At 52.6% G+C, this 279,133-nt stretch overlaps 10 protein-coding genes and 4 long non-coding RNA genes across 20 annotated transcripts in view; 7 read left to right on the forward strand and 7 right to left on the reverse strand.

Moving 5' to 3' along the window:
• Positions 1–14,209: 14,209 nt before the first annotated feature.
• Positions 14,210–19,032, reverse strand: LOC310832969. Its single transcript, XR_014558490.1, has 2 exons — positions 18,263–19,032; positions 14,210–14,516 (listed from the first exon to the last, which is right to left on the reverse strand). It is a non-coding gene; the product is annotated as an uncharacterized lncRNA (long non-coding RNA).
• Positions 14,514–21,080, forward strand: LOC310832966. The gene is made up of 2 exons (XR_014558487.1): positions 14,514–17,537; positions 19,691–21,080. It is a non-coding gene; the product is annotated as an uncharacterized lncRNA (long non-coding RNA).
• Positions 20,153–51,857, reverse strand: LOC310832972. The gene is made up of 3 exons (XR_014558493.1): positions 51,597–51,857; positions 41,228–41,347; positions 20,153–20,263 (listed from the first exon to the last, which is right to left on the reverse strand). It is a non-coding gene; the product is annotated as an uncharacterized lncRNA (long non-coding RNA).
• A 111-nt stretch (positions 51,858–51,968) lies between these two features.
• On the forward strand, positions 51,969–59,179 carry HIC1 (HIC ZBTB transcriptional repressor 1). Its single transcript, XM_083714920.1, has 2 exons — positions 51,969–52,251; positions 54,104–59,179. Exons 1-2 carry the CDS (start codon positions 52,200–52,202, stop codon positions 56,227–56,229), a joined length of 2,178 nt encoding a protein of 725 aa, XP_083571046.1. The 5' UTR covers positions 51,969–52,199; the 3' UTR covers positions 56,230–59,179.
• A 1,391-nt stretch (positions 59,180–60,570) lies between these two features.
• SMG6 (SMG6 nonsense mediated mRNA decay factor) lies at positions 60,571–148,684 on the reverse strand. 4 transcript variants are annotated; one of them, XM_083715006.1, is made up of 19 exons: positions 148,537–148,684; positions 143,529–145,239; positions 142,040–142,232; positions 140,617–140,727; positions 139,997–140,103; positions 139,199–139,277; positions 136,576–136,686; positions 136,277–136,462; positions 127,923–127,984; positions 125,217–125,362; positions 103,258–103,374; positions 101,149–101,314; positions 92,091–92,292; positions 74,924–75,100; positions 72,715–72,861; positions 67,176–67,329; positions 63,703–63,914; positions 62,687–62,768; positions 60,571–61,952 (listed from the first exon to the last, which is right to left on the reverse strand). In XM_083715006.1, the coding sequence occupies exons 1-19, from the start codon at positions 148,652–148,654 to the stop codon at positions 61,822–61,824; spliced, it is 4,212 nt and encodes a 1,403-aa protein (XP_083571132.1). In that variant the 5' UTR covers positions 148,655–148,684; the 3' UTR covers positions 60,571–61,821. The 4 variants fall into 4 exon arrangements, with proteins under 4 accessions (XP_083571132.1, XP_083571131.1, XP_083571130.1 ...); XM_083715005.1 differs by having other exon boundaries at positions 101,149–101,311; positions 136,277–136,471; XM_083715004.1 differs by having other exon boundaries at positions 136,277–136,471.
• Positions 146,396–148,126, forward strand: LOC310832967. The gene is made up of 2 exons (XR_014558488.1): positions 146,396–146,519; positions 147,018–148,126. It is a non-coding gene; the product is annotated as an uncharacterized lncRNA (long non-coding RNA).
• A 1,440-nt stretch (positions 148,685–150,124) lies between the features above and the next one.
• On the reverse strand, positions 150,125–164,269 carry POLDIP2 (DNA polymerase delta interacting protein 2). Its single transcript, XM_083715245.1, has 11 exons — positions 163,935–164,269; positions 161,828–161,909; positions 161,110–161,207; positions 159,781–159,877; positions 158,631–158,706; positions 157,197–157,304; positions 155,842–155,978; positions 155,100–155,126; positions 154,800–154,925; positions 153,824–153,903; positions 150,125–152,647 (listed from the first exon to the last, which is right to left on the reverse strand). Exons 1-11 carry the CDS (start codon positions 164,132–164,134, stop codon positions 152,533–152,535), a joined length of 1,146 nt encoding a protein of 381 aa, XP_083571371.1. The 5' UTR covers positions 164,135–164,269; the 3' UTR covers positions 150,125–152,532.
• An 81-nt stretch (positions 164,270–164,350) lies between these two features.
• Positions 164,351–171,373, forward strand: VMA12 (vacuolar ATPase assembly factor VMA12). Of its 2 annotated transcripts, none has more exons than XM_083715311.1 (6): positions 164,351–164,846; positions 166,064–166,137; positions 166,367–166,456; positions 167,136–167,178; positions 167,703–167,860; positions 169,674–169,782. In XM_083715311.1, the coding sequence occupies exons 1-5, from the start codon at positions 164,654–164,656 to the stop codon at positions 167,810–167,812; spliced, it is 510 nt and encodes a 169-aa protein (XP_083571437.1). In that variant the 5' UTR covers positions 164,351–164,653; the 3' UTR covers positions 167,813–167,860; positions 169,674–169,782. The 2 variants fall into 2 exon arrangements, with proteins under 2 accessions (XP_083571437.1, XP_083571436.1); XM_083715310.1 differs by lacking the exon at positions 167,703–167,860 and adding an exon at positions 170,601–171,373 and having other exon boundaries at positions 164,402–164,846; positions 169,670–169,782.
• Positions 171,374–172,099: 726 nt separating this feature from the next.
• SEBOX (SEBOX homeobox) lies at positions 172,100–175,485 on the reverse strand. The gene is made up of 3 exons (XM_083715335.1): positions 175,356–175,485; positions 173,689–175,230; positions 172,100–172,166 (listed from the first exon to the last, which is right to left on the reverse strand). The coding sequence occupies exons 1-2, from the start codon at positions 175,453–175,455 to the stop codon at positions 174,659–174,661; spliced, it is 672 nt and encodes a 223-aa protein (XP_083571461.1). The 5' UTR covers positions 175,456–175,485; the 3' UTR covers positions 172,100–172,166; positions 173,689–174,658.
• A 3,806-nt stretch (positions 175,486–179,291) lies between these two features.
• VTN (vitronectin) lies at positions 179,292–197,885 on the reverse strand. Of its 2 annotated transcripts, none has more exons than XM_083715170.1 (10): positions 197,725–197,885; positions 195,000–195,099; positions 190,819–190,969; positions 187,727–187,846; positions 186,431–186,733; positions 185,598–185,737; positions 184,381–184,537; positions 182,579–182,731; positions 181,467–181,757; positions 179,292–179,470 (listed from the first exon to the last, which is right to left on the reverse strand). In XM_083715170.1, exons 1-10 carry the CDS (start codon positions 197,868–197,870, stop codon positions 179,355–179,357), a joined length of 1,677 nt encoding a protein of 558 aa, XP_083571296.1. In that variant the 5' UTR covers positions 197,871–197,885; the 3' UTR covers positions 179,292–179,354. The 2 variants fall into 2 exon arrangements, with proteins under 2 accessions (XP_083571296.1, XP_083571295.1); XM_083715169.1 differs by having other exon boundaries at positions 190,819–190,972.
• SARM1 (sterile alpha and TIR motif containing 1) lies at positions 197,885–211,348 on the forward strand. The gene is made up of 9 exons (XM_083715127.1): positions 197,885–198,644; positions 204,808–205,426; positions 205,714–205,926; positions 206,235–206,326; positions 206,657–206,892; positions 207,203–207,305; positions 208,547–208,736; positions 209,485–209,606; positions 210,774–211,348. The coding sequence occupies exons 1-9, from the start codon at positions 198,220–198,222 to the stop codon at positions 210,895–210,897; spliced, it is 2,124 nt and encodes a 707-aa protein (XP_083571253.1). The 5' UTR covers positions 197,885–198,219; the 3' UTR covers positions 210,898–211,348.
• A 2,542-nt stretch (positions 211,349–213,890) lies between these two features.
• On the reverse strand, positions 213,891–220,342 carry SLC46A1 (solute carrier family 46 member 1; the record flags this gene model as incomplete). The annotated part of the gene is made up of 5 exons (XM_083715191.1): positions 213,891–214,728; positions 215,585–215,741; positions 216,708–216,791; positions 217,809–218,661; positions 220,007–220,342. The coding sequence occupies 5 exons, from the start codon at positions 220,340–220,342 to the stop codon at positions 214,647–214,649; spliced, it is 1,512 nt and encodes a 503-aa protein (XP_083571317.1). The 3' UTR covers positions 213,891–214,646.
• Positions 220,343–231,098: 10,756 nt separating this feature from the next.
• On the forward strand, positions 231,099–260,044 carry SLC13A2 (solute carrier family 13 member 2). Its single transcript, XM_083715159.1, has 12 exons — positions 231,099–231,420; positions 244,468–244,596; positions 246,131–246,267; positions 248,735–248,943; positions 250,027–250,210; positions 251,457–251,579; positions 254,330–254,551; positions 254,873–254,976; positions 255,106–255,218; positions 257,264–257,425; positions 257,843–257,980; positions 259,116–260,044. The coding sequence occupies exons 1-12, from the start codon at positions 231,328–231,330 to the stop codon at positions 259,245–259,247; spliced, it is 1,746 nt and encodes a 581-aa protein (XP_083571285.1). The 5' UTR covers positions 231,099–231,327; the 3' UTR covers positions 259,248–260,044.
• An 18,649-nt stretch (positions 260,045–278,693) lies between these two features.
• Positions 278,694–279,133, forward strand: part of FOXN1 (forkhead box N1) — a 48,071-nt gene continuing 47,631 nt past the window's right edge. Inside the window, exon 1 of one of the 2 annotated variants that reach the window (XM_083715123.1) lies at positions 278,694–279,130. The gene's annotated coding sequence lies outside the window, so the exon portion shown is untranslated. The remainder of the gene's footprint in view (positions 279,131–279,133) is intronic. The other variant, XM_083715122.1, reaches the window with a different exon arrangement.

Below are 279,133 nucleotides of genomic sequence, written 5' to 3' on the forward strand. Positions count from 1 at the left end.
ATTCAAGGTGTTACTTACCATCTGTATATAAAGCCCTTAACACCTTGGGACCAGTTTGCCTGCAAGAAGATCACCTTATCCCCCCACCCCACCCGCACCCTTCCAACCGCTTTGGCAGAACTGGCCTTGCTCCAAGCACAATTTAATACTTGTTTGTAAGAACTCCATATTTTTGCAGCACTTACACTTTGGAACTCCCTGCCTTTGGCATTGGGCAGGTGCCTTCACTGGAGTCTTTTCTGCACCAGCTAAAAAAACTGTCTTTTTTCGACAAGCCCATCCAGATGTTTAGAAAGTTGATGGGTGTTCCAGTTTGTTTTTAGCCTACTATTTTAACTTTTTGAAAGCCATAAATTATATTGTTAGCTTTTCTTACTGATAATTTTATTGTTTTATCTTTTTTTCCAAACTGCTGTGAATGTTCCCGTCCCCCATCAAGCAGTGTATGAATTTCATGAAATAAATGAATATGTGAATCTGCTCTCGGTATAGAATGTGAAAATGTTGTACATGCCTCCTTGGCACTATAATCCTCAAACTGGGCTTCAGGTCTCAGGAAGAAAACATGAGCCACGAGCTGAGCAGGCCTTTCTTCTGTAACCTCACTGCCATCCCCCAATCTTAAATGTAACCATTTCAGGCACATTCATTTTCTCCTTAATTTTGCATCCCTTCGTTTAATAGCTGCTGCTTCTTAGTTGCAGAGGAGAAGAGTACATTTCCCAAAATGCTGCTCTGATGGTGCCTGGAGATCCGGCAGGTCCCAGGGCATGTGGGCAGGATCTGGTACCTTGAGGATTGCCTCTTGGGGCCTGGCCAGAATCTTGTGGGAAACCCAGAAAGTCCTGAGCAGCCCCCCCAATAGAAAATTGTGTCCATTTTCTCCCTGCCCTGCCCTGCAACACACAGACACACACACACACACACACACACACCCCTGCAGGAATGAATTGTGTAAAAATAATAGACCTATGCACAGTAGAGGGTGCAATTGTGTACAATTTATGCAGGCCACAGATTTTAAATTTATATGAGATGAAAGAAAAGGGGGAGGGAGCATTATAACCCCAAAGGTTTCCAGATTCCCCATAAGTTCCTTCTTGTTGGTTCCACACGAGGAGCTGGCTACCCACAGAGAAAGGTTCACAAAGGGAAAGCAAGAAGCAGCTCCATCTTCCTCATCACCTGCTGCCTGATCCCCCTTTACCTGAAGGTGCTTCCAGGGATTGAACCCAGAACCTTCTGCATGCAAAGCATCTGCTCGTCTGAGCTGCAGCCTCCCCACATTTGCCACTGAACATGGGAATGCAAGCAGTAGCATGTCCCTGTTGCTTTGAGTCCCCACTCCTTTGGGTGAGCATGTGCTTCCACACTGGACTAGTCCTCAGTGAGTACAGATCTGCGAACCTGCACTCACCAACTTTCTCAGGGCCACTTGCTGGGAAAATGGACATGCAAACTTTGTAACCCCTAAAGAGGATAGGAGGACATGGTCTGGACAAAAAGAGCCCCCTTTCACTGGAAAGAGGGGCTGCCACCCATGTCAGAGTTCTGCACTAAGGCCTGGGAAACCCAGGATCAGATCCTGACCCAGCCACAAAGCTCAGGCCTTGGGGCCAATCTCCACCTCTCAGAGCAATCACCTAACTCACAGTGTTGTCATGAGGATTAAGGACACCACCTTGAACTTCCTGGAGGAAAGGAAGGAAGGAAGGAAGGAAGGAAGGAAGGAAGGAAGGAAGGAAAAAGGAACGAAGGAAAATGGAAGGAAGGAAGGAAGGAAGGAAGGAAAAAGGAAGGAAGGAAGGAAAAAGGAAGGAAGGAAGGAAGGAAGGAAGGAAGGAAGGAAGGAAGGAAGGAAAAAGGAACGAAGGAAAGAAGGAAAATGAAAGGAAGGAAAGAAGGAAAATGGAAGGAAGGAAGGAAGGAAGGAAGGAAGGAAGGAAGGAAGGAAGGAAGGAAGGAAGGAAGGAAGGAAGGAAGGAAGGAAGGGCCAGCCAACCCTTGTTTGTTTCTCCCCCACCCCAGCACATTCCAGCAGCCCAGAGGCCACTTGGCAGGGCCCAGCGCCCAGGGAGGGGTGTGTTTGTGCATCAGCCCAGCCTCTCTCCCAGGCTGGTCTCTGCCGCGAGGGCCCAGAACCAGGAGCTTTGGAGAGAAAGCAGCCCCAGGATGCCCACGAAGAATTCCTCCCCCTCCATCATCAAGGCTGCTGCTGCTGCTGCTGCTGGGGCGTCCACTCCAGGCAACCATGGCTGTAGACTGTTACCAGCCCACATCCACACAGTAACAATCTAAAGCCACGGTTGCCCTGGAGACGCAGGATGAGCTGGCACCGTGGCAAATGGCATCCTGAAGGCTCCATCTCTCTCTCTCTGATTGCTGCGAAGAGGGAGAAGCAGAAAACCCACCAGCACCCCCGTTCCAATCTCCCACTCGCCATTCCCCCAAATCAGCAGCAATGCACACTTGGACCCCCTTGGAGTCCAGGCCAGGGTCTGCCCAAATTCAGCTGCACGTCTGGTTGTGAGATCCGCAGAGGCTGCTGTTGAGGAGCTGGCAGCCATGAATGTGTTCTCTGTTGGGGAGAACTGGGGGGTCTGCATGATGGGGGAAAAGTCAATAGAGAGAAGACCCTCCCTGACTGCCCTTTAACCTGTGCTGATGTTCCCTCCAGTGTTAGATGGAGACTAATTCTTGAATTCTTTGGTCATCCAGTGACCAGTAGCTGAATAACCCTTTTTACTGAAGTGCGGAATTTCCATCCACTGTGGACCAGAGTAAGTTCATGGAATCATAGAGTTGGAAAGGACCCCCAAGGGCCATCTAGTCCAACCCCCTGCAATGCAGGAATCTCCGCTAAAGCATCTCTGACAGATGGCCATCCAACCTCTGCTTTAAAATCCCCAAGTAAGGAGAGTCTGAGGCCTCCCGAGGGAGACTGTTCCCCTGGTGCCTGTGCCACATTTCACGGACCCAGACAGACCACTGGCTCCATCCAGCTCTGCATTATCTACACCGGGGATGAGTGGCCCCTGTGGCTCTCCTGATGTTGCTAGACTCCAAATCCCAGCACCCACTCCTTCCCCCAGAGAGGACCTATGAAGAGCCAGACTGCTCTCTGGCTGTCAACCACCTGGTTCCTTCTGCTCCTCTTCCATTGCTGAGGACTTTTGGGATACAACTCACTTTGCACTGATGTGTCTGCATGGGAAGGAAGAGTCAGTGAGAGAAACCACCCAGCTTCCTAAGCTGCCCTTTAACCTGCTCCAACCATCCCTCTGGTGCTAGACTGATATTCTGAGGGCTGCTGGCCTCATCTCCTCCTCCTCCCATACATTGGGGAGGCAAATCTTTGTGACTCCTGCTGAGAGCAGGGCAGAACGAGGATCTCTCCCGTCCAGCGTGCATTTCCTTCAGGAAACTTGGCTTCAAAACTCGGAGTCTCAGTGTGATTGTGTCCAAGGGGCCAGCAGTGCCCAATTCAAATTTCTGCTGATGCACTCAAAATTCAAGTGCCAACCTTTTGATGGGGGCACTTTTTTGAGGGGGTCCCACGTACCCCCAAGTTTCAGCTTGTTCCTATCAGGAGCTGAGGCTTCAGTGTAGCGATCCCTGCCCTGTGAAACTCCTTGCCACTGCTTGATTTTAGATGCCTTCTGAAAACAGTATTATTCAGAAAGTCCTCCTAATCTTGTTTCTTTGTCCATACAACTTACCTTCCCCAACACACTGTTTGCTTTTTCTTTCCTTTTTTTAACCATCTAGCCTTATGGAAGAGTTCTGAGGAACTCAAAAGTGTCCACATTATTTTGGGTTGGTCTAATTAAAAAAAATCACCATATTAAGGAGTGCAATTCTTGCTCTTGATCCAAGGTGGGCACTTCAACCTCAGAAAGTGCAATTGCTTCCCCCAGTTAAGAGCAAGACAAATCTCCTTTTTTGTCATCTGAATCCATTGGTTTAGGTTCTTCTCCCCTCCAGAGCAGCAGAAAAACAACTTGCTTCACATGCCATGTGTTAGTCCTCCAGGTGTCTGAAGACAGCAGTCGTATCGCCTCTCAGTCTTCTCTTCTCCAGGCTAAACACACCCAACTCCCTCAACCATTCCTCATAAGGCTGCTTCATCATCCTGGTTGCCCTCCTCTGCACAGCTTCTAGCTTGTCAATACCCTTCTTAAACTGGGGTGCTTAGAACTGGACACAGGACTGACTTTTACTCTTGGGGCGGTGGAGATGGAGGATGGGGAAGAATGTATTTTGCTCTTACCCTGGCTTAGGAGCATGTCTTAACTGCCACACTGAGCTTCCTCCTCATTGGCCAGACTGTACTGGGAACACTCACTGCTGTGCAGGTCTGTCCTTCATCACTATTGTCTGGCAAAGGCTAGAAAATGTGCCAATGGGGGGACAGCCTGTACCCCCCACCCCCCACCTTGGGCTCCCTCTGGAGGTGGGCATCTCTCTTCATTGATTCTCAATAAGCCAACATCCCAGAAGCACCCACCACCCCCAAGTGACGTCCACAGAGCATCAAGGATTAAAGGCGAAACCTACCTGGACCTTTCCAGTCTGGGAGGCACCAGACTCCCCATCGCTTGGCGGCAGAGCCCCTGCTTTGAATGCAGAAGGCCCCAGTCCCTTCTGAAACTCTGTACAGCTGTTGCCAGTCAGTGTTGGCAATACTGGGCTAGGTATAGCAATGGCCTGACTGGGTTAGAAGCAGGTCCTGTAGAGGGAACGTGGTCAAACACAGCCTTAAGGACTCACAGATTTATTGCAGCATGGGCAAAACCTGGAGACGGCAGCACTTAATCTGATCAGGCCATTGGTCCATCTAGTTCAGTATTGCCTTCTCTGGCTGGCAGTGGCTTTCTGGGGCCTTCAGCAAAGAACCCTCACCTGCTGCTGGAGTCCTTGGATGTGCAAAAGAATGGGCTGTCCTCTACTGAACTATGGATGGCACCCATGAATTGTTCTCCTGTAATAAATCTATTCGTTTCTATGGTGCTGCAGGATTCTTCATTCATTCATAAACATTGCTGGACTACGACTCCCACCCACCCCCATCACTGCTCATGCTCTCTGGGGCTGATGGGAGTTGGAGTCCAGCAACGTCTGGGTCCCTGGTACAGACAAAACAGAGCACGGTCAACCAATGGTCTGACTCAGTGCCTTTGGTTGTTTTGGCCAAAACAAACACAGCTACCCTTTGGGAAAAGATCAAAGCCAGCCATTCCTCTCACTGTTTCAAGGAGGAATGGGACCCAATGCTGATATGGAAAAGGTATTTCCCACCCTAGTACAAAACGCGAGGGGACCAGCCCTAAACTGTTTGGCAGTGGGCAGTTTTCCAGGGGAGACTGGAGATCAGCACCATGGACAGCAACTCGCAGCAAGGATCCCTTTTGGTGCCAGGAGGGAGGCGACGTTTGGGCCTCAAGGAGAGGAGATGGTTGAGATTCCCTACCCCACATTCTCTCCCCAACTGGGTCCCGGAACCACAAGAAACTGGAGTCCAGTTTGAAGAACCAACTCTGCCAATTCTGCCTAAGATCTGCAATATTGGAGTGGCACCAGCCTCCCTCTCTGCACTTCCCAACACCTTCTCAAGGCCCACATCTTATGAAGAGCCTGTCCGATCGGGCCAATGGCCCCTCTAGTCCAGTGGCCAAATACCCCAAAGAACCTAGGAATTGAGATAGACTGCCTCTGGACCTGGAGGTTCAATCAAAGCATCAGAAGAGCCTGTCTGCTAGATCAGGCCAATGGCCCATCTCGTCCAGCACCCTGTTCTCACACTGGCCAGCCAGATGACTCTTTTGGGAAGCCCAGTTTAAGAGCCCTCTTCACTCCTGATTTGCAACTGGTATTCAGAAACATAATTGCCTCCAGCTGGGGTGGCAGAGCACAGCCACCATGGCTAGTAGCCATCAATAGCCCTCTCCTCCTCCAGGAATTTGTCCAATCCTCTTTTAAAGCCATCTTGGTTGGTGGCCCTCCTCCTGTGGCAGGGAGTTCCATAGTTTAACAAAGTGCTGCCCTTGTTAGACCCACCGACCTTCATCTCCAACCATTATGACATTTTAAATACCTGTTAGCTGCACTGGCTGGCATCCACCCACCTGTTCAATCTCTGGACCACCCCACTTCCCTGTTGAATTGGTCCAAGGGCCAGCAGTAGGGAGTCCCCATTTGATTGACAGACAAATGATGAGACATATGTTTAAGTACATGGAGGGGCTCAAGGTCACAGATTGTCCACCCATAATCTAGTTTTACAGGTGAGAAGCACAGAGGCTAAAGAGGTAAGCAATTATACCACAAGGCCCAGCATGTCAGGTTTTATGGTTGTTTTTTTAAAGGAGCAGCATTTAAAACCACCAGGGTCCCATTTTACAGCCAGGGCAAACTGAGGCCCAGATATAGCTATAGATCTACTGTCTATACCTTCTTCGCTAAGCTTTCTTCGTTTCAGAAGCCTGGTTTACTAGGGGAGGGAGATCTGTTTCTGCTGCTGTTAAAGAACCGTGAGCCAGAAACCCTTTTGCAGGATCTGCTGCAGAGACCTACCACGAGTGGATCCTGACATGTCTTTGCCCTTGCACAGCTGAAAGGAGACAGGCGCCCCACACAAAAGCCCGCCCCCCCTCGGGTGGAGAGGCACTGTAGTTGCTGTCAGACTTCAGTAGCCATGACTGTAGACTGTTACTGTTCCTGTCGTAGCACTTAGCAGTAAGCAGTCTAGAGCCAAGGTGCCGACGCACTGACCTGGCAGGGAGGGTGTGGGGGGCAGGAGGTTGAATCTTCTCACCGGGGTCTCTTCCGCATGCGGTTCCCCCTGCTTTAACCCAGAGGGGGGAAGGCCACTGCAAAGGAAAGTGCAAAAAGCCTCCTGCCTGCAGGTGTGGCTGCCTCTGTGCTTCCTTGAGAGGCCATTAAGAAAAAGAGAGAGAAATCAAGATTCTAGATCTCATGATCACAGCGGAAAAGGGACGGTGCCTGCTTGTTGCGCTCAATTTCAGAGTCGGGGGAAGGAAGTTCCTGGATTTCAGGGTTCACCAGCGAGTTACAGGGCAGATAATGTTTTGATAGAAATGGTCTGGGGAAACTCCAGGCCGTCCTGGAAGAGGCTGGGGTTAGGAGGGGGGTGATATAGACTTGCCTTCTGCTGAAGAACTAACAAGCAGACCCTCCCCAAATAGCCCATAGAATAGTAGAGTTGGAAGAGACCCTGAGGATATCTAGGGATATGCAGTTGCAGGCAAGGGGTCTGGGGTCCGGATCAATGCCCTTGACTCCTCGGTAGACTGCCTCTAAGGAGAGAGGCTCAACGGAGCGAACATGGCTAAAATTTTCTCCATAAGTTTTCCCCAACTGCTCCCCTCCTTACTTTCACCCTCCATGGCAGGCTGAGAGGGTGGGGTGAACTACAACTCCCATCAACCTTGGCCTCTGGCCATGATTGCTGCTGATGGGAACTGTAGTTTCAGCGGCACCTGAAGAGATGAAGGTCCCCCATATCTGCTTCAGGTCCTAAGACGAGCCTGGCTGCTGGATCAGGCCAAAGCAGGACTCATTCAGTCCAGCATCCTTTGTCTCAGCTGCCCCCCGGGAAGCCTGCAAGCAGGGTCTCAGTACATGGGCAGTGTGGCTTAGTGGTTAGCCGGGGAGAAATTAGGGCTTGAATCCCCACTTGGCCCTGAAGCTGACTGAGTGACTTTGGGCCAGTCACTGCTTCTCAGCCTAGCCTACCTCACAGGGCTGTTGTGGGGATTAAACAAGGGTGGGGAGAACCAAATACGCCATGCAGAAAAAGATGGACATAAATTCCTGCATTCCAGTGGGTTGGACTAGATGACCCCTGGGGTCCATTTCCAGCTCTAGAATTCTGTGAAATGCAATCAGTAAATAAAAACAACACACACACACACACACACACACACACACACACACCCTCATTCCTTCCCTCTCTCATTCCTATGGATCTAGGATGCCCTTTCAACCACAGCCTGGATGGCCATGATTCTGTTGAGGGTGAGAGCTGTCCATCCAAGAGGGCACCAGGTTGGGAAAGGCTGAACCAGGGAAACAGGGGTGTGTGTTCAAGGGACGGTGGAAATAAATAGAACAGAAGAGCCTGCTGGATCAGGCCCACGGCCCACCTAGTCCAGCACCCTGTTCCCACAGCGGCGGACAAGATGCCCATTATGGGAAACAGACCCCCAGCTGTTGTTCCCCATCCTCTGGTATTCAGAGATAGACTGTCCCAGGGCATGGAGGTTCTGCTATCACGATAGACCTTTGTAAGAAGAGCCCTGCTGGATCAGGTCAAAGGGGGCCCATCTAGTCCAGCATCCAGTGGCTGAACAGATGCCCATTATGGGATGCTCGCAAGCAGGATTCAAGCACAAGAGCTCGAACTCTCCCCTCCTGCGATTTCCAGCAACTGGGATTCAGAAGCATCGCTGCCTCCGACTGCGGGGGCAGAGCCGAGCCATGAATGAATCTGTTGCTCATTCTTAAAAATGAATAGCTAAACCGCACAAAAGCGCAGGGCGTTAGAGAAGGCAGGTGTCTCGAACTCTTCGCTTCCGGGTGTGTGTGTTGGGGGGGGGGGGAATCAAAGGAAGGGAGAGGTCCCTCTTCTTCTTCCATCCCCAGATCTTCCTCTTATATTCAACACCCACCCCATCAACAGCCCCCCGTTCAGGAGATTCTCGCTTCCTGCATTCTCGCTGGGCATCTCGGAGTGGAAAGCGAGGGAGGGCGAAGAAAGAGATTTTTGGGGAGGTGGGGGTCTGGTCTGACGGATGCTTATGCCTAGGGAGTTGGGGGGGGGGGAGAAAGGCAGGTCGCTGCCGCCCTGCGCCAAGCCAGCCCTCCCCCTTCAGCCAAGCGGACACGGGGGGGGGGGGGGGGAGGTAGAGAAGCGGCTGGCTGGCTGGCGCTCCCCTCCGCCCATCGCTTCCGGCGGCGCAGCAGCCCCTTCCAGCCAGTTCTTGTTCCGGCTCAAGGTGAATGGAGCGGCAGGTAGGCTGGTGGGGGCGGGAAAGAGAGGCAGGGAGGGAGAGAGAGAGAGAGCTGCAGCAACATCTCCCCCGCCCCCCGCAGGAAAAAGAGACGAGCGAGCGCCAAGCAGACGCAATGCAACAGGTGGCGGATCCGCAGGAGGAAGAAATTGGGGGGGGGGGGGAGTCAGAGGAATCATCTAACCAGCTCCAAGCTCAATTGCGTGGAGGGGGGCGCTAGGGATGAGCCAGCCTCCTCTGCACGCCCTGCATCCAGGCGCTCCTCATCCGCGCCCCCCCCCAATGCCAGCAGCTTCCCCTTAGGTGGGCTTTTTGCGTCAGAGGGGAAGTTGGCAAGGCATAAGGTGGGGGGGGCAACGCCCGAAACTCTGCCGTGCCCCCCCCCGTCCGCTTATTATAATGGCCAATGCCTCTCTGGTCCCAAACACGTAGGGTAGGGTCTCTGTTCCCTCTGTGCCCCCCCCCCACTGAAAAGGGATGCCCCCGCGACATCCCTCGTGGGGAAAGTCGGTCCCGATTCAAGACCTACTTCCTCTCCTTTGATGGGGGGGGGGGGAGGTAGGCAGTCGCTGCCCGGACAAGCGCCACGTGTTTGGCACGGGAACCAATCGACTCCGGGCGAGTCACGGTGTGGGACCCCCGCGCACCTCTCCCCACAAACCGCCTGGGACGGGACTCTGTTGGAGGCGATTCTACGTCTCGGAGCAGAGAGAGAATAAGTGGGGACCCCCTGACACACGCACCCCACTCTTGAAAGCGGCGATGAGCCAGTCTTGCAATGGGGAGAGAGGGTCAGAGCTGGATTGGTAGGGGGCAGCCCATTCTCCGCTTACCTGTGCCTCGACGGCGTCCTTCCCGTCCATCCGCCCGCCGGCCCTTCTCCCCTCCATCCCTCCGCGCCGGAGCCCCCTTTTTCCTCTCCCGGCTTTGGAGGGAGAAGCGCCGGACTCCGTCGGCGGTGCAGGCTCCGGAGCGGTGGCTGCAGCCGTCGGGCTTTTTATAGAGTCCGGCTCGTAGTAACGGGGACCTCGCGGCTCATTCATAGAAAAGAGTCAACCTACACAATGACGTGAGCACGACGTCAGCGGGAAATTTAGGGAACGGGCAGAGGCAGCTATTTATATCACGGGGAGGGGGAGAGAGAGAGAGAAAGAGAGAGAGAGGGGGGCGGGGGAGAGAAACTAGCCAGCCAGAGAGGGGGGATTTATGGGGGGGACGACTCTTAGTTGGGTCTTCTTAGCATCAGTTTGCTCCATGACACTCCTGATGCCCATCAAAACGACGGGGGGGGGGGGAGAGAGAGAGAGAAAGCGAGAGCTTTATAGACCTCTGAAACTGCCAGATTCCCCGGTCTTGGCACACACACCCTCCAGGGGGGCACCCCCCCCGGCATGTGCCAAGATGCACCCGAGAGGCAAAAAACTCACGAAGTCTTAACTCAGATCTAGGAACACAGGAAGCTGGCTGAGGCTGAGTCACCAACTGGTCTATTTAACTCCATATCGTCAACACGGACTGGCGGTGTCTCCCTGGGGGTCTCCAGGAAGCGGAGGTCTTCCCGCCAGCTCAGCAGAGATTGGATCTGAGAAAGGAGGTGCCGGGACAATGAGCTGCAGCCCATCCCCTAAAAATAAGGTAAGTTTTTGATCTTCATGACTCTAAATAAAGGGCTGGTTTATTGCAAACCGCCTCATATACTGAGTCCAATCAGTCGGCTCAGTATTGCCAACACAGACTAGCAGCAATCAGTCAATCGATCGTTTTATTTTTAGGCCGCCTTTCCAGAGTTAAAGCTATGCTCAAGGTGGTCGACAACATATAAAAATCACATAATTACGAACATAAAAAAGTAGTCTGTGAACAATGAATAAATCATCAGAAAGCACGTAGCCAAATTGAACAACTTCCACATAAATCACAAGAAGATGGAAAATAAAGATACAAAAAGTATCAGTAACAGCAACACCCCCCAAAACCCCCTAAACATCCCCCCCCCAGCCCAAGAGTCTCTTCAGCTTTCTCAGCTTTTGCAGCTGGAGTCAGTCGAGGGCTGCCCTCCCAGGCCTGGTAGGAAAAGGCCTGCAAGGCAGAGAGCAGGTCTCCCAGGACTTGCAGCCAAGAGCAGCAGCTCTTCAGGGTTCCAGGCAGGGGGTCTTTCCCCTGACCCTGCCTGGAGATGCCACTGGGAGCTGAATGTGGACCCTTATGCATGCAAAGCAGGTGTTCTGCACCCCTGAACTACAGCCCCTCCATACGCCAACACAGGAAGTTGTGTTGTGCTCAGTCTGACTACTGGTCCATCTAGCTCAGCACTGCCAGCACTAATCGGCAGCAGCTCTCCAGCGTTTCAGACTGAAGTATTTCTGCAGACCTATCGGGGGATATTGGGGTTTGCAGTGCATGGTTAAGCTGTGGAACTCCCTCCCACAGGATGTGGAGGAGATGGCTTTAATACAAATTCATGGGGGAAGTGAAGGCTGTGGAGGGCTCCTCCTAGCCAGACTGGCTCTGCTCCTCCATGATCTAAGGCAGGCACCCCCAACCTGCGGCCCTCCAGATGTTTCAGCCTACAACTCCCATGATCCCTAGCTAACAGGACCAATGGTCAGAGGTGATGGGAATTGCAGTCCAAAACATCTGGAGGGCTGAAGGTTGGGGATGCCTGGTCTGAGGCAGCAGCGCTTCTGAATCCCAGTGGCTGAAACCCACAGGAGGGGAGGGGGCTCTTGGATTGGGGTTTCCCTTGGTGGCATCTGGCTGGCCCTTGAGCCGTGGAAAGGGGCATGGGGACACTGGTGGGGCAGGAGAAGAAATGCCCTGCCACACGAAGGGCACAGACATTTCGGGCAAAAGATTCCTGAGCTGCAGGATGTTAGACTAGATGGCTCTTGTGGGCCCTTCCAACTCTACCAATCTATGATTCCAGCCTCCCCCAATTTCCTCCACTCAGGATCACACAGCTAAACAGCACTGGGGGCATGGAGACTCCAGGGAGCCGGCTGCAGCAACCCAACCAGATGGGCATGGTATAACTAATAAAATTATTATTATTATAAGCAGCCCTATACCAAGTCAGCCCATTGGTCCTTCTCACTCACTGCCTGCACGGACTGGCAGCAACTCTCCAGGGTTCTAACCCTACCTGCAGATGCCATTGGGGATTGAACCAGGACCTTCTGCATGCAATGCAACTGCCCTTCCACTGAGATACAGTCCATGGATGTGATGCAATGGATTATCTAGGTAAGCTTTCTCTATATGATGTCTGGGGCTCATGGGAGTTGTGGTTCAAAACCTCTGGAAGCCAGTCCGCTGGCCAAGGCGGATTTTAGTCCACCTCAGTCTCTTTCCAGGCCCAGAAACTGCCTGAGTCATCCGGGTGGGTGATCAAGACTCCCATGATCCCACCTCTCTTCCATATGAAATGACCTGGACCATGAGATCATCTTTGGAGGCCCTTCTCCGTGTGCCTCTGCCACAAGAGGTCCAGAGGGTGGCCACACAAGAACGGGGCCTTTTCTCTGGTGGCTCCCCCTTTGTGGAATGCTGACCCCCCCTTTGGCTGATTAAACTGTCTATGAACTTTTAAACGGGTGGGTATTGTTTCTGTTTGTATGTATTTTTGTGTTTTTATATTGTAAGCCACCTCAGATGAAGAGCGGTAGAGAAATTTAATAAAACAAAAATAAAAATCTGGCCTCCAGATGTTGCGGGAGTTCGAGAGAATCTGGAGGCAGCCACAGGTCCTGCGACCCCCGTCCTTCATCACTGGAGACAAGAGCAGCCTCTGTGGCATCCAGGAGCATTCATTAGATAGGACAGCGTGGTGTAGTGGTTAGAATGTCAGAATAGTACCTGGGAGAGACCAGAGTTCAAATCCCCTGGGTGTGGCCTTGGGGAAACAGGGACTGCTTCTCAGCCAAACCAACCTTGCAGGGTTGCTGTGGGATTAAATGAGGAGAACCATGTACACCATTTTGAGCTCCCGTCAGGGGTGGAAATGTGGGATATAAATGCAATCAATCAATCAATCAATCAAGAAAGATGTGGCCAGTACAGCTGTTGCAGCCCTTTTGGGACAGCGATAGCCTGACCACAGTCATCCAGGCTACTGCAATGCATGTCATGTGGGGCTGCCCTTGAAGACTGCCTGGAAACTGTCACGAGTTCAAAATACAGCTGCTGGACTTCCAGCTGGGAATGGACTGAGTGGGAAGGTGGGAGGCTGTGCTCAAAAAACTGCACTGGGTTCTTGCCTGTGGCAATAATAATAATAATAATAATAATAATAATAATAATAATAATTTTATTTATACCCTGCCCTCCCCAGCCAAGACCAGGCTCAGGGTGGCTAACACCAGGTATAAAAACAATTGATTAAAATACAACTTAAAAACAAGGTTAAAATACAACATTAAAATGCAGCCTCATTTCAGTAGAAACTCAAATCAAAAACTTTTGGGGGATGAAAACGTCAAATCTTCACCAAGGCCAACTATCCAGACTGGTCCTACGTGGGCCAGAAAAAAGCCAGGGAAGTCCCTAAATAGGAGTTCCATCACAGAAGGAGAAAGGAAAAATGAAAGAGGGGGAGGGAATCAAATTGACTCCAAGCCAAAGGCCAGGCGGAACAACTCTGTCTTACAGGCCCTGCAGAAAGAAGTCAGATTCCGCAGGGCCCTGGTCTCGTGAGACAGAGCAACCCACCAGGCCGGAGCCAGTGTTGAAAAGGCCCTGGCTCTGGTTGAGGCTAATCTGACTTCCTTAGGGCCCGGGACCTCTAGGGTGTTGCTAGTTATGGCCCTTAAGGTTCTCTGTGGGGCAGACTGGGAGAGGCAGTCCCGTAGGTACGAGGGTTCTAGGCTGTTAAGGGCTAGAGGTTGGTGCTTTTAAGCCCCCCCACAGCTTGGGGTCAGTGTACCAGAATGGAGATCTGCCGCTCCCAGCTCAACCCAGGTCTTGTGGAAGTGCTGTGCTGCTGCCCCAGTTGCCATGGGTGTGTGAGAGGCAGAGCAAGGGGTACCTGGAGAGAAGGTGTTTTGGGTGACGATGCTACCTGGTTTATGGGTTCTCAGCCTGGGTGCCTGCAATGTCACTATCCGGCCACCAGGCAATGAGTTCAGAAACTCCTTGAGAACAATGCATTTACACTGCTGAGTAGTAATCCTTGTACAGCGTTCATTCACTTACGTATTTATTTAAAACACAGCATGCTGGAAGGTTCCGGAAGCACTTTTTTTTTTACGCAGAGCAGAGTTAAACTCTGGAACTCCCTCCCTCAGGAGGCAGTGATGGTCAGAAGCAGAAATGCTTCTGAAGGCCCATTTCTGGAAGCCACAGGTGGAGAGAAAGTTGGTGGGCTTGGTTTCCTACTTGCAAGTTTCCCATTAAAGGCCACTGCGAGAACAGGATGGTGGACAAACAGGGCTCTTCTGAAGTCCCTCTGCCCATCTTTCCTTCAAAGGCCTGGAGGGGTAACGGAGCCTGAAAGCAACAACAAAACATGGTAAGGGTTTACATTTTATTATAGACACTGTCCACCCATCCTGCCACTGCTAGACACCCTCCCTGAGTGAGACTCAGTTTTACTATGCTGAGAAAGGGACTTAAACGTCCCTATCCTCACACAGTCCAAGGCCCTACCCCTGTCTCTCCCAGCAACCCAGTTCATCTCCTCCAGAAGTGGAAGGTTCCCAGAGAGACAGGCCTTTAATCTGACCCAGAAAGCCTGGGTCCTTCTCCTGCCCATCATAAATTCATAGGATTGCAGAGTGGGACAATCTAGTCCAGCCCCCTGAAACGCAGGAATCTTTTCCCCAACGTGGGGCTCCAACCCACAGTCCTGAGATTAAGAGTCTCATGCTCTACCATGTACCTCTGCATGGCAAGCATGCCTCTGAGAATGTATCGAGGGCAGATTCTGCGCCAGGAGGAAAACATGACTAGCTCTCACTTCAGAAGCGGGGTGTTTGGGGGCAGGAAACATGGCTCGTAAGGTGCTTTAACCCCCAAACCTCTTCTCCTCCCATTCAGCCCTGACGGAGCCTCTGAAGAATTGCCAGCTGCAAGGCATTTGCAAACATGGAAGCCGCTTGGTATAAACCAAACAGAGGGCCAATCTCAGGGCCGGGGAACACCTGCTCCCCTAGATGTTGCTGGATGAGGACATGGATGGGGAGCATCTCTGGCTTGCCAGATGTTTCTGGAGCCCCATCATCCCCTGGCCAGCTGTTGGGAGTTGGAGTCCAACGAGATCTGGAGCCCCCACAGATGTTCCCCATCCTAAGACTACAACGCCCATCATGGCCCATTGGCCATGCCGGCTGGCACTGACTGATGGGAGTCGGAGTCCAACAACAGCATCTGGAGGGGGGAGGCATGAACTCACCACCCCCTGTTATATATGGACCTTCTCTCCTCTTGTCTACCCCCGCCTCCCCTTCTCCTCTCCTCAGCTCTTCCTTTCCTGTCGGCCTCTGAAGTGGTTCTGTAAGACGCATTATGTGGGAGGCAGAGCCCATTATCTCTCAGATAAATGCAAGGCTCAGAGGCGGGAGAAGACAGTGATAGGCAGCAGGGAGGTGCCCCCCCAGCCGCCTATTGAGAGAGGCAGAGAGGAACACTGGAATCTGCACCCAGGCATGTCTCACGCTTTCGGCTTGGCAATATCTGAGCCTGCCTCTTCACAAAGAGTTCTTTTGCAGGAGGAAATGCTTCCCATTTTAAAGATGGGGAAGTGGAGGCCGAGGCCGAGCGACAGACCCAAGGCCACAAAACGAGGCCGTGTCCATGGTGGGGGGCATAGCTGAGTGGTAGAGCACCTGCCCACATGCAGAAGGTACCAGGTTCAACCCCTGCCAGCATCTTCAGGTGAGACTACGAAAGTCTAAAATCCGGAGGGGCTGCTGCCAGTCAGTGCAACCAATATTGAACCAGATGGGCCTTGCATAGGGCAGCTCCCCAAACTAGATTTGTGCCCAGGAGTTTCTGACCTCCCACAAAAGCAAGCTCATAAAGTAGAACCGTCATATAGACTTTTCAACGAAGAGCTAGAAATCCATAGAATCACAGAATTTTATTGTTGGAAGGGACCCAGAAGGGTTATCTAGTCCGACTCCCTGAAAAGCAGGAATTGTCAGACAGCAAGTTCAGGCCTACCCGGAAGCTGTGTGTAATTTATTTCATTCCCGCAAGATTCTGAAAGAGCCCACGTGGAAATAAAATGTAAGAACATGAGGATTTCTGGGTGGTCTCTCCCCACACCCTGTGAGATGTTTGCCCTCTCCAGAAGTAGTCTATCTAAATTCCTGGGTTACATGCAGTATTTGGCCACTGTGAGGAGACTGGACTAGGTGGGCCCCCTGTGGCCTAATCCAGCAGGCTCTTCTGACATTCCTATGGAACCTCCAGTTCCAGAGGCAGTCTATCAAGATTCCTAGTTTCTTAGGGGCAGCTGGCCACTGTGAGAAGAGGGTGCCAGGCTAGAGGCTCTCCCCCCAGGGTCCTGATCCAGGTGCTGCAAGGCTCTGCTCTGAGGTTCCCACTATTACTTCTCAGTGAGCCTAAGGAGGGGAAACCTGTCTTGGGGCTTCTGGAATGGAAGGAGTCTGTGGGACATGCATTGTGTGATGGGAGGCTAAGGTGCGGGACTGGGACCCGGGAGAGCCAGGCTCAGGTCCCCACTAGGTGGCCTTGGACATTCCTAGTCCTGCTTAGAGATGCTGTCAGGGGGTGAACCTGGAACCTTCTGTGTGCAAAGCAGGTGCCTGAATTCCAGTCCTCATGGCTTTGAATAAGGGGGTTATTTAAACAGGAACTTAGAAAGTTACATTTAGCTCAGTTCTGCACACACTGACTGGCAGAGGCCCTCCTGGCATCTTCTACGCTCAGGTCCTGCTTGCGGGTTTCCTACAGGACGTTGGACTTCCTCAGAAGGTGGCAGACTCCACTGCTTCACTGGAGCAGAGATTGGATGGCCATCCCTCAGGGATGCTTTTACTGTGATTCCTGCATTGCAGGGGGTTGGACTAGATGACCTTTGGGGGACCTCCTTCCAACTCTGCAGTTCTAGGATTCTGCGATTCTACCAGCTGCTGCAAACTGCAGGAGGAGCGAGGGCTCCCATGCTCAAATCCTGCCACAGGCAACTGTTTAGCCCCTGAGAGATGGGGATGCTGGACTAGATGGGCCCCTTTGTCCTGACCCAGCAGCCAGGCTCTTGTTCTCACGTGTGTGTGTTTGTGTAGTGGGAGTTCTCTTAATAAAATCGAACAGACCTCCCCTCATCACCTACTTCCAGCCACAGCGTGACCCTTGGGTAAATACAGTTGCTAACAGGCGCCCAGCAAAACAGAGACTCGGGCTTTAATCTGGGATTAATCTATTCTCTTTTCTCCAAGTTACACGTGCCAACTCAACAAGGTGAGCGCTTCCTGCCTCTGGCAAAAGCTGCATCAACCCACCCACTGAAACCCCCCCGCCAGAAGATACCGGTTCAGCGGAATGGTTTGTATGGCACTGTTACCGGATTGGCTCCAAATGCAGCCAGGCGGCTGCTTTTCTCAATCAGGATCGAAGCCAGTTTGCATGCAGGGTGCGGGGGAAGGCATCGAAATGCAACGTTTCGGAAGACCCGGCAGGGGAGGTACGGGATAGATGCGAGTCGTGCTTAAAGCCGTGTGCCCAAACCAGCGGCGGATGCGGAATAAACCCGAGTGTGCGCGTGTGTCTACACGGTCGAAGAGGACTCTCTCCTTTTGGGGTTTGACTTCGCTTAGCCAATGACAGGCTGGGACAGGATTCTGAGGACAGAGTAAAAGGGGTTACTGATATCTAGATGACACCCCCCCACACACACACACACCCAGCCTGATCCTAAGGAAGAGGCTCTTTTGAGGAAGGGGGGCGCCAGAGTACTTAGAAGTAGATTACGATGCCGTGGGGGGGTGCGTTACGTTGCTAGCCTCAAATTATGCCTCATTCTCTCCCCCCCCCCCTTTCTACTCTGCATGAAACACGCACAGCGGTTCTGAAAAGGGACTTTGGGGGGTGGCGGCAGATATTCCAGGAATCTTTTCTCTCTCCAGACACAACATCCTCTCCTTCCCCTCCCAGGGTGGGGCGCCCACCCACAGCCCTGGGCAAAGCGGCAGCAGGAAGAAAGGGGCCGAGGTGGAGCACCCGCGTCCCCCCCCCCACCCCCCATAATCCTTAAATCGGAGAGCACACACCGTGGGGATAAGTCAGCGTGGGAGAAGGTGCATGGGCAGCAGGACCAGGAACTGTCAGCGCCACCCGAGGGTCATCGCCGGCTGGCTGACTGTGGGAGGGGTCATCACAAGCCAGCCCCCTCCTGAGAAAAACTGGCGCTTTCTTCTCCCCACACCCAGCTCCAAGGGAAGCGTTAAAAATGCGCCCTGGGCTCTAAAGTCGTGCCAAGGTGCTAGTCCGTAGGGGGGCTAAAAGTGCTATTTTACTCCAGCTCTGTTAACCCAGAGCGTGGGGTGAGGCGGCGGCGGCGGCGGGTGGGGGCTTTGTCAGCGGGCTGTGACCTCCGCTCCCCACAGATAACACCGAAAAGGACAAATCACAGATTCCGGTCCTCGTCCCCCAGCGCCACAAGGGTTCACCTTCCCAATTCCAGCTTCATTCCTATACTGCAATCCGCAAAAAGAAGCACCCCACCCCCCATTCCCGGCGTATTTACTGCCTGGAAACCATATCCGAGCGCCCCCCCCCCCCGCAATTGCCTTCTCCCCCTCCCGATCTTGTTTGTGTTGGAAGCTGCTCGTCCTCCTCCCTCCCCTGACCTCACATTCTGCCCTGGAAAAGCATCATTGTGGTCTCCATGGCAACCAGGGATGAAGGCTGCTGCTGATGCAGGGAAGATGCCTGGGTCCCTGCCTCGAGCCAAGGTGGGGAGGGCCCCCCGCTGAGCTGGTCCACCCCTCCTTGTCGGAGTTTGCGCTCCGAGTCCAAACCCGCTCCCAGGTGAAGGATCCAGCTCACCCCTCTCTCTCTGCCCATGCCCCGGAACTGCTGCAGCTCTAGGAAGAGAATAGTCTGGAAGAAACGGGTGGATGGAGAGAGAAATGGAGAGTGGGATGCACGAGGCGTGGGGAGCGGGGAAAGGAAGCGTGGGGTGGGTGGGTGGGCGCAGAGATCAGGTTAGTCACCTCTTCCTCCCCCGCAGCAGCCCACACACCCAACACTCTGCGCCAGGTTTGCAGGCGCTTCAACCCCTTACAGGTACCGTATTCCCATCCGCCTTCAAGCTCTCCACCACCTCTGAACCCCACTCCCCCCCACCTCAGAGGCTCATCTCTCTCTCTCCCGGGACTGAAACAGTCGTTTTGCCACCGCAACTGTTGCCAGAGCTGAGCGTTGGGAGGTGTCCTCTGAGCATGTGCAAAGCGCATTTTCCTTCCTCTACTCGTGAGGGACGTAGGAGTAGCCGGACTCCTCGCTTTCTCTCGGGGTGCGGTGGGTGTAAAGAAAGAGTAAGTGTGTGTGTGTGTGTGAGAGAGAGAGAGAGAGAGAGAGAGAGATATCATGGAAAGCAAAGCCAGATGTTGCTGGACCGCATCTTCGTATTATTATATCTTATTATTAACCAAATCTCTCTCTCTCTTCTTTTTTTACTGCTGGGGCTGATGAAGGGGTCCAATGACATCCAGAGAGCCATATCCCTATTTTCATAGCTGCCTGACAGGCAGAAACTCAGCCGCGCCATCAACCTCTAAAGGGAAATGCAGAATCTTCACCTTGATAATATCACAGGAACCAAACAATTTTGCGGATCACAGAGAAACCTCAGCATCCCTCGCGCCCAGGACTACCCCCTCCCCCCACCCCGTGCCAGACAGTGGGGAACCCCCTCTCATTTCCGCTCTAAAGGAATCCCCAAGGTTCTAGTCCTCATGGCTTTCAGAGGAGCATTTGAGGGTCGGTGAGGATTGGCTAAACCAAACAGCTGCTCGTCGCAGGAGAAGCAGCTTCTCTCAGGCCCTTCCCACTCCCCTTTGAGGAGGCTCAGGCCACCACCCCATTTTCTCGCTCTTTATGGTGGTCCTCGCCACCAGCTCTGCGAGGTCAATTTTACTTCCGATGAAGCAGATTGAAGCTCCTGAAGGTCTCGCGTCTGGAAATTCGGGGGGGGGGGGGCCTGATCCTGAGCGCAGTCCCTGCAGAGTTAGCACCCTTTTGCTCAGCTGGGCTTCCTTCTGGGTAAACTGTTCTTGGAAGAAGAAAGTTAAATTTATTATAGGAAATGCGTATTTGGATAGGAAAATAGTTCCTCGTTCTGAGTGATTTGGCAATACAAGGAAGCCACGTTTGCCACCTTTGTTCTTCCCGCAGGGATAGAGCCAAAAAGGCAAGAACTCCCCCCAAGAGAAAGGAGGGGGAGGCAGGAAGTGAGAGCTGCAAGCCGAGAGTATCAGCCTAGCGTTAAAGGAGAGGTCAGCACGGAGATCAAAGGACAAGGAGACAGTTTAGGAATTTGGGAGTTCCCTTCTCTGTCTGCTTTAACCCTTTGCAAACCGCTGTACGACAACACATGCACGGCAAAGATTCCTAGGTTTGGACTGCACATCATACAGGGCCCAGCAGGGGGTCATTAACAGGGGAGGGGGGCATCGGTTGCCATTCACGAGATGTTGTTGGTCCCCAACTCCCAGCAGCCAGAGAGGATGATGGGAGTTGCAGTCCAGCAGCGTCTAGAGAAGACATGCGGGGGAATGTTTGGTCCAGCCAGTCGAAAACTCCCTGTTTCCTCCTGGCTGGAGCATCCTTCCTTTGCATGTCGCTAGAGGTGGGCGTGACCTTACCTGTCCAGGTAACAGAAGGACAAGGCATGCTGCCACTCTCTCTCTTTTTCACTTCCTCTGTCGCTGGACCAGCTTCTTAGCTAGAAATGCTCTGCTAGCTTCTCAGCTAGCAGAAGCAGTGGGATCAAATATTGGGTAGATGCACATGTATATATTTGTAACTAAATCTGCCATCAGGGATCCAATTGTGAACTGATGTGAATAAACAACTTTTATTGACTTTAAGATTGTCATGTCTTTATTCTTTTAAGAGGGATAAAAGGGAACTTACCAGGAATATACAATTCAATATTGAATTGTATAAAACAGTGAGAGGCTTACACAAGCCTGCAACCAGCTATCTGCTGTGCATGCAAAAGGGGAATGTAAACTCTGCTAAGTAAAGGAACTTGCTAACGCACGTTAGGAAGGATATTAATAAACAATATATCCTCTCCTGCCTCCCTGAACATTCCATATATATATATAATAGCTCACCATCTTACTTTAAAAAGTGTGAGATGGGAAGTGCAATGGGCAATGTCATGGAAAGGGAGACAGCATGGTGCAGTGGTTAGGGTGTCGGACCAAGGTTCAAATCCCCACTCAGACATGACACTCTCGCTGGGTGACCTTGGACCAGTCACAGTCTCTAAGCTTAACCTACCTTGCAGGGTTGTTGTGAGGAAAAAATGGCCCACTGAAGATTTGGTCGCTTCAAGCAAAGTTATGCGCTGCTGGGATCTGAAAGCCCAGACTGGATTTTTAAATTTTCTGGTGCATTTTATTTATTGCTTGCCATGTTTTGTTATGTTGAGTTTAGCACTTACATTTTTGGAAAGAGGGGTTATAGATCTGATTTGTTTCATAAAATGTATTATATGCCGCTTGACTGTAAAAACAACCTTCAAAGCACTTTACAAAAGCTATCAGTTAAAAAGCATTTAAGAACAACTATTTGAAACCTTCAAGAAACAGTTAAAATAATGACTAGGTAAAAACCAGATTAACAGAATCACGGAACTGTAGAGTTGGAAGGGATCCTGAGAGTCATCTAGACCAACCCCCTGCGATACAGAAGTCTCAACTAAAACATCCATGCCTAAAACACCTCTCAGCAGTTCATGTCTGGAGAAGCTCTGCCTAAACAGAATTGCTTTGAGCAGGTCCTGAGCTGTTAAGGGCTTGACTGAATGATCGGTTGGTTGCATTTATATTCCCCCTATCCCTCAAGGACTTGGGGCGGAGGACAGTTCAAGAAGGACACTGACAAACTGGAACGTGTCCAGAGGAGGGCAACCAAAATGGTCAAAGGCCTGGAAACGATGCCTTATGAGGAACGGCTAAGGGAGCTGGGCATGTTTAGCCTGGAGAAGAGGAGGTTAAGGGGTGATATGATAGCCATGTTCAAATATATAAAAGGATGTCACATAGTGGAGGGAGAAAGGTTGTTCTCTGCTGCTCCAGAGAAGCGGACACGGAGCAATGGATCCAAACTACAAGAAAGAAGTTTCCACCTAAACATTAGGAAGAACTTCCTGACAGTAAGAGCTGTTCGACAGTGGAATTTGCTGCCAAGGAGTGTGGTGGAGTCTCCTTCTTTGGAGGTCTTTAAGCAGAGGCTTGACAACCATATGTCAGGAGTGCTCTGATGGTGTTTCCTGCTTGGCAGGGGGTTGGACTCGATGGCCCTTGTGGTCTTTTCCAACTCTATGATTCTATGATTCTATGACACAGTTATCCTCGCAACAACCCTGTGCGGTAGGTTCTGGTCCTAGCAGTCCATACCGGCTGCTTATAATTAAACACACATTGGTGATGCAAGATTAGGAGGTCAGGAACAGGAAGCCGCCCATGTGTCCTAGCCAAGGTTTTGGGTACACAGTAGGCGGGAAATCAACAGGTGTAGCTTGCTGCGATCAGCACAGCGTCCCCTGTTGGATATCTGCCTGTCATGCAGCTGGCAAAGGCAGAAGAGAGCCTGCTTCTGTCTTTGCAACGAGGCTGGGAGCTGCCAGCTGCCTGCCCCCGAGGTGAAGGAGGCCAGTTTTTGTGGGGCTCCGTGGCATTCGGGGCACGTCCTTCCCGACCCAGCGGGCAAGGCAAAGCCAAGCCAAGCCAAGCCATGCCAACCCCCCAGATCCTGAACACCCCCCACCTCGCCCCGGCTGCTACCTTCGTCACTCGCTGAGCAGCGTCAGCAAGCGTCGCTGCTGCTCCGGCAACGGGCGCGCTAGCAGGGGCAGGTGCTGCCACCCGGTGGCCACAGGAAGGTACTGCAGGGCCAGCGCGGGCGTGACGCAAACACGCGGCAATTATCACGCCAGCAGCACCAAGGCTGGCCGGGCACACTCAGCCCTCCAGAGGGTTGGCAAAGAGGCCTTTTCCTTATCGGGGGCGCCAGCAGGATCTCTGCTGCACCCACAGAGGATGGCCCTTTGGGAATGGGTAGGATGGTTTTATTACGGAGGGGGGGGAATTGGGGGGGGGGGGTTATCCAGCCAACACATCAGAAGCGTTGGCCTCCTGAGCTCGTGTGAATTTGACAACATCCATTTCCAGAGCAGAGGCGCTCGTTCCGCCGCACGGCGTCACATGCAAACACCACCACTGATTTCAATACATTCCCCTCCATTGGACAACCTGCCCTGGGCAAGGAGACCCCGTCCCCAAACAGAGAAATTCACCAAAGAAATAGCCCAATAGTTGGTTTCATTTAGTTCCAAAGGGTAATAAAAATTGTGGTCCAAGAATGGAGGGGAGGGGACCTGACTCATGGAAGGAATGGAACTGGGACGCCCACGCACACCTTGGATATGTAGATATTTTCATTAACTCGCGTGAAGTGTGGACTTGAACCACGCATGATGGACAGGGGCATGTCTGGATCTCAAGGCTTCTGCCTGGCGCCACAGCTTTTCCCGTGACATACCGGTGATATTTTGATGCTGCTGTGTTAAATGTATCATGGGGAAATGTGGGAACTCTTGCGGGAATTTTTCGAGGATAGTAAGGGAGGATATATTGATTAAATATTATCCTTCCTCACTCACGCTAGTGAGCTAGTAGCAGAGCACATTCCCTTGCACATTACAGGAAGCGAGTGGATGGATTCATGAGAATCGTTTGCTTTAAGCAATCCAGTCTGGCTTGTCCAGATTGGATTGTTCCTGGTAAATCCCCTTTAGTTCCCTCTTAAAAACAATAATGATACAATAGTCTTCTTTTAAAAGTAATGGTAAGGTTTACTCGCATTCAGTTCACAGTATGAAGGCAGGCTTTAGCTCTGGGGTCAGCAACCTTTTTCAGCCGTGGGCTGGTCCACCGTCCCTCAGACCATGTGGGGGGCTGGACTATATTTGGAGGGGGGAATGAACGAATTCCTGTGCCCCACATATAACCCAGAGATGCATTTTAAATAAAAGGACACTTTCTACTCATGTAAAAACATGCTGATTCCCAGACCATCCAGGGGCTGGATTTAGAAGGCGATTGGGCCAGATCTGCCCCCCGGGCCTTAGGTTGCCTACCCCTGCTTTAGCTTGTAGTTACAGTTACAGAGAAAACTGTGGGTTCATCCTCTGTGAGGGATGAGCGCATGTGCTGCTGGCTGAGAGCCAGCAGACAGCAAAAGGCAAAATGGAGAGAAGGGATCAAGAGAGAGAGAGACTGGCCCCTTTGTAGGGTCTGCCAACGTCACGCCCATCTACCTGGTCACACGCAGGGGGAGGCTCCTCCAGGTGTGACAGGAAGTCCTCCTGGCTGGAGCAACATTCCCCTGTGTGTACACTCTGGGCAAAAAGGAAATGTTGTATTTGACTGTTTCCGTGATATTAAATCCCACAACTCTTAACAGCCCATATGCCCTTTGTTCTGGGCTTTTTCTTCCCTGTTTTTGCTTGGGAGTTGGGAACCTTATTGCAACAATAAAATGATCAAGGCTTCCTAGCTGCTGTTTTGCTTTGATTTGCCTGGCTGAGGTCTCTTGCTTGAACCTGATCAATTCTGAACCCGCAGGTCTCTAGACCCTGGCGAAGTTGGGAAACGGTTTAAGTACCGTACCCCAATATTTTGTCCTTATCAACCTTTCTGGGATCCTTTCCAACCTCACAATTCTAGGATTCTTTGCTTCATTGGAGGTTTTTAAACAGAAGTTGGGTGGCCACCTGTCAGGGATCCATTAGCTGCATTTCCTGTATTGCAGGGGTTGAGCTAGACGACCATTGGGGGACCCTTCAAGCTCTACAGTTCTATGATTTTGTGTGCACACAAGGGGACACCCCTTCTCTCCACCACCCGCTTCCTCGCAGCCCTTGTCCCTCCTGGCTGTTTCCCACCCATCATAAGCCGCCCATCAGCCATACCTTGGCCAGAGCCTCCCTCTCCTGCTCCAGTTCTCCTTTGCCCAGTGAGATGGGCCTCTCTCTCCCTGGAGAAACTGGAGGGGTCTGGCATTACGGCAGGGAACGTCCCGTCCCCCCTTCCTTCCTCCCTCCCAGACCCAAAGGAGACTTTCTTTACGGTTCCCCCACTTTCCTCAAATCCAGAGCCAGTTGCAAAAGGATTAAGTCACAATTATGGGGAGGGAGGAGAGCAGGATGAGGCCTGAAGGTGCGAATGGGCTGAGAGGAGGGACCCCTCAGATGAAGAGGCTGGGAGTGGGGGCGAGGGCTCTCTGGATTCTCGAGCAGGGGGGATAGGAAGGCTTCTTACCACACCACACCCTCCGAAGCCCGTGTGGGGATGTTGCCAGGGAGCTTGGCCAACGGGCCCGAGAGAAAGAGAGAGAGAAACCAGGGCAGGGGAGCTGGGCCTTGGCCCCCATCTCCCCAGGAAGGGCTTCCTTCGGCCCGGGTCCTCTGGCCTGGCACGGGGGAGCCAGGAGGAGGATTAACAGTTCCCTGCGCCTCCAGCGTGGCGTCGCGCTGAGAGTGGTTTGGAGCGGGCAGCCAAGGCGCTGCTTAATCGAAGCCAGGTGTGGGGGGCTTTTTTGAGGGGGGGAGGCTCGGAAATGGGGGCTTGTATCCTGTCCAAGTCAGGCCGGTCCTGGGCCCACCGCTGAGCATGCGCCAAAGCCGCAGCTGCTGCTGCTGGAGGAGGAAGGAGAGAGGCGCTGGCTCCCCGCATCTGGCCTGCCTGCGTCGCCTCCTCGCGCGGTGATTAATGGCGGGGAAGGGAGGGGGCACCCAGACCCCCCCCCCCGCCGCGCCAATGAGTTCACCAGAGCCTCGCTTCAATGTGCGGAACTCGTTGAGGGGAAAGGCGCCCTCTCCGCGCGCGCGCCACCCCGAAATGCGCCTCGCGTTGCCCGCGCGCAGCCAGCAAGGGGCCACGAAGCCAGTTTCTCGCCCTTCCTCCCCGGTTCCCGCTTGGGCACGGCGTGGAGAGCCACCCGGAGAGCCCTGTAGAAGCAGGATCAGGCCAGAGGGGCCCGTCTAGTCCAGCCTCCTGTCCTTGCCAAGTGCCCCCGAGATAAAGTGCCTTTGGAGGTTCCATAAGAACATAAGCAGAGCCTGGGGGTGTGTGTGCTGGAATCGGGCAAAAAGTGGCCCCTCTAGTCTTGTATCCTGCATCCAACCAGATGCCCCAAACGGGAAACCCACAAGCCAGACATGGAGGCAACAGCGCTCTCCCAGCTTGCAGTTTGGAGGTAGGCTGCCCCTGTGCCTGGAGGTTCTGTTGTGTTACAGGAAAGTCCGAGGGCTCTCTCTTGGACAAATGAAGACACCGACCAGAGCAATTCAGAGCAAAACAGCAGCCAGTAGGCTCGGTCTTTATTTAAGAAAAGACTGTCGCGACAGGACTCCCACCGCCCACGAAGTGAAGCAAGATGGAAGCCCCGAACAAAGGAAGACCCTAACTTTTATTAGTTGCTAATCCCCAAAGCTACACCCCCCAGAATTACATCATATTTACATCATGATTACATTAAAGTTAGGAGGAGTCGAGGAGGGGCTTCACAGGTAATCTGAGTGCCCTGACACCTGGCCGGGGTCTCCTCTCCCCTCCCCACATGAGTCATTTTAAAGACAAAAGAGAAGGGCGAAGTTTCCTGCCCCCTGAGGGGAATCCGGTCAGAGTCCTTTGTGAAAGTCCGTGCGGAATACACTAAAAGATGCAAGTTATTGTGTCACAGATAGCCTTCTGTCTGAGCCCATCACGATGGTAATCAAGGTTATCACGTCCGCCGCAGAGTACGTGACCGCTCGGTCGAAGGATTATGGTTGCCATGTGTCAGGTTACCCCCCTTTGATAGTCCTTGTAATATGTAGTCAAATAAAAGTGGTCCGATGAAAATCAGATGTACGGCTGATTTTTGGTGAATTTATAAAGAGTATGGTCCTTGAAGTTCAAAGTACTTTCACTTTTCGGAAGCAACTTGCTACATTTTGATTAGATCAGTCACGGTCAATTGAACTCGGAAACATTGTATTGAGAGCTGTCAAAAGGGGAGGGAACAGACGCTTGCGGCTTGCAGTACCAGCGTGGTCGCCGCAAGGGGCGCTGTTTGATAATGGTGATTGGCTGAGGCTGCCGCTGTTTGACCTAAAGTTCAGGCGCCCGGTCTACTCACAGTAAAAATAGAGCGAAGCGGAGCGCTATGGCGAAAGACTGTCGGTCGAGCGCTTCCTTATCTACGGAAGGCTTTTAAGAGATGACCCTCTAAAAGGGCATCTCTAGGGTCAGGGAGGGGGATGCGTGTATGTGTGTGGTGCTTGTGCAGTACACGTGTAAATGAGGGGGGGGGTGTGATTTCCGGCGACAGTTCCCCCCTTCGGAGATAAGATTGCGAAGGTAGGAAAACCGCGCAATCCTTCTCTCCGTATAATCAATAAAAGTCTGACATGTCATACCTAGAATCCAGATTTTGGAAGTTCTTCAGGGGTCCCATTTCGATGGGAGTCGCCTGGGTTCCTGGTACTGGCAGTCTGTGGGCAGTAGCTGATAGTGGGCGAAGAGTCGGAAGGCAAGAGCCGCAGGTCTGACAGCACATCGGGAAGCAGTGGATTGCGCAGCAGAAGACAGCAATGCAGATGGTCACAGTGATGAGGATCAGGAGTCCGTTCCCTAGGAGTTGTTTTATCCAACCTGACCCAGGCAGCCAGCTCCACAGCTGAGTATCCGACAGTCCTTCATGTTGGATGTCTTTAAGCTCATCCGTTAGTTTATGGATGTTGTTAAGGTGTCCAGTGATATTAAGGGTTTGATCGGACACGTGTGTGCAGCACTCGGTTCCGACGAGGGCACAAACGCCTCCGGTCGAGGCAAGAACGTAGTCCAAAGCAAGGCGGTTCTGTATCGCGGTCTGCCTGACTTCCGTCAATTCTGTCAGGATAGATTGAGTAGCCGCATTGGACTCTTCCATGAAAGTTAGTAGGATGTCCGTTAATTTAAGGATATCGACGTGATTGGAGCCGGCTCCATACGCAGGAAAGAGAGCCCGGCCATAAGTTTCACTATTGGCTGCTACGTCGGAGAGTTGCGATAAGTCCTTTGCCCTCTTATTGCGTTTTCTCCCGGGGGGTAGGTTTTGTGTGACCCGGACCCCAGGTAGGATGAGGCCAAGGTAACAAGTGCCGCGGGAGTGGGGACTGGCCCATACATAGCCGCGGTGGCCACAAACCCAGAACAGCCCTTGTAAACACGAGTCTATGCGGCCAGTGAGGAAAGCACGGAAGAAACATTGGGAGACCGGGGAAGGGCTCCAGGGGTCAGGTAAGTTCATTACGCGTTTCCATGCAGACGTTAAACTGGGGTGGATAGAGGGGTTGTTCTGGTGCCATAGGGTAATCCTTCCGTTTAAAGTAATGTCAATGGTGTACTTACAAGTACTATCACCGATAACTTTGTCATTCCCGCTGAACTTCCGGCAAAGGTCACCTGTTGTGGGCCCAGTTAGATAGATGTATTGGTAAGTCAAGTTCACGGCAGTCAGGTTCCAGGATTGTACGTCAGCGGAGAGATGTTGTTGCAGGGTGAGGGGTACTCCAAGAAATGGTATGCCACTGTGGAGGTGTGCAGGAGCATTGGCACAAATCCAACACTCATTGGTTGTCGTCTGTTTAGCTATTTGAGAGATCAGTTTCACATAGGTGTTGGAATGCCAAGTGGACAAAAAGTCATTATTGTTGGGGTTTTCAGATATTGACAGTTCCCCCCTTTGTCGAGGTGCGGTACCGGCGGGGTGGAGGGGGTCTTGGCGGAGTAGGTATGTGAGGTTTGTGGTGAGACCCCCACATCTTTGGGGTCCAGTAGTGTCCCATTCTGCTGGAGGTGTAACGGAGTGATGCCAGCCTTCAAGGTACGCTTTCCCGTCCCAACCGGAAGCGAATCCGATGTCCCAGACGCAGCAGTACCTTCGGAGGCAAACTCCTTGGAGGATGGTTTGGCGTGGGGTGGTATCCACTCTTTGACAGTAAAACCCATGAATTAGGCGGTCTGTGGGGTGATTCCGGTCAGTATAAACTGATTCAGTACCCCCGTTGTCTAGAAGTGTCCAGTTCAGAGTTTGTTTGGGTGTACCATCAGAAAAGAGTACGTAAGAACCATTGAGGCAGCGGGCTCGGTTCCAAGGGCCATCTCTGGTGAGGATGAGTTTGCCCAGTGGCATGTAAGAGGGGGAGCGAATAAAAAGTTCCCAAGTTTGGTGAGCAGCGAGGGTCGGTAATATGGCATGTCGAAGGAGAACGCGGGTTTCGGGTAGGCAGAACTCAAAATCCCCCAGGCGGTCCGGTGTCCCTCTTTTCACCATGTCAACAATTCCGAAGTCCAGATATTTGTATTCCATTTGTAATCCTGGGCAGGAGCCGTGTGTGGTTATGGGGTGTTGGGAGAGAGTAGAAGTAAGAGAAAGGACGAGCAGAGTGGGTATGGTATTTGCCATTGCGAATAGAGGGTGTCGTTAGGCTGTGGAGCTGTCAAACGGAGCTGTCAGACTGTAGAGCTGTCAAATGCGGAGCTGTCAAACGGAGCTGTCAAACTGCAGAGCTGTCAAATGCGGAGCTGTCAAATCGAGCTGTCAAACTGTAGAGCTGTCAAATGCGGAGCTGTAAAACGGAGCTGTCAAACTGCAGAGCTGTCAAATGCGGAGCTGTCAAATCGAGCTGTCAAACTGTAGAGCTGTCAAACGCGGACGTCTGTTCTACGGAGTTTGAGTCGAATAGGGGGTCGGTTGTTCTGGTCGGCTGATGTGATTAGTTCGGAGGTCCAATGGGCTGATGTGTCAGGTCCGGTCTGTTGGGCCCGGTTCGTACCCCGATCTGGTCCGGTCTGTTGGGCTCGATTCGTGTCCCGATCTGGTCCGGTCTGTTGGGCTCGATTCGTGCCCCGATCTGGTCCGGTCTGTTGGGCTCGATTCGTGCCCCGATCTGGTCCGGTCTGTTGGTCCTCCTCGGTGCCGGTGTCGTCGTCTGTTGGGCGCGCTGGTGTGTCGTAGGGCGAGTCGTCTGCTGTGGGTTCGGGTGGTGATGCGGGTTTGCAGCGGGTGTGGTGCAACCAGGCTGTTTTTTCTGCTACCTTAACAGAAGTTGGAGTGGTTAAAAGTACCTGGTAGGGGCCCTCCCAATTGGGCTGCAAGGGTACCTTATGGTAAGTCTTCACTAGTATCCAATCCCCTGGTTGATACGAGTGAATGTTTTCATCAAGGGGAATATTTTGGCTGGAGGCAGCGTATCGGTGTAAAAGAGTGAGTTGTTTCTGGAGTTGTATTACATAGCTAGTTAACTCTGTCTCTCCAACCTCTAGTTCTGATGTTGGAAATTGGGTATTATATACTGGGGATGGTCTTCCGAATAGTAATTCATAGGGAGATAATTTGAGGTTTCCACGAGGGCATGCTCTTAAATTGTGGAGTACTAGTGGAATGGCATTAACCCATTTGATACCAGAGTCCTTACAAAGTTTTCCTAGCTGAGATTTAAGCTGTTGGTTCATTCTTTCTACTTGCCCGGAGGAGGGCGGATGGTATGGAGTATGTAGCTTCCATTTAATTCCGAGGGCGTTTGCAACCTGTTGGATTATTTCTGATGTGAAGTGGGAACCCCTGTCGCTGTCTATGTGTCGGGGAACTCCGAAGCGGGGTATGATTTCTTGTAATAGGATCTTTGCAACAATGTGGGCAGTAGCTCTACGAGTAGGGAAGCACTCTACCCACCCAGTCAACTGGTCGATAATTACGAGAGCATGTTTGTTGCCGAGACAAGGGGGTAAGTCTATGAAATCTACTTGAAGACTTTCAAATGGGACAAAAGCCCATGGTCTTGCCCCTGGTGGGCATCTGGCAGTATGTTTCGGATTAAAGCTCTGGCAAGTATGGCAATTCTTTACGGCAGTTTTAGCGGCTAGAGCAAGCCCTGGGGCGTACCAACAGCGTTGTATGGTGTCTATAAGTTTGTCTCTGCCCCAGTGGGTACGTTGGTGCAGGATTCTCAAGTGTTTGGGTACCCATAGTCTGGGCATTATGAGTCTTTTATCCGGGAAATACCAAACGTCATTTTCCAAGTGGGCTCCTTGTTCTATCCATCCTTTAATCTCCTCTGGGGTCGCAGTTTTGTACATTTCTGTGAAATCCACGTCTGATAAGACTTGTGGTCCTTGGAACTCATTATCTGTCGGGGGGGGCTGGAGGGCTGCCTCCTGGGCTGCGCTGTCAGCCCGTTGGTTCCCTCTAGAGACTGGGTCCCTGCCTTTCGTATGTGCTTTGCAATGTACCACTGCAATAGCTGCCGGAAGGTGTATTGAGTTCATGAGGCGCTGTACTAGGGAGGCGTGTGCAATTTGCGTTCCTGCTGTAGTTAAAAAACCTCTCTGTAACCAGATTTGCCCGGTAGCATGCACCAACCCGAAACAATATTTCGAATCGGTGTAGATAGTGATCCTTCGTCCTGCTCCTAATTCACAAGCTCTGATCAGGGCGATAAGTTCTGCCGCTTGTGCACTATATTTTGCATTGATCGGTCGAGCCTCCAGGGTCTCACTATCGGTGACTATGGCATATCCACTTTTCCGTACCCCTCCTATAACCTTGGAGCTCCCGTCAGTATACATGATGAGATCTGGTTCAGGTAAAGGGAGGTAATCAAGATCCTCTCGTGGTTTCTCTACATGGCGGACTATTTGAGAGCAGTCGTGATGTGGGGTGCCATCGTCAGGGAGGGGCAGAAGGGTTGCGGGGTTGAGCGAATTTACTCTTTTTATGGTGACGTTTGAAGGACTGAGAAGGATGGCCTCGTATCTGTTTAATCGTTGTATCGTAAAACGTTGGCATCCTTGTAGGCTAAGGAGAGTAGCAACAGCATGGGGGACGTTGACAGTTAGGTCGTGTCCCAGGACAGTTTCTTGTGCCTTCTCTAGGAGCAGGGCTGCGGCTGCCACGGCTCTAAGGCATCCTACATTTCCTAGTACAGTGGTGTCTAGTTGAAGGCTGTAATAAGCGACAGGCCTATTCTTCCCTTGGAAGGGTTGTGTTAGGACGCCTGAAGCTACTCCCTTATTCTCATGCACAAATAGAGAAAAAGGTAGTCTATAATCTGGGAGTCCGAGTGCAGGGGAGGACCGCAGTTCTTTCTTAATAGATTCGAAGGCTTCAAGTGCCTCTGCTGACCACTGCAGCTGGTCTGGGGCATTGTCGTGTGTCATTGCTGTAAGGGGGCGGGTGAATTCCCCGTAGCGCGGAATCCATGCTCGGCAGAATCCACTCATTCCGATGAAACCCCGGAGTTGCCTTTTAGTTTTTGGTAGGGGTAATTTGGTTATTGCCTCAATTCTGTCTGTGGTCAGCGCACGGGTGCCCTCTCCTAGCATGTGGCCAAGATATTTCACCTCTTTCTTACAATATTGTATCTTTTTCGGGGATACCTTGTGTCCCTTCTGTGCTAGTAAGTTTAGGAGAGTTATAGTGTCCTTTTTGCAGGATTCTAGATCCTTACCACAGAGTAAAATGTCATCAACATAGAGTCTCAGGGCTGAGCCTCCTGGCAGAGTCACGTCTGATAGATCTTGGTGTAATATAGATGAGAAGATTGCTGGAGACTCTACATATCCTTGGGGCAGTCGAGTCCAGGTTAACTGCCCTGTTTGCCAGGTGAAAGCAAAGAGGAATTGGCTTTCTGGGTCTACGGGGATGCTGAAGAAGGCAGAACATAGATCTATGACAGAGTAGACCACAGTTCCTTCTGGGATGGTGCTTAGGAGGTGGTGTGGGTTGGCGACTACTGCGTGTCGGGGTATAACAAAAGAATTGACGAGCCTGAGATCCTGGACGAGGCGCCATTTGACAGGATTTGTATTGGGCTTTTTGACGGGAAGTAGAGGGGTGTTGCAGGGAGAGGCGCATGGGACTAAAACTCCCATCCTCAGGAATTCATCGATCATCGGGGCCAATCCGTCTATTGCGTCTGGAGGAAGGGGGTATTGCTTAGTACATGGGAAGGGTAGATCCTTTCTGTAGTTAATCTTGACTGGCACCGCGGACTTTAAGAGTCCAACAGAGGTTGATTCGGTTCCCCATAGGGAGGGGGAGACACCTTCTAACAATTCGGGCGGAAGATCAATTGTGGTGGTATGGGCTTCCTGTAGGACTCCTTGGAAATTGAAGATGGATTCATTTGGCATATGTAAGAAAATGCCTTCTTGGCCACATTGTATGGTGGCGTTTAATTTACAGAGCAGATCCCTCCCCAAGAGATTGACGGGGCTAGATGTCAATAAGAAGGTATGTTTAACAGATAGCGGTCCGACAGAAACTTTTGCAGGTCTGGAGAGAGGGCAGTTCCGAGGGATTCCATCCAGTCCCATTACGGTTCTGGTTTCTTCCCCGGGGGTTAAATGGCTATTGGTGAGGGTGGAGTAGGTGGCACCCGTGTCCAAAAGGCAATCGTAGGACTGTCCGTCGATTTGCATTGTGCAGATTGGGTCGGAAGAGGATAGTTGTAGAACGGGACAAAGAAAAGAGAAAGAGGCGGGATCTGCATCTAATTGTCAATGTTCTTGGTATTCCTCCATCACCATTTCATGAGTTGGGTTCGTGGGACGGTTACCGTGTTTGAAGGGATTTGTGACGTCGTGAGGTGGGTTCCGAGGCCGTGGCTGTGAGGGTGCTGAGTAGGGTTGTGTTTGCGCTTGGGGTCGGTTTGGTTCGTGTGGAGAGGAAGGTTCCCTAGGTCTGGGATAGGTGGTTTCCCTGTACTCTGACCTGTATGGCTTCGGATTTCTAAACTCTGCCCTCCTGGCTCCTATCAGAAGAGGACAGTATCTTTTTATGTGCCCTACTTCATCACAGTGGAAGCAGACACGGTCGTCAGGTAAATCTGATTTTCCTAGCTTAAATTTCTCTTTGGGTGTAGGGATCCCGGCTGCATAGGCTAACACCCGGGGAGAGTCGGATTTTAGATCCTTCTTCTTCCGTTCATCTCTTGAGTTGAATACAGACTTCGCGATGGAAAGGATTTCGTTTATAGTTTTTCCATCATACCCAAGATGAGAGTTTAATGCCTTTCGGATGTCGGCATTGGCCTGATCCTTGAAGAATCCTTTGACTATTACCTCATGCTGTGGGCTTTCTGGGTCTATTCCACCCCAGGTCTTAATAGCAGAAACTAGTCTTGAGTAATAGTCGGAAGGATGTTCATCAGGTCCTTGAAGGACGGCTTGGACTTTGGTCCAATTTACGGTTCGCTGTCCCGCAGCTTTAATACCATCTAGGATGGCCTTCTTAAAAATTTTTAGACCCCATATGCCGTTGTCTGTGTTATAGTCCCAGTCAGGATCATTGATTAACGTCTGAGCGGTCAGTGGGGACATCGAGGCGGGACGATTTGGTTGGTAATCTTCTCGGGTTAAAGCTTCCCCCGCCTTTGCTAGTATTTCTCTCTTTTCTGCCTCATTGAATAGGGCCCCAAGCAACATATGCACATCTGCCCAGGTGGGGTTGTGAGTGGAGAAAATGGTGGCCACCTGGCGGTGGCATTTGTCAGGGTCGTCACGTAGGGAGGGCATCTTGTCGGACCAATTCATTAAGTCCGAAGTAAGGAAGGGTTGATGAGTAAATACCATGCGGGGTGGGTCTCCTACTCTGGCCGGGGGTATAGGTAATGCTCGCAGAGGGAAGGCACCTTCTATTTCTCCGTTTTGCAAATTATCCCTGTTTCTAGTTCTACTGGAGACGGGTCCCTCTCTTCCTTCGTTTAGAAATTGCCCATTGAGTAAGGGTCCAAGATCCAAGCTTACTTGGTCTCCTTCTAGGTTTGATGTGCTTGAAGAAGGGTGGGGCGGCGATGTATTGGATGTACTTTGGGAAAGGGCAGCAGCGGTGGCGGGCTGGTTTGCTACACCTTCTCTCAGTCCTGCGCCTCCCCCGCTAGTTCCTGTTCTGTCCCCTGCCCCGGGTCCTGGCGGTCGGGGGGCTCGTGGTTCCGGGTAGTAGAAAGGAACAAGGGTCCTATCCAACTGCTCCTCCTGGGCTCTAATCTCATCATATGGGGGAGGTCCGGTTGGTTTTAGAACAGGCATTTGATGGGCAACTTGAGCTTGCAGCCGTTGAAACACTACACGGGCTTCTATGAAAATGTTTAAATAGTATAGTTGTTGGGGCCTCTCGTCAGCTAGATAGGATTTAAGAGCTTGTATCTTTACGAGATTAAAAGAGCCGTGGGGTGGCCACCTGGAGGTTGGTTCTAGGTGGTGGGTAAAAGCGACCCAGAAGATGTTGCAAAGGTCCTTTAGCTTGGACTTTGAGAGTCCCTTCCTTCCCCTCAATCCTTTCCAGTTTTGGAGGACGAATTGAAGAGGGGTATCAGAGTCCTCCCTGGAGTGGAAAGGCTCCACGGAAGCCTTGTCACTGGGAGGAGTCAGGTCTGAATGCTTGGTAGCCTGAGCTCCCATCTCTCCTTCTTATTTATCTATTTCTGTTAACAGAGTTCGTTAAAGACAGTGGGGTTGAACACACACACACACAAGGAGGACGGACAATGGGGGAAAAGAAAGAGAAAACGGAAGAGAAGATTCCTTCAGTAACCAAAGTATCCTGAACCAACACAAATTTCTCTCATTCATAAATCACGAACTAATCCCTGAAGATCTCAAACTTGAACGGAAAACCTAAACCACGGGTCTCTCTGCCCGGAAAACCTAAACCACGGGTCTCTCTGCCCGGAAAACCTAAACCACGGGTCTCTCTGCCCGGAAAACCTAAACCACGGGTCTCTCTGCCCGGAAAACCTAAACCACGGGTCTCTCTGCCCGGAAAACCTAAACCACGGGTCTCTCTGCCCGGAAAACCTAAACCACGGGTCTCTCTGCCCGGAAACCTGAACCACAGTACTGTTTACAAGACTAATCCTAGTGTGGGGCCCCAATTGTGAACCTCCCCTCTACCCTCCACAACAGCCTCCTGCCTAGCCTTTGGATTAAGTTCGGATTCCTTACTGAACGCCTGCGCAGTGCAGTGCCAGATCAGGACCCGAGAAAACAAAGTTTTGAAAGGAAGCAAATGACCTTGCGTTCTCACGTACACGGGTCATCCCTAACAAAGGTCGCCGTGCAGGAGGGGCGGCTTCATTTGCATAAATAGGGACAGTAAGAAAGGGTTTGTACGGACGCCTCTAGACGACTCCGAGAGAGGACGTCAGGGAAACAATAAGTACCACGTTTTTTCCCGGCCACGCTCCGAGGGGAAAAACGGGGGAGAAAAGGATAGAGAGATTCGTAGGGGACGCCTCTGGCCGACTCCGAAAGAGGGCATCAGAAAACAATAAGCACCACGTTTTCCCTGGCCACACTCCGAAAGGGAAAACGGAGAGAGAAAGAGAAAGAGAGATTCAAGATTTAGGTGTGATGTTGGAAATAAAGAGAAAGATTTGGCTGTTGTGGAGATGTTACCTTCCACCCTCCTCCCAATGTATCTTATTCAGAACCATACTCACGTCCGTTGATGTCCCTCGTAGATCCCGGGATCCTTTTCCTTGGCCGGCTTTACCTCGCCTTTGCTCTCTCTGGTTGGGCTTCTGGTGACGGTTGATTACCGCCCACAAAGAGGATGCAGGGAGAGGAAAAAGGATCCCCGGGCAAATGTTGCCCAGTGGCGCCCGATCCCCTCTATCTCCCCTCTCACCTTTGCAGGAGAACCAAGTGTCCCTGAGCACGGTCGCCAAAACTGTTACAGGAAAGTCCGAGGGCTCTCTCTTGGACAAATGAAGACACCGACCAGAGCAATTCAGAGCAAAACAGCAGCCAGTAGGCTCGGTCTTTATTTAAGAAAAGACTGTCGCGACAGGACTCCCACCGCCCACGAAGTGAAGCAAGATGGAAGCCCCGAACAAAGGAAGACCCTAACTTTTATTAGTTGCTAATCCCCAAAGCTACACCCCCCAGAATTACATCATATTTACATCATGATTACATTAAAGTTAGGAGGAGTCGAGGAGGGGCTTCACAGGTAATCTGAGTGCCCTGACACCTGGCCGGGGTCTCCTCTCCCCTCCCCACATGAGTCATTTTAAAGACAAAAGAGAAGGGCGAAGTTTCCTGCCCCCTGAGGGGAATCCGGTCAGAGTCCTTTGTGAAAGTCCGTGCGGAATACACTAAAAGATGCAAGTTATTGTGTCACAGATAGCCTTCTGTCTGAGCCCATCACGATGGTAATCAAGGTTATCACGTCCGCCGCAGAGTACGTGACCGCTCGGTCGAAGGATTATGGTTGCCATGTGTCAGGTTACCCCCCTTTGATAGTCCTTGTAATATGTAGTCAAATAAAAGTGGTCCGATGAAAATCAGATGTACGGCTGATTTTTGGTGAATTTATAAAGAGTATGGTCCTTGAAGTTCAAAGTACTTTCACTTTTCGGAAGCAACTTGCTACATTTTGATTAGATCAGTCACGGTCAATTGAACTCGGAAACATTGTATTGAGAGCTGTCAAAAGGGGAGGGAACAGACGCTTGCGGCTTGCAGTACCAGCGTGGTCGCCGCAAGGGGCGCTGTTTGATAATGGTGATTGGCTGAGGCTGCCGCTGTTTGACCTAAAGTTCAGGCGCCCGGTCTACTCACAGTAAAAATAGAGCGAAGCGGAGCGCTATGGCGAAAGACTGTCGGTCGAGCGCTTCCTTATCTACGGAAGGCTTTTAAGAGATGACCCTCTAAAAGGGCATCTCTAGGGTCAGGGAGGGGGATGCGTGTATGTGTGTGGTGCTTGTGCAGTACACGTGTAAATGAGGGGGGGGGTGTGATTTCCGGCGACAGTTGGTTAATGGCCTTCGCAAAGGGGGCCCATCGTGGCCAGCCAGACGCCCCAAAGGGACCTGAGCAACTCTCAATTGTTTGTTCCCCGTTGCCTGGTATACAGAGGTAGACTGCCTTTGGGCGTGGAGGTTCTGCTATCACAGCAGGCCTCCGATTGGAGGTTCTCTTTTACAATCCTGAAGGCCCCCTGAGTCCAAATTCCTGTTCTCTCAGTGGCCCCATTGGGGCAAGAAAGGAGGCCTGCAAGCAGGACCTGAGTGTGCCAGCTCTCCCCGGCCCAGTTGGACTGGCATGCAGATACATTCACTGCCTCCGCCAGGGCAGGGAGAACAGAGCCATAGCAGTTACAAGCCACTGACAGCCTTACCTTCCAGTGTGAATTTTCATAATTCTTTATAAGAGCATTGGAAGAGCCTGGCTGCAGCTGGATCAGGCCAGTGGGGGCCCATTCAACCCACCTGAGGGATGTGGCCCTCCAGACCTCCCTTATCTGGCCCTTGGGAATCTCCCCAGGGTGGCGAGAGGGGTGTGTATGTGTAGAAAGCAACCTATCCTGGGAAGGCAAAATTTGCATGTGTTGCCCCACCCACTTTTGCTTCTGGCCCCACCCACCACTGGCATGCGGCCCCCAGCTGCTGCCACAGAGGAGAATGTGGCCCTCAGCTGGAAAAGGTTAAAGCAGCACACCTTGACCTCAGATCTCAGAAAGGTTTCCCAACTGAGAACAGGATGTTGGCCTAGAGGGGCCATTGGCTTGATCCAGCAGGGCTATCCATATGGATGTCTACTGTGATAGCAGAACCTCCATGGCCAGGAGCAGTCTACCTCTGTATACCTGATGATGGGGAACAACAATTAGATGGGTGGTGTTGTGCTCAGGGGCTGCTTGGGGGGCTTCCCAGTGGGGCATCAGGTTGGCTCCTGTGAGAACAGGATGCTGGACTAGTTGGGGCCCCCGCCCAGGCCTGATCCTGCAGGCTTTTCCTGCAAAACACCACCTGTTGATTATTGCCAATCAGGCTGCCGATGAAATCAGACTTGATGTTTTCCTGCCTAGCTGATTTCACAAACCTTACTTTGTGCTTGTTAGGAGTGGGGTGTGTGTGTGTGTGTGCGTGTGTGTGTGAGAGAGAGAGAGAGAGAGAGAGAGAGAGAGAGAGAGAGAGAGAGTGGGGGTCTTTGCCCCACACCTTGTGGCAATGTTCTCTCCCCCCTCCCCCTGTCCCTTTCCTCTCCAGGAGGGGGCAACCTCAGATGTCAGTCAACGCAAGGCCTCAGGGACTCAGCGGCTTGTCTTCAGGTTGCCTGGAGGTGGGGAGGGGGCTGCCTGTGTGATTTATACATAACAGACCAATAAATTACCTGGATGAGGCCTGGGGGACCCATTCCTCACACCAGCCGTGCAGAGTCTGATGCCAGAACCTCTCCAAAAAAAGAAAGAGAGAAAAGGAATTGTTTCCAACAATTAGCTGAAGATGAGGCAAAGACGAGAGAAGAGAGTTAATTCTGGGGGGGGGGGTGGTAGGGGGGTCTCAGTACCCCCCACCCAACCCCACACTCCTTCTTACTTAGGTTTGTGCCTTTGGGGGTCTCTGATGGTGCCCCTTTTGTAAGTTTGGTCAGGAAGGAAATGCAGTACGAGGGGAGCCTTTCTTGGCAATGCACGGTATTTATTCATTTTGTTCTGAAATTCATTTATTTATAAGTTCAATGGGACACAGATACTTCTTTGTCTCACCATTTGCTCCTCAGAACAATCCTACAAAGTAGGTTAGAAGAGTAAGAATTGTTGGAAGGGGGTCCTCCAGGGGCCATCTAGTCTGACCCCCTGCGTTGCAAGAATCACAGCCAAAGGATCCCTGGCAGGTGGCCACCCAGCCTCTGTTTAGAGACCTCCAGGAAGCAGAGCCCACCCACTTCCAAGCGAGTTTGTCCCACTGACTGTCAGAATGTTCTTCCCGATGTTGAGTTGGGCCAGGATGAGAGATGGCAACTGGCCCAAGGTCACCCCAGCGAGCCTCTTGGCTGAACAGGGACTTGAACCCAGGGCCTCCCAGGTTCTAGGCTGGCACTCTGACTGCTACACTGCCACTGCCTCTTTGCCTGGCATCTTGACTCAGAAGTATGAGTCAAGTTTTGTGTCTGTGATGCTGCCTCGCCAAGTCCTGGGCCGTTTTGTCCTGCTGGCTCAAGCAGCTGCTTCTTTGTTTTTGAAAATGTGGGAATGGAACCAGGGAACTTCTGGATGCAGGACCAGACTCCTTGCTTAACCAACCCAGTACTGTCGGCTCTGACCGGCAGCGGCTCTCCAAGCTCTCAGGGCAGAGATGTCTGCCTTTTGCAGCACCTGTTGCTCCTTGAGCCTTTATAACTGGAGACACCACTGGGGATTGGACCCAGGATCTTTTGTCTGCAAAGAGGGTCCATGCAATGCAATGCAGGAACAGGGCCTTGTGTGTGGTGGCACCTCCTCCTTGCAATATTAGACATCTCTGTTGCCATTTTGCTGCCTCCTGAAGGTCTCCATCTGCACTGGAACAAATTTCAGACTGTTTTCATACGTGATATTTTTTGGTAAAATGGTTTGTATCATTTTCTATATATGGAATCATTACGGAAGTGGTTTTAATTGGATCTAAACACTTGTTTTACATTTGTGCCTTTTTTCTGTTTTACAGTTGCATGCTTTATTGTTGTCGCCCATCCCTGGGACCTTGGGGGTAAAGGCGAGAAATCTAATAAAAGTAAATTAAGAGCAGCTGCTCCACTGCTGAGATATGGCTCAGACCCCAACAGCATCTTCAGGTAGGGCTGCGAACATCCCCTGCCTTAAATCCTGGAGAGCCATTGCTGCCGATCACTGTAGGCAATACTGAATTAGGTGGACCAGTGGTCTGAGTCAGTATAAGGCAGCTTCCTCATAGAATCAAAGGAATGCAGAGTTGGAAGGGATACCCAAAGGTCATCCAGCCCAACCCGCCGCAATTGCAGGAATCACAGCTAAAGCATCCAAGACTCTGCTTAAAAACCTCCAAGGAAGGACTTGGGAGGGAGTCCGTTCCACTGTCAAACAGCTCTTACTGCCAGAAAGTTTTTCCTATGTTTCTATTGAACTCAGCCCTTCATTAGGAACCATAAAGAGTGGAAGCCTACCTTATTCTGAAGGAAAGGAGTGTTGCCTAGTGGTAGGAGGTCTCAAGTTCAGTTCCTGGCAGCATCCCCAAGTGGTGTGGGATGTAACATAAGCCGTCAAGTACAACACTTCCTGTTTGCCTAGAGTGGACACAGAGAGGGGGATATTGATCCAGCCAGTTGAACCTCCTGTTCCACCTGGTCTGGAGCATCCTCTCCCTTCATGTGACCAGGTAGGTGGGCGTGACTTCTTATTACTTTTAAAAGAAGCTTGTTTTGTCTTTATTCTTTTTAGGAGGAACATGTATATTGGGGAATGCACTCTGCCGTTGACTCACAAGTGTGAGTTAGGAAGGATACTATTGAATCAATATATCCTCTTCTAGTATCTACAACATTCCCACAGGCAGGACTGGGAATGTTCCCTTCCTGAATTTCTAGAGAGCCACTCAGGGGCAGTACTGAGTTACAGGGACACAAGGACCTGATTCGTATAGACCAGCTATTCTGATTTAAACCCCTCCTTTATTTGGAATTGCGACTCGCTTCCTATGCTCCAGACGAAACCAGCCCTTCATTAAGAACCAGGAGGACTGGAATCTAACTACGGAAAGGGACGTTGCTCAGAGGCCTCAGTCTCAACCCCTGGACTCTCCCGAGTGCAGCTTTTCTGAAACTCTGGAGACTTGAACTCTGGATAGCGCAGCTTCCTCTGATCAGCCGCCCTGGTTCCCAGCCATGCATACAGAACCAACAGTGAGATCATCGGATGCCTTCAAAGCTGGGCTCTGCCTCCTGCCAAATAATGTTCCTCCTCTCTGCATATTTGGCAAACTCCTCGCTTTGCACCCATTGCTGAGCATGGGGGGGGGAGTGGGGGGAGCATCCCATAATCTCTGGTTCGGAAAAGGACTTTGCCTGCAATCTGTCCTCTCCAGGTGGCCCAAAGGAAATGGAGCATCATTTGGAAAAACCTCTTCCTCCATCTCCTTCGATCATCCCAGAGAGATTATCACAAAAGGCAGTCGTAGCCAGAGAGGAAGAGGGCCAGGTCCACGATTCAGTCTCTGGCAGGTAAGGTTGGTCCATTCAGTCCAGCATCCTATTCTCACAGCTGCCAACCAGGTGCCCACATGGGAAACCCCACCTGCAAGCAGGATTTGAGCGCAAGAACAGCACTCTCCCCTCCTGTGGTTCCCATAACTAGTACTCAGAAGCGTGGCTGCCTCTATCCAGATCAGTGGCCATCACTGCTTCCTGTGGCAGGGAGTTCCACAGTTTAACTCTAAAACTGCCCTGAATCTTCCAACATCCCATTTCATTGGATGACCCTGCTGAGTTTTAGTATTACATTGAGAAGTCTATGCACTTTCTCTACGCTCTGCAAAGTTTTATATTTCAACTAAACATCCGGAAGAACTTTCTACCAGTAAGAGCTGTTTGACAGTGGAACAGGCTCTCACAAGAGATGGTGAACTCTCCTTCCTTGTGGGTTTTTAAGCAGAGGTTGGACGGCCATCTTTCCTGAATGCTTTATCTGAGATTCCTGCATTTCAGAGGGTCAGACTAGATGAGCCTTGGGTCCCTTCCAGTTCTACAGTTCTCGGATTCTAGGATTCAACAGGTACAAATATTATCACATTTATTATTATTAACATAAAATTAAGACCACACATTCATTTCATACCCTGTGTAAAGGTTTTCAGCCAGTTTGCCCCTTGCTGGGGGGCCCAGAAAAAAAATTCACTGGGACTCAAGTCCACCCTTGTTGGCCTGGGAGGGCCTTCCTTTTAATGAAGGGGGCATTGGGTCAGAACAAAAAGTTGTTGAAGATCTCTCCATTGCAACAAGATGAAGAGGAGGAGGGTGGCGGTCCTCCTTGCGGAAGGCTCAGTGAGAAAGGGAAATGCAAGAATCTGAGATCTGTCCTGGAAACTTCACCGGCATCAGAGCCCTGCTGGGTCAGGCCAAAAGGCCCCTGAGGCAAACTTCCTGTTTCTCACCAGACGCCACAACAGGAAGTCCAGCAAGCAGGACAGGCAAGGCCTCCTCACGTCACCCGTCCCTAGAAAGTGCAAAGCCCGCTTTCAAAGCCATCATGTGGCAGTGAATTCCATAAGTTGGCTATGCAATGGGGAAAGGAAGACAAGAAAAAAAAAACCCTACCATTGTTTCACAACAACATTATAGCACTGGCTGACTGTCAGGCAAATAAATTCGGCCACCATCTGTTGGGCAGTCTGCTGAAGATGCAGTCTCTCTAATGGGGTCTCTTTAACAGAGGCCAGATTTGCCCCAAATTGAGGAGGAGGGCTATTAGTCCAGAAGTGGGGGGGGCTGCCTTCCCTTCTAGGTCCCCTCCCAGGGGCCCATATGTCAGTGGTGGGCGGGATGACAAAGGCACATTTCACTCTTTAAAAAATGCATTTTCATGTTTTACTTTAAATAATCTCGACAACGCATCAACAATTAACATAATACACAAATAAGGGGTGTCACAACTGGAACATAAGTACATAAACAGGTTTGAGGTTGTCTGTTGGTTTTTTGCAATCAGAAGGTGCCAGTGTCTTGCTCTGCTTCCCTTTGGACCATATTAGAGAGGGGGGCAGCCCAGGACCTCCAGACACACTGGCCAGGCTTGTGCCTTGAGGAGGTCACTGCGCTGCTGCTAATCCAGCAGTTTGACACTCCGTTGTCTCTTGAGACAGATGGATGTCATCAAGGTGCATAAATGTTATAGAATGATAATTAAAAATCAAATAAGTGTCCCAGAGCAAATTTTACCTCTGTGCAGCAGGCAGGTTTCTACCCACGCTCACCCACCCACCTGTTTCTCTCCATCCTCCTTCCAGAGAAGAAAAGGGTCAGAGTCCAAGGAGGGGAGTGGCCTGGGGAGGGTTCCGAGGGCCGGAGAGAGAGGCCTCTGGAGGGCCGCATTTGGGCTCTGCCCTGGAGGCTCCCTGGCTCAGTGGGTGGGCGCCAAGCACGGGCATAGGCAGGGGGCGGGTCGCCCCGGGTGCCATCATGGAGGGGGGGTGACAAATTATCAAGGAACAATTACTGCCCTACTAGGGCAGTTCATAAAAACTTTTTTAAAAAAGCCTGCTCCAAAGGTCTTCTCTTACTACACTAGGGATTACATAGCTATATATGAAATTTCATGCATATCAGTTAATATCTTGACCCTCCTCCACAAAAATAGCTGCTTACTTGGCCGTTTTCCTATATCGTGAAGGCTGAAATTTCAATTCAGTGGAGCACTTACTGTTCCCATCCCTAACCCTGCAGAAAGCCATCTAATTAGACTTTAATTTGATTTTGACATGTTTTTAGGATTAATTTAATTATTGTTTGATTTTATACCAATGTTATGTATCTGATGTTAGCCGCCCTGAGCCCGACTTCGGCCGGGGAGGGCAGGCAGGATATAAATAAAAGTTGTTTATTATTATTATTCCTTTGTAAGAAAATATGACATAACATAAAACCATTTTTGCAGGCAACAAAATAAATAAATCAATGTGGGGGGTGCCAAGAAATTTTCTGCACTGGGCACCACCTGACCTTCCTACGCCTCTGGCACCGAAAAGTGCAGGTCTGGGTCTTCTATATACCAGTTTGCATGCAAATGGGTGGTAGAGCCCTCTAGAAGCAGGGTTTGCAGTTAGCAGAGCACTAGGCACATTTTGCACCTAAAGATTCTCCATTTGTGAGCACCTCAAAGAGTCTGGGTGCCATTTTTTTATTTTTTTATTTTGGACCTGGCTGACACTCAAGGCTTCCTGAAATGTATGTGCTTTGAAGCCTCAAAGTATATGCTAAAGATAGACAATATATTAAGAAATGTAACAATAAAGAGTAGTGTTTTGAAAACTGAAGTATGGTACCAATATTTTTATTGTCAACACCAAATTAAACATGTATTAACAATTTCTGCTAAAATGTGATATTAACAATGTGTTACTTATGTGAATTGCATATTACGGTAATTCATGCTTATCAAAAGTAATAAATAAGAAGTGGCAACTAGACATTCTCTTTTGGCATCCACAACCAGCACCCAGGAGCCATTCGGCTCCTAGTTTTTCTATCCCAGTTCCTAACGCTGCCTGGAGAGGGTTACCTGGGGGGCTGCTAAGAGGCAGGGGGGCTGGAGGTGTTAGTGACTATCAGACTTTGAAAAGTTGGACCGATTTCACCTGCTGTGTTGAATTAATCAAATTAAATAGTTCTCATTGGCTTTTGAATAAACGTTCAATTAATTGTTACTGTTCTGATTTTTACAGCATTCTGGTCTTTCCTCAGTGGGTCTTGCAAACCACTATTCTGAATAATTCTTTTAAGAATGCTGGGGACGAAGAACTTAGGCAACCAAGTGGGTGGGTGGGGAGTGTGGCCCATCACAAAATTTGGGAACCACTGATTCTCAAAGGACATGCAGGCTGCAGTCTCCGAACCAGAGAAGCAGACGTTCTTCTGCTCGAATGCTGCTTGTGGGTTTCATAAAGAGGCACCTAGGTGGCTACTGTGAGGGCAGGATCCTGGACTAGATGGGCCCCCTCTGGCCTGATCCAGCAGCCATGATCTTCTGAGGTTCTTAACTTCTTAAGCAGGGTGCAAACCATGGTGTCAGCCTCACAGCCTTACAGGGACTTCAGGGTCCTTGTGGGCTTGGAGACCTGTTTTTTGTTCTTTGTTTCCCCTTAAGAAGCAGCCCTGCAGGGGTGCGACTCTGCACAGAGGCAGGGGGAGCTTGGACAAGGCTGCGGTCGTGTGTGGCGCAGTGGGAAAGGGGAAACGAAAGCTGTCAGCCTCCACACATTCTTTCTCCCTCGGTCCAGACCCCACTCCGTTTCCACAACAGGAGAAAAAGCCAGCCTGACCTTACCTTGGGCCAAAGCCACCCCCAGCCTCATTTGTGGCCCTTCTGGGCAGGCAACCAACAAGGGCTCATCCAGCCTCGTTCCCGACCAGGAAACTACGAAGGAAGCGTGGGGAGGTTTAGGATGGATGTGTGTCAGGAAGGATTCAGCAGGACAAGGGTCATGGGCTGGGGGTTTTTCAGACTGAGGGCCACACTGCCTCGCTGGCAGCAGTGGGTGGGGCCAGAGGGAAAAGAGGGCGGAGCCACAGGTGTGATTTGTAGTTTTGTATACAAAAACAGAGGTCCTGCACGTAAAACTCTCCATCTTCAATTCAGGCAAGTGAGCAAGAAGCAGAATCAGAACTGTAGACTTGGGAGGGACCCCCAAAGGCCATCCAAACCCTGCAAGGCAGGGCCAATCAGAGGCTAGGGAAAGAGGGTGTGGCCTGGGGCAAGTCCCAAGGGCTTGATGGGAAGCCCTTGGGGGCCGAATTTCTCCTCTGGGTCTGAGGTTTGCTCTCCCTCCTAGATAAAAGTTTTATAAACATATGTATATTTTCTCTCCTTATATTTGAACTTTGGGATTGTGTGGCTGACAGGGGATTTTAAATGGATCTGAGGAACTCCCTGCTTATACAGTGCAGAATAACACAACCATGTGATGGTCTTAGGTGCCTCTGAAAGGGGGATTAGGCACATTTGTGGTGGAGAGTTCTGTCAAGGACTATTAGACGGCACGGCTAAATCTGGCTGATGAGAGTTGCAGTCCCAGAGGGCAGCAGCTTGAAGAAAGCTCCCATATAGGAAGATAGGAGGGTCAACGTTTCCCTCATACCTTGGCATTTTAAGGTGCAAGCTTCTGAGTCACACAGGACCCTATTTCTCTCTTTTGAGGACTCATCCTGAAGCAAGAGTCCTGTGTGACTCCAAAGCTTGCATCTGGCAATTTTATGTCTTTATTCCTTTATATACAGCTTGGTTGTCAACAACCTCGAAGTGGTTTACGTTTAGGTATTCTGGGGACATTTCCGCCTGCCAAGATGAAGCCAAGTGACCTGAGCTATTATGGGTTGCAGGGAGCCCATTTTGAAACGGGTAGAGCCTCTTCCTTAAACTGAGGCAGCAGTCAACAATGGGCATTTGAAAAGACAGCAAAATGAGAGTAGGGAAGGCAAGCTACGGTTCATAAAGAACCATCTGTATTTTTGCTTGTCTGCAGAAGTCGGCAAGCCGGAGCCACCACTGGGGAGGCCACGCTCCTTTTCTGGGGTCATGGGATGGGATGAAGATGTTGGGACTTTCCCTTCTGTCCCCAAGAGACAGGCAGGTGCCCAGACCTAAGTCTCCAAGTTCCTCTTGGCCTCTCCTGCTATTGTAGACCTGCCCCTGTCTGCCTGATGGTGGCTTAGACCAGCAGCATTTCTCAGAAAGGACAGTAGCACCTTGGGGGGTGGGGGGCAGTGAGATTGTGTGTGTGTGTGTGTGTGTGTGTGTGTGCGCGCGCGCGCGCTAAGAGGCAAGGGGGGCACCGGAGATGACAATCAGACTTTGAAATGCTGCTGTCACTGTATCAGGCTCATCCATTTTGTAGCATTGATTAAACAAAATTTAATTGGATTTTGACTAAACGTGCAATTGATTGTTACTGTTTTGCATTTCATTATGTCAGTCTGGACACACCGTTTCTCCGGACGCACCTCTGAAAGCCTACCGAAGGCATCAGAGATCCCCGAATTAAAATAAGCCGGACCCCCACTAAAAGTGGGTGGGGGCGCCCAGGAGGATAGTGAATCGGGTTTAGCAGTTTTTAATAACAGAAGCAGGGCCACGAGGAGTGATCCCCAACTCAGCTCTAGCCACTGCAATCATTAGACCTAAGTTATGCGTGCCAGGTAATACGTCTACTCTGAGTAGGACTAGCCCCGCCTGCAGACTCCGTTTCTGTTCCTTCCTGCCTCCTTTCGTTGTGGGTACGTGACTGCTGCTTTTGCTTTCGAGCAGCTGTCACACACCTCAGACTTTCATATTTGCTAAGCTTCTTATTTGCGAATCTTCCGGGCGGGGGACAGGCGGGGGAAGGGGAGCGGAGCCCTTTCAAAGCGGGATAAAAGCGAACTTCGTCTCCCCTCGTGCCGGGGCGGGGCGCGGCAGCTCCCCTAGGGCAGACAAGTTACCTCGCTTTCCGGGTTTTTTCTCATTTCTCTCCCCCCCCCCCACCGCGAGATGGGAAGGGGTCCGTGGGCCGGGTGGTGTGGCCCCTGGGCGCCTTTCGGCAAAGGGAGCGGGCGCCAGAGCAAGGGGTTCGATCCCACGGAAATAATCAATTAATATTATTCATTGGAAACATTCTGAAGTCGCGAAGAGGTAGCATAAAAATAAATAAATAAAACAAATACGACCTAGATTCCTGTTGGTGTTATTAATAGCAACAGCAACGGTTATTACAATAACTAAATTAAATTCGCATTTAATAAAATAGTAATAATAGCAATAATAATTATAAACTGGAGTGTGGGGATTTTCACATGCTATTCCTGAAATGCAATTGTTATTCTCGCTCAAAAACCGGGAGAAATCCACGGTAATGACCTCGAAATTCGCCTCGCAAAGCGGCAAGCACGCCAGACTTTTAAAGCCCCGGAGGAGATGAAGGCTGGGCGTGCGCCCTTGGGGGGGGAGGGGAGAGGAATATTTTCAAAAGTTGAGTGGGGGGAATCTCCTAAACAGCGATGGAAAGGAGAGCCGTCCGCCTGGGCTTGCGACGCAAGAGAGGCGAAAATGAAACCAGCCTCCGGCGCGCATCCCCGGGGCGGCGGGCCTGCGATCTCCAAACGCCTAAAAAAGGGCCTCTTCTCCCTCTCCAAAGTTGGGCGCGCCTGGGTGGCTTCCAGCAGAATCCATCGATCCTTCCCCAAAATCCCCTTTCGGGCGTTTTTGTTGCGGTTGTAAATTCAGTTGCGTTGTGTTGTTTTAAGTTGAGAAGTTTTTGTTATTAATTCGTTAACGCGTTTCTTGTCGTTTTCAAGCCTTTGAAAAGGCGGAGAAAAACCGTCTCGCTCCTCCAGCCAAGGAAGCAAAGGATCCCATTCGGTTTAAATCCTTTTTTGGAAGAAGAGGCGCAATAAAAAAATATATTGCCTTATATTCCTCGGGTCCATTTTTGCTCCTTAATAGAAATCGCTGGCGGCTAAGCTTAACCCTCGATTTAACCCGGGGGAAGCAGAGCCGGAGAATCTCTTTCGATCCAGCGTTTTATAAATCTTTGAAATAAATGAAAGAAGCAAGTAGTTTCACCCGTCCAACCGTCGACGAGGGGGGGGGGTTTCGCCTGCAGGGAATATTAGTAGAGCTCCCCTCTCCCAAAAAAATCCCAGTCTCCAAGTCCTAACCCGTGTTCAGAGAGTGGAGGGATGTGGTATTTAGAGCGCTGCTCATGCGGGTTTTTATGCCGTGGTCGTCTGAACACGGACTCCTGTATAATATGTTTATTCCTCGCCGGCCTAGAGAAATGCACTGAGGTTTCGAAGGCGCGGGGAATAAAACACGGATCTTACCATCTCTCTCTCTCTTACATGCACGCTTCTGGGTCTCGTGTGGACGATGCCTCCCCCTGTTCTCCCGGTTCAAAATCATATCGCGCCTGAACTCCGTTGTTAAACCGCTTTGGGATGTGACCCCTCTCTACTCGAAAAGCGGTCTAAATCCCACTCCCCCGCCCCCCAAATAATGAAGAAATGGGAGAAATGCCCTTCAAGGCCCAGAAATGGATTTCACATAATTTGTGAAGTGGGTCTGATGGCCTTGAGAGGGTCAGAAGGGACTAAAATGGAAGACATAGAGGAGCGGGAAGCAGGGAGAGGGAAGGAGGACCCCGTCGATAAGATTCTGAATTACTTTATTGTAACTTGTCCAAGAGAATTCATTTTGTTTATTTACTTATTGCATTTCAATCCCACCTTTTTTCTCCAAGGAGCTCTACGTGGTTCTCTCCCCCCCCCCATTTAATCCACCCAACAACCCTGCCAGGTAGGCGAGGCGGAGAGTGACTGACGGGCCCCGGGTCACCTGGTGAGCTTCCTGGCCGAGTGAGGGAATGGAACCCTGGTCTCTCCCAGGTCCTAGTCCGACACTCTAACCACTAGGCAACACTGGGTCGCTGGAAATGGAGGGGGCGGGAAAGGAGCGGGGTGGTTAGCGCTGGAAGCAACTAAGGAGAAAACAGGACTCTGGTCCCAGTCTCCTTTCGAAATCTCATCGTGCAAAAACAAGGTGCTCTCTCACACACACACACACGCGCGCGCGCACACAGACACACGCACGCACGCACACACACATGGATAAACATCACTTTCTCTTTCACACACTTTCCCTGGCCGGTTCCTGCCCCCGGCTGAGGACCACAGCCGTCGCTTTGATGGCAACGGGGGTCCGAGTTGGTTTTGGCTGCAGGAGAAGACCCGACGCGGCGGAGGCTCTTTCCCAAATTTGAGAGAGGCTGCAGAGAAAGAACCCGAGGAAGCAGGAAGGGAGGCCCACTGTCCGTACAAAACTCCCGGTTTCTTTGACTTCCCAAGTCCTCACACACCCCAAGCCACTGAAAACATGCGAAGAGAAGATCACCCGAAGGGCCCTGCAGTGCAGGACTGGGCCGAAGGTCTTCGCAGCGCCCACCTAGATGCCCCAAATGGGAAGTCCCCGAGCAGGACCCGGGCGACTGACTGTGTGACTTCTGAGTGAGGAACTGGGTAGAATCCTGCTTGCGTGCTCAGTTCAGAGCGACTGGGGATTTGGGTGTTGTGTTTTAAAAGAGTGAAAACTGGACATTGGTGGAGGGGGGGGGTCCACCATAAGGATCAGGCCGGGCGGGGCATCGAGCCCAGTACCCAGTTCTCACAGTGGCCAACCAGACACCCACAAAGCGAAGCCCCCAAGCAGTACCTGAGCGCGCAACAGCAACGCTTTCTGGTATAAAAACATATATCTCTGTAACGAAAGAGACGCTATTTATTCAGATAGGGAGTGCTACTGGAAGAGATCAGGATCCCAACTCCTCCGCTGAGAACTTCCCGTTTGGACCCCTCTCCCCCGGCCCTTCAAAGCGGTCCCAGGCCTCCAAAAAAGCGCCCAACGGGACCCCCGCAGCCGCGCGCCTGAATGAAGCGGAGCGCCGCTTTGTCGTTCCCGCGGCAACCGCCAGGTGTCGCCAGCCCAGCAGGCTCCTTCAGCACCCGCGGAGAGGAATTGGGTCCGTGTGTGCGCGGGCGCGCGCGCGTGTTGGGGGGCAGCGCGGGATTCCTGGAGGAGGAGAGTAGAGGGGGCTGTGGCCAGGGGGCAGGAGAGCGGCTGGGGAGCGAAGTGCGAGGAAGGGCTATTTAACCCTAGGATCCCCCCCCCCAATCACCATATCCCGTGGAGACATGGGGGCGGTGTGGGTGGGGGGCAGAGGAGAAGCAGAAGTGGGGCAGGGGAGGCGGAAGGAGGGGCGGGCGCTGGCCGCCTGGCCGCCAAACCCGTAGCACCCACCTCTTGGACGAGAAGCGCTCCCGGGGCCGGACGGGGAAGGGGGTGCTCGCCAAGGGCCAAAGACGGAGCTCCCTCGACGGCGGCGGCGGCGCTCCCTCTTCTCCTTCCCCTCGGGGTAGCCGGAGCCGAGGAGATCCCCGGCAGCGCGCATCGGCGAGGGACCCGCCCCGGCCTGAAGGTCCTCCCTCCCACCCCATCCCACGGCGGGTGTGGGGGGGGGGCGCGGCCGCTGCTTCTCCTCCTACCTGGGGCGATTCCTGCGGGAGCCCCGTCGGCGCGGCGGCTCCTCCTCCTCCTCTTTCTCTGCCCCATCCGTCCCGCCCGCCCCGTCCTGCTCTGCTTGCTTCTCTCTGGCCCAGAGGAGGAGGAGGAGGAGGAAGCCGCGGCGGCTCCTTGAACACGCCCGAGTTCAGCTCGGGGTCAGGCGGAGTTCGCGGCCCGGCCTTTACCTTTTCCGCCGCCGCCGCTGCGCTCCCGGCACATGGGGCTCAAGCGCAGCAGCAGCAGCAGCAGCAAGAGCGAGCAGCGGCGGCCAAGAGGTCTGAGGCGCCGGTGAGGGGCGGGCGCCGCCGCCGCCACGGCAGTAGCGCAGCCCGCTAAGCCATGCGCGTCCACACGGACCTCGCCTGCCTGGCTGACTCGACGGGGCTCCCGGGTAAGACGGCGCGGTGGGCTAGTGGGAGGCACTTCAGATTGCGCGCCCTTTCCGAAGAGACCCAGCGAAAATACTTTACTGTCCTGTCCCCGCCAGGAAAAGAAAAGTCGTTTCTTTCCGCCCCCTTCCCCAGTCCCAGGCGCGGCGCTTTTTCGCGCGCCCGATCCTCAGCTTGAGCTGCGCTGCGGATCTCCCTGTTCGCCCCGCCAAGCTAGCCTGCCCTGCCCGACATGTCACCCCGGAGCGAGAGGCACAACCGAAGGCGACTTTCCTTCGGAAGAACTTGGAAAGCAGAGGGTGGTTTTTGCCCCGCGACCCGGGACGCCTTGGAAGTTGTTTCGGGGGGCTCTTACGTCCTTCCTCCGTCCTCTACTGAACCCCAATTCCTCTCCCGAGCTCGCTCTTCGCTCCGCAGTCGGTCCTGGGGCGGAAGATCCCCCTTCGGCCGGCCGAGCGGCCTTCCCTCCTGTCTCCTCCCAGGCCAGCGGCTTTGGAAGCGCTTTTCCCGGCCGCGGAACGGGCTCCGTCGGGCTGTCAACTCTGCAGCCCAGAGAGCAGGGCGGGCGGCTCCTTCTTCTCTCCCCGTCAAATCTCTCAGCTTTCTCTTTCTCCTCCCGCCACTCTCCTTCACATTTTGGAATTTGTTTTTGTTTTTAAACTTTCCCGAAATGCATTTTTGACATTTCCGTGGCCTTCACCAGATCGCACATAATGTCCCCCCCCCCTTTTTTTGGCAGGGACCTATGACTAACAAACACCACAACTTAGGCATGGTTCACCCTGCCCTCAGCTCCGCTTATGCACCCCGCACCTCACCCCGGGGACGGAGCTGACCCTCCTAACTGGGAGGGCTGGTGAGGAGTTGGGAGAGGCAGACCAGGCCTCGCCCTGTTCGCGGCTGGAAGGGAGCGCAGGGCCGCTTTCGCTTCGGCCTGGGCGCTCCCTGCAGAGGGTGCTTCGGATCCCAGCTCCAAAGTGGAGCAAGGGGAACAGTTTCCTGGGCCCAGAAGCCTCCCCCAAGGCTCTCAGTTTTGTTTTGCCGGACCGCTAGCTGGGTGCAAGCGGTGCCTTCTGCTCCCGGGGCCCGGACGGATCCCCCGCGAGGCGCGCTTGGAGAGACGGTTGGAAGAAGGGCAGGGACGGTGCAGGGCTTACTCGGAAGCCAGTCCCGCTGCATGAAATGGGGCTGACTCTCTAGTAACGACGCTCGCTTTAAGGCTCAGGGCTAGAAAGCGCGCAGAGAAAAGGAAGGGGTGGGGGCTGCGTTTTGACGCTTGGGGCAGCCGCCTCTTGGGGACCTCCGGAGGGCAGAAGACCGGGGCTCGCTGTGCTCTCTGGGGTTTCCGAGGTGGCATCCAGAAAGCGAGCCTTCTGAAAGCCGGATCGTGGCCAGAGGGAGACGAATGGAAACGGAGAGGCCGGCGGCTGCATCAGTGCTTTTGGCCGGTTGGCTCCGCAGGGTGGTTGCGCTGGGCGAGGGGAGAGACGTGGATGAGCTCTGCAGGCACTGCCCCCTCCAGGTGTGAACGCTTAGCCCTGCCCCCCTCCCCACCCGGAGGGGGGCGTGGGATGCGATCGGCAACGGCGGAGATACCGGGGGGCTGAACATCCCCCCTTTCCTCCGCCGCCTCCTCCTTCCTTGAGAGGGAAACCCCTCTATAAGGGCAGAGTGGCGGGGAAGGAGTCCAGAGTGCCCTGCGAGGAGCCCGGGGCCGAGGCAGAGTCACACACGTTCCGAGGGGGCGTCCGCGCCGTCGTGGGACAGGAGAGGGCAGCGGTGCGGGCAGGCTGGGCCCCCCGCGCTGACGCTGCCCGCCGGGCTCTCTCTCTTTCCGTGCGTCTCTTTCTGCAGGAGAGCGCGGCGCAGCGATGCTGGACGCCTCGTCGGAGTCGGCGGGCCACTCTCGGCAGCTGCTGCTGCAGCTCAACGCTCAGCGCACCAAGGGCTTCCTGTGCGACGTGATCCTGGTGGTGCAGAACGCGCTCTTCCGCGCGCACAAGAACGTGCTGGCGGCCAGCAGCGCCTACCTCAAGGCCCTGGTGGTCCACGACAACCTCATCAACCTGGACCAGGAGATGGTCAGCCCGGGCGTCTTCCGCGCCGTCCTCGACTTCATCTACACAGGCCGCCTAGGCGACTCTGACGGCGGCGGCGGAGAGGGAGAGCCCAGCCTGGGCGCCGTGCTGGCCGCCGCCAGCTACCTGCAGATCCCAGACTTGGTGGCCTTGTGCAAGAAGAAGCTCAAGCGCTCGGGCAAGTACTGCCAGCTCCGCGGCGGCTACTCGCCCTTCGGCAAGCTGGCGCGCGGCTTGCGCGCAGCCACGCCCGTCATCCAGAGCTGCTACGCGCCCCCGGGGCTGCCGCCGCGCCCCTCCGAGCCGCTCAGCACCCACTGCGGGGAGCTGTACGCCGCAGCCTCCGCGCACCCTCATGGGGCCGGTCTGTGCCCCCCGGAGCGCCTCTGCTCTCCACTCTGCGGCCTCGACCTCTCCAAAAAGAGCCCCAACGGGCCCTCGCCGCAGCTGCCCGCCCCGCCGCCGCCGGCGGACAGCCGCCTGCGCGCCACCATGGAGGGTCGCGAGAACGCCAGGCCCGAGAGCCCCGCCTTGCTGCCCAACCACTCGGCCTTCGGGGAGGCGGCCCCTTCGCAGCTGCAGGCGCCCTTCCACCACCTCCTGCACCACCACCGCGGAGGCAGCCCCGGGTCGGAGCCGTCGGGGCGCGCCGGCGAGGTGGCGCCTCCGGAGTTCTTCTACCGCTGGATGAAGCACGAGCCGCTGGTGGGCGGCTACGTGGAGGACGACGAGGACGACGAGGACGAGGGCGGGGGCGATTGCCGGGGAGGGCGGCGGGACAAAGAGGGCGAGCTGGACCACAAGCCCGAGTCGCCCTCCTCGCAGGAGCAGCCGCCGCGGCGCTACCCGAGCTTGGAGAGCGGCGGTGCAGGCGAGCCCGACGGAGAGGACCTGGAGAACGACAAGAGCACTAGCGAGGAGACGGGCTGCAGCAGCGGAGGGCCTTCCCCGGCCGGCGGCAGCCTGGAGCGCTACCTGGGCTACGAGCCGGAGAGCTTCGGCGGCGACAACCTGTATGTGTGCATCCCCTGCGGGAAGGGCTTCCCGTCGTCGGAGCAGCTGAACGCGCACGTCGAGGCGCACAACGAGGAAGAGGAGCTGTACCGCAAGGAGGCCGCCGAGGCGGCTGCCGCCGCCGGGCAAGGCTCTCCTTTTCTGGACAAACCTCTTCCGCCGTCGTCGCTGCCGCAGCAGCAGGGGCCTCCCCCACCGCCGGTGCCGTCGGGGGCGTGCGACTTGCTGCGCCCTTACCGCTGCTCGTCGTGCGACAAGGCCTACAAGGACCCGGCCACGCTGCGGCAGCACGAGAAGACGCACTGGCTGACGCGGCCCTACCCCTGCTCCATCTGCGGCAAGAAGTTCACGCAGCGCGGCACCATGACCCGCCACATGCGGAGCCACCTGGGCCTCAAGCCCTTCGCGTGCGAGGCGTGCGGGATGCGCTTCACGCGCCAGTACCGCCTGACGGAGCACATGCGCATCCACTCCGGAGAGAAGCCCTACGAGTGCCAGGTGTGCGGGGGCAAGTTCGCCCAGCAGAGGAACCTGCTCAGCCACATGAAGATGCACGCGGCGGCGGCGGCGGCGGCTGCAGCGGCGGCAGCGGCGGGCCCCGACGGCAAGCTCAAGCTGGACTTCCCCGAGGGCGTGCTGGCCATGGCGCGCCTGGCGCAGCAGCAGCAGCACGACAAGGAGCTGCTCAGCCACACCTCGCACTTCCTGGCCGCCGCCGCCGACCCCAAGGCCGCCATGGAGGGCCTCTACCTCGGGCTCAGCCCCGACAAGGCGGCCGAGGTGCTCGCCCAGGGAGCCGCGGCCGCTGCAGCTGCCGCCGCCGCCGCCGCCGCCCACCTGCACAATGACCACCACGCCCGGACCATAGAGCGCTTCTCACCCCCCTGACGACCCCCGCATCACCCCCCTCACGCTCTCCCGCTCTCCCTCCACGGACCGGGGCTTGTGGGGGAGGGAAGGGGGTTCCCCCAAGTTGTTTGGGGTGTGAGAGTGCCTTTGTGTTCTGCCCAGGAGAGGGGGTGACTATTGCCCCCACTGCGGGGGAAAGGACAGCTTCCTCCCCAAAAGTGACCAGCGCAGCCCCCCCAAGGGAACAGTTCAGCCCCCTCTTATTTGTGACGAGGGAGGGGACGTCATGGAGTCGTCGTCCTCTCCCCCCAACCTCTCGTGAAGCCAGAGCTCACCCCTCTCTCTGTTCTCTATTTCTGTTCTCTGCCAAGCTGTGGAGCTGCCCCCAAAGTGGAATTGTGAATTTGTCCCTACCTCAGATACACCCCCCCACCCGTAGAGTTGGAAGGACCCAAAGATTCATCGAGTGCAGCCTCATTGCTAGTTTTTTCTTTTTGTGGGGAGGGTGAGAATAGTCTCCCCCTCCCAATGGCCTCTGTCACCTGTCAGCTGATCTCGCCATTGGGCAAAAGGAACAGGCGTCCTGCTGGGGCCTGACAGCCTCTGCAAGGCTCAGTGCTCTAGAAAGGAGCCTGGCAGGGGCGGAAAACTAGCGCAGCAGGGAAAAGAGCTCCTGATAAACTTTCTCCTAGTTTTCTATGTGCAGGGAGATTATAATTTGACACGCTTGTGTTTTTTTGGGGTGGCCTAGAAATGTCCCCCCCACCCTTAAATTTGAAGTGGTGCAATTCAGAATGATATCCCAGCTTTTTTTTTTTTTTTTAATATGGAAGAGCTCTCTCCTCAAGGAGAGAAGGGAATCTTGCCTGCCCAAACTGCAAAAGAGCTCCAGTTGTCTGACCTGTAGGGATCTGCTCAGGAAAGCGGCCTTGGTGCAATTCTCAGGAATTGGGACATGTGGGTTGTTGTTTTTTTGCAAACCCGAACTCCAGCTCTTAAAAGCTTTAACAACAAAGCAACAATCAGTGATGCTTCCCCCCCCCACCCTTGAGTGCCCAGGGTTTTGAGTTGGAAGGAAAAGAAGCAGGCTAATAAAGTATATTCAGAGAGCACCTTGAGGACTGTCCCCCCTTGCTTGGGAGGTGAGGCCTGTGCGTCATGGGCCTGATCCCACCAACTCCATTCCTCCTTCCCTTTCAGGAGTCAAACCTCGAGGCTGCCCTCTGGCCCTGCCAGAAATGGCCAGGAGGTTGTGCTCCTGACTGCCTCTCCCTCCGCCCCCAAGCTTTTCCTGTGGGGCAGACCCACGTTTCTACCTGCCTCAATTGGGGGGGAAGCCCCAGAGACGTGTCCTCTGCGCAGGTCTGAGCTTTAGCAAAGAGGCAGCAGCTCTGTTGGGTCTACAGGGACAGCTGAAGAGTCTTGTGGCCCCCAGAAACCTTTGTGGACTCTGGTTCCCAGTGCTCAGTGGGGTATCAGTGGCCAGAGAAAGGAGGGTGAGAGGGACTGCCCACAGAATGCACAGAGAACCATGTCGGTGGTCTCTGCTTATGCTGCGTACATTTCAGCCGCCCACAGACAGACCTTTTTGCATCTTATAGACATCTGTCCCGCTATACCCAGATATCTTGATGCACTGAATTGCCATCCTATGCCTTCAAACTGCCACACCTGTTGATTTTCTGCCTGTCACAATGGGTGACAGGCAGGACAACAGGCGTGGAAGCCTTAAATCTTGGAAGTGTGAGAATCCCTCTTGGCATGGGACCCAACCCCTTCGGGTTCAAGGTTTACACAGAGCTCCACAATGTGCCTTCCTGCAGAACGAGGGAGTGAGAAACTCCTGGCTCTGCAGATGTCGCTGGACACCCAACCCCCCTCATCCCTTTCCAGGCTGGCTGCTGTGCAGTGACTTTGGGAAGGTGGTGAAGCTCCCGGTGCAGCCTGGCTCACTGGCACGAGCTGAGCACGAGTCCAAGTGTCTGGAAGTTTTTTTTACGAATCCTGTGTGGTGACTGTGGGGGGCAGAGAAAGGGGCACAATGTTCTTAAGTTTCCTGCATCCCTTTTGCCACAGAGGCAACAGGTGAGTGGATGCCCTGGGACTCACCTGAGCAAGCACTTAACTCTCCCCTCAACCTCTTTTGCAATGTGAATAGGAGAGGGGGCCCTCACTTCCCCTCCTCCCCTACTAAAGACTCCACACGGCTGTGACCAAGGGGCGGCGATGGGGTGTGTGTGTTCCTTCTTACCACAACGGGGTCCCTCTCCCTTTGAATCAGCTCCATCCCAGTCTTCCAACCCCAAGTCCCGTCTTCCACTGCCTCACTTTGAGCCAAAGATTATTCTGGGGTATTTGTGTGTAGTTTGGGGGGTGCCCTCCTTCCCTCTGCTTGTCCCTCCTCCCCAAGGACTGTTTGACAAAGACAAAACACTCCCCAGATTGTCAGCTCTGTTGGAGGTGGAATGGGGAACCCAACGGCAGCCTCTTCCATCTTTGGGGTGAAAGAGGGCAACCCAAGCTTTGACCAGTGCACGTATTGCCAGACTCTCTTTGCACTTATGGGGAGAAGGTGGGGTTGGGGTTGCGGGACAAGATGTGCCCTTTGCCTTCAGGCCCTGCCAGCGCAGCTGCCCCCCCTTTCCCTCCAACTCTTTTTTAACCAAAGGTCAGGTTAAGATGTGAATCTTCCTTTTACCTCTATTTGCACACACAATCTCCCACCTGCCGCCCCCCAAGCGTGGGGCTGGGCCTTCTTCGTCTGAGCCAGCTGCCCCCCCAACCCACCCACCCTGCCAAGCCTTGGGAGGACACAGCAAGACACCCCCCAACACAAAGTATTCAAAAGGGGGGCAGCCTGCTGTGCCCACCGTAGCATTTTGTACATGGGATGTGCCTTTCCCCTTTCGTTTTATACCGGAAATAAAAAAATAAATAAACATGGGGAAAAAACCATCAACAGCAATAAAGTTTTCTTTTGACACCACAAGGCTGCTTCTGCTTCCTCAGGGAGGGGGGAGACTGAAGTGTATGCTTGATTGTGGTGTTGCAGACTGGACTTTTGGGAGACTCAAATCTGCCCCCCCCAAGAGCTCTAGGTAGCCCTTGACAAGCCGGTCATGGTCCGCCATACCACTTGGGGAGGGGTAAAAGCAGCAATAGTGACAACTTGGGGGTGGTAGTGGAGACAGCAACTTGTGGGTGACTTGCGGCCAAGATTTAGTGTCTGTGCTGAGGAGAACCAGTTTAAAACAGGCCTTACTGGGTGCCTGACCCATCCAACATCATGAACATGGAACCATCAAGCCAAGTTACAGGGAACCAGGCAGAGGGCCTTCTCGGTAGGGGCACCCGCCCTGTGGAATGCCCTCCCATCAGATGTCAAAGAGAACAACAACTACCAAACTTTTAGAAGACATCTGAAGGCAGCCCTCTTTAGGGAAGCTTTTAATGTTTAATAGGTTATTGTATTTTAGTGTTATGTTGGAAGCTGCCCAGAGTGGCTGGGGAAACCCAGCCAGATGGGTGGGGTATAAATTAATTATTATTATTATTATTATTATGGCCTGCTGGATCAGGCCAAAGGGGCCCCACCTTGGGGCCCACCAGGTGCCCACGATGGGAAACCTGCAAGCAGGACTCAGACACAAGAGCCCTCCCCTCCATGAATTTCTCTCATTTTCTTTGGAGCTGTTATCACACCATTTATTGGCCTCCTGTATTTTTGTTTATTTTTAAAAACGTGAAATGACTGTGGAAAACTAGTGTTAAACTGGTTCAGTGAAATCTTGCCCCACACAAATATGATCTATGGCTGGGCCAGGATGAGGCCAACTGAGCTGTGGGTGCCCCCCCCCCAATGTCCTGAGCCCTGGTGGTTGGCGGTCTGGGACATGGGAGCTGGAAGGCCAGCAACCTTGGGAGGGCACCACGTTGGAGACTCTGGCCATACACCTCCGCTCCCTGCCCCCCCCCCCGATTCCTCAAAACCTGACCCACTTCTCCAGCCATGGTCCTGGCCAAATTCTAACCCCACTGAATTCTGATGGTGTTTCCTGCTTGGCAGGGGGTTGGACTTGATGGCCCTCGTGGTCTCTTCCAACTCTATGATTCTATGAATTCAAGGGCACTTACTTCTGGGTGGCGAGATTCCTGCCTTGCAGGGGCTTCTTCTAGATGGGTCCCTTCCAACTCCACAATTCTATGACACAAACCATTACGGGCATAATGGGTGTCCTGGAAAGAGATGGGTCGTTTAGCTACCACTCTGCCCAAATCAGTATCATTTATATTCCTCCTCAGAAACCCCATTCCAGGCTGATGGTTCCCCAGACCGCCTTCTCCCCCCGACCCCACAAAACGAGGCAGCACAGAACAGCGTTTCCCTACTAAAATTTTTATTAAGAAAACAAAGGAACATTTTTTTTTTTTTTACTTTGTCTGTCACAAGCCCCCCATCAAACCCAGGCAGGCCAAAAAGCAGAACAAAAGGGGTGGGGGAAGAGACACACCTGCCTGTAGGAGGGCCGCCCCTCCCCATATCCATGGGGCTGGGTCCACGCCTGTTTGGCGAGCAGGTGGGGTTGAAGATCTTGAGTGCAGAAGACCCCAAAGGTGGAGGCGGGAGAGGTGATTCCCCCTCTCCAGACCAAGAAAGGCAGAATTGTGCCCCCAAACCATCTGGTGTGACCCCCTCCAGAAGCAAAGGGTTTTATCAAAAAAGCATCCTTTGAATGCAGAACAAGTCCATTTCCATGGCTGGCTCTTTTGGTTTTCTGTTTTTCTTCCCAATCCTGCCCCCCCCCCCGCCTGCCACTGACCCAAAGGGCCTGGGGATGGCCAACGATGCAACTGACCGGGGCCAGTTAAGGCTCCCCCCCCCCATTTAAATACAAGCTCCCAATGGGACAATTCTTCTTTTTCACGCAGCCGTTCTCTGTGTGAGCTCCAACTGCCCTCAGAGCTCCTTCACGGGGGAACCTGCTTGCCTGTTCTCTCCACCCCCCAGCCCTGACACCCCACTCCCCAAACCCTGCAGCTTAAAGGTCTGATCCCAATGCCCAGGCCTCCCTCTGCAACCCACACCACTGGACCAGGGGTGTGTGTGCGTCTGGGGATGATGAAAATGGAGGGGTGCAAGCTCAAGAAATCTGTGACGCAGGTGTCAGGGTGGCAAAAGGGAAGGACGAGGGTCCAGGAGGGGGCTGGAAGAGAGAGGATGTAAATGGGGGGGGGGGCAGCAGGGTGTGGATCGGGGCTCACACACTTCCACACAAAGGATCCCCCCCTCGCCCTGCCTGGCCAAGTAAAAGTAATATGGGGGTGCCTGCTTGAGACCTCTCTGGCTGTCCTATCCTCCCCCCTCGGCGGGGGAACACGACACGCACCTATTCCGCCCCCCCGGTGGCCTGTGCGGACGCAACACTTCCCTCTCTCTCACACCCACAGCACGGCCATTCCGGGCGGGTTGGAGACACGTTTATTGTTCATTGGTGGGTGTCAGCCGGGAACGGTGGTGGGGGCAGCAGTGGCTTGGTGCAAGGGCCCCCCTCCGCCTCAAGGCTGCCCCCTGCTGGTGGCACAGAGCGGCACAGCTTCCTGGGGACGGCGCCCCCCTGCAGGCTGCCTGGCTCAGCCCTCCTGCGCCCATCGCAGGAAGGTGGGGATGTCCCGGACAGGGACGTTGCGGGTCAGCGCCTTCACCCGCAGGTTGCGGTCGTCCGTCAGCAGCACCACCTCGCGCAGCAGCCGGATCGGGTCATCTGCAGGGGGGCGAGAGGAGGCGGGAGTCAAGAGCGGCTCAGAAGAGGGCGGGTGCCTGCGTCCGTAACAATAACCATCCCCTTGCTGCGCTCAGGGCCAGGCGACTGTTAGAAACCAGAGGCTGTCACGTTTGTCAGGCCTCATCCGCCATAATCCCCTGATCGCCTGGACTGCACCCCAGGCGAGGCATAAACACTCCGGGAACGCCTCCCTCCGTCAAGATGACAAGTTAAGCTGAGGAGGATTTGGCCCAAGGAAGATGGAAACCGGGGCCTTGGTGGTGGGTGGGGTGGGGGAGATGGCCTGTGCGCCTCCCTGCCAGGAGAGCTGGTTGGGGGGGTGGAGGAGGAGGAGAGGCCCCCAGGCGATGCAGGAGGGCAGGGCAGGAGGCGGCCCAGCACTTTCCGGAGGGCCGGAGGAAGGGGTGTGCCCGCGTGTTCCCTGCCGTGACTTTCATACTCTGAAAGGTACTCCAGGTGAGATGGCCATTTTTTGCTTTCTTTGCGTCGGGCGACGGAGTGAATATTTGCCCGTTCTTGCTTGGGAATGCAACGGTCCTACAATCCTAAGGATGTTTACTAGGGAGTAAGCCCCACCCCTGATAATACAGGAGGCCTTACTGCAGAGTAAACATGGTGAGTGTTGGGGACGACTGCAAGGAGGGTCTCCTCCCTGGCACGGCAGACCCCCCCGCCCGCCCAGGAGGGGCATCTTAGTGCCCCCCCAAACATACCTTTGTTGGCCGGCATGAAGTCCTTGGCCTTGTCGTTGCAGTAGTGGAGGCAGCAGGAGAGGATCAGGTCGTCGTTGTTTCCCTGAGGAGGAAGGAGCAGCAGCAGGAGAGGAGTGAGTCCGGGGAAAAGGAATAGCTCAGCTTGCCCTCTCTCGGCCCCAGGGGGTGTTTTGAAAATAGAGACTGCCTATTTGCATCCTCTTGCTGTTATGGGTGCAGGTGGGTGTTTTTTGTGTGTGTGTGTCTATATTCCTGCACTGCAGGGGTTTGGACTAGATGACCTGTGGGGGTTCCTTGCAACTCTACAATTCTATGGGATGAATCTGATGGATGGCGTTATGTATTCACGTTCATGTTTCTATCTGTGTTCTAAGAAGTTGCTTGGAGATCTTTGGCTAATGAGCCAAATATGAGCCCGACAAGTCTAAATATTGGGAATTAAGAAAATAATAATAATAATAATAATAATAATAATAATAATAATAATAATAATAATAATAAAAATAAAAATGTTGCATCCAATTAGGTTCTACTCAGTGCACAGCCATTGAAATTAGTGCATCCAAGTTAGGTATGTTCTTTCATTTCAGTGGGTCTACAGTGAGCAGGCCAAATGTTGGATACGCTAAAGAGCTCTCTGTCAGAGGAAATGTAGAGGTCACAGAAGCCACTGTCACCAGGCAGAGACTCCTCGGGGAAACCCCAAGCCAGGAATATGAAGGTGATGCCCACCCCTGGCATGTAGGCATGCCGCAGGTAGACTGCCCTTCGAAGTGGAGGATCCCATCGAGCCATTGCGGCTCAAGGCAGATGATAAGGACCCCCAAACCCTTTGGAAAAGCGAAGGATGCTCAGCGCCTTTCCAGGCAGAGATGGGGCTGATGTCCTCTGGGGTCTCAACCCAGAACCTTCTGCACACCAAGCAGCAGTCCTGCTAAGCCCCTCAAAGGCTGTAAAGCTTGAACCCAGGACCTCCCTGTCGCCCCACTGGAAAGTGGGAGCCCCCTCCCTGGCACCTGTTGCCTGGAGATGTCCTCGCTGCGGAAGGAGATGGACTCCAGCTCGTTGCCGCGGCTGGTGAGGGCTCGCATGTAGCTGTCCCGCTTCTCAAAGCGCGCCTCCAGGAACTCCACCGCCTTGCGGGCCCGCTCCTGCAGCAGCCGCGCGTAGCCGCCCCCGCGGTGCTCTGACTCGGGGCCCTTGGCCAGCCCGTCCAGCTCGTTGATGACTGGCAGGGAGGAAGGAGAGAGAAGAATGTGAGAGGAGCCTGGGGGATTGTGCCAATGGCGCTTTGAGTCCAGGAATCAGGATAGACTGCCTCTGGGCCTGGGGGCTCCATAAGAAGCAGAGTCTCCTTGGCCAACCAAGTCCAGCCTCCTGATCTCACAGGGGGCGAGCAGGTGCCCATTATGGGAAACCTTCAAGCAGGACACAAACGCAACAGCGCCACCCTCCCCTCCTGCCCTTCCCAGCATCCGCCACTGCTGCCTGACTGTGGGGGCAGAGTACGGCCACCCTGGCTAGTAGCCATTGGCTGCCTGCTCCTGCTCCATGTATATGACCCACCCTCTGTTAAAGCCTTCCAAGCTGGCATTGGCGGTATGATTCCTGGGTGGGACGTTTCTGCCCCCACCCCAGGCCTTGGGAGACCCCTGCGCCTGAGGCTGGCCATTACCTCTGGGCTTGGGGGCAGCAGGTTCTGACTCTGGCTATGAGCGGAGAGAGAGAGGAACCAGAGGAGGGAGGGGCAGCGCTGGTCTGTCTTGCCTGGCTAGAAGCAGCCAACACAGCTCCTCTCCCTGCCTCAGAGGGAGCCAGGCAGAAGCTGCCAGAGCTCCCTGGGAACGGCTTTTTCTTTCTTTGCAGCGGGCTGGGTGACAAATATGTCTGGGAGCCCCAGGAGAGCCCGAGGGGGCCTGATGGCACCCCCAGCAGACATATGCGAGGCCACGAGCACCAGGGAAGTCCCGGAGCCAATGTGGAACCTAGGAACCTAGAGTAAAGTAGCTTCATGCTGTCTGCACTGACTGGCAGCAGCGTTCTAGCATTTCTAGCAGTCTCTCTACCCACCCTACCTGCAGATGCCACTGGGACCTTCTGTATGAACCCCCTTCCGCTAAAATCGAAGCAAGAGTCCAGCTCTTACGGTTCTGAATAAAGGGGCTGATTTTAAACAGGAGCATAGGAGCCAGACTTTGGGCCCACCTGGCTTTGTGCTGCCTGCACTGGCTGGCAGCAGCTCTCCGGGGTTTTGAAAGAGGGGCTTTTCCCAGCTCCCTTGGCAGATGGATGGCACTGGGGGACTGAGCCTAAGGCCTTCTGCGGTGTCGTAATCTACTGCAATTCCTGCCCTGGAGGGGGGCCAGGCTAGATGAGCCTTGAGGGTCCCTTCCGCTCTCCAGTTCTAGGATTCTACGGGGCTACGGCCCTTCCTGTGTTGGCGGGCACCTCTTCCCAGGCACCCAGCCCCACCGGCTCCCTGAGACGGTTAATCTGGCTGCTCTTTTTGGCTTTCCTCGCCAAGAGCTGAGATCAAGTGGGAAGTATGCATTCCTTAGAGAGGCTGGGGGGTTGGATGTGCAGAGGGAGAGACAGAGGGGGAATGTGGGGTGAGGCCTCTCCCTGTCGCTATGAGCCCCCCTGGCTTTTCCAGCGCTGGTGGCACTTCTGGCCCTTCCTGGGACATCCGGCCTGGTCCAGTCCCCATCTGGGCCAAGGCCTGCTCTCCCGCCTCCCCCCACCGCCGCTGCTTTGCTCTGGGGAAGATGGCCTGGGAGGGGGAGAGAAGAGCCAGCGCAGGGAACATCAAACAGGAGGAGAGCGGCTGGTACTCCGGGCCGAAATCCGCCGCTCGCAGCCGCTTCCAAGCAAAACAGCCTTCAAAGAGGAAGCTTGTTTGCACTCCTGCCCAAGCTGCCTGGCTGCTTCTCCCCACACGGGTCGGGTTCAAGGAGCCGGGCGCAAGAGGGGGAGCTTTAACCCCTTCCCTGCTCCAGAAGAAGTGCCTTCTGGTTATTGCAGGGAGTAACTCAGGAGGAGCCGTGAGGGCAAGTCTGGGGCTTCAGCCTGGGACTTGGTTAGAGCGTCAGGCCAGGGCCTGGGTTCAAATCCCCCACTCGGCCACCAAACTCTCTTCTCTCAGCCTAACCTACCTCGCAGGGTTGTGGTGGGGATTTACAGGAGGAGGAGAACCGTTCACACACCACAGTGAGCTCCTTGGAGGAAAAGGTGGGATATAAATGCAGGAAGTAAATGTTCTTCTTCTCCTCCCAGGTCTCTGGCTGATTGTGCAGCCTATATGGCCTTTAAAACTGTGCGTTTGGGTGGTGTTATTGCTTGTTGTTATGTCATGTATTTTTGTGTTTTTACACCGTAAACTGCCCTGCGATCCTCAGTGAGGAAGACCCTCAGTGGAGGAAGCTCAGGCGGTGTTCCCAGGGGAGCTGGGCTGCCGTCTGAGCTGGGGAAGCACATCTCGCTTTACCTCCAGGAGCACAAGGTGTTGAGAGAGGGGGGAGGGTGATGCTACACTGACTGGCAGCAGTGGCATTTTGGGGTTTCAGTCTCTCCCCGCCGCCCCTGCAGACACCACAGGGGATGGGACCCGGGACCTTCTGCCTGAAAGCAGGATGCCCTCCCCCGCAAGCTGCTTTGGTCCTTCCGTGAGGGAGGGGGACGTGAGTGCCCAGCGCCTCCACCCTCCTGCTGGCCCGGCCAGACCACCCAGCAGCAGCAGCCGCCGCCTGTTATCTGCCAGGGCCGAGTGTTTACCAATAACAGGAACCAGCTTTGCTGAGTCGCCGGACTGCAGCTTTATAAGGAGAAAAGGGAGATCCAGGGCCCGGCGGCTGGGACAAGCGCCCTGGCTCAAGACCTCCCCCCCCCCCCAGTACAGAAGTGCTGGCTGCCCTCACGGGTCAGACCCCCACCTCCCTCACCCCAGAGGGCCTCTGTGAAGGCCATATGCAGGACGCCAGTGCCATGGGACCTCATCTCCCTGCCTGCTTCTGTCTCCCTGTGCCTCGGAGGTAGAGTGCCCCTGAGTGTGGAGGCTCCACTGATGCCTGCTGCTTTGCCTGGAGCCCTGGGAGGTGGCAGCTCAAAACAGGGCAGTCCATTGGGAGGAGAGGAGAGGAGAGAGCCTCTCCTGGAATGGATGGGCCTCTGGCAAGGAGTTCCAGCGGTCAATGACGCACTGCCTGAAGAAGAGGCTGTATGCCTCTGAGGGAACATGCACAGGAGGTCCCCAAACCCACTGCCTTAGTTGGACGGAGGGAATATAAATCAAATCAATATACCCAAGCGTTTCCTTTGGGTCCCAAAGGATGCAGAGAACAGGTGGGGCTAAGCAAGCCCTTTTTGTAGGCCAGGGGATGTTTGCAGCCTTTAATTGTAAGTTGGGGGAGGGACGTGGCTGCTCTCCGCTTGGAGACAGCGCACCGGGTCCATCTCTGCGTCCGAAAGCACACAAATGCAAGCACGCACTCACCAATCAGGGGCACCACAAGGATGAACTGCCGGCAGTCCAGGAGCTTGACCAGGCTGCCCAGATGGTCAATGAAGCCGTTGGTGTCCGGCACCAGGAAGACGGGGCGGATCTCCAGCTCCATCTGCCGCACTTGGGCCTGGTCCTTCAGCACCGCCTAGCACAAAAAGATCCCCGCCTTTGAGCCGAGGGGGATTCTCCCAGCATGCACCAGGGGTCCCCCCTCCCCAAATTCTGCACAGCCTGAAGTGTGATGGAAACCAAGCAGCTTGGTGCTGAACCCTTTCCCTCCCATCCAGACCTGCCTGGGCCCTTCAGATCAGCCTCAGAGATGTCAAAGTAGAATTGGAAGGGACCCCAGGGGTCATCTAGTCCACCCCCCTGCAGGAATCACAACTAAGCTCGCCCCAGGGCCATCGCCTCAAGCTCTCAGGTGAGCGAGGGGCCTTTTCAGTGGAGCCCCCTCCCAGAAGAGACATTTGTATGTGCGTGTGGGTTGTCATTTATGTTTTTCATACTGGCTTCTCAGCTTGAGGGGGCTCTTTTCAGTTTTGTTGATTATTATGGTTTATTCCGTGTATTAGTCATTAGTCTCCACCTCCATCGTTCTGCCCGGACACTGAGGTCCAGCTCCGAGGGCCTTCTGTCGGTTCCCTCCCTGCGAGAAGTGAGGTTACAGGGAACTAGGCAAAGGGCCTTCTCGGTGGTGGTGCCTGCACTGTGAAACACCCTCCCACCAGATGTCAAGGAAATAAAGAACTATCTGACTTTTAGAAGGCATCTGAAGGCAGCCCTGTTTAGGGAAGTTTTTAATGCCTGATGTTTTATTGTATTTTTAATATTTTGTTGGAAGCTGCGCAGAGAGGCTGGGGAAACCCAGCCAGATGGGTGAGGTATAAATAAATAAAATAATATAAAAGAGTCTCAAGCTTCTGTGATACACTTCTAAGAGGTGACCTGACTGAAGTTTATGAAATGATGCCTGGCCTGGAGAAAGCGGATAAAGGAAAGTTTCCCTCCCTCTCTCCTACACTAGAACTGCTGGACGTGTGGAGTGTTGAGAGATTCAGGGCAGATACAAGAGAGTCCTTTTCATGCAGGAGAGTGCGATGGCCGCCAACTGGGATGGCTTTAGAAGAGCATTGGACAAATTAACAGAGGAGGAGGAGGAGGAGGAGGAGGAGGAGGGGGCTACGGAGGGTGGCTAGCCACAAGAACTGTGCTCTCTCACCACAGTCGGAGCCTGAATCCCAGCTGCTGGAAATCGCAGGAGGGGAAAGTTGCGCTCAGGCCTTGCTTGCTGGGGCATCTGACTGGCCACTGTGAGACCAGGAGGCTAGACTAGATGGGCGGCTGGCCTGATGCAGCAGGCACTGCGCAGGTTCTTCTGCTTTTTATTTTTATGTTCCGGGAGCTGAGGAGGCGGCACTTGCGAACCCACCCACCCTGAACTGCTCCTCCAGCCCTGTCCGCATTTAGCTTTGCAGGAACGGCACAGCGAGGAATATAAAAATACTGCCACGACGTCACGCATGTTCCCGGTGGGAGGAGCTGCTCCTGCCGTGCCCCTGACATGCGCATCCGGTGCCCAGGAGGTGCCGCCCTCCCTCCCCAGGCTCCTTGGCCCAGACTCCCGGGCTCCTGGCAAGGCTGAGCGAGGCCTGTGCCGGCCGTCACGTCCCATCCTGCCCCCCTGGGCTGGCCAGGGAGAGGACGACAGGATGCGCATGGTGGTGGTGCTGGGGAGGGTGCCAAGTCCCCCCTCCCCTGCGTTCAAGGAGCCGGAGGGGAACTCGCCTCAGCAGGGTTCAGAGGCCAGGAGGAGGTTTGTTTGTGTTTGACAGGGGCTGGCTGAGGGGGTATTGGGGGGGGGGGAGCGGCGACATCCGGCTGGGCCAGAGAGAGGGGCGTCTGCAACAGGGGTGGAAAAGGCTGTGGAACAGCGGACAGGTGGCTGCAGGGGCACCCAGAGGCAGCCAGGTGCCCCCTCCGCTAGAACCCGTCCCCAAAAAGCTTCCTTGAGAAGAATGGCAACTGAGGGCGTGCTAAGCTGCTTTGCCCTTCCTGCTGCAGGTTGGGGAAGAGGGAAAACAGTTTCCTGGGGAAGACTGTCCCTGAGCGCGTGCAAAGTTGCAGGCGTCGCTGGGGAAGAGAGGGAAGGGGCGCAGAGGAGGCCCAAACTTCCATGCCACGGGAGAGGCTTGGCAACTGGCGAGCGGCAGGTTCCGCCGCCCTGCCGGACGCCCCGTGGCGCTTGTTTGCCGTCACTGCGCCCACCCTGGAGCCGCCTGGGTGGGGGTTGCCCTTCCGCAGCTGGCAGGTGCCTGGCTGTCCGTCCGCGTGCGCACGTGCTGGACGACTCGGAGGAGGGCTAAATATAGGCAGAGCGTCTCCCCGCAGCCCACCCACCCCGCCCGCCCGCAGCTGGACCTGGCGAGGGGGGCGGGAGCGCGGCTATTCCGGCAGCCCCCCTGGGGAGAGCTGCTGCCCTGCTCTGCAGTGCCCAGAGGAAGAGCTTGTTATGGTTCAGGTGGGAATGTTTCAGCTGGGCAGGAAATGCCTCCACTCCAGGCAGACAAAGGACTGGGCAGAGGGGTGGGGGGGGGGGCAGAAAGAGTGCAAAGCGCTCCTTCTGTTGGCTAAATGACACCCCCCCCCCCCGCCCAGCCTGAGACAGGTTTGGATGGCCAAGATTCTGCCTCACATGGTACCTCTGAGCTTATGGGGAGTTGAGTGTCCTCCCATGGCACAAGAATATCAAAACAGCCTGCATTAGAGCGGGGGGGGGGGGGCATACTAGTCCAAAATCCTGTTCTCAGAGTAGCCAAGCAGATGCCCCAATGCGAAACCCATAAGCAAGCAGGACCTGAGTGCAAGATCAGCTGCTCTCCCCATTTAAAGGTAAAGGTTAAAGGGACCCCTGACCATTAGGTTCAGTCGTGACCGACTCTGGGGTTGCGCCGCTCATCTTGCTTTACTGGCCGAGGGAGCCAGCATACAGCTTCCAGGTCATGTGGCCAGCATGACTAAGCTGCTTCTGGCAAACCAGAGCAGTGCATGGAAACACCGTTTACCTTCCTGTCGGAGTGGTACCTATTTGTCTACTTGCACTTTGATGTGCTTTCGAACTGCTAGGTGGGCAGGAGCAGGGACCGAGTGACGGGAGCTTGCCCCGTCGCAGGGATTCGAAACCGCCGACCTTCTGATCGGCAAGCCCTAGGCTCTGTGGTTTAACCCACAGTGCCACCCACGTCCCAAATGCTCTCCCCATTTACGAATCCCAAAAACTATTATCCGAAAGCATTTACTGCCTCCGACAGTTGCTTGGATTTGGGGCCAAACTCTGGCCCTTTTGGCCTGGCTACCAGCCCTGCTGCTGCTGCTGCTGCCTCTCCTTCCGTGGCCTTCGCTGACCTGGCAGTGGTCTTTACGTAGAGAATGCTCTCTCTCTCTCCCCCCCCCCCCGCCCCGCTTGCTGTGCCGCTCTCATTTGGGTATTGAGGAGAAACCTCCGTGGCATTTCTGCTTCCTCCTGTGGAGACGAAGCGGAGCCACTGCAGTCAGGAGCCATCGGCAGCCCTCTCCTCCGGCACGAATCTCTCCAGCCCTCTTTTAAAGCCATCCAGGTTGGGGGCCATCCTGCAGCAAGGAGTTCCACAATTTTAACTAGGCACTGCGTGGCTTGCCACCTCGGGTGCCCTCCTTGGCTTGCCTGTGCCAGGTCCTGCTGCCCTCCCCATCTCTTGCTGCTTTTGGAGTGGCCCAGGATGGCAGAGCCACCCACCCAGAGGACGCACGGTTCCCTGCCGGCTCTCCTTGCAGCCTTGGCTCCAGCCAAGCGAGCTTCACGCTCTCTCTCCCCTGTGCCTCATGTGCTGGGTCGCTCTGGCTTGCCAGAACGCAGGGCCCTTTCTTCCTCTCCTCTCCTCCTGGCAGGCAGGCAGGCAGGCAGGCAGGCAGAGCGGCTGGCTGGCTGCAGCCTCAGCCATTGGGCCACGGTGGGCCTGGAGAGCAGAGAAAGAGAGAGCACAAGAGAGAGCGCTGGTGGTTCTGGGCCCGCAGCCAACAGCCGGCGGGTACACATGTGCGCTGCTCTCCCAGTAGGGCCTTCAGCGGCCCTGTTTTACAACCACCTCGGCACAGACTCCAGAGTTCACGCATATGGCTAGACAGATGTGTTTGGCTGGCGTTCAAGGCTGGGAAATGAAGAGTTATGGAAGTGAAGAGGGCCCTGGGCACTGCAAGGAGAGAGAATTTGGGGGGGGGGGGGAGAGAGGAGAGAGAGAAAGAGAAGGGAGGAGGAATTTCCCTTGGCTGTAGGGAGCCAGTCAGCCAGCCAGCCTGCAGGCTCCAGAGGCAAGCCAGCCAACGCCCTAGGGCACACTCTCTCTCTCTCCCCTGCAGTTGGCACAGTGGTGCTTCGAACTGCCATTTATTTCATTCTATTAATCAATGAATGAATTAAATTTGCCCACCACCCTTCATCTGTAGAGGTCGGTTTACAGCAGAATCAACAGGACTACGAATGGGGGGGATGTCGTGGTGAGCTCTGCTGCGGTTTGGGGGATGTGGGACTCAGGCACAGCAAAGCCTTCCAGTTCAGCTCCTGTCCCATGTGAGATTTACGATGCAGAGGCGGTTAGGGACTTTAGGATTGCCACCTTGGTCCTGGAGGCTGCTGCCCCCGACTCGCCCAACGATCCGCCTGGCCCAGCAAGGGGGGAGGGTGTGCCGCCCTGATGGTTCTTGGGATTGCGCTCCGAAAAGCTTCCCGGAGATATGCGGTTGGCATCACCACTGAGGCTAATCTACCCATTTGTCTAGTTCTCTTTTAAAGCCATCCAGGTTGGTGGCCATCGCTGTCTCCTGCAGGAGTCAGTTCCACAATTTTACTTCGCATTGTGTGAAGGAGGAGTTTCCCCCCGTGTCCTGAATCTCCCAACATTCAGCTTCTCTGGATGCTCACGAGATGTAGTGTTAGGAGAAAGGAAGGAAAGCTTATTTCTAGCCGCACCTCGCGTATTTTATGTTTTTTGTTCACAGCTTATTTTTGCTGTACGTTTGTTAAACTCATCTGTTGGGTTTTTTTAAAAAAAGAATTCCACTTATATGTTGCATGAAATGTGTGATATGCCGCCTTGGAACATTTTCAATGAAAGGCTGTTAGGAAATATTTAAAGCCAGGGGCAGGGAACCTTTTGTTCAGGCCTTAGGGCCACATTCCCTTCCAGGGGCCCCATGTGCAGGGCCAGAGGCAAGGGCAAATTATGCACATTTAATTTAGGCTGGCTTCTGCAGACACTCAGACACCTCCCAAAACCACGTGAAGTATTAAGCAGAGCTAGAAAGCGGCTTGGGAGATTTCCAAGGGCCGGGCGCTGAGGCTTGGAGGGCCGTATTTGGGGCTTGAAGCTTCCTACCTCTGCTATAAGTAAATGGATACATGCATGCAAGCTGAGATTCCTGTGCTGCAGGGGTTGGACTAGATGCCTCTGGGGACCCCTTCCAGCTTTACAATTCGACCACGCGCCCCAATGCAAACCTGGATCTTGTCTTGCCGGCGCTGCTGTTCGGCCACCTTCCTGGTCAGCGCTTGCTTCTTTGCCCGCAGCTCCCTGATGTCCAGCTCTCCGCCGCTGCCGTCGGCCTCCGAGTCGTCCTCAAAAGCCTCGATCCGGACATCGTCCTCCTTGTCACCAGCCAGGAGGAGGGGAGGAAGAAGAAAAGAAAGGGCGGTTGGGAAGGACAATTGCAACAAAGGAAAGCTAGCAAGCTATATGCAGCGCTTTTGGTCCCCCCTCCCTGTTCCGTCTTCCCACCATGAACACTGGGAATTGCACGGTTGATCTCGCTGCAGGAGGATGGGAGCCCCTTTAGGGAACTACAATTCCCAGGGATCCTTGGGAGCAGACGCTGCACCGTGGCTCACCCCTTCGCCTCCTCACTGCAAGAAACTCCTCCTGCTGCTACTGCTGGGAAAGGGGTGGAGAGGACGTTCCCCATCACAGAACTGCAGAGTTGGAAGGGACCCTGAGGGTCATCTAGCAATCGCAGCTGAAGGATTCCTGACAGACTTCACCACCTCCCAGCCCCTGGGCTCCTGCACAGGCACCACAAGATATTCTGCTCCAAACCCCTTTTGAAAAAGGGGAAAGGAAGCAGCAGCAGCCGCCCATTGGAGGTCCTTGTCTCCTCGGCCCAAGGCTGGGCCAAAGCCTCAGACTCCAAAGTCTCTCCTCCTCTATCCTGCACAAGAACCTCAGAAGAGCCAGATGGATCAGGCCAGTGGCCCCTCCAGTCCAGCCTGCTGTCCCCACAGGGGCCAACCAGATGCCCATTACGGGAAACCCACAAGCAGGATCTGAGCACAAGAGCCTTCTCCCCTCCTGCAGTTCCCAGCAACTGGGATTCAGAAGTACTGCTGCCTCTGACCGCGGAGGCAGAGCCAAGCCCCTGGGCTAGTAGCCACTGACAGCCCTCTCCTCCTCTGTGAATCTGTCTGATCCTCTTTTTAAACCTATCCATGTTGGTGGCCATCCCTGCCTCCAGTGGGAGGGAGTTCCATAGTTCAACTCAGCACTGCGTGAAGGACTCTCTTTTATCCATCCTCAATTTCCCAACGTTCAGCTTCAACACATATCCTTGAGTTCTCACATTATGAGTGACTTTTCTTTATCTGCTTTCTCTATGCCATGCATGACTTTTATAAACTTCTATTGTGTTGCCTCTCACTCTCCTTTCCTCAAAGCTGCAACCTTCCTTCACGGGGGAGTCTCTCAATTCCCTCAATTATTTGGCCTGCCCTTTTCTGATCTTTCTCCCTGCTCTAAAATATCCTCTTTCAGGTGAGGCGACCAGAACGGTCCTCCTCTGCGGATTTTATCTGTAAGCCGCCTTGCGTCCCGGTCAGGGAAAAAGGAGGGGTGTAAATAAACAAATCTGTCCCATCCTCTTTTAAAGCCATCTAGGCTGGTGGCTGCTTCCTGTGGGAGCGAGTTCCGCAGTTTAACTCTGTGGAGAACGAAGGAGGACTTTCTTCTGCCTCCCACCCGCTTCCCGTTCTCAAGGCAAGCGCAGCCTTGCAGAGCAGCTGGCAGGGATGCTGAATGAACACCAAGCGCTCACACACTCTCACACACGGACGGCCTGCAGAGAACCCCGGGCTACAGGAACAAGCCGGGGCAGAAAAACAAGAGAAGAAATTCCTTAATCACATCAGGATGTGTGTGTGTGAAAGAGAGAGCGCGAGAGGCAAAGGGAGGGCAGGGAAGAGGAGGCGGGGGGGGGGGAGAGAAGAGCCAGCACCAAGCCCCTCTCTTCCTGTACGTGGGCTGCTGTTCGGCGCTGCTTCTCACCCCCCCTCCACCGTCCCAATAAACTCGATCCTGAGCCTGAACCCTCACCCTGCTCTGCCTCCCACCTCCCAACCCTTTCCTGCTGGGCCTGAGCTGCACGTTATTAAAGCTGTGCCCCCCACCCTGAAAGGAATCGTTATTTGGAAAGCGCATCTGGAACTCATCGCTGTTGCCAGAGAGAGAGACAGAGAAATAAAGGCTGCTGGCAGGAAGGGGCACATATGAGTGCAGCGGCGGCAGCAGCAGGACCCCCCCCCCCAAAAGGCTGGTCTTCCTCCCCTCCTCCTGGCCAGCTATAAATAGCGGGGAGCGCGGCCAGCCCAGGCCCCGCTGGGGCAATTGCTCCTGCTGCTGCCTGCGCTGATCTCTCTCTCCCCCCCCCCCGCCCTCCGGTACCTGATCTTCCAGTTGTTTTCCCTCTTGGCTGGCTGCTTCCTTTCCCATGGCGTCTGGGACGGGGGCCACTGACACATACTTTCCACCCTTGAATGCCAGCAATGGCTCTTCTTGGCCACAGAGGGCTTCCAGGAAATACTTCAGCACAGTGACCCGCTTGCAGTCCGCCGCAATGACCTATGGAGGAGCCAGGATGAGAGAGATGGAGGGGGTGGGGACACACAACAAGATACAGAGGTCAGAGGGCATTGTCTGGGCAGGGGGGACGGGACAGGGCGCAGGCACGTAGCAGAGCCAGAGGGAGACCCGGGTTTGAGTCCTGCTGGCAATACGGCAGCAACCAACCTCTCCGACACTAAACAGGCTGCTGGGCCGTTGGCCAGGAGAGGAGAGGGCATCTGTGGCTAAGGAGAGAAGCAGTGGGGCATAGTGGTTAGTGTGCTGAGCGAAGGCCTGGGATCAATTCCTGCTCAGCCAGGAAGCTCACCAGCCGACTTCGCCCTGGTCACTTGTCTCTCAGGCTCACACTCTACAGGGTTGTTGTGGAGAGAGGGAGAAGGTGCACACCACTGTGGGCTCCTTGGAGGAACAGCGGGATATCCTGTTCTCCAGATCCTCGGAGCTTCAAGTTGGAGATGCCAAACCTCCGATGGAGGGGGCGGCTCTTGTGGCATTATGCCCGCTGCGACTACTCATGACAGCAAACATGCTTCCGAGCTGGACTCAGCTCTGGGACCTTCCCTTTTATGCATCTATATTTAAATCATCGTATCTCTCTTTATCAATTTCTATATCAATCTCTAAACCTGGCAAACCTTTGAAGCAGTTGAAACAATAAAAGAGTTCAATACAACAACAGGTGGGAATGTAGATACAGAAAAGGGGGGCGTTTTAGGGTGCTCCAGCATGAGGGCCTGTTCCAGCCACATGCTGGATCCGCCCAGGGAAGAGGCTTTCCAGGTTTGGCAGGGCAAGCTGCCAAGGTGCCCCACTCCTGCAACCTGTAGGAGAGCCTCTGATGGGCACCAGGTTGGCCAAGGCTGGCCAAAACTGTGCCACCCTGTTCCTCCTTGCGGGTTTCCCTTTGGGCATCTGGGTGGCCACTGTGAGGAAAGGATGAGGGGCCAGATGGGCCACTGGCCTGATCCAGGAGGCTCTTGGACCAGACCAGCACCCTGCTTTCCACAGTGGCCAAGGAGACACCCAAAGCAGGGTTCGAAAGGGAAGCCCCTTTCCTGCTGCAGCTGCCCAGTGAATGGTGCTCAAGAGGGTAGACCGGGTGCCAGCAACCTTTTTCAGCCCTGGGCCGGTCCACCGTCCCTCAGACCATGTGGGGGGCCGGACTATATTTTTTTGGGGGGGGGAATGAACGACTTCCTGTGCCCCACATATAACCCAGAGATGCATTTTAAATAAAAGGACACATTCTACTCATGTAAAAACACGCTGATTCCAGGACTGTCCACGGGCCGGATTGAGAAGGCGATTGGGCCACATCCGGCCCACGGGCCTTAGGTTGCCTAACCCTGGGTTAGACTATGCCTGGATGTGGAAGCTCCATGTGCCCATCAAGATCAGCAGCCCCTGCCAGCCCTCTCCTCCTCCTTGGATATGTCCAATCCTCCCAAAGCCTCTTACGCCAGCAGCCATCACTGCCCCATGTTCCAAGCCAGGGACGCACCCGGGTGAAGAAATCCTTCTCTCGCCAGCCTGGGAGGGCTGCGATCCTTGACAGGCTCGGCTCTGATGGACAGGGCTTCCGAGAGAGAACCTGTAGGGCAGTCGAGCCAACATCCCTCATTGCTGAGGGAAGTGAGAGGAGGGAACCTGGGCTGGGGAGGGAGAGAAGGGAGGGCAGGCATCCCAGCATTGCTGGTGCAGACTCCTGCTCCTCCATGCCCATTTCAAAGGCACAAAAAAGCAGGGTGGTGCTTTTCTTTTTATTTTTGGGGGGTGCCCTACTTCCTGCTGCCCTCCTTCACTTCAGGGAATAATAATAATAAATAATAAATTTTATTTATATCCCGCCGTCCCCAGCCGAAGCCGGGCTCAGGGCGGCTAACAACAATAAAAAAAAAAAATGGTGCTTCTGCTGTGGCCAGGTCCCCCCAGAAGGGATTTCAAGGTGAAAATGTAGACCCACCCACCCCACATGGCAAGTGCCCATGCTGGCTGACTGCAATGCCTGCCAGACAAAGGAGTCACAGAACTGTAAAACTGGAAAGTACCCCCAAAGGTCATCCAGTCCAACCCCCTGCCATGTAGGAGTCACAGGAGCCCCAAGAGTCTGAGAAAAAAATGAGATGGGAAGCCGCAGGATGGAAGACGGCTGCCGGACAGCTGTTCCCCCTGTGTCCTCAGCTCCTCCCATCTTGTCCCATTCTGCGCTGCATCCTTCACTGAGCTACAGACCTTTCCGTGAAAGTAAAGGAAGATTCTAGTCCTCATGGTTCTCAATAAAAGGCTGAAACAGGAACCTAGGAAGTGGCCTTATACCCAGTCAAACCAATGGTTCATTTAACACAATAGTGTCTACACTGACTGGCAGCAGCTCTCCAGGGTTTCAGGCAGGAGTCTCTCCCAGTCTAGGAAATAAAACAACTATTTGACTTTTAGAAGACGTGTGAAGGCAGTCCTGTACAGGGAGGTTTTAAATGTTTGATGTTTTATTGTGTTTTTAATATTTTGTTGGGAGCTGCCCAGAGTGGCTGGGACAACCAGTAGGAGAACACTTCAATCTCCCAGGACATTCTATACAAGATCTCAAAGTAGCTGTTTTACTACAAAGGAATTTCAGAAATAGACTGGAAAGAGAAGCTGCTGAATTGCAACTTATCACCAAACTTAAAACCATGGAGAGACCTGGTCTGAACAAAGACATTGGATTCTTATCTCATGACAAAGCCATTTTTCACCTTCTCACCCCTTGCTTTTTCCTGTAAGACCTATTGCAGTCGTTAAGAGTCGTCAACAGGCTCATCACAGCTATCTGCCAATCACCCATTCCCACCACCCTTCTGAGTAATACCCCTCCCCACCTTCTCACTATATAGAAGGGTCTGGAAACTTCTGTTTCAGTGTATCTGAAGAAGTGTGCATGCACACGAAAGCTCATACCAAGAACTAACTTAGTTGGTCTTTAAGGTGCTACTGGAAGGAATTTTTTTTGTTGGGACAACCTAGTCAGATGGGTGGCATATGAACAATAAAGTTATTATTATTATGACCTGGAGATGCCTTTGGGGGTTGAACCTGGAACCTGCTGCCTGCAAGACAGACGCTGTACGGCCCTCCCCTGCCTGCAGAGAAGACGGTGAGCCCTTTGGGCACAGATGTCCTTGACCGTGAGCACCGGAGGCCTGGCCTGCGAGAGGGGATGCCTGCTGGCCAGGAGAAGGATCAAGGGGGAAGAAGCGTGCCCCACAAGCAGCACCAGCAGAGAGGCCCCCAGCACTCTCTGGGCCAAGGGGGAGGGGTGAGGGGCACTGGCCTAGCCCAGGTGGCTCCCTGTGGAGGCTGACTCAGAGCTGCCTGGGCTGGTGGGGAAAGGCAGCTCTGCTCTGCCCGGGAGAGAGGAAGTGCTTGCACTTCCCCTGCCCCCTCGAGCTGCCAGCTTCCTCTCTGCCGCAGGGTAATCGGAGTCCCCTGGCGCATGGGCCATCAGCTGCCTCACCCCGCTGTGACCTCCCTGGCCTGACATTGCCCCCCACCCGGCAGGAAGCAGGGAACAGGCTGCAATGGGGAGGGGGGAGGAGCTGCTCCCCCTCCCCAACAAGCGTGGGTCTACCGGTGGGGGCAGAGAGCGAGCAAGAGGGGGTGTCTGTGGGACGCAGCTGAGGTGGGGAGGCCTCGGATGATGTGCCACAACTGGCCCACAACCCACCTGGCCCGCCTTAAAGGGTTGGGGTATGGGAGCACCCTCTGAGCATCCTGAAGGAGATGCCAGCGTCAATCCCCAACGGCATCTGTCAGCAGGGAAAAAACCCCACTCCAGTCTGAAAAGGGAGCCTAGAAACAGAGCTCAGAGGGAACTGTGTGGGGTGCTCAGGATGGAACTGGTGCTGCCAAGGTCCTCTGAGAGTCCACTCCCCTTCTGGATCACTCTGGGTTTGGGGCAGGGACTGCGGCCCACCAATTCTGGCGCTGGCCCTTTGTGGCTCCTGGCTTCTCCCCCTCCGTCCTTGCGAGCTGAAGCCCAGCTCCTAAAGTTTCGATCCTGCGACTGGAAATGTTTCCCCTGCCCCACCCAGCGGACCTGACAGGAGACGGGTCTGGATAGGGGACAGAGGGCGGAGTGCTGACTGGAGATGCTGGCAGGCCTGAGCCCCTGGCTCGCCCTGGCCTACCTTGTGGTGCGGCTGTGAGGGTGCGAAGGACGATAATGCACTCTTTGGCACCAGGTGCGTCATAAATCCCGCGACCGGGTTTGTGGGACGAACATGAGAAGAGGCTGCTGGATCAGGCCAGTGGGGGCCCCTCTAGTGCAGCCCAGGTGCCTCTTGTGGGAATAACCTCCGTTCAAGGGGTTTCTCTGGGTCCAGGGAAGCGTTGGGGTGTTGCTGCAGAGAGAAGGCGGTGCTGGGAGAATCTGTGCATGGGGGGAAAGAGGTGGCAGGATCCGGCCAAGACTTGGGGCTTTGTGCCACACACCCCAGAGGCACAAACTTCCCCTGCAGCTCACGTTCCCTGGACCACCTCGAAAGGAGGCTTGATTTACTGATCGCCTCCCCTCTGTTAATTCCTGACGCCTTTTGGCTGGCTTTCACAGTTTGTCTGAAGCGCTTGGGAGTGAGAGAGCCAGCACAGGGTTGACACCAGCCTTGACTGGGAAAGGTCAACCTTGCCAGCCCCTTGGCAGCAAAGCTCGGCAGCTGCAGCACAGGACCCGGTGGGGGCAGGAGATGAGGTGGGGCCCTTCAGGAGAAGGCCCAAAAGCTCTCCTGGCAAGGAGCTGGTGAAAGTGGCTGCCAGAGCCTCCCTTCTTCCTTTGCTGGCAGAGCCTCCTCGGAGCACTTAACAGGTGATTAAAACATCAGGACAGGAGAGACCCTGAGCCAAGCGCTCCACTTGGCCACATTTGCACACCAGGGGAAACTGGAGGCAGCCCCATCTCTCTGCTCCCCTGACCCTGCAGCTGCCCCTGTGGTTTCCAAAGTGGGTGGTGTCACCCCTTGGGGGCAGTGCAGTTTCCTGGCAAGGGGGCAGCAGAGGGGCACTGGAGGTGCAAAGGACTGTCGGACTGGGAAAGCTGGTTTCACTGCATCAATTTCACCCGTTTTGTTGAATTAAGTTAAATAGTTCCAAGCGGATTTTGAATAAATGTGCAACCAATTGTTCCTGTTATGAATTTCATTGTGTTCGGGAAGACCACTATGCTGAATAATGCTTTTTATAGGGTAGGGGGCTCTGGGGAGGAGTTTGTGGAAACAAGGGGGTGGGGGCCTGAAAAGGTTTGGGAACCACTGAGCAACGGGCCTATTTGCCGCCCACTCCTGGCTGGAGGTCTGGCCCCTGAGGTCATGGCAGGCATCGGGGCTCTGCGGCAGGAGTGGCGCAGGGGCTGGCAACCTGGCCACCCTGAGCTGCAGGGCTGGGCTGAATCCCACCTGCAGGAGGAGCACCAGGCAGCTGCTCTGTCCCTGGGGGAGGAGGACGTGGGTGCAAGCCTGGCAAAAGAGGTGGGCAGGATGTTCTGGGAAGCAGGAGAGCGGCCTCATCCCCACTGGCGCTCTGGCTCGCCCACTTCCAGGGCAAGTCCCTGCCAGAGAGGGCACCAGAAGGTGCAGGCTCAGCAGAAGGGGTGGAGGCGTGGCATTTGGGGGCAGCGTTCCGCTGAGCTACCAACAAGTCATCAAAATGCTGCTCTGCAAAAAAAGGCTGAATCCTCTGCAACCGTTTTCGAGTCACGCAAACAAAGCAGCGCTTGCACAATATGCAATGGTGGGGGAAGGCCAAAGAGCCACTGCAGGCAAGCACAGGCTCCCCAGCCCAGCCACAAAAGCCTCGCTGTTTTCCACGACTGTGGTGGCTGCTGCCCACATGCTGTCAAACCTCCTTGGCAGACTCAAACAAACCCAAGCTTCTAATTCTGTTGCTGCCAAAACCTGAAACAGATGCAGAATCCTGCAGTGGCAGGAAGTGCTTGCGGCAGCCATGGAGCAGCACCCACCTAAGAAGAAAGAGCCTGCTGGATCAGGCCAGTGGCCCATCTAGTCCAGCATCCTGTTCTCGCAGGGGCCGACCACATGCCTGGGAGAAACCTGCAAGCAGGATTCAAACACAGGAGCCTTCTCACCTCCTGCCTGCTGTTTTCAGCAACTGGCATTCAGAAGCATCGCTGCCTCTGGCTGTGCAGAGCTGAGCCCTGGGGGCTACTAGCCTCCTCCAGGAATGTGTCTACTCCTCTCTGAAAGCCATTCAAGTTGGTGGCCATCTTTGCCTCTTGAGGGAGCGAGTTCCGCAGTTTAACTGTGTGCTGCGTGAAGAAGGACTTTCTTCTATCTGTCCCAAATCTTGCAACTATGGACAACCTCGGCAGAACAGGAGGAGTCAAGGGTGACCTGGGGAGGCTTTACAAGGGCAGAGAGAGAGAGAGAGAGACTGAGGGAGCTTTCACTTCCTGTCCGGATACCACAAAAGCGCCTCCCTGCTGCTTCAGCCTTGGGCGAGCGGCAGGTCTTAATCTGGGCACTCGCTCTGCCTCCCTCCTATTCACAGGCGCTGGGACGTGTCTTTTTCAAGGGCTGAACGCCTTTGGAAGGTGGCCGGGGCCTGTCCAGGGCCCTAGATCCATCCTTTCCGTGCCTGTTCTTCCTCCTCCCTGGTTCGTCCGGTCGGAGGGGAGGAAGCCCCCATCCTTCCCCTCCCTCCCCTCCACGCCCTCAACATGATCTAGCTCTTGGCGGAACCGCTGGCCAGACATTACCAGTGCTGGTGGAGCAGGAGCGTTCCAAGGAGTTGCTGCAGGGACCCAGAGAGGAGGAGGCGGGGGCACCAGGAGGGTGGGGGGAGCAGGCCAGAGAAACGGGGAGAGGCTCAGCTCTGGGAGTTCAAGGCAGGGTTGATGGGCTCTCTCGCTGGCTCTCTGGCTCGAGAGGGACATCCCACATTTCAGGGAGCTGCGACTCCGCAATCCATCTCAAATCTGCAGAGAGCCCAGCTGGGCAGGCACCTCTCCACGTCCTCTTCCCCCCGCCCTGCACCTTCAACAACAAATCTCAAGCCTTGATCGGAGTTAGCTCAGCATTTCCGAGCCTCTGACAGGAGATGGGAGGTGGGGATGGGCCACAGCTGGCCAGCTGCAAACCTGGGCGTAGTTTGTTCCGCTGCCCGTGGGCCAGGCAAGACCTCTCTCTTTCTCTCTCTCTCCAGATGAGGCTTCTCCTACCGGCTGCCTCCCCAGGCAGGTCCTCCTGCCAGCAAAGAGCAGGAAAGATTTTCCAGCCCATTGTCTTATCCGCCCCAAGATGCACATTTCTCCCCACTCACTGCTGCCAGCTGCGTCTCTTCCCCAGGCACGGGGCGTCCTGGAAAGAGAGATACTTGCCATGAAGGAGGACCAGGGGGGGGGGGAATGTTCTGCAACCCTGCTTCTTCTCCATGTCACCCCACAACAGGGCACCCCAGATGAAGGGGTGGGGAGGCAGCAATGCTACCAAATGCCAACTGCTGGAAACTACAGGAGCGGAAAGGGCTCTGCCTGTGGGTTTTCCATTCAGGCATCTGGTTGGCCATTGTGAGAGCAGGATGTTGGACTAGGTAGGCCACTGGCAAGGTCCAGAGAGCGACCAGCGAACCAGGCTCAAGCCCCATCTTGGAGGGTCTATTGTGGGGCAGATCTGTGGAGCCAGAAGGAGCCAAGCGTGCCACCCTGGCCCTGAGAGAAAGGCGCCCCCAAGCATCCCCGGCAGACGTCCTTTGAGGAGGGAACTGTGGCTCAGGGGTAAGGCACCCTCCTCTCCTCCCACCCCAACGGAGAGGGACTCTACCTCCATGTAGAAGGGTGTGAAAAAGGGAGCCTTTGCCAGGAGGAAGAAGAGGCGCTCACTCCTGGCTTGACAGCTCATTCATTACACCAGGGAGAACCACCACCACCACCACCAGCAGCAGCAGTGCCATAGAGCAAGTCCCTGCACAAAGCCCAGGGAAGAAAGTGGGGTGGGGGGCTGTAAGGGTGCTGAAAATAAATAACAGAACCATAGAGTTGGAAGGGATCCCCAAGGGCCATCTAGTCCAGCCCCCTGCCATCACAGCTAAAGATTCACAGAATTGGAAGGGGGTTCCTGCAGGGGTTGGGGCTGCTCTGGGTTGCTTCTGCCCCCGGGAGAGAGAGACAGTTCCCCTGGATGTAGGAGGGAGCCTCCATCCCTCCCCAGGCCCAACCTGCAGATGCCACTGGAGGACTGAGCCTGGGATCTCCTTCTGTATGCCAAGCAGGAGTACTCTGCGGCACTTTCCTGCACCCCAATTCACCTTGAATCTTGGGGGAGAGGCGTTACCAGAAACCATTTCCTTTTCCAGAAGCCACCCATGGGAAGGGAGGAATTTGGAGGACAAACCGGGTCACAGTCCTGGGTGCTCTGGGTGGGCTCACGAGCGTTGCCACAAATGGCGTTGGGACTTCCCACTTTCTACACCTCATGTTCATAATATTCTGGAGAGGGAGGGAGGTCAGTTGTTGGTGCAGAGCCTGCGGGGTCAGGTCAATGGCCCACCTGGTCCAGCATCCTTTTCTCATGGATGGCAGCCAACCAGATGCCCCAAAGGGAAACTCACAAGCAGGATCTGAGCCCAAGAGGCGCACTCTCTCCTCCTGAGGTTTCCAGCCACTGGCACTCAGAAGCATTGCTGCCTCTGACTGGGCAGTCAGAGCAGAGCCGCCACAGCGAGTGAATATGACTGTTTCTTGTGGGAGGGAGTTCCACAGTTTGTCTGTGCCGCGCGAAGCAGTCCTTTATCTGACCGGAATTTGCTCAGAAGAAAGCTGAGGAGGTTTGGGCCCAGGGCCTGCAGTAAGCCCTGTCCTCCTCCTCCTCCATGCTGACAGGGTTGTTCCCCCTAGCAAGAGGCCAGCCCTCATGGAGGTGCAGGCTTCTCCCTCTCTGCAGAGGGAAGCTCACACCTTCTGCCTGGAGGGCTGCCTCTCTCCCCCCAGTTGCCTCCTGGTGACCCTGCTCTTGACACCCCGGCAACCAGGTGCAAATATTTCCCCACCAAGCCAGAGGCCCTGCTTTTCTCCCCTCAGGAGGCTCCTTGATGTAGATCCAAGGGAGGTGAGGACATCAAAGGGACTGTGCAGGTTCCCTCAAGAGAATCAGAGGGGGACTCACGCCAGCTTTCAAATGCAAATTTGCTCCAATTTCAGTACTTTTTAAAAAAAGCAAACCCCAAACCAGCACCACCACCAGCTTATAGATGCTGCTGGAGTCTAAAGGAAGTCAAGCTTGCCTGGAGGCACCTCTTTTGAGACAAAGCTGTGCAAACTCTCAGGAGGGGTCATCCGAATGGCGGGTGTTGGGCACCTTCGCCCACCCTATACAGACCTCGTCCAACTTGCCCATTGCACAACAGAGCTTGCTGCCCCTGGATATATTGTCAATGCTGTAAGGGGGCGTATTATAAACGAATGGTAACATTTCATGTCCCCAGCCCAAGAGTATTCTCCCCTTCTGTGGCTTCCGTAAGAAGAGCTTGCTGGTTCAGGCCCATTGAGTCTGGCATCCTGTTCTCAGAGGATTATGAGGACTAGGAACTTGCCTCTTAAAAACAGCCCAAGAGGAGCCTGCTGGGTCAAGCCAATGGCCCATCTTGTCCAGCATCCTGTTTTCACTGTGGACAACCAGATGCTCGTTATGGGAAACCTGCAAGCAGGATTGGAGCACAAGAGCAACTCTCTGCTCCTGTGGTTTCCAGCAACTGGTATTCAGAATGGTTCTGCCACCCTCAGAGATGTGGGGAACGCCAGCCTAGAAGAGGGGCTTTCTCTGCAGGACCGCCTAAATTCTGGAAGTCCCTCTCTGCAGAAATCTACCTAACCATTGGTGGTTGGACCTTCTGAGGGACGCAACTCTATGGGTGCAATTTAGATGCTGCTCTAATCTATTTCGCTTGTTCTTTAATTGTAACGGCTTCATAAACCTTTTGGTAATTGCATAATTATAGGGTTGAAACCTGCCCCGGGACCTTACGGTAAGAAATCCTATTAGCAAACAAATATATTTGGATGGAGGTTAAGTGCTGCTGTTGAAAAGCCACCTCAGGTGACTCTGCAACCTGGCGGCTGCAGGCAGGGACTCTGCAGCAGGGGCAGCCAATGGGACACCCTCCGGGACTACAACTCCCAACTCCATCCATGCCCACTGGCCGTGCTGCCTGCCAGGGCTGGCTGGCCACTCTGGAGGCTGACAGTACAGTCATGCAGTGCACACCCCACCCCAAGGCACCTCCAGAGGTCTTCTGTCCAGCAGTGCCAGCACAAAGGGAGGCTCCTTCCTGGTCCTGAGCAAGGACTGAGAGAGGATGCAGAGGCCGGTGGTCGGGATGGGCAGAAGAGGGGAAGCTGAGACGTCCCAGCCACTGTCTGAAGTTGCCCAGGCCATTCTCTTTCTGGGCAGGAAGTTCACCCTGCCTTGAGCCTCCAAAGAGGCCTGGCTTGCAAGCCCAAAAACCACCTGCTTCCTGCTGGAAGGACCAGGGAGGGGGTGGTCCTGATCCTTGTGCCCCCCTCCAAAAGCATAGGTCGGGTGCTCCATCCCTTCCGGGGAGAAGCTGCATCCCCAAAATTGAGCACATGCCCCCCCACAATTGTGGCCACTCCATCAGCTCTCCTGGAGGTGGGGGCACCTCTGGCTGTGCCTTCCCAGCTCGGCCCTCGGATCCTTGCCACGGAGCCACATATTTGTTTAATTTGATGTTAATTATCTCCTCGGAATTACCGTACGCAGCCTCTCTCTGGGGATCCGAGGCAATTAAGGGGAGATAAATTTCGTTCCGCGGAGCGAGCTGTCAAGCGGATGAAGCAATTCCATTCCCCCATTTGAAGTGGGAGCTCTGGGTCATGCCTGGTTTATTTGAAACGGTGCCATCACCTCAAGCGGCTGATCTTATCTCGCGCCTCCCCCCCCACGGCAGGGGCACTGCCGCAAGTGATGACACCTGGCCGCCCGCCAGCTCCTCTCAAGATGCAGCTGACACAAGAGAGGGGCCGCTGGGTGCTCCGATCCAAAGCAGCGCTGGGAAGGCTCAGGGCCTGAGTAAGAAAGAGTCTTCTGGATCAGGGCAGTGGCCCACTGAGCCCAGCCTCCTGTCCTCACAGGGGCCAGCCAGATATATGCCTGGGAATCTGTGAGCAGGACCAGAGCCCCAGAGCCCTCTTCCCTCCTGGGGTTTCCAGTGACTGGTTTTCTGAAGCATGGCTGCCTCCAACCGTGGTGGCAAAGCCTAGGCACAATGGCCAGTAGCCATCAATAGCCCTCTTGTCCTCCATGAATTTGTCGAATGCCATCCCAGTTGGTGGCCATCCCTGCCTCCTGTGGCAGGGAGTTCCACAGATTAACCATGCCCTGCTGCATGAGGAATCTCTTCCTTCTATCTGTCCTGAATGTTCCAACTTTCCGCTTCTTGGATTTTCGCAAGTTATGAGAAGAGTAAAACTTTCCCCTGCCACTTTCCTCATGCCGGGCATAATTCAATGCACTTCTGTCATGTCAGCTCTTGCCTTTTCTCTAAATTAAAAAGTTGATCTTTCCTCCCAGGGGAACCGCTACATCCCCTTGATAGTTTCAGTTGCTTTTTTCCTGAACCGTCTCCTTGGAGGTTTTTAAGCAGCGGGTGGATGGCCCTCTGTTTTGGATGCTTCAGCTGAGATTCCCTTCCAACTCTATGATTCTTTGGTTCTGTGAGTGGCCAAGCAGATGACCCAACAGGAAGCCCGAGGGCCATCAGGACCAGAGCTCAAGAGAAGGGCTCTCCTGCTAGGGATTCCCCAGGAACAAGGATTCAGAGGAATGAGGCCTCTGGTGCTGGAGACAGTATGCAGACGGCACAAGAGCCTGGCTGCTGGATCAGGCCAAAGAGGGCCCCCTCTAATCCACCATCGCCATGGCCAACGAGATTCCCCCATGGGAAGCGCGCAAGCAAGCAGTCCCCACTTGGGTGTCCCAGAGGCATTACATCATCTGGTGCTGGAGGGAGAAGAGAGCCCTTGGGGCTTGGGGCCACTGAGAGCCTTCCTCACCTCCATGAGTTTGCCTGGGGATCAGCCCTCTGTGAGGGATGCCTAAAGGCCTTTGGAAGGGAAGTCGATTCCTTGGCTCCTTTGCTCCCAGTCATAGGGAGGCCTACAAGGAGGGTGAGTGTCTGAGCAGCGCCTAATCCTCCTCCTCTCCACCTGCCCCTCACTGGTGCTCACTGCCCCTCCCCTTTCACCACTTCATTAAGCACTCTGCGATCCCCTAATGATCTTTCCAGAGGACCAACAGCCCCTGGAAGGGAGAGGGCAGAAAAGCTGCTGAGTCCAGCATCATTCTTGGCCAAGAGGCTTGCTGGGATCCAAGCTGGCAAGGTGAGTGAGCTTTCATGGGGTGGGATGCCACACTTTGCTAGTCCTCAATGACACACCCTCCTGCCAGATTAATGCCAGCTTGGGCACCCATATGTCCCCAGTTGCTTCTATTTAGACACCTGAGTTTGAAGTTTCAATCTGTATATACCTGCAGAGCCTCTCCACCTGCCTTGTGGAAAGCAGGACCAGAGCACCAGAGCCCTCTTCCCTTGGCTGCCTCTTTTTCTTGAAATCTTTCCATTCCAGCTGGCCATGACATAAATTCTGTAACTTTAAGGCACAGTGCCTGGTGCCTGCTTTTTCCCTCCTCCCTTCCGACAGCTTTTCCTTTCATGCTGTGACTTTTTAGATTGTAAGCCCGAGCGGAGGGACCATCTTACCACTGACATCTGCAAGGTTGCTCTGGTGGTTTCTATGAAGTAATGTGCATTTGTTGCCTGATTAACCAGGGGTGCCTTTTTAAAAGCGTATTATGGGGCTTTTGTTTTAGATTAAGCAACTGAACATCCCAGCCCTACAGTGTTCCCTCTGTATGCTACTATGCTAATAGCAAACTGCCCTTACGTGGCCAAGACAGGACCAGCCAAAGTGAAGAGGGAGGAGGGATGTCAGCAGGCTCAGACAGACCAAGGCTTGCAGAGGTACCAAAGCCAACAGAATTTCCCATAAGAGGCATCTGGTTGGCCACTGTGAGGACAGAATGCTGGCCTGGATGGGCTCCCTTTGGTTGATCCAGAAGCTAGACTCTTCTTTGCTTCTTAAGAAGTCAGCAGGTGAGGCTCTGGAGAGCCACCGCAAGGCTGGGATAGAAAGAAGAGCCCACAGCCTGCAAGGTGGGCAAACTGGAGGGGGATTCAGCCCCTCCTCTCCACCCCCCAATTCCTCACAGGGCAAGGGGGCTCTTCCTCGTGGGCGCATGCCTGGCTGGGTGCCCCCTGGCAGGCACCCAGCCTTGTGTCATCGCACCTGGGTGCAAGAAGCACTCCGTTGCCGCTGGGCCGTTTCCTCACCCCCTCCCCGTCGTCTTCCCGTCTTTCTACCTGCACAGCTGTTTCCTTCCTGGAGGCTGGAGCAGACCCCCCCCCCCGCCTCAGTGGGACGCGAGAGGCTTCTGTAGGTGCTTGGGAACAAGACGGAACAGAAATCGCTTCACACCTGGCTCCGAAATTACAGAACGCTGGCGCCCGGCCAACGCAAGCCTGGCAGAGCCCCAGCTCCAGCGGACATCAATTACGAGGGGCCGACAGAGCCTCTGCTTCCCGCAAATCTGGGGCGCCCCAGAAAGGGAACCTTCGGCAGCCGCCCGAGACTTCCAGGTGGGAGCCTTTTCCCTCGGATTCCGCACCCGAGATTTATGGCTCAGTTCAGTCTGCCCCCCCCCCCCAATCCTAGCTCCTCTTTCCCCTCCAAGTCAGAGACGCTCCTGCGGGTTTTCTCCAGGGCTCGCCTCTCCTTTGTTTCAATGCAAGGCTGGCCTCAGATTTTAAAAATTTAATTTTCATAGAATCACAGAATTGTCGAGTTGGAAAGTATTTCAAGGGATATCCAGGACCACCGCCTGCAATGCAGGAATCTCAGCTAAAACATCCATGATTTTGATGGAAATGATAAATATTATAAAACAAACGATTGTTTGTCATCCAGAATTAATATTGCTGAACACTGTCAAAAGAATTGACCTCGGCAGCTGAAACAGTCATTGCAACTCAACAGAAAACAGCCCAAAATCTTATATTTGGTACCCTCTGGAACAAAGCTGGAATGGAGAAAATTAGGCACACTTTGAGTTTTTGAGAAAGGCTAGAACCTCTAGATGCTTTGAATATGGTTTGAAATTCCATTGTTACATATACAAAGGAAGTATCACTTTCAAGACAACTCTTGGCCCAAGCCTGGCAAATCTAGAAGATCAGACAAGACTGATATTCTTTACTTGGGACTGTGCAACTTTCACCCCTGTGCAACTGTACTCATTCAAAGTGCCTGTTTCATAGTTTTGTTTTTCATTTTTTCATCTTTACCCGTTGTTGTAACTGTTCTCTGTCTTGTATACATTATATAAATAAATTAAAGCTTTACAAAAAAAATAAGGTTCCACTTGCCACAAGTCGCCCCTTGCTGAGTGCACAAGAAGTATTTGTCATCCTGCCTCCCCCCAAGCCCAAAGCAGAGGCAGCGCACTCAGAGGCTGCAGCATTCCCTGTAAGGGACACCTGCATCACAGAGGCAGAAAGGGCACCCCAGAGTTCATTTAGTCCAACCCGCTGCTGGAGAGAGGGACCATATGCAAGGCGCTTTACAAGCCGCAGAAACAACAAAATACATAACACAGGCTGTGTACCAGTCTGATCCAACTAAGACATAATTTAAAAAATGTAACATTAAAATAAACAACTTCATATCAAATAAATGTAATATTTCATAATCCATTCAGGATATAATATTGCACAGGCCCAAAAATAAAAGCAGAGAGAGAGGAACTCTTGCTTCCACCCTGGATCTGAAGGAGGCCACCCCATCCCTGGGCGCATTGCTTGCAACTGCACAACGAAAGGGGCCTGGTGCATGAAAAGGAGACCCCCCCCCCCCTCGTTGCCCACCGTAGCAGATACAGCAGGAGAAACAGGCTGCTGCAAGGATACAGGGAGGGGGAGGAGGGGGGAACTCTCCTCTCTGGCTGGTCCTGCAAATGAGAAAAACACAGCCTGGTTTCTGCTGGGGGCCTTTGCTGGGACCTCGGGGTGGAGGGGAGGGGCTCCTGGCCTTTTTTATTATGGGTATTTAAAAACCTCTCTTTCCTTTCTTCTTCCTTTTTTTTTTTTGCTATTAACATGTGACATGCTTAGGGGACGGTTCGGGTTTCAAGACCCCCTGTGCTCCAGTGTGCAAAAGGCATTAGCCCTTCCCGTTCCCCCGCACCTTGCCAGCTGGACTCTTGGTAGCCAAAGCCAGGGGTCTGCAGCCCAGAACGGGGCAGCCGCCACTGGCTTAGCCTCCTGCCCAAAGACTAGGATTCGAGGGGTAAAGCTCTTGGGGGCAGCATATTTTTTTTACGTACAGAAGGCAGGGACATGTGATGAAGTTGAGAGCTGGAAGATTCAGGGCAGATGAAAGCAAGTCCTTCTTCATGAGCTATGGACCTCTCTTCCACAGGAGGCAGAGATGGCCACCTGCTTGGATGGCATTATAAGAGGATTGGACAAATCCATGGAGGAGGATAAAACTACTGATGGTTATTCACCCTAATGGCTCTGATCTGATTCCACGGTCACAGGCGGTGATGCTTCTCAGTCCCAGGGATTGCCTTTAGGGCATCTTATGAGTGAGAAGAGGCTGCTGGGCCAGATGGGCAATGGGCTTGATCCAGAAGGCTCTCCTTTTGTTCCTACCCAAGGTCCAAAGAGGAGAGCTCCCAATCCTAACTCAGGAGGTGTCATCTTCATAGGACATGGGTGCTAAGAGAGGCCTTGATTTGGGGCCAAGGGAGGCCATCGTTGGTGGGCTGTGCAGGGTCCAGAATTGCACCAAACCAATGCAGAAATACCACAAGAGGGGAAGAGGGACTGCTCTTGCGCTCAAGCCCTGCTTGAGGGTTTCCTATTGGGGAATCTGGTTTGCCGATATGAGAACAATATGCTGGACGAGATCAGGCCCGTTTTATGTTCTACAAAAGAGGAAAGGGAGAAAAACACGAGAGCCAGCTTCAAATAAGGAAGGGCTGTCACATGGAAGATGGAGCAAGCTTGTATTCTGCTGCTCCAGAGGCGAGGACGAGTGACAAGGAAGGAGATTCTGACCAAACATCAGGAATAACTTTATGAAGTTAAGAGCCATTCAGCAGTGGCTGAAGGTCATGGGCTCTCCTTCCCCGGAGGCCTTTAAATGGAGGTTGGGTGGCCACCTGCCAGTGATTCTTCAGCTGTGGTTCCTGCTTTGCAGGGGGGTGGGCTAGAGGACCTTTGGGGATCCCTTTCAACTCTACAATTCTATGAACCCCAGAGAGCTGCTGCTGGTGGGGCACGGGTAGCTGCAGGAGGTCTGGCAGGCCCCCCCATCGCCCCCACTGGGTGCTTCTTTTCACTTCCCCGCCAACCTTCTTTATCGCCCGGTCTTTAGAGGAAGAGAGATAGATCTGGCCGGCTTCCTCCTCACGCAGGGCTCTGCAGTCGGGGCGGGGAGGGGGGAGAGGAGGAGGCTGCTCGGAGGAGCGTGATGCAAGCCATTTGGAGGAGCTGCAGAGAGCTGCCAACGCAAGCTGCGCTCTTTAAACAAGGGAGGAAATGACCGTATCTACGGCATGCCAGCGAGCGCACTCACAAACACACTCTCTCTCACACATTCTCTCTCTCTCTTACACACACACACACACACACACACACACACACACACACAGAGCAAAAGGAAGTCAAGAGGGTTTTTCATGACACAGAGCGGGATGTCAGCGGCTAAAAGGTCGATATTTTCCCTTAACACCCTTTTCTCAATGACTTAATCGTGTTCCGTTTGCACAAAAATGCTTCCCAAGAAGAAACGGCCTGGAGGGTTGCGGAGGGGGGAAGACAGAGAGGAGGAGGAGGAGGAGGGGCGCCGTGCCCCGGCCCTGACCTTGTCCGAGGATTTCTCCACGTAGCAGGGCTCCTGGGGGGCGACCAGCAGCGGGACGAAACCCGAGAGCAGGCGGTCCTCCTCCAGGCTGAGCAGGGCCAGGTCCTCGTCCGGGTCCTTGTAGAGCGGCACCTCCGACTGGTTCACGGCCGTCAGGATGTTGCAGAAGTCGGCCAGGGTGGCCCACACGTCCACTGAGACCCTGCAGGGGGGGGAGAAGGGGGGGGGAGCTGAGCAAGGCAGGAGAGACCCCCATCCCCAGGACACCGCAGACACTCTTGCTCAGGAGATGCAACTTCCCTGCAGGGCTGGGCACTCTGTGGCAGGCAAGGCGTGGGTACCCCTTCCCCTTCCCCTAAAAGATGCCATTCTCCTCTGTCCCAGCAAGGTGGCTCAGGCTGAGAGGCAAGAGTGGCTGACCTCCAAGGTCACCCTGTGTGCTCCATGGCCGAGCGGAGATTTGAACCCTGGTCTCTCCCAGGCCCCAGTGCTGGACTCTAACCACTACACCGCCACTGTCTCTCAACTACTGAGCTCAACATGGACTCTACAGAAGACAGCAGAGAGGAAAGGGGGAGGCCCAGGGACACAAGGGGCACACACACCTTTAAGGCTAAAGGGGCCAAAACTAACAGGCTTTGTCCGGTTGGGGAAGGATCTCGCAGAGAGAGCAAAGGGAAAGCACAGCGAAATGAAGGATAAGTTGCTCCGAGTCTGGTGGAGAGTGCCAGGCTCTTGAGCACCCACTGAGTGCCCACTCTCCTCACTTGCTATTGGAGCCACACTGGCTCCTGGGGGAAGCATGACAACAGTGGTGGGGCAGTTGAGGGCCAAACTGGGCTGGCCGTGGCCCCTGAGTACCTGCTCTGCATGTAGAAGGCTCCAGCTTCAAACCCCAACTGCATCATCCCTGGGGAGGGCAGGGAAAGACACCTCCAGGGGATGCTGCCAGCCCGTGTAGGCAAAACTGACCTGGATGGTAGCTTCCTATATCCAGCTTCAACTCCTGGAAGCATCCCCATTAAACTGTGGGTAGCAGCTGCCAGCAAGCAGCATTCGGAAGCACCAGTTTCTGACCGTGGAGGCAGAGCACAGCCACCTTGGCGAGGAGCCCTCCAAAGCCTCCTCCTCTTCGTCCATGTGTTTGTGCAATGCTCTTTTAAGACCATCCAGGTTGGTGGCCATCACTGCCTCCTGTGGCAGGGAGTTCCACAGTTCAACTCTGAAGAAGGGCTTTCTTTCGTCTGCCCTGACTCTCCCGACATTCAGCTTCAGGTATGTCGTGAGAGAGAGACACGAAAGGCGGGGTGGGGGTGTTTGCTGGCATCCTGACACCAGTTTCGCTTCTGGCCACAGCTTCACCCTCAAAGGCACCCTGGGGAGGAGGGTGAGGGGTGTGTGCAGCACGTGGGTGGCTCTCACACCCCGCAGAGCCGAGGGTGAGAACAGAGAGTGCCATTTGGGAGCTCTTTCAAGTGGTGCAAAGAGGTGCCTGGAAGAGCATGTCACCACGGCTGGGGAAACCTCAGAAGCCAGGCTGGGCAGGGGAAGAGGAAGCAGAAAAAATGATGCAAAGCAATCAAAAAGGGTGGAAATGGGCCAAGCAAGTTGTGCTCCCTTTGCAGCACTTTTCACAGAATTGTGGTGTTGGAAGGGACCTCCGAGGATCATCCAGCACAACCCGCTGCAACACAGGAATCACCGCTGATGCAAGCTCTGTTTAAAAGCCCCTAGGGAATCATAGGGTCGTGAAGGACCCCAAGGCTCCTCTAGTCCAGCCCCCTGCAATGCAGGAATTGCAGCTAAAGAAACCCAGACGACAGGCAGCCATTTTTTATTCCAATTCTCAAAGCAATCTCGCCCGGTTGCACAAGGCTGCCATCTTGGGCTCCAGAGGGACCTGGCACAGGAGCTCACTTTGAGGGCTTGCTCCCCAGCGAGCATGCATTCAGGATTGCAGCCCCAAGAGGGAGTTGTGGACGATATTGACCCCCTGCCCAATGACAAAACGTTAACTGGGTGCCTTGCAAAGAACTGTATTCTTGAAGTGATGAAAAACAGGAGGAGTCCCAGTGGTGCAGGACGCGGCAGTCCTTCCTAAGGTGTAGCTGTGGTTGGGGGTGGGTGAGCAGGGAGAGGAAAGGGGCACAGCTGGGCATGACCTTGGGGTCACTGCCTCTCTCAGCTCAACCCACCTTGCAGGGTTGTTGCCAGGATTAAAATGAGGAGGGGGAGAACCAGGGACGCTCCTCGGAGAAAAAGGTGGACCAGAAATGCCAAAAACGAATGAGTAAATAAATATTGTTGGAAGCAGCCGGCCAAGGACAATGAGGGTCAGTTTGCAGAAGCAGGGGGTCATGTTCTCATGCTCACTCCTCAAACCTCTTTTCAAAAAGTGTTCGCTTTCAAGAGGGACGTTTTTCGCCGTGGGACCAGAGAAAAGGGTCACTTCAGTGGTGGCAGGGAAAGGGAACCCCCTCCTTGCCCTCTCTCTCTGTGCCCGCTCACCCTGGGACCAGGGAAGGTCTTCCATCCTCGGGGCCTACGACAAGCCCCCCACCCCAACACCTCTCCCCCCCCCCCAGCAAGTGGCTCCAGGTGGACAATCTGCACTCATTTATTTGCTGGAATCAACATGCAGGGAGGGGGGAGGAGAGAGAAAAGCCTTGCATTGAAACGAAACATCTTGTTTTCAAGAGTGTCCTGGGAGCTGGGCGGAATGAGCTGCCATTAATCAAAGCCCAGCACACCATCAGCGCCTGCCTGCGCCCCCAGAGCCTTGGTCGGAGGGAGGGAGGCAGGGAGGAGGGGGCCCCCAGATCGTGGCTCCCCCTCCCCACTTTGCCCCGGCCAGGTCTGGCTGTCAGAAACATTTAAAAGGTGGAAAACGCACACAGAGAGAAACAGGAGTAAATATGTGGGGCTTTTGGGGGGGGTGCGCGCGGGCGGACGATGTCCAAGGGTCCCCCATGATGTAATGGGAAAAGGCTTGGCTTGCGCTACCAGCTTGAAAATAAACAGAGCCTGGAGGGTTAAAAGGAACTGAACTTTCCACGAACTGCCCCCCCTCCAGATCCGCACCAGAGGAAACGTATATGAGCAATGGTGCTGCCCCCCCGCCCTGCGCTGCCCCACGGCCCTGAGCTTATCCTCGGGGCCTTGGCTGCAGAGACAAGGGCCGGATGCAAGAGGACAGCTCTGGGCCACCTCCGACGTGCGATGCTGCTGCCCATGGGGCATGGGGAGGAAGGATTTGGCCAGGCTTTAGGTGGCCTGATGCTCCCACCCCCGCTGGCAGCCCCCACCAGCAGTGTGAGTCCCCCACCATCACCCGCCTGGGGCAGGAGGCTGGGAGGCGGCAGCAGAGGGAGGCAGAGACCCCAGGCTACTAGCCACAACGGCTCTGCTTCAGAGGCTCTTGGGCTCAGATCCTGCTTTCAGATTCCCCCCTGAGACGTCTGGTTGGCCACTGGGAGGACAGGAGGCTGGGCCAGGTGAGCCACTGGCCTGATACGGCAGGGTTCCTCCTATGCTGTCATTGCCTATATGGACTGGCAGAAGTGGCTTTCCAGGGTCTCTGGCAGGGGCACCCTCAGCCCTTCCCGAAGCAGACTCCTTCTCTGTGCAATTCAGGCACTTCGTTCCTGAGCTGCACCTCCTTCCCTCAAATGCAAGGTCCCAGGCCTGACGGTCCTGAAATCAGGGTGGATTTAACAAGAACAGCTGCTTGAGCCCCGGCTGGACTGGACTGCCCCACCGAGTGCAGTACTTGGCTGGCAGCAATGGCTCTCCAGGGGTTCAGAGAGGGGGGGGCTACTCCACTAGCCCTTCCCGGAGCTGCCCCAGGGGCTGAGCCTTGGGCCTTCTGCACACAAAGCGGGAGCTCTGTCCCCTGGGCACCTGCTCACTACGTGAGAGAGCAAGGAAGGGCCCCCAAGAGCAATGCTCTAGGCCACAGGGCAGTTCTCCTTGGGGGAGGATGGGTGCACTGCCTTGGTGCTGGGCAACCCCGAACCAGGCAGGGAGAATAGCCGCCTTCTCCCCAAAGCCCGCCCTCCTGGACAGAGCAGCAAAGACCCCGTTTGCTGGGATTGCCAGGCTGCAGGAGGAAGGGCCTGGGTGGGGCAAGGACTGCCCACCTTTCTCTGCCGCCCTTCTCCCAGCAAAGCCAAGCAATGTCTTTTCCTTCCTTCGTCTTGCATTCCTGGGCTCCAAGGGCAGGGAGACTGCCCAGCCAGAGCAGGTCAGGGTGACCAGGAGGATGAAACAGGGGCACAGCCTGGAGACGAAGGAAGTGGGGCATGGATGGTCGGGGCGGGGGTAGGGGGAAGGACTCTCTTCCGAAACTAACCTGGGTTGGGGGTGAGGCCTGGGCTCCAGAGGCTTGCAGGAAGGGATCCCCGAGTGCCGTGGGGCTGCCTGGGGCCTCCTCGCACGCACCCCCCTTCCCACGCGCTGAACGCCAAACACAATGACCCCATGTTCCAGGCCTGCGGGGGCCCCATGGAGGTGGCCGTTTCCTGTGTAATACCAGCCTGTTTAAACACTCGCACTCACCAGCCCCACAGCTGCAGCTCAAACCCGGAAGGAGTGCGGTGGAAGGAGCCCAGCGCTGCGCTCCAGATGGCAAACCACTCGGGCCTTTTGCTCTTGCTGGGGGGGGGGGGGGGGAAGCTCAGCCCAGCCGCCTCTCCCAGCAACTTCTTGCCAAGCCCCCATCCTGCTAAAAGCAGCCCCTACAGACAGGTTTCCCCTTCCCAAAAGATGGCAAAGGTCAAAGAGCAGGAGGTGGCAACTGGGGGTCCTCCCTCCCCACAGCTCTCCTTGGGCCACAGGCAAGTCCAAGGCGGAAGGGAGAGAGAGCTCCATGTCACTGGGAAAAAGACTTCTGAGTGGGGCAGGGCTGTATGTGGGGTGTGTGTTTTCCTTATCCTTTCTTATCTCTTCCACCTCTATATCTCCCTGGCACATCTCCTCCTCTAATTACGTCCAAATAGTACCTGCATTGTTCTAACCTTTGATAATAAACAAAAATATCAACAAATACTACGGACCGGCGGCAAAAGATCCATTTTAGCAAGCAGTCTTTTTCAAGCAGCTGTTTCATCGGACGGCTCACTCCCAAAGTAAGACATCGCTTGATGCCAGTCATCACTTGATGCATTCCAGCACTGAGGTGCGCTGGACTAGATGAGCCTGGGGGTCTCTTCCAACCCTACAATTCTCTGGTAAGAATGCAAGAGGGGTCTGCTGGATCTGGCCAAAGGGGTCCTTCGAGTCCCACCTGCTCTCACAGTGGCCAAGCAAATGCCCCAACGCTCAAGCAGCAGTCGAATGCAGGAGCTCCCCCCCCCCCCCCGAGGGCCACTCTCCCTCTTCCCCCAAGGAGCTTTGGCCAGGGCAGGAGGCGTCCCTGAACGCTGACCATCCCTCTGGGTTACCTGGTTGAGGAGGGTGCAGCCCTGTCAAGTACCCTTTCGCTGTGATTCCTGCACTGCAGGGGGTTGGACTGGATGACCCTCGGGTGCCCCTTCCGACTCTACCATTCTATGTGCATCTGAACAACCCCCTGGCTGAAATGTCACTGTACAAAAAAGCCACATCCATTGCTCTGGCCAGGCCTGCCACGAAACCCCACCGCATGGGGACCGTATGTGGGATGTGACATGACCCTCCGGTCTTCCCTCTACCCCCCACCCCAAGAAAAAGCCACTGCCGCCCTTGGGCACAAAGGAGGCGTCCTTTCCTCTTTTTTCCTAAAGGGGTAAAAACAGTTCCCGGCTCTGGGCTAAGCGAAACACTGGCTGCCGGACACCGGCTTCCTTCCTAGGCCCTAGGAAATGCCTGCTTCCCCCCAGCGCGTTCTCCCCCCACCTGGCCCGAGCACCAATGCCACATTCTCCGTCCCTGCTCCCCCCTCCCTGCAAGAGGGGAAGAGGAGAACGCCGTCCCGGTTTCCACTCGGAGGACTCTGGCGTAAAAACTCCAAGCGGGTGATAAATGCATCCGAGGGCCAATTAGGAAGATATATGGCGGCAGAGGCAGCGGCAGGAGCGCAGGGGAATGGGCCTGGGCAGCCTGGCGAGGAAGAGGAGGGGGCAGGCGGAGGGGGGGGGAGGCGCGGAGGGCTCTCCAGAGTCCCAGCTATGTTTCCCATTATGTAACCCTGGTCATGGGCAGGCCGCCAGGCGCTCCAAATGAAAAAGAGACTCTGGCTTGGCACCCGTTCTATTTTCCTATCCTCATTCAGGGTCAGCGGAGTGTCATACAGCTGCGGAGAAAGCTCCGGGGATTAAGCCTGGGAAGGGCTCCAAAGCCCGGGACCCGGGTTCAAGTACCAGCTGAAAGCAATAAACCAACTGCCGCAGCTGGGCTGAGTTTAGCCGGCCTCGAGCCTGCGCTGGCTCCCTGGGAAACAGGCCGCCTGCCTGCCGGGGGGCAAAAAAGAGGGGTACTGGGGTGGAAATGACAGAGGTTGCCACGGCTTGGGCCTGGGGGGCAGCGGGGCCCTGATCCTCCTTTAGGGCCCTGTTCCTGCGCATCAGGAAAGGGGTGTGTATGTTCAGACTCCCCCCTGGCCAGCAAAGACAAGTTGTTTGCATTCAAATTGTTTGGGAGCCTGGATGTTTCGGGGTATGTGTGTGTGTACGCGCACATGCGTAAGGAGTCATAAGTCACGCCCTGGCAGATTTTGGCAGGGGCAGCGCCAATCCTGTGCTCAACTGGAGCTTCCTTTACCAGAAAAGCCCCGCAAACGAGTCCTGGGACATGAAGCCCAGCCCTGTCCATCCCCATGAGGCTGATGGTTGGTGGTCCTGCCACTTGCCTAAGTCCATTAGCTTCACCACCTGGATGGGGCTCCTCCCACCTGCGCTCCTGAGCAAAGTGAGGAGGACAGCCTGTTAGTGTCCTGGGGGGGCCTCCCTGGGAGGAGACGGGACGAGGGGCCCTCCACCACCCATTGGCCATGTGTGGAGAAGCGGGGGCCAGAAGGGAGGTGGTGGCCTCAAGCAGCAGCCCTGGGGCAAACCTGCCTCTGGGATCTGCCCCTGCCGCAGAGTTACGGGGAGGCAAGCCTCAAGTTTTACGTTTGCAAAAAATTGGGATTCCCTTGTGGGGCTGGTGCCCCCCTTGCCCCAAAGAGGTCAGGCACAGGTTATTGTACTTTAGTGTTTTGTTGGAAGCCGCCCAGAGTGGCTGGGGAAACCCAGCCAGATGGGCGGGGTATAAATAATAAATTATTATTATTATAATAACATACTGCCCCAACCAATGCTGTTTCCTGCATTGCAGAGCATTGGGCTAGATGACCATTGGAATCCCTTTCGACTATACAATTATATGAATAGGAACAAAGGGAGCTGCCTTATATGGAGCCGCACCATTGGTCTACTCAGTACTGTCTATACTGGCAGCAGCTCTGTAGGGCGTCAAGCAAAGAGGCAGAGGGGTGTCCTTAGCCCCACTTGTGGATTCCAGGAAGGATTGAACCAGATACCTTCTGCTTGCAAGGGAAGCTCCACCACTGAGCTATGGCCCTTTTTAGTGACCAGGGATCCTACTGTGTTAAAGGGAGAGCAGCGAGGCTGGAAGAGGAAGAGGAAGAGGAAGAGGAGGAGTGGAACCCCACTGTGAAAGGAGTCAGGACTGGCAGGAGTTAGGCTCCTGTGAGTGCCCTCTCTGGGGGTCTGAGCTGCTGTCCAAAGATGGGCAACAGTTCACATAGACAGGCAAGCGCCCCCTCCCCCCGCCAGCCTACCAACCAGCCAGCCAGCCAGCCGGCCGGCCCCAAGCAGCCAGCAAACAGAAAACAGACTCTTTTTCCCGCTCCCCCAAAATGGGGCCCGGCACTTCCTGTGTGAGATTTCCATTTCCTCGGCCAAAATGAAGCAAAAAAAAAGAGAGAGAGAGAGTAGTAGCCATAAATGAGGGAAGAGGCTGGAGATGGACGGACATCCTGCCTCCTCCTGCCCCTGTGCAGCAGGAGTGCTGGGGAGCCATCTTTGAGCTGCAGCCTCTTTGCAGGATGGAGCCCTCTCCGCTCCCGGGAGCCTCGTCTTCCCCATCATCACCCTCAGCCCTGGCTCTGACAGATTAATAGGACTGGGGAGGAGGGGGAAGAGGCCGAGGGGATCCGGATCCGGGCGCAAAGGCCTGCAGGGAAGGGCGGAAGGGGAAGCATCCTGGGAGAAAGGCCTCTGGGTCCACCAAGAGCCTGGCTCCCCAAAGATCGGGCAAGAGCGGCTCAGAAAGATGCAAGCAAAATGTGCATGGAACTGCCCAGGGGGTTGCAGCTCAGGGAAACGGGTGCCAAGGGGTGGCGCTGGGATCAAAACAGCACACGCCCCCGGTCCTGCTTGCTTCTGGCTTCTTTCCATTGGGGCATCTGATTAGCGGCTGTGAGGACAGGATATGCAGGGCTACATGGGCCCCCTTGGGGTCTGATCCAGCTACAGGGCTCTTATGGAGCCTCCAGCTCCAGAGGCAGTCTATCTAGACTCCCAGATTCTTAGGGGTGTTTGGCCCCTGTGAGCACAGGATGCTGAACTAGATGGGCCCCCTTTGGCCTGATCCGGCAGCCAGGCTGTTCTGATAAAGGATTAATTCATAATTCAGTTAGTGGGCGCCCTCTGGATGATGCCAGGATCTGCCAGCCTCCATCTGCTCCAGGCACTGTGGCCGATGGAAAGGCGGTGGGAGTTGTAGCCCAGAACTTCCAGGGTGACATGCCAAAGTAAGACTGAGGAGATCTGGGTTCAAATCCCCACCCACTGTTAAGCTCATTGGGTAGTCTTGGGCCACCCATTGACTCTCAGCTCAACCTGCCTTGCAGAGTTGCTGGGGGGGGGGGGACAGAATTGGGGAGAGCATAAGCCCCACCCAGGGCTTCTTGGAGGAACGGCAGCAAGCAAAGGTCATAGGTAAAATAAACAGAGGCCGAAGAAGGTGCTTAGTGACTTACAGCCACCCGCATACATGGCAGAGGGAAAGTCCCTGCCTGGGTGAGGAGAGGAGAGAGGAGAAAGGGGCGCATGGCCCCCCAAGGGTGCTGACGTACGATCTGGGCAGCTCCAGGGTGCTGGGCGGGGGGTTCCAGGTGTCCGAGTGGCCCAGCATCCAATCCGACCAGACCTTGATGCTGGGCAGCAGTTCCTTCAGGTCCTGCGGCAAGGAGGAGACTTTGATGTCATCATCCTCAGAGCCTTCCTGGCCCTGAGCAGCTGCTGAGAGAGAAAGAAACGCAGTGGGCCGGGCAGCTCCTCTCAAGACGCCCCTCGCCTGCTCCTCTGCCACCACCCCCTCTCTTGGCCCTCTGAAAATCCTCTGGGAAGGAGCGGGATCTGAACCAGGGACAGAATCTTTGCTGGAAGATTCAGGGCAGGTAAAAGAGGGCTTCCTCTCACAAAACCATGGAACTCCCTCCTGGACACCAACCTAGATGGATCGGCTTAAAGAGAGGACTAGACAAATTCAGGACAAGGCTATCGGTGGCTACTAGGCAGGATGGCTCTGCTTCCACAGTCCAAGGAAGTACATGCCTCTGAATATCAGTTGCTAGAAAGGTTTGACCGTGGAACGGACTCCCTTGAGAGGTCGAGGTCTCTCCTTCCTTGGAGGTTTTTAAGCAGAGGTTGACTGGCCATCTGTCCTTGGGTGCTTTAGTTGAGATTCCTGCATTACAGGGGGTTGGACTAGATGACCCCTGGGGTGCCTTCCAACTGCACACAATTATGTGAATCACGTAGGAGAATTGCGGCTGCTGGTGGCCACTGCAAGGACAGAATCCTTGGGGCTGATCCAGCACCAGGCTCTCTTCTGGTGGTCTCTGCCCTTCAGAGCTTCAGCCTGGCCTTGCTCCTTCCTCTCTCAACTTGCAGAAACCATCCCAAGGACAGTCTAAGGACGCTCTAGGTTTCCTTGATGCAGCTGTGACTGCAGCTGAAAGGGGAGGGGGAACGGCAGAAGGGCCCCACAAAGGACAGGGACAAAGGAACTGGGCTATCCAACAGGTGGGCAGAGGAGGAGTGGGCAGAGGGCACCTGCTTTGTCTGGAGATGGTCCCAGGTTCAGTCCCCAACTGCCCCTCCAGGCAGGGCTGGGAGAGATCCCTGCCCCAAAGCCCTGGAGAGCTGCTGCCCATTAGAGAAGACAATATGGAGTCGGCTGGAGAAAGCCCCCTGGCGTAAGGGAGCTTCCCACGAGCATAGCCAGAAAACAGTTCCTAAATAGAGGCTGAGCGGCAACTCCAAATCCGGGCACTAAGAGCTGCAAAATTCCACAGACAGCGTAAAATCAGGCACACGTGCTGCGTCTTTTCTTAGTTTCACCCAGTGGATTCTGCCTCAGCTGGTCGCAGGGAGAGGCAGAGCGCTGAAGCCTCTGCCCCGCCAATGAACAGCAATTCTCCTCCTCTCCACCATCTGCCTTCTGCCAGTCCATTAGGCTTCTTCACAGCCATATGGGCTGGGAACTTTTATATTTTAATAAATGAAAATTTAAGGCTTCCCGATGCCAAAACAGGGGGAAGAGGGTCCCTGCTAGTTGGTCCCCACCCTGAACACCAGGAGGAGGAGGAGGAGGATTGGGCAGGTCCCAATCTAGGAAGACTGCAATCTGCCTTGGGTCCCTCTGACTGGCAGCAATGGCTCTCCAGGGCTTCAGAGAGGGAGTCTCTCCCCACCCTACCTGGAGATGCCTCTGGGGACTGAGGCTGAGACTGTCTCCATGCAAAGCAGGGTCTCCACCACAGAGCTATGGTCCTTTTCTCTGAAAAGAAGAAGATTCAAGCCTCATGTTCTAAATACAGGGACGGCTTAAATGGGAGCAGAGGAAGGTGCCTTCTACTGAGTCACACTGTTGATCCATCTGGCCTAGTACTTCCTGCACTGACTGGCAGGGGCTCTCCTGGGTTCTGGCAGGGAATCTTTCCCAGCTCGATGCTCTCCCAGGAGTGAACCTGGGGTCTTCTGCCCTCCCCCTGAGCTCTCCTGACCCTCCAAGGCCCTGTTCCATTAGCAAGAGTCCTTGCACTGGCTCCTGCTAGTGCCCTGGGTTCCCTGAATCTAGCCTGATTTCCCGAGGGTCTCCTCAGAGGTGTGTTGAGGGAGGGAAACAAGGAAAAAGCAGCCCTCCGTGGCAAGGGAAATATATGCGTGCTTCTGCTCACCTGGGGAGACGTCCCGCAGCAGAGCAGTGCAGCGCTTGACCAGCATGGCGAACATGGAGAGCCCCAGGGCCGTGGCCTGCTCCTGGATCACCGAGCGACAGTCTTCAGAGAGGCACTCTGCAGGGAAGAGGGGAAACAAAAGGAAGCACTGTCAGCGCCCTCCCGTGAAACCTCGGACAAAACCCCACCAAAGTAGCAGCGACAGAAGTGCTTGTCCAGGGGGCAGTCTGGAAACCAAGCCTTATGAGGAACGGTTGAGGGAGCAGGGGATGTTGAGCATGGAGAAGAGGAGCTCGAGAGGAGAGATGAGTCACCTTCAAATATATCAAGGACTGTCACATGCAGGAGGGAGCAAGGGGAGAGGACCCAAACCAATGGATCCAAATGACAAGGAAGGATATTCTGTGTTCAACAGTGGAACAGACCACCTCAGAAGGCGGCAAACTCTCTTTCCTTGGAGGTTTTTAAGCAGAGGTTGGATGGCCATCTGTCAGGGATGCTTTAGTGGAGATTCTTGTGTTGCCAGGAGTTGGGTTCCCTTCCAACTCTACCATTCCGTGTTTCTATGAACCTCATGCTTGACTGATCCACCAAGGGAGCCCTGGAGAGTTTGCGCCAGACCACCACCATTGCCACCAAGCACGCTCTGGTTGCAGGGATACAGAGCAATGATGTGGGGTAGGAGCAGGGGTGGCATTGCCTACCCTGGACAGGAGGGCTCATCTGAGGCTCTCAAACATAATCAGGCCAAAGGGGGCAAATTTAGTCCAGCATCCTGCTCTCACAGGGTCCAAAGATGCCGGAACGCAAAACTCGCAAGCTGGACCTGAGCCCCAGAGCCCTCTCCCTCCTGCGGTTTCCAGCAACTAGCATCCAGAAGCACGGCTGTCTCTGACCATGAAGGCTGAGCCGAGCCATTGTGGTTAATAGCTATCAATTTGTCCTCTTTTAAAGGACAACTGGTGACCACTGCTGCCCCCTCTCCTCCATGCACCTCTGCAAATCTGACAGAGGCCAGCCTGGGCTGCCATGGAGAGCCTGGTGAAAAGGCAGAGAGTCTTAATAGACTGACCCATCGCGCTTTGCCACCCAGGCCCTGGTGCGCCAGCGGGGAAGGGCGGCCACTCAGCCCGGCCCCTTCCCCTCATGCCAAGAGGAGCTCTGCCGAGTGTCAGAGGCGGGAGGGGCAGCTCCTCCACCGCTGGACTTGACCAACGCAGATGCCAGGCAGCTTAGGCACTTCTGGAGGGAAGAGGGCAGGGAATCACCCCGCTCCGTCTCCCAGAAGCTGACAGTGGTGATGGGGGGAGGATGCCATGACTCTGAAGCCGTGAGTGGAGGGCAAGAGAGGCAGCCCAGCAGTATCTTCGGAGGTGTCCAAATGCACAGTGGAGAGATAGGCAACTTTACAAAAGGCACAGCAGGCAGCATGATCTGTCCTGTTTATGATACGATCTCTTTATTGCCATTGTCCCATACAGAACAATGAAATTGAAAAATCTACATAAGACATTCAAAACCCCCTAAAAACTCTGAAACCCCATTTTAAAATACAATATACTATAGAGACTCTTTATACTGCATTTAGAACCAGAATTGCATTTGGGTAGAAACTGTTTCTCAGGCAGCTAGTCCTGGTCTTTATAACCCTATACCTTCTTCCAGAAGGCAGAAGCTGAAGGAGATCATTTCAGGGGTGCATACTATCCTGCGCTATCTCTGCAGCTTTCTTATGGCACCTGACGGTTTGTCACTGAGGGCCAGGCAGGGCACAGCTACTCAGGGTCTTAATGGCTGGAAACCCAGCAGAGTCTTCTAAGACCCACACAGGTCTTAGGCCGACCCGCTTTCCAGTCTCGCTTCGCAGCAACAGGGTCTAGGCACTTGCTGCTTTCTCTCTCGCACTCGCTCTGAGGAAACTGAACTTGGGTGTTCAGATTCCACTGACCCTGCAGTTTTGTGCGGGAATCGCAGGATCCCCGCAGAGCGATGCAGGGGGGCGGCCTTTGCTCTGAAGCTGCTGCTCGGCCCAGAAATCTCTTCTCCTTTGCTAAGCGATTCTAAAGGTGGCGCTTGAATTTCTCACGCCTACGAACTGAAGGGGCAGCCAGGGAAGCCAAGCTGGGTGGGTGGCTGCCACTTATTTCCCTTAGGCACTAAAGCTCACCAACAATATCCCAATAGAGTGAGGCGGGGGAACCTGGCGCCCCTCCAGACGTTACTTGCTCCCAACAAGCGGAGATGATGGGAGTTGTAGTCCGGCAACAACCTCTTGTCCAGTGTTCTAAAGAGAGGCTCATTTATAGCACAACTCTGAATATTTATTTATTTAAAAAGTAAAGGACCCCTGACAGTTAAGTCCAGTCGCGAATGACGCTGGGGTTGCGGCGCTCATCTCCCTTTACTGGCCAAGGGAGCCGACATTTTGTCCACAGGAAGGGACGCATCGAGGTCATGTGGCCAGCATAACTAAGCCGCTTCTGGTGAACCAGAGCAGCGCACGAAAACGCCGTTTACCTTCCCGCCGGAGTGGTACCTATTTATCTACTTGCACTTTGATGTGCTTTCGAACTGCTAGGTTGGCAGGACCTGGGACCGAATAATGGGAGATCACCCCGTTGCGGGGATTCGAACCACCGGCCTTCCGATCAGCAAGCCCTAGGCTCAGTGGTTTTAGACCACAGTGCCACCTGCGTCCCCTATTTATTTATTACTTTACATTTATATCCCACTTTCCCTCCACAGAGTTCACAGTGGCTTCCATGACCCCCCCATTTAATCCTCACAACAACCCCGCAAGGCAGCTTAGGCTGAGGGGCAGGGGTGGGAGCAAGGTCTCCCCATGGGCTTCATGGCCAAGTGAGGCTTGGACCCCTGGTCTCCCCCAGGTCCTAGTCTGATGCTCTAACTGCTGCACAACATTACACTGCCCCTCGCCTAGCACTGCAGGCCCCACTTGCTAGGCCTAGGGGGTTGCAGGGTCCAAAAGCAGGCTGAGATCAGCTGGACAGAGGGACAGCTGTAGGACATTCTTCTAGCACCCATAGCGCTGGTCTCTCTGGGGTGCCAAGATGGAAAGAGGAGACAACCAGGTGACCTAAGAAGAGAGCCCAAGAAGGGGCAACAGATCAAAGGATAGTCCTTCTTCACGCAGAATGGAGTTAAATGGTGGAACTCGCTCTACCAGGAGGTAGTGACAGCCACCCACTTGGATGATGATTATGATAACAGTAATAGTAATTGTAAATAATAAATAATAATAATAATACATCGCCCATCTGACTGGGTTTCCCCAGCCACTCTGTGCAGATTCCAGCAGATATAAGAACATAACGAAACATCAAACATTAAAAACCTTCCTTTTCCAGGGCTTCCTTCAGATGTCTTCCAAAGATTATATAGTTACTTATCTCCTTGACACGTGATGGGAGGGCGTTCCACAGGGTGGGTGCCACTAACGAGAAGGCACTCTGTCTGGTTCCCTGTAGCTTCACTCCTCGCAGGTGACTTTTGAAAGAGGATTAAACAAATTCGGGGAGGAGAGGGCCATGGATGGCTACTAGCCATGCAAGCTGCACTCTGGCTCCACGGTCAGAGGCAGCCAGGCTTCTGAAGCCACAGAAGCGAGGAGTGTTGCTCTTGGGCTCAAATCCTGCTTGCAGGTTCAGCCGCTGGGAGAAGAGGAGGCTGGACTAGACGGGCCCCCTTTGGCCTGATCCAGCAGACTCTCCTTCTGTTCTCAAGTGGCAGAGGGGGCCTTGTGGGCGCTCCTCTCCCAGGTTTGCCCCGGCCAGTCTGCTCTCCAGAGCACAGGGGATGCTCTGGCACTCACACGCAGGCCCTGGTGTCCGTCTACCTGGGAGCTGCCTCCCGCTTGGCCGGGAAGGCCGCTTTCGTTTCCCAGAGAACAAAATATTCGTGGAAAACATAAACCAACTGTCGTCAAAGTTGTCGAGGCTCAGGAAGCGGAGAGGGGCTGCCATGTGGCCGGATGTTATGCCTTTCCAATTAGCGCTATACATCTTTCAGCGGCGGGAGAGTGTCCCCTTTTTCTGTGCTGGGAAACCGAGAGCGCGGCCCTTGTTATTGTAACTGTCAAGGAGTGCTTAAAACAGATAATCTCCAGGAAAAGTGATAAACACCCAGCGCTCCCCGCCAGGGTGTGCTGGACACCATCGGCCAGGCCTGAAGGGCAGCGAGAGAGGAAGGAGGTGGCCATGGAGGAGGGAGCCAGAGGAAGAGCCTGGGAAGAAGAAGCAGGAGAAAGCAGAAATGCCACCGACAGTGCCAGCTTCCTCCTCAATGCCCAGATGGGAGCAGCAAAGCAAGAAGAGGGAGCTACGTGAAGGCCACTGCCAGGTCAGGGGAGCCAGTGGAAGGAGCGAGAGCAGCAGCAGCAGGGCTAATGCCCAGGCAGAAGCGGCCAAACGGCCCCAGCTGGAGACAACTGCACAGTTAACCTATGGAACTTGCTCCCACGGGAGGCAGGGAGGGCCACCAAGCGAAATGGCTTTAAAGCAGGGTTGGACAAATCCACAGAGGAGAAAAAGGCTACGGAGGACTACGAGGCACAATGGCTCTGTCCTGCCTCCATGGTCAGAGGCAGTCATGCTTCTGAATCCCAGCTGCTGGAAACCCCAAGAGGAGAGAGGGCTCTTGTGCTCTGGTCCTGCTTATGGGGTTGCCTCTGGGGCATCTCATTGGCCACCGTGAGAAGAGGGTGCTGGACCAGATGAGCCACAGGCCTCATCCAGCAGGCTCTCCTTTGGTTCTTAGCCACAGTCCAAAGAGGAGAGATGGCAGATGAAGTTGATGGACTATATGGAACTGGCGGAAATGACTGGCAGAATCTGAGACCAGGGAGAAGAGTCGGTGGAAGAAGATTGGAAAAAATTTAAAGATTATTTACAGAAATACTGTAAAATTAATGAATGTTAGAAAAATGTTGGCATGAAGTTATATGGCTTTAGCAGAAATGTTATAAGGAATTAAGTACAAATAGATTTTTAATGTATTAAAGGGAAAGAATAAGGTTAGAATAAGTTAAGATAAATTACAGGACAGAAAACAGAGGAAGATGGAAAGGAATTGCTGAAACAGTTAATTGAAGTGGAATACAAAAAGGGAGGTGTGAGGAGGTCGTGGAAATAAGTGAATGAAAGATAAGATATTGAAATTATTGGATGTGTTCTAAATTGTGTTTGTTTTGTTCTGTTAATTCAATGTTTTGTGTTAGTATTTTTGTTTTTGTATTGTATTGTGTTGTGTTGTTTTGTTGAATTTTTTTTCTTTTATAGTCTTTAAACTGTTAATAAATATTATTTTCAAAAAACAAACAAACAAACAAAAAAACAAAGAGGAGAGCTCCCAACGCAGGAGGCATCATCATCATCTACCTGACAAAACACACAGGACGTGGGTGTTTAAAGAGACCTTGATTTCGGGCCAAGGGAGGCCAGTGTTGGCGGGCTGTGAAAGGGTCCAAAATTGCAGCAGACCATTTGCCAAGGCAGAAAAACCTTAACCCAGCAACAAAGAGGGGAGAGAGCTCTTATGCTTGGATTCTGCTTTTGGGCTTCCTGGAAGAAGCATCCACTTGGCCCCCTTAAAAAGAGGATGGTGGCCTAGATAGGCCACTGACCAGATCCAGAGTCTTGCACAGCCCAGGCTGAATGAGACACACCTTTCCAGATGTTTCGCCAGAGAGCTTGGCCTTTGAGAGCAGAAGGCAGCAGCACTCCTCTCCCAAAAGACAAGAGTGGATGTGTCCGGATGACCAGCCAGGCTGGGGGAGCCACCCCAGGAGGCAACCTCTTGATGTCTCATCGACTGACTCTGCAGCCGCCGCTACCACCACCACCAGACCCCTCTCCACCAGCTGGCTGGCAGGAAGACTGTGGGGCTGGCTCCCCCCCCATCTCCCTCCCAGCTGACACCACCTGGAGGTGATCATCATTTGCCTCTTCCCTTATCACTGCTGCTCAGACACTCGCTGAGTTGTTGCCTTCTGAGTCACCCTCAGCCAGACAGTCCTGGCACCGCACCCTCCGCCTCCCCCCTTCCCAGCCCCACGGCTGGCCTTCTTGCAGGAAGTGGGCAGCCAGAGAGGAGGCAAGCACCCAGGAGGGCCTGTGGATGCTTCTAAGCCCCCACTGGGATACAGAGGGATGGGGCGGGGGGGGGGGGAGGCTGGTATGTCAACCAGACAGGAATGCAAATCTCTGGGGTGGGATGTTGGGGGGGGAGGAAGAGTCCCAGCTGGGGGGCATTCCTCCAAAGCCCTAGCTTAATGTGTGCCTGACACATGGCTCCCTCCCACCTCCTCCCAAATGACAGTCTCCTGCCAGACTCAAGCAGCATGCGCACACATTGGCTGGAGCCAGGAATACCCATTGAATGCAAAAGTCTTGTAGCCCCACTGTCCAAAGCGGGGAGGGAAAGAGGAGTGGAAAGGGAAATAGTGCCAGCATGGGGTGTGTGTGTGCAAAAGCCTTCACCAAAGATTCCCAGTCCCACTAAGTTCACCTGGCATAGTTACTCTTAGAGGGAGCAGGGAAGAGAGAGAGAGAAAGACAGGCTCCTTGGAAGATCAGCTGAGCCCCTTCTCAATCTATTAAGACTATTACTTGAATAGGTCTTCCAACTGGTGGGCCAGGGCCTGATCCGAGGTGGGCCACAACAGGAGCACTAGCACCCAGCAAATACAGTGTTTTTCGCTCTATAAGACGCACCAGACCACAAGACGCACGTTTTTGGAGGAGGAAAACAAGAAAAAAAATATTCTGAATCTCAGAAGCCAGAACAGCAAGAGGGATCGCTGTGCAGTGAAAGCAGCAATCCCTCGCCGTTCTGGCTTCTGGGATAGTTGCGCAGCCTGCAGTCGCTCCATAAGATGCACACACATTTCATCTTACTTTTTAGGAGGGAAAAAGTGAGTCTTATAGAGCAAAACATACAGTATATGGGATAAGACTAATAAATGTGTCTCCAAATGCATGTTTGGGTGAAAAGTGGGTCCTGGGTCTGAAAAAGGTTGAAGGTACCTGATCTATCAAAAGCAGAAGGGGTCTACTTAAGAGCTCCCCCCCCCCCGCCTGGATCACTGGCCTTAGAATAGAATGATAATATTATTATTATTTATATGTTGCACATCTGACTGGGTTGTCCCAGCCACTCTGGGCAGCTCAGAAACAAAATATTAAAAACACAGAAAGACTTTCTGGGAGATGATCTATAATGAAATGAAATAGGTACTTAAATATACCTTCCTGAAGAAACCAGAGGCCTTTCTCCTGGGCATGGTCGGCCAATTGGTGCCAAAGAAGGATAGAGCTTTCTTTATGTATGCTACAACAGCAGCAAGAAAACTTATCACAAGCACTGGAAGACACAAGATCTACCCACCCGGGAAGAATGGCAGATGAAGTTGATGGACTACATGGAACTGGCGGAATCCGAGACCAGGGAGAAGAGTCGGTGGAAGAAGATTGGAAGAAATTTAAAGATTATTTACAGAAACATTGTAAAATTAATGAATGTTAGAAGGATGTTGGAATGAAATGATGTGGCTTTAGCAGAAATGTTATAAAGGATTAAGCAAAAATAGATTGTTAATCGGCTAAAGGAGGAAAAGTAAAGTTAGATTATGTCAAGATAAATTTTAGGACAAAAATTGAGAAAGATGGAAAGGATTTGCTGAAATAGCTAACTGAACTAGAATACAAAAAAGGGAGGTGTGAGGAGGTCAATGAAACAAGCAAATGAAAGATAAGTTATGGGAATATTTGTTGTGTTTTTAATTATTTCTGTTTCTGTTTTTTTAAGATAAGTAGTGTTTTCTGTTTGTTTTTTCTTTATTGTGATGTGATGTTTTGTTTTGTTTAATTTTGTGTTTTCCTTTTTTTTCTTTCTGTAACCCTTAAACCTTTAATAAATATTACTTAAAAAACAAAACAAAAAAACCCAAAATATTACAAACACAGAATGCATCCTGATGGATCCACAGAATCTCTCTCTCTCTCCCCCCCCCCCCCCGGTAACTTTCTAGTCCTTTGGGGCATCAGAGGACAAAAGCTCTTCTCTGTCTTGGAGTCAGGAGATTGGGAAAAGGGCCACGGTTTTCTGCGCTGGATTTGCACTCCCCCCCATGTCCTAGGACAGTCGCTCTGCAGCTCACACGTGGTCAGGATAATTGCACAGGGCTTTCACGGACTGGGGGGGGGGCAGGTGTGGCCTTTGAGAGCCTCCTTTGCAAATCACTCTTTCTTGGAGGGAGGGGGGAGAGAAGGACAAGGTGAGGCCTGGTGGAAAGTGTGGAGCAAGGGGTGGGGGAGAGAGAACAGAGGGGCTCTCCCCATGGAAGCCATTAGATACTCAACACTTCATTTGTTTCTGGCCCCCCAGCCCCCCCCCCAAGCCGGGGAGCATAGCTCTCTCTTTTGGCTCCAGGACGGGAGGCTCTCCTCTGACGTAACCAGGAAGCAGCTGCAGAATTAAGGAATCCCTCCTGACATCATAAAAAGGGTCGGTGGTTTACAGGGGAAAGTATAAAAATTAATGGCATATTCCCAGACGGGGTCTTGGGCCTGCGCGGGACTCGCACAGGAAGCCCGGCTGCGAGAGGGGCTTGCCCTGGCCAGGGTCCTGAACCCCACGTCCAACCCCTGGAGCCCCACACGCTCGTCCCCTTCGGCCTGGAGAGCCAATAGGAACAGGCGGCAGGAGGGAGAGGTGACTTTGAGGACGGTCTCTGGGTTGGGATCCACAAAAGACCAGACCCGTTTCCCCTCTGCGAGGTGACTGAGCAGCGCTACATCCTTGCACACACCCACACACCGGGGTCTTCAGCCTCAAGCTCCCGTCCCCCCTGAAAGCGGAAAAGGGCGCTGTAGTGGCTAAAATTAACTCGGCCCTTTTCCCGGAAGCTATCCGTGGAAAGCGGTTCTCCCATTTTTAGAACGTGTTATTCTCAGAAGTTTCCTGAAAAGGCCCCTAATGAGCAACAGGCGGAGAAGCGATTTCCACAGGCCTGCCATGGGGCAGAGCGGGTGCCGCCTATGGGGTGAGCAGGGAGGGCACGATGGCCTTGCAGTCCCCCACCCTTGCCTCTCTGGAGAGCCTCCCCACCTGGGGGACCCTGCACGGACAGAAACACCCAGGCACCAGGAGCTCTCGACGGCAACCCTCCAAGGCCCACGACATAGCAGCATAATAAGCGCCTGCCGGATCAGGCCGATAGTCCACCTGGTGCAGCGTCCTGTTCTCACAGTGGTCAACCAGATACTTCAGTGGGAAGCTTGCAAGCAGGACCTGAGCACTACAGCAATTCTCCAGTTGTTGTTCTCCACCATCTGGTATTCAGAGGTAGACTGTCCCTGGGCATGGAGGTTCTACTATCACGACACTTGTCCATAACCATGCCAAAGAGGGCCCATCTAGTCTAGCATCCTGTTCTCGCAGTGGCCAACCAGGTGCCCTCAAAGGGAAGAAGCCAACATGCGAAAACTGAGCGCACCAGCAACTCTCTCTACCTGTGATTCCCAACAACTGCCATTCAGAGGCATTTGCCGTCTCCAACAGTAGAGACAGAACAGAGCCATATTGGTGTCTGTGCACACCTGCCGCTATTAACCCCACAAAACTGCTCTGGAGGGAATGCAACCGCTGGGGTCTGGGGTACGGTCTCCCATGGCAACACCCCTCACCAGGACTAGCAGAAACAGCAGGTTCTGCGAAGCTGCAAAGAGCAGAGACCTTTGCTCCTTCAGAGCTGCACAACTCATAGAATTCTTCTGGAGATTTGGGGTCAGTGTTTTAGTGCCGTTTGGGGCCTCCTCCAAGGAGGTGCTATTTGGGGCCCTTGCCACCTCGCCAGCTCAGAAGAGGAAACACATAGCTCCCGTATTTGAGCAAAGTGTGTCCACGTTTAACTGCAGGATGGCTAGAAGTGGGGTGGGGGGGGCAAGTTCCTGATGCGCAGAACCCGCATTTCCAGGGGGAAAGCACAGGGGCTTCCTCTGGCAGCCCAACTGCAGAGAAAGCTGCCGGCCTCTGCAGGCTGCCTGGGATCACCTGCAGCCAGAAGGGAGTACCCATTCACCCTGCAGGAGGCTGAGACTCCATTGCTGGGTGGGAGAGGCCAGGCGGGATTCCCCCAGCCCTGCGCCAGAGGCTGTCTGGAGCCTGACAGCCGTGTGTGAATGTGCAGGAGGGAGACCCAGTTTCCTTGGAGACTCCTTTGTGTGTGGCTGGTGGGGTGGCAAGGACGGGGAGGCAAGGCCCCAGGGAGAGGGACAGCTCTGTCATCAAAGCCAGCAGGGCAAGGGCAGCCGCTCCCGCTCCTGTCCATCAGTCCTTCCTTCCTCACCCGCAAGCCCATCTGCCCTACCAGCGAGACTCTTCTGGCGACATGCCCTGCACCCTCCGCCTCTCCTGGAATCTGCGCCTATTTTAAACATTGTTCGGAAGCCACCTTTGGCGACGCAAAGCAGCGTAGCAGCTCAGTGCCAAAGACGGATATAAAAATAGTCGAAACTGAAAAAAGCTGCTACGTCAACGTTCAAAGGAACCCAGGAAGCTGTTCTAAACAGGTCAGCCATGGGCAGCAGCCACCCTGGGCTTCAGAGATGCCACTGGGGAGCTTCTGCATGCAAAGCAGGTGCCCTCCCCCTAAAAATAAAGCAAGACCCCAGCCCTCATGGTTCTGGCTTAAGGGCCGATTTAAACAGGAAGCTGGTGGGAAAGGGCTGGATCTCAGAAAGTCCCAGGCTCAGTTCCCAGCATCATCTCCAGGTGGGGCTGGGAGAGCCTCCTGCCAGCCCAACCCCAGCGGGCCACAGCTGCCAGTCAGTGCAAGCAACACTAGGTAGATGACCCAATGGCCTGACTCGGTATACGGCAGCTTCCTATGGGAATTGCCTCTGGGACGTCCTGTGTACACCACATTGTCTATACCCGACGCAGACTCTGGACTGCCTGGGGTGTGTGTGTAATTTTAACAGCCCCCCTCCCAGCAGAAAGCCCTGCAGAGCAGACTCATCTCAGTGCAGATTTGCTCTTAAAAGCCCCACCCCAAAGTGCTGATTTGCGGCAGAGTCTCTCTTGGGCCGGCCGCAGGGCCAGTAGTCGAAGGGGGACTCCTCTTCCTCTTCCTCTCCCCCCCCCCCAGCTTTCCTTTCTGGGAGAGGAGAAGCTGGAGAGGCACTGGGAAAGGCCCAGCAAGCTGCCTGGGGTTGGCAGCTGCGTCTCCTAGCAGGTTTGGGGGGAGCCCGATTCCGAGCCGGGGGCTTGGGTTTCAACTCTGACCAGCCGCTCCGAGGCTCCTCTCTCTTTCTGGAGCACACGGCCGAATAAAACATTTTTTCATAAATTTAACGCCAGCATGTCTGTGTTTGGAAACTCTTGAAAATCCATGTTGTATGGTTTACTGCGCTGGAAAAGGTGCCAGCAAGAGTTTCAAAGGAAGGGAAGTGTATAACTGTTTCCTTTCAAAATGCTTTTTGTTTTTTTCCAATGGGATCCATTGAGGGAAAAGGGCTGGAACTAACTAAAACATTATTAAAAACTGTTACGAAGAGAGACAGAGAGATGGAAAAAGATAGACCAGGGCGGGGGGGGGGGGGGGGAGAAAACCCCAGTGTGGAATTGAGGAGGACTGCTGGGGGCGGGGGGAGAGCAGGAAAGGAAGGGCAGATGCCACTAGGAGGAAAAAAGTAAGTAAAAGCCCCCTGGGCAGGGGGCATTTCTCTTGGCCTTGGCACCCATGGCTCAGGACGCCAGCACAGGGCCAAGCAGAAGGCCGGCGGGGAGGCCCCTCTGGCAGGCACTTCTGACCAAAAGTGTTTTTCTTTTCTGCAGGAGGGGAAGGCTCCCCTACTACCCTAACCCCCACCCAGTGCAGGAGATCCAGCCAGCTTTACTAAGTGGGGGCGTGCCTGGCACCCCCCCCACAAGCACCCCCCGTTAACTCACAAGCACAATGCCAAGGCTCATCTAGTTCCAATTGAGAACTGCAGAGTTGGCAGGGTCCCCCAAAGGTCATCCAGCCCAGCCCACTGCAATGCAAGGAGCACAGCTCAAGAATCCCCGATGGGTGGCCGTCCGACCTCTGCTTAAAAACTCCCCCCCCCTTGCTCCAGCTTTGAGACTCCCCCCACTCGGGAGAGCATCAGACTGTAGCCAAGGAAACAGATTGGTCTGTGGCAAGAACTTCTTGAAGGAGTCAGAATCCTGCGCCGCGAGAGCTGCCTTGCCAGAATGACGGCTCTCTCTTGCGCAGCTTTTCAGGGATGGGCTTATTCTGAGCTAGAATTCAGGGCTCCAAAGTCCTATGGGCACACACACACACACACACACACACACACACACACACGGGGATACACACACACACACACAGCTTGCTGCCCGCCTGCTTGTGTGGCATTACTGCTGCATACAGATCAAGGTCTTTGATCTACCCGCCTGGGCATTTGGGGTTTCTGCAGAATCATAGACTTGCAGAGTTGGAAGCAACCCCAAGGACCGTCTGGTCCCGCCTCGCAATCCCAGCTAAAGCATCCCTGACAGATGGCCACCTGGCCTCTGCTTAGAAACTGCCAAGGAAGAAGAGCCCACTAACTTCTGCCTTTTGCTAAGCCTTTCTTCTCAGCTTCTGCCCTCATCTTCCCCTGAAGGCAGAGGGGATCCACACCGCAGGACTCAGGAGGACATTTGCCTTCCACAAGCCTGACTGGCGGTTGCTACTCATGCAGCCGGTGCTGCGTTTGGGCTGGTGCACAGAACACTGCGTCCCCGAACAGAGCAGACTTCAAAGGCCAAGTTCCTAGTCCTCATGGGACGGCACTGCAGCATCCTGCTCTGTCCCCCTGTCTTTCCCTCTGATCACAGAACTTCCTGCGTTTGTTACTGGGGGTGTGGATGAGTCTCAGCCTCCACCAGCCTGGCGTTTTGGGACTGCTCCCTGGGTGACCCCGGGGGCTGATCGCTCACTCTCAGCCTCTCCCACCTGACAGGGCGGTTGTGGGGATTAAATGAGGGCCAGAACCATGTACCTTGAGCCCCACTGAGGAAAAGGTGGGATGTAAATGCAATGGAGGTGTGTGTGTGTGTATAAAAATCGATTCACGTTGGTGGCTAGGAGTTGTAGTGCAAGCACACCTGGAGGGCACCTGGTTGGCAAAGGCCGGTGCAAGAGTCCTGGGCACTTGGGTCAGGGCCAGGCACCTTTCCTGGGTCTGTTACAGCTAACAGATATTGACAGACCAATTCCCCACCAGTGTGAAAGAAGAGTCCGGCTACTGGATGAGGCCCAGAGGCTGGGGGGCCGATGGCAGCCTGCACTTGAAAGCATCTCCACTTGGCAGAGCCTTGACCCTTCCCAAGATTAAACCTAAGCTGAGCTGGCTTCGACTGCCCCGTCCTCCTCACTTGCAGCCTTGGGAGCCGCTGCCCGGCTGCGGAAAGAGGGGGTCCTGGCACGGCCTCCGCACCACGTTTTCCCAGCCTCCGGGTCTTGGGGGTGCCTCATCCGTGGGCTGCCGAGCACATGTGGAGGGATGAGGGGAAAAATAAACAGGCAGACAAAAGAATGAGGACACCCTGCCAATTCCAATCGAGCGGCGTTGCGTTCAAATGCTTATCAAGCTGAGAAAGAGCAGAGTTCTTGGAAAAACGGGGCTGCCTTTCTTCTGGTGCCAGCGCCAGCCACCTCTCAAGGATGGGTACAGGCCAGGCACAGCGGCCGGTGGGCCCACCCTCCAGGGGGGCTGGTAAGCATGCATTTTTGAAAAAAAGTTAACTAAAGGGGTGGGGGACACACACATTTTTTTTTGTTTCGAATCTCGGATCCTGCTGCTGCAGGAGAGCCAAGCAGCCCGCTGTCAGTTTGTACAATAAAAAGATTTTCTTCCCCATTTTTTTTTTGCTAGCCCCCCTAATTAATGGGAGGGATGTCTGCCCCGCACCAGATGTCAGCCCAGGGTGCTTGGGGATGTTTGCCGTGGGCCAGTGGCTGCCTCTTGCCGCTCTAGCCCATAGCCCAGTGTATATTGGGGGTGGGGAGAGTATCCTGTGTGACCCTTCCTGAGGGACAGTGTTTCTCCACGCCCCCCCTGAGCCACACAAGAGACAGAGGAAAGCATCCCAGGGGGCCACACGCACATGTAATGGGTTTCAAAAAGAAAAGGGGAAGAAAATGTGCCTTTTCTGGAAAGGAGTTGCATGAGCTTCTGAGAAATCTTCCCCCCAAAAGGGGCAAAAGACCTAAAGCTCCATTACTAAGCTGGCAGGGGAATGGACTCCCTTGGCAGCCCTGTATAGGGAAGTTTCAATGTCTGATGTTTTATTGTGTTTTTAATATTTTGTTGGGAGCAGCTCAGAGTGGTGGAGGCAACCCAGTTGGATGGGTGGCTAATACTAATATTAATACAAATATGAATACTAATTCCTTGGAGGCTTTTAAGTAGAGCGAGTGTGGCCATCTGCCAGCTTAGTAATCTGCCAGCTGCGGTTTCTGCATTGCAGGGGGTTGGACTAGATGACCCCTGGTATCCCTTCCAAGGCTACAATTCTATGGCAGCCTAGGGTGGTGCAGCGGAAGATCCTGCCTGACCATCCAGAGGGAGGGAAGGAGTCTGGGCACTGCAGACAAGGGCACTCAGCTTCTTGCAACTGTTTAGGGGGCTGGAGGCAGGGGAAGTGGCTGCCCCCCACGCCCCTCTGCTCTTGGAAAGGGAAAGAAGGGGGCCAGCCCACGCTCGCTGCCCTCCTTCACACGCATCCTGAACGCAGGGCCCAGGGCACCCAAGGCGGCCTTCTTCTTGACCAGGATTACTTCAATTTGCAAGCTAACCGTCTCCAGCTGCGAGAGGGGCAGGAAATTTAACAGTAGTGCAAAGGCAGCCCTCTAAGCGCTGGTGTGAAGGCTGCTGAAGCCACACACAGGCACAGGCACAGGCACAGGCACAGGCACACACACACACACACACACACACACACACACACACACACAAAAAAGGAGGGTGTGCTATAAAAAGAACAGGCACAGCCATTGCAGCCCCTGTTAATTCAAGCCCTGAAGACGCAGAACTTTGCAGGGCTGTCTCTTTTTCCCCTCAAACCACCCACCCCAAAATATTCTGGCTTCTTCAGTGCCTTTGGGTGGGTGTCTTTTTGTGATGGTCAGAGGGAAGAGCAAAAAACAAAACAAAAACAAAGCACCCCCCCCCCCAGTTGATAAAAGGAAACGAGGGAGACGCGGACAATTGAAAACTACCTAAAAGCTCGGGGAGAGGTTTATTTTATTAGTTCTTAATAAATATCTTGCAGATTTCCTGCAGGAAACACACCAGATCACATGTAGAATAGTTTGATACTGATGTCAACGGCATCGACATATGAAATCTATTAGGGGCGAAGCCACAGCAGGGCGATCAGCGAGCAGAAAAGCTTCGCGGCACCAAGGCGAAAGGGGGGGGAGGGACTCTCACGGCCCTTCCAAATTCTTCGAGAGGTAAAAAAGTCAGCCAAGACACAGAGAGAGAGAGAGAGAAAGAGAGAGAAAAATCCCACATCCTGCTTTGGGCTGCCAGCAATCTGAAGTGCCCAGAGATTAATTCTATGTCTGGCCTGGAAATGTGACTTTAAAGCATCAGTTGGGGGGTGGGGGGGAAGGTTGGGGGGAGGCCAGGCTAACTGGGGCTGGCATGGTGCCACTGGCTCCCCCCACCCCATTCTGAGCCCCAGCCCCCCCCCCAGCCCCAGCCATGTTTCAATGTAGACAGCAGTAAACCCCAACAGACAGCAGATCTGGCTCCCTCCCTCTCTCTTGCGCTGCGCCAGCGACTTGGAGCAACAGCAGCTGCGCTGCGTCTCCCTCGGCAGGCGCAGATGGGCCGGAGTGCAGGGCTTCCGCTCGCTGGCTGCTGCAGGCTTTTAAGAGGCAGGCGGGCAGGCAGGCTCAGCGGCCTGGGACGCAGCTCCCTCCCCATCCCACGTCCCCACCAGAGAGCTCCCCTCGGCTGCCCAGAGGATGCTCCGCTCAGGCCTGCATTGCTCAGGCAGGAAAATGGAGAGAGGAAAAGTTCAGGGGAGGCAGGTTGGATGCTGCAAAGAAAGGATGCTGCACTAGGAGGGCCTGATCCGGGGGGACTCTTTTCTTACAGAACCTCCAGGCCCAGAGGCAGTCTATCTAGACCCCCAGGTTCTAAGGAGCACTGTGAGTCTAGGGTGCTGGGCCAGATGGGCCCCCTCGGGCCTGATCCAGAGGCTGCAGGGCTCTTGGGGGTAGTGGTCCTGGGTTCTAATTCTGGCCCAGTTCTGAAGCTTGCTGAGTGAGGGATCAGGCAATCTCTCTCTCTCTCTCTCTCTCTCTCTCTCTCTCTCTCTCACACACACACACACACACACACACACACAGGCAGCATGGGATGGTGGTGAGAGAAACTCCCTCACAACAACCCTATGAGGTAGATCAGACAGAGGAAGAGCAGCCTTCTCCCAGGCCCCCCTTTGACACTCTAACCCAGCAGTTCTCAACCTGTGGGTCCCCAGATGTTGTTGGACTACAACTCCCATCATCCCTGAGCTCTGGCCTTGCTAGCTAGGGGTGATGGGAGTTGTAGTTCAACAACATCTGGGGACCCACAGGTGGAGAAAGGCTGCTCTAACCAGACAGGGCTTGCAAGACAATCTGCCATGGCTTTTCAAAGGGGCCACCACAGTTCAGACTCTTCTCTGTGGAGCCCAGCATTGCAGGCTCTGACTGGCAGCAGCCCACCAGGGTCCTCAGGCAGAAAAGACCCCTTTCCCTACCGCCAGCTGCCGAGTCCCTCTTCGGCCGGAAATGGTAGGAATCAAACTCAGGAGCTTCCACGTGAAAGGAAGCTGCTCTGCCAGCCCCTCACAAGAATGCAGCTGGATCAGGCCAGAGGGGACCCAGCGCCTAGTCCAGCTTCCTGCCCCATGCGGAAGCCCACAAGCAGGAGCGGAGCACCACAGCAGGACGTGCCCCCCCACTCTTGCTCTGCTCAGCAAGATGTGAGGTGATGGCAAAGGGTGGCCCAGGAGGATTCTGGGAAACAGGCCCCGACAGACAAGGCAGGATTTAAGGGAGGCAGCCCGGCTGCTTTGCGGACCCCAAAGGGGCTGCTGTCCACAACCAGCTGGCAAGCAGGCGCAGGGGACACCCCCTTCTCACAGTCACACGAGGCAGGTTTACTCCTCCCAGACAAATGTAGGAAACGGCCTTCCTACTGAGACAGGCTGCCAGCTCATTTAGCTTGCAAGCGTTTGCACTGACTCCCCTGTATTTCTCAGCTCTACCTGGAGAGGCAGAGGACTGAACCACTCCCCCCCCCCATTTTCTTTTTAAAGCCATCTAAACTGGCGCCCATCACAAGCTTTCGTGGGAGTCAATTCCATAGCGCTGCACCAGGGACGGGTCTTCCAGAGGGGTGGTTGGTCCAGCCCGCCCCCGTCTGAGCAACTGACGGCCTTGTGGGCACCTTAAAAGACGGTGGCACAAGCCTCTGTGGGAACAGTGGGCACGAGAGAGGAACCTCCGCAAATAGAGCTTTCCTTCCATCACAGAAACAAGCAAGGAAACCTTCGCTGATTAGGGTTTTTTGTTTTTAAATGCATCCTACCTTTAAAAAAAATGGTTTCAAGGTATCTCAGACATTGAAAAAAGGAATGCAACCTAGAAAGCAAAAAATAACTAAAAATGCAGCAGGCTTTGCCACCCTGGTGAGCTGCCCATTCAGATATACTGAATGGAGACTTTCCTGCTCTGGCCGCCCAGAACTTAACTGATGAATCTGCCTTTGTCAGCCTGGTGCTCTTTTTGCCCTGGGCTAAGGCTCTGCTGGCCGGGGCTGGTCAGAGGTCATTTGGAGGGCACAAGGATTGAAACTTCTTCAGCACCTACTTCTGCATGCAGAAGGCCCCAGGTTCAGCCACCAGCATCATCAGTTAAAAATGGATCTTGAGCACATAGGAAGCCGCCTGATGCAGAGTCCATCTAGCTCAGGGTGATCTTCACTGACTGGCAGTAACAGCTTTCCAGGGTTTTAGGCAGGAGTCTTTTCTTCAACCCTACGCAGAGATGTTGCCAGGGATGGAACCTGGGACCTTCTGCATGCAAAGCAGGTGCACTACTGCTGAGCTACGGATGAGCAAGCTTCCAGGAAGTTAGGGAGCTGCCATATACTGAGATCGTTGGCTCCCTTTAGCTCAGTACCGTCTTCACTGGCTGGCAGCAATGGCTCTCCAAGGTTTCAGGCAGGGGACTATTCCCAGCCCTGCCTGGAGATGCTGATGGGGACAGAACAGGGGACCTTCTGCATGCACGGCAGATGCTCTGCCATGGAGCTTCCCCAGTGATGGAAGGGTTCTCCTCCCCAGCCTGAGACCCTGGAGACCAGCTGCCAGTTGGAGCAGAGAACAGGGGGCTGGATGGACAAATAGCCCAATAAGGCAGCTGCCTCGTCTGCTGGCTGCAAGCAGGCGGCCCCAATCCCTGGCTACCTGCAAACACTCGGCATCCTCCCTGCTCCCACCCCAGCCCCACTTTGTCACTGCAGCTTTTCTGGTCCCCCCCCCCCAGCTCACCTGGGGTGTGGGTGAAGAGGTGCAGCGTGGAGACTGGGGTTTGAGAGCGGGGTTGGGGGCCACTTCCCCATGCGGCTCTTTCTGCTCCCAGGAGCCTGAGGTTACGCTCAAATACTCCGGAGGGGCTAATTTTAAAAGGCCACTAAACCAAGGCTGCAGCAGATGAGCCGGCGTTATTTTTATAGGCGGCTGAGAAAACTGGACTCGGCTTGGGGCTTGCCGGTCCTGGTAGATGCCGCGTGGTTTGCACATTGAGGAGGCACTGGTAAAAAGACGTTGCGGACAGGCCTCGGAGGAACTCTGGGGAACCACAAGGGCCCTTCTGAAAGGGTTCAGGAGTTGGGCCTCGGTTTGGTGGGCGGGCTGTTGATTTGATTTATTTCATAAAATTAATGCACAGCTTAACTTTTAAAAAAAGAAATCTCTCAAAACAATTTGCAAAAAGAAATGTTATCAGTAAAAATAGTTAAAGCCAACTATTTAGTTCCAAACCTAGACAGCACCTTAAAAAGCAGTGACATCACCTTGCCAACAAAGGCCCATATAGTTAAAGCTCTGGTTTTCCCAGTAGTGATGTATGGAAGTGAGAGCTGGACCATAAAGAAGGCTTATCGCCGAAGAATGGATGCTTTTGAATTATGGTACTGGAGGAGACTCTGGAGAGTCCCATGGACTGCAAGAAGATCAAACCTCTCCATTCTGAAGGGAATCAGCCCTGAGTGCTCACTGGAAGGACAGATCCTGAAGCTGAGGCTCCAAGACTTTGGCCACCTCAAGAGAAGAGAAGACTCCCTGGAAAAGACCCTGATGCTGGGAAAGATGGAGGGCACAAGGAGAAGGGGACGACAGAGGAGGAGATGGTTGGATAGTGTTCTCGAAGCTACCAGCATGAGTTTGACTAAACTGCGGGAGGCAGTGGAAGACAGAAGTGCCTGGCGTGCTCTGGTCCAGGCGGTCATGAAGAGTCGGAAACGACTAAATGACAACATTTAGTTCCAAGAATAAAACCAGCAATGAACTGAGAAGAGATTAAAATGTAAATCAACGTTCTACATGCCTGATATTACAGGGAGGTGCCCACACGGGGGCAGCTGAACTGTGAAACTCACTGCCACAGGAAACAAGGATGGCCACCAACCAGGATGGCTTTGAAAGACAACTCATGGAGGGCTCCTAGCCATGATGGATGCTCTCTCTACCTCCGCAGTCGGAGGCAGCAACGATCCCAAACGCAAGTTTCTGCAAACCGCAAGAGGGGTGTGTTGCTGTGGAGCACAGGCTTTCCACAGGGACACCTGGCCGGCCCCTGAGAACAGGTTGCTGGGCTAGACAGACCCACCTTGGCCTGATCCAGCGGGTGCTCTTCAGAGGCTCCTTCTCCATGTAATACAGAGAGAGGGAGAGTCACCTGCTAAGCCCCATCGTCAGAAGGCCAGTGCAAGGCCTGCCATTTGTGCAATAGGGCTCCCCAACCCTGACCTCCCAAAATTGGCTCAGGGGAGAAGCTTCAGAGGAGTGTATGGGGGGAGGGGGGGTTGTTCTGCCCAACAGGCCAAAAAGCTCGTGTGGACAGAGCAACTGCACCAGCACTATGCTGAACTCCACCCTGGGAGTCGCTTAAGAGCAGCCAGATGGAGCCACAGCCTGAAGTTGGCTGGTTTGGGGGGGGGCAACTCTTGCCCTGCTCAGCTGGGAAGGGCACAAAAAGGCCAGAAGACAAACTGCCTGGATATGTGTGTAAGACGTGCTGGGGGGGTGGGGATGGGGGTTTGCGGCGAAGGGAAGTGATCCTGGCGGTGGCCCTATGAACATCCCTCCAGTGATTTATAGGAAGTATAATCCAATAATATAGTAAAACAGAACAGTGTGTTTGAGATGGGTTTGATTCCAGGAATTATAAAACAAATTATTAAAAAGGGGAAAGAGAGAGAGAGAGAGAGAAAGGGGGTGGGCTTTGGGGGTGGGAGAAAAGCCCCACTGAGACCAGATTGGAGTAAATTGGGCACAGATGGGTGGGGGAGGGGCTCGCAGGACTCCCCCCGCCGGAGATGCCCTGCCACAAGGCACGGCTTCAATTAACTCGCTTGCAAACTCCGTTCCAGCCACCCCTCTCTCCCTGTGCCCAAATTACAGATCCCCCCCCCAAAAAACACGCCACCAACCACATTCTCCACGCGTCTGCGGTCAGGATAAAGGCACCCCCCACTTCCCTGCCAGGCGGGGCTCGACACCTGGGGCAAGGTGTTGCGCTGGCCTCCTCCTGGACCTCCTGAGGGCAAAGGGAGCCCGCCAGACCTCCTTCTGGAGAGAGACGGCATGCAAGGGACAGAGATCGCAGCTTTTGGGGTGGGGGTGGTGGGTGGCACTGTTCCGGACTGCCAAGGAACTACCAAAAGGGGGCTGGCCAGGCATCACCTTCCCCTACAGCACTTTGAGGCAGAGTGGGGTGGGGGACAGGAAGGAAGAGCAAGGCTCAAAGGAAAGAAAAAGGTTGCACAAGCAATGCTTTCTGGGTGCCACAGAGGACGACACAGCAGGAGAGCCACAGATCTGACCTGCTGACCCCAGGATCTGCCAGCGCTGCTCTCCCGTGAGGATGACAGCCACAGCAGGAGGGCTACAGGGGGAGAATTTAGGTGAGGCCCAGGCAGGGCTCTTTTGATGTGTCAGAGACAAACACTGAAGGGGGCCCTTCCTTGGACCAAACCCACTGGCTGCTTCTGCCCATGAGGAAGGACAAAGGCAGCCTGCCTAGAGGTACTACATTGGGAATGGCAGGTGGGGAGTGCCCTGCTGTAGCCCTCGGGTCCTGCTGCTAGCTTCTTCCCCTAGGGGGCACCTGATTGGCCATTCAAAGAATAGGATGCTGAAACAAGGTGGGCCCCCTTTGGCAGCAGGGCCAATTGCGATAGCAGAACCTCCATGCCCAGGGACAGTCTACCTCTGAATACCGGGTGATGGGCAACAACAACTAGAGAGATGTTGTAGCGCTCAGGTCCTGCTTTGCAGGCTTCTTCCCGTTGGCTGGCCACTGCAAAAACAGGCTGATAAACAAGCTGGCCTGATCCAGCTGGCACAGGGCTCTCCTTAGGCTCTTATAAGCGCCTCTCCACACAGGAAGCAAATGGTCCCATGGGAACCCTGAGCTGGATGCTAACCAGCAAGAGTTGCTGGTTATCTCAATATCTCACTTCTGCCCGCTGGGGTTTTGGAATTCAGCAGTTTTCTCAACCTGTGACTTCCAAAGGGCCTCCTGGGCACCAGAGTTGTGTCCTGCCCACAAACCCAGCGCCTGAGGACCGAGGCCTGGGGCTCCTTCCTGACTCCTTCCCCCACCTGTCCCCCTCCAGTACCTTTGGGCTGGGAGTTGTAGACAGCAAACATGTTGATGGCCATGAGTTGCAGCAGGCGGGTGCTTCCGATGGGCGAGGGGCTGTGCCCCAGCAGCACCCGGAACTCGCTCAGGACCTCAGCAGCCACAGCAGGGAAGGTCTCCATCCTGAAGAAACCAAGGAAGGAGGGGAGGCATTGTGTGCATTGCTCATTATTAACAACGCCGTTTGCATTGCATTGTTATTTCTATTACAGTCATACCTCGTGTTACGTTTGCTTCATGTTACGTTCTTTCAGCTTATGTCCCGTGGCGACCTGGAAATACTGGAAAGGGTTACTTCCAGGTTTTGCCACTCGCGCATGTGCAAAAGTGCTAAATCGTGCTTCGTGCATAAGCGCCAGATCGCGCTGCGCACCTGTGCAGATATGAAACTTCAGGTTGCGCTCTTTTCATGTTGCGAACAGGCCTCCGGAACGGATCCCGTTCCAACCTGAGGTATCACTGTATTATTATTATTATTATTATTATTCACTTATCTCCCAGTACAATTATCGTAACGACAACCTGGGAGCAGAGGACCGCAAGCAAGATGATAAAAAGGGGCAGGGAACCAAGTCTTGTGAGGAACATTTTAGGGAGCCGGGGATGTTTAGCCTGGAGAAGAGGAGAAACAAACTTGTTTCCTCCTGCTCTGGAGGGTGGGTCTCGAACCCATGGCTTCAAGTTCCAAGAAAGGAGATTCCGACTCAACATCAGGAAGAACTTTCTAACTGTAAGAGCCGGACGACAGAGGGATGAAGTCCCTCAGATGGTGGTGGCCTTTCCTTCCTTGGAGGTTTTTAAGCAGAGGTGGGGGGGGGGTCCTTGTCAGGGATGCTTTAGCTACGATTTGTGCATTGCAAGGAGCTGGACTAGATGAACCTCAGGAGTCCCTTCCACCTCTACAATTCTATGGGGATGAAAGATAACGGCAGAATCTGCTAGAAAGCCAGCTGTTGTGGAGACGCGGAGAGGTGTCGAATTAAGACTAGAGAAACTAAGGTTCCAGTCCCCACTCAGCCACGAAACTCCCTGGGTGGCCTTGGGCCAGTCACTGCCTCTCAGCCTAGCCTACCTTGCAGGGCTGTTGATAAAATGGGGAGAAGAACCATGTACGCCACCTTGAGCTCCTTGGCAGCAGGGTGGAATATAAATGTAATAAATAATAATAATAATGGGGTGTGGGGCAAGCAGGGGAGGTTGTGTGGGACTGAGAAAAGCTGCTATTTCTCAGCAACACTGGCCTACTTTATGGGGCTGCCGTCGAGATCTGCCGAGCACAAGGAGACAAAGTACTTTGGTGAAGAGAAATTACCACTTTGACCCTACACGTGGTTACCACTGGAAAGTGTGTGCGTGTGTGTGTCTCAGTGAGTGAAATCGCTTCCGCTGTTTTGTCACAGGAAACATGAGCACCTGCACTCTCATTCACAGCAGAGGGAGCTCTGCAGGTCGCCCAGTTACGAAGCCAACTCAAACTCGGCCCTTGTGGGAGCTGACGTGAACCCGAGGCCCTGCGGCCGTTGTTTGGACTCCAACTCCCAGCACACCCAGCAGCCAGCATGGCCAGTGGTCAGGGATGGTGGAAGTCCGAGAGGGCACAGACTGGAGCTCCTTCTTCCTCGCACCCAGGGAGGCTTCCCAAGAGGGGCAACGCCAACTCCTCTGCCGTCACCCAAGAAGCAATGGCCACCTGAGGGAAAGCCTGGGAGCCAAATGCTGTCCAGGGACAGCAGAATGAATGCTTGGCATGGGGGAGGTTCAATCCCCAGGCTTGCTACCCAGAATTCGGTAGTGAGTGAAAATGGGGGAGAAAGACGCTTATCTGCCAGAGATCCTGGGAGGCTCAGCCGGTCAGAGTGGAACATGCTGGGCTAGATGGACAAGACAAAGCACACAGCAGAAGAGCCTGGTGGATCAAGGCCCTTCTGGTCCAATGTCCTCTTCTCACAGAGACCAACTAGGTGTTCCCCTGGGAAACCCGCAAGCAGGATTCAAGCACAAGGGCAGCAGCCTCCCCTCCTTGGTTCCCAGCAACAGAGACTCAGAAGCATCCCCATCTCCAGCTGTGGAGGCAGAGCAAAGCCCTCGAGAGCCTCCTCCTCCATGAATTTGCCTAACCCCTTTAAAAAGCCGCCCAAGCTGTTGGCCATCATGGCCTCATGTGGGAGGGAGTTCCACCATTTAACTCTGCGCTGCACTAAGAGGGACTTCCTTTCCTCTGCTCGGCATTTCTCTGACAATCTGCCTCAATTTGTCAGGAGCCAATCCCTGGAGGACACGATTTGGATCGGGGGGCATCAGACCTCAATGCTAAACAGAACCTCCACAGGCAGAGGCAGTCTAGCCCTGAACTCCGGGCGGCAGCGGGAAAATGGCACGAATGGACTTGGCTGGGGACGAATTTGTTCTGATAAAGGAGGGCAGCTGCTGGACGAGGAGGGCCAGACCTGCGTCACTGCTGCGGTGGCGCTCCCAGCCCCAGCCCCGGCTGGAGTGCTGACCCTCTCCCTCGCCCCCACCCGCCCCGCCCTCCAGAGCCGGCCTGGGAGGGGGAGGGAGGAGGAGGAGGCAGCTTCACACCCTGTGCCCTCCGCTCCAAACACAAGCCCAGTTGCTAACAATATTGGAATTCCAAAAGGCCTCGTAATGTAGGAAAAATAAAACAAACATCCTGCAGCCTTACCCAATCCTGGTAAACAGCTTCCCATGGGCATGGAGAAAACTCAGGACGAACCTTTTGTTCAGCTGCATGGGAAAGAGGGGGGGAAAGCAGAGAGAGAGAGAGAGAAAAGATGATGTTGAAGAAGATGAGAAAACAATTTGAACGCTCCCTTTTCCTGTGAACGAGCCCAGAGTCCCGGGTGACAGGATAACCTGGCCTGGGATGTGCAGAGGGGGGTGGAGGGGCGGCAGATGGGAACCAAATGTCTGTGCCCCGGCCCTCCAAGCGCGAGGGCAAGTGCCAGACAGCTGCATTTTTTGAGGGGGGAGACGTGCTAGGCCCACGGCACCCTCTGCTGGCGGACAAGGTTCTCTGCAAGCAACGGGAGCATGTGTGCAAGGAATCCCAGGGGTGCCCACCTACCGCCACTTTCCAGAGGGGAATGCGAGGGCAACATGCAAGGACCTAAGAAGAGCCTTGAAGCTGGCTCAGCCCAGCCCAGCAACCTGTCCTCAGTGGCCAAAGCAGGACCTGAGCCCAACAGCAGCAACTCTCCAGTTGTCCCCATTCCTCTGGTTTTCTGAGGCAGACTGTCCCTGAGCATGGATGGAGGTTCTGCTTTCACAATAGGGCTTCCTAAGAGCCTGGCTGGAGCAGGCCAAAGGGAGCCCATCCAGTCCAGCCTTCCCAGTGGCCTTCCAGATACCCCAAAGGGAAGCCCGAGAGTGGGGCCTGGGCAACAACAACTCTCCCCCTCCTGTTATTCACACCATCCCCGTAAAGCATTCTTAAACCACTTGAACAGTCACGGCTTCCCCCAAAGTATCCTGGGAACTACAGTTTGCTGGAGGGCATCTGTCACTACTGTGGAATTTGCACTAGGCCTCAGCAGATGCAAGAAGAGGCGAAGGTCATTCTTAGGCTGAGTGGGAGGTGCAATCACAGAATTGTAGAGTTGGAAGGGACCCGAGGCACATCTAGTCCAGCCCCTGGCAATGCAGGAATCTTTTGCCCAACGTGGGGCTCAAACCCACAACCCTGAGATTTAAGAGTCTCATGCTCTACCAACTGAACTAAACAGAGCAATGTATTAAAACCAATACATTCACTGGAACGACAACAAACTGCACATGGAGGAAACGCTGCCAGACAGAGAGAATCAAGGTGGTTTTTCCTCTGTTTTGGACATATTCTACCACCACCAACCCCCCTTTGCTTTGCCAACTCTCCTGTACTAACCCAACTGTGGCACAAATCCATTTCCAAGACAGTAACTGGCCCAGGAATCCCATATCCTGCCCCTCCTCGATTTTGCAAGCAGGCTGCCATGCAATGCCTGAAGCATGGTGGCGGGGGTCGGACCCAACCAATTCCTGTAGTAGGGAGGGACACACACAGAGCATGCAAGTCCTGTCAATGCGGCTCCTTGCGGGGAAGACCCGAGTTCTAATGCCTCATCTAGCCACAAAGCTCCTTGAGTGACCTCAAGCCATCCACCAGCTTTCTCCTTTGGCCAGGCCTACCTTACAGGGGTGGTTGCAAGGAGAAACGTGGGGGACAGGTGTCCATTGCCCCGAGTGCTTTGGGGGAAAGGAAGGGGATGTACATTAAATATAGGTGAAGCCTCAGATAGTTGGGGTGCAACATGGGAAGAATGGAAGAGAAGCAGTGCAGAGCAGTGGTCGGAGCAGGGGGTTCAGGAGTACTGCATTGGTAAGCTTTTAATGTTTGATGCTTTATTATGTTTTTAATGTGTTGGAAGCTTCCTAGAGTGGCTGGCGTAATCCAGCCAGATGGGTGAGGTGGTATTATTATTATTATTATTATTATTATTATTATTATTATTATTAACTCCTCATCACTCCTGGATGCTGGCCCTTCTGGCTGAGTTGCAGTCCTAAACACCTGGAGGGCACCAGGTTGGCTACCCCCTGGGCTAGAGCGCTGGGCTAGGATCTGGGAGGGGCCAGGGTCCAAAATCCCCTGACGCTCAGCCCTCCTGAAGTTCCCTGGGTGAGTCACTGCCTCTCTCTCAGCCCAGCCTGCCTCACAGGGTTATTGGGAGGATAACATGAGAACTTGTGGACATCCAACAAAGCGGAATGTTGAAAGATTCAGGACAGATAGAAGGAAGTCCTCTCTGCTGCAAGACGCAGCGGCGAGGGCCACCAACTTGGATGCTTTTAAGAGAGGATTGGACAGATTCATGCAAGAGGAGAGGGCTATCAACGGCAACCAGCCATGAGGCTTCCGGAGAGCAGTTGCTGAAAACTGCAGGAGGGGAGAGGGCTCCTGGGGTGGGGTCACGCCTGGGGGCTCCCCCTGTGAGAAGAGGAGACCGGGCTCGGTGGGCCACTGACCTGATCCCGCCGCCAGGCTCTTCTTATATTCCTATGCTAGTGGGGGAGAATCGCACACACCACCTTGAGCTGCTTGGAGGAAAAGCAGAATATAAATGTTGCGATGATGATGGTGGTGGTGCTCTGGGGTGGGAAGGGAAGGGCAAGGGAAGCCCCTTCCCAGCTCCCTCCGTGCGTGCGTGCGTGCCTGCCGCCTGCCTCCCGCGTGACCCCGATGAGCTCAGCCCTGGGAAGAGGCCGGTGGGAAGGTTCAAGGGCAGGCCAGCGGCTGCTCTCCAAATGACTCTCTGCGTGGTTGTGCTCTTGGCGTGACTCACCTGCCGGCAGGGCCCCCCCTGGGAACCTCCTGCTTCTCACAGCCAGAGGGAAACGGAGCCCCCGGGAGAGGAAGTGGCACCACCTGCTGGTTGCGGCGGCTGCGCGAGGCGAGGGGGAGGAGGGGGGGCACACATGCACTTCCCCAAAGCAGTGGAGGGATGAGAAATGCGCCCCCTGTGCCCCCCTCCACAAAACACGAAGAGCAAAGAAGACAGCCCAGTGGCTGCCCTTTCTCACTTTCTCAACAACCCAATTATCCAGAGGGGGTTCCCCCATCTCCTGCTACCCCATACAGAACACACCAAAGCAGACTAGTCCTCAGTGAGGAAGATGTCACGGGCGGCACTTGTGGTTTGGGCGGGGTGTACGGAGGGGTAGCTCGGCTGAGCCCAGGCCTGGATATCCGTGTGGATTTTTGTTTACATTGTGCTCCGTTTTGCAACTGTTAATGCATTATCTTGGAATGTTGCTTTATGTAGGTTCTCATGAGCTGCTTGAGCATGGCTCCGTCATGGGAAAGCAGCATACAAATAGAGACACAACGATAAGGCTGAAGATCGTTCACCCGCTCACACGTTTCGATCTGAAACACTTGGGTGCCGCCCCGCAGCAAAACTTCCCAGGGAAAGCTGATTAGGGGAGGTTTGTACAATCTTGAGTGTGACTGATGGTGACAAGAGCGCCGTGAGCTCCTTTTCTAAGGAACTCTGATTCTGGGGGTGGGGAAGTGCCCAAAGAAGGCAATATGAATATAGGCAATGCCATATCTATAGGAAGGACATAAGGACACAAGGTCAGCCATCACACTACGAATTTACCAAATGGTGAAGTCGCTCCTGAATGTGGTATCTAAAACTCTTGCTAATAATAAGAATAATTTTATTAATTATATAGCCTGTCCATCTGACTGGGCTGCCCCAGCCATTCTGGGTGGCTTCCAACAAAATACAAAAACACAGTAAAACTCCAAACATTAAAAACTCCCAATAGCTAAATGGTTATCAGACTTCGAAAGGCTGCTTTTGCAAGATTAGGTTCATCAGTTTTGTTGAAATAATAATTAAACTAGCTAGCTGTAATTGGATTTCAAATAAATGTGCAAGCAATTGTTACTGCTTTGAATTTTATTGTGTAATTTTCTTCCTGAGTGTGTTGTGCATGTCACTATTCTGAATAATGCTTCTTATGGGGTAGGGTGGGGGGGGGCCTTGAGCTTATGGAACCAAGGGGCAGAAGCCCCCCCCCAAATCAGGAACCACCAGCCTAATCCTTTACAGGAACCTAGGAAGAGTCCTGCAGCAGGTCCCCCAAAAGAGGACCATCCAACACAACACCCTCTGATTAGCAAGTAGGACCCGAGTGAATCAGCAACACTCTCCTCGCCTGCGACTCCCAGGAAGACAAATATGGAGGCGTTGTGTCTCCCACAGGGGAGGCAGAGCACAGCTATTGTGCTGAGGAGCCACTGGCAGCAACAGCCCCGGCTCTGAGCACCAATCCATCTGGCCCCGATCCGGGGGGCTGGGGCTCTGCACTCGGCACCTGAGCCCCAGGATCCCTGGTGGGAAGGAGGGCAGGCACCAAATAAGGGCAGGATTCCAGCACAGCTGCTCCGGTAGGGCTGGGATTAGGAGGAGGAGGAGGAGGAGAGGCTGCTTCCAGTTAAAAATGGTTACTTCAGGTTTGGAAGCAGCACTCTGGTATCTGTTCTTTATCAAGCGAGGAGGCAAACTTTCCCCTCGGCAGCCGCGACGCATCTGCGGAGCAGAGAAGGGTCGGCGGAACCAGCGCGGGGCAGCGGAAGGACAAGGCTTGTTTCTTTGCCAGGGGACCGGATGCGGGAGGGGAGGAAGCAGCGCCACGGATGTCACGGTGGGGGGCAGTCTGGGTGGCTGCTAAGAAAAAAAAAGTAAGAAGGAGGAGCGAAGGGAGAAGATGCACCCAGGGACAAACCCAGCCGGGCTCAGCGGAGAGGCGTGTTTGTCTGACCGGTTGGCACAAGAGCCCCCCTCCAGAGCCCCTTTCCCAGAGCAGGCCTCAGGCCTCCCTTGGGAAATGGGTGGGCCAGGAGAGCAGCGCTTCCTCCAACCTCCTGAATGCTCACAAACATCAGGAGAGGCTTGGAGCAGCAGCTGGATCAGGCCCTCTTACCCAGCATCCTGTTCTCACAGTGGCCAAGCAGATGCCCCGTGGGGCATGGGGAACCGGAGGCAACAGCCACTGTGTTCTTCCCACTTGGAATTCCAAGCCAATTTTCACAAATGATGTTTTGGGGGGAAATCAGAATATTGTGCCTTTATTGTCACCCATCCTGATTACCCTGTCATGAAGGGCGGGGTGCAGATCTTTTAAGACATAAATTAATAAAACCAATGTATCGTGATTTAGTTATTCACTTAAAAAAATCAAACTGTAGCATTTCCACATTAAGCAGAGCAACCTGCTACTGGCCCTAGAATTCAACACCCTAAACCTCTTGGTTCCTTCTTTCAAAGAAAAAATAGGCTCCTAGTCCTGATGATTACTGATAAACTGGGGTGCATGTGGGGAACACTGAGGGAAGGAATGGATTCAGAAGCCAGAGAGGGAAGGGGGAGGATCCTGAGTGGCTGTGGCTACAGAAGGGAGGGATTCTGTGATCTACAGAGTACTCCCCACAGGTTGATGCAGAGAAGAAACGAGCAAATATAAGCCAACAACCAGGGCACAAAAATGGGACAGTTTCTCAGTTTACACACACAACCACAACACAACCACAACGCAAGTGGCTGCAAATGCCTGCACAGCCCTTGGAGCTGAGGGCCTCTGCAGAATGGGATCCTGCCTGGTCCTCTCCTGGGTCAAGGGAGCCTGGCACCCTCCTGCCATGCCCAGCGGCCCACTTCTCCAGCCAACCAGCTCCCCAGTAGTCACAGCAACCTGCCTTCTCTCCTCACTTTTAAAATTAAGACGCTGAGCCTCTTTTCTCTTTTTTTGGCCTTTGCGTGCCTGGAAACTCTCGCTTCACCTCACCCCGGCCTCCTTGTGGGTGGCAGCGAAAGGTCAAGTGGGGCCGGAAGGAAGGGGAAGGGGGCAGGCTCCACGCAAGGCTGCCCTGAAGAGGGCTGCAGGGAGCAAGGAGCTCAGCCCCAGCAGGGAGCAGGAGCGGCACTCGGTGGGACAGTTTCCCCAAAAGCCTGTTTCGCTCCCGAAACGCAGAGCGCCAGGGAGGAGGGGTGGGTGCAGCTGGTGGCTGGGAGGCGGAAGGGGCCGGGGGTGAGCCAGGCGCTGCGTGCCGAGAGTCACGTCCCCAAGCCCGCGGGGGCCGGGCATGTGGTTTCCGCGTCTAACCAGCCCAACTGCAGCCTGGCACCCGCGGCTTCCTCCTCGGAGAACTTCTCTCTCCGTTAGAGGAAAGAGACCAAACCTCAGGGCTCGAAACAAATACGGGTCGGGCGCAAAAATAAAAGCTGAGGGGTGGTTTTGGTGACCGGGTCAAAGGAGCTCGAGGAGGAAGAGGGGGAGAGAGAGAGATGAAACACACACAGCAGCACTCTGGGTTGCCAGTCACGGCACCAGCGAAGGAGGCTGGGGGGAGCAGAGCCTCTCTCTCTCTCTCTCTCGCCTGGGAACCTGCTTCGCAAACAGAAAGGAGGGGGGAACCCCCAGCGCTCGCTGAGTCAACCTCCAGGGCTTTCAGCAACTGCTCTCTGCAGGCCTGGCACAGCAGGCCAAAAGCACAGTGCTGTCCCTGCCAGCAGGGCACCCACATGGTGACCCCGAGTCAGTGGGATCCCAGGAACGCGCAAGTCCAGGCAGGTGGGGTGAAGGGGAGTCCCCCCCCCCAGGTCGGGCTCCAGTGCTATGAAGAAAGAGCTGTTCGAGTGTGGAAGGGACTCCCCTTGGGAGGCGTTTGACTCTCCTTGCTTGGTGGTTTTTAAGCAGAGCTTTGCTGGCCATCTGTCAGGGATTTTTTAGCTGAGATTCCTGCATTGCTGGGGGCTGGACAAGATGGCCCCAAATGGTACTTTCCTACACTACAATTCTACTGTTCTATGAAAGCCAGGCACCCCAGGGAACCTCCATGAGCCCAACGGGCGACAGGCTTAAAGTGACAGTTGAGCACTGACTCCTGTGTGACACTGATGGGCCGGGAGGAGGCAGCTGCGCTCTGCCATTGGCAGAAGAAGGGCTGGAGGTCAGGGGCAGAGAGCACCTGCTGGGCATGCAGAAGGTCCCCGGCTCAATCCTTGGCAGCATCTCCAAGAAAGGCTGGGAAATGCCTGAAACCCTGCTGCCAGTCCGCGTAGGTGACACTGAGCTAGTTTGACTTGGAATAGGAGCCACTAATCCATCTTCTTGCCCAGCTCAGCCAACGTGCCTCCCGTGACCCTCTGCTTGCCTCCTTCCTGCCAACCTGCCCCTTTGCTTCTGCCCAGATGCTTCCTTGGAATAGGGCAACATATTGGCAAGGCCCCGGATCTCTCAGGCCAAAGCACCCACAGCAAAGCAGCCCACCCACCCAGCACCCAAAGTGCCAGCGCAGCCCATTGCTCAATTAACACTGTCGTTCCAAAGGCTGGAAGGGCCAAGGTACTCCCCACCAAAAAACCACCCTCCATCCATCCCTGCAAGTTCTTTCCTCATTCTTTATTTCATTTATATTTACATCCCACCTTCTTTCCTCCAAGGAGCTCCAGGTGGTCCTACAGGTCTCCTTCCCACCTCCCACTTTCTTCACTTAACAATCCTGTGAGGTCAGACTGAAACTGAGTGACTGTCTTCCAAGGTCACCTAGTGAGCTTCATGACAGAGGGCTGATTTGAACCCGGGTCTCTCCCAGGTCCTGGTCCAACACTGCTGTTGTTATTATTGGTACTGAATTGTATGTTAAATGCTTCTCTGTGCTGTGAGCCACGTAAAACATTTATCGGGAAGAAACACCTTTAGCAAAGGAAGTTATTCTGAGCTGGTGGGGGGGCGGGTCGGAATAAGAGTGCCTGAAGGCCGTACGTGTCCCAGTCGACTGGGGTTGGCCTAATCCTGCAGTCAGTCTGCCTCCTCTGCACCTTGGAGCCCCTCCTGCCCCAGCGGGGACCAGAGCACCCGCGTGACTTGGGGCATGTGAGAGCGGAGGCAAGGCCTTGTCCCCACGTGCTACGCAAGACATTCTCCCAAGGCAGCTTGGGACGGGGGTGGGTGGGAAGGCAGAAGTGGCCAGGAACACCCCTGCCACAGACAGACCCGCCTCTGCATTCTGCTGGCTCCAGTTCCCCTGTGAGCAGCACAGGGCAGAGCATCTCAGCGGAAGAGGGTTGCCCCCCCCCCAACATGTCAGCCTGTCCTGCATAGCAAGAAGAGCAGCGCCATCCAGTGGCCAGAGGGAGCCCAGCAACAGAAGCTCCTCTTGGCCGACTTGTACACGTATGTATACACACTCATCTACCCATCCTGGGAAGTCGTGTGGTGCAGCGGTGAGAGTGCCAGAGAACGAGGGCCTGGGAAAGACCAGGGTTCAAGTCCCCACTCAGCCACAAAGCTCAGCCCGAGTCCCTCAGGCTAACCCACTTTATGGGGTTGTTGCGGGGATTAAACGAGGAGGGCGGGGAATCCTGGGAGGAAAAGTCGAGGCATAAGTGAAATAACCAAACCAATTCCACAAGGGGCAACAATCTTTCATGATGCTACACGGATTTCAGCCACACGGACGGTACTCACATCGCTGGGGCTGAGGCTGCCAAGGCCGTTGTCCTGCTCCGAGTCCCGCCCAGACTCGTGCCCCTGGCTGGCGTGGGGGTGCGAGGGGTGGATCCAGAGCTCCAGGCGGGTGGCATCGTCCCCAGAAGGCCGGAAGGCCGACTTCTTGCCTTTACTCTGCCGGCTGGGGCTCTTCTTCTGCTCCACCTGCTCCACCTGCACAGTGAGGGAGAGGCGCCGTGGTCAGGGTGGGTGCTCCTGGGCAGAGAGGGAGGCTGGGGGCGAGGAAAGGGGTCCGCAGCCCTCACCCCACCCCTTACCTTCCGCTTGGTCTCCTCGAAGAGGCTCATGAGGCTCTCCTTGGCAGTGAGGATGGGGTTGCTGGCCGCAAGGCTCCGCATGTAGTAGTAGACTGCATCCAACTTCCTCCTCTGCAGAGACAACAACAGGAAGATCCCCTTACAAGACAGAACCCTACAGAGGAACGACTGGGGGGATCCAAAGGGAACACCCTCCTTCTTGCTGAGAAAGGGGAGGTGGCAATGGAAGGAGAGGGGCAGATGAAGCTTCTAGGACTGCAACAAACACAAGCCCCACAGGATTAAGCTCTTTGCCAGGGGCAAAACTCAAAGAACATAAGAAGTGCCTGTTGGATCAAGCCAATGGCCCAGCATCCTGTTCTCACAGGGGCCTGCAGGGAACCAGGAGGCAGGATCCTCTCCTGTAATCTCCAGCAAGTGGGATCCGGAAGCATTGCTGCCTCTGACCATGGAGGCAGAGCAGAGCCATTGTAGCTAGTGAGCGGCTTTACATTGAGAGTTTTACTGCTATTTCTTTTAGACACAATGGTCTGTATTTACAATTCTGAGTTATCACAAGATGGCCAATGACTGGTCATTTTCCTATGCCTTAGTTACCGTACGTCTGTGGTAGGTGGAGCTTCATGCTCTTTTGGTGAATAATAATAATTTCTTATTTATACCACATCCATCTGGCTGGGCTTCCCCAGCCACTCTGGGCGGCTTCCAACAGAACACTAAAATACAATAACCTATTAAACATTAAAAGCTTCCCTAAACAGGGCTGCCTTCAGATGTCTTCTAAATGTCAGGTAGTTGTTTTTTTCTTTGACATCGGGTGGGAGGGCATTCCACAGGGCAGGTGCCACTACTGAGAAGGCCCTCTGCCTGGTTCCCTGTAACTTCATTTCTCGCAGGGAGGGAACCGCCAGAATGCCCTCAGAGCAGGACCTCAGTGTCCGGGCTGAACGATGGGGGTGGAGACGCTCCTTCAGATATACTGGACCGAGGCCGTTTAGGGCTTTCAAGGTCAGCACCAACACTTTGAATTGTGCTCGGAAATGTACTATATTAATATTATATAGTAATATTTTATGCCAGAAATGATTTTGTAAGGATGTGTAAAAAATATTTTTCATGTGATATTCTTTAGTGAATTTCATTGTGTTATTATCTTCCTTAGTGGGTTGTGCAAATTCTGAATAATGCTTTTTATAGGGTAGGGGTTCCTGAGAATGAGTTTTAAAATCAAGGGCTTGGGGCCCTGAAAAAGTTTGGGAACCACGGCTCTAGACTCTCTTGCAAAGAAACTCCTGCTAGCTCAGAGAATGGAGAGTAGTCTCTCCCAACCTTGAAACCCTAACAAGTTTTTGGACTACAACGCCCATCAGTCCCATCCAATGCTGATGGGGGTTGTAGTCCAAAACATCAGGAGGGATGCCAGGTTGGGGGAGACCGACACAGAGTGTTTCTGTTTTCCAGTGGTGCTACTAAGGACCTCAATCAGAAATGAAGTGGCTCCCAATAAATGGCACATATATTCCTGGGCACCTTGTTCCAACACCCCTTACGCTGATCGGGGGGGGGGGGGAGCAGGAAGCCCCGTTTCTGATAAAGTCACACAGATGTGACTCAGCCACATCTAGGGCTGCATCCTTTAGAGCAAAGGAAGTTGCTTTATACAGAGTCAGACCACTGAGTCTGCTTAGCTCACTGCTGTATACGCTGACTGGCAGCCGTGGCTCTCTAAGGTCTCAGGCAGGGAGTCCTTCCCAGTCTTTGAACCTGGGACATTCTGCACACAAACCTGGCACCTTGGCTACCCAGCAGCTGGTCTAGATGGTTTAATTAATTTAATAACAATTAGATACTCCTTGCTTTAAAAAAACCAAAGGATTTATTAAAAAAGGGGGGAAACAAAAAACTTATCAACAAGAAAAAAATAGTAACAGTAATTTAAGACTTTTTGAAAAGCTAAAATAATGACAGACTAAAACCACATGAAAACTCATGCCAACTTAAATTTCTAAAATCAGTTTAATCATTGGTTAGCCTTCCACCAGAACAAGGACACGCCTTCCTAGCACCATGGTCTATCTACACGATGTACGATTTGTCCAGGATAACCCCCACCCAGCGAATTTATGCCCACAGTCGTGGAGCTTCCTCATGCCAAGGCACTTGCAATGGGTTTTGAGAACAGAGGCCTGAAAATAAACGAGGGGTTTCGTCCTGAAGGGGGACCTGCAGCTCCCTCAGATATTTGGACTAGAAGCTGTGCTGCATGGTCACACTGCAGGAATAAAAAGCTAGCAAACTCTGTACACCTAATGAACCTTATTGACAGATGTTTGAGGAATTATCCATTTCAGTCAGTAAGTGAAAAAAGAAGTGATGCCCACATTTTCATAAACGCTTATAAAGTCTACTAGTAATTATTTTTGACAGCTGAATTAATTCGTCTAACAAAATATTAGCGATTTGGGAAATAGCTGCCATGCATCTGAAACACTGGCAAAATAATTAAGAAATGTAAGCATTTTTCACGAGTGAAGCGAGCCGATGCCTCTCCTGGTGCCGTGAGGCTCACAACCCTCCTGTGCCTGGACCACCCCGGCTCCCTCCCTGCCTGCATCTCTCTTACCGTGTAGACAGCCAAGAGGGCCAGCTGGTTGTACGGGCGTCCGTTCTTGGGGGCAATGTGCTGGGCCTTCAAGTACCAGCTGGGGAGGCAAGAGAGCAGAGTGACTGACAGGCTAGGCTGCATTGGGGCAGGAGACCCTGGAGTGGAGAGGCTGCCACTGGCAGAGTCCTCTCCTAGGTCCTGCCAGTGGCTGTGGCAGAGATGGGGACACCGTGACCCTGGGGAGCTGGAATTCCAGCCATATCTGGTGTGGCCACACACATCCCATGCAAAGAAGTTCCCCAAGAACCCCTCTGGGATGCTATGGTTCTCTCTCCTCTCAAAACCGACGTTTGTTATCCAGCCTTATCCCCTTCCCCACCACTGGCACAAAGTCCCAAAAGTATGTTGTAACTGCACCTGCTCACATCAACCCTTTTGCCCCTTCCCTTCCATCTACTCAACTTTCTCAACGCTTAGACTGCAGGCTCCTGGAAGGAGAGAGGGAGTGGCCCCTCAGGACGGTTTCAGGCAGGGGAACAACCCCAGCCCTGCCTGGAGATTGAACCTGGGACCTTCTGCATGCCAAGCAAGTGTTCTGCAGCTGAGCTACAGCCCTTTCCTGCCTTGTACTGAGTCGGACCAGCTGAATATTGTCCACACCGACTCTCCAGGTTCTCTGATTAGGAACAGTCGCAGGCCGACCTGAACCTGGGGCTTTCTGGACACAAAGCAGGAGCTCTATCCCTTGAAGCGACACAGTCCCTTCCCCTCCAGAGGGGCCTCCAGGACTTCCTCCCTCCCTCCCTCCCTCCCTACCTGCGTGCCTTCCCGTAGTTGGCCGTGTCGCTGCTTTGCTCTCGGTATCTGCAGATGTCTCCTTGGCAGATCAGGCTCCTCTGGGCGCTGATGAGGGCGTATTTAACCTGGGGGAGAAGAAACAAGCCCATCAGTTGCAGGAAGGAGGGAGGGAGAGCTGGGGAGAGGCCTCTGCCGGAATCCAAAAACTCTTCCCTCGTATTTTAGATGGAGGCTGTGAGTGGCAAGTCTAGTGTTCCAAAGGATATTTGCAAACCACACATACAGTTGTTTAAAAAATGAAGCCAATCTCCTCTTTGCAGGTCTCAGCTGTGACATTGTTCCCTTGCAAGATTGAGCACCTGCCCCTTGCCGAGTGATGGGGAAAGGCAGGACTGCCCCCCCCCCCAGCTCCAGCATCCTAGTTCGTTTTTGACAAGGGCAAAAGGAGATTTGATCTCCAGCTTAAAATGGAGACACGGCCAGGCTTCAGCACACCTGCTTCCTCCACCAGGGAAAAGCGCTGAGCTCCCCTCTGCCCAAAGAAGAGGTCTCCTTTACCATCCGTCTTCCAGGGACCCCCAGAGGGCCTGATCAACAAAGCTTCCCCCTGACAGAGCCAGGCCCTAGCCAAGACTCACCACCTTCCGCAGGGGCTTGCTGCGCACAGCCATGCCGTCCATGTAGTCCTCCAGCTTGAACTGGTACGTCGCTTGCAGCTTCTGCAGCAAACTGTCGAAGAAATCGCTGCCCTGAGACCCAGGAGAGAGAAAGTGAAAAGGGATGGGAGAGAGTGTGAGTGAGTGGATGTGGAAGGAGTACTTGAAGAACACATGCCCCGGATTCAGAATCTTCTGATGGAATAACAGCACCCATAAGAAGAGCCCTGCTGGAGTTGACCCAAAGCCTGTCCAGCTCAGCATCCAAGGCATCTGTGCTTCCCGCATTGCAGGGGGCTGGACTAGATGACCCTTGGGTTCCTTTCCAACTCTATTAGTCTACAATTTTACCTCCAGTTCAGAGCAATCCTGACCGCCACCAGTAATAGACTTGGGGGGAAGAAAAAAAAAGACTTGGGGACAAGCTGGTTCACTAACCAACTCCTGGGATTCCACCACGGTCCTTCTGGCTGCCCACAAACAAGAGTGCAGCCTTGGAATCACCCAACACAGGCTGTTTATGCCATAAAGTGGGAAGGGATCCAGAGCCTTTGTGCGATCAGCACTCGTCAGTGGGCCACAGGAGGCTTTGTGAACAGCTTGGAGCTGAAGTCATCAGAATGCCAGAAATCCATGCAGCTGGATCTGGTGAAAGGGGGCCCAGCTCGTCCAGCATCCTATTCAGAGCAGACAAGCAAATGCCCCCAAAGCAAAGTCCACCAGCAGAACTCCCTGCCCTTGAGCCCCTGCAACTGGATTCAGAAACATACTGCCTCCAACAGCAGAGGGAGAAGGAAGACTTAGCCAACCCTGTGATTTTGTCTCATTTTATTTTTTAAAAAAGCCATCAGTACAAATGTAATAGGAGCCCTACAGCAGCCGGGTTGGGCCAAAGGGGCCCCATCTAGTCCAGCCTCCTGTTCTCACAGTGGCCAATCAGACGCCCCAAAGGGAAGCAGGAGCTGAGGGCAACAGCTGAGCTCTCCCCGCTTGTGGTTTCCCAGGAGCTGGTTTTGAGAGGCAGGTTGCTGGTGACAGTGCAGAGGTGCATCAGGAGGTTCTGCTTGGGCTACAGCAGCCTGGCCTAGCCTGTTGGCCTCCCGACAGTTTGGGCTCCGATGTCTATGCTGGCTGGGGCTGATGGGAGTTGTAGTCCAAAATATCCAGAGAGGGGTGCCCGGTTGGGTAAGGCTAGACTGCAAAACATTTCTGACTTTACACACTATTTGCTACGTGTTGGGGGAGAGACACAGCTTTTTCTTCCTTACATAATGGGGTCATCATGCTTTTCATTTCCATGTGTTTTTAAAACCACCATATTTGGGGTCAGGCGTATACCCCGACCCTTGGGACAGTGCCCTCCCCCTGGCGCCAGGCCACAGGGCTCAGCCTCAGGCGTCCTTACCTCGTCCAGGATCTGGAGCAGCTTGGTGCGGATCTCCTGGGCGTTCTCCCCAAGGGGATCCTTGAGCAGCTGCCGGAACTTCTCGATCACCTGGTAGAAGGCGTTCTTCCACAGTAGCTGGTCCACGTTCTGGGCGTCAGCAAACTCGATGTCAGTCAGCAGGCAGCGCTTGTACAGCTGCAGCATCTCCACCCTGGAAAGGGGCACAGCTAAGCCCAGGGGCTTCTGCCTCAAACACTCCCCCCCCCTTACAGTTCACCTCTTCCACAGGACTCTACTCAGACCCACAATGGTACTTGGGGCAAATGTAAGAGGAGCTCGGTAGCTGAGTTGGACCAAAGAGTCGCCCGAGTTCAGCACGCCATTTCCCCCAAAATGGCCAACCAGAGGCCTCTTCTGGGAAGTCCATTAATAGCACAACCCCAACTGTTGTGACTCCCCAAGCAAAAGCAGAGATTCCACAGACAGGACTTCTCGTCTTCCACTAACCAGCTTAACCCCCTTTTAAAGCCTCCTTGGACATCTTCTGACAATGAACCACATTAATTAGCAATGTCCTGTTTTGGAGTATAGGCATTATTCGCCTAGGCTTCTGGTTTTTAACTGGGAGGGCAGCTGGATACGTCCAAAACCTTTAAGAAGAGAGAATAGGACTTGTTCCTTTAAAATGGATGTTTGGACCAGTATTTTAGGTTTCATTTACTGTTGCTTTTCTATCTGATCTTAATTTCTTTATTTTTGTTGCGTAACTCACTTTAAGACACGCAAATGCAAAATGCAACTAATGAATACAAAAACAATAATGACCTGCAAAAAGGCCTTCCTTTCACTCCTTTTATGTTCTCTTAAGGATTTGACAAATGAATGGAGGGTAAGGCTACCAATGGCTACTAGCCGCCTTGACTATGTTACACCTCCACTGCCAGAGGCAGCATTATTGATTTGTATTCTGCCTTTTTCTCCACGGCGTTCAGGGTGGCCTACATGGTTCTCCTGCTCCTCATTTAATCCTCACAACAACCCTGTGAGGCAGGTTAGGCTGGGAGGCAATGACTCACAAGGTGACTCAGCCAGCGAGCTTCATGACTAAGAGGGGATTTGAACCCTGTTCTCCCAGGTCCTAGTCCAAGGCCACACTGCCTCTTTACTAAGCGCCTGGAGGCCAGTTGCTGGGAATCTTAAATGGGGAGAAAGCTGCTTTTATGCTATGGTCCTGCTTGCTTTTGGCCTTCTCCTGGTGGCATCTGGGTGCCACTGTGAGGAGAGGGTGGTGGACACAATGGACCCCTTTTGGCATGATGCAGCAGCTAGGCCGTATCCTTATGGCCAAAGTTAAAGAGCACCCACTGTGGTTTCCCCTGCAAGCTGCCTGGCTCTTAGAGCAGCAGGTGAAAGCAGCTGTGATGCCAAGACCCCTCCCCCAACCCACCTCTGGCCAACCAGCTCCCGCCCTCTCTGCCAGCACCCACCCTTGTCCAAGCCCTCGCACCTGAGCTGCCCCATCTTCTCCAGGCCCTCAGGGCTGAGCCGGTCCCGGGACAGGAGGTTGCTCAGCTGCTGCTCCAAGTTGCTGGCTTCACGGAGGATCTTGCTGAGATCCTGCTGCTGCAGGCTGCGCACCTGCTGCTCCATCTCGGGGCTGAGGGGCCCAGCCAGGAGGGGGCTGCACAGGTAGGGCTCAGCCTGCCCAGGGTAGCCTGGCGGGTAATAGGTGCCCGGGTAAACCCCGTTAATGGCACCGACCTGATAGGGCAGGGAGTACCCGGCGTAGGGGTAGGAGGGGGCTTGGCCTGCCGCCCGCCCGTAGTAGTAGGGGTTGTCCGAGTTCTGGAAGCGGTAGTAGGAGGCCTGGGCCTGGCGGGTGTCCCCCCGAGGCGGAGGGGCCGCCTCATCGTCCGTGTCGAGGAAGTGCAGCTGGGAAGCCTGGCTCTTCAGGGCTGGCTTCTGCTCGGGGTTGTTGGGGTCCCACAGCCGGCGGGCGGTGCCCCCTCTGCCCCTCCCCCTGGTCCCCTTGCCCAGGCCGCCGCTGAAGAGGAGCCGCGGCCCTGAGTGGGGGGCTTCGGGGGAGCCGGCACCACTGGCGGTGAGGTCCGTGTTGGCCGGGAGGACCAGGATGCCGCGGCCCCTGCCCTGGGGCTCCCGGCTGGAAGACCCCTTCCCGACTTCGGCGGCCTCCGTGGAATCGCTCAGGCTGGCCTCGGAGGGCTTCCGCTTGCGCCACTCTGCCTCGGAGGGCTCCCCCCGCCCGCTGCCCCTGCCGCACGCTGGGGCTCCCTTGGCCTCCCGCCCGCCGGTGCCCCGGGAGAGCCAGCTGTGCTCCAGGCGCCTCTTGGCTGCCTCTGAGTCCCTGCTGGAGCCACGGGCTGCCTCGGCCTCCTCCTCTTCCGCCTTGTCTTCATCCAGCGAGTCCGTTGAGGAAGCGGAGAGCTGCTTCCGGGGACGGGGCCTCTCCTTGGGTGGCTCCTGGCGCTTCCGTCCGGCCTCTGCCTCCCCGCGGGCCCCGTCAGTGCTGTTGTTGCTCCCAGCCGAGCTGGTGCTGCAGGTGCGGTAGCGGTTCCGCCGCTTGTCCGAGCGCGAGTAGCGCTTTGGGGTGCTCTGGGCCTTGCTCTGGGCAGCTGCCTCCTCACCTCCTTTCCGGACCCGCTCAGCCCGCCTGCCCTTCTCCCCGCCACGGAGGAGCTTGGCCCCCTCCTGGCTCAGGCCCCCTTCCAGCCCCTCAGGGGCCGCTGGCTTCCTGTAGCCCTTCCCAGCGTCCCTTTCGGGCTCTTCACCCCGCTCCCCCTTTGCGGGGGGTTCCTCGGCCGCCAGCTGGGGGGCAGCGGGCTCCTTGGAGGGGACCTGCAGGCGCCTCCCTGGCTGGTAGATCTGCTGGTCAGGCTTCTTGGCTCGCCGGATGATACGAGGACACCAGTCCTCAGGGGAGGCCCCCGGATCTTGTGGGGCCCCTGCCACGGCAGTGCCTTCCAAGAGGCCGTTGGGCTGCTGCTGGCTGCTTCCTCTGGGAGGGTCCTGAGGGGCCGGGGGCTCTTCCTTGCTGGGAGCAAGGGGAGCTCCTCTGTCGCCAGCCAGGGCGCCTCCTTTGGCCTCCTCCTGCTTGGCTGAGAAGCTGAGCTTGTTCCGCAGTCGGGAGAGGCCTGGCTTGTAGATCTCGAGGTCAGGGCGCCGATTGTCCTTGCGGTGGCGAGGCTCCTTTGTGGTCTCTGCAGAGAAGGAAAAACACAAGGAGGTGGTCAGCCTCGGAGGAGAAGCAGCAGCATCGGGGGAAATCAGAGACATGGTTGTGGGCTTTGCCTAGGGAGCAAGAGAGCCAAAGAGGCAGGGCAAATAATGAGCTGTGACCAACACATAGCAGGACCAGCACAGGGCCAAGAGGAAGGTGTCTGACTGAGCAGACCTGGTGCCAATTCACTTCCCTTCAGAATCAAATCGCTGCTCCACCCAACTCAGTACTGCTAACACATACTGGAAGAGCCTCTAGAGCAGTGATGGCCAAACCTGGCCCTCCAGCTGTTTTGGGACTACAATTCCCATCATCCCTGACCACTGGTCCTGTTAGCTAGGGATGATGGGAGTTGCAGTCCAAAAACAGCTAGAGGGCCAAGTTTGGCCATCATTGCTCTAGAGCATTTCAAGCAGGACTCTCTCACAGGGCAGAGAGCGGGAATGTTATTTCTCAAGTAGCACAGCTCCCCATCGCTGAGGGAGGACTGGAAGCATCCCCTCCCTGACATCCTGGAGAGCTGCTGCCAGCCAATGTCTGCAATACTGAGCTGGATGGACATTTTCCTACGGACATGAATGTGTTTCCTTCTGACCCACCCTCTTGGTCCCCACTTCAGTTCTTTGGGGTTCACCAAGTGGCTGCTTGGCCACCTCACAAAACTGACATTGACAGTTACAAACTTTGAGTTTCTCTTTTAATTTGCCCCCCCCCCCATGCATGGCGCTTCCCACCACATCCCACGCAAACGGCCACTTCCATGGTGACATATTGTTATAAAGCTTCCCAGAGACACATCAGGATGCCGCCTCTGCTCTGCCAGGTGCTTTCTTCAGACACAAAGTATTTTTCACGGGCTTCTCCCCAAATGCGGCCCACAGACGACACGTGCAGCCCCCACCCCATAGGAACCTCTTTGTGCCAATTCATTCAGGAAGCCAGAACAGACCTCCCACAGGGGAGAACATCCTGAGAGTAGCAGGGGGCTCCCACTGGTTGGCTCCCTGTGCCATTGCCAGCTCCAAGGCTGCCAGGAATGCCAGGTGGCCCTCCTCAGGTGTTCTGAGCTGGCAGGGATCGGAACCCCAAAGGAAGCAGTGCCCATGGCAACAGAGCCTTGGTGGGGCGGGGTTCCGGAACCTTCCAGCCAAGGGGAACACTGGAAAAAAACAGGACTGCTGGCAGGGAAAGATGGCTCAGCTCCTGGAGTATTGGCTGAATGTGAGAACGCAAGACTGTAAGAACACCCCAGGGGGTCAGGTGAGTGGCTAATCTAGTTCAGTATCATCTTCTCATAGCAGCCAACCAGATGCCCCCAAACAGGATCTGAACCCAGGAGCTCTTTCCCCTCCTGTGGTTTCCAGCCACTGGTGTTCAGAACCATTGCTGCCTCCAACTGTGGAGGTGGAGCAAAACCATCATGGCTAGTAGCCCTCTTCTCCATGAACTTGTCTAATAAAAACATAAGAAAAATCTGCTGGATCAGAGCAAAGGTGGTCCATGTACTACAGCAACTCCCCCCTCAGCACTACCTGTGTATAAAATGACCCTAAATTTTGAACCTCAGTTTTGGGTCAAAAAAGTTCATCTTATACACAGAAAAATATACTAATAAAATGCAAAGGCCCAGCAAGGCACCTAGGCTTCCCATCATCCCGTCCTCAAGGAACATTAAGGTGAACACACAACCACTCCATAGAAACTGGCCCCTGAATGGCAGGAACAACTTTAGGATGACAGCTGAGCTTTGTATTCCAGGTAGGACTTCACTATAGAGTGCAGAGGGGAGAAGCAATGTGGTCCACAGGCTGGAGAGCTGGATTCAAGTTCTACCAGCTCTTCAGAGGAGTTCCTGGCTGGCTGTGAGCAACGTCTCCATCTCTCAGCCTCAGTCCTCCATCTGCTGTGAGCCACCATCCTCAATGAGAGAATCCTGCTTGCAGCCAGCTTCCATCATATTTACTTGAAAATCATATTTACAGCCCAATCAATGCAAGTATGGCTCTATACATGTCTATCACCAGTTTCAATACAGACTGCAGCCTTACTAAAACATGTGAGAGGAAACAGCCACAACCCAATGCAAGAACTAAATGTTCACTGTCTTGGGATGGGGGACAAAAAGTGCATTACATAGTGAGGAGGGTCTTGATCCACGGGACCTCTTTTCAAGACTGATATATGGCACAAACCCACTGTGCAGTCTCAACGGGACACATTCTGTGCCAGCCTGTTTTCCACCCAATCTGTTTCTTTCACTTCCATGCTTGCACCCCATTTTTTCAGCACAATCTTAGGGGGAGGCCCTTCTCTTGATCCTGCCACCCTCACAGGTAGACGCAGGAGAGGGGCTGCTGCTCCCCCAGACAACTTTGGAGCTCCCTTCCTAGAGAGATTAAAGCTGGTTCCCTCTTTGCTGTCCTCTGGAGGGTGGGTGAAGAAGACCTTTCTTCAACAGGCCTTTGGGGAACTGACTGCTTTTAAGGAAACAGCTCTTAATATTATTGATTGACTGCCCTTTCCCACAAGGCCCCAGGGTGAGTCACAACTCCAAGCACAACTTTAAAACTACAGTACTTGCAATCATCAAATGAGGTGGGTCCTTTTAAACAACAGCCTTCCGTGCTGTTCTTGCTTTGCTTTGTTACTGCTTGCAGTATAACAGATCAAGTTTCTTTCAAACATCGCTCTAACTCCATTGATGTTTTAATCACTAAAAACAACCACCATGGTCTTTTATGTTTTTAAAACATAATGCATGTGTTTTATGCATTGGTGAGTTTTTAACGTTTTATGATGTTTTTACATGTGTTGGAAGCCACCAATAGTGGGTGGGGTATAAATAATAAAAACTACTATTATTACTATCATTATCTTCACGTATTCTGTGCTTCACGGCTGTGTTTTGTTTTTAATCTTTCATGAGTCGCCTTGAGGGAAAGGCGGGGTGCAAATGAATAAACAGAATAAAAACGAAAAACCCCACCTAGATCAAATTAAATATAGAATAACGATGAGTGTGATAATGGTGGCGATAACGATCCCCTCACGGCAAGAATAACGGCCGAGCGGTGAGAACCGTGACAACCACCGCCACCACGCGGTGGTAACGACAAGAAGCTCCCCGCAAACTCGCGTGTCGGCGGGCCGTGAGGAAGCGCCCCCGCCCGGCGCGCGCCTCCCCCCGCCACGCCCCCCCGGGCCCGTTCACGCGGAGCGAAGCCCCGGGCGCGCGCCTCTCCTCCCCCAGCGGCGCGCCCCCGCCCGGCGCGCCCACCTGGTCCTCCGCTGCCCCTGGCCGCCCCCGAGGAGGCCGCCTCCGCCGCCGCCAGGACGCCCCTCCTCAGCTCCGCCGCCGAGACGCGGACGCGCTCGAGCTCCGCCGCCGCCGCCATTTTGGCTCCCCGGGAAACGAAACGGGCGGACGGCGGCCGACGCGGGACAAGTCGCGCCGCGGGCGAGAGCGAGGGGTGGGACGGAACGCGCAGGCGCAGCCTCCATGGAGGAGGGAGGGGCGGGAAGCAGCTCTCGGGTCTCGAAAGCGCTTCGCCTTTGCCCCGCCCACTGGGCCACGTGGCCAGCCAGGATGCGTAGAGAAAAGAAAGGGTAGAGTAGCAACTCAGCTCTCGGGGTAGACGAAGAAGAGGACGCCGGAGTCTTCGGTTAAATCCCCGGCCTCTCTCGCTCCCTAGCCTGCAATCCGGGAGAGCCGTTTTGCTGCTAGACGGGCTCAGTATAAGGCAGCATCCTGCTCTCCTGTTTAAACCAGCCTTGTATCTAAAACATTGAGGACCAGATTCCTATTTCATTCTCCCCCCCAACATGAAATGAGATTTTAGGGCAGCAGCACGTTCAGCTGGTTTAATTTTTAAAAGGTGGTTGCAAAGAGGGGAATTCCTGCTCTGTCTAGAGGGAGAACGAAGCAGGAATGGGGAAATGTGAATTTAAATGCCGTTGCATCTGTTTCCCCTTCTAGCGGGGTGCATGCCCTCTCCTCAAGCCCTCCAAAAGTTCCTGGCGACGGCTCCCATCACCCCTGGCAGCAAACGGGCCAGGCTGACTGGAGCCCGTGAGCTGAAGGCCCAAACAGCTGTACAGTAGCAAGTGAGAGCCCCCTCCTCCATGCATTTGCTTGAGCCTCTTTGAAAGCCCTCCCCATTGCAGGCCCTCACTGCCTCTGGTGGGAGCGAGTTCCATAGTTTCCATATTTGGTGCAGATGAAATGCAATTTTGGAAAACCTCAAGGGCTGATATTTTTACACAGAGATTTGAGCTAAAAAAGTTTTGCTCCTGCTTTTTGCAGGGGAAGGGAGTGTGGTGGGGAGATACATGCTGCTACTACCTGAAGGCAGCCCTGTTTAGGAAAGTTTTTAATGTTTGAAGTTTTATTCTATTTAATATTCTGTTGGGAGCCGCCCAGAGTGGCTGGGTAAACCCAGCCAGATGAGCGGGCTATAAATAAATTATTATTATTATTATTATTATTATTACCACATCCCATCCCCGGATGCCCCCACTGCCGTCACTAACCGAAAAAGAAACAACATGATGTCAGAAGGAGCTGACAAAATCTGGGCTGGAGGCAAAGCAGTGGTGAGTCTGAGCTAAGACTTGGGGACATAAAGACATTTGGTCTGGAGCGACTCCCCATGCTGCATTCATGCACACGAAGGACCACATTGGAAAGGCTGGTCTACCTAGGGAAGGTCATTTTCAAGCTTTTCTGATCCAGGACTGTTTTAACTCAAAACATGTCCGGTTTCTTTCATATTTTGCCATATCGGCATGGCGATAATGATCCTGTTGCAACCCACCAGTTGAAGACCAGTGGCCTGGGGACCCCCCACGACACCAGGGCACACGGATTACTTCAACACTTTTTATTTAATAGCTTTTTTTGTTTTTTGTTTACAGTTATTTACATGACACGCCCAGCTCCTCTGCCAAAGTCTGGAAGCACTAATGAGGCTAAGGAGAGGATTGCCTCGTCTCTTTTAGACGTGGGTGGGGAAAGTCTGTAACAAACCCAAGTCCTCTCAGCCCCAGGAGACCTGAGAGTGCCCTCTGCCTAAAAATGTAAAACAAAACCCCTGACACTTGGCAGGGAGCCCCCTCACCTCATGGCACTGCTGGCTTCAACACCTTCCCACAGCCAGGAGGGGGGCACTTCCCCAAAGGGACTGAGCTTTGCTCCAGTTCTGAGCCTCCGTGGGGTTTTGTTTTTGGGCTTATATGAAGGTCAGCTGACAGGCAGAAAAAATTAAAGAGCGGCAGGATAGAAAGCAAGTGGGTGGTGTGGAGGTGGCTGGACTCCCCCATCCGCTTGGGCATTTAACATCAGCCCTCTGGTAGTTGGGAGAATATTAATTGCGCCTGCAAAATATATAAAACCAGTTGAAGAAATGGGGGGGGAGTGGCAAGGAGCAGGTGTGAAGGGAAGCTTGCCCAGCCCCAGGCCTGACCTGCCACCATCTAGTCTCCAACGCTTGCTTAATACAGCATGACTGCTTCTTATGTGGCTTTAACCTGTACAGTTTCAACCATCCATGGCTGAAGGCAGGCTGGTTGAAATTGCACAACTGAAACCCAAGCAAGGCGAAGAGCTTATAAGGTGCCAGGTCTGCTTGGGGCTAGCTGGTGCCTAAAGAGCTTTTAAGGTTTCTGCTTTGCTTGGGGGACAAAGCTGGCTCACTGTGTCAGCTCTGGGATGCTATCGCAGGGCCAGCCAAGTTCCTGTGAGATCTTGCCTGAGCATCTCTAGCTTCCCAGAGTTCGCTGGCTGAGTGGGCCTTGATCAGCAAGCAAAGAGTTTAAAAGCTCCTTTGGACCAGGTCCACTTGGCACAAAAGCCTTGTAAGGACTGGGGGTTCTCTCTTTCTCTCCCCACTCTCCCCTGCTAGCTACAGGGCAAAACCAAGGGTTTGAGTAGATGCAATTTTCATGTAAACATGGAAATCCTGGAACTGAACTCCCATGTAAGGTGCAATCCTACTGTGCACTCTTCCAGAGACCAAAGACGAGCTATAAAGCAGCTCTTGCTTTCACAGCTTAAAAAGCTTTGCCAACCTTGGGCGCTACAGATGTTTGGGACTGAACCTCCTGTCAGTCTGTGCCCCAGGCTGGCTGAGAAACAATTAACCTTCCACAGGTGGCACTGTCCCTGCCAGGGAAGGCAGCACCAGGAGTGCTGTAGCTACGCATCAGCAGAACGAGACAGTTGGCAGCTGCCAAACGGGAGGGGAAAACAACAGGTTGTGGCTCTAACAGGACAAGACGACGCAGCGTCACCTAGACTGGCACTGCTGCAGCTCCCTGGCTTGGCTCTCATCTTTGGCCTTTGATTTGGAGCAGACCTCTTGCAATTTCTGTTCTGCTCCTAGCAGGGAGGCTGGATCCTGAAAGGAGCATCCCTGAGGCTGCAAACCGACCTGTGGCCCAAGCCCCTGGGGTTGGGAGCCTGCAATATAAATGTCTCTGGAGAAGGAGGTGAGGCCAGATGGAAATGGGATCTAGAGGAAGCAACACAGCTGGAGGAGGGGGCGGGGGGACACAACATGTGATCTGCAACAGACACCATCACTTGAGGGCCAGAGGACAAGGACATGGAGCCTGTGGGGACCCTCTAGGCGCTGCCAAACTTCAACTTCCAGCAGTTCTGGTGAGAGAGGAGGATGGGGAATCATAGCCTCGTAACAACCAGAGGGCAATAAGCTCCTGGCAGAGGCTGCAGGGCAGAGGCCTCCCCACACTCCCCTCCTGCTCTGGCCTTTGCCCAAAAGAGAGGGAGGCTCACTGCTGGGAGGGGCCAGGCCTGGGATGGATGTAAATCAGGGCAAGAACGATGGCGGGCGGGATGGTGAGGATACAAAAGGAAGACTTGGGCAGTTCGCTGGGGAGGGCCTGTTTTATTCAGAGAAAAACACACACTACCTCACATTCCGGGGGGGGGGGCGACTCCATACGACAGTCAGCAGAGACCCTCCCCGTGGGCTCCATCAACAGCAGGTTTGTCCCAGGTCGCCCGGTACTCTCGAGTCCCTGGGGAGGGGGGCTGATGGCGCCAAGTGGCCATGAAACAAGCCAGGTTTGAATTCCAAGCAAACTCTCCAGATTCCGGCCATTGTGAAAAAGAAATGGGGGGGGGGGTGTTTCCATGTTTTTGTGTTTTCTTAAAAGAAAAACCAGAACTAGCGTCAGCCCCTGAGAGAGGAAGAAAAGGGGCTGTTTGTTTGTGGGTATGTTGGGGGGAAGCCAAGCTGTCCTGAGGGCTGCTCTACCAGTGGAGGCCAGAAGGGGGCGTCTTCTCGTCCTTATTGCTTTCCAGGGAAAAGGGTGGGATCCGGACGTCGAAGTGGGAGCCATCGGGCCGCTCAAAGCGGAAAGTGCCCCTACGGAGCAAAAGCAGAGCTCAGAGTGAGGGGTGACCCAGAGCAGGTTAGGGGGCAGGCGGGGGACACACAACCATGTCACTCTGTTCTGGGCCACTATGGTTTATTATTTCTTAAACCTGATAGCTCAGGAGGACTGCACTGCCACAATAGGCAAGAGAAAATATATCTGTACTGCAATTTTAACTCCAGCTTCTTCTTTCAGCAAGACCATAAAGAGAGCTCTGCTGGGTCAAGCCCAAAGGGGCCCATCTAGTCCAGCATCCTGTTCTCACAGTGGCCGACCAGATTCCCCAAAGGGAAACCCACAAGCCCTCTCCCCTCCTGGGGTTTCCAGCAACTGATAATTAAAAGCATTTCTGCCCCCAACCATGGCAGCAGAGAGGAGCCATCGTGGGTAGCAGCCATCGATAGTCCTCTCCTCCTTGTTATCCGTTAGCTAGTCTCCTCTCCCTCCTCCAGTACTTTCCATCTTTCCTTCCTTTACGCTTCCCAACGAGTCTGGCAGCTGATGCTGCACATTCTTTTTAAAGCAGCTCATCAGAACCAGGGTGGGTTGGAGGAACTGGGTTGCATCCAGCTGAATTTTACTCCTAGAGCCAGGAGTCAGTGAAATTAACAGACCTAATTTCAGGCAATCTGCTCTGTGTAGGACAAACATCAGATAAAACCTATTATTGGCAGAGACATCTAACAGCAAAGCTCTTCTGTTTATGAACACATTTCATAAACATACCAGGCAGGAAAAGGGAAACTTCCAATTGTGTGGCAGTTAACGTAAGTAGCGGCTGCTGGATCAGGCCAAAGGGGGCCCAAAACAGTCCAGATTCCTGTTCTCACAGCATCCTACCAGATCTCCCCCCGCCTGTGGTTTCTAGCCACTGGCATTCAGAAGCATTGCTGCCTCCAACTGTGGAGACGGGGCAGAGCCATCGTGGCTGGCAATAGGTGAAGATTTGATGATCAGAAGTGGCCAGGGCCAACCTGAGGGACCTGTAAACACCAGCCCTCTGATTCAATACATTCCCAAGGCACGTTTCTCACCCCACCTGGCCAACCTGCCTGTTCAGCCACCTGGCCGCCACCACCTTGGGGAGGCTGCCCCCAGGGAAGCTGGCTTCCCACCCTCCTCTCTGGTCTTTCCTGCTGTGGCTCTGGAAGCCTCCGGTTCCTTACCACATGTGGCCGCTGGATGCTTGCAGGGAGACATGGCTGCTGTACTGGAAGGCTGGCTGTTCTTTGGACAGGACTGGCTCCTGGGGAGAGAAAACCAAGCATCACTGGAGAGCCGTCTTCCGCCTCACCTCCTGCTCTGCAATAAGAACAGTCTTCACCAACCATCTGGGGGCTGATGGGAGTTGTTCATGCTAAACTGCTTTGTTCTGTTTGAGACTTCTTCCATGAAGAAGAACATAAGACCGGCTGCGAGACCTGGAAGACCTTGCAGGTCCTTTTCCACTTGGCCTGGGTGGGTGGGGACCTGGCTGACTCCAGCTACAAATGCTGAGGCCAGAGACGATCTTGGCTGTCTTTCAGTGCAGACCCAGGTCTTCCAGCCTGAGCTTCCACAGCCACTGCCCGCCATGAACCACCACTGGCAGGACTGGCAGCAACAGCGGCAGACACATTCTATGCTTAAGACAATATTTCATTCTCTTGCCAATTACGCTGTTTTAAATGTGCATTTTATAGCTGACTTCCTTCAATAATGTTTTCCTTTGATATGTTAAAGATTTTTTTTGTTAACTTTGCTGCATTAAATGTGCATTCTGCAGCTGACCTCTTTTGCAATTATCTTTTAAGATAATAACTCAGCTTCCTGTATTATGTGGCTTCGAATGTAGACTTTATATTTGACTTTCTTCAGTAATGTTTTAATGTAGGGTTGTTAAACCACTTTGAGATTTTGTGTTCTTAAAAATATAGATACAGAAACGAAATGTATATTAACAGTCATGGTAGGAGCCTGCGGCTGCATCACACCAATGGCCCATCCTGTTGTCACAGTAGCCCACCAGAAGCCCCAGTGAGTAGACCTTTGGCAAAACCCGAGCACAAGAGCCCCCTCCCCTCCTGCAGAGCCAGCCACTGGTACTCAGAGGCAAGAGATAAAAGGCCAGTTTTAAACCCCCACCGGGGGGGGGGCACTTACTCTCCCCACGACCCCTCGGCCGCGGACTGTCTCCAGCGTGCCCGACAAGCTGAATATCCTCCAGTGCCGTTCCCGGAGCTGCACAACTTCGTTGTTGAGGTTCTCCAGGCGGATGCAGTAGCGCCACTTGATGCAAGAAGGAGTGAGGAGTCACAGTCAGAGCAGGAGAGCCTACAGCAAAGGGCTTCCCAGCCAGAAAGGGGGGGGGGCTGCCCACAGAGGCCTAGACACCCTTGCAAGGCCAGAGCCCTCTCCGCCACTCCACCCTTAGCATGCAAGCCCAGGAGAAAGAGCACTCACCCAGTAGACGTGGGAATTCTGGGCTTCCTGCAGGAGAGAAGAAGAGAAGGCGGCCTTTGTCATAAACAGTGCACTCCATGTCAGAAACCCATGGCTACCGGCCGCTCCCCACAGGATTCCCAAGCCCCACATCTCTGGGAGAGACAAGGAAGGGCTGGCCAACAGAGAAATGATAGGAGCCTACGATGGGCATTGCAATCTTACTCGGCTACAAGCGATCGCCAAAGAGAAAGAAGACTGCCTTAGTGGCTTTTCAAGAAGTCTGGAGGGGTCTCACTCCCAGCAGGCTTCTGTTTATTCATGGCAGCTACTGGGAATCTCTGTCTAAAGCCCTGACAACAGATGTTGAGAAGACCCCTTTTGGTGCCTGCTTAGACAAGCCATAGAGAATGGCCAGTGGACTGAAGCCCAACTGACCCTTTTGCCTGACCTAGCACAACAGCCCTTTCTCCTTGCAACCCTGGGACAGTTTGGGAGAGAACCAGCCACACAGGATGATTTCCTAAAGATCTGGACCCATTCGCTTTGCGACGCAAGATACAGGCCTGAGGATGGCGTATGAAACCTGCAGGGTCTGCGACACATTCCCCTGGAAGGGCCACCCAACCAGCTGCTCCCGTTTCAAGGTCCCTGAGGATTTGGCGGCACCACGACTTGTGTCGGAAACAATGGCTGCTGCTGACAGGCGTACCCACAGCGAGCCCTCCAAGGGACCCCAAGGGGCATGGGGCCAGGCACCTACCCGCATGCCCATGTAGAAGGGGATCACTGTGACCCGGATGTTCTCTGTGGTTTCCCGGTGCACGTCGGACAGCTCCAGCCACGGGTGGTTCTTCTCCTGCCACGCACACAGTGTGTCCCTTGCCACAAAGGGTGGAACTGGAGGGGAGGGAGACAGAGAAAAAGTTATTTCCAAGGGAAAGTAAGCACAGAAGGTGTTTACCTACAGAAAGTAATGTGGACAAGACTTTGGGGGAAGCAAGTTGAAGTGGGAATTACAGTATGCGCTTTGCTATATGTGCTTTACAGTATGCCGGAAACTACAACTAATCCAGAATGCGGCAGCTAGACTGGTGACTGGGAGTGGCTGCCGAGACCACATAACACCAGTCAACTTCAAAGCGTTGGTGCTGACCTTTAAAGCCCTAAACGGCCTCGGTCCAGTATATCTGAAGGAGCATCTCCACCCCCATCGTTCTATCCAGACCCTGAGGTCCAGCTCCGAGGGCCTTCTGGTGGTTCCCTCACTGCGAGAAGCCAAGTTATAGGGAACCAGGCAGAGGGCCTTCTGGGTGGTGCCGCCCGTCCTGTGGAATGCCCTCCCATCAGATGTCAAAGAGGACAGCAACTACCAGACTTCTAGAAGACATCTGAAGGCAGCCCTGTTTAGGGAAGCTTTTAATGTTTGGTGCATTACAGTATTTTAATATTTTGTTGGAAGCCGCCCAGAGTGGCTGGGGAAGCCCAGCCAGATGCACAGGGTATAAATAATAAATGATTATTATTATTATTATTGCTATATAAATTGTACGTGAAGAGATGTGGAGGAAAAGAGTGTGAGTAATCTGTTTACTCAGGTTATATTAAGAAAGTGTCAAGAATGTTTGCGCAGGAAGAACTCATCCTTGAGCTCACCCGATAAGGAGGGGGGGGCACCCTGTTCCTCTCGATGCATCAGGCACCCAGCTCTGCTCATGCAGGAAGGCTTTTCCTCTCTCACAACATGACTTAATTCCTATGTGCTAAGCTAAGGCGAGGGAATGCCTTTTTCTTAAGCCTGCATGGTTTATAGGCCAAGGGACTCCTCATTTGGGGGTCCCCCAGCGGCCACTGTTGTTCCGACCAAGTACAGCGGTCTCAAACATCAGAATGGTGTGTTTGTTGAACAAAAATCTGCCACAAACGGTTTTTAAAATGTATCATTCACCTTGCATAAGAAGAAGGGGGAAACCCGAAAAAGGCCACATTTATTGCAGTTTCTGGCTGAGCTAGTGCACCACTGAAAGCACTGAGCTGTGCTTCAGCCCATGCCTGCCTCTCTTAGATTGGGGAGAACATATTGGCCTTTGCAGCCTTTCCCCCCAAGTAAGAACTCACCTTTCGTCTGATCGTACAGGAGGAACCGTTCGAACAACTCGTGCTGGATGGGCACCTGGTCGGTGGAGGTATATGGAAGGATGTCTTCGTGGCTTACATAGTCAAGTCCTAGAAGAGGATCCCAGAGAAAAAACACACATCTAGGTATTTGCAGAGGCCAGGTAACAGCAGCCAAGTGCATCAGTTGTTATCCTCAGCTTCAGCTTCAGAACACAATCCTGTCCAGAAGCCCCAGCTGACACTCCCACAAAAGACAAATTATCCTACTCGGAGGAACATAGGAAGCTGCCTTTTGAAGTAGTGGCTCTAAAGATTCTAGTCCTCATGGCTCCAAATATAGACCAGGTTTCAAACGTTACATAGGAAACTACCTTATCCTAAGTCAGACCACTGGTCAATCTAGCTGAGTCCCGTCCACACTGACGGGCAGCAGCTCTCAAGGGCTTCAGGCAGGAGCCCCTCCCAGCCCTGCCTGGGGACTGAACCCAGGACCTTCTACGTGCAAAGCAGATGATCTGCCACTGAGCGACAGGCTGACTGCTGGTCTAGGTGCCTGATCAGATGGGGGCCTATTTGCCCAATTGAATGAGATTTTTATATGTTTGTATTATATAGAACTGACCATAAGCACACAAGTCAGGTAAACATGGAATGAGATTTTAAAAAGTAGTCCACAAAAGGAAAAAGGCTAACCTATTCCTTTATATCTCCTAGTAGATATGTGGTGGTTTTTTTTTTAAAAAAAGAACACCATCTGATTGTAAAAGAAAAACCCCCGCAACAGTTCACAAAGTAGACCCATTGAAATGAATGGCCACAATTCACATACTGTATTTTCTGGCGTATAAGACTCAAAAGTCAGGGGTCGTCTTATACGCCGGCTACAGCAGAAGCTCCTGCAGCAACTGCCCACCAAAGGATAAAACGACAGCAAATTAAATCAGAGGACACCAAGCTCTCTAGATGAAGCAGAAATACGCTTGAAAATTGGCCCCAGAAGCCCCCGGCCACTGAGAAGTGGAGCGGATTTCCCAGCCGGACTGGAGACTGGTTTTGTAAATTTTTATTTGGCGTGCGTTGGAAGAGGGGTAGTATTATACAGGGAGTATATCCCAAACTCTATATTTTAACTGGAAAAGTTGGGGGGTCATCTTACACGCCCTGTCGTCTTATACGCCGGAAAATACGGTAGCTCCATTAATTTAAATGAGTCTACTCTGAGTGGAAGATGGTTGAATAAAACCCTAACAGAGCATGTTTTACCGCTTTGCTCTTTGCCCCACCCTGGAAGTGCAGGGAATAAATTTAATGAATAATAAAACCAGCTTCCCACTCCCCTGCATGAACACTTTGGGGATTTACATACAGAGCCTGGGGAAATGTTGGGCAGCCTCCTGGACCCTCCCCAGGCAGCCACAGGGACAGCTTGCTCACCTGGGATTGCATAGAGGGCTCTGCTGTCGTCATGGTTCGCTAAGAAAGTCACTGCTTCCGTCTGCGATCTCTGAGACTGAGGAAGAAATGGCAAAGACAGCACTTGAGAGCTGCAATTATTTTGAGTTAATAAATAATAATACTATAATAATAATAATAATAATAATAATAATAATAATAATAATATACCACCCTTAATCTAAGGATCACAGAATGGTTCAGAGATTAAAAACACAAAAATACATACCACGATAACAAATCAAACAATAACACCCACATAGTTTAAAAGGCCATGGATTTAATTAGCTAATTAACGTGTGATATTTTACTGTATTTTTGGTTTCTATGGAAGCCGCCCAGAGTGGCTGGGGAGGCCCAGCCAGATGGGCGGGGTATAAATAATAAATTATGATGATGATGATGATGATGATGATTGTGTGGAGGAAGAGGAATGCTTTTGCCTGCCTTCTAAATACATGTAATGATGGTGCCTGACAAGCCTCGCCTACAACTGGAGAGCCACCACAGCAAAGGCCAGCTCTCATGTTGCCACCATCCAGAACTGTTGTGGAGAGGAAGTACAGAGAAGGACACTGGATGAAGATTACATGGTCTGAGTCGGTTCATATGGAAAGGGGTGGTCCTGAACATAAGAAGAGCCCTCCTGGATCAGGCCAATGAATCATCTAGTCCAGCAGCCTGCTCTCACTGTGGCAAACCAGATGACAATTATGGGAAGCCTGCAAGCAGGATTCGACCACAAGAGCAGCACTCTTCCCTCCCGTGGTTTCCAGCAGCTGGCATTCAGAAACATTGCTGCCTCTGACCACGGAATCAGAGCACAGTCTTCCTGGCTAGTAGCCAACAATAGCCCTCCCCTCCATGAATTGGCCTCACCCTCTTTTAAAGTCATCTAGGCTGGGGGCCGTCGCTGCCTCCTGTGGGAGGGAGTTCCACAGCTTAACTCTTTGGAGGAAGGGCAGGATACAAATTTAACCAACACAACAATTAATAACAAAAGCCATGTGTTAACCACCTCTGATGTAAGGCACCCATAGATGGATCCTCCGACCGGCTCCCTCCCTACTCTGTATGGCATCCTAGTCGTGCATGGGGGGGGGGGCAAGGGGAGGAAGGCTGAAGCACTTACTATATGTGGGCAGTCCCGAGCATCTATGAGAACCTGGTAGTACGTGTGCGTCTTGCCTTTCACTTCCTTGGATCCGTGCCCAGCTGCATTCTCACCCCTGAATCAAGACACACAGCGTTTTTACAACCTCTTCTGTTAATATTATTACAATTGTTATTGTTATTAAAATTTGTGTACTGTCCTTCATCCGAAGATCACAGGGTGGTTCACAACATAAAAATACAAAATGAGAACACAAATATATAATAGAGCAAAAATCAAACTATTAACACCCCACCCCCCCAAAACACATTTAAAAGGGTACAGAACGCTCGATCAGGCAAAGTTCTGGTTATATGCTAAATCCACAACAGTTTTCTCATTTCACAGAGCAAGTGTGGATGTGCTGTCTCTGACACAGGGCGGCAGCTCAGCCTCATTGGGGAAGAAAAAAGCCTCTTGTATGAGAAAGGAGAGGAAATGTTACAAACCGGAAAATCCCAAAAGTCACATATATACAGTGGTACCTCGGGTTACATACGCTTCAGGTTACATATGCTTCAGGTTACAGACTCCGCTAACCCAGAAATAGTACCTTGGGTTAAGAACTTTGCTTCAGGATGAGAACAGAAATCTGAACAAAACGGACCTCTGGAACGAATTAAGTACTTAACCCTAGGTACCACTGTATTCCACTACCTTGGTGTCTGAAGCTTTCTTAATGAACTTCCTTTATTTTAATTAGGTATGTTTTCACTGTGCTAATGAAATTATTTTATTGCTTATGTTAACTGTGTCATCATTGTTTTTATACTTTTAAACTGGTTAGAAGCTATTTTGGTGTAAATAAATAAATGCAAAAAAAACCCCCAGTGTCCTTTAATATGGCAGCAAATACAGTTAGGAACTTAGTTCTTGAACGTTTTGGCTCCCGAACTCCACAAACCTGGAAGTGAGCGTTTTGGTTTGCGAATGTTCTTTGGAGCCCAAATGTCCGACGGGGCTCCCGATTGAGTGCAGGAAGCTCCTGCAGCCAATCAGAAGCCGTGCCTTGGTTTTCAAATGTTTTCGGAAGTCGAACGGACTTCCGGAACAGATTCTGTTCAAGAACCAAGGTACAACTGTATTTTTCAATGACTTAAAAAAAATTGTTTACTGTAAACCACTCGGAGTAAGCTGTATATAAATTACATTCAACAAAATGATTAAATAAGGCAGGGCAAGCTCTGCCCACTGCCCACTCTAAATACCAACCACAACAACTTCTTAGAAGCGCACTGAGCTTCTTAACATGCTCCTCTCCCTCCCCATTTCTGGCTGCCCGTGAGTGAAACACAAATCCTTCCTTACTTTTCAGGCACCGGGGAAGCCACGTCTCTGTCGTACAGCCTGGCTTGCCAAGGAAACAGGACTATCCCCCGGTATCCAAATACACTGTGGAGAAATAGCTGAAAGAAAAGAGCACAGGGGGCAGGACGAGAGAAAGTGTCAAGCAAGGCAGGCCAAGGCAGAAGAGAAAGCAGAATTTGCTCCAACCATCACAGTGAGAAATGGCAGCTCCAAGGAACCAGCTTCAGGAGGGAGGGAGGTGGGCAGCTTTATGGCATCTATTGCTACCTAATCCAGAGTCTGGGGGGGGGGGGTCAAAACAAACGACAAAGGCTCCAGTAAAGGTCATGTGAAGGAAGCCAAAAATGCAGCTGTGGGCAGGACCCCAAAAATGCTACAGGTCCTGACAGTCTTCACATATCCATACTGTGTCACAGCGATGGCTTACAAGAGCCAACATTCTTTTCCACTGAGAAAAGCTTCTCTGCCTGGTTGCCTTGAAGCAAAAAAATCTGCGTGTTCCTGTGGGCAACCAGACAAGGATCCCTTAATAAGGCTGGGCTTGCAGAATATGGTCCGGAGGTGTCCCTTTATAGCAGCACCAACTGCAAAAGAGATGGGGACACCAAAAAGAGAGGATCCCAAGCTGACCCAATCCAGTGTAGAGCAAGAGGCTTCCAATGCCTCTGATTCCACTCTGCCACACAAAAAACTGACCTGTGTCATATTTCCCACTTACCTGACCTGTGTCATATTTCCCATGCTGCTTTGGCACTTCAAATACACCCACTGTCTCCAGCACTTTGCCCTCAGGGCGATTCCTAGGGTGAGGACAGAGAGAAGGCAGGACGTCAAGCTCGCCCAGAGTGTTGGTCACTGAGTTGCAAATCTGAACTGGTCACTCCCCGCCCCCCTCCCAACCACAGCTCAGCTTTCAGACTCCTATTCAGCTGGGAGCCCAGTGATGCTGATCTGCCCCACTCACAACAAATACAACAGGAAAGTAACAATGAATAAAGTAAAGCTACTTGTTTAAAGTTTAACTCCAGAGGTAAGTGCAGTCACAATGTCCAAGAGCTCAGATGACTTTTGGAAGGAACAGATAAACTCGGGAGGGAGGGAAGTCTATCGATGGATGTTTGTCATGATGGTTAAAAAGAGCCTTGCACATCCCGAAGCAGCATAGCTCTGGGGACAAGAACACAGGGGACTGTGCCTGTGGGTCCTGTTTTGAGAGCTGAATTAGGTGCAAAGTGAAATCTCATTTTGCACTGGCAAAGTCAGGCAGGAGCAAGCAGGCCTCAAAATGATTTGCGGGAGACCAGTAAGGGTTCCCGACTCCAAATGCTTTAAACCAGACTTCTCCAACCTGGTGCCTGCCAAACGTTTCAGACTACAAGTCCCATCAGCCCCCAGCATCCTACAGCCATGCTGGATGAGAGTTGCGGTTCAAAACATCTGGAGGGCCCTTGGTTGGTGAAGGCCAACTTAAACAATAGCAACAAGGTAGTGGCATCAATGACCAATGATAACTCACATCATTCTAATAAGAATGGGAGAACTTCTCTCTCAAGGCACCTTTATGTATTGGGCTCCACCTCCACAAGCCACTATTTTGCCCCTTGGTGTGGTTGGCAGGCCTTCAGGCTCTCTCTTTCTCTCTCGCCATAATACTGCACACACCCAGCGTTTGAAACTCCAATTGTTCTAGGCACATTTTGCGGCAGGGAATTTCATTAGCACGAGCAGTTTCTGAGCTCTGGGCGCAATACTGTGCCTAAAATTTCAGACTAAAAATGCCGCTGCTGTTTTTCTTCCTCCCCATTTCCAGTCACTCTCTGAAGACTGGAGAAGAGACCCTCTTAAGAATATTATGGGGGTGGGAAGGGGAAGGACTAGACCATTTGAAAAATGAGCAAGATTTTAGCTGCAGTTCATTCATTTTCAGCTTTGCATTCTTGTTATTAAAAAGTGGGCCTAAACATTCTGTTGTTGCGCCCATAACCTACGTTTAAGGTGCCATTTACCTCCTAGCTTTCATATCTCTGTTTCTAACACTCCACACACCCCACAAAGCAGAACCTACAAGTATATTTATGAACTGTTAACCTCCAGGGACAGATTAATCTCTGCAAAACACCTGAGCATACAACTCTGCTTGGGCCTCCTTTCTGTTGGCACTCACCACCTAAGTTTGCTATTAGAGGGAGCAACGGGCGCAAACACACTCAGCAGCTATTTAGGAAGTGACAAACAGAAGGAAGCCCTGGCTGTTGGATCAGGCCAAAGGGGACTCACCTAGTCCAGCATCCTGCTTCCACACAACAGAAGGGCCCCAGTGGGAAGCCTGCCAGCAGGACATGAATGAGGAAAGGGGGGGATGTCCCACCATCAAATGCAAAAGCTGCAACATACCTATGAGAAGCTTAACGGGGTTTACCGAGTTGGCAGCTGTTCATGCAAGAATTTGGGGGGGGGGGGGGAGATCCTGATCGGAGCCCTGGTGGAATGTCCTCAGCCTCAATGGATTCCCTCACCTCCACTAATAGATACAGCCAGAAATCGTTGGAATGTGGGGGAGGAGGTCGTCCTGAAAAGGTAAGACCCCCCCACCTGTACCCTCAAGCCCAGGCATCCCCAAACTCGGCCCTCCAGATGTTTTGGGACTACAACTCCCAACATCCCTGACCACTGGTCCTGTTAGCTAGGGATGATGGGAGTTGTAGTCCCAAAACAGCTTGGGGCTGCCTGCTCAAGCCCCTCTTCCCAGCTGTGGCCCGCGCCCCACACAAGCTCCCCACTCCCTGAAGCCCCCCCCCCGTGGCTCCCCCTCCCTCTCCGCTCACCGTGAGGAAAGGGCCCTCCGGGAGACCAGGCCAGGCCACGCCCACAGGCCGGTCCCGCGAGCCGCCCCTCGCAGCGCCGCTCCGCAGGGCAGCCCTGAGCCGCACGAGGACGACGAGGAGGAAGCCCTGGCCCGGCTCAGTGCCACCGCCGCCCAGCAGCGGCTCCGTGCCGCCGCCGCCGCGCAGGCCGCTGCTGCCATCCCGCGGCCCTGGCGCAAGACAAACCTCAGCGGGCGCCCACAATGCACCGCGCGCCCGCGCTGCCGCCGCAGCCTCAGGCCCCGCTTCTTCGTCTGAGGGGCGGAGAGGACGGGGTCGCTCTGGCCCGCGCGTAGGCCATAGAGAGGGGAAGGCGAAGGGAAGGCTTCCGCCGCTTTCTTCCCCACAGAGATAAGAACTGTAGAAGGAGCCCGAATAGGCAGTATCCGAGGTTGTTCCTCACTCCCCCCCCTCCACGCGGGTTTAAATGATTATAAACATTTGTGTTTTCGGGAAATAGACCAGAGTTTGCAGAAAGCTTTGGATGACGCAGGCCGCTTATTTATTCGGAGCGCTTCTTGCCCGCCTTTTGGCCGCGGAGTGAACCCGGAATATGCTTCTCAGGGCGACCAGGCTCCCTCTCTTCCCTTTTGTTCCCTCTTTGTTCACCTCCCTCTTCGGGTTGCCGTAGTAACCCCAGTCAGATTCTTCCCCGCCCACTTCAGGCCCCGAGCGGTCATATGACCAGCGGCACTTCCAAGATGGCGTCCTCCCTGAAGGTTGGACCTGTGCTGCGGGGGCTCCTGCGGGGCTCCGAGGCGCAGCGGCTGCCGGAGGAGCTGCGGGCCGAGCTGGAGGCGGCCCTGGCCGAAGAGGAGCCCCGCTTGTCCTTCCACTTCGTCCGAAAGTTCTACCGAGCGCTGCGGGAGGCGGGTGAGGAGAGCCCCCCCCCGGAGACTTGAGGCTGGGGTCGTGATCTTTGACCTTCGAGACGGAGGGGCAGTTCGCCCCCCCTAAGCCCTGTCCGAAAGAGGCTGCCTTATTTCCTCCACGCCCTGTGTGCTTCCTCTCGAGTAAACTAACCAACGCTTAGAAGGGGCACCTGCATATAGATATACAGTGGTACCTCGGGTTACATACGTTTCAGGTTACATACTCCGCTAACCCAGAAATAGTGCTTCAGGTTAAGAACTTTGCTTCAGGATGAGAACAGAAATCGTGCTCCGGCAGCAGCGGGAGGCCCCATTAGCTAAAGTGGTTAGCTTCAGGTTAGGAACAGTTTCAGCTTAAGAACGGACCTCCAGAACGAATTAGGTACTTAACCCAAGGTACCACTGTAATTGTATTCATGTCACGTGTTTCCATAAAGGAGCTCAAGATAATGTACATGGTTCTTCTCCCCACCCCACCCTGGTTATTTTATCTTCAGAACACTCCTGTGAGGTTTCTTAGACAGACAGACAGAGAGAGAGAGAGTGACTGACCCAAGGCCACCCAGTGAACTTCATGGCTGAGTCGGCATTCGAACCTTGATCTGCTTGGTTTCTCTGCCCAAGACTCTTAACCACTACACCACACTGACTCTACACTCAAAACACTACTACACCATACATAGCATAGGGTGCACCGTGGTATACACACTTATTGGGGAACAAAATACATTGAAATGGGGGTGAATAGTAAAGGGAAACAGAGCCTATGTGGTGCCCTAGTAGAGTGTTGGACTGGAGGGTGGGGGGTGAGAGAGGCAGGATCCTTTACTATACCTTTACCATACTTTACAGGCTTGTTAGGATACAAGTGTTCAAATTTCCAACCAGTTATGAAGGGCTTGCTTGGTGACCTTGGAGCCAGTCACTATCTCTCATCCGACCTTACAGGTTTATCATGAGGATGAAATGGTTTCCCTCCTGTGCACATGTGGAAGGGCAGGACTTCAATCCTAAATTCTTCAGTTAAAAGAATCAAGGTGAAAACCTTCACACCTAATACCCTGGAGTGCAGCTACCAGTCAAAGCAGACAGTACTGGCCTAAGTGGACAAAGAATCCGGCCTAGGATAAGGCCATTTCCTATGTGCATAACATTATATATTTCAAATTCCTTTGGCCCAGAATTCTTATTGGTGAACACACCTTTTTTTACTCCTAGGTTCTCAGGTATATCTTCATGAACTGCTGGAAGGCAGTGAGATCTTCCTTCCTGAAGAGAAAAAGCCTCCCAGGGTTTGTATGAAGCACTTACCTTTTTAATAAAAATAACTAGGTGGTTGGAATCTCTGTGGCTTCTGATGTATAAAAGGCTTTCATAAGGAGATAACTTTGCATCTCCCAACACACAGAAATCTCTAGTTACATGTATCTTAGGAAGCCTAAATCTCTCCACTCTCCCAACAAATATTTGGCATAAAACAGTGAAATTGCTGTTCCATTGCAAGTTTGTGTTCTGTTTCAGAATCCAGAATTAGTAGCCCGGTTAGAGAAGATCAAGGCCAAGCTAGCCAATGAGGAATACAAGAAGATAACAAGGAACATCAACTGCCAGGTGAGGGGAAAATAGAAACCTGAACTGTCCCACCCTTAGCAAAGATCAGCCTGATCTTACTTAAGCCATCTACATGATACGGCTCTGCTTTGAGGAAGGGTTGGTGGATGTGGATACAGACTCTCAGTGAAGGGCACAGGGGTTCTGGAACTAAGAATTTGTGTTAAGAATGCAAATGAACATAATAAAGATTAAGCTTCAGGGTGAGGCCCTTTCCTTTGGGGAGGGAACTGGAGCTCAGTGGTAGAGCCCCTGCTTTGCATACAGAAGGTCCCAGGTACAACCCCCAATGGCTCTAGGTAGGGCTGGGAGGACTCCCTGCCTGAAACCCTGGAGAGCCTCTGCCAGCGTATGCAGTATTGAACTATATGGGCCACAGATCTGGGTCAGTATAAGGCAGCTTCCTATTTTCCTGTTCATAGAGTTGCTATATAGGCAGCTAATTTCTGGTTAGCATTAAGTATATGTGATGCGACAACGCAGTTACTGTAGTTTCTGCCGTGGGATTTGGGTCATAGAGCTCCACATTTTATATCTGACGGCCTAGGTGACATTTTCACACCGCACCTGGGAAGAAGGGAAGGCCTTTATTTGCCTTGGTCCTGAAGCTGCTTCGTTGCCAAGCAGAACAGAGGAAAGCCCTGTAAGAAGCTAACACTCTTCTCCCTCTTTCTTTTAGGAACTGAACCGATACGGCACTTTGGCTGACCTTGGAAGGCAAGGTGGGTTTCTGTGTTAAGAGCAGGTGGCATGTTGAGACAAGGAGAGGACAGATGGATGGGTGATTGTGAGAGAGGGAAAGTAAGGTGGCAGAAAGGGTGGGATGGGAACTGCAGGAAGGGGAGAGGAGACTCCCAATTTAACCTTAGTTAAATTGATAGCAGCTCCTATGCATGTCTTTTCAGAAGTAAGGCCCATTCATTGGAATGGGATGTATCTCAAGTAATTATGCACAAGACAGCAACTTTAGTTTTTCAGTCTTGATTTGAAATTTATTCCATAAAATTTATACACCATTTGATTGTGAAAACAAAACAAAACTTTAAAGCAGTTTACAAAAAAAGGAGAAAACAAAAAAACTTTTTGAAAGTTAAATTAACAATAGGAACAGGTTAAAACTCACATCAACTTTCTTAATGTCTGAGTAGACTCTGGAATGAATTTTGCTTTTATTTAGTCGCTTAAGAAATAAAATAAAGTACAAGTTTTTGCAAACTAAGAGGGAAAACAACCATTTTCATTTTAGAACCACGAAAATATGTTACTTCAATGTGGGAGAATCTGAGGAGTTTCTTCAAACTTCATCATCCAAAAAAGGGGAAACCAAGTGCAGCTGCCCCCTATGTTAGGCTCTGAGGGGAATGAACTTTTCCCAGAAATCCTGCTCATTTTAATTTCAGGCAAGTTGACGTTGTGGGGGGCAGGAGTCACAGAGAGAAGGGAGTTGAAGAGGCAGGGAAGGCGGCACAAGATGGAAGAAAGAGCAGAGCAAAAAAGGAAAGAGAGAGGGAGACAGAGAGGTGATAGTAGCAGCAGCCGAAAGGAAAGCAGAAGATGCTGAGAGAGAGGGTAGAAATGTTTGAGGAGATAAAGAGAACCTAAGAAGAGCCTTCTGGATCAGGTCAGTGCCCATCTAGTCTGGGATCCTGTTCTCACAGTCGCCAGCCAGATGCCTGTAGGAAACCAATAAGCAGGATTCAAGCACAAGAGGAACTCTCCTCTCCTGTGGTTTCCAGCAACTGGTATTCAAAAGCATTGCTGCTTGTGACAGTGAAGGCAGATCATAGCCATCCTGGCTAATAGCCCTCTAGGAACTTGCTCAGTTCTCTTTCAATGCCATCTTTTCAATGCCTTGTGGCAGGGAGTTCCATAGTTTAGCTGTGTGCTGCTTTAGGGGTTGGACTCTGGCTTTAGGGATTGGACTAGATGACCCCAGAGGTCCCTTCCAACTCTGCAACTCCATGAGAAAGAAAGGAGGCAGTGAAGGTTATGGAAAGTGAGAGAGAAGCTTTTTGTTGTTGTTAAGGAAAGGCAAACATAATGGTGGTATATAAATGGTGGACTTGTCCTCTTGCTCAGTATCAACCACGGGCATAGAGAAAAGGGTTCAGAAGTTTTGGCCAACTACAGTGGTACCTCGGGTTAAGTACTGAATTCGTTCCGGAGGTCCGTTCTTAACCTGAAACTGTTCTTAACCTGAAGCACCGCTTTAGCTAATGGGGCCTCCTGCTGCTGCTGCGCCGCTGGAGCACAATTTCTGTTCTTATCCTGAAGCAAAGTTCTTAACCTGAAGCACTATTTCCGGGTTAGCGGAGTCTGTAACCTGAAGCGTATGTAACCTGAAGTGTATGTAACCCGAGGTACCACTGTATTAAATGAAAGATTGGTTCATTTGGTTCAAACTACTACATATAATATTGAAAAAAAACAATAGCATGCCAGTACCTCAATGTGTGTAATATGTGGGGAGACTCCAGCACTGTTAAGTTAAAACTTAAAGTCAGAATGGGTACAGTGTTCCTGTTTGGGGATCAGAGGTGGGTCTCTGGTCTGGATTGGTTAAAAACCAACAGGTGTAGAAGCTCTAGGGAACCATGTTCCAACTTGTATTATGGCAGCTGCCTTTGTTCCTGTTGAAAGCCAGTTCCTTTGGTCAGAACCATGAGGGCTGTTAGGGGAAGGGCTGCATGTTCCTGGCAGAGCCCCCACTTTCCATGCCTGTGGCCCCAGGTTCAATTCCACGACATCCCCAGGTTGGGCTGGGAAAGAGCCCCTGCCTGAGACCCTGGAGAGCAACTTCTGCCGGTCAGGGCAGGCAATACTGAACTGGATGGTCCTTTTGCTTATTTCATAACGTTTACACGCTGCTTGATTGTAAAAGAAACCCCAGATTCGCAAGCTAAAACTTTCAAAAAGTTAAAATAACAATTGACTAAAAACGAGCGTAGGCTTGTCTAAAGAATGTTTTTAGCAGGCGCTGAAGAGAGTACAGGGAAGGCAAACTGCTTGATATCAACAGGCAGGGAGTTCCCAAGTTTTCAATGTTCTAACCCAGTATATAGCAGCTTCCTGTGGGGTGAGGAGGAGTACTGCAGTGGGGTAATGAGGTGGGGTGGGGGTGGGCAGGGAATTCCCTTTCCTTCTTAGGGTTTCAGTCATAGGGAATGGACCTTGCTAGGCCTGGGTCACACACTCTGCCTCTGCTTTTCCCAGTGAGGTCCACCAAAGCCTTGGTTGTCACCATCGTCAACTTCCTGGTCACTGTGGGAGCCACGTTTGCCTGCACCTACCTGGGCTCCCAGTACATCTTCGTGGAAATGGCACCGGTGAGTGGCAGCTGGGCCGGGGGGGGGGGACCATACAGGGGGCAGGGAGAGACTTAAGGAAAGCTCTGGATATTCCGTGGGTAGGGGGTGGGGGGTGAAGGGCAGCTCTCTTGAACAACATAGAGTTTAACCTTCCAAGGACATTGACAAGCTGGAACATGTGCAGAGTAGGGCAGCCAAGATGGTTAAGGGTCTGGAGTCAAAGCCTGATGAGGAACAGTTGAAGGAGCTGGAGATGTTTAGCCTGGAGAAGAGGAGACTGAGAGGAGATAGGAGAGTCATCTTCAAATATCTCAAGGGCTATTGCACGGAAGAGGGAACAAGCTTGCTTTCTCCTGCTCTGGAGGGTAGGACTCGAACCCAGGGCTTCAAGTTACAAGAAAGAAGATGGCTGCTAAACATCAGGAAGAACAGTAAGAGCTGTTGAGAGGTGATGGACTCTCTTTCCTTGCAGGTTTTTAGGCAGAGGTTTGACGGCCATCTGTCTTGGATGCTTTAGCTGAGATTCCTGCATTGCAGGGGGCTGGGCTGGATGGCCTTTGGGGGTCCCTTCTAACTCCACAACTCTATGATCCTGCAATTCCTCCACTAGTGCATTTTTATGTAAAAGGGGGAGAGGGGAAGCCTTTAGTTTTGAATCCAAAAAAGCAAATGTTCTAACTCTAATGCTAGACACAAAACCCCCCCCAAAGGGTACAGATTAATCCTGACCCCCAAAAAAGTCCAGAGCGGAAGCAAGGCAGGATGTCTCTTAACTGCAACTCACCTGGCAGAGGTGTCTGAGGCTGAGCTGACTTCCTTTCCCCCCTTCCTTCCAGCGTGTCCTGTCCGCCGTGGTCGTGGCCTCCGTCGTGGGCTTGGCTGAGCTCTACGTGATGGTTCGGAATCTGGAAGGAGAACTGGGGGAGCCGTAGCCAAGGAGCCCTTCCTGGCTGGCCTTTCTCTCAGCCGGCTCTCTCCATCCTTGCTGCTCCCCACTTGTGGCCGGGGAGGTGGGGGGTCGGCCACCAGAGACCACCTGCAAATCCCAGTACAAACTACCAAGGAGGAACAGGACATTCTCAATGCAACTCCTTCCTCTTGCAGCTACAGACAAGTGGGCTCCTTTTCCTTCCCCTGAGGTCTCTGTGCTGTGAAAAGCCTTTCCCCAACAGGCCTCCCTTTTCTCCGGCACAAGTAATCTGGTGTGTTTTCAGTAGTGTGGGGTTTTTTCCCTCCAGGCCCTGAAGCTGCAAAGGGTCCAGGACCAGGGGATAGCAACTTCGCACCAACAGGAGGAGATTTTTCCTTGTGTTTCTGTCACACCCGCATGCTGGAAGGTTGCTCTTTCCAAAGCGTTGGCTACCTGAGCTGGCAGTGCTAGAGAGGGTGCCCATAGCGGTTACTTTTGTTGCCCTTTGGCAAACACAAAGGGACACACCATTTTGCTGTTACACCAAGCCCGGCAAGCAACCGTGAACGGCCGCGTCCTACCCCTTACAGTTTGGAGATGCTTCCCCTCCCCTCCGCAAACCGCCATCCCCCGGGTGTTGTCTTAATGTATAGAAATCAACCTTTGTTGTGTGCAATAAACAGATCGGAATCTGTTGAAGCTGCAATTCAGGCAGTTCTCTAGTGGCAGGTGTGGGGAGGTTCTGAGGGAGAGGAAGGCTACATACAGTGGTACCTCAGGTTAAGTATTTAATTCGTTCCGGAGGTCTGTTCTTAACCTGAAACTGTTCTTAACCTGAAGCACCACTTTAGCTAATGGGGCCTCCTGCTGCTGCCGCACTGCCGGAGCACAATTTCTGTTCTCATCCTGAAGTAAAGTTCTTAACCTGAGATACTATTTCTGGGTTAGCTGTAACCTGAAGCATCTGTAACCCGAGGTACCACTGTATTCTCATTGATGAAGGGATTTTAGATGGAGGTACTCCTTGTCTTCCATTTGCTGTGTAATGGTGACCAATATATATATATATAGGATGGGACACGGGTGGCGCTGTGGGTTAAACCACAGAGCCTAGGACTTGCCGTTCTGAAGGTCGGCGGTTCGAATCCCTGCAACGGGGTGAGCTCCCATTGCTCGGTCCCTGCTCCTGCCAACCTAGCAGTTCAAAAGCATGTCAAAGTGCAAGTAGATGAATAGGTACCGCTCCAGCAGGAAGGTAAACGGTGTTTCCGTGCGCTGCTCTGGTTCGCCAGAAGTGGCTTAGTCATGCTGACCTCATGACCCGGAAGCTGTATGCTGGCTCCCTCGGCCAGTAAAGCGAGATGAGCATCGCAACCCCAGAGTTAGTCACAACTGGACCTAATGGTCAGGGGTCCCTTTACCTTTATATAGATATAAGATAACAAACTGTGTTTTGAGGCTGGAGGTATGAGCTTCATCCCGTTTTAGATCCCTAGAAGCAAAATAATTGTATGCTTCACCTTCGTGGAAGATACAGGACAGAGGATGGAACCTGCTCCTGCAGGAGGCAAAGACGCCCATCAACTTGGATGGCTTTCAATGGGGATTAGGCAAATTCAGAGGAGGCTCTCTTGATGGCTGTGCTCTTCAGAGGCAGTAATGCTTCCAAACACCATCTTGCTTGAGGGCATCCCATAATTGGCCACTGTGAAAACAGGATGCTGGACTAGATGGGACCCCTTTGGTCAGAACCAACAGACAATTCTTGCTTGTTTGTTTTGTTAAATTTCTATACAGTGGTACCTCGGGTTAAGAACTTAATTCGTTCTGGAGGTCTGTTCTTAACCTGAAACTGTTCTTAACCTGAAGCACCACTTTAGCTAATGGGGCCTCCTGCTGCTGCCGGAGCACGATTTCTGTTCTCATCCTGAAGCAAAGTTCTTAACCCGAGGTAATATTTCTGGGTTAGCAGAGTCTGTAACCTGAAGCGTCTGTAACCTGAAGCGTCTGTAACCCGAGGTACCACTGTACTGCCCTTCATCCGAGGATCACAAGGCAGTTTGCAATATAAAAACACAGAAATGCATAGCATAGTAACAAACCAAAACAGTAAACCTCCCTCAGATTGTTTTATTAGCCAGAGGCCTGAGAGAAGTCTTCACCTGGGGGCTGCAGTTGGGCGAGGGGGTTGTCAGGGATGAGGAGGTGATTAGCATGCCCTCTTGCCACCGCCTGGTTGCAGGCTGTGCTTGCAGAGGGTTCCAAGTTCAATCCCAGACAGCATTGCCAGGTACAGCCAGGTGAAATTTGAAATACTTTATTGTCACTTGTACAACTACACAAGCACCCCCCTCAGCTCTCTTAGTCTTAATTCCCCTCGTTTACTGACGCACACCCACCAAACCCAAAAGTCAGTTGCCCTGTTGTTATCTTTTCATTCGGCAGCCTAACAGCCCCCAGATAGAAGCTGTTCTTTACCCTGTTGGTGCAACTAATCATGCTTCTGTATCTTCTGCCTGAGGGCAGGAGATCAAGAATGTGCCGGCCAGGTTGTGAATCATCCCTGAGTATTGAACATATATTGTAGAAATATCTACAACCCTATGATAACTTCCTTCTCTACAAGCATCACTGTATGTGATTGCAACAGGTGGAGTCTACTCTCAAGTTCACAAGCCAGACTCTGCACCCCAAGGGCCTCCAAACAGGTAACAGGCTCAGTTTCAATAACAGCTGCTATGGGAAAGAATAGAAGAATTCTGGGCACCACAATTTAAGAAGGATGTTTGACAAGCTGAAAGGTGTGCAGAGGAGGGTGACCAAGATGATCCCGTGTCTGGAAACCAATCCTGATGAGGAGCGGTTGAAGGAGTTGGGGATATTTAGCCTGGAGAAGATGAGACTGAGAGGAGATAGGAGAGCCAAATATCTCAAGAGCTGTCACATGGAGGATGGAGCAAGCTTGTTTTCTCCTTCTCTGGAGGGTAGGACTCGAACCCATGTCTTCAAGTTACAAGAAAGAGTCCAGCTAAGAATACAAAAAAACTTTCTGACAGAGCTGCTCAACAGGAGGTTGTGGACTCTCTTTCTGTGGAGGTTTTTAAACAGAGGTCGGAAGGCCTTCTGTCCATAGGTGTGTTAGTTGAGATTTCTGCATTGCAGAGGGTTGGACTAATGACCCTTGGGTTCCCCCCAACTCTACAGTTCTATGACAACGCCCACCTTGGATAACAGTTGCTCAAAACCATTGTGTCCTTTATGCTCCTGGAGGCTTTAAGCGGCGGGTGCTGGTCAGAGGCCCCTCAGAAGCGTTGATTAATGTTCTGATGTCTGCTAAGCCCTAGCCAGAAACACACACTCCAATATTAATATTGCCGCTATGTGCCATTCCAGCTGGCTGGGCCCAGAAGGGGGCGGGCGGGGGGGGCACTATGGGAACCTAGACCTTTTCCCTGGGCCATCACTGGGATTAGGTGATGTCGTTCAATCATCCACGGATCCCCCTGGAGATTAAGGTATTTTTTTCCCCTGGGCAGATTAGGTGGCATTATCAAGCGATTGTGGGGTCTGAGCTCCCCCCGCTTCTCCATTTAAGGATATTGGATAGGCCTGTGGGGTAGAGAGCACCCCCCCAACCGAAATCAGAAATGAAAGTGATCAGGCTAAGCTTGTGAGGACATCACAAAACATCTCTTTTATTGGAGTTACAAGAGAGATTTGAGGGGAAGAGGAGAAAAGCCCGCAGATTAATGCGGCCAGGTGCATTTTTAAACGGGGAGGGAGGGTGCCCAGATACAATTGGACTTCCAACAGAGACAGCCCTCTCCCCTTCCCAGGAAGGGGCATGTTACACAAAGGAAGGATGGTTGACAGAGGAGGAGAAACGCGGCTCTAGCCTTCCCCTTTTGCCGCTTCCAGCTTCCAGCCTCCAAACATCTCTCACCCAGCGTCAGATATTCCTCGACGGTGCGCCCACGCAGGCGTCTAGAGGTCCCCGAAGTTGGCCACCAGGGCGGCGCTGTAGATGAGGTCCGAGATGCTCCCCAGGGAGGTGCGAGGCGGAGGAAAGGCGTCCCAGCGGCCCGACAGGGCGGTCCACGCCGCGGCCTCTTCCTCTTCTCGGACGGAGCTCCCCGGCCACCGAGGGGGCGCCGGCGCCTCCTCCCAGCCTAGGAAGACAGAGGCGCTGCCGGGCGGCGGCGTGGCGCTCAATCCCGGCTGCTCGTCGGGCTTGCTGCCAGCCTGAGCCCGGCGGGGCGCGGCGCTGCTCTTGATCCGGCGGGCGCGGCGGTTCTGGAACCAGACCTGGGGGGAGAGGGAGCCGATGAGAGAAGGGGCATTGAGAGGCAGGGGCCCTCCCGAGGCGGAGGAGCCGTCGGGGCTCACCTGGATCTTGGCCTCAGGCAGCTGCGTGAGCTCGGCCAGGCGCTCGCGCGTCCCGATGTCCGGGTAGGGCAGGGCGGCGAAGACGCGCTCCAGCTCGCTCAGCTGGCCCCGACTGAAGGTGGTCCGCTTCCTCTTCCTGGGGCCGCCGCCGCCTCCCTCCGTCCGGGGACCTGGGGGTGCGAAAGAAGGCAGACGGGGCGGGCAGTGCTCGGGAGGGAGGAGGCGGCTTCTTCCTAGCCTCCCCCTCTCCAGGTCCCACCCCCATCCCCTCAGCACCCAGCGCCCCGCAACCCACCTCCTCCGCCAGTCTGCTCCCCGCGCACTCCGTCCGTCCCGTCGGGGAAGAGAAAGGGCGGCGGCACCCGGAGGACGCGCGCCCGCTCCCTGCTGCCCATCGTGGCGGCGGCGGCTCCTGCGGCTGCTCAAGCTGGTCGTCTAGCTTTTATCCCTCGGAGACCGACCAGCGTCATTCCACCCCCACCCCTCGGGCGGGCTCACATCTGGGACCAGCCCCCCCCCCCGCCACCTAACGCAGTTCGGGCACCTGGAGACGGGAGGGAGGCGCCCGTCGGGCGCGGGAGCTGTCCTTGGTACTGAAGTGCCCGCCTCGGGCAGCGCCTCTAGGGACCAGCCTGGAGTCCAGCCGAAGAGGTGCGCTTTCCTGGAGTCCAACTTCTCGGGCACACGCAGGAGGCCTGTCTTTAGAGAGGCAGTGTGGTGTAGTGGTTAGAACCAGGACCTGGGAAACCAGGTTCAAATAGCAGTCTGCCATGAAGCTCACGTTTATGGAGACAGATGAAAGGATAGCTTCTCTGGTCAAAGGCTGTTTTTTTCTCCCCCCATGGTAAATCTTTATTGGTTTAAAATACAGACGTAAATGATCATTTACAACCAAGGCAAGTATAGAAAAATTCAATACAGAAGAAAAAGCATCACGACATAGGAGTAAGAAAAAAAGTGAAAAAGACGGAAAAGAAAGAAAAGACAAAGGAAAAAGAAAAAAACCCCAAAATTTATACAAAATCATGTTCATCAAATAAAAATTTCTTCTTAAAACTTCCAATCATTCTCATTATGCTATTTCTATTATCATGGTTTTGTCGCACAGCTTTGTGTTATATCATATATTCCACTAAGGTATTCGTTTCATTCATTTTTGTTCACAAGTATCATTCAAGTTCTGCTAAGATGGTATCACTTGTACAATATAATCTTATATATTCCTTAAATATTTTCCATTCTCCATATGTTTTCTGATTTAAAGCTCCCCTGACTTTACCCGTCAGTTTTGCTAGTTGGAAGTATTCTATCATAAGTGTCTGCCATTCTGTGTTTCGCTTTTCCAGTTTCTCGCTACGAGTATTCTTGCTGCCGTGATTGCATACATGAATGGTCTTATATTTTTTTTTTTAAATTTCCATTGGCAATATTCCTAATAAAAAAACTCTGGTCTTTTTTTTGACGGTAAATTTGAATAGTTTCTTGAGTTCGTTGTAGATATTATTCCAGAAATCATATATGATTGCACAGGTCCACCACAGATAGTATGACCCTATCTTCTTCTTACATCTCCAACATGTTGGTGACCTGCCTTTATACATTTTAGCAAGTTTTGATGGGGTTTGGTGCCATCTGTATAACCTCTGGTTAGAGGTTGTAGGTTCAATCCCCGTATGAGATGGCTGCATATTCCTACATTGCAGGGGGTTGGACTAGACGATCCAACTCTATGATTCTAAGTCTGCACAGCACAGAGTTAGACAGTGGAACTCCCTCCCACTGGAAGCAGTGATGGGCACCAACTTGGATGCTTTTAAAATAGGATTGGGCAAATTCATGGAGGAGGAGAAGGTTAGTGATGACTACCAGCCAGGATGGTTATGCTCTGCCTCCAGAGTCTGGTCCAGCGATGCTTCTGAATACCAGAGGGACCCTGTGCTCAGTTCCTGCCTGTGGGTTTTGCATTGGTTGCCCACTGTGAGAAGTGGATGCTGGACTAAGTGGGCCAGTGGCCTGATCCAGCAGGTTCTTCTGGTGTTATTATAAAAGCCAAATGCTTAACGTGCAGCTCTGGCCCCCATTCATTCGGTTACTCCAAGAGCTAAACCTGAGTTCAATACTCCATAGTTTGTGTGCATAGAATATGCCTGGCAGTGATCCCAGAAGCGTCTGCTTCAACAGCAAAGCCACGCTTACTTCCAAGGAAGTGTGCATAGGATTGCAGACTAAACCCTGTGTCATGTTCCCATTATATCTGATTGATCAGCCCCATAAAAAGCCCTTAATATTATGTACTATTAAAGTTGGAAGAGACACTTCAGAGGCCATAGAATCACAGAAATGTAGAGTCAGAGTTCCCTACTGAGGGTCATCAATCTAGTCCAACCCCCTGAGATGCAGGACTCTCAGCTAAAGCATCCATTGCAGAGGGCTACCCAACCTCTGCTAAAAATCACCCAAGGAAGGAGGGTCCACAACTTCCCAAGGGAGATGGTTCCACCGTCAAACAGCTCTTCCTGTCAGAAAGTTCCTCCTGATGTTATTTGTACTCTCCTTTCCTGCAACTTGAATCCATTGGCTCTGGTCCTCCCTTCCGGAACAGCAGATAACAAGCTTGCTCCCTCTTTCATGTGACAGCGCTTGAGATATTTGAAGGTGGCTCTCAGATCTCCTCTCAGCATGGGCGTAGCCAGGGAGGGGCAGCTGCCTCCCAAAATCAAGAAAAATACCGTACATAGCTAACTGAGGTTCTGCCCCCCCACAAAGGCCTGTCCCCCTAACAAAAATCCTGGCTACGCCTATACCTCTCAGTCTCCTCTTGTCCAGGTGAAACATGCTCAACTCCCTCAATCGTTCCTCACAGGGAACCATTCTTTATGATTCCAGTCCCATCTGCTGGAGTAACAGTGAAAGAGTCTGTCCCACTTCCTGCTCAACAATAGTATGGTGTAGTGGTTAGAGTGCTGCCTAGGGTTGCACCATACATTTAAAGCACCCTCCCGAATCTTGGGAACTGTAGATTAAGGGTGCTGGGAGTTGTAGCGCTGTGAGAGGGAAACTACAGTTCTCTGGATGGGGGGTTTGCTTTAAATGTACATCCCTAAGGACCAGAGAAAATTGGGCTTCAAATCCTCCAGTCAGTGGCTGGTTGGTGACCTGCGGCTGGTCTCCCTCTCTCAGCCTCACCTGCCTCACATGGGTTATTGCATGGATAAAACAGAGAGGGAGAGCCATGCCTGCCACCTTGAGCTTGGAGGAAAAGTGTAGAAATCAATAAAACCCTCTCTTCGTCAGGTGAAAGGTCTCTTTGAACCAGTCCTCATTGGACTCAAGGCTTTCCAGACACCCCCACATTCCCAAATTATCATCATCTTGATCACCCTAACTCTACGAAAGGGCTTGGCTACATTCTGGCCTGCTTCTTGATGACTGTGTGGGGCAGGCAGAACATCCGCCCCTCCCCTCCACCAGCCTAAGGCTCCAAAGAGAGACTGGTTCCCCCTCTCCCCTCCACTTGCTGGTCCCAAAGCTGACAAGGCATCCTTATTCCCAGTTCCCCATGTTTGAAACAGAGTCATTTCAGATTTAGGTGCTGAGAAATATTTGCCCTCCTCGCTCCAAAATTAGTGTTGGACCAACCCTGGGGAATATTTCCCAGTTTGAGGGCCAACCCTGGCCTTTAGACAGCCTTCCAAGGGCCACAGGCCAGGGGTGGGAGGAGCCAGAGGCAAAAGTAGGCGGGTAATGGAGGCACCCCACCCCTCTTTCAGCAGTAGTCTAGTTTCTACACTGCCTACCCTTGATTCTCCATCCAGGCAACCAAGAGGGGCGTGGCCAGTGCTGAAGGGGCGTGGTCTAGACAGAGGGTGGCTGGGAGGAGGCGTGGCCTTGGAGAGGGGGCGTGGCCTGGTGGTAATTTCAAGGGCTGGATGGAAGGACCTGGAGGACTTGGGTTCCCTCACCTCATGCATCACACATCTCCAGGACCTGAGCAAAGTGTTGCTTTTGCACAATGCAATTCAACACATTGCAACCCCAGATCCTGACCATGGAGTTTTAAATAAACATTGAGTCACTGCCAAATGACACGTGTCCCCTGTGAGACAGTTTAGCATCACCGTTCTTTGTTTTGGTCCCCAAACTACCAGGTGAAACAGGTTGTCCAAACTTGGGCTGCAAAGAACCCCCTCCCCACAGGCCTCTAGTCCCCAAAAACAAGCAGGCGGGTCCGGTCTTTGGAACTCAGGGCTTTATTTGGCCACTGTCGACAATGTGGAGGCCTTTCGGGCTGGGCTCAGGCAAGATCCTCGTCGGACGGGCACCCCAGCCAGTACTTGGAGATGGGGCGCGGGTACCTGGGGTAGACGAAATCCACACGTCGAGTGTTCAGGTTCAGGCGGTAGTACTTGTCTGAGAGGGAAGGAGGGAGGGAGTGCAGAAAGGGAGGAAGGAATCATGTTAATTTGGCTTCTCACTTCTCCAACCTTAAATTCAGCTCTCTGGATTTCTGCAGCAATTTGAGGTTTTTAAAAAATATCCTCATCAAAGTTCACCAGGCACAGATCGCTTCTGTTTTGACCACATGCGCACCTTTTTTTCCTAACAGAAAGCATTTTTCGTTGGCATTTTTTCCACTTCCCTTTGAATAGTTATGCACACTGTCCCCTAATATATTCATTTCTGTACCCAACAGTTGGCTGGAGAACTGCAGCCCAAAATCTGGATGTAGGTGAATGCCGAAGGGCGACTGCATTTCAATAGTCTTTATTATAATTTTTGAAATGCTAAATTTGAGATTGCCTTACCCCAGCTATTCGATCAGTGGACCTATCAGTGTTGCAAGTGTCCCATAATCCTCATCATCGCTACCTGGAGATGCCACTGAGGATTGAGGCTGGGAAGTTCTGCATGCCAAGCACATGCTCTGCCACTGAGCTACTGTGGGATAACCAGCCTCACGTAACCAGCATTCTCAAGTCTAAGAAATGCATGACGGGGTTAAGACCATAGAGTAAGCTGTCCTGCCAGGCTTAGCTCATCTTGGGAGGGACTAGGTCATTAAACCTTTGTTCCCTAAGTCTACCAGAGAAGCTCAATGTGTGAGGTCTGAGTTGCAAACCGCATGACTCTTACAAGCCACTCTTGAGTTCCTATACCAATTCTAGAAACTTTTGCCACTTTGTACCTAAACCAAATTTTACTTGCCTGTGCATTTTTTTTCCTGCACGCTAAATGGAAAAGCACATGAATTGGTTCAAAATTGGGAAAGGTGTACGACAATGCTGTATATTGTCTCCCTGCTTATTTAACTTATATGCAGAATTCATCATGCAAAAGGCTGGACTGGATGAATCCCAAGCCAGAATTAAGATTGCCAGAAGAAATATCAACAACCTCAGATATGCAGATGACACAACCTTGAGGGCAGAAAGTGAGGAGGAATTAAAGAACCTTTTAATGAGGGTGAAAGAGGAGAGCGCAAAATATTGTCTGAAGCTCAACATAAAAAAAACTAAGATCATGGCCACTGGTCCCATCACCTCCTGACAAATAGAAGGGGAAGAAATGGAGGCAGTGAGAGATTTTACTTTTTTGGGTTCCATGATGACTGCAGATGGTGACAGCAGTCACGAAATTAAAAGACGCCTGCTTCTTGGGAGAAAAGCGATGACAAACCTAGACAGCATCTTAAAAAGCAGAGACATCACCTTGCCAACAAAGGTCCGTATAGTTAAAGCTATGGTTTTCCCAGTAGTGATGTATGGAAGTGAGAGCTGGACCATAAAGAAGACTGGTTGCCAAAGAATGGGTGCTTTTGAACTATGGTGCTGGAGGAGACTCTTGAGAATCCCATGGACTGCAAGAAGATCAGACCTCTCCATTCTGAAGGAAATCAGCCCTGGGTGCTCACTGGAAGGACAGATCCTGAAGCTGAGGCTCCAAGACTTTGGCCACCTCATGAGAAGAGAAGACTCCTTGGAAAAGACCCTGATGTTGGGAAAGATGGAGGACACAAGGAGAAGGGGACGACAGAGGACAAGATGGTTGGACAGTGTTCCCCAAGCTACCAGCATGAGTTTGACCAACTTGGGGGAGGCAGTGGAAGACAGGAGTGCCTGGTGTGCTCTGGTCCAGGGGGTCACGAAGAGTCAGACATGACTAAATGACAACAACAAGTAAACCATTTTTAACTTGTGAACCCACAAGTTTTTAAAGTTCTAACTGCCTATGTTTCTAAGCTTTGCCTTGCTGCTTATTCTGCAATTTCAAAACTGGACTGGGGTTCTCTCCCTAAAATGTGCTTGCCCCAAACCTGGATCTTGGCATCCAGGCAGTTCTCTTTTTGTGTCTATTTCCCCCCCTCACCAGCAACAGCCACGGCCCTTCCTCCATGCCATGTACTTACTGCCAACGAAGAAGTAGACACTCTGGAAGGGCTGGCACGGGGTGGTCCCGCCCAGCAGCCAGTCCAGGTCCGAGGACTCTGAGCTGGGTTCGCCTTGCCAGTCCCATGCATTCCAGCGCCCCCAGCGCTGGCGCTGGCGGTACTTCCTGCGGTGCCGGCGTGATGACTTTCTTGCTGGGCGGTGCTGGGCAGGGCTCTGTGCCACGTAGATCCGGCCGAGCATCACAGCGTCCAGGCCGCTGGGCACGCCTTTCCAGTCGCGGCTGATGAAACGCGCCCTGCTGGCCCCACCTGGAAATGGGGGGAGGAGAAATCAGAAGAGCTGGGCAGCAGGCAAGGCCAGGCTTTCCTCAGGCCATCCCCATAGGCGAGGAGGGCACATGGGCAGAGGAGGGTGACCAAGTCAATCGTGAGACGGCAACCAAGCCTTACGAGGAAGGGTTAAGGCAGCTGGATATGTTTGGCCTGGGAAAAGGGAGACTTGTTGCCGCAGCAAGCTCCCTAGTTGAACTGCACACTGAGCCAACAGTGTGTTGCAGCAGCAGAAAAGGCTCTTGCAATCCTAGGGAGCATCTGCAGAAGTCTAGCGTCCAGATCAAGGGAAGTGATATTACTGCTCTATTCTGCCTCGGTCAGATCCAGCTGGACTCCCATGTCCAGCTCTGCACACCCCAGTTTAAGGAGGATATTGTCAAGCTGGAATGTGCGCAGAGGAAATGGGGTCTTCTTCTGACTTTTGACTGAGCTGAGCCCCTTCCCTTAAAAAATATAGTAAGATTCCAGTCCTCATGGGATGGCTTCAACCGCTGGTTAAAATCGGAAGCTGCCCTATACCATCTTGCTCAGCGTTTTCAACACTGACTGGCAGCAGCTCTCTGGGGTTTCAGGTGAGGAGACCTTCCCAGCCCTACCTGGGGATGCTGGAACCTTCTGCATGCCAAGCAGGTGCTTTGCCACTGAGCCACATCCCTCCCCAAAGGTATGAACATGGCAGGAGTCCCGTCCTCTCTTGCCCCCGGCCAGCTCAGCAGGGTGCGGCCCAGCTGTGGGTCCCTGCGGAAAGAGGGGCTCAGCCTGGACACCCCACACCCTCCCGCTGCTGCCCTACTCACTGCGCCGCGAGCCCCCGAAAAGCGCTTGGAAGATATCCTCCCAGCTGTCGCCCTTGAGCACGGCGTAGTGGTCGAAGACCAGCGAGGGGGACGTGGCCTCACAGTCCTCCCGTGTCGGCTGCTTGGAGAAGTCGTAGGACCAGTACTTCCGCCCTGGGGAGGCAGAGGGAGAAGGGATTCAGCACCAGGCAGGGGAGAACAGATTTCACAGAGGGCTGCGCCAGGATCCACAGGGACAGCAGATCCCACTGCCAGCCTCCCTTGTTCCTGGTGCAAATCTTTCCAGAACTCTTCTTCAATGGCAGGGAGGAGGGTGCCAGCCCTGAGATGGGTCTTGCAATGGGGGCACCAACTTCCCACCATGCCATTGCAGGGGGTGTCGGTTCTAAACTTAAATTTATATGGCATCAAGAAAAGGTTCAGAAAAGGCTCTTCCGTTTAGAGAAGGTCAGGAAAAGATGAAGCGTTAGGCCATGTCAGCCTGGAGAAAGGGGACTGAGAAGAGTTTTTCTCCCTGTCTCCTAACGCTAGAACTCGTGGACGAAGCTGAATGTTAGAAGATTCAGGGCAGAGAAAATAAAGTCCTTCTTTGTGCTGTGCAGTGTTAAACTCTGGAACTCCCTGCAACAGGAGCCAGCGATGGCCACCATTGTGGATGGCTGGAGAGGAGTATTGGACAAATGGAGGGGAAAGCTACTGATGGCTCCAAGACACAGTGGTCCTACTTTGCCTCCTGGCTCAGAGGCAGCAATACGTGCTGGAAACCGAACTTACTCTCGAATCCTGCTTGTGGGTTAAACTGTGGAACTCCCTCCCACAGGAGATGGTGATGGCCAACGGACTAGATGGCTTTGTAAGAGGAGTAGACCAATGCATGGAGGAGGAGGAGACAGGCAGTCAGGTTGTGCATCCACAGGAGTGACCAGAGGAGGAATGACCGCTGGGAGGAGCCCAGAGAGAAGACACTCTTTGGTGCATCTGCAGCAGCACAACCGGACGCTTTCCTCTGCCCGGCTGCAACAAAACATGTCTTTCCTGTATCAGTCTTTCCAGTCACAGCAGGCACTGCAACTATCCAACCGCTTGACCTCGCCCCCAAAGACACACTCCTCCATTGTCTCCCGAGACAGACGGATGTCAGTCATTATTAAGCAAATCCATGGAGGAGGAGAGGGCTTCCAGTGGCTCCTAGCCAGGATGGCTCTGCTCTGCCTCTGAGTTTGGATTTGATATCCCGCTTTATCACTACTCTAAGGAGTCTCAAAGCAGCTAACATTCTCCTTTTCCTTCCTCCCTCACAACAAACACTCTGTGAGGTGAGTGGGGCTGAGAGACTTCAGAGAAGTGTGACTGGTCCAAGGTCACCCAGCAGCTGCATGTGGAGGAGCGGGGAATCGAACCCAGTTCCCCAGATTACGAGACTACCGCTCTGAACCACTACACCACACTGCCATTGGAGGCAGCCATGGTTCTGAACAGCAGTTGCTGGAAACCCCAGGAGGCGAGAGGGCTCTTGGGCTCGGATCCTGCTCAAGGGTTTGCCATGGGGTCACCTGGCTGACCACTGTGAGAACAGGACGTTAGACTAGATAGCCAACTGCCTGATCCAGCAGCCTCTTCTTATATTTCTTACGCTCATTTGTTAAGGATTCTGGGAAATGTAGTTCTGTGTTGCCTCTCAGTTGCCTTTCCTCTAAACTACATTTCCCAAGATTCTTTGGGGTTGGGGGAAATGCGTCTTAAGCACGCTTCAAAGGCAGAATAAACTCCCTAGTGTTTAGGGACCGCACCCCCAGCCTCACCTCTGAAGAAGTAGACCCTCTCGCTGGAGAAGTAGCTCTGGGCAGGCAGGGCAAAGGCAGCATCCAGGTCGTCGGGGATGCCCTTGAACCCGTCCGAGATGTTACGGGGGAAATCCGGCTCCAGGACTCCGTCAGCAAAGCGCCAATACAGGCTGCCCTGGAGGAGAGAGGAAGCCATGGGCAGGTGGGGGTCAGGGATGTACGTCAGCTGAGGTGGGGGGCTGCCTGAACCCAGGGCCATCTTAAGTATATCCGGCGCCGTGGTGCAAAGATCCCTCTGGCACACAGACACACACCCCGTTTCCCAGAGTTGCCAACCATTTTACGGCGCTGCCGGCAGCTTTGCAGGGCTGGAGGAGGCGGGCAGCGGCTGGAGGGCGGCTCCTCCGGTGGGGAAGAGGCAGAGGCCCTGGGCGCAGTGCTGCTTCAGCGAGGCGGGCGAGGGCGGCGAGCTGATGCCAGGAGGTGCCACGCTGTGCCCACCCTCTGCCTCTTCCCTGGCGCCCTCCAGAACTTGGCGCCCTGGCATTCCACGCCACTTGCCGCTATGGGCAAGACACCCCTGCCTGATCCACAACCAAGTTCAGAAAAATAAAGAGGTGCCAGAGCTGTCAGCCCCCTTCTCTGAGCTGGGACCCTCCAGAGGCCTAAAAGCTGTCTGGGGTTTAGAGCTGGATAAGAAAAGGGCTGAGGCCCCACTTACTTTCCAAGCTCACATTAAGTTCTCTGCATTTCCAAATCAGGTTTTTTTTTTTTGTGGTGGTGGGGAGAAATCATCATGAAAAGTCATCAGCGTTTAAGGGCGATTTTCTTCCACTCTACACCTTTTAACATGGAGTTTGGACTGAGAGGCCCATCTCTGCAAAGCGATTTCCCCCAAATATAACACATTTTTGTAAGTTCCCCACTACTGAGATATGAATTTTTGCGTACTGTGATGTTCACTTCTGTGCAATTGTTAATGATTATGATTTAAGTCTATATGCCACAGTTTTTCAGGAGACTACAGGGCGGTTTACAATATACAATTCTATTCTTTTTTATTTAATTTGCTCTAAGAATCTCAATTCCTGCCAACCTAGCAGTTCAAAAGCATGTCACCATTATGGTAAGGGAGGATGGTGGGAGTTGTAGTTTGAAACATCTGCAAGGTGCCAGGTTTGGCAAAGGCTGGGCCAGGGGGCCAGGAGGGGAACTGGGGTGTGCGAGCCTCTCACCTGGAAGATGTAGGTCTTGCCCTCGCAGTTGACGCGGGTGAAGGCGGCATCGATTGGCCCCTCAATGCCCCACACTTCCTTGATGAGCTTGGGGTACCCCGGCCTCACGCTCTTCTCATCCAGCTCGTAGAAATACTTTCCTGGATCAGGGAGGGAGAGGAAGAGACAGGCGGAGGAAGGTGAAAATTTGTTCCCAGAATCCCTAACTTTGGAACTCCCTCCCTGGAGAAGCCAGACGGGCTCCCTCCTTGCTGTTCTCCTACTGGCACATGGAGACCTCCTTGTTCCTACAGGCTTTGGGGAAGTCACTGTTTTGAAGGAAATGGATGGTGCTGTGATGTTTTAATGTAATGATCTGCATGTTTTAAAAGATCACACATGTACACATAATTTGGGGTCACCCAGCCAGATGGGTGGGGTATAAATAATCAAATTATTATTATTATTATTATTATTATTATTATTATTATTATTATTATTATTATTTGCTATCTAAAAAATAAATGGACTTTTGAAAATTAAATAAAAAACCTCTCCTTTAAAGGTGTACCTTGTTCTGCACTTTGGAACTCAGTTTCCCGCATGTTTTCCCTCTTTTATTGCTGGATTGTGCAGCAATGATTTATGTGCCTGTGTATAATTGTTGTGCTCCTTGCAATAAAGTCGGCTAATTATAAAAATAGAAGATAAATGGCTGCGTTTGCACCTTGGGCTCCTCCGAGATCCAAAGGCCTTGGGGGTCATGCCCCCCTGCAGGACTCTGGGCCCCTCAGAACCACGTCTGGATTGTGGGTGCTGGGGTCAGCTCCCCGCCCCCCTGACCCAGACTGTACCCCGGAAAGCGTAGATGGAGCCATTCTTCAGGCTGGTGAAGGCGTCAAAAGGAGCCCCGCTGCAGGCCTCCTCCTCTTCCGGGGCGTCGGTCGGGGCCTCTGTCTCGGGGGGCAAGGGGGCTTCTTTGGTGGGCTCGACCACACCCCCGTCCTCCTCCCCCGTCCACACATCGGCGTACTCAAACCACGTGGTTGACTCGGGGGCTCCGGTGGTGGGCGTGGGCTGGGGGGTTGTGGCGTTGGGGAGGTCGTAGTAATCCTGGTAGTCGTCTTCCGGCTGCGTGAAAACGTCTCCGCGGGTCACTGAGGTCGGGGGAAAAGGAGAGATGCCAGGTGAACGTTGGCAAATGGATGGGGGAGGGCACTCTCCATGACTTCCTCTCAGAAGATCCTGGGAGCTATAGTTCACCCCTTGCAAAACATTTCCCAGCACCCTTAACAAACTTCCCTTCCCCCAGTCTCCTGTCTCCTGTGCAAATGTGCTTTTGTCACAAGGGGCGTTTGCTCATTTAAAGTGCACAGCTTCCCCTCAGGGAATCCTGGGAACTGTAGCTTATGCCTCGTGAAGCTACAATTCCCAGCAGTGGTTAACAAACCGCAGGGACAGAGGACTGTGCCTTATTCCAAGTCAGACTCGTGGTCCCTCTAGCTGAGTGTTGTCTCCACTGTTTGGCAGAAGCTCTCCAGGATTTTGGGAGAGATGCAGCCAGGGGCTGAATCTGGGGCCTTCTGCATGCAGAGCAGGTGTCCTGTGTCCCTGAGCTGCTGACGATACCTTTGTGGGTTTTGTAAAATAAATTTTTATTGTTTTCAACATGTAATTCTTTTTCTAACAATCCTTATTGTCACATTATAATCCCTTTGACTCTGCCGAATCCTGACTTCCCTCCCTCCCAACCGCTGGTATACACATCACATACTTTTTGCGTATATTATTGTCATAACTCTACTGTTTTACATTGGAGGTGTTATTCCAGTCCTGCTAGTGTCTTAATATTTTTGTTGTTCTCCTTTATATATTCAATAAATTTATTCCAATTGTTATTGTATCTCTGGTCCTCTTGGTCCCGGATCCTTCCTGTCAATTTGGCAAGTTCCGCAAAATCTATCATCTTCACCTGCCACTCCTGGATGGTTGGCAAATCTTGTGCTTTCCATCTTTGGGCCAGTAAAGTTCTTGCGGCGGCTGTGGCATACATGAACAAGTTCTGATCTTTTATTTTAATTTCTTTTCCCACCAGACCTAGCAAAAATGCCTCTGGTCTTTTAGGGAAAGTATATTTATGCTGACGATACCTTTTGATTTGCAGGCAGTCCAGTAGTCACTGCAGCAGCTCTGGTAGTACATGCAGAGATCGTCACACTGGCATTTCCTCTCCTTGTTGAAGCCGTCATTGCAGCGCCCCTCGCAGGTCTCTGGGCAGGGGAAAGAGAACCATCAACAAGGACGGAAGAAGGAGGGAATCCCGACAAAAGAGCAGCGGCAAGAGAAATGAATGAACTACGCAGAACTGGCTAAACTGACATACAAATTGCGAGAGAAGGACAACTGTGACTTCAAAGAAGAATGGGAACTTTTGGCAAGTTTTGAATATACAAATTTATTGATCGTTAACATAGTAGATAGATGATATAAGGATTTATACAATTTTACAGTATGCAGAGAACAATATGAGTTGAGAAATGAGAGAGAGGAGCTGAGGGAAGTCTTGAGGTGGGGGGAAGGGGGGAAAGAATGAGATTTTGTTATGTTGAAATTGTTAATAAAAAAATTAAAAAGAAAAGAAAGAAAGAAAACCAGCAAAACAGCAAGGAGTAATGGGAAGAGTTAAGAGTTAAACTATGGAACTCCCTCCCAGGTACATATTGATATAGGAATGTATTAGATAAAATGTAAAGAAATACACAATAATAAGAGTACATTCATTTGTAAAAAAAGGAATATATAACGGGATAGACAGGAAGTCCAAAGTGTTGGTATATATATGATTTTGGAATAGTTTTTTGTCCTTTTGTTTTGTTTTCCTTTAAGTATATAAACTTTGTATACATGCTGAAAATTACAGTATAATAAGCCTTGTGATGTAATATGATAATGTTTACTGATGTAACATAAGAACTTTAAAAAATAAACAAAACTGGGGGGGGGACCTATGGAACTCCCTCCCACAGGAAGCAGTAATGGACACCAACCTGGATGGGTTTAAAGTGTCCTGAGGGTAAGAGCCATTCGGCAGTGGGGCGGTCTCCTTCTGAAGGTGGTGGGCTCTCCTTCCTTGGAGGTTTTTAAGCAGAGTTTGGGTGGCCCTCTGTCAGAGATGCTTTAGCTGAGATACCTGCATTGCAGAGGGTTTGACTAGATGACCCTATGGGGTCCCTTCTAACTCTACAGTTCTCTGATTCTATGAAAAGAGGATTGGACACATTCCTGGAAAATGCTATGGATGGCTCCAAGCTATGATGGTTTTGCTCTGCCTCCACAATTTCTGGAAACTGCAGGAGGGGAGAGTTGCTATTGGGCTTGAATCCTGCTTGTGGGTTTCCTATGGGCGTCTTGGGTGGCCCCTGTGACTACAGGATGCTGGATCCGGTGCCCCCCGGCCTGATCCTGCAGGCTTTTCTTAGGTTCCTTCATTCCAAAGACCAAGGCAGGTGGTCCGTTTGTCCCCGGTCAGGGCTGGCACCAGGGGGCGCCACACAGCAACTCCACTGCGACTGCCATTTGCACAGGATAGGCACTGGGTGAATTAGGTAAAGGTACCCCTGACCATTAGGTCCAGTCACAGATGACTCTGGGGTTCCAGCGCTCAGGAACCAGCATACAGCTTCCGGATCATGTGGCCTAGCATGACTAAGCCGCTTCTGGCGAACCAGAACAGCGCATGGAAACGCCGTTTACCTTCCCACCAGAGTGGTACCTATTTATCTACTTTAACTTTGACGTGCTTTCGAACTGCTAGGTGGGCAGGAGCTGGGACCGAGCAACGGGAGCTCACCCCGTCATGGGGATTCGAACCGCCGACCTTCTGATTGGCAAGTCCTAGGCTCTGTGGTTAATATGTGACAATTCAGGCTCGCTCTGGGGAGAAGGGAGAAGGAACCGACTCCATCTCTTGCTTTCTGGGCCGGTTGGCGAGCTGCGTTTGGAGCCTGGGAGACCCGCACAGAGATCAGGGCCTCTACTTGGCTTGCAAGCCGTGGGCAAGGATTGCTGTAGATTAAAACCAAAGCAAGTTTCATCCGGTGGATGGGAAGGTTTGGAAGAGTCATTTGGTATTGCGTGAGAAATGACACCACGGAGGTCGCGGTATCAAGGATAGAATCACAGAATTGTAGAGCTGGGAGGGACACCCAGAGTCATCTAGTCCACCCCCTGCAATGTAGACCCTCTCCCTTTCTCTATTCCTTTAATGGCAGAGAAGTGGGGCCGAAATCCACCATCCCTCCTGCACTTCATTCTTCAAGGGGAAATTCTCCATTCACTTCTGGCAACAAACAGATGCCAATTGCAAGCAGATATCAAGCAATCTGAATGTCTGAAATGGCGCACGTGAAATAAAATTGCAAAATTAGATTGCTTCCTAGGGCAAGGGCAGGGAGGAGAATCCTTTTCAGGCCTGGGGGCTGCAGTCCCTTCTACTTAACTTTCCAGGGGCCACGTGACGGTGGTGGGAGGGGTCCTCAGTGAAAGCGGGTGGCGCAACACAGGCTCTGTGCTGTAGGCTGGTTTCCACACAAACACCCCTCCTCCCTTATCCTCCATCCAGGGAAACAAAGAGGCAGGATCAGGGTTCAAGGACAGATTCCCAGCTGGGCAAAGACCCTCACGGGGGGGGGGGGGGCAGGGCAGGGCTGGTGAGGGCTGTGGTGAGTCCCAGGGACCATATTCAGGAAACTTTTTGATGCAATTTTGACATTTCCCAATGCAATTCAACCTGCCCCTGCCCCCCCCGAAAACCACATTGTTGCCTAACAGTAGGAATTTAATCAATCTTTCTGTTTTTTCTTTTGTCCTTTCTCATTCTGATTGTCCCCAGTATCATCTGCACGAACACACAAATTGTCCCTGAAACCCATGGGCGGGCACTCAAAGAAGTTTTACTCAGAGTAGAAACTCTGAACATTAAATGACCGTGACTCAGATAGGGCCATTGACCTCACCAACTCTGAGTAAAACTCTGTTGAAAGGCACCCCGCTTCCAAAGCTTCCCCAACAGATGGACTTGGCAGCCCCTTGTGGCGGGGAGTTCCAAAAGCTAACGCTCCCTCCCGCTCTGAACAGTTTTATCATGGAGACGCACCTAGGTTGCTTGCAAGTTCTCTTGGGATTCTACAGTCAAGAGCTCAAATGGGGGGGGGGAGTTATTGGGGGGGGTCATGGTACTCACCCTCGGCAGCAAAGCTCCCCCACAGGCAGCCCAGCAGCAAAACCAGGCTGAGGAGCTTCATGGCGAGTGGCTGGGCAGGCGGGGTGGCTGTCCTCCTCTGATGGGACCCCGGGGGTTGTGCCAGGGATCCTGTTTGCTCAACCCAGCCTCCCTGCTTCAAAGGGAACACGCAAGGTCACTGGGGTCACCAGCCTCCTCCTCCTCCTCCTCCAACTATCTCTTTCCCTTTGTCACCAACTTTCCCTCCAAAGTCACGGGGGTCGGCGACTGGACGGCTCCACAGCTAAGCCTGCCCTCCTCCACCCTTTCAGCCTTCGAGGGCAAGACGTGCGAAGATGCACTCCGAGTATGGACACATGTTCACACCAGGCGTTTAAAGAGCTGCAATACCCCTTTAAAGCAGCCACGGCTCCCCCCCTCAAGAATATGGGAGTTGTAGTTTGCTCAGGGTGCTGAGAGATGTTAGGGGAGACCAGGGGTGCCAACTTGAATCAAACATTGTGGGAGCCCAGGTAAGCCCCACCCTGAATAACTGACCATATGACGCAGTGCACCCCCCCATTTGAATGGGAATGCCCATCAGCTTTGAGGTTCCCCAGGACCCACAAATATTTTTTAATGTGGGGGCTGGGAGTTGGCTCCTATGGGGGCTATTCCTCTGCTAGAGCTACAGTTCCCAAAGCAGTTTAACAATCAATCCCCCTTTACAAGGAAGTCTGGGAATCATAGTTCTGTGAAGGGAAACGGTGTGTGTGTGTGTCCCAACTACTCTTAGCACCCTTAACATACTACAGCTCCCAGAATTCTCTGGGGGAAGCCATGCCTGTATAAAATGGTATCATTGTGCTTTAAATGTTCGATTGTGCACGTGACGTTCTTTTGCTTTGAGGAACGTGACTGGAAATGAGTCAGCTTCCCAAATATCTGACATAGTTTTACAGGCACTCTTTCCCCCGATGGAGTAGCCCTGGAAGGGCCTCTCAAAATGCAGGCAGCTTGGGGCAGAGCCCTACGAGGGCCACGCCAGACTCCTCCCAACCTGGTCCTGAATTTGGGGCTGACTCTAGAGCTTACGCCCCCCGCAAGAGCAACCCCACAAAATGTCTAGCTTCTGGGAAGCCACCAACCCAATAATCTGACCAATGGTGTCTGATTGGCTGCCATTATTAGACGCACAAGGAAGGCACTTGGCACATGCTCAGAGGCACCTCCGGTATTCAACATGCTGCTGTGTGGTATAGTGTTGGACTAGGACCTGGCAGAGACAAGGGTTCAAATCCACACCTCCCCCCACCTCAATCATGAAAGTCACTGGGTGTGATCTTGGGGGTTCATCAATGCCTCCCTTGGCCTAACCTGCCACACAGGGTTGTTGTGGGGGTTAAACGAGGAGGTGGAGAACCCTGTAGGCCACCTTGAGCTCCTTGGAGGAAAACGGTGGGATATAAATGCAACCAATGGATAATAAGAGATGGGAGTCCTAACTGTGACACCAGGTCCCACCGCGGTCTGGATTCAAATCCAGACCTTGGGTCCGTGCCATTCCTAAAGAGCCCAGTTGAGGTGTGTGTGATAAAACGGGGGGGGGGGGGACTCAGGGAAGTTCTTTCTCTGTGGTTCTTTCTCCACATCCTGGTCTCAGCCGTGAACGGAAGGTCCAGAGGATTCACTTTCCATGGAAAAACATCCCTCCCTGCTCTCTCCCCCTCTACAAACAAAACCAGGTGGAATTTGCTCCCTGATTCCGCCTGGTTACTAATTAATATGAACTCCATCCGGGAGGCTCCCCCCACCCCCACCCCCTGATGTGACTCTGACTCACTTAGGGGGCAAAGGGGACCCAGAGAGGCTGGGGCCTCAGGACTCCGAGTCTGCGCCCCAGCTCGGCAAAGGATCCCCTCTCCCTGTGCCCATAGAATTGTAGAGTTGAAAGGGACCCTAAGAGTCATCTAGTCCAGCCCCCTGAAATGCAGGAATTCCAGCGAAAGAATTCCTGGACGGATTCCCGGCAGGAAGAGCTGTTCCACAGAGGAGCAGACTCCCTCGGAAGGCAGTGGACTCTCCTTCCTTGGAGGTTTTGAAAGCAGAGGTTGGATTCTACGATTCTGTGATTCTGTGATTCTATTCTATGTGAGCTGAGCTGGAAGCTGGAGACACAGAGAACTGCTTGCTCTGTGCTGAATCCAAAGCTGAATCCAAAGCTGGAGACCTGTTGGTTGTTAATGCTGTGAGCGCCTCCATCCTATGCTCAGCTTGTGGGGTGTAGGGTTTAGAGGGCTGGACCTTAGGAGACCAGGGTTTGAATCCTCTCCATTGGCCGTGAAGCTCGCTGGCTGACCTTCTGGGGCAGCCAGTGTTTGTTGTGGGGGAGGAAGGGAAAGGAGAATGTTAACTGCTTTAAGACTCCTTAAAGGTAAAGGTAAAGGGACCCCTGACCATTAGGTCCAGTCGTGACCGACTCTGGGGCTGCGCGCTCATCTCGCTTTACTGGCTGAGGGAACCGGCGTACAGCTTCCAGGTCATGTGGTCAGCATGACTAAGCCGCTTCTGGCGAACCAGAGCAGCGCACAGAAATGCCATTTACCTTCCCGCCAGAGTGGTACCTATTTCTCGCCAAGGAGCTCACCCCGTCGCGGGGATTTGAACCACCGACCTTCTGATTGGTAGTGATAAAGCGGGATATCAAATCCAAACTCCTCTTCTTCTTCTCTCAGCCTAACCTACCTCACAGGGTTATTTGGAGGATTGATTGAGGAGTGGGGGAGGGTTGCGAACGTGCTTCCCACACGGATCACATTCGCAACCCGAGCATCCACTGTAAACACAGTAAATGGGGGAAACAAACATATATGCATCAATAAAACCATATACCCTATGATAACACCAAGGTTGCTGGTTCGATCCCTGTATGGGATTAATAATAATAATAATAATAATAATAATAATAATAATAATAATAATAATAAAATAAATAAAATAAAATAAAAATAATAATAAATATTATTTATATCCCACCCTCTCCAGCCGAAGCCGGGCTCAGAGCGGCTAACAACAACCTGCACTGCAGGGGGCTGGACTACATGATCCTTCCAATTCTATGATTCCGAGACCACACAGCACAGAGTTAATCCGTGGAACTCCCTCCCACTAGAAGCAGTGATGGCCACTGACTGGGATGCTTTTAAAAGAGGCCTGGGCAAATTCAAGGAGGAGGAGGAGGTTATTGATGGCTACTAGCCAGGGCCATCTGCTCTGCTCAGGGTCCTCCCAATGTGACAATTCTACGCCCCGTTGACCATTGTCCCGTGGGAGCCGACAGCCCCGCTCCCCTTGCAATGCAGACTGCCCACACCTGGTGGGGGTCCCATCTGGCATCAGCGAGGGAATTGAGCAAAGGGATTTACACACCACCCTGATTCTTTAATCGGCAGGTGCCAAAGCCAGCTTCCCTCGCCCTCCCCAGGCCTGGAATCCACTTAAAGGCTCTGCCTGAAAATCCTCTCTCCTGACACTCATCCTCTGTTCTGCCAAGGAAAGCCCCTGCCTCTGCCCCCCCCCCGCCAGTAACTCCCACCTGGCGGCTTTGCTGCTACTGCAGAGAGAATTGGTGAGGAACTCTTCCCCCATTAAAAGACTCAGACTCAGGGAAGGGGAGTCAGACCGTTGATCTATTTAGTTCAGTAATGTCTGCACTGGCTGGCAGCAGTGCCTCCCCAGGGCTTCAGGCACAGAGTCTCTTTCCCAGCCCTGCATGGAAATGTCAGGGACCAAGCCTTCTGCATGCAGAGCAGGTGCAAAGTAGGATTCTAGACCTCATGTGTCGGAATAAAGGGATGAAACTGGAACCCAGGAAGTGGCATTGTCTCAGCAGGTCGGTGTCGCCTGGCACTGACTGGCAGCAATGGATTGCCAGGGTTTCGGGCGGAGAATTTCTTACTAGGGATCTAACCTTGGATCTTCTGCCCCTGAGCCAGAGTCCTTTCTGAAGCACTTCCCCCACCTGACAAAGACTCTCCTGCTCAGAGAGGTGGAGGGGCAGGGGCGGGAATCCCTGCAAGCATAGGGCCCCGCATCTCTTGCTTCAGAAACCCAGAGGGGCAGCCCCCAGAGACCTCCCTACAAAGCCCCCCTCTGACTGCAGCAGACCCCACCCACAACCGATGGCCAGAGGCCAAACTTACCTGCTCAGGTGTGGCTTGGGGGACCTGCCGTGTCTCTGGGGTCAGGCTGCCGCCTTCCGGGTCTCCCACCTTCCCTCCTTGCCACCTCTGGGATCTCTTTCTGTGCAGACGGCAAGAGGATTAGTGTCTCTGCAACGGCCCCCAAACACAGGCTTGGCTCTAAAGCTGCAGAGACAGGCAGGGAGATCTTGAATGGACAGAGATAAAAATAAGTTGTGTGTGTCTGAGAGAGAGAGAGAGAGAGAGAGAACAAGGCTGCATTACACATCGTACGTTGAAAGTGCATTATTTCCCCACTGGGAACTGTAGTTTCTGCTGGGAACTGCAGCGCTGTGAGGGGTGAACTACAATTCCCAAGATTTTCTTGTGGGAAGTTGTTTTATTTTATTTTATTTTTTAAAACGCATGTTGTGTATGGAGCCAGAGTCCTCAGAACAACAGGCCATTTTTGTGTTGGCAATAAGCTACAGAATAAGGCTGGGAAAATAATAATCTAACTACAGATCTTAAACTACAAAGCATCTTAAAAAGCAGATAGCATCTTAAAAAGCAGAGACATCACCTTGCCAACAAAGGTCCACATAGTTAAAGCCATGGTTTTCCCAGTAGTGATGTATGGAAGTGAGAGCTGGACCATAAAGAAGGCTGATCGCTGAAGAATTGATGCTTTTGAATTATGGTGCTGGAGGAGACTCTTGAGAGTCCCATGGACTGCAAGGAGATCAAACCTCTCCATTCTGAAGGAAATCAGCCCTGAGTGCTCGCTGGAAGGACAGATCGTGAAGCTGAGGCTCCAAGACTTTGGCCACCTCATGAGAAGAGAAGACTCCCTGGAAGAGACCCTGATGTTGGGGGGGGGCACCAGGTGGCGCATTGGAAGATGGCCGACAATAACATCTCTCTGACCCATACGAGGTAATTAAGAGGCTGCTATGGGAAGTATGCAGTCTTCCTGCCCCCCCCCCTCGGAGATGGGGGCGACTGCCTTGCCAGCGGTGTCCATAACGCACCCCCGGATTCGAAAGAAGGGGGTGCCGGTCACTTGGCACGAGCCCTCGATGAGGTCGGCTCTTCCTGACGCCGTTTCCAATCAGCGCGTGCTGGTTCGCTTTAGCTTGAAAATATAATTGGAAACATATAATTGTAAAGAAGCTAAAGCACATACATCAAGCAAAGTTCAGGAGATAAGACTGCTGATTAATGGATCTCTGTGACCGGAGCAACGGAGGAGACAAATAAATCAAGTGAAGAACCACCATTAAGAGACTGGTATGTTTGGAGTGATAAAGAGGGGTGGTGGAGGAAAAAACCTTTCTTTTCTTTGCCTTATGTGAATATTAATAACCCTCCACCCCAGAAAGAAGATCGTTGTGTTTTATTAATCACAAGCAGGAACTTAAGAACTGTGTGGAGTGGATTATAGTTAAAGAGATGATTGGTAAACAACGGAGAACGGAGGAAAATTTTATGACGCAGCTTTAAATGGCATCTCGCTAAGACAGGCTTGTCTAAGAAAGATGGGGGGAGGAGGATCAGGACTATCGGAATGTGAAGGATGACTGGAATGTGATCTTAACCTGACAGAGCCCTCCTGTTATACTTGGCAAGCCTGAGAAAATTAAAGGACAGACCAAAGATAAATTTTTTATGGAAGCGTGGAATGGCGGCTGTCCCTAAGTGATATGATCTTTGGAGAGTGTAAAACCCACACAGAGGATGTCTGTCTCTAATCTGCTTGTGAAGATTATTAGAGAGATCGCAAAGAAAGGAATATATAACAACAAGAAGATGAAGAAAGTAATAAAGAGACAATCTGGATTGAACTGGATAGAATTATTTAATTAAAGCAGCAATATAAGTGATGCTTGGACCCCCGCTCGGAGCTTGATGTATGGGTACCCCCAACAAAATTTAAAAATCTGGCTGTATAATTTGGAAATAATGTGATGTGATTGGCCTGTTAATAAAAATCTTTTTTTAAAAAAAAGAAAAGAAAAGACCCTGATGTTGGGAAAGATGGAGGGCAGAAGGAGAAGGGGATGACAGAGGACGAGATGGTGGGACAGTGTTCTTGAAGCTACCAGCATGAGTTTTACCAGACTGCGGGAGGCAGTGGAAGACAGGAGGGCCTGGCATGCTCTGGTCCAGGGGGTCACGAAGAGTCAGACACGACTAAACGACTAAACAACAACAAACTACAGATACCTGAAGAGTTGTTTGGATGGAGCAAACTTGCTTCCTGTTGCTCCAGAGAGTAGGACCCGAACCAAGGGCTTCAAATCACAAGAAAGGATATTCCCACTCAAGCTTAGGAAGAACGTCCTGAGGGTGTGGGCTCTCCTTCAATGGAGGTTTTTGAGCAGAGGCCAGATGTCCACCTCTCAGGAATCCTTTAGCGTGATTCCTGCCTTGCAGGGGGTCGGACTAAATGACCCTTGGGGGTCCCTTCCAACCCTACAATTTCATGATGGTGGGGCTGGGAAAGACCGCTCCCTGAACCCACGACTTGCTGCTGAGGAGCGCATGCTCGCTGAGGCTGATGGGAGTCCTAGAACTGAGTTGAGGAATGCTGATGACCTAACCACAAGTCAAACTCTCGTCCAATCGTCGTTCTCCGCCAACTTCCCAAACGCTCCTGCCCCTCCCCAGCCCCACACCTGAATCCCTTTCCATTCCCCTTAACTGCTCCACTATTACTGGGGCGGGGGCGTGCAATGTCATGTACCTAAAGCCCGGAGCGTCGCCGAGGACGCGACCACCATGCCTCGTCCTCTTTGTCTCACCAGGAGGAGAGGAGAGAGGGAAGGAAGGAAGGAGGAAGATGCAGTTGCCACGGCGACAGGCCCTCCTTTCAGGGGGAGGTGACTTCATTCCGGCGGGGAAGGCGAGGCATCGCCGGAGGGGATGGGCTTGGCCGCCTCTCTGCCGGCAGAGAGCTCTGCATCCCACATCAGGAGGACGAACAGCTCAGCTGCCCGGCAAGTGGACCGCTGCCAGCTTACTGCTGGTACCCAAGAACGCGCCCGACTCCTTCCTCCAGCCCTGCATCTCTCCATCTCTCTCCATCACTTCTTCTGCTCCGCCCAGACTCACCTTTGCCGCGCCTCGCTGTGCCAGCCTCCTGCCAGCCGGACCCCAGGCTCCCAAGCCCGCCCTGGGCACATTCCCAGATCCGGGGATGCAGCTTTAAGGTGCCCCCCTTCCCTGACGCCCACGCCCAATGGTGCTCCCTCTCCTCGTCTCTGCCTATAGACTGTGCCGCTTAGCCATGTCCGACGCGGAGAGGCTGACGGTCGACTGGTGGGGAGACAGCCCCCGGGCGCCCCAGGAGAGCTCGCCGGGGGCCAGCCCGGCCATCCAAGCGGCCCTGAACAGGATCCTGCCCGACCTGCACCAGGCCATCTCGGCCGCCAAGCAGGCGGCCGGCCCCGAGGACCTCCGCAGCGGCCTGGCCGAGATCCTGGCCCTGGTGGAGGAGGCCTGGCTGATGCCCACCGTGGGCAGGGAGGTCGCCAAGGGCCTGTGCGACGCGATTCGCCTGGAGGGGGGGCTGGACTTGCTGCTGTCCTTGCTCCAGACGGCCGACCACGAGACCAAGTGCCAGGCGGCCAAACTCCTGGAGCAGATCCTGGTGGCGGGGAACAGGTGAGCCAGGCAGGGGGACCGGGGAGGGAGGAACGGGCCGAGGCGTCTGCAGGGGGCCAGGGCTTGTGAACCTTTCCTTCCACATCACGGGCCACATTCCCTTCATTGCCAGCTTCCAGGAGCCGCATGCCAAGGTGGGCGGATCTAGAAGCAAGAGGAGGCCAAGCAATGAATGCCAGGGGTGTTTTTTTGTGGGGGGCGGGGCGGGGGACGGACAATGAGCTAGTAATTCCTTAGTTGTGATTCCTGCGTGGCAGAGGGATGGACTTAGATAATGCTTAATGCTTAAGTATCTGAAGAAGTGTGCATGCACACGAAAGCTCATACCAAGAACTGACTTAGTTGGTCTTTAAGGTGCTATTGGAAGGAATTTTTTTTTGTTTTGCTTAAGGGGAAGGCACAGTCCCTACCCGAGAAGAATGGCAGATTAAGCTGATGCAGAAATGGCAAGACTGACCCAAAGAATTAGGAATCGGGAAGACCAAAATTTCAATAAGGAATGGGGAAAATGCATAGTTTATTCTAAAAATCCTTGTCAACAATTAAAATTATTAGTAGGACTGGAATGATGCTTGTAGTCAAAAGTTCAACTATGGTTTTATTGAAGATTTAGTAGAAGTGGATTAACAGAGAAGTTGCAGGAGAAAAAGTTAACAGAAGAACCCACGCGAGGGGAGGAGGGAAGTCAAAGGGACCTCCTTGGAGGCTGTTAAGCAGAAGTTGGACAGCTGTCTGTCAGAGAAGTTGGACAGCTGTCTGTCAGAGATTATTTAGCTCTGATCCCTGTGCTGCCCCTGGGGGGTCCCTCCCAGCTCTGCCTTTCTATGTTTTCATGAGACAGGAAAGGGGAAGGGGCATGTTTCCTGCCAGCAAAGAAATGAGGGCGTGAAGCAAGGGCCAGACAGGTGTGTGGGCCAGGGAGAGGGGGTGTGGTTTTGGATGGGGGGGGTCGCATTTGGCCCCTGGACCTCCAGTTCCCTGTCCTTGGCAACGGGGCAACATTTGTGTAGGGAAGAAGTGACACACTCACCGAAATTCCTCCTTCCTATACTCCCTTTCCGACAGCCTTTCTTTGCCAAGGCGATTTTCCCACCCGCTTTTAAAAGGTTTGCTTTTTGAGTGTGCAGGAACCCCCAAAAGGAGCCCACCCCTGTGGCCCTCTGCATGAGTCCCTGTTCTGGGCATGCCCTTGCCTGAAGGTGAGCGATCGCTGTGTCCCTGCCTCCACAGAGATCCCCACCCCACTCACACCTCTCAATGGCAGAGGGACAGCAGAAGTGGACTGAGAAGGAAGGCAGGGCAGGTTTTCGTGCAGAGACACAACAGTGGTTTTATAGTGGGGGCTCCCAGGGGCCTTCCCGCTCCTGTGAGGGCTGTCGGTGGCACTACAAATGAAGGCTTGCCAAGAGAGGCACCCATCCCTCCTGCCAATGGTGCACTCAGGCAATGCATAGTTAATCTATGGGACTCAGGAGGATTGGACAAATCCATAGAGAAGGAGAGGACTATCAGCGGCTCCTGGCCACAGTGGCTCAGCTCTGTCTCCACAGTCAGAGGCAACAGTGCTTCTGAATCCCAGTTGTTGAAACTGCAGGAGGGGAGAAAGGGCTCTTGTGCTCGGATCCTGCCTGCCAGTTCCCCTTTTTGAAATCTGTTTGGCCACTGTGAGAACAGGATGCTGGACTGGATGGGCCACTGGCAGGCTCTTTCTTAGGTTCTTAGGTAACCTGCCCTTGATGGTCTTTCAGGGGTGGCAGCATGTAACGTGGGCACATTCAGTGCTTGGCTTTCCATGAAATGGGCCAAGCCGGGGCTGTTGCAAATCCTGCTCACGTTGCTGAATGAGACCCCGGATTTTGACCCTGTCTTGCCCAATGCAAAATGGTTCTTTTAAAATAGATTCAGAAGCAATACAAGCACAATTGGGTGAGAAGATTAAAGACTTTATTCCAAACAGCAAGCAAAAATATACATTACCAAGCAAGCCATTGAGGAGCCCAGAAATGGCGAAGCGACTCCCAGGTAGCCATCTTTTGCACAGCACTCTGGCCATGAGTCTGTGCTGAACTCCTACTTGGCATGCTCCAAAACTAGATATTTTATAGACCTGTGTCCTATTGAACTAACACCGGCTCAACCAGAGCTACTCTACGTCAAAGGCTTTGCTGGACCAGTTTGATCAACCCAACAAGGGCTTTTTCACAAAGGATATTGAAAGCAATAAAACACAGTAACGAGAGGCAGGAAGGAATAACCAGAGTTGGAAGAGCTGACCATGCCAGATCACTATCTCCTCAAATTATAATAATCTCCTGCGATAATTATCCCATATACCCCCCAAGTCCTGGCCTGATGGCGCTGCTGACTCCTGCCCCCCCCTCAAATTCTGGAGTCATATCAGCAGCCATATCTGCCCTGTGTCATACCAGGATGACAAACTATTCGTTGTTGATGTTCATTCAACTTATTGTTGTTGTTTAGTCGTTTAGTTGTGTCCGACTCTTCGTGACCCCCTGGACCAGAGCACGCTGGGCACCCCTGTCTTCCACTGCCTCCTGCAGTTTGGCCAAACTCATGCTGGTAGCTTCAAGAACACTGTCCCACCATCTCGTCCTCTGTCGTCCCCTTCTCCTTGTGCCCTCCATCTTTCCCAACATCAGGGTCTTTTCCAGGGAGTCTTCTCTTCTCCGGAGGTGGCCAAAGTCTCGGAGCCTCAGCTTCAGGATCTGTCCTTCCAGTGAGCACTCAGGGCTGATTTCCTTCAGAATGGAGAGGTTTGATCTTCTTGCAGTCCATGGGACTCTCAAGAGTCTCCTCCAGCACCAGAATTCAAAAGCATCAGTTCTTTGGCGATCAGCCTTCTCACTTCCAGCTCTCACTTCCATACATCACTACTGGGAAAACCATAGCTTTAACTATACGGACCTTTGTTGGAAAGGTGATGTCTCTGTTTTTTAAGATGCTGTCTATATCTGTCATTGCTTTCCTCCCAAGAAGCAGGCGTCTTTTAATTTTGTGACTGTTGTTTCATTCAACTAGCTAGTAGAAAAAACCATCATAGCAGCTGCAGGTGTCTCTAGGTAGGGCTAGAGAATAAGACCCCCTTGCCTGGACTCCCGGGGAACCGCTGCTGCCAGTCTGTGTGGGCAATACTGAGCTAGGTGGACTATGGGTCTGCACCGTATAAGGAGGCTTTGTATGTTCATATTTAAAGCACTGTTTATTTAAATTCGGAACCATGAGGACTAGCATCTTGCTTTATTCCTAGGGACAAGAGGCTGTTTTGGTAGAACAGACCTTTGCAGGCAGAAGGTCCCAGGTTCAACCTTGCAGGGATTAAGTGAGGATTTGGACCTGGGAGAGACCAAGGTTCAAATCCCTACTCAGCCACCATGAAGCTCACTGGGTGTGACCATGAAACCCAGTTGCTACTTCTCAGCCTAAGCTCAATCACAGGGATGTTGTGGGGATTAAAGGAGGACTTCAACCTGGGAAATCTGGGTTCAAATCCCCACTTGGCTATGATGCTCAGTATCAATGAAATAGAAATCAAAGTTTGCCAGGATCTGCTTGAGAACAAAACAACCTGCCCTGGGGCACAATGTCCTTTCTGGAGCCCCACAGGAAGGGCCGAGGCAGCCTCTCCCCTCTGCCAGGTGGGCTTTTAAGGGCCCACCGGGGCTTCTAATTGGGAAAATGCATTAGCCGAGACCCAGAAAGACTTTGGAGCCATCGGATGAGCTTCCTGGCAGGAGGGAGCGGCTCTTGGCCTTTGCATCTCTCTGGATAAACCACACACCTCTCCGCTTCCTACTGCCAGCCTGCCTCGCCAGGGTGGGGATCCAAGGCAGGGCAGGGGGTAGGCGGAAGCCGCCTTGTTCTGTTCCATGTGGCCAGGACAAGCTGTGCTGCTGCTGCTGCGTACTGATTGCTCATCACCACTCTGGAGGATGAATCAGCTGGCCGCTGTGCCAAGATGAGGTGGTCTCCAGAGGCGGGGGGGGGGGGGCCTGCCCGTGTGTCCCCTGATGGGAGCTGGGCAGAGAAGGAGGGAGCTGGAAGCCGCAGGAGGGGAGAGTTGCTCTTCTGCTCAAGTCCTGCTTGCGGGCATCCCATAATAGGCATCTGGCCGGCCACTGTGTGAGAGAACAGGATGCCGGACTAGTGGGGCTGCTGGCTAGATTAACAGAGGCAATCAGAGATCACACTAGACAAGAGTTGCAAAAAGCACGGGGAAAATGCAGAGAATACTTCGCAAAACAGTGCCCTAAAATACATACTTGGACTTGTTTCGATTAATGTCTGCAGGAGACTTTGTGGATATTTAAGTTATAATTAGAAAAAGCTTAATAATTATTCATAAAGGAAACAGTTTATAAGAAGTAAATAAGGAGGCCAGATACAGGATAAAGGAAGTCTTTTATTTGGTTGTTTGTATTGTTGTATGTTATTATTGTATGTTATGTTCACGTTTATTGAGGGTGGAATTCTGTATTGGGGGTGGGGGGTTATGTTATGTTGTAAATAAAATTTACAATAAAAATAAAAATAACTAAAAATAAATAAATAGATGGGCCAAGAACATAAGAAGAGGAGCCTGCTGGCCAATGGCCCATCTAGTCCAGCGTCCTGCTCTCATACTTGCCTCTGGGAACCTGAGCGCAAGAGACTTCTGCCTCAGCTTAGGAGAAAAGCGAAACTGGGATGAGTTTGATCTGGCACCACTTACTGTGGGGCTGCCTGCCTTCTGCCCCAACAGCCCCCTGTTGCCACCCCATTGCCCCACACTAATGGCCATCCTTCAGAGATCCTGTAGCTCTCTGGATTCCCTGTATTGAACGGGGACCACGTGACCTCTAAGTCCCTCTCTAGCTCTTACGGTGACAGTTCTGTTCTCTTATAATTTATCTGGGGGCGGGAGGTCCAAGCTCTCCACTTCCTTGAGATAGGCCCATCTGGCTGGGCCAGGCAGGTCCTGAGTGCAGGACCCAGCCTCCTGCAGAGATGGCATGGGAACCCTGCCAGGGCTGGCAGATGCAGCGGCTGCCAGATTTCGACGGAGGCCGACGTCAGTCGCTCACAGAGGGAGCCCAATTTTCCCAGAACGGGGCACTTCGCTCACTTCCTGGAACAAGCCAGCCTGGCAGAATCTGATGTGTGAGGGGGTTCTGTTTAGCCTTGCAATGCAAAAGCCCCCCCCCCCTCTGCTGGCATTGATGCTCCCCATCCCGCCCCAGCTATGGGTCCAAGCCCTGGCTGGAGCAAAGTCCCTCCTTCCTTCCTCCACCCCCATAGATGCTGTCTATGTCAGTTAACATAGAATATTCTGCAGAGCCAGTGGTGTCAGCCCTGGAGTCCAAACATTCCTGCATTGCAGAGGGTTGGAATAGATGCCCCTTGCGATGCCCTCCAGCTCTGCAGTTCCACAATTCTGTGCTACCTGCCTTCCAGTCCAGCTGATTTGTGATTGTTCCACCCACTCAGGCGACGTGGGGTGTAAAAAGGAAGGTACCTCTGAGTACTTTTTGAGTGCATAAGTACTTTTTGCATTTTCCAGGCACTGGTATTCAGAAACATCAATGCCTCTGACTGTGAAGGCAGAGGATGGCCAGGAGCCATTGATACCTCTCTCCTCCTTCCTGGATTTGTCTAATCCTCCTTGGCACTGTGGGTTAAACCACAGAGCCTAGGACTTGCCAATCAGAAGGTCGGTGGTTCGAATCCCCGTGACGGGGTGAGCGCCCGTTGTTCGGTCCCAGCTCCTGCCCACCTAGCAGTTCGAAAGCATGTCAAAGTGCAAGTAGATAAATAGGTATCACTCCGGCGGAAAGGTAAACGGCGTTTCCATGCACTGCTCTAATTCGCCAGAAGCGGCTTAGTCATGCTGGCCACATGACCCGGAAGGAAGCTGTACGCCGGCTTCCTCGGCCAATAAAGCGAGATGAGCGCCGCAACCCCAGAGTCAGCCACGACAGGACCTAACGATCAGAGGTCCCTTTACCTTTTTGGGTTAGTGGCCATCCCTGCTTCCTGTGGCAGGGAGTTCCACCGTTTAACTCTGGGCCATGTGGTGAAGGGCCTTCTTTCCACTGCGTCCTTCCCCCCCCCCCCGCCCAAGGCTGCTTCCCTGACCCCGTTCTGCCTCCCCGCTCTCTGCCCCTAGGGACCGCGTGGCTCGCATCGGCCTGGGTGTGATCCTGAACCTGTCCAAGGAGCGTGAGAGCCTCCCTCTGGCGCGCAGCACCTCGGGGATCCTGGAGCACATGCTCAAGCACTCCGAGGACACCTGCACGCAGCTGATCTCCGACGGCGGCCTGGACGCGCTCCTCTACTGGTGCCGCTGGAGCGACCCTGTGGTCCTGCACCACTGCGCCGCCGCCCTGGCCAACGCGGCCATGCATGGCGGGCCGGCCAACCAGCGGCTGATGGTGGAGAAGAAGGCGGCCGAGTGGCTCTTCCCTCTGGCCTTCTCCAAGGACGGCTTCCTGGTGCAGTTCCACGCCTGCCTGGCCGTGGCCGTCCTGGCCACCAACAAAGAGGTGGAGAAGGAGGTGGAGCACTCGGGGACCCTGGCGCTGGTGGAGCCCTTCGTGGCCACGCTGGACCCGGGGCACTTCGCCCACACCTTGCTGGGCAGCAGCGACAACAGCCAGGGCAGGACGGCAGAGGACCTGCAGCGCCTGGTGCCCCTCCTGGACAGCTCCCGCCCAGAGGCCCAGTGCCTGGCTGCCTTCTACCTGTGCGCAGAGGCCGCCATTAAGGCCCAGCAGAAGAAGATGCAGGTAGCTTGTTTGCATGCAGAGCCATGAGGACTAGTATCTTACTTCCTCTCTTAGTTCAGCGGCAGAGCCCCTGCTTTGCATGCAGAAGGTCCTGGGTCCAATCCCTGACTAGAATCTGGGTTCAAATCCCCATTCTGCCATGAAGCTCCCTGGCAAGCTGGTTGCTCCCTCTCAGGCTAACCTACCTCACAGGGTTGTTGTGAGGGCCAAATGGGGAGGAAGAGGAACCTTGGAGTACAGGGTGCAGCACCAGTGCACAAAGTGAATAAATGCTTGGCTTTGCTCAGATTTTCACAGAGATCGGGGCCATCCAGAGCTTGAAGAGGATTGTCTGCTACTCCCCGGACGGCACCACCTCCTCGCTTGCCAAGAGGGCGCTCTGCACAATGGGCGAAGAGGTGCCCCGGCGCCTGCTGCCCACTGTGCCCAACTGGAAACCCCTGGAGGTGCAGAAGTGGCTCCAGCAGATCGGCTTTGTCAAATACTGCCCCAATTTCCTGGTAGGGCTTGCAAGAGGGCAGTGGTTGTGCGGGGAATGGGGGTCAGGGCTCCTGGAGAGAGGAGAGGGCCCCTGAGGAGACTGCAGGTGCCTGTTGGGGGGCTCACAGCTCACTCCCCACGCAGGCCTCCCCCAAAAGCTGCCTCCCTAGCCCACCCCTGGCTAGGGATGATAGAAAAAGAGTCACTTTTTCTACCGAACACCACAACCTTTTTTCATAGCGGAGTCCCTCCATCCCCTGGATCATGTTGCTTTCTCTCCCCTTGCTCTTTGGATGTGAAACTGACCCCATCCTTCCTCTCCCCCCAGGAACACCAGGTGGATGGCGACCTGCTGCTGAGGATGACGGAGGAGGATTTGCGGGTGGACCTCCAGATGACCTCCAGCATCACACGCAAGCGGTAAGGAGCTCTTGGCGCCCAGGAAGGAGGAGCTCCTGAGCCGAGAAGCGGGGTTGAGCTGGATGATCTCTGAGGGAACCCACCAGATCAAAAACGGCAGCTGTGCTATTGCTCCCTGAGTACAGCAGTGCTATAAATCTGCTCATGTTTGCCATTCCAACTTTTTTTAAAAGCACACACCATGTTTGCAGGAAATTCAGCTATGCAAAAGGGTTTGGAGCACCTTGAGGGCCAGCCTGTTCCGCCTCCAAAAGTGGCGTGCCTCTGCTCCAACCTGGCAGGAGGTGTCCCCCCCTCAGCCCTACTGAGCTGCCCCCCTCCTTCCCCCAGGTTTTTCCGGGAGCTGACGGAGCTCAAGACCTACGCCAACTATTCCACATGCGACCGCAGCAACCTGGCCGACTGGCTGGGCTCCGTGGACCCTAAATTCCGCCAGTACACCTACAACCTGGTCACCAGTGGCATCGACCGCAACTTCCTCCACCGTGTGACGGAGCAGCAGCTGCAAGAGGACTGCCAAGTCCACATGGGCTTCCACCGCGTCCGCATCCTCTCGGCCGCCCGAGGTAACCTCTCCCCTTGCTCTGCAGACCCCCCAGCCCCCGGGAAGGACATCCCGAGGAGCCATTTGGCAGTGGAACGGCCTCGCTCACCAGGCGACGGACTCTTCTTCACTGGAGGTCTTATAATGGGGTTGGGCTAGATGACCCCTGGGTGCCCCTTCCAAGTGTACAGTATGATTCCATGAAACAATTTGCTGTTGGAAGGGAGGGAACAAACGGATCTAAGGTGGGGAACAGTGGCGGAGGAACCCTCTCCGGTACCCGGGGCGGCACAGCCCATACAGCCACCCACCCCCTTTCTGTCTCCTCCCAGAGATGCTGCATTCGCCTCTGCCCTGCAGCAGCGGAAAGTCCACCTTGGAGGGGACGGACGTCTTCATCAGCTACCGGAGAGCCACTGGGGCGCAGCTGGCCAGGTGGGCAGGGGAACGCCAGGGAGCAGCGTGAACCATTCACACATGCGGGCGTGTCAAAGAGAAAAGCCTTCCTTTCTCCTTCTGTAAAGAGCCAACTGTGTGATGCAGCAGCAGAAAAGGTTAATGCGATTCTTGGCTGCATCAACAGAAGTCCTGTGTCCAGATCAAGGGAAACAGGAGGACCGCTCTATCCTGGCTTGGACAGATCACACCTGGAATACTATTAGGAATAACATTCTGGCAATAAGAGCTATTTGATAGCGGAACAGACACCCTCAAAAGGTGGTGGACCTTCATTGGAGGTTTTTAAAGAGAGCTTGGGTGGCCATCTGAAGCGGGTTGGGCTGGATGATCCTTGGGGTTCCCTTCTGTCTCTATGATTCTATGAATTGCTTCTAATCTCTCAACCTCTCTGTGCAAGGAAACAGGGGTTGGCCCACGGCAGCTCTCCCCAACCCATTGTCATCCAGAGCGTGTTGGACTCCAACTCCCAGCAACCCAGGTTGGCCGATGTTCAGGGATGATGGGAGTTGTAGTCCACGTGACCTCTGAAAGGTTGATCCAAAAAGGCTGCTCTGTGGTTAAGATGGTCTCTGACAAGCTGGGCTCAGAGCAAGGCTTGCAGCCTTGATTGGCCAGAAACATGTAAGGGCACCATGGGACGGTGTAGAATTAACCTGTGGAACTCACTGCAACCGCACTTTGCGCTACCGTTAGCAGCAGTAGTAGATTTTTACGAGTTGCATTTCTACAGACCTGCATTCTCTAGAGGGGACTGAATGAGAATAAAACGCGCCCATTAAGACTTACAAAGAAGACCGTGAAATGGATATAATTATCCTTAGCACTGATATTGTAACACTTTGGAGGCGTTCAAAGCCCTTGCTTATTAATTATGCATTTCTTATTCTGCTTTCTGAACAATTGTAGTCTCCCAAAATGGCTCATGTTAATTAAAGAAGGGGAAGTGGGAGCAGGCGGAGGGCTGAGAAACCACAAGCACACACAGGGGGAGGGGGAGACGAGGGCCCACGTACATAATTTCCTTTACAACAGCCCTGTAAGGTAGGCCAGCAGCAGCTGTGGGAGGGTGCAGTTTGGACTGAGGTTGCAGCCGGAGGGGAAAGGGTGTTCTCTAACCCTTTCCCTTTATGCCATCGCGGAGAGATCCCAATTATGGGTGCCTGGGTCAAGCCCCCCCTTCCTTTCACACGTACCCCGCCCTGTTTGCGCCTCTCCAGCCTCCTGAAGGTCCACCTGCAGCTGCACGGATTCAGCGTCTTCATTGACGTGGAGAAGCTGGAGGCCGGGAAGTTCGAGGACAAGCTGATTCAGAGTGTGATGAGCGCCCGGAACTTTGTGATGCTGCTTTCGCGCAACGCCCTCGACAAGTGCGTGGGGGACACCGAATGCAAAGACTGGGTGCATAAGGTGAGAGGGCTTCCCCCTGCCAGGGACCGTAGTATATCTGTGTTTGGGGGGGGGGAAGGGGATAAAACTCTGAGAATCCTAGAAGAGTTGGGTGGGACCCCCCAAAGGACATCTAGCCCAACCCCCTGCAATGCAGGAGACGCAGCCCAATTCACAACAAAGGGCTCCTCCTTGAGCTGAGCTGCCAGCCATCTGTCTCAGGAGACAACAGAGGAGTGTGCCTTGGGGAGGTGAAGTCAAAACGTTGGAGAGTCGCAGCGCCTGCTGTGGCTGTGGAGGCTGATACGGGAGAGACATGTTTTGTTGCAGCCGGGGCAGAGGAAGGCGTCTGGTTGTGCAGCTGCAGATGCACCAGGGCGTTTCTTCTCTCTGGGCTCCTCCAAGTGGTCATTGCTCCTCCGGTCACTGCTGTGGATGCATGGCCAGTCTGCCTGTCTCCAGGCACTGCGGTCATCTGCAAGGGATTGCCACAGGGCAGGGATCTCCTTGGGGATCCTGCCGTCTTCCATCCTGTGGACATGACCAAACTAGCATAGATGTCACCTAGTGCAAACAGGCCGGAAACATTTGCTCATTGAGAGGGCACATCTTTTGGGGAGACTTTGTCCCGCCATGTGATGCCCCAAAACTTCCTGATATAATGTACGTGGAAGCCAGCAGGACAAGAGGAAGGGAAATCATATTGAACAAACTCACCCCTCCCTAAGCAAGATTTCCTTCTCTCTTTTTAAATGCATATCCTTCACAGGAAATTGTCACAGCCCTGAGTAGCGGGAAGAACATTGTCCCCATCACAGACCACTTCGAGTGGCCGGATCCAAAGACCCTTCCTGAGGACATGAGAGCCATCCTGAAGTTCAACGGGATCAAGTGAGTGGGATCAAGGAGTGTCCCTGGGGATAAGGCAGGTGGGCGGGGGGGGGGGGAGGCAATCTCTGGAAGCTGGTGCAACACAGCCAGCTTCTTGTGTGTGTGTGGGGGGGTGAATCTGGGGAAACGAGGCTGAGACGAGGCTGAATCTGAAGGGGTTTGAAACCGATTTAATGCTAATAGTTTCAGGTGCAAAGGATGCTTTGAAGCACCAGGCTTGAAATTGCACCCTTTCCCCTGCCCCTTTCCAAACCGGTGCTCCAATTCATGCAGGAAAAAAATTGGGAGTCCTACACAAGAGCTGTAGATTCCCCATGGCCCCTTCCACCCCAAGCACCGCATGGCTTGGGTCAGCTCAGGGGCCCTCAAACTTTTTAAGCAGGGGGCCAGTCCACTATCCCTCACCAGAGGTTGGCAAGGTTTACTGGACATGGGCTAAATTATTCCCACGGAGATCGTCCGTGGGCTGGACTGCCACAGTGCAATGCTGGAAATCGCGTCTGCGCATGTCTGCGGTGCCGGAAATCGCGTCTGCACATGCCCAGACGCCAAAAACCACGTCTGCGCAGAAGCAATTTCCAGCGTCTGGACATGAGCAGACGTGCTTTCCGGTATCTGCGCATGTGCAGACGCGATTTCTGGCGCTGCTGTGTGAGTGCCCGCGCCATGCTGCACTGGTTTAGTGCAGCGCGGAGGGGGGACTCGCCGAGTGTGTGGCTCGGTTTGAGGGCTGCTCATGGGCCAGTAAAACGGTCTTCGTGGGCTGCATCAGGGGCATGGGCCGCACGTTGCTGACCCCTGCCTCAGACCTTGTTGGGGGCCGGACTATATTTTTTGGGGGAAATGAACGAGGGACGATGAGCGGCGTGCGAAAGGGTCCAGAGAGGGGCTGCTTAAAATGGCGGCCGCTTGAGCGCTGCTGCTGATGGCACCAACCAAGCCCAGCCCCCTGCCTCCTCTAGGCAGGGCAGGGAAAAGCCAGGAGGAGGGAGGGAGGAGGCGCTGCTGCCATAGGAGTGAGAGGGAAAGAACACACACTGGCAATCCATGCAGCGATTTCTGGACCGTCCGCGGGCCAGACTTAGAAGGCTATTGGGCCTGATCCAGCCCGCAGACCTCTGTTTGCCGACCCGTGGTTCAGCTGTTTCATTTCCACTTCCCATGCAGATGGTCCCACGAATACCAAGACGCCACCATTGAGAAGATCATCCGCTTCCTGCAGGGCCGCTCCTCCCGGGATTCCTCCGCTGGCTCGGAAAACAGCCTGGAGTGTGGGCCCCCTCAGAACTAGGGAACTGGAAGGTGCCCACCCCAATGGAGCAGAGAAGGGGGTGGTGGGTCGGAGTGGGAAGAAGAGGGTGACCCTTTGCTTCTGTCCCCAAGACTGCACTGCCCTAGAGAGGGCACCTCACCCCACTGCCCCCCCCCCCAGCTTTTGCAGGCTCAGCCACAGCTGTGTTGGTGCCCCCTGCTGGCTCCCTTTGGGATATGCCCATTAGGTTATGCAAAACTCCGGAAGAAAATGCTGCTTGCTGCCTGCCCTGCCAGGACAGTTGGAGCAGCAAACTTTCTCCCTCCCTAGTGGCCTTTCACCAGAGGCTCTTAACTCTTTGTGTGCCTGGGTAAGATTTTCGGTTTCTCAACCAATTAGGTTATTACTTGGCTGTTGGGAAGGTGGGCTTTGTAGTGTTTATCTTGTATTAAAGCATTTATCAGATTCTAGGCTCCAGAAGCTTCCTTAGGTGTCTGCTCATCTGTTTTTTAAGCTAAGCAAATGGTCAGAGGTTTAGGAAATGACTGCTTTTCAAACCCCTTCATAAACCATCTAGAGCAGGGAAGGAGCAGCAAAGAGGCCGAGTTTGCTGATGGGGCTCAATTGTTCAGGACGTTTAAACACAAAAGAGGTTGCAAAGAGCTCCGAAAGGACCTCTCCAAATGGAGCGGATGGGTGGCAAAACGGCAAATGCAATTCAATGCAAACAAGTGTTAAATGATGCATTTCGGGTCAAAAAAAGTCTTAATTTCATGTACCTGCTCCTGGGGCCCTGAACTGAAGCCAAAATGGCCAGGATCATGATGTCGTTATAGAAATCTATCATGCGGCCACATTTGGAGAACTGGGTACAGAAATAGACTGGAAAGAGAAGCTGCTGAATTGCAACTTATTACCAAACTTAAAACCATGGAGAGACCTGGTCTGAACAAAGACATTGGATTCTTATCTCATTATACATGACAAAGCCATTTTTCACCTTCTCACCCCTTGCTTTTTCCTGTAAGACCTATTGCAGTCGTTAAGAGTCGTCAACAGGCTCATCACAGCTATCTGCCAATCACCCATTCCCACCACCCTTCTGAGTAATACCCCTCCCCACCTTCTCACTATATAGAAGGGTCTGGTGACTTCTGTTTCAGTGTATCTGAAGAAGTGTGCATGCACACAATAGCTCATACCAAGAACTAACTTAGTTGGTCTTTAAGGTGCTACTGGAAGGAATTTTTTTTGTTTTGGGTACAGTACAGTCCTCAAAAAGGCGATGTTCAGGAAAGGGCAGGCAAAACACCCAAAGGGGTGGAACGACTCTCAACGTGGAAAAGGTTGCAGCATTGGGGATGTGAGAAAGAGGCACCATGATAAAAGTTCATAAGGTTATGCGTGGCATGGAGAAAGAGCAGGGCTGCTCACTACTCCTGGAAGGGTCCCCCAAGGCTCATCTAGTCCACCCTCCTGCAATGCAGGAATCGCAGCTAAAGGATCCCTGACAGAGAGCCATCTGACCTGTTAAAAAAACGTGTGCCTTAGGAGTAGCAGCAGAACAAGCCAGGCTTTGTTCATCTTGAACACAGCCCCTTATTCTTCCTTGGCTTTTATATATCTATCTCTTCACTTTCCGGGCTGGACTGCTCTCAGCCGCCATCCCAGCACCCAGCCTTTTCTCCCCGTGCCAGGCTTGAGGCCTCTCCTCCGTGGTCCCGGAGCGGCATGGAGTTTGTAGAGTCAGGAGGAAACTTGAGCGGGGTTGGAAGGGAGCGTCAATTACACAGGCGCCCAAGTGAGCCGTTCTCCTGAATTATGGGTGCCTTTCAGTTGGAGGGTTTGCAGGAAGGGGGGACAAGGCAGCACTTGGGTGGGAGATGGGTAACCGAGTGCCCAGGGAAGGTCCCCCCTCAGCCACCACCCAGTTCCCCCACTCAGGGCCTTGGTCTTGATGACCCCCAATAATTGCAGTTTGCACCCCTGCCAATTTTAAGGACCAGATTCATGGGTCACTTGGAAGATGCCTCTGTACTGAGCCAGACCACTGGGTCTGCCTGCACTGACTGGCAGCAGCGGCTCTGCAAGGACATCCTTGAGAGCCAGTGTGGTGAAGTGGTTAAGAGCGGTGGACTCGTAACCTGCAGCTGCTGGGTGACCTTGGGCCAGTCACACTTCTCTGAAGTCTCGCAGCCCCACGCACCTCAGAGTGTTTGTTGTGGGGGAGGAAGGGAAAGGAGATTGTTAGCCGCTTTGAGACTCCTTAAAAGGTAAAGGGATCCCTGACCATTAGGTCCAGTCATGGCCGACTCTGGGGTTGTGGCGCTCATCTCGCTTTACTGGCCGAAGGAGCCAGCATACAGCTTCTGGGTCATGTGGCCAGCATGACTAAGCCGCTTCTGGCGAACCAGAGCAGCGCATGGAAACGCCGTTTACCTTCCCGCCGGAGCGGTACCTATTGATCTACTTGCACTTTGAGGTGCTTTCGAACTGCTATGTTGGCAGGAGCAGGGACCGAGCAACGGGAGCTCACCCCGTCGCGGGGATTTGAACTGTTGACCTTCTGATCGGCAAGTCCTAGGCTCTGTGGTTTAACCCACAGCGCCACCTGCATCCCTTGAGACTCCTTAGGGTAGTGATAAAGCGGGATATCAAATCCAAACTCTTCTTCATCATCATCCTGCATGCAAACGGGCTGGAAATCACAGGAGGGGAGAGGGTGCTTGGGTCCTGCTGGGGGGCGGTCCCACTGGGGCATCTGGTTAACCACTGTGAGAAGAGGACGCTGGACTCGGTGGGCCCCTTTGGACCTGACCCAGCAGCCCTTTCCAATGTTCTCATGATGTTCCTGAATTGCCAGCTCTTCCTTCTTATCTGTTCTCGGTGCAGAAGGACAGGGGAAGGAGTGGAAAAACACTCCCTCCCCCCCCCAGGCTGAGATGCATCTCCAAGGCCGCTCCTTAGGGCCTCAGTTGGCACATCTCAGAGTGCCAAAGTGCCGCAAAAGGGCAAAGAAAGAAGTGAGCATCTTATCAGCACACACCTCCAACTTTATTGTGACACGTCCTTTGACGCACACCCTCGCCCAGGTGGGGCCGGGAGCAATTTGCCACCAGCAATTTCCCCTCCAAGTACGAATGGGGAAGCAAACTTGAGTGGGAGGGGGGCATCACCTCCCTTGGCACAGGAGGGGCATCGAGAGATGGGCCGCCTTCCCTTGGCACCCAAGCCCATCCTAGGAGCCTGCTATCTTGGGATGAACTCGCTGTCTCTCAGTTTCCTGGAGACGGGAATCCTCTTGCGACAGACAGGGCTGGAAAGAGCGGCAGCTGCACCCCTGGAAAAGGAAAATACTCCTCACTGTTGGGGTGGGTGATACCCCCAGAACGAGCAAGGAAGAGATTCGTGGGACAGAAAAGGGGGCTTTCTTTGTGATCTCCCCTAAAAGCCAATGTGAATGGCACACACAAAGCCCACTAACACTCTCTCTCTCTCTCTCTCTCTCTCTCTCTCTCTCTCTCTCTCTCTCTCTCTCTCTCTTCCCTGGTTAGGATTTCTATTCCCAGCTCCACAGATCTGAAGAAAGGTTCTAGTCCTCATGACGCACCCAATCCAGTAACACAGAGATCAAGGCATGTCTCAGAGGAAAGTTAACCCCCCCCCCCAAGCTACGTTAAAAGGACAAGCGTGAAGAGCCAAGAGGAAATTGTTTTCAAGTCATTGGAGAGGCATGTGCAGAGATCAGCTGCTGGTTTCCGGAAGGGCGGCAACTCAGGTTCAGCTGGTCATTGTTCTGCCTCCTGCAGCGGACCAGGCATGTCGGCAAAGTGGCTGTAGTCAGGTTTTGAATCCTGGATTTCGATCCACCTGCGGTGGGGAGGGGGGGAGAGAGAAAAGGGGCAGAATTAAGGACCTCCGAGGAATGGAGCCGATAGAGCCCAGGGTGCGCAGCAGCTGCGGAAAAGGCAAATGCCATGCCAGGCAACATTAGGAAAACAAAAATTAAAACTGCAGCTCTTATAATGCCACGATACAACTGCATTTGGAATACTATGTACAGTTCTGGTTGCTCACCTCAAAAAGGACATTGCAGAGTTGGAAAATGTTTCAGAAAACGGCAACCCAAATGGATCAAGAGGGGTGGAAGAAAAATTGTGGTGTTTGGGACTTTTTAGTTTAAATGGCAACATTACAGGAATTTATAGAATTCTGCATTGCAGGGTGAAAGTGAATAGAAAAGACTGTCCCTCCCTCTCTCAACATTGGAACTAGTGAAGATCCAATGAAACTGATAGATGGAAGATTTGAGACTTCTTCGCACAGTGCAGAGTTACACTGTGGAACTCCCTCCCACATGACACAGGGATAGCCAACAACTTGGATGGCTTTTAAAGAAGATTAGACAAATTAAAGGAGGAGGAGAGGGCTCTGGAGGGTTCCTAGCTAGGAGGCTCTGCTTTGCTTCCATGGTTGGAGGCAGCTGGAATCCCAGCTTGCTGGAAACCGCAGGAGAGGAGAGTTGCTCTTGTGCCTGGATCCTGCTTGTGGATTTCCCATTAGGCCGTCTGCTTGGCCTCTGTGAGAACAGGAGGCTGCACTAGATGGGCCCCTTTGCCTGCAGTTTTGAGTAGCTGCCACTAGGGCCTGACTCAGCCACAGCCAGGGGTTTGAGGTGACCGTGCGATGCAGGAAGCCAGGATGGTCAAGATGGAGGAGGACTTACCCGATGATGGCGGCTGGAACGAGGAGGATGACGGCCCCAAGGAGGAAGGGGAAGCCTTTCATGAAGGAGAGGCTGGCGGGGTAAAGGGAGTTGAAGACCCCTGTGGCCACCAGCGAGCAGAGACCTTCCACGCAGGCCACGGCAGCAAAGAGAGCGCCTGGAGGGGAGAGCAGAGAGCTGAAGCACGCATGGGACACCCAAGGGGCATGCCCCCAACCCCAAACAGTGGGTGTTTTCATAAAATCATAGAGATGGGAGGGGTCCCCAAAGGTCCTCTAGTCCAACCTCATGCAATGCAGAAATTGCAGCTCAAGGATTCCTGACAGGTGGCCCACCTGACCTCTCCAGTCAAGGAGAGACCATCTTATGAAGGAGTCTGCTCTTCCCAGGGTGCTGGGAACTGTAGTTCTGTGATGTCCAGACCTTCCTAGCTGGGGATCTCTATTGCTCTTTGTCCCCAGCAACACACACACACACACACAGAGGTGTCAGCTGATTTGGGAGCCTACCCAGGAGGGGTGTTTGGGAGAGAGGTGAGGCCCTCAAGTCTGTTGGAGAAACGACTCCCACCAGCCACCCAAACAACGCCTGAAACTCATGTCATGCTTCTCCAGTAAATGCACAACCGCTGATTCTTGGAGCTCGTTCCCAGTGCAATTATTTAAGGATTTTGCTCATGGGAGAAGAAAGAGATGTGTGGGGCAAGGGATCTCTGCCCTCTGCCACCCCCTGCAAATCTTATATTCAGCCACCTGAGCCGGCATGCTCCTGAGCGCCTCCTTGCGCCCACAAGACAGGAGTGGGGATCCCTTGCCCCTTCCCAGACTTTGCTGAACCACAACGCCCACCATCCTCTCTGTCTTCTGGCCAGGCTTGCTGGGGCTGGTGGGAGTTGTAGTTCAGTAACAGCTGGAGGGCCAAAGCTTCCCACTCCTGCCACGAGGACTAAAAACTTTTGAGTTTGTTTTTTCTAAGTCTCTAGTCCTTATGGTAGCAGTGGGAAGCTTTGCCCTCCAGATATTGCTGAACTACAATTCCCATCAGTTCTAGCCGTCGGCCATGTTTGCCCCAATGCATTGTGGGTCAGGTGATCTGGCTGTCACTGAACCCTTGCTCTGCTTACCTTGCTCCTTTTCGTCAACCAGCCTGGATAACTTGGAGCGGATCACAGGCGTGACAGTCATGGAGAGGAAGAGGAGGCCATATCCTGTCGGGGAAAGGAGGAGAAAGAAAATGAAGAGACCCACTGAAATGAACTAACACAGCGGACTTTGGTTCGGGGCAAACTTAAGTGCCCTTGGATGTCCCAGCAACTGCCATCCAGACACACGGACTGTCTCTGACACTGGAGGGGGAGCAGAGTTAGTGCTCTCTAGGAATCTAGATAGACTGCCTCTGGGCCTGGAGGTTCCACAAGAGCGTCATAAGAGCCTGCTGGATCAGGCCCAAGGGGCTCTGTTGGTAGGAGATGCTTAATCTCAGGGTCCTGGGTTCGAGTCCCACGTGGGGCCAAAAGATTCCTGCATTGCAGGGGGCTAGATGATCCTTGCGTTCCCTCCAAACTCTACAATTCTGCGATTCTAGCACAGCTTCCTGTGCCAACCAGATACCCCAAAAGAAAAGCCGCAGTTGCACTCAGGTCCTGCTTGTGATCTCCTCGCTTGCGCTTCCCACCCACCGGGGCTCATAGAATCTTTTAATCTCCCGAGGTGGAGGCACATCCAGGGGTCATCTAGTCCCACCCCCGCAGTGCAGGAATTCAGAGGCACGTTGCCTCCCGACACTGAGGGCACGTAGCACAGAACAAAATGGATCAGGCCAGTGGCCCCTCTAGCCCAACCCCCTGTCCCCACAGTGGCCTACCAGGTGCCCCCACGGGAAGCCCACAAGCAGGAGCCGAGGGCAACGGTTCTTCCTTCCTGCACCGTCTGGTCTTCAGGGGTAGGCTGCCCCCGAGCATGGAGGTTCTGCTCCCACAGTAGGCCTCCATGCGGAGAGCCTGGCAGCAGGATCAGGCCAGCCTCCTGGTCCAGCTTCCCATTCTACCCAGATGCTTGGGAGATGGACTCCCATTCCCTGGACGCTTTTAAGCAGAGGCCGGGTGTCCATCTGCCAGGGACTCTTTAGCTGTGACCCCTGCGCGGCCGGTGGGTTGGGCTAGATGACCGCCGGGTGCCCCAATTCTCCAACCCTCAAGCAATGCCTCCTCTCCCAGGAGCAGCACCTGTGAACATCAGGGGCGTGGTGCTCGCCAGCGCGATCGCCCCCAGGCCCAGGACGTTGGAGAGCAGGCCGGCTTCGGCCACCCAGCTATCCTCGAGGCAGGTCTGCAGCAGGCGCAGCCCCAGCAAGCTGGATAGGTAGGCCAGGTAGTGAGCGGCCGAGCCGTAGCCAATGAGCTCCGAGTCCCAGCAGAGCGGGGTGCTCAGCTCGTACAGCACCAGCAGGTCCGAGGCCCCGAAATGCACGCTGACCACCAGGAAGAAGGCAAGGGAGTAGAGGAGGAGCTTGCGCCACTCCCAGCCCCGGGCGCCGGGCGCATAGAGGCGGAGGATGGAGGCGTAATGGCGGAGGGTGAGGAGCCTGGCGGGCCGCCTGGGCACCACCGATTCCCGCAGGCAGGCGGCGGCGTAGAGAGCGGCGGAGAGGCTAGCGGCGAGGGCCAGCCAGAAGGGAGCCATGTAGCCTTGGGCATGGCGCCACTGCCCGCCCAGGAGGCTGGCGCCCATCCCCGCCAGGCCCAGGCAGGCCTCCAGGACGGCCACGCGGAAGGTGCGCCCTTGCCGGTCGCTGACGTCGGCCGCGTAGGCGAAGGAGGCGGCCAGGATGAGGTTGTAGTCGCCCGAGAGGCCGGCCAGGATGCGGCCCAGAAGGAGCCAGGCTACGGGGAGCCGGAGGGACATCACCGCCAGGAAGATGGCCGCCTGCAGAGCCATGCCCAGAGAGGCAAGGGCGAGGGCCGGGCGGCGCCCCACGGAGTCGCTCCAGGGGCCGAGCAGCGTGACGGAGAAGAGGCCCACCAGGAAGCCGGCCAGATTGAGGTAGAGGTTCCAGTGGGCCACCAGGGTCTCCAGCTCCTGAGAGAGAGAAGGCAGAGGGCCGTGAGGCCGGAGGAGGGAGCTGGACTACTGCAAGGCGCTCTTCGTGGGGCTGCCCTTGGGCCTGGTTCGGAAGCTACAACCAGTGCGGCAAGATTGCTGGCGGGAGCTGCTGACCAAGAACAAAGGATGCCCACCTGCTGCCGAGCTGCGTTCAAGGGTCTTGTGTTAATGTACAAAGCCCCGAGCGACTTGCGTCTACAATCCCTAAGGGGTCGCCTTCTATCCCAGTTTGCTCACTGAGATCACCTGTGGTGCAGCTCACTTGACAACAATGAAAAACCAAGCCTCTAGGGTCATGGACCCAGTCCTGTGGAACTCCCTGCCACTGGAGATGCAGCGAGCACCTACTAAAAACTTTTCTATTCCGCCTGGTCAAGGCAGGCCACGAAGAATACAAGGGTTGGCTGGTGTTTGCTTTTAATTCTTTGTTTGCTTTTAACTCAGTTTCATTTTTTTACTATTTTATTGTATGGTTTTATGTTTTTACATCGTTGCAAACCGCTGTGATATATTTTTACAATACAGCAGTATATAAATATCTATTATAAATAAATAACTTAGAACTGGGAATGTCCCCTGCCTGAAACCCTGCAGAGCTGCTGCCAGTCAGTGTAGGCAATACTGAGCTGGGAGTCCAGACGGTCTGACTTGGTCTATACATCTGCAGTCTCTTAGGCATGCCATAAAGGCTGATGCTGCTATTATTATTATTGTTGTTGTTGTTTTTAAAATTTGTATACCGCCCTTCATTTAGAGATCTCAGGTTGGTTCCCAGCATTAAAATCCAAGATAAAAACATGAAATACATAATAAAAGTAAGAATAAAAAAAGCCACAGACCCCCTATTATCTTTTATACACACAAACATTCTTCTTCATTTTCTTTTAAATATGTGGTTTCTATTCAGTTCCTATTTAAAAACTTTTTAATGGCTTTTCCCTATTTTATCTGCGTTTCTGCGTTTGTTTTTATCTGTAGTCCCACCTCGAGTCCCAGCCTGCAGCAAAAGGTGGGAGAGCAATAAACGCAGCAACAACAGCAGGAGCCCCAGCCCGAAACCCAGAGGAGAACTGCTGCCAGTCTGTGCAAGCAGTCCTGATCCTGATGGAGCAAGAACGTGCCTGGCTCTAAGGCACCTTCCCGGCTGCAGAGAGCCTGGCTGCCCGGTGAGCTTCCCCGTTCAGGCGCAGTCTACCCCAGCCAAGCCCCAGCTCCCGGGAAGAGGCTGCCCGTTGCCGCCGGGCACCCACCGGGGTCCCTGGCCCTCAAGGCGCCCGGAGAGCCCCTCGGGGCCCGGCCTGTGCCTGGAAGGGCGACGCACCTCCTCCTGCTTCGCGGAGCCGCTCCCGTTGGCGCATCCTCCTCCCTGCCGGGCGGCGCTGCCGTTCCCGGCGCCGAGGCGCTCCCACAGGTACTGGGTGCAGAGCGGACCCTGCAAGCCCATGGCCAGCGTGGCCAGCAGCAGCACCGGCTCCACGGCCCGCGGGCGCGCGCAGCCGGCCCGCCGCGCCCCCTCCTCCGGCTCCGGCTCGTCCCCGGGCGGCTCCGCCGGGGGTCCCGCCGCCTGCTCGGCCATGGCGGCGGCGGTAGCAGCGACCAAGGGGCGGAGCGGCCACCAGCTCCGCCTGGCCCGACGCGAGGACGAAGGGCGGGCCATGGCAGGTCGGTAGGAGGGAAGGCGGAGGAAGGCGCGCCGCCGCCGCCGGAAAGGGAAGCGCCGCGGCTCTCGCGGACCAGACGACGGCGTCCAGAGAGCCTGGGGAACTGGGAAGAATCCTGCCTGCGTGCTTGGCTTGCTCTCTCCTCGATTAATAGGGACTAGATACTTGGCTGCATTGTTGTTGTTGTTTAGTAGTTTAGTTGTATCTGAGCCCCTGGACCAGAGCACGCCAGGCCCTCCTGTCTTCCGCAGTTTGGCCAAACTCATGCTGGTAGCTTCTAGAACACTGTCCCACCATCTCGTCCTCTGTCGTCCCCTTCTCCTTGTGCCCTCCATCTTTCCCAACATCAAGGTCTTTTCTAGGGAGTCTTCTCTTCTCAGGAGGTGGCCAAAGTCTTGGAGCCTCAGCTTCACCATCTGTCCTTCCAGTGAGCACTCAGGGCTGATTTCCTTCAGAATGGAGAGGTTGGATCTTCTTGCAGTCCATGGGACTCTCCAGAGTCTCCTCCAGCACCAGAATTCAAAAGCATCAGTTCTTTGGCGATCAGCCTTCTTTATGGTCCAGCTCTCACTTCCATACATCACTACTGGGAAAACCATAGCTTTACCTATACAGTGGTGCCTCAGGTTATTCGTTCGGAGGTCCGTTCTTAACCTGAAGCACCACTTTAGCTAATGGGGCCTCCTGCTGCTGCCGTGCCGCTGGAGCACGATTTCTGTTCTCATCCTGAAGCAAAGTTCTTAACCCGCGGTCCTATTTCTGGGTTAGTGGAGTCTGTAACCTGAAGCATATGTAACCCGAGGTACCACTGTATGGACCTTTGTTGGCAAGGTGATGTCTCTGCTTTTTAAGATGCTATCTAGGTTTGTCATTGCTTTCCTTAAAAAGAATGAAACTGAACATTTAATGGAGATGGGCCAACAAGATATGCCCCACTGGATCAGGTCCCAGGGGGCTCCTCTGGTGCAGCCTCCTGTTCTCACAGTGGCCAGTGGGATATGCTGCGAGCGGGATCCCTGCGCAACAGCCCTCTCCTCTGATGCGCCTTCCAGCGCCTGCTCTTCAGAAGGGTTAATGCTTCTGCAGGTGGAGACTGAGCATAGAAATCACGGCCAATAGCCCTTGATTGCCAAGATCAACATCCCAAAATGGTTTTCGACCACAGTGATTTTCACTGCTCCAAGAAAAACACAGAGAGCAAAACCAACCCCTTGATAAGGAAAAAATCCTGGGGTGCGGATTTACTCCCCTGCCATGCACGTTGGGGTGCAACTTCCCGCAGGTCTCTCTGGGTCAGCAAAGAAGGAGTCTCCACCCACGTTAAAGAAGCAAATAGTGGTCAGTTGACCTGATTTTTATTTGTCGCAACAAGGTTCAGACACACAAACCCCTGAGCATGGGGTTGCATGAACTTCTAAGACCTCTCCCACAATACATTTTTCAACAGCATCATTGAGACATCACAAATATGTCACAAAGTAGGAGTGTTTGTCATGTAGAAACCTTTTAACCACATTCTTCCCCAAAGAACAATGAAAGTGTTTACACATCCCCCTAGTGGCTGCGAGGCTTTCCTTTGAACGTATCAGGATTCAATCAACCATCCCGATGGATTTCTTGCTTAAAAATCAGGTGTGAGGAGGCGCCTCCGTGTGGCTTTGGAGCCTGTTCTTTGCCCTCTGAGGAGATGCGGGTGTGCTGGGGGCAGAGCCCAGTGGTCCTGCCCTCCTTGTTCCTTGGGGCTGTGAACCCAGTCGAGGCTGCAAGCAGGGCCAGGGTGCAGAGAGCCCCTCCCCGGCCTCAGCCAGTGAACCCGACCAGGCGTTTATGACCCGTAATTGCAGATTGCAGGGCCTGACTTTTGCCAGGGACTCTATGTGCTCCTCTCAGCGCTTCTGAAGAGACAGGAGGTTGAGAAACAGGGAAGCAGCTGTTCCTTTCTCTCGGGACAGCTAAGGGTTAAAAGGGGTCAGGCAATCCGGCTGTGGAAAATAAGGCTCTATTCTCCAGGCTCTGTTCTTGGAGTCGGTAAATGCTGGAATCTCAAGCGGTGAGAGTTTCTGCTGTTGGGCTCAGGTTCTGGGCATCTGGTTTGGTCTGATCCACTCACAGCGCTCTCCATATGGAGGTTTACGGTGGCAGCAGAACTTCCACACCCAGGAACAGTCTACCTCTGAATTGCTGGTCTGATAGGAATTTTGAGGTCTTAAAGGTAAAGGGACCCCTGACCATTAGGTCCAGTCGTGGCCGACTCTGGGGTTGCAGTGCTCATCTCGCTTTACTGGCCAAGGGAGCCGGCGTACAGCTTCCGGGTCATGTGGCCAGCATGACTGAGCCGCTTCTGGTGAACCAGAGCAGCGCACGGAAACGCCGTTTACCTTCTCGCCAGAGCGATACCTATTTGTCTACTCACACTTTGACGTGCTTTCGAACTGCTAGGTTGGCAGGAGCAGGGACCGAGCAATGGGAGCTCACCCCGTTGCAGGGATTCGAACCGCTGACCTTCTGATCGGCAAGCCCAAGGCTCAGTCTTAGTTATATGTTAAATGTTTATAAGTGTACCAACCAAGCACATACATAGATCAGCACAGGAAGATCAACCTGGAACCATTTTTTATTCCCAAACTGTCCCAAAGTTACCAAATGTTTTCTCTGCAAGGTCAAAGTGGAAAAGCCTCCCCATTGTCTTTTCCTTCACAAATCCTGTCTTAAGGGTATGTCTGTGTTTGAATAGGGTGTGAGCCTGTGACCTGGCCCAGGAACTAAGTACCGGTATTTATCACTACAAAAGAATGGCCAGGCTCCCCAGGCAATCCAATCAAGTAATGTGCCAGACAGGAGACTGCCTTTTCTGTGATGTAGGTATGATTTATCTAAGGGGTGGTCTTAGGTTACACCCCTTCTGTGATGTATGTATGATGTTTCTGGGGTTGGTCTTGATCTACAGGGTGGCAATTTCAAAAGTCTTTATAAGGCCTTGAGCGCCATTGTTCTGGGTGCGGGTGAGGGGAGCACCCTGTTGCAACAGATCAATAAAGATCAGGCTCACTAGCTGCTTTGCTTCTCAATATTCTCTGGCTGGCCTCTGTTATTTTCTCCTGCCAATAGGGAACGTACGTAAGAACTCTATATGGGCTCTTGGATACCCCCATAAGGGAAAAGGGCAATTTTTGTTTACAACATCGGGAATTGCAAGTGGAGAAAGTTGCTGCTGTTGAGCTCAGGTCCTCCTTGCTTGTGTGCTTCCCACTGGGGCAACACTCCAACCTCCGCTTGTCAATGGGGCCATTTGGCCTTTGGCCTGATCCAGCCAGGCTCTTCTTCCAGATGTCTGCTGTGATAGCAGAACCTCCATGCCCATGGGCAGTCTACCTCTGAATGCCAGGTGACAGGGAACACTTGCTGCTGTTGCCCTCAGGCCTTGCTTGTGGAATTCTTCCCTCTGGGACTTCTGGTGAGTCACAGGGAGAATGTTGGGTTAGACCCTTTGGCCTTATCCAGGTGCAGCCAGGTGCTCTTCTGGAATTCTTAGAGCCCACCCTGGAAAAGACCCTGATGTTGGGAAAGATGGAGGGCACAAGGAGAAGGGGATGACAGGGGATGAGATGGTTGGACAGTGTTCTCGAAGCTACCAGCATGAGTTTGACCAAACTGCGGGAGGCAGTGGAAGACAGGAGTGCCTGGCGTGCTCTGGTCCAGGGGTCACGAAGAGTCGGACATGACTAAACGACTACACAACAACAACAAAGAGCCCACCTAGCCCAGCGCCCTGTCCCCACAGTGGCCAAGCAAGTGTTAGGGGAAATCAGCCTCTGACCATGGAGCAGAACACAGCCATTCTGGCTAGCAGCCCTCAGTTGCCCTCTCCTCCTCTGTGAATGAGTCCAATCCTCTTTTTATTTTATTTTATTTTGAATTCTTAGAAATATTTTAATGGGGAAGCACACACAGGTTTTACACTTTTCTATGCCAACATCACATCTGTTCATTTTAAGGTTTTAACGTTCATATTAGAATTGTCTTTTTTAAAAAAATTAATTGACCCATGTATATTCAGAATGCTTAATCCTGCATAAGTTTATCTTTTTCTTTCTGAAGGTTCATTCCCTCATCTTTTATTAATTTTATTTCACAAAGTTTATGCACTGCTTGTTTGTAAAGGACACCTCAAAGCAGTTTACTTATTTCAATTCCATTTCCAAGATATTGTTGGAAAACCAGGGCCGACCTTGTCCTCTTCTTCCTGATAAGATAACTGAGTCCAGTAGTTGCAAAATCTTATATCATCTTTAATAAGGAATCTGTCAGCCCATTGATCGCCAGGGTTGATTCGGCTGATCTGGCTGGCTAGGCGGGTGTCCCCTTCCTTCCTCACCACTCCATGTGCATCCCTCCCGAAGCTACGTACTCCGTGGAAGACCACAACCATCCCAGATAGAAAGAGTGTACCGTTCTTTGGTCAAGGGTATACAATAGCTGCGCTCCCCTGCTAGAACCTCCAAACAAGCTCAAGGTCCAAATCCTCTTTTCAAAGCCTTCTTGGTGGTGGCACCCACCCTTTGGAACAGCCTCCCTTCAGATGTCAAGGAAATAAACTAACACCTGACTTTTAGAAGACATCTGAAGGCAGCCCTGACAGGGACGTTTTTAATGTTTGATGTTTTATTGTGCTTTTGGTATTCTCTTGTGAACCACCCAAAGATAGGCAGGGTATAAATAATAATAATAATAATAATAATAATAATAATAATAATAATAATAATGTGGCAGGGAGTTCCACAGCTTAACTCTGTGCTGCACAGTTGGGCACTTAGATCTGGAGAGCCTCTCATGATCTTGATGAAACAGTGGAAATGGCCCTGCTGGACCTTCCAGATGTTCTTGGGCTGCAGCTCCATTGTCCCTGACCATTGGCCATGCTGGCCACTGAGGAAAACTGGGGTTGGGTGTTGGAGGGGGATTTCCAGCCGGTGGCAGAGGACAGAGTGACTCCAGGAGACATAGGTGTAAAAACCCAAACTAAAACGAAGACTTTATTGCAAAACAATAAACACAAACTCTGGTGGGTGTTATTCCTGCAGGCAGGCTACAAAACTCAGCTTTTTTCCTTTATAGCAACGGCCAGCTGCAGCCAATTAATCCCAGAAACTTCTTAAAGGTATACACACATGTTTCTGTGCTGAATGTCCTCTAACATTGGGGCCCAGAAACACCCATGGGGCCACAGGGGTGTGCTGAGACAAGACATTTCTGGTGGCCATGGAGCTTCTTCACCTGGTTGATATCAAGGAGACCCCTGCATTCTTTTCAGCCCCTGCTTAAAACATTCTTGCTTAGACAAGCCTCTCCAGGCACTTAAGTTTCGCTGCAAGTTTCGTTCTTAGTATTTTAACTTTTCTGGTGTTTTAAAGTATTGCTGCAATTTTTCCTTGGTTTTATTGTTTAATCTTCTCGTAAATCACTTTGATGACTTTAAAAAACAAAACACAAGCGGCATATAAGTTTTACGAAATAAATAAATACTCCCGGGCAGTGACTTTGCTCCTTGGGCCTGCTCCCAGCTGCAAAAGATAAATGATCCCTTTTCAAGGTTTGAAGGCCCTCCTCCCCTTCGCCGTATTATTCCCAGAAGTAATTTATGAGGCTGATTTATGATGAGGTTTCTTGGCTTCTGGTGAAGGGACAGAGCAACACTCTTGCGAATGGCATTGTCCTTTGGAGAGCGCAATGTTCGCCTTGTTCGGAGGGGAACAGGACTGTGATAATTGCTATAGCAGCAGAAAAAGGCTTCCTCCTGAGCAGCTCTGAAGGCACAGAGTTCATTTGGAGGAAATGAAAACCATCACAACCACCCCATTACCGTCTAGGATGGGCTGGAGACGGATGTTTGTGCTTGTGACGCCCTCACGAGTGGAGGGCACGAGCTCTGGGATCCTTTGCACAATGACTGGCCTTGTGCACGCCCCACGTGGAGGGCCAATGTGGGGCAACGGCTCTGGGGCTGAGCCCTTGCTTTGCAGGTCAAAGGTCCCAGGTTCCTTTTCCTGGCAGCACCTCTGGTGACAAAAGGTGCTGGAGAGGAGAAAACATAAGGAGGTTGTGAACTCTCCTGCTCTGAATAAACAAACAAGTAAATACATTTTTATTTATACCCCTCCCTTCCCGGTTCAAAAACCTGGCTCAGGGCGGCTAACAACAAATTTAAAACACTTAATTATAAAAGCAGCATAAAACATAGTGTAAAAACATGAATAACAATAAAATTCAAAAATCAATTTAGGGGAAATAAGCCTTAGATAGGGATGTGGGTGGAGCTGTGGGTTAAACCACAGAACCTAGGACTTGCTGATCAAAAGGTCGGCAGTTCGAATCCCTGCGCCGGGGTGAGCTCCTGTTGCTTGGTCCCTGTTCCTGCCAACCTATCAGTTCGAAAGCACGTCAAAGTGCAAATAGGTACTGCTCTGGCGGGAAGGTAAGCGGCGTTTCCGTGCACTGCTCTGGTTTGCCAGAAGCGGCTTCGTCATGCTGGCCACATCCCTCGGCCAGTAAAGCGAGATGAGCACCGCAACCCCATTCTGCCATGACTGGACCTAATGGTCAGGGGAACCTTTACCTTTAAGCCTTAGATAATCCCCAGGTTGAGCTGGCTGAATTCGTCCTACTTGGGCCAGCAAGGAGGCCAGGGGAGAATTAGCTGTGGGGTCTCAGAGCGGGTGATCTTCATAAAAGGGGAGGGGGAGGGAAGAGAAGGGAAATAAAAGATCAGGCTGAAATCAAATTAAAGGCCAGGTGGACTAGCTCTGTCTTACAGGCCCTGTGGAAGGAATTTAAATCCTGCAGGGCCCTGGTCTCATGGGACAGAGCATTCCACCAGGTTGGATCCATCACTGAGAAGGCCCTGGCCCTAGTGGAGGATAGTCTGACTTCCTTAGGGCCCGGGACCTCTAAACTATGGTTGTTCATGGACCTTAGGGTCCTCTGTGGGGCAGACCAGGAGATTTGGAGGTTTGCTAGCCCTGATCTAGTTGCCATTGCCACCCTGGAGCACCAGAGGTCAGGTGGCAGCCAGTAATGGCAGCAGGCAGTGTGTGGCAGCAGTGGGGGGCAGATGCCGGGCACCCACAAAAAAATGGTGGGTGCCCAGACCCCCATGGCTTTGGCACCACTACGACACATTAATTATTATTTCTTTGTTCAGTAACCGAGCTGCAGAGGCCTCTGTGGTTTCCAAGGTGTGGCTGCAGAGGAGCAGGCGAGGGGGAGCGAAAGCAAAAAGCCACCCCCCCCCAGACAATCCATGACCTTGGACAGGATCCAGCTTCCTGCTCACCCTTGGGATGGCAGGTTTTCTTTCCCTCCCTCTTCCATCCGTTTGCTTCTTGAAAGGTCTCTTTGGAACATGAACCTCAGCCAAGCAGAGCAAAGGGATGCGATCTCTCTTTCTCTTTCACACACTCACAAGTTTGATGGTTTAATTATTACAGGGATATTTTTAATGGATTTATGATCTTACATAATGTGCTGACTTTGCACCATAATGTTGCAAAAGGCGTCAGATAAGGAAATTATCAGATCAGAGAGAGAGAAAGAAAGAAAGAGAGAGAGAGCGAGAGTGAGAGAGAGCGAGAAAGAGGTCTTGCGATGGGAAGCCTCAGTCCTGGAAGTAAAATCTGGCCCCCCAGGCCCTTCAATCTGGACCTCAGCACTCTCCCTAAGCCACATCCCTTCTCTCCAGGCCACGCCCCCGGTCGCCCCTGCTCTGCCCCCCTTTTGAATGTTTTTGCTGGATGGAATGCGGCCTTGAGCTGTGATCCTGCCTCTTGCGTTCCTGGAGATGTGCCTCTCTAACTTTCCAGCGACTGGAAATATAATCTAACGTACAAAGGTTAGAGTCACATCCGTTCCTCTGCTACTTTTACCTCTGGCCCCACCCACTTTGGCCCCCAGCCCATTCATGCCTGACCCTGGCCCCCAAAACATTTCCCGTGAGACAATGCGGCTCCCGGGCTTAAAAACAGAGCCAGTGGGGTGTGATGGTTGGACGCCTGGACTAGGGACCCGGGAGAGAGCAGGGTTCAAATTCCTGCTCAGCCACAAAACTCACATACGCCCCAACTTTTCCTAACTAAATTTGGGACACCCCCTGCCCACCCACTCTTGCCACGCCCTCCCCACCCTCACCCCCTGCTCGCCCGCTCTCGCCTGGCGCTCTGGCAAATATCCGCAGAGTCGTGCCACAGTTCTGGACGGGAAAGTGCTTTGATGCGACGCTGCTGAGGACCATCCGAGGAAGTGTCTCTTGGTCCAGGACTTGCACCAGAGCCCTGGACCCCAAAACGGGACATTCTGGGATCAAAACAGTAGCCGGGGTTGCCTTCTGTGATCCAAGAAGACCCGGTAAAGCCAGGACAGTTGGTGGGTCTGAGCAGGGGCGAAGGAAGGCGTCGTGACGCCCGGGAGGATGCTCCGTTCGCAGAGGATCCCGGCGCCGCCGGCAAACCGCTATACCGTTTGCTACAGTTCCTGGGATTATTTGAGCGTGCGTTGAACGCGCTTTAGGTGCCGAGCAGGGCGTTGCCGTGAGAGGGGAGGCTGCCTTTGGGTACTCAGTTTCACTCCTTACAAGAGAAAGCATGCAGCTGTGTTTCACTTCCTTGTCCTTCTCCCAGGAGTTGGCACACAGGGCCTTGCGACACCCGCCCCACTCTGCACGTGCGCCCACACCCCGAGGATCAAGTGTTGGAGAAGGGTGTGTCTTTCTCTGGGGATTAACCCCATCCTCAACCTTCCTTGGCTGCAGCAGGAGCACAAGGAAAGGGAATCCCCAATTTCGACCTCCTCCCACCACGAGCAGATAGAGTCACTGGGAGGTCAGATGACAGGGCAAGCTCTGAGTACATTGGGAGCTCTTCCTCCCCAAAACAAGAACAAGTGCTGGGAATTGTAGCACAGTGCAGAGTAAACTATAGTTCCCAGGATGGGTGTTGTTGGTTTTTTTTTTTGGGGGGGATGATAAGATATGGTGTGTATGCAGCAGCCCTTCAGAAGCAGAGCCAGGAAGCTCCACCTTTAACCCCAGCCTGCAAAATGGGACCCTTTTAGCCGATATTCTTGCATTGCAGGGGTTGGACTAGATGACCCTTGGGGTCCCTTCCAACCCTACAGTTCTATTATTTTAAATTTAGTCTTGGGGGTGGAGGTGCTTCCAGAAGGGGAGTTAAAATAACAGAGTCATTCAGAAAATTGCAAAGCAGGTTTGGTCTGAAATTTTAAATTTTTATGTTCAATGCTTTCTAGCCACGAGGGCTCTGCTCTGCCTTCGTAAGAGGGGGTTCTTGTGCTTGGACCCTGCTTGAAGGTTTCCCATAATAGGCATCTGGTCGCCTGCTGTCAGCGCAGAAGAATGGGCTGGAGGAGCCACAGGCCAGATCCCGCAAGACTCTTCTGGTGTTTTCCTGAGTTTGCAATCTTTGCTATTTTATCTCAATTTATCTCACTGTGCCCTGCTTGGATAACTTGGTCATGAAGCAGATAATTAATAATAATAATAAACATTGTATTTTTCCTCGAAAGGTTAATTCTAGGTTAAATTGGTGGGTAGGTGAAGGGGAGAATGCAGGTCGCCATTCTATGCCAACCAGGGTGTGCAGATGCTGTGATAATATTTTCTGCATCATCACCCATCCCATAATAAACACAGCCCTCTCCCTCTCCCTCCCTTACCTATATTACAGACAACTTGGTTTAACCCATTCCCAGAAACCTGGGAACTGTAGCTTTGTGGGAGATGGGGGGGGGGGACCAATTCCAGTTCCAAAGTTTTGTGGATGGGGCCAAAATTTAAACTGGCGCAGAACCAATACAAATGCCTAATGTTGGCAGAGGTTGGACCAGATTCCTGTATCTGAACTTTGCCTACCTCCCAGGGTTGTTGTCAAACAGGGAGGGGACTTTGGAGAAAGAGCAAGGGGCTCTGCAAATATTACTGGCAGTGTCGCTCCTCTAATCTGGGGTGGGGGGGCGGGGAGTGGCTGCTGATTCCCTCCAGTGAATGACAGCATGCAAAAAGGAGAAAAACAGATCCCCCTAAAAACTAATAGTACAGAAAGCCTCTTGCAGCCCATTTTTATTTTTTTATTCCAAATTACACGTGCAGAATTTAAAAAAAGCAAAACAAACAAGTTTCATACATCTGGAAAGCATTCAGGAGTTCACCATGGAACTGAACGTGTGAAAATGCAATTTAGACCCTCCTTACCCCCGCATTCACTGCCTCCAACAGTGGAAGGAGCACAGCCACTGATGGCCTTCTCCTTCCGCACGAATCTGCCCAATCCTCTTTCAAAGTCCTCCAAGAGGCCTCCGCTGCCTCTTGTGGCAGTGAGTTCCACGGTTTCAGGCCAAGGCGCTCTGTGTGTGTGTGTGTGTGTGTGTGTGTGTTTTGGGGCTGCAACTCGGCTTATAGGCGCATCCTCCCCATCGAGCCTGCCCCCAGCCTGGTGGTGTGCCTCCCGATATCTTTGGGAACACCTCCCATGCGTCTCGGGGAGCATCTGCAGTCCCAAACTTCTGGAGGGCGGCACTTTTTGGGGGCGGCAAGTCTGGCCTAGAAGTTGCTGCCAGCAGACGCCCACAAACTGAAGAGGCCCCGCCGCTGCCTCGCCAAGGCTCTTGCCGGCTGCCGCGCGTGGGAACTTGGAGGCGGGTTTCGCCAGCCCGACCTGGAGAACGAGATCCGCGCACCTGAGTCACAGGTGTGCGCCGGAGAGCGTTGAACTGGGAGGCTGCCAAAGAGTTAACTTGGCGAGCGCGCAGGAGTTTCTCCCTGGGAAGATTTCGAGCAGCTCCTGATTCTTCTTCCTTGGCAGGAGGGCGCTCAGGTGCCAAGGTCGGCTGCCAGGTGCCCCGGAGCCTTTATAAAGCCTCGGAGGCGAGATCGAGAGCTCCTTTCGGCCCCAGGCAGGCAGCGTCCCCCATCATCATGTGGAGGGAGATTCTGGCGCACAGGAACTACCTGATCGTCCTGCTGACCCCCTTCCTCTTTCTCCCCCTGCCCCTGGTCCTACCTTACAAGGTAAGTCGCTCTCTGGGTCCTGTGCCCCTCGCCATGGAAAAGGAGAGTCGTCGAGGATTCACAGAATCCTAGAATGGTAGACCTGGGTGGGACCCCAAGGGTCATCTATCCCAACCCCCAGCAATGAAGGAATCTCAAGCATCCATGACAGAGGGCCACCTGTCACCCAACAAAGGAGAGATTCCCTTGCAGGATCCAAGCAATGAAGCCATCAAGACACAATTTTCTTTTATGGGCACTGCTTAGGGTGAAGGATCAGCTGTTGAGCTGCACAGGGTTTCGCTTCCAGAGGAAAAATGGGGGGGGGGTCACAGTTGTGACACCACAGTCCCTTTGCAGAGGGAACACCCCCCCCCCATCTTCCAGGCGGTCCCCAAAGACGGCAATAACAATAGAGAGAGAACACCATGTCCCCAAGAAGCAATGTTTCCTTTGCCGTTTCCGGAACACGCTGAAGAGGCGAGCCACCTCAAATTGTGGCACCTGAAAAGCAGCTTGCCTCTTCAGCAGGAGGAGCGACTGCTGGGGACGCTGCTGATAAGTCCCTGTTGGTGTTGCGCTGTACAGAAGGCAGATGTGACAGGTAATTTATCCTAATAACAGAAATTGGAGGTCCTCCAAGCATCTTCTAACCCAGGGGTCAGCAACATTTTTCAGCCTTGGGCCGGTCCACCATCCCTCAGACCTTGTGGTGGGCTAGACACTCTCTCTCTCTCTCTCTCTCTCTCTCTCTCTCTCTCTGTATATATATGGGAAATGAGCCAATTCCTATGCCCCACAAATAACCCAGAGATGCATTTTAAATAAAAGCACACATTCTACTCATGTAAAAACATCCGGACTGTCTGTGGGCCGAATTGAGAAGGTGATTGGGCCGCATCCAGCCCACAGGCCTTAGGTTGCCTACCCCTGTTCTAACCTGATGGCCACAGCGGGGGGGAATCTAAATGCAATGGGAACCAACAAGGTGGAAGAGCCCTGAAGGTGGAGCAAAGTGTCTTTAGTTGTGATTCTTACATTGCAGAGGGTTGGACTAGGTGAACTTTGGGGTCCCTTCCACCTCTATTAGGAGTCTATATGAAGTGGGAGAAATGGAAGCACTAGTTTTCTCTTCCTCCGTGGATTTGCCCAGTCCTCTTCTAAAGCCATCCAAGTTGGTGACCATCCCTGCCTCTTGTGGCAGGGAGTTCCACAGTTTAAAGTCAAGCCCGGGTTTCTGTGTGCCTTGGAATGCAACACGGAGGCTTTGCATGCAGTGGCCTTCATATTGCAAGCTCCAAGGGGGATCCAGGGAGAAAGTCTGGCAGCTGCAGGAGCCTTTCAAATTGCACCCCCCCCCCGGCATCTGTGGAACCATCTCCCACAACCTGCTCCAGTCCAAAGCGCCTCTTTGAGGGAAGGGCTGTGGTGCTGAGTGGTGCTGAGCACCGGTTTGGCATGAAGGAGGGTGTCCCAGGTCCAATCCCCAATGGCAGTGCTGGGAACAACGCCAGGTATTCTCCTCAAAGAGTCACTGCCTCATTCCCGGGTAGGCAGCTTCCTATGCTGGAACCTTCAGAGAGAAGTAGAGAAAAGTTAAGAGGCTTTTGGTGAGGAAAGGGAAAATAGCTTGATGCCAGGAAAAGCAGGTAAAACCCAGCTGTTTTGAAGAAGATAAACTACACCATTCATTGGTAGCAGATGATCGCCTCCCATTAAGGAATCCTGGGAACTGTAGTATGCTAAGAATCATAGAATGGTAGAGTTGGGACCCAAGGGTCATCTAGTCCAACCGCCAAAGAACACACAAATCAGACATTTGTTTCCCACCCAGTGGTGCTTGCACTGGCTGGCAGCAGCTCTCCAGCCGGCGACAGCTTTCCCCAGGCACTCCCTGCCACCAGCGACTGCCCCTGGGACCCTCTGCAGGCGAAGCAGGTACTTTGTCACGGAGCTGTGGTCCTTTCCTTTAAAACCCCACCCCTTGCAAGAGTCTAGTCCTCAGGGATCTGGAGCAGAGAGGAGCAATTTGGGCACAGGACGGCATTTTTAGCAGGACCACCTCCTTCTGTCGAACTCTGCTGCTGCCGCTGCCTTCATGCCCGTTTCCCAATTACATAAGCAGCCTGTCCCTGGAGCTAAACGGCAGCCAGCTCCCATTCTGGACGCTGAGTTTCCTGCCTGGACCCCTTCCAGCTCACTCCTCGTCTAGCCCTCCAGGCTGTGGCGTATCGTGGGGGTGCAGGGGGGGCCAGCCGCACCGGGCGCAACACCTGGGAGTTAGGGTTAGGGGGCGCAAATCCACGGGTTAGGGGGCGCAAATCCATGGGTTAGGAGGTGCAAATTACTTGCCTTGCCCCGGGTGCTGACAACCCACGCTACGCCACTGCCTCCAGGTGTGAAGGGACTCTGGCCGCAGGGAAGGTGTCAAAAGAAATGAATGCTGGGCAAATGGACCGGAGAGAAGGTTCCCTGAGCCAGATGGGCCAAGCCTTGATTTGGGGGAGGACACTCCCGACCCACTGCAAAATCCTGACCTTTGGATAGGAAGGTCCCAGGAGCAGAGATTGGGGACCCTGGTCTCCCAGGTCTCAGTTTGACACCCCTAACCACTAGACCACACTCCAGAAGCTGTGGCTTCTTTCTCACCCTCTGAGATGATCACCTGAATCTTTCTGAAAGCACGACACCCCCACTTTGGGAAGCTTCTTCAGTGCTGAGCTACAGAGCAGAGATGCTTTTCCCACCTCCCCAAATTGGCCCTCAGGAACATTGGAATCTGCCTCACACAGAGTCTGACCAGGGGTCCATCTAGATCAGGGGTCAGCAAACTTTTTCAGCAGAGGGCTGGTCTACTGTCCCACAGACCTTGTGGGGGGCCGGACTATATTTTGGAGGAAAAAATGAACGGATTCCTATGCCCCACAAATAACCCAGAGTTGCATTTTAAATAAAAGGACACATTCTACTCATGTTAAAACACGCTGGTCCACGGGCCGGATTTAGAAGGCAATTGGGCCGGATCCAGCCCCCAGGCTTTCGTTTGCCGACCCATGATTTAGATTATAGATTTGGGGAAGGTGAAAGGAAGGTGTGTCGTTCTCATGGAGCATTGTTAAACTGTGGAACTCCCTGCCACAGGAGGCAGTGATGGCCATCAGCTTGGATGGCTTTAAAAGAGGATTGGACAAATTCATGGAAGAGGAGAGGCTGTTGAGGATTGCTAGCCAGAACAGCTCTGCTTCTGAATACCAGTTGCTGGAAACTGTAGGAGCAGAGAGTGGCTTTTATGCTTGGGTCCTGGGGTCTCCTATTGGGGTATCTGGTTGGCCACTATGAGGACAGGAGGCTGGACTAGATGGGCCACTGCTCTGATCCAGCAGGCTCTGCTTATGTTCTTAGGTACCAGTATTGTCTGCACAGACGGGCAGCAGCTCCCCAGGATTTCAGTCAGGGGTCTCCCCCCAGCCCTACCTGGAGATGCCATCAGGGATTGAACCTGGAGCCTTTGTGAATGCTCTAGCACAGATGTCTGGTTCATCCCACTAGAAACACAGTAAGATTCTAGTCCTCATGGTTCTGGATAAATGGATGGTTTCAATAGGAACATAGGAAATGGCTTAAGGCCGAATCTGGCAATTGGTCCGTCTACCTCAGCATTGCCTACACTGACCGGCAGCGACTCCCTAGGCTTTCAGATGAGAGATTTCAGTAGTCCTGCTTGGAGATGCTGTTGAGAGTTGAATCTGGGGCCTTCTGCATGCCAGACAGGTGCTCTAGCATAAAGCTCTTATTCACCCTCCTAAAGCCTGGATAGCTCAGTTGGTGAGAGCATGCTGCTGAATAATGCCAAGGTTGCAGGTTCGATCCCCATAAAGGACAGCTGCATATTCCTGCATTGCAGGGGGTTGGACTAGATGATCCTTGGGATCCCTTCCAACTCTGCGATTCTTTGATTCTAAGTTTCTGGTCCTCATGGGTCTGGTTTAACTAGGAATCTGCTTTATACCGAGTCAGAGCCACTGGTCTGTCTTGCTCAGTACTGTCTGAACTGACCCTCCAGGGCAGACATAGGCAAACTCGACCCTCCAGATGTTTTGGGACTACAACTCCCATCATCCCTGACCCCTGGTCCTGTTAGCTAGGGATGATGTGAGTTGTAGTCCCAAAACATCTGGAGGGCCGAGTTTGCCTATGCCTGCTTCAGGGTTTCACACGAGCGCTCTCCCCAGTCCTACCTGGGCAGGCTATCAGGGGTCGAACCTTCTGCATGCAAGGCAGGTGTTCTGCAACTGGGCGATGGCCCTCCTTAAATCAAAGTTCTGCATGGTCTATTTCAACCCACAAAGAAGGTGACGAGGGAGCGTGGGAGAACTGTCTATCAATTTTTAAGCCTGAGATGCTTTGACCCCTGGCAGGGGTCAAGAGGGCAGCGGCTGGGCAGACAGAAGTTACACTTTAAGGGGCCAGAGTTCGCCTCTTTGCTCCAAGGAGACCAGAAGAGTCCGTGACTAACCTGATCTCCTGTTTCCATGCCAGCAATTGGCCCAGAACTTTTGTCCTTTATTACCTGCAGGTTCTCCTCTGCCCCGCCCCAACTCAAGTCCAGATTCTGGTCCTTATGGTTCTGAGTTAAGGTCTGATTCAGATAGGGACTGAGGAAGTGGCCTTATTCCAAGCCAGACCCTTGGTCCACTCCGCTCAGTATTGCAGACTCTGGCTGGCAGCAGCGCCCTGGGTTTTCAGGAAGAGAGTCTTTCTTCGCTGGCCCTACTTGAAGATGCCACCGGGGACTGAACTTGGGACCTTCCGTACGCAAAGTTGGAGCTCTGCCACTGAGCAGTGGGCCTTTTCCTAGAACTAAAGTAAGATTCTAGTCCTCATGAGTTCAGATAAAGGGCTGGTTTCAAGAGGAAGTACCTGGGGGTATTGAAGGACCTTAGCTCGGTGTTAGAGCCCCTGGCATACAGAAGAGCCAAGGTGAAATATCCTCAACACGTCTAGTTTTTTTTAAAAAAAATAATAACCCAAAGAGATGGCTTCTCACTGAGACCCCAGAGATGTGCTGCTAGCCCTAAATTGTTGATGAACAATTTAGAAAAAGACAATTAAAAAGGGAGCCACAAGATGAGGTTCTTCCTGTGGCAGGGAGTTCCAAAGTTTAACACCATGCTGTGTGAAAAGAGTCCTTCCTTTTGTTGGTCCTGGATCTCCCAGCAAGGGAGGTTTTCTTTTGCCTCTTGACATAGCAAAAAGAGAGACAGAAAAAACTTTATTCGCGTTAGCCGATGGCCATAGCAACCATAAAACATTACAGTATACGCAGAAATTTGATGTAAAAGCACAATTTAAAGTCCTGAATCAGCAGTCAGTTAGTGGCCCTTATTCTGATTGCCCTTGTCATAGCGAAAAGCAGGTTTTGCACAAGGCAGAGTAAACAGTCCCGTTTTAAAAGCAAACCCAGAACTGCTCATTACTCATCCACCACAGGCTGCATCTGCCAAGCTGATAAAGCAGCCATAAAGCAGTGATGGACCATAAATGAGGTTGTGTAAATCAGCGAAAGTTGTTTCTGCCTTGAGCCAATTAAACTCGCCAAACAAGAGGGCGAAAACAGCCAGGCAGTGCATCCTAAACCACGTCCACGAGACACAATTAAAATCCACTTGCAAGCCTGCTTAAATACCATGGCCCCAGGGGCGCCGACTTATAAAAAATATTGGGGGGGCGGGGGCCCATACCGACTTATAAAAAATATTGGGGGGGCGGCGGCCCATACCGACTTATAAAAAATATTGGGGGGGCCCAAGACCTCCAAACCGCTGCTGCTGGGGGAACGAAAGGGGCGAGCCCCCGGGCTGCCCCGACCTTAAGTGAACCTGTGAGGGCCCGCCCTTTGCGGCAGCCGATTGGCTGCTGCCGTGGGCGGTGAATATTAATGAGCTAGGGGGAATCCCCGCTTCTCGCCAGCCCCACGAGATTGTTGATGGGTCGAGAGCCCGCAACCCCACCCCCTCTCTAGATCGGGAGTGGCTTTGTTTTAACTCATTACTGAATGTATTTTAAAAGGTAACTATCGTCAAACAAGGAAAATAAAAAATACCAACATAATTTTGTGATTTTACAAAGCATAATATAACTAATAATTTTCTTAAATTATTGGGGGGCAGAGCCCCCCCAAACGAATTTTTGAGGGGGCTCGGGCCCCCTCAGGCCCCATGGAGTCGGCGCCTATGCATGGCCCTCAGCCAAGGAACGCCTCCAACCTTCTTTCCTAGAGGCAAAGTGGCCCCCTCTCAGGATAGGACCACCTGTAATATCCTTTGAAGTGAGGGGGGGGAATCCAATTCCGTTTCCATTTACTGTATCTGTTGCTGTTGCATTGCAGGGGGTTTGACTAGATGACCGTTGGGGTCCCTCCCAACCCTACAAGTCTATGATTGTGTGATTATCGATTGCATTTATATCACAGCTTTTTCTCCAGGGAGCTTTAAGGTGACATACATGGTACTCCCCTAATAATAATAATAATAATAATAATAATAATAATAATAATAATAATTTATTATCTGTACCCCACCCATCTGACTGGGGTTCCCCAGCCACTCTGGGCAGCTTCCAACAGATTAAAAACACGATAAAACGTCAAACATTAAAAACTTCCCTGAACAGGGCTGCCTTCAGATGTCTTCTAAATGTCAGAGAGTTGTTTATCTCTTTGACATCTGGTGGGAGGGTGTTCTACCTGGTTCCCTGTAGCCTCACTTCTTGCAGTGAGGGAACCACGAGAAGGGCCCTCAGAGCTGGACCTCTGTGTCCGGGCTGAACATGTCCCGGCATGGAGACGCTCCTTCAGGGATACTGGGCCGTTTAGGGCCTTGTTTAATCCTCACAACAGCCCTGTGAGGTAGGTTAGGCTGAAAGGCAGCGACTGAGGCCCAAGGCCCACCCAACATGACAGAGCGGGAGGATTTGAACCCTGGTCTCTCCCAGCTCCTATTCCAACACTCTAACCACTGCACTACACTGCCTCTGGCTGCAGTGGAGTCAAATTACCAAAAAAAGGAACTTTCTAATGGTGAGAGCTTTTCAGCAGTGAAACGGACTCCCTTGGAAAGTGGGGGTCTTGCTTTCCTTGGACAATTTTTAACTGAGGACGACCATCTGTCAAAGATTCCTTAGTTGCAATTTCTGCATTTCAGCAGGTTAGACACTTCCAGACCTACAATTCTATGATTCTGTGGCTGTTTAGCCTCGACGGCATTTGGCATCGGTCGGCCCTCAGGGTTTTCTTCCAGCAAGAGACCCATCTCGGGTGGCAACAGGGGAGGAGAAACACCAACCCTGCCGGGCGGGCAGTGAACTCTTCTGCCCTTGGCAGCACGCTCATGCCGCAGAATGGGCAATAAAACAGAGCATTGTGCTGAAGTCAGCTGAGGAGGAGGAAAACAGAGATTAATGGGGATGATGTGGCTGATAAGAGGCTGTTGGTTTCAGGAAGTTCTTAACCTGTCTCTCGCTCTGTTGCTACCCAGGAAGCAGATCCCGAGCCAAGGCAGAGAGCACAACAATTTAGAGAAACAAAAGAGGCTTCATGGTCCACAGCCCAAAGAAAGGGCTGGATCTGTCTTGTTCCAGAGGTCTCAGAATACCAGTTCCTAGAAACCGCAAGAGAGGAGAATGTTGCTCTTGTGCTTGTGGATTTCCCTTGGGGGCACCCGGTTGGCCACTGTAGGAACAGGAGGCTGGACTAGGTGGACCACTGACCTGATCCATCTAGGTTCTTCTTAAGGAGGTCCATTGTGATAGCAGAACCTCCATGTCCAGTGGCAGTCTACCTCTGAATACAAGATAGTAACATCTTGGAGGTCCTGGGCCTCAAGGAAATAAGACTGGCCTCAACCAGGGTCAAGGCCTTTTCGGCTGTGGCCCCGGCCTGGTGGACCGCTTTGTCACTGTGGGATTTGGCATCTTTCCACAGGGCCTGCAAGATGGAGCTATTCCACCAGGCCTTTGGCTGGGGTCCAATCTGACTCCCCCTCTCTCCTTATAAGAACTTGGCATAAAAGTGGCCCCCCAACCTTTCTCACAGGCTCATCTGAGATAAGTATAAACGGTTAGGCCTGGTGAGCATTTAAGGTCCTCATTCCTATTTTGCGGGTTGCCATCTGATTGGATTTCACTTTGATTCTGACTTGATTTTAAGATGTGTTTTAACTGATGGCTTGATTTTATGGTAATGTGTCATATATTTGATGTTAGCTGCTCCGAGCCCGGTTTTGGCAGGGAAGGTGTGATATAAATAAAATTTATTATTCTTATTATTATTAATGGGAACAACAATTGGAGCATACTGTTGCACTCGGATGCTGCTTGTGGGCTTATTTCTGGGGAACCTGATTGGCCACTGTGAGTGCAGTGCTCTTATTACATTCCGATGGAACCTCCAGGTCCAGAGATAGTGTATCTGGATTATTTGGAGGTATTTGGCCACTGTGAGAACACAATGCTGGGTTAGATGGGCCCACCGCCCTGATCATGATGTTCATAGAGATGAGAGGCCCATCCTTCCTCGTCAAAAGAAACCAGAACATGACCAGCAACAACAGGCAAGCAGCCTTGTCCACCTTTCCTCTCTTCCCAGCTACGTGTGGGTAGCTGGCCATTGGGACTCACCTTAAGCCAAGAACCAAGGAATCGTAGGTGGAAGAGACCACGAGGGTCATCTAGTCCAACCCCCTGAAATGCAGGAATCTTTGCCCAACGTGGTGAGACTTGAACCCATGACCCTAAGATTAGGTGCCTCATGCTCCACCCCCCAGGATCAGGCCAATGGGAACTTAACTAGAGAAGCATCCTGTCCTCACAGTGGCCACCGAAGTGGTCACAAGCAGGATATCTGGGTGCAAGAGCAACTCTCTCCTTCTGCAGTTTCCAGCAATTCGTGCTCAGAAGTGCTGCTGCCTCTGACCACCCAGCCCCCCCCATAGCCCCTCCTGCCTGAAGGGCTCCAATCTTCTTTCCAAGCCCCGCAATCCTGCTCCACGCTCTCCCTGAGCGCTCCTCCTGCTTGCAATGGTGAATTCTTGAGCTTCTGTAATAATAACCTGGGTGGAGAAACAGAGGGATGGGTTGTATTGTATCTGAGGGCTCCCTTGGACAAAAAACAAGGACACCAGCCAGGAATACCAGAGCAAAACAGCAGCCAGGAGGCTTGGTCGTGGTTGAAGACTGTCGCGACAGATCTCCCACCTGCCACCAGGTGGAACAAGATGGAAGCCCCAAACTTTTATTAGCTGCTAATCCCCATGTTACCCCCCCCCCCAACCACATCACTCATACCTCACAGTTACATCATGAAAGAGGAGGTCTGGTGGCAGAAATCTGAGCATCCTGGACCCTGCCCCATGGTTCCCCTTGCCCTCCACCAAACACCCATCATCAAGTGGAACAAAAGAGATCTTTACATTTCCCTGTTTCCCAGCCAAGTTCATCCCACCCTTTTGTCTTCATCTGGGTTTGGTATTTCTGGAATGGCTACCTGTCTGGCACTCAGGTATCAGGATGCCAGGGATTATCACTCAGGCAGAGGGGCTGCTGAGTAGCTGAGCTCACCTGTCTATAGGAATTTCTGAAGTTTTCCCAGTGACCCAGTACATAGATACATTTATCAGTGAATTCTAACATTTGGTGTTGTGCTGCAAAGTCTCTTTGAATAGATAGGAAGGAACTGTGATGAAGTGTTTTGTGGGGACAAATCACAAAAGTCACAAAAGTGATTGTGCTGGTTTTGGTAGTGGGCTGCATGTGCATGATATCTGCTGGAGGGCAACCCCCCCAACCTGTACATAAATTCCTGCAATAGTATGTATAGAGACCTTGGACTTTTGCGTGGCTTGAATGAGGGCAAGGAATGCAGGACCGAGTCAGGCCATCCATTGCTTTACCTGTGCTTGTCTGCAGCCCTACCCACACCAGGCATGCGGCCCCCGGAAAATTCCCTGGGAAGGAAAGTGGACCTTGAGGCAAGAGTTTTCTCGCTCATGCTCTGCGTTGTTGACACAATCTCCAGCTACAAACCTTAAAAACAAATTATGCAGTCAAGCCTTTCGGGGGGGGGGGGGAGTGGAATCTGAGGCACAGCTGAAAACAGAGAGAGCTGGCAACTTCCTTCTCTCTGCCACCCCCCCTTCAAGCAGAGCATGACATCCTCAGGAAAGCCACACCCTCTCATTTGCCAAGAAGGGGACTCACTCTACCTTGCAGGGTTGTTGTGAATGTGGCGCCCAAGAAAGAAAGAAAGAAAGAAAGAAAGAAAGAAAGAAAGAAAGAAAGAAAGTGTAATAAACAAAAATCTGCCCTTATTCCCTTATGGGGGACACAGGAGCCCTTATAGAGTCCTTTGTAGGTTCTCCATCGGTCAGAGAAAATAAGAAGCCAACCAGAGAATATTGAGAAGCAAAGCAGCTAGGAAGCCTGATCTTTATTTATCTGTTGCAACAGGGTGCTCCCCTCACACACAGGAAAGGAGGAGGACCCAGAACAAAGGTGTCCCTGCCCTTATATAGATATTTTAAATTCCCTGCCCTGGAACTCAAGACCACCCCTCCATACATCAAACATACATCACAGAATGGGTATAACCCAAGACCACCCCCCAGATACATCATACCTAAATCACAGAAAAGGTGGTCTACAACAGAAATCTGAGTGCGTTGTTTATCTCCTGTCTGGCAGAAAGAAAACCCTTCTCTTTAACCCCCACCCCCAATTTCTGGGCCATTTCAGGGACTCCCCAGTTATTTATTTTAGGTGCAGCAAGATCACCACCTGCAGGCCAAATTGGCCACACACATTTATAATCAGGGGGTAATAGCCAAGAAGCCCAACTCTACACATTTCAAGCACTTGTATTCATATTCAACTCCTCCCACAAGAATCCTGGGAACTTTCACCCCCAAAGGTACTGGGAATGGTAGCTCTGTGAGAGGTAAACTATAGTTCCCGGGTTCCTTTGGGGGAAGTCTTAAATAGAGTGTGCATTGGTCACACCCAGCGAGAGCTTCGCGGCTGAGTGGGAATTTGAACCCTGATCTCCCAGGCCCTAGGCCAACACTCTAACCACTATGCCATCCTGGCTCTGCAAAGTGTCTTACCTTGCAAAATCTCCTGCTGCTTCTTCTCTCCCAGACACTGATACAAACATGGACCCGTTGCAAAACTCCCTTCCTCTCCCCACTTTTTTTGTAATTTTTTTTTTTTTAAAAAAATCATTTTATATTGTATATGAAACAGAGAGAACAGTTATGTCAACAGGTGAAAAGTAAAGGATGAAAAACAAAACGATAAAACAGGCACATATAAAACAGAGAGAACGGTTATGTCAACAGGTGAAAAGTAAAGGATGAAAAACAAAACGATAAAACAGGAACATAGAATGAGCACAGTTGCACGCGGGTTAGAATAACAAAGTCCAAGTGAAGAATATCGGTGTTATCTGATTATCAAGTTCCAGATTTGCCAGGCTTGTGCCAACAGTTATCTTGAAAAAGATGGTCCCACTGTGCATGTCACAAAGAAATGTCCTCACCGAAATTGCAATCTTTGTGTGATTTTCTCCATTATCGTTTTGTAATGACCAGATCCAGGTGCTGTTGGCAGAAATTGATTTTCTAGATCGATTTCATTTGGGGTTTCAGCCTGGCTTTGGCAAAGAAACTGCCCGGGTCGCCTTATATAATGACCTCTGTCTGGACAATCTTTGGCTAAAGGGTGGTATATAAATTCAGATAAATAATAATAAATAGAGTCATAGAATTGTAGTGGTGGAAATAAGAACAACAATATTCCCAAGTGAGTGCTACCAAATGGTCAGTGTAATATTTTGGGCTGTTTTCCATTGAGTTGCGATGACGATTTGTGCTGCCCAGATCATATTTGAGACCAATTCTTTTGACCGGTGCTTTTTTTCCTGGGGGGTACATACCGCTAAACATTTTGTGAATCTAAGTTTGGCCTCATTGAGGGCCAGAATTTCAATATGAGTAGGAAAACGCTAAACATTTTTCTTTTTTTAGAAAAAAAGCACTGCTTTTGACAATGTGCCCCCAAAATATCCAGTAACATTAATTTTGGACCTTGGTTCCTTTGGTAACAGTTCTCATTTCTGTCAAGATTAAATTCTGAGAATCCTGAAGCAGCTTACATCCCCGCCCCCTATAGATGGCATGTACTGAGTTTATTAGGGATGCTGGTGGCGCTGTGGGTTAAACCACAGAGCCTAGGACTTGCCGATCACAAGCTTGGCGGTTCGAATCCCCGCGATGGGGTGAGCTCCCGTTGCTCGGTCCCTGTTCCTGCCAACGTAGCAGTTCGAAAGCACGTCAAAGTGCAAGTAGATAAATAGGTACCGCTCCGGCAGGAAAGTAAACGGCGTTTCCGTTCGCTGCTCTGGTTCGCCAGAAGTGGCTTAGTCATGCTGGCCACATGACCCGGAAGCTGTATGCCGGCTCCCTCGGCCAATAAAGCGAGATGAGCGCCGCAACCCCAGAGTTGTCCACGACTGGACCTAACAGTCAGGGGTCCCTTTAAGGTAAAGGTAAAGGTACCCCTGCCCGTACGGGCCAGTCTTGCCAGACTCTGGGGTTGCTGCGCCCATCTCACTCAAGAGGCCGGGGGCCAGCGCTGTCCGGAGACACTTCCGGGTCACGTGGCCAGCGTGACATCGCTGCTCTGGCCAGAGCCAGAGCCAGAGCTACACACGGAAACGCCGTTTACCTTCCCGCTGGTAAGCGGTCCCTATTTATCTACTTGCACCTGGGGGTGCTTTTGAACTGCTAGGTTGGCAGGCGCTGGGACCGAACGACGGGAGCGCACCCCGCCGCAGGGATTCGAACCGCCGACCTTTCGATCGGCAAGCCCCAGGCACTGAGGCTTTTACCCACAGCGCCACCTGCGTCCCTCAGGGGTCCCTTTACCTTTACCTTTTTACTGAGTTTATTGCAAACCCCTCCAGCAATGAGCTCATGCAAAATGGCCCTTCTCATTTCTTCTGCCTCTCCCTTGCAGGAAGCGCAATGTGGCTACACCATCATCCTGATGGCGCTCTTCTGGTGCACAGAGGCCCTGCCGCTGGCCGTCACCGCTCTGCTGCCCGTCATCCTCTTCCCGCTCATGGGCATCATGGACTCCACCACGGTAAGGAGACGGCCGGACCAAAGAGGCTCTCGGTTTTGCAACTGGCCAGCCATGCAGGGCTGACATGACCTGGCGCCCTCTGTTTGCACCCGGACCACAACTCCCATCAGTCCCAGCCAGGGGAGAACAAAGCATGGCCCCCAATAACCCCTCAGGGGCTGCAGCGTAGTGGGAGAGCGTCTGCTTGGCATGCAGAGTGCCCGGGTTCAAGCCCTAATGGTGTCCCCAGCTGAGACTGGGAGGGACATCTGCCTAAAACCCCTGCCAGTCAGTGGACACAAAACTGAGCCAAGATGAACCAATGTTCTGACTCAGTCAGCTTCATTTTAATTAGGCCTTCAAGAGGACTAGAATCTTAATTTGTTTTCAGAATAGCTGTAGCTCTGTGGCAGGACAACTGCTTTGCATGCATAACACACAATCCCTAGTGTCTCCAGAGGGGCTGGGAAGACCTCTTCCCAGAAACCCTGGAGAGCTGCTGCCGGTCCGAGTGGACAATACTGAGCTAGATGGACCACTGCAGTGATTAAGCGTACAGGCAGCTTCCTCTGTTCCTCATTAAATCAGACCTTCAATTTAGAAAGCTGGTGTGACTTTTAATCTGCTTTTAGTTTGCTGTTTTTTCACTTTTTGAAAGTGTTAAATTATTGTTGTTACTTCTTCTTATGGGTAATATTATTGTCTTATTGTTTCTTGGAAACCATTTTGAGATTAGTTTGGTTTTCTTCATTATCAAGTGGCATATAAATTTTTATTTTTATTAATCAGTAAGTGGCCTAGAAACTCTGGCTCAGCACTAAAAGGGCAAGAGAGAGGCTTATAGCAGGGGGGCTGGCCCACTGTCCTTCAGACCTTGGGGGGGGGGGCGGACTATATTTTTTTGCGGGGGGAATGAATGAATTCCTATGCCCCACAAATAACCCAGAGATGCATTTTAAATAAAAAGACACATTCTACTCATGTAAAAACACACTGATTCCCAAACTGTGTGCGGGCCGGATGTAGAAGGCGATTGGGCCGGATCCGGCCCCTGGGCCTTAGTTTGCCTACCCATGGCTTATAGCCTCTCCTGGCTGTCAATGCCCCCCACCACCACTGCAAATTGAATCCCTGATCTGGACCTTGTGCAGAGTAGAAATGAGTGCTCTCCACCACAAGAAAAAGTTCCAAAAAGTTTTACTGCAAAACAGTCTTAAACTAGTTACAAAACAGAAACGCAAAGTAACGCATTGCTCTAAACAAACTAGCAATGGGGTCAGTCTTCTTTAATTCAGTCCAGGATCTATCCACTCTCCGATCTCAGAGGGAGCTCCTAAACAACTTCCTTGTTCAACACTGCCGCTGCTGCTGGTGGTTCCATCTCTTGCTGCGACGCCAACACTCAGCATGCTCACCGAGCCTCTCCTTGCCGCATTTACCTAGAGTGTAACCTCCTGCCTGATGCAAAGCTCTCTGCAGAGCATCTTAAATACAATGCATTCAAACATAGGCTTGATTAAACTGATATATTTAACACCCCCCTCCTTCCCCACAGGTGTGCATGGAGTACCTGAAGGACACCAACATGCTCTTCATCGGGGGGCTGCTGGTGGCCATCGCGGTGGAGCACTGGAACCTGCACAAGCGCATCGCCCTCCGCGTCCTGCTGCTCATCGGGGTCCGGCCAGGCCTGTGAGTCATGCTGCCTGGAGAGAGGGAATGAGGAAGGGGGGGCAGGCTCTGGAGGCGGCCCAGAGTCAGGGCTCCCCACCTGCTTTGCATGGTTCAATCCCTAGTGGCGTCACCATCTCGGGCCGGGAGAAATCGCCCCTGCCTCTAAGTCCCTGAAGAGCTGCTGCCAGCCAGTGCAAGAAGCGCCATGCCTGACTCAGCATAAGGCAGTTTCCTTCCTATTTAAATCAACCCTGAGTTCAGATCCACAGGGAATGGAATTTTGCCTTTCTTGTATGAGGAGAGCTGTGGCTCAGCAGGAGAGCATCTGCTTTGAATGCAGAAGGCCCCCCTGGTTTGATCCCTAGTAGCATCTCCGGCCTCCCAGTCCAAAACCCTGGAGAGCTGCTACCAGTCAGTGCAGGAAATCCCAAGCTAGTTGGGCTGACTCGGCATAAGCCAGCTCCCTCTGCTCCATAGCTTGGTGGCAGAGCAGCTGCTTTGCATGCAGAAGGTCCAAGGTCAACCCCCATCCTCCCCAGGTAGAAAAGCCCCTTGGAGTGTTTGCTGCCAGCCAGTGCAGACAACACTGAGCTGGCTGAGCCAAGTTCCCAAGTTCTCTTTAAACTGGCTCTTAATTCAGAGCCATCGGGGACGCAGGTGGCGCTGTGGGTTAAAGCCTCAGCGCCTAGGACTTGCCGATCGAAAGGTCGGCAGTTCGAATCCCCGCAGCGGGGTGCGCTCCCGCTGCTCGGTCCCAGCCCCTGCCAACCTAGCAGTTCGAAAGCACCTCCGGGTGCAAGTAGATAAATAGGGACCGCTTACCAGCGGGAAGGTAAACGGCGTTTCCGTATGCGGCTCTGGCTTGCCAGAGCAGCGATGTCACGCTGGCCACGTGACCCGGAAGTGTCTCCGGACAGCGCTGGCCCCCGGCCTCTTGAGTGAGATGGGCGCACAACCCCAGAGTCTGTCAAGACTGGCCCGTACGGGCAGGGGTACCTTTACCTTTACCTTTAATTCAGAGCCATGAGGACTGGCACCCTGCTTTATTCTTAATGTCAGAGACCAGACTGAGGATTACAGCTCTGAGGAGGAATAGTGGGAAACTCCCCCTCTTTTTGCTCCTGGCCAGGATCCTGAAGCTGCCCAGGAACAGCGGAGCAGCATAGATTTAGAGCATGGGTAGGCAAACTAAGGCCTGGGGGCCGGATGCGGCCCAATTGCCTTCTAAATGCGGCCTGCGGACAGTCTGGGAATCAGCGATTATCCAGGGATTATCACTCAGGCAGAGGGGCTGCTGAGTAGCTGAGCTACCCTGTCTATATGAATTTCTGAAGTTTTCCCAGTGAGCCAGTACATAGATACATTTATCAGTGAATTCTTACATTTGGTATCGTGCAGCAAAGGCCCTTTGAATAGAAAGGAAGGAACTGTGATGAAGTGTTTTGTGGGGACAAATCACAAAAGTCACAAAGGCGATTGTGCTGGTTTTGGTAGTGGGCTGCATGTGTGTGATATCTGCTGGAGGGGCAACCCCCCCCCCCAACCTATACATAAATTCCTGCAACAGACTCTAATGGCTTTGTTCTGCTGATGCACGGCCAAGGCTGGGGAGGGAGCCATTTCTCCAAAGCCCGACACTTAAGGGCCATGGCAGGCGGCCCCTTGGCCTCCACCGTCCAGCATCCCCAAGGAGGGCTGAGCCGCCCTGCTCTGGTGGCAAGAGGAGCTGAGTGCCAGCCTTCTGCCCACCCCATCTCAGACGAGGTCTCCATCCATGGCAGGTGTTGTAAACAAAAATTGCCCTTTTCCCTTATGGGGTATCCAAGAGCCCATATAGAGTCCTTACATAGGTTCCCTATTGGTAGGAGAAAATAACAGAGGCCAGCCAGAGAATATTGAGAAGCAAAGCAGCTAGTGAGCCTGATCTTTATTGATCTGTTGCAACAGGGTGCTCCCCTCACCCGCACCCAGAACAATGGCGCTCAAGGCCTTATATAGACATTTTAAATTGCCCACCCTGGAGCTCAAGACCACCCCTCCATACATCATACCTACATCACAGAAAGGGGTGTACCTCAAGACCACCCCCCAGATACATCACAGAAAGGGTGGTCTACAACAGAAATCTGAGTGTGTTGTTTATCTCCTGTCTGGCAGACTACCTATTAATGGTCACTTGATTGGATACCCTGGGGAGCCTGGCCAGTCTTTTGTAATGATAAATACTTAATTCCTGGGCCAGGCCACAGGCTCACACACTATTCAAACACAGACATACCCTTAAGACAGGATTTGTGAAGGAAAAGACAATGGGGAGGCTTTTCTACTTTGACCTTGCAGAGAAAACATTTGGTCAGTTTGGGACAGTTTGGGAATAAAAAATGGTTCCAGGTTGGCCTTCCTGTGCTGATCTATGTAAGTGCTTGGTTGGTACACTTATGAACATTTAACATCTATCTAAGACCTCAAAATTCCTATCACACAGGCTCCTGATGGGCTTCATGGGCGTCACCGCCTTCCTCTCCATGTGGATCAGCAACACGGCCACCACCGCCATGATGGTCCCCATCGCCCAGGCCGTCCTGGAGCAGCTTCACAGATCTGAGCTGGAGCGGCTGCAGGCCAAGGAGGCCGTGGCCAAGAAGGGGACCGTCAATGGAGGCTTTGAGCTGCAGGAGACCGTCCACCAGCATGGTAGGTTCGGGTTCAGGACCGTGACTCAGCCCTCCTTCCTCTGAAGCCACCGGAAGGACGTCAGAAGAGCCCCGGAGAAGGATCAGGCCAAAGGGGGAACATCTAGGCCGGCATCCGGCGCTCTCCAGCTGTCGCTCCCCATTGTCTGGTATTCAGAGGTAGACTGTTCCTGGGCATGGAGGCTCTGCGATTGCAATGGAGCTCTGTAAGAAGAGCTGGATTGGGCCATAGGGAGCCTGTCTAGTCCAGCCTCCTCTTCTCACAGGGACCAACCAAAAGAGAAGCCCCCATGCAGAATCTGAGCTCCAGAGCTCCCTCCTCTCCTGTGGTTCTAGCAATTCGCCTCCGGAAGCATTGCTGTTTAGGGAAGCTTTTAATGTTTAATAGACTATTGTACAGTGGTACCTCGGGTTACATACGCTTCAGGTTACATACGCTTCAGGTTACAGACTCCACTAACCCAGAAATAGTGCTTCAGGTTAAGAACTTTGCTTCAGGATAAGAACAGAAATCATGCTCCGGCGGTGCGGCAGCAGCAGGAGGCCCATTAGCTAAAGGGTGCTTCAGGTTAAGAACAGTTTCAGGTTAAGTATGGACCTCCGGAACAAATCAAGTACTTAACCTGAGGTACCACTGTATTTTAATATACTGTTGGGAGCTGCCCAGAGTGGCTGGGGAAACCCAGCCGGATGGGCGGGGTATAAATAAATAAATAAATAAATAAATAAATAAATAAATGATGATGATGATGATGATGATGATTAAATACCAGGTCCATCTGGCTGGGTTGCTCCAGCCACTCTGGGTGGCTTCCAACACACACACACACACACACACACACACACACTAAAAATCAAACATTAAGAGTAACAATCAGATCCTATATAAAAAGTCACGATAACTTTAAAATAAACAACTTATACCACAAATCATACAAAACGATGTAAAAAGGTTAAATGAAGAAAGAAGGTCCTCACCCAGTGCTCCAACCACTAGGCTACCGCTGCCTCTCCCCCAACCTTGCTTGGGCCAGCCTTACTGCCCCTCTCTCCCCCTCACCAACCCCTCTCTCGCCTCCCGCAGTGAACGGACACGTCGTGACTGTGGAGAAGGAGAAAGTATCCCAGGAGCAGCAGCAGCTGGAGAAGAAGCACCTGACCTTGTGCAAAGGAATGAGCCTTGCGGTGTGTTACGCGGCCAGCATTGGGGGAATCGCCACCCTGACGGGGACCACGCCCAACCTGGTGATGAAGGGGCAGATGGACGAGTGAGTACCGAGTCAGGCTCTGGCCCTGGGGGAGGATAGTCTGGCTTCCTTAGGGCCCGGGACCTTTAAACAATGGTTGTTCATGGACCTTAAGGTCCTCTGCGGGGCAGACCAGTACATAGCTGTCAACCGTCCCTTATTTGGCGGGAAAGTCCCCTATCCCAGAGCCGTGTCCCGATGCTGTCCCTTATTGATGATGTCCCTTAAATTTCCCGGGTTTCAAAGTAAGCAGCTCCTCTCCCTCCCTCCCTGCTGGCCAGGGAGGAGGGAGGTTCCAACTGTGTTGCTTGGCTGCATTGCTCACCCAATAAGGAGTCTGAGAACGACTGGGGGGTGGAGCTTTCATGCCTTGTGCCGATCAAATCAGCCGCGTTGCCTGGGGACTCGCCTTTGCTCAGCGCTTCCCAGCGAAGAGGTGACGGTGGTTTTCCTTGCTGCATCCCCTTTGCCGGGTTGCTGCGCTGTGGGAACCACCACTTGAGGCTTTGTTTGGCTGCTGGCTGGGCTTTCTGCCTTTGGCTCAGAGGGGCTCAGAAGTCGAACATACCTGTGTTCGGAAAATCCCTTATTTTGGCTGCTGATCCCTTATTTTCGAGGCTGCTGGTCCCTTATTTTCAAATCTGTAAGTTGACAGCTATGGACCAGGAGAGGCGGTCCCGTAAATACGAGGGCCCTAAGCCACAAAGGGCTTTAAAGGTCAAGACCAGCACCTCTTGTGTGTGGGGGGGGGGCTTCCGATTCTATGACCCCCATTTGTTCTCTGCTTGAGCCACACTCATGAGGAGAAGGAAGAGTCCCTGACTCAGAACCAGGGAGGAATGAGAATCTATCCATTTCAGCTTCTCGTTCTTCTTCACATGGTTGTACTGGTTTGGTTAAAGAGAGGTTGGATAATCGCCTGTCAGGGAATGTTTAGCTTTCCATGTATAGAATTGTTTTCTACACATCCCCCAAGTATTTCTGCACTGCCCCACCAAGAAGTATCGAAGCAGCGTGCAATTTTATTAACTGCGATTCCTGCGTTGCAGGGATTGGGCGAGATCACCCATGGGATCCCTTCCAAATCCACTGTGCTATTATTCCTCCACATTTTGCGACGCGATTCGACAACCGAACAAAATGCACCCACTGCGGGGAGGGGGAAAGTGTGAAATACTTAAAATGCACGAGGTTAACGACATGCATTGCAGACCCACTTCCAAGCCAACGCCGCTCGCATTTCACGGCTCCCCTTTCTCCTCGCCAGCCTCTTCCCCGACAACGGCAACGTAGTCAACTTTGCCTCGTGGTTCAGCTTCGCCTTCCCCACCATGGTGGTCCTCCTGATCCTCTCCTGGGTCTGGCTGCTGCTGCTCTTCCTGGGCGTGGAGTAAGTTGAGACCCACGGGTGATGATGCGGTGGGAAGGTGGGTGGGAGACTCGTGCAGGTGTTAATGGAGAAATCTGAGGACTCCCTTGGACAAAAAACAAGGACACCAGCCAGGAATACCAGAGCAAAACAGCAGTCAGTCGGCTTGGTCTTGATTGAAGACTGTCGTGAGAGGACTCCCACCTGCCACCAGGTGGAACAAGCCCCAAACCAAAGAGCCCCCCAACTTTTATTAGCTGCTAATCCCCATGTTACACCCCCCCAAACTACATCATGGTTACATCATGAAAGGGGAGGCCTGGTGGCAGCAATCTGAGCATCCTGGACCCTGCCCCATGGTTCTCCTTGCCCTCCACCAAACATCCATCAAGTGGAACAAAAGAGATATTTACATTTCCCTGTTTCCCAGCCAAGTTCATCCCACCCTTTTGTCTTCATCTGGGTTTGGTATTTCTGGAATGGCTACCTGTCTGGCACTCAGGTATCAGGATGCCAGGGATTATCACTCAGGTAGAGGGGCTGCTGAGTAGCTGAGCTCACCTGTCTATAGGAATTTCTGAAATTTTCCCAGTGAGCCAGTACATAGATACATTTATCAGTGAATTTGTACCTTTGGTGTCGTGCCGCAAAGGCCCTTTGAATAGATATGAAGGAACTGTGATGAAGTGTTTTGTGGGGACAAATCACAAAAGTCACAAAAGTGATTGTGCTGATTTTTGTAGTGGGCTGCATGTGCATGATATCTGCTGGAGGGGCAACCCCCCCAACCTATACATAAATTCCTGCAGCACAGGAGAGACCCACATGGAAGAGGGTCACTCCTGTCTCTCCACCCAAGACCAGCATGTAAAAAAGCAGGCAAAGTTCTAGTCCTTATGCCTTATGCAGAGTCAGACCATGGGCCCATTGACCTCAGGGCTGCCTGCACTGACTGGCAGCTGTGGCTTGCCAGAGTTTCAGGCTAGGGAGTCTCTCCCGGCCCTACGCAGAGATGACATCGGAGGTTGAGCCTTCTGCATGCAATACAGTGGCTCTGTCCCTCAGCTACGGACTTTTGCAGTGGAGCTGGTGTAAGGCAATTTCCTGTGATCCTAAGTCAGGTTGGGGTAGGGAGTGAGTCTGAGGCCCCCAAGGAGTTGCTGCCAGCCAGAGCAGACAATGCAAGGCTAAGTGAGCAAAGAGTCTGAGTGGGTCTAAGGTAGCTGCTGAGGTCCATATGTTTGGCCCAGTGACACCCACTCTGCCCAGCTGGCTAGGTCTTCTTTTAGGGACTGGTCACAAGGCATTTTGCGATACTCAGTGTTGGAGAGACACTAAGCTCTGCCAGCCAGGCACCAGCTCATGGCTATCTATCATCTATCTATCTATCTATCTATCTATCTATCTATCTATCTATCTATCATCTATCATCTATCTATCTATCTATCTATCTATCTATCTATCTATCTCTCTCTCTCTCTCTCTCTCTCTCTCTATCTATATCTATCTATCTATCTATCTATCTATCTATCTATCTATCTATCTATCTATCTATCATCTATCTATATCTATCTATCTATCTATCTATCTATCTATCTATCTATCTATCTATCATCTATCATCTATCTATATCTATCTATCTATCTATCTATCTATCTATCTATCATCTATCTATATCTATCTATCTATATCTATCTATCTAATCTATCTATCTCTATCTATCTATCTATCTATCTATCATCTATCTATCAATCATCTATCTATCTATCTATCTATCTATCTATATCGCTCGCTCTCTCTATCTATATCTATCTATCTATCATCTATCTATCTATCTATCTATCTATCTATCTATCTATCTATATCATCTATCTATCTATCTATCATCTATCTATCTATCTATCTATCTATCTATCTATCTATCTATCTCTATCTATCTATCTATCTATCTATCTATCTATCTATCTATCTATCATCTATCTATCTATCATCTATCTATCTATCTATCATCTATCTATCTATCTATCTATCTATCATCATCATCATCATCATCTCAGTGCTCTCATAAAATTTATACTCTCTTTGATAGCAAAAGAAAACCTCAAGATTCACCTAAAACTTTCAATAAGTGAAAGTAATAATAGACTAAAAGCAGATTAAAACTTGCGTCAGATTTCTAAGCATCTGGACAGGCTTCTAAATGAAATTGTCTTGAACAGGAACCGAAAATGTACAGTGAAGACGTCTGCTGGATATCAATAGGCAGGGAGTTCCAAAGTGCAGCCACACTAAAAGGGCAATTTATTTCAAATGCGGAACAGGGAATTATGTGGCCCGAATCACAACGCAGATCGAAGCGGCCAAACAGGAGTACATGGGTTCAGGTCAACTGGCAGGTCAAGTGGCCCCAAGTTGTGAAAAGGGTTTGCACCCATATAGGAACACCTTGAACTTGGTCCATGATGAGCAGCCTGCTCAGATCTCAAATCTCACTGCCATCAGCAATTATGCTGCAGCATCCAGCACTAAATGCAGCTTCCGGATCGAGCTTGAGGAGAGTCCTACATGGAGCGCATTGCAGCAATCCAATGACTGTGGCAATTTTTTTGTGGCCGGAGCTGCGCTTGGTCAAAGGCACTTCTGGCCGCGGAGGCTCCCTGAGTCTCTAGGGATGGAGCTGGACCCAGAAGCAGGGAACGGCCCCTCTGAAATGGGGTTTGCCCCCCAGGGGAACCACGACCCCCCCGTCTTATTTCTCTCTTCCTTTCCAGCTTCCGGAAGAACTTTGGGTGCGGCACCAATGATTCGGAGAAGGGAGGCTCTCGGATGGCCTACCGCATCATCAAGAACCAGCACCAGGCGCTGGGGCCCATGAAGTTCTCTGAAATCACCGTGCTGGTCCTCTTCATCATCCTGGTGCTCCTCTGGTTCACCCGGGAGCCGGGCTTCATGCCGGGATGGGCGAGTGCCGCCTTCACCTGGGACGGGAAGAGGTGAGAGAGGGGCACACCTTCGCTGCTCCTTCCTGTCCTGTCCTGGAAATGTCCTGCCTGCTGGTGGGTTTCCCTTGGGGGCACCTGGTTGGCCACAGTGAGAGCAGGAAACTGGGCTAGAGGGGGCCCTTTTGCAGCTAGGCTCTTTTTATAGAACCTCCAGCTCCAGAGGCAGTCTATCTGGTCCCCCAGGTTCTATGGGGCATTTCACCGCTGTGAGAGTAGAAGGCTGGGCTAGATGGGCTCCCTCTGGCCCGATTCGGCCTCAGCCAGACTCGTCTTCTGATCCTCGCCTGCAATGCCCATCCTTTCCCCCCTCAGCTACGTCACCGATGCCACGGTCGTTATCTTCATTTCAATGCTGCTGTTCCTCATCCCCTCGGAGGTGCCCAGATGCGGCTTCCGGAGCCGCACCCCACCAGGAGGTGAGCAATGCTGCCCCCATGCTGCCCCCCCTAACTTGCAAGTGGTTCACAGAATTGCAGAGGTGGGAGGGATCCCCCCAAAGGCCATCTAGTCCAGCCCCAAGGGCTCACAGACCCTTTGCTTTGCAGGGCAGATCCGGGTGACCCCGGCCCTCCTGGACTGGTCAACCGTTAATCAGAAGATGCCCTGGAACATCGTCATCCTCTTGGGAGGAGGCTTTGCCTTGGCCAAAGGCAGTGAGGTGATCCCCCTTGGGCTGCTGCTATTGTTATTGTTGTTGTTGTTGTTGTTGTTGAGTCGTTTAGTCGTGTCTGCCTCTTCGTGACCCCCTGGACCAGAGCATGCCAGGCCCTCCTGTCTTCTACTGCCTCCCGCAGTTTGGTCAGACTCATGCTGGTAGCTTCAAGAACACTGTCCCACCACCTCGTCCTCTGTCGTCCCCTTCTCCTTCTGCCCTCCATCTTTCCCAATATCAGGGTCTTTTCCAGGGAGTCTTCTCTTCTCATGAGGTGGCCAAAGTACTGGAGCCTCAGCTTCAGGATCTGTTGTTGTTGTTGCATTTTCTGGGGAGACGCAGGGGTACACATACCCCTAAACATTTTGTGAACCTTTGTACTTTTGTCCGCTTATTGTACAGTGATACCTTGGTTTACAACCATAATCTGTTCCGGAGGTCCGGTTGTAAACCAAAACAGGTTGTAACCCAAGGCGCGCTTTTGCCAACAGGGCCTCCAAATTTTTTTTGTGTAATAATAATAATAATAATAATAATAATAATAATAATGGGTTGCAATAATAAAAAAGGGACACACACTTCAGGGTTTGACGTTGTTGCAATCCAAAACAGTTGTAATCCAAAACGGTTGCAAACCGAGGTACCACTGTATTTATTTTCCCCGATTTGAACTATAAAATGATTATTTTGTTGAGTCAAAATGAGAGTACCCCTAAACATTTTTTAAGAAAAAAAGCACTGATGATGGTGGTGATTTTTTCTCCTCCCCCCTCATTAAATCTCCACAATACCCAGTGAGGTGAGGTAGGCTGAGCGGGAGAGGGACTGAGTGAGCTTTATATCCAAGAGGGGGATTTGAACCCTGATCTCTCCCTGGTTCCTAGTCTGATGCTCTAACCACTACACCGCCACCGTCTCTCGCTTTCCCACGAGGTCCCACTGAGATGGGTGAGTGACCTGACTCAGATCAACATCAGCAATGACTCATCCAAAGCACCAGGGGGCGCCCAAGCAGCGCTGAACTGGCACGAGCTGCCATTCAAGGGATGAATGACGTGGCTGCTCTATTATCCCCTGGGAAGCTCAATTGCAACAATATTATTTTAGGAGCCCACCCTATACTTGGGGCTGCAAGTTGCTCTGAAGTCTTTTTAATGCTGCGGGTTTTTTTAATTACTGCAAGACACCGCACAACCTTATCATGATGGGTGGTTAAGAAATAAGAATACGAAATAAAAATCATAAAACAGGAGAGTTGGAAGGGACCTCCAGGGTGCACCCCCAACCCAACAGGAAAATACTGGGTGCACCCCCAACCCAACAGGAAAATTTCGGAGCGCAACACAGGGGTGCTCCAGGGTTCCAGACAGAGACAAATATATCACGCTATTCTAGGCTGCATCAGCAGAAGCAATAGGGAAGCCTTAGTCCTGCTCTCTTCTGCCTTGGTCAGACCACATCTGGAATTTGTTGTTGTTCTTTAGTTGTTTAGTTGTGTCTGACTCTTTATGACCCCCTGGACCAGAGCACGCCAGGCACTCCTGTCTTCCACTGCCTCCCACAGTTTGGTCAAACTCATGCTGGTAGCTTCAAGAACACTGTCCCACCATCTCCTCCTCTGTCGTCCGCTTCTCCTTGTGCCCTCCATCTTTCCCAACATCAGGGTCTTTTCCAGGGAGTCTTCCCTTCTCATGAGGTGGCCAAAGTCTTGGAGCCTCAGCTTCAGGATCTGTCCTTCCAGTGAGCACTCAGGGTTGATTTCCTTCAGTATGGAGAGGTTTGATCTTCTTGCAGTCCATGGGACTCTCAAGAGTCTCCTCCAGCACCAGAATTCAAAAGCATCAATTTTTCGGCGATCAGCCTTCTTTATGGTCCAGCTCTCACTTCCATACATCACTACTGGGTCTAGTCCTCCAGGGTCTAATCCTGCCCATACAGGAATCTCAGCTGAAGCGGATTTGGGGAGCCGCGTTTGTGTGAGAAGCCAGGGTCTGTGCCCCTCTGTCTGGTCCTCCATCAATGGCACCCCCCCTTGTCCTTTTTCCTTCCAGGCGTCTGGTCTGTCCAAATGGCTCGGGAGCAAGCTGACCCCCCTAGAGAGCATCCCTCACCCAGCCATCGCCTTTGTGCTCTGCCTGCTGGTTGCCGTCTTCACCGAGTGCACCAGCAACGTGGCCACCACCACGCTCTTCCTGCCCATCCTGGCTTCCATGGTAAGCGTGGCAAAAAGGAAGGGCACAGAGGAGGAGAGGACTATGAGTGGCAACAGGGTCTGTGCTGTCCCTCCATAGCTGGAGGCCACAATGCTTCTGAATGCCAGTGGCTAGAGAGCACAAGAGGGAAGAATTGCTCGGATCCTGCTTGTGGGTTTCCCGTTGGGGCCTCTGCTCGGTCCCTGTGAGGACAGGAGGCTGGACTAGACGGGTCCTTTAGGGCCTGATCCAGCTCTTCTTATGGAAGTCTCTTGTGATAGCAGAACCTCCATGCCCAGGGACAGTCTACCTCTGAATCTCAGACAGTGGGGAATGACAGCTGGAGAGTTCCTGCTGCTTGTGGGCTTCTTGGGCCCTCCTTGGCCTGATCCAGCCAGACACCCCCCCCCATCTCCTCCTGCCTTTTGCTGCCCCCAGGCCCAGGCCATCTGCCTCAACCCCCTCTACGTGATGCTGCCTTGCACCCTCTCCGCCTCGCTGGCCTTCATGCTCCCAGTGGCCACCCCTCCCAACGCCATCGTCTTCTCCTACGGGCAGCTGCACGTCATAGACATGGTGAGTGAGGGGCACGCCCTTGTAATAGTAATAATAATAATAATAATAATAATAATAATAATAGTAATAATAGTAATAATAATAAAAAATTATTTATACTCCGCCCTCCCCAGCCAAGACCAGGCTCAGGGCAGCTAACACCAGATATAAAACAAATTGATTGAAATACAACTTAAAAACGAGATTAAAACATTCAAACATTCAAACATTAAAATGCAGTGGAAACTCAAATAAAAAACTTTTTTGGGGATAAAAACGTCAAGTCTTCACCAAGGCTAACTATCCAGACTGGTCCTACATGGGCCAGAAAAAGCCAGGGAAGTCCCCAAATAGGAGTTCCGCCACAGAAGGAAAAAGGGGAAGAGGATCAAGTTGATTCCAAGCCAAAGGCCAGGCAGAACAACTCTGTCTTGCAGGCCCTGCGGAAAGAAATCAGATCCCGCAGGGCCCTGGTCTCATGAGACAGAGCATCCCACCAGGCCGGAGCCAGTGTTGAAAAGGCCCTGGCCCTGGTTGAGGCTAATCTGACTTCCTTAGGGCCTGGGACCTCTAGGGTGTTGCTGTTTTTGGGCCTTAAGGTGGGGCATACTGGGAGAGGCGATCCCGTAGGTACGAGGGTCCTAGGCCGTGTAGGGTTGGAAGGGACCCTCTGGGGTCATCTAATCCAGCCCCCGCAAAGCCAGTGTCATCACCTCGGGCTCTGCCCATCCAGGAGCTTCCTTGGGCAGGGGGTGGCAGAGAGATGGGTGGTTGTCAACTCCAGCACCCCCCAGTGGCCCCTCCTGCAGTGGCGCCCGGTTGCCTATTCGGACTGGTGGGGAGGATGGCAGAGGCCAGCAGTGGGTGGAGCTAAGGCCAACGAGAGGCGGAGCCAACTCATTCCAGCTTTGCCCCCCCCCCCATCCTCCTGCGAAGAGGAAGGTGGAGGAAGTACAGTGATATCTCAAGGCACATCTAGGACGGCTGCTCTTTCTGGGGCAAGGGGGATAGAGCCCCTGCTTGGCATGCAGAAGGCCCCTTTCGTGAAACCCTGACAAGCTGCTGCCAGTCAGTGCAGGCAGAACTGAGCTGGAATCTGCCTGCCTCGCTCTACGGCCTCTTCTGGCATCCTGATCTCCTCTCTTTGTGTCCTCAGGTCAAAGCCGGCTGCATGCTGAACTTACTGGGGGTCCTGACCATCACCCTGGCCATCAACACCTGGGGCTTCCCCATCTTTGACCTCCACAATTTCCCAAGTTGGGCAAACGGCACCGCAGGTCAATGCTGAGCCGGGGAAGCGACTCTCTCGCAAACGCACTTCGGACCCTCGAGCGGCAACTCCTACGCTCCGCCAAGGGGCCGGCTCGCTTGGGGGGCCGTGGAGGCGCAAACGCAGCCTTCCCAAGCCGGCAGCGGCTGTGGACGGGGCTCCCCTCCCTCCCTCGCTGGGATTTCTTCTGCCCCAGTTTTAGCACCCGTGTGGAGCTTACCAGGGGGGCACCTCACCTCACAGACCCAGCGTTGTGGGGCAGGAAAGAAATGGTCCCCCTCCCAGATCTCCACCCAGCACCATCTTCCCTGGGCAACACACCACAAGATCATAAAGTTGGGAGGGGGACACCCAGAGGCAATCTAGTCCAGCCCCCTGCAATGCAGGAATCGCTTCTCAAGAATCCCTGGCAGGCACCCGTCCAACTTCTGTTTAAAAGCCTCCAGAGAAGGAGAGTCTGCTCCCTCCTGAGGTCATGGAATTGTGGAGGAGGGAGGGTCCCCCAAAGGTCATTTAGTCCAACCCCTGCGATGCAGGTTCATTTCATCAGACGCAGAGCGCCGGCGTGTCTGGGCGTGTCTTTCTGCCGCTGGTCCTTTTTACAGGTTGCTGCCGAGTAGTTCTGTGTGAGCCACAACAGCGGGCAGGCAGAACCAAGACGCCCCCCCAACCTCCTTGTGACCCCCACCAGCCACTGGGCACCGTGGGCACCGTGCCCCGTTGGTGCCTCCCATCTTCCAAGGAGGTCGGGGCTTCCAGGCCCCCAGGAAAAACACAACAGCTCTTTTGTGCAATAAAGAAAGTGTGGGCCAAAACTGTATTGGGGTTGTTCTCATGCGTTTAAGGGTATCTGTGGATCACACACAGTCACACACATACACAGAATCTATTTAAAGTGCTTTTATCTCACTCCAGGCCAAAAAATAATAATCCATAGTACCTCACAAATATCAGTGATAACAGAGTCGCCCAGCTCAAGTTTTAGAGACCCAGCACAGAAGGAAAGAGTGTCTGGAGGGAAGAGGAAAAAAGCAAGCTCTGGCACTAGGTCTTATCTATGGTTATCAGGGCTGGATTTAGGTTTGATGAGGCCCTAAGCTACTGGAGGTAATGGGGCCCTTTATACATGTCTAGCTGTCCTTTGTCAACCACAAATTGTTGCTGTTTTTTGTGTTGAATATATGCTATATGGTTATTAGTGGACCGGGACGCAGGTGGCGCTGTGGGTTAAAGCCTCAGCGCCTAGGACTTGCCGATCGAAAGGTCGGCGGTTCGAATCCCTGCGGCGGGGTGCGCTCCCGCTGCTCGGTCCCAGCGCCTGCCAACCTAGCAGTTCGAAAGCACCTCCAGGTGCAAGTAGATAAATAGGGACCGCTTACCAGCGGGAAGGTAAACGGCGTTTCCGTGTGCGGCTCTGGCTCGCCAGAGCAGCGATGTCACGCTGGCCACGTGACCCGGAAGTGTCTCCGGACAGCGCTGGCCCCTGGCCTCTTGAGTGAGATGGGCGCACAACCCCAGAGTCTGGCAAGACTGGCCCGTATGGGCAGGGGTACCTTTACCTTTACCTTTATTAGTGGACCTAATAGGGATCTAAAGCCATTTGCACATGTTGTTGCCATGCAACCAGCCCATGCAGAATGTAGGCACCCTATAGATAGAAATGAGCAAAACAGTGATATTTTAGTGAGCAGTCGAGCAGGCAGGGCCCATTACTTACATCACAGGAGCCTACACAACACAAAACACTGTTACTGTATGTAGGTTTTATTTCATTTGTTTTTTATCTTATATTTTGGAAATGAACATCCAGGGTTTTTTTCCTTTAAATTTTTTGGGGGGCCCCAAGAGAGTGGGGCCTTAAGCTATAGTGTGTTTAGCTTATACGTAAATCTGGCACTGATGGTTATGCATAGTAGGGGGGAAAGGGGAGGGGAAACAAATATAATTATGCTGAGAAAGCAAGAGGCTGTGACTGGCCCACTGTCATCCAGCGGAAGTCACATGACCGAGTGGGGATTTGAACCCTGGTCTATCTCTCAGGTACAGTGGTACCTCGGGTTAAGTACTAACCGCATTTTTCGCTCCATAAGATGCACCTAGTTTTTAGAGGAGGAAAACAAGAAAAAAAATATTCTGAACGAAACAGTGGATGTATGATTTTTGTGGTTCATGCTGTGGTCACAGACATGTGATCTGATGGTGAATTTGGGGTGACCCAATGCAAAAAGCCTGAGGATCCATGTGGATCCGTGCTTTGTAACCACTTTTTTGCACCATTGCAGCCCCCTCCCAGGCAGCCTCCTTTATCTCTAGCGTCCCTTATCTCCCTCCCCGATCGCTTGCCCATTAGCGGCTTTGTTTCAACACTCACTTCCCTCTTTCAAAAAGAAAAGCATGATCTGTTTTTTGCCGCTGGGCAATTTGGCTCCAGGGACCACGCATTCGCTCCATAAGACGCACAGACATTTCCCCTTACTTTTTAGGAAGAAAAAAGTGTGTCTTATGGAGCGAAAAATACGGTAATTCATTTCGGAGGTCCGTTCTTAACTTGAAACTCTTCTTAACCTGAAGCACCACTTTAGCTAATGGGGCCTCCTGCTGCTGCTGCACCGCCGGAGCACGATTTCTGTTCTCATCCTGAAGCAAAGTTCTTAACCCGAGGTACTATTTCTGGGTTAGCGGAATCTGTAACCTGAAGCGTATGCAACCTGAGGTACCACTGTACTAGTCTGGCCCTCTAACCACTGCTGCATGGACCTTGCTTGCCCAGGAGGCAGTGACAGCCAACATCTCGAATGGCTTTAAAAGAGGATGGGACAAATTGATGAATGAAAAGGGCTTTTGATGGCTCCTAGCCAAAATGGCTCTGCTGTGACTTCACAGCTGGAGGCAGCGATGCTTCTGAATCCCAGCTGCTGGAAGCCAAAGAAGAAGAAGAAGAAGAGTTTGGATTTGATATCCCGCCTTTCACTCCCCTTCAGGAGTCTCAAAGCGGCTAACATTCTCCTTTCCCTTCCTCCCCCACAACAAACACTCTGTGAGGTGAGTGAGGCTGAGAGACTTCAGAGAAGTGTGACTGGCCCAAGGTCACCCAGCAGCCGCATGTGGAGGAGCAGGGAATTGAACCCGGCTCACCAGATTACGAGACTACCGCTCTGAACCACTACACCACACTGACTCTCGGAGAGGAGAGGGCTCTTGGGTTCGAATCCTGCTTGCCTGTTTCCCATGTGGATGACCATTATACTCCTACAAATCCAAAACCTGGTTGGATCAGGAATGCCTCGCTATGAAGCGCTCTTTGTTGCGAAAATACAGGAACTCTAGGTCTGCCAATCTACTCCCTTCAGAGTAGTTTGAAGCTGAACGAAATTATAAAGCTTTGATCAAAAAGAAAAAGCTTAAGGCCCAACAGGAAGAGTGGCAATATTTAATAGAGGCCTCTCGAAGGAGAGACGCAGTCACCTTTGGAAAATAGTTGCAAAAGGTTGGCAAGATTCCCCCTCCGAAGGGGAATATACCATCTCTGTTGGGGTTTGGGAGTCATACTTCCAATCCTTATACACAACTAACCAGCATCTTCAGGCTCTGTCCCGACCTCTAAGTGATCCTGGTGCTGAGTGGCCCCCGGTGTCAGCTGAAGAAGCTTGCAGGCCCATTCAGTCTCTTAAACCTGGCACAGCTCCCTGGTGCAGACAATATTTCACCCGAGCTTCTTAAGGCCGATGCAGACTGGTGGGCCCCAGTGCTTGCTGCCTTGTTCACCAGCTTGTGGGCTCCTGCTGGCCCTGTGAGGACAGGAGGCTGGACCAGGTGGGCCTTGGGCCTGATCCAGCGGGCTCTTAGGTTCTTAACTTCATAACACTATCCTCTGCTTGTGCTCCGTTTCTGAGTTGACCATCCTTAAAGTTCAGTTCTCACCCCTTTTCTTTATTAGTTTGCAATATTTTAAATCGAGTTTGCATGAAAATTCGCACAAACTTTTGTACGCCTCTCTGTTGATCTATGCATTTCTGTAGGCAGGTTTATTCAATATATTCACCCCCCCTCCCAAAGTCATCCTCCCTAATTTAATGTGTGTTTGCACATTGTTTCCCTTGAATGCATGCACTTTTATACACTATTTTTTAAAAAATCAAAAACTACTTTTGCAAAATTCAGAAAAGATGGGCCATCTGCTGATGTTCTCATATTTTACATATTTTTTCACAGCTCTGCTCAGTGCTTGTTTTTTTCTTTAAAAATTGTTTAGGAGTTCTCTCATTTGGACTAAAATAAATCATTTTATAGTTCAAAGCAGGGGAAATAAATACAATAAATGGACAAAAGTGCAAAGTTTCACAAAATGTTTAGGGGAATGCATACCCCTGCATCCCCCCCCCCCAGAAAAAAGCACTGGTTCTGCCTATATTTTAAATTTAAAACAAACACAGCTGCCCATTTTGCAGCTGCCTTCGGTCTCAGGCTTATGACTCCCCCCGCAGAGGATTTGCATGGGGAACCCGCCTCGTTCGGGAACTGCAGCTCTGAGCATCTCGGGGAACGGGCTGGGCACACGCCCTTTCTCTCCCTCCGCTCCAGGCCTGATCCTTATCGTGCGGCTGGTAAAACAAGTACCAATTTGGCAAGGTGCAGAGCATGGCAGGCGGGGAAGAGAGGCAGGTGCTTCCAAGGAGGAAACCCCAGGCATGGCTCTAGGGATCCCCCTGCCCGTTAGGATCCCAGCTGCTTCACCCCACTAGCTGGGGGGGGGGATCATGCAATTGTTGAGTTGGAAGGGGCCCCCCCAAAGGTCATCCAACCCAACCCCCCTTGAATGCAGGAATCTCAACTAAAGCATCCATGGCAGGTGGCCATAACTCACCTCTGTCATCTCTAAGCTATGGTGCAATGGTGGGGAACACCTGCCTTGAATGCAGAAGGCCCAGGGTTCAACCTCCAGGCAGGGCTAGGAAAGCCCCCACTGGCCCCTCCCAGATCCTAGTTCAACCCTCTCACCCAGCCACTGCCCCCTTGCTTCTGAAAACTCACCCCTGCCCTGTGAAAAGCGTTATTCAGAATATTCAGAACACCAATTAGCACGACCGACTAAAGAAGGTAACAACACAGTAAAATTCAAAACAGGAACCCACTGATTCCAAATCCAGTTGAAAGCTATTTAGTTCAGTTAAGTCAACCCAACTGATGAAGGTGATCCAGTGGACTACTGCAATGCGCTCTACGTGGGGCTACCTTTGAAGGTGACCCGGAAACTACAACTAATCCAGAATGAGGCAGCTAGACTGGTGACTGGGAGCGGCCGCCGAGACCACATAACACCGGTCATGAAAGACCTAAATTAGCTCCCAGTACGTTTCTGAGCACATTTCAAAGTGTTGGTGCTGACCTTGAAAGCCCTAAACGGCCTCGATCCAGTAGACCTGAAGGAGCATCTCCACCCCCATCATTCTGCCCGGACGCTGAGGTCCAGCGCCGAGGGCCTTCTGGTGGTTCCCTCATTGCGAGAAGCAAAGCTACATGAAACCAGGGAGAGGGCCTTCTTGGTAGTGGCGCCTACCCTGTGGAACGCCCTCCCACCAGATGTCAAAGAGATAAACAACCACCTGACATTCAGAAGACATCTTAAGGCAGCCCTGTTCAGGGAAGTTTTTAATGTGTAACATTTTAATGTATTTTTAATCTTTGTTGGAGCCGCCCAGAGTGGCTGGGGAAACCCAGCCAGATGGGCGGGGTACAAATAAATTATTATTATTATTATTATTATTAATTATTATTATTATTATTATTATTATTCCTGGTAATTGGCTGCCTTGGGAAAACTCAGAAATGCAAATGAACCAGGCCAAAAGACGCAGGTTTGAAAGAGACAATCAGATTTTAGATGCAAAGTGAAGAAGGTGTTTCGCTCGAGGGTCTAGCCTAGTAAATAAGTGATCCCAGCTCTCAGAGGGGGGGCCCCTCCAACACCCCTCGGCCGCCCCCTTGCCTCTTACTGCCCCCTAAGCAATCCCACTGCTGCCCACTTTGAGCACCACGGGGTGAAGCATTTGCCCAGCATGCAGAAGGACCAGGGCTCCATTACCAGGTAGGGCTGGACTGTCCCCATGGTTTGAAAGCCCCGAGAGCAGCTGCCAGTCAGTGTCGACAATACTGAGCTAGATGGACCAATGGTCTGACTCCGTATAAAGCAGCTCCCTACATTCCTATTTAAAGCAGACCAAGAGGACTAGAATCTTAGTTTATTGTTAGAGGAATGGCTGCAGCTTTGTATGCAGAAGGTTCAGTCCCTAGAGAGGGCTGGGAGTGTCCCTTTCTTGAAACCCTGGAGAGCCACTGCCTGCCAGTGCAGGCAGTGCTGAGCTAGGTGGATCCATCCATCTGACTGAGGAGCAAAGGAAACTCTCTTCCACCATTTAAACCATCCACACAGCTGCAAATAAAACAATTTAAGTGTGTGGTAAAAGTGCATTATGCAAATTTGACACTAGATGGCGATGGTGGGCAATGGCAAATTTAATATATTTTTCAAAACGCTTTTTTAAAACAGCATTTTCACAGCGTTTTTTGTAATATGTGTCTAGATTCCACCTTTGTTTAGCACCATGAGGACTAGAATCTTGCTTTGTTTTTAGGGGAGGGCTGCAGCTTAGGGGTGAAGCACCTGCTTTGCATGCAAAGGGGCCCACATTCAACCCTCAATGGCCTTTCCAGGCAGGGCTGTGAAGTATCCCTTACCCGGAGAGCTGCTGCCAGTCTGTGCAGGCCATGCTGAGCTTGATGGATCAACAGCCTTTGTGTCTGAGGTGCAATACAACTACAGACACAGCAGAAACACCACAAGTGTCAAACCCCCCCCCCAAAAACCCCTGTCTTTCTTTCACACACTCAGGCCCATCCCAGCACCCTGCAAACTGATCCTCTGTTCCGACGGGGCACCCATAAAAACTGCTTGCGGGCTGACTCACGCCGCTTTACAATGGGAGTCAGCCAAGGCTCAGGTGCCCAAACCAGCACCCAGGTGCCTGGCATGCACTGATCAGGTGCCAGGAGTCCAAAATAACCCCCGTTTATTGGGTGCTAATCACCACTGCCAGCGCTGCCAGCCCCTGTTAAACACAGGCTTAGAGGGCGGGTATTTTAGTCCTTTCCTCACACATCCAGCCCAGCATCCTGTCCTCACAGGGGTCTTTTCCAGGGAGTCTTCTCTTCTCCTGAGGTGGCCAAAGTCTTGGAGCCTCAGCTTCAGGATCTGTCCTTCCAGTGAGCACTCAGGGCTGATTTCCTTCAGAAGGGATAGGTTTGCTCTTCTTGCAGTCCATGGGACTCTCCAGAGTCTCCTCCAGCACCATAATTCAAAAGCATCCATTCTTTGGCGATCAGCCTTCTTTATGGTCCAGCTCTCACTTCCATACATAAGGATATGTATATCCAATTATGGATCAGAGACCAGTAAGTTCATGTTAGTCCATATATATATATGATATATTTATACGAATTCTTCAAACTTACACGACCCTTTAAAAGTTAGCTGATGAAGAGGAATACATTGAAACACAGCCCTCTGGTTTCTGATCCATATTGATTTCTGACTTCTGCTCAATGATTGAATCGGACTATGGACTAACATGAACTTACTGGTCTGTGATCCAATCCTGCTTGGGGCCTCTGACTGACCCTGGTGAGGGCAGGAGGCTGTGAGTTCCACAGGTGCCCTAGTGAGTCCCATGACCGAGGACCCCACCACGATGTCACCTTCTGAACAGACAGCCTTATAGAGACCCCAACTTGGGACTGGATCCTGCCCGGGCAGAGTAAGAAAGAAACAGTGCAGGTCCGTCCTCCCCCCAAGTCTGCTCCACCAACCCCCGCTTCGCTACAGGCCTGTCCTGATGAGACTTGCAAGGGAATTCAAAAGGATTCCCCCCCCCCCCGCCACTGCCGCTGCGAAGGTGCCGTGTCCCCCAGAGCAAAGTCGGCTCTCTCTTCCTGCTGTTTCATTCCTGCCATGGGAAACACTCATAAATCACTTGTCTTGTTGGGGAATGGCGGCTCAGCCCCCCCTCCTGTCACCGTCCCCCTCCAGCCCCTGCTCACACCTGGGACCCCCCCCCCTTTCCTGATCCACCCTCAAATGGAGGCCATGTGGGCTCAAAACATCAGAGCAACCCAGCAGAATCAGGCCAATGGTCCGTCTGGTTCAGCGTTCTGCTCTCACAGCGTCCAAATGCCCCTGAGAACCTAGGATCGAGATAGACTGCCTCTGCACCTGGAGGTTCCATAAGGACGTCAGAAGAGCCTGGTTGCGGGATCAGGCCCAAGGGGGCTTGCCTAGGCCAGCATCCTTTCCACACATGGGCCAAGCAGATGTGTTACAGCAGGCAGAGGCAAACTCGGCCCTCCAGGTGTTTTTGAGACTACAGTTCCCATCGTCCCTGACCACTGGTCCTGTTAGCTAGGGATTAATGGAGTTGTAGTCCCAGAACATCTGGAGGACCGAGGTTGCCTATGCCTGTGTTACGGGAAACATTCAAGTGAGGCCTGAGCACAAAGAACCCATCCTGCGCTTGCCAGAAACATTGCTGTCTCTGACTGCGAAGGCCCAGCCCAGCCCCCTCCTCCTCCATGGATTTTTCTCATCCTCTTTTAAATCCATCCAGGTTGGTGGCCCTCACTGCCTCCAATGGATCGCCCATATGGCTGTTTGTTGTGATTCAGCATTAAAGACTGGCTTTTCGCGGGAAAAGAGCCCAGGCAAAAACAAAAAGCATTCTGGCATGGTGCTTTAAAGTGCTAGAAGGAATCATAGAGTTGGAAGATATCCCCAAGGGTCATCTAGTCTAACCCTCTGCAATGCAGGACAAAGGGTAAGTGACCCTGTATGTTCCATGAAGAAGGACTTTCTCTTCTCTATTCTGAATCTTCCAGTACAGTGGTACCTTGGCTCTCAAACTTAATCTGTTCCGGAAGTCCGTTCCAAAACCAAAGCGTTCCAAAACCAAGGCACGCTTTCCCATACAAAGTAATGCAAAACGGATTAATCCGTTCCAGTCTTTTAAAAACAACCCCTAAAACAGCAATTTAACATGAATTTTACTATCTAATGAGACCATTGATCCATAAAATGAAAGCAATAAACAATGTACTGCAGACACACAATCAATCATCTGAAGGCAGCCCTGTTTAGGGAAGCTTTTAATGTTGAATAGATTATTGTATTTTAATATTTTGTTGGAAGCCGCCGAGAGTGGCCGGGGAAACCCAGCCAGATGGGAGGGGTATAAATAATAAATTATGATTATATTATTATTATTATCAATCAATCAGTAGCTGAACTGGCTTCCACACAGTTACAAAAACAAAACAAAAAGAGCAGCAAAAACAAAAATGCAAAATAAAGAGCAAAAACAGACAGACCTCAGTGTAACACTCAAAACGGAAGCATGGCATTCAAAATGGAGCATGTTCGGCTTCAGAAAAATGTTTGCAAACCAGAACACTTATTTCCGGGTTTGCAGTGTTTGGGTTCCAAGTTGTTTGAGTACCAAGGCGTTTGAGAACCAAGGTACTACCATATTCAGCTTCATGGGATTTCCGGGAGTTTTCATGTTATGAGAGAAGCCAAAAGTTTTTCTCTCTCCACTTTTTTCATGCTGGGCATAATTTTAGAAACCTCTGTCATGTTGCCTCTTCCTCACCTAAAATGTCCCAAACCACTTTTCTTCATAAGCAAGCCCCTCCATTCATTCCCTGAAACATTTTGGTTCCCCTTTCCTGATCTTTTCTCTGCAATCTCCTTCTTGAGGCGACTGGAACTGCACACAGTACTCCAAATGCCACAAATTTGTATAACAGCATCATGATAGTTCACACACACACACAATGCGTAAGCTTCTGAGTTTCACTGAACTGTTCAGCCTGCGGAATCTCTGGTATAAGCAACATAGGGGTGCAGCACCTGGCAGCCCGAGCCTTTTTGAGGTGACGTTGCAAACGTCAGTCAATTCCACTTTCTCGACCCCCTCCCCCTAATCTTAAATCCAGTCATTCACATTTCCACACCTGTTTGTGAATTATTATTTTTAATGCCTCACGAAAATTCAGCAGCGTTTCCATGTGAATTCATCACAGTATACAAAAAAAGCACATAGATTCATGACCGCGGACATAAAAAATGTTTTATATTATGGAGAATGGCAAATATACATATTTGTACCGCAGCCAAAATCGCATGCAAAACTTCTGTGCCCTGTGTCTGGAGAAGAAATCAACCCACAAATTGTTTCCAGGCTGCCAATGATACAGAAAATTCGTGCTAGAAAGCGATGGAGGTTTTTCACGAGGACTTTTTAAAGTTGCAAAATGATGCAGGAAGGTAGAGGTTAGGTTAGAGAAGCCAGATAAGCCAGATATGTAAATTAGATAAATAAAGTCGAGGAAGCAAATAAAGTACTGTGAGCAGAAACTGCTCACAGTGTCCTTGCGGAAAGACTTAACGTTGTGAGAGTTATGTGATGTCGCCACAGCAGAAAAGCAAGACGAAAAACGTCGCTTTTAGGGAAAACATGAACTGCAGCAGAATGGAAGCAGCTCTGCTGGGTGGGAAGGAAAACTGTGGCCCCACAGCGCAGCCTGGCTCTCCCCTTGAGATCTCGGAGCTGCTGCCAGCCAGAGCGCGCAAGGTGACGAGCAACAGGTCCGAGCAGAGGCGGCCATTTCAGATGCTCTGAAGGCTTTCAGGGTGCTGCTGTGGGCAGGAGGGCATGCCAGGATCTGGGAGAAAGCAGGGGGGCAGTGGAATGGGGGGGAGACCCAGAAAGCAACCCACCCTTTGTTGTGGCAGGGATCTCACTTGCCACACCAGAAAAAGCAGCCTGGCACCGCCTGGCAGGCGCTTAATCACAGTAATTACAAAGGCAATAAACTGTTTACTGAGAAAGCAACAAATTGCTGAACCTTTGAACGTCACTCGGGCCCCGGGCAGGACACACCACAACTGCTGCTTCCCAAGGGAGGCGCCAGGACATAGGTAAACTGTGGAACTCCCTCCCACTGGAGGCCACCAACTCGGACAGCTTTAGAAGAGCATTGGGGCAGGTTTGTGGAGGGTAAGGCTTATCGGTGGCTACTGGGAACCCTGGCTCTGCTTTGCCTCCACAGTCCGAAGGGGCAATGCTTCCAAAGACCAGTGGCGGGAAACCGCAGGAAGGCACAGGGCTCTTGTGTTTGTATCCTGTTTGTGGGCATCTCATTGGCATCTGGTTGGGCTCTGTGAGAGAAGGAGGCTGGACTAGAAGGGTCATGGCCTGGTCCAGCAGGCTCTTCTTACGTGCTCGTGGAACATCCAGGCTCAGAGGCAGTCTATCCAGAATCCTAGGGTCTTGGGGGCATTTGGCCACTGTGAGAGCAGAATGCCAGGCTAGATGAACCGTTGGCCTGATCATGCAAGCTCTTCTTAAGTTTGAAGCAAGCCAATTTCTTTGCATAGCACAACAGCCAAGGCTCTCCATGCCCCCAAAGACCTGCAGCATTGCTCTCAAGGAAGGTGCTGCTTAAAGGACGTGGGTGGCGCTGTGGGTTAATCCACAGAGCCTAGGACTTGCCGATCAGAAGGTCGGCAGTTCGAATCCCCGTGATGGGGTGAGCTCCCGTTGCTCAGTCCCTGCTCCTGCCAACCTAGCAGTTCGAAAGCACGTCAAAGTGCAAGTAGGTAAATAGGTACCGCTCCGGTGGGAAGGTAAATGGCGTTTCCGTGCACTGCTCTGGTTCGCCAGAAGCGGATTAGTCATGCTGGCCACATGACCCAGAAGATGGACGCCGGCTCCTGAGTGCTGCAACCCCAGAGTCGTCCGTGACTGGACCTAATGGTCAGGGGTCCCTTTACCTTTACACATTTATTCATTCATTCATTCATTCCATAAAATGTATATTCCGATTACTCGTTAAAAAACCAACAAACCATAAAACAGCAAAGGTTTATGAAAAGGATTTAGAAACAAAAACATTATCCAAAAAGAAGAATTAACAAATATCATGTAAGACCTCCAGCAGCTAAAGTAGCAACCGGCTGAAAGCAGAGCAAAACTTGCACCAGCTCTCTAAACATCTGGACAGGATAAAATGTTCTTGGTGACCAGTGAAGACAGTTCAGGGAAGGTGTCCACCTGCTGTCAAGTGGCGGGGAGTTCCAAAGTATAGGCATTGCCATCAGGTGCCACGCTGGCTGATGGGGTGTGTAGTCAGCAACAACTGGAAGGGCACCAGCTTTCCCAGCCTGCCCCAAAATGGCAGGTCAGGAGGCTTCAGTTTTTGCTTACAGATTCAACACACAAAGCAGCACGCCCCGTCAGAAGCAGAACCACTAAATGCACCATTAAGAGAAAACCATCTGATTCCAGCTTAGCTTTGGAGTCGCCTGCGTTTCCGGTCCTCCGGGTGCCTTCCTTCACCCTCTCCTCTTCCTCGGGCAAATCATCTGAGGAATTAATTTCGATTCATTAAGACAGGCAGGAGTTCTCAGGGGAAGAGGGGAGGGTGGGGCCACATCCCCTCCCTTCCCTCCATCAGGCGGTCGGGTTAATTTTCTTTGCAGGAACACAGTGCACAGAACATCAGAGGATGTGTCTGGGTGCAGGATCAGGCTGAAGGGGCTCAGATCGCCCAGCCTCCTGTTCTCACCGTGGCAGATGCCGCTACAGGTAACGACTTCAAAAGATGCTCAGGGAAATTCACAGAGGAGAAGGCTGTCCGTGGCTATGAGCTACAATGGCTCTGTCCTCCCCTCCACTGTTGGAGGAAGGATGTCTCTAAGGAGCGGTCCTTTTTTGGCCCTATAGCTCCCCCTTTGCTTTTTTCACATTTGCCATTGAGCTTCAGAAATCTGGTGTCCTTAAGACAGATCCAGCAAAAAGGCAGCACCCTCAGAACGTAGGAAGAGCATTCTGGATCAAGCCAGTGTCCCATCTAGTCTAGCATCTGAACATATACCCCCCAAGGGAATTTGCAGGATTCGAGCAAAAGAATGATACTCTCCCCTCCTCTGGTGTCCAGAAGCCTTGCAGCCTCCAGCTGTGGCTCGTAGCCATTGATAGCCGCCCTCCTCCATTAATTTCTCCAACTGCCTCTTTAAAATTTCCAGGTTGGAATCCATGGCTGCCTCTTGTGGCAGTGAGTTCCATTGGTTAACCATGTGCTGCATGAATAAGGACTTTCTTTTCTCATTCCTGAATCCCCCAACATTCAGCTTTATGGGATGCCCCCTGTCATGTACTGAGTTGAATAGGATCCAAAATGCAGCAGTCTGATTGGTCCTAGAACAATAGGATCCAAAATGCAGCAGTCTGATTGGTCCTAGAACAATGCAGCAGTATGATTGGTCTGCAGGAGCCACCCAATCCAGCTCCAGGTGGAAGTGAATCCACAACCTGATTGACCTACAGGAGAATTCCGGTATTAGCCAATCACGTGCAGCCCATTGTGTAAATAATGTATATAATGCAGATACTTTGGGGGAACTTTTATTCCTCCTCACCACTATGAGCTGAATAAAGATCATGAAATCCTCTCTCGACTCTGAGTATATTTCACCCCCAAACTAGGAGAGAGGAAGGAAAACTTCTCTCCATGACTTTGCGTCATTTTGTATATTCTGTTCTCACCGGGGCCAACCAGATGCACATTATGGAAAACCCACAAGCGGGTTCTGAGCACACGAGCAATTCTCCCCTCCTGTGGTTCCCAGGGACGGGTTCAGAAGCATCGCCGCTGCCTCCAGCTGTGGAGCCAAGCAGAGCTTTGCTGGCTAGTAGCCAGCAACACCCCTCCATGAATTTGTCTAATCTTCTTTTAAAGCCAACTTGATTGATGGCCATCACTGCAGGGCAGATGATGGGGCAGTGCATTCCAAAAAAGCCCAGGGTCCAGCAGGTCCAAAACATGACCTACAGGCAAGTCCAGGGCCGACACTGCAGGGCTGGTGTAGCTCAGCCACAAGGAGTGGCTCAGTTTGGAGAGAAGGGGACTCCAATCTGTGCCATTTCCAGAAAATGAAAGGTTCAAGAAGTAGACCTTAGATCAGCCTTTCTCAACCTGTGGGTCCCCAGATGTTGTTGAACTACAACTCCCATCACCCCTAGCTAGCAAGGCCAGAACTCAGGGATGATGGGAGTTGTAGTCCAACAACATCTGGGCACCCACAGATTGAGAACTGCTGCCTTAGATACGCTGTCCTCCTAAACCACACCTGAACCACCAATGGCGGCTGTGAAGGAGATCCAGGGATTGCTTCCTCATGAGGAAACCCCCTGAATCCTTAGGAACACAGTGGCTCGGAGACCACAGACCCGTGTTCCGAACCTGGATCTTTTGGTACCACCGTTCTTGAAGACAAGGCGGGTGCTGATCCTTCTCTGATATATCTAAGGGTCTCACACACCAGTCCTCAAGGACCTCCCCTCTCCCTCCTCCTGAGTTCATCCTCACCCAGCCCAGCAGCTCAGCTGAAATATCAGGACTCAGCACCAGAGAAAACTGTTTCAAAATGCCTGCAGTGGGGCCAGTAGACAAACCCCGGTGGCGACTCGTAACGTGAACAAAAAGATATAATTCCCATGGTTGGCAGGGTCACAAAGGAAGGAGAGATTTCTATCCGTGGAAATGCAATCACGATAATAGCAGTAATAATAATAGTAATGTCATAATGATAGACCAGAAAATATATTTGCGCAGGAGGTTCTAGGACATAAAGGGGAAAATTGGATCCTTTGTTCTTTCAATTAGCATACGTCGAGGAGAGTATATCTCAAGGTCAGAACATCAGAAGAGCCCTGCAGGGCTGGATCAGGCCTGAGGGAGGCACACCTAGTCTGGCCTCCTGTTCCCACAGAAGTCACATGCCCCTGAGAACGTAGGAATCGAGATAGACTGCCCCTGGAGCTGGAGGTTCCATAAGGACATCCGAAGAGCCTGGTTGCTGGATCAGGCCAAAGGGAGCCCACCTAGTCCAGCATCCTGTTTTCACAGCGATGCCATCTTGGGAAATCTGAAAGCAGGACCAGAGCACAAGAACAGTTCTCCCCTCCTGCCATTTCCAGCAATTGGCGTTCAAAAGCATGTGCAGAGCACAGCCATGAAAAGCCCTCTCCTCCTCCACGAACGTCTCCAGTCCTCTTTTAAAGCCATCACTGCTTCCTGTGGGAGGGAGTTCCACAGTTCATCTCTGGACCTGGCGTCTTCTCCATTTCATCCCTACTGCTTCTCAGTGGTCCCATTTGGTTTCCAGGTCCTGTTGGCACACAAACTGGCTGTGAATGTTAGAAGGAGTGATGTTACTTAGTTATTTTTGTGCTGCATTTCTCTCCCACGTTTCCCTCCCAGGAGCTCAAGGTGGCTGGCCTGTGGTTCTCCCCACCTCCTCATTTAATCCCCACAACAACCCTGTGAGGCAGGCTCAACTGAAAGAAGAGCTCACCTCCAGTGAGAGCTTCATGGCCGAGAGGGTGTGGGGATTCGAACCCTGGTCTGGCACTCTCACCACTTGGCCACCACTCACTCTCATTACAGATATTGCAGCTCCTCACCCACAGAGACTTTTCCCCAAGCTGTGCAAAGCCACAGCAGACAACAATTTGGGTTGTAATCCCCTTTTACACCTTGGAACTCCCTGCCTATTGATATCATGCAGACACCTTCCCTGCCCACGTTTCAGCGCCTGCTAGTTTTAATGTGTTTCTTTTTTAACATATTCTGTTTCTTAAGTTGTTGTTCATTCTTCTTCTTGATAATCTTACTGTTTTCTATCCTTTTGTTGTTTACAATCAAGTGGTATATAACTTTTTATGAAATGAAATAATAAGTGAACCATTTCCCCCCACTGACACGGAGGGCCAGATTTAGGTTTGATGAGGCCCTAAGCTAATGGGGCCCTTTATATGTCCAGCTGTCCTTTGTCAACAATAAATTGTCACCGTTTTTTGTGTTGAATATATGCTATATATGTGGTAATTTATGGACCTAATAGGTATCTAAAGCCATTTGCACATGCAGAATGTAGGCACCCTATATATAGAAATGAGCAAACTAGTGATATTTTAGTGAGCAGGCTAGGAGGTGGGGCCCATGACTTACATCATAGGAGCCTACACAACACAAAACACTGTTCTGTATGTAGGTTTTATTTTAATTTTTTTAAATGTTATATTTTGGAAATGAACAGGATTTTTTTCTTTAATTTTTTTTGGGGGGGCCAAGAGTATGGGGCCCTAAGCTATAGCTTGTTTAGCTTATACGTAAATCTGGCACTGTGGGCTGGGGGGAGGCTGGAAAAGACCCCATTTCCTTTTGGGTTTGTGGCCTCCGTGACCGTGGCAGCCGCCCCTTGGCCCCGGATCAGCCCCTTCGATCCCCCGCGCCCCCTGGGGGGGTGTTTCCCGGGGACCCGAAGGGCCAGCGCAGGTGGAGTACTTCGGGGCGCACCTTCCCCGGAGGACGTTGCGCGAGAGATAAAGGGCAAGCCCCAACTCCTCTCTCAAGGCACAGCAGCAGACGGTTGAGGGAGCTACGCCCAGGCGTGTTTCCCTGGAGGGGATCCCAGGCCGCTGCTCCGCAAAACACACACACACACACACACACACACACACACACACACACACACAAACACACGCCCCGTGCGCCATTGCAAGGGTGGCAGCAAAGCAGCAGCAGCAATGTCTCGTTCTCCCTTCGGCAGGTCTGGATAGCTCAGTTGGTGAGACCACAGTGCTGAATAACGACACGATACTCTTTATTGTCATTGTCCCATACAGAACAACGAAATTGAAAAATCTTTTCCAGCATCAGGGTCTTTTCCAGGGAGTCTTCTCTTCTCATGAGGTGGCCAAAGTATTGGAGCCTCAGCTTCAGGATCTGTCCTTCCAGTGAGCTCTCAGGGCTGATTTCCTTCAGAATGGAGAGGTTTGATCTTCTTGCAGTCCATGGGACTCTCCAGAGTCTCCTCCAGCACCAGAATTCAAAAGCATCCCTTCTTTGGCGATCAGCCTTCTTTATGGTCCAGCTCTCACTTCCATACATCACTACTGGGAAAACCATAGCTTTAACTAAACGGACCTTTGTTGGCAAGGTGATGTCTCTGCTTTTTAAGATGCTGGCTTTAAGTCCTAGTCTTTATAACCCTGGACCTTCTTCCAGAAGCAGAAGCTGAAAGAGATCATTTCCGGGGTGCGCACTATCCTGTGCTATCTCTGCAGCTTTCTTATGGCACCTGGAAGCATAGATTTGATCCAAGGTGGGAAGAGTGCACCCAATTTTTCTCTCCGCAGTCTTTACAACCCTGGACAGCATTGTTTTTTCCCTGGCCGTGCAGCTCCCAAACCACACACACAGACCATAAGTTAATACACTCCCCAAAGTACAATGGTAAAATGCCATCAACAGGTCCTTTGAGAGACTGTTTTTCCGGAGGATTCTCAGAAAATATAACCTCTACTGTGTTCTCTTCATCAGGTCTTTGCTGTTTTCTCCCCATCTCTCAACTCTATTCCCAGAAATCAAAACACCGAGACCTGTTCCACGCACTTCCCCTCAATACTGTAATAAGTGGCTGAATATTCAATTTACATTTCCTAAAGGTTGCAGGTTCGATTCCCTCACGGGACAGCTGCATATTCCTGGGGGTTGGACTGGATGATCCTCAGGGCCAGCCCTACAGTTCTGTGATCTAACCTAAATGTCAGGACTGGCTATTAGACACAATGCCTATGTTCTCCATCCTCTGAATGCCAGTTGCAAGTGGGAAGAGTTACTGCTGTGCTGGAGTCTGGCTTGTGTAGAATTATGGAGCTGGAAGGGACCCGGGGGTCATCTAGTCCAACCCCCTGCAATGCAGGAATCTCAGCTAAAGCATCCGTGAGAGACGGCCGTCCAACCTGTGCTTAAAAATCTCCCAGGAAGGAGAGTCCACCACTTCTCGTGTGAGACCATTCTGCTGTTGAACTGCTCTTACTGTCAGTTTTTTCTATATGTTTCGTTGAAATCTCCTTTCTTGTAACTTGAAGCCATGGGTTCGAGTCCTACCCTCCGGAGCAGGAGAAAACAAGCTTGCTCCCTCCCCCATGTGACAGCCCTTGAGATATTTGAAGATGGCTCTATTTCAGTCTCCTCTTTTCCAGGCTAAACATACCCAGCACCTTCAACCGTTCCTCATCAGGCTTCACTTCTTGACTCTTGATCAGGTTGGGCCAAGTTTTTAAACCCCCCCCTCATTCCCCTAAACAGGGGGTGGGAAAGAAGCCTTCTTGGCCTGAGACTTTGGAGAGCCGCTACCAGTCAGAGCTGGGAGAGAGGACAAAGAGTTTGACCTCACCTAAGGCAGCTCCTGGTGAGTCTTGAGGGAATGGCCATAAGGGCCCCTGCTTGGCATGCAGAAGGCCCTGCTTCAATCCCCCACAGCATCTCTAGGTAGAGCTGGGGGAGAGAGAGAAACCCCTGCTGCCAGTCAGTGTGGGTAATACTGAGCTACATTGACCAAAGTTGTATCAAGCAGCTTCCTATGTTCCTCTTTATTTAGAATCATGAGGACTAGCAGGCTTTTAGAGGGGAAGAGATGCAGCCTAGTGGCAGAGCCCCTGCTCTGCATGCAGAAGGTCTCAGCTTTGATTGCCAGCAGGTAGGACTGGGAGAAACTCTGGAGAGCTGCTGCCAGTCAGTGTTGGTAATGCTGAGCTAGATGGTGGTCTGGCTTAGTATAAGGTAGCTTCCTGTGCTTCAAACCTCTATTCAGAACCACGAGGACTAGAATCTTGCTTTATTTTTAAAGGAAGGGCCATAGTTCAGTGGCAGAGCCCCTGCTTGGCATGCAGAAGGCCCTGGGCTCAGTCCCCTGGCAGCATCTCCAGGTCCCTGCCTGCCTTCCTGCTGCTCTTGCCTGCTTGCACTAGGCCATCAGAGTACCTTGTGTCCAAAGGGGACAGCTCCCTGCCCCAAGGAGCATACAGAGCTTAGAGGAAAGGCTTAATAATCACCATAGTTTCCCCAGCCACTCCGGGTGGCTTCCAACAAAATACTAAAACAGAAACTGCAAATACAAACTGCACATTAACAGATAGCCCTTAAGAACAATTTTAAACAACCCCACCCACCCCAAAGAAAACAAAACACGCACCTGAGTTAAAACCCCATCCCCATTAAAACCATAATTTTAGCGCAAGGGGTCTGTCCTACACCCTCTTTCCACCCCCAAAGTTGTGGGACGCCTAAGCTGCGATCCCTGAATTGCAGCGGGTTGGACTAGATGACCCTTGGACCCCCTTCCAACGCTGCAATTCTGTGATGCCATGGGAAGGGGGCAGGAGGTGCGCAATTGCCTCTGCCAGACGCACGCAGGTTTAGCTACAGGCTGGCTCCGCCCCACGCCTTCACCCCACCTGCGGAGGGTCGAGCACCTGCCCAGGTGACCCTCGGATAGCTCATCCCCACTCCTCCCGAGTCGCACCTAGGAAAGTTGAGAGGCCGGGGGAAGGGGTACGTGGAGGCGCGCAGAGAGCGGGAGCCTTCGACTTCTCCGTCACTTTTTCCCCGGCCTTCTGAGAGGCTCGATTGCCCAAGGCTAGGAGTTGCTGATATCATAATTGCCGCCTTGCCTCCTTCGCCAAATGCCTCTCCGCCTCACCTGGAGAGCGCAGCAGTCTCCGGGCTCCCACAGCGCGGAGAGTAGCTGAGCCGCGCGCGCCGCAGCAGAGCCACCCAAGGGCGCCTCACTCCGCATGACCTTTCCGCGTCTCGGAGGTGCTGCTTCGGAGCAGAGAGGTAAGCCGAGACCTCTCCGCCGTCCCGTCACTTAACCCGGGCAGCGCGCAACTCCCGGTGAAGGGAACGGGGCCCCGAAGCCTCTCCAGCTTCCCGGCGGCGAGGTG

Source organism: Podarcis gaigeae (assembly GCF_964106915.1).
Source record: "Podarcis gaigeae genome assembly, chromosome: 15".
Lineage (NCBI taxonomy): Eukaryota > Metazoa > Chordata > Lepidosauria > Squamata > Lacertidae > Podarcis > Podarcis gaigeae.

Coding starts and splice junctions, on each gene's coding strand:
- HIC1 (XM_083714920.1), top strand. CDS start 52,200: ATGCGCGTCCACACGGACCTCGCCTGCCTGGCTGACTCGACGGGGCTC. Junction 52,252..54,103: donor TGACTCGACGGGGCTCCCGG/GTAAGACGGCGC, acceptor CTCTTTCTGCAG/GAGAGCGCGGCGCAGCGATG.
- SMG6 (XM_083715004.1), bottom strand. CDS start 148,654: ATGGCGGCGGCGGCGGAGCTCGAGCGCGTCCGCGTCTCGGCGGCGGAG. Junction 142,233..143,528: donor GAGAAGATGGGGCAGCTCAG/GTGCGAGGGCTT, acceptor GCCCCTTTCCAG/GGTGGAGATGCTGCAGCTGT. Junction 140,728..142,039: donor TGCTCCAGATCCTGGACGAG/GTAAGGACGCCT, acceptor CCTGGGTCTCAG/GGCAGCGATTTCTTCGACAG.
- POLDIP2 (XM_083715245.1), bottom strand. CDS start 164,134: ATGGCAGCAGCGGCCTGCGCGGCGGCGGCGGCACGGAGCCGCTGCTGG. Junction 161,208..161,827: donor GGAAATATGACACAGGTCAG/GTAAGTGGGAAA, acceptor CTTTTCTTTCAG/CTATTTCTCCACAGTGTATT. Junction 153,904..154,799: donor GCCGAGGGGTCGTGGGGAGA/GTAAGTGCCCCC, acceptor TTCTCTCCCCAG/GAGCCAGTCCTGTCCAAAGA.
- VMA12 (XM_083715310.1), top strand. CDS start 164,654: ATGACCAGCGGCACTTCCAAGATGGCGTCCTCCCTGAAGGTTGGACCT. Junction 164,847..166,063: donor CCGAGCGCTGCGGGAGGCGG/GTGAGGAGAGCC, acceptor TTTTACTCCTAG/GTTCTCAGGTATATCTTCAT. Junction 169,783..170,600: donor TCTTCGTGGAAATGGCACCG/GTGAGTGGCAGC, acceptor CCTTCCTTCCAG/CGTGTCCTGTCCGCCGTGGT.
- SEBOX (XM_083715335.1), bottom strand. CDS start 175,455: ATGGGCAGCAGGGAGCGGGCGCGCGTCCTCCGGGTGCCGCCGCCCTTT. Junction 175,231..175,355: donor GGAGCAGACTGGCGGAGGAG/GTGGGTTGCGGG, acceptor TCGCACCCCCAG/GTCCCCGGACGGAGGGAGGC.
- VTN (XM_083715169.1), bottom strand. CDS start 197,870: ATGAAGTCACCTCCCCCTGAAAGGAGGGCCTGTCGCCGTGGCAACTGC. Junction 187,847..190,818: donor GGGGAGCTTTGCTGCCGAGG/GTGAGTACCATG, acceptor TCCCCTGCCCAG/AGACCTGCGAGGGGCGCTGC. Junction 184,538..185,597: donor GCAAGACCTACATCTTCCAG/GTGAGAGGCTCG, acceptor TCTCTCCTCCAG/GGCAGCCTGTATTGGCGCTT.
- SARM1 (XM_083715127.1), top strand. CDS start 198,220: ATGGTGCTCCCTCTCCTCGTCTCTGCCTATAGACTGTGCCGCTTAGCC. Junction 205,927..206,234: donor AATACTGCCCCAATTTCCTG/GTAGGGCTTGCA, acceptor CTCTCCCCCCAG/GAACACCAGGTGGATGGCGA. Junction 208,737..209,484: donor GCAAAGACTGGGTGCATAAG/GTGAGAGGGCTT, acceptor TATCCTTCACAG/GAAATTGTCACAGCCCTGAG.
- SLC13A2 (XM_083715159.1), top strand. CDS start 231,328: ATGTGGAGGGAGATTCTGGCGCACAGGAACTACCTGATCGTCCTGCTG. Junction 248,944..250,026: donor GGAGACCGTCCACCAGCATG/GTAGGTTCGGGT, acceptor CGCCTCCCGCAG/TGAACGGACACGTCGTGACT. Junction 257,981..259,115: donor AGCTGCACGTCATAGACATG/GTGAGTGAGGGG, acceptor TTGTGTCCTCAG/GTCAAAGCCGGCTGCATGCT.